Genomic DNA, 263,612 nt, shown 5'->3' with positions numbered 1-263,612 from the left:
GAGTGAGGTAGGGAAGAGAACAGATTGTAGCCAGTTGGGACTACCTTGGGCTGTACCGCCTACCAGCTACATGGCACTTGGCAAGTTCCTTGACTTCTCTGTACCTCATAGTATCATTGCAATGATTAAATGTTTCAGTCTCGGGGTGCCTGAGTGGCTCAGTTGTTAGGCGTCTGCCTTCAGCTCGGATCATGGTCCCAGGGTTCTGGGATCGAGCACCACATTGGGCTCCCTGCTTGGCAGGAGGCCTGCTTCTCCCTCTCCCACTTCCCTTTCTTGTGTTCCCTTTCCTGCTGTCTCTCTCTCTCTCTGTCAAATAAGTGAATAAAATCTTAAAAATAAATAAATAAATGTTCTCTGTAAAGCCTTACAACAGAGCCTGGCGCATAGTAAGTGCTACATGAGTGTTTGCTGTTCTCATTTTTTATTATTCCAGGAACAAATATTTCTTTCTTTTTTTTTTTTAAGATTTTATTTATTCATATGACAGACAGAGATCACAAGTAGGCAGAGAGGCAGGCGGGGGTTGGGGGGAGTGGGGAAGCAGGCTCCCTGCTGAGCAGAGAGCCCAATGCAGGGCTTGATCCAAGGACTCTGGGATCATGACCTGAGCCGAAGGCAGAAGCTTTAACCCACTGAGTCACCCAGGCGCCCCGGGAACAAATCTTTTGGTCATGCTATATTAGTCTTTCACTGTAATGCTGGATTGGTTTTTACTTCAGTGCTCATAAGGGAAGGTGGCTTTTAGTTACATTTTCTTCAGGGGATCTTGCCCAGTTCTACTAAAATGACATGGTCACTTTCTACCTTTTCCTATTCGTGGCAGGAGTTTGCTGAGGGTTAAAATGCTCCCTTCTTGAAGCATCGCTAGAATTCATAGTAGGACTTTCTGGACCTGGAGCCTCTGCGTTGGAGTGATCTGATCACAGTTTCCATGTCTTTTATGGTTGTTTCTTTCCTTGAGCCAATTTTGAACCATGTTTTTTTTTTTTTTTTTTATTTTGAACCATGTTTTTTGAGCCATATTTTACAGAATATTTTCTTTATGGATTGCTCCTTTTTCTAATGTGAACTATTTCTGAGATTATTGTAACAATTTTGCCTTGAGGCCTCGGTTCTCTGATAGTACTATTGCTACATAGACTTTCTTTCTATTAGCATTTCATATTTCTCTTTCTCTTTTTAGTTCTAATATTTCTCTTGCTTTAGGAATGCCTCTTAAAAACAACATCTAATTAAATTTCCTTTTGTTTTATTTTAATCTAATTGGTGACTGTCTTTTTAAAAAAATTTTTGACCCCTTTACATTTATTGGTATTGCCACAAGACCTATACTTGCCAATTATAGTATGTGTTCATTGAGTATTCCTTCTATTACTTGTTCCCTTCTTCTCCTATCTTCTGTTGAATTAACTGAGTTTTCTTTATGCTATTCCCTTCTCCCCCATGATTGCTTTACAAGTTACACACTTTGTTTCTATTCTTAGTAGTTCCCCTTACATTTTTAACAGTCCTACATAAATTTCTTTTCCCAGCAAAAAGCTAATTAATATGTCTATCCTCCTGCTGAATATGAAATGAAAACACAGAGTATACTGCTCCCCTCTGCACTTCCTTCCCTCCCAAACTCTGTACTCCCTATTTTCTGGGCTGGCCCCAACTGTGACCTGGCAGGGAAGGCATTTCTGACCCCCTGCTACGTGCTGCTGGTGGAGACCTGGCCTCAGCCATGGGCAACTCTCAGCTTTGCTTTCCAGAGCTGAGTAGAGACCGAGGACCTGGCCCCAAGCCCTGTGCATTCAGTCTGTCTGTCTTCCCTCTTCCTGTCTAAGACATAAGCCTTCAGCTCCCATCTCAGACTGTGGGCTTCTTCCTGGTTGTTTTTTACCCCCTTCAGAGAGAGGTTTATTTCAAGCCTATACAGAAAATTCTCATATAGTTGTGTGGCATTTAATATTAATATTTTTTTCTTCTATGATGTTAATGTTTTTGAGAGGGACAGGCTTGATTTCAGGTTGTACTCAGCTATCTTGAGCTGGAAATCTCATTTTTCCCCCAATAATTTAAATGTTTGAAGATAGAGTCAGTCAGTCATGGCTGGTGGGTTACACATAAGACAAGGTGAGTGTATTTGGGGCAAGCAACAAAATTAACTATGCATCTCAGCGTGGGGCACCTGGCGTGCTCTATAGACTTGAGTCCTTATGTGAGAACCACTCCCTGTCAGCCAGCCAGTGTGTCAGGGTCCCTCGTTGGCTCTTACTGGTTCTGAAGCACTGTACACTACGGAGGACCTGTGAGGTCTCCATTGGACACAAGTCCCAAACACCAGCACGGTCCTTTCAGCCCACCCTTCCTGGCACCCCCAGCCCCGGCAGCAGACCCACTCCCAGATACCCAGCAGGTCAGGTCTAGGATCTGGAGCATCTCCATGTTGGTCCTCTGCCCATCTCCACATCATCCCCTGGAGTCCTGCCTACAGCCCCTTTGTCCCTCCACACAGAAGCTCTTGTCTCTGCTTCACCCAGTGTAGCCCTTGCTGGTTATGTGGGATGACAGACACCAGGAAGAGTTTACCCACTCCTCAACTAACCCCAGGCTGTTAGAAACATTAGACTCATCTTCCCCATCCCTCAAGCTTTCAGTTCTTAGAAATGCCAGGTCCTATCTTCTTGATCAGATAAGAGCTAACAGAGAAAAGAAAAACCTGTTGAGTGTGTATTATTGGAAACAGACTGAGCTGTCTTTTCTTCCTCCCATGACCACTTCATCCCTCCCAAAGACAATTTCCTTCCAATATACGAAACTCAGAGCCACAGAGGACATATGGAGGGGCCTCTATTGCTGCAACAGGTTATGACCCCATTACCTGTAGCTATGGTTTCCGTCCTTCCCCATGAATCCCATGCTTCCTTTACCTCCAGTGAGCATGTGAGCTGCCCAGGGGGCTTTACTAGGTGGGGTGACTTAATATTGTAAAGTCGTCTCATCTCACCAAGTTAATCTACAAATACACTTGAGTACCGATCAGAATCCCATCAAAGCTTTTCATGAAACTGGGAAAACTAATGCTAAAATCTATAGAGAAGAACAAAGGGCCAAGAACAAGATGTGGAGGACCTGCCCTGCCAGATAGCAAGACTAATTGTAAGGTTAATGTAATCACAATAAGCAGGTGTTTCCGTGCTTGACCAAAGCAGTGATGAGGGTGGCCCGTACGTGTGGTGTGAGTGGCAGGTCTAAAAAGAAGGGCGTGTTTTCTGCTTTTCCTTGGGCTGCTCAAGATGAACAGGAGGTAACTTGCTGGTAAGGAACCAGACCCCATTGGCTGGTTCAGTTCCGAGTTCATTTCACCCCTAGCTGCGAGTGCCTTTGGTCTGGAAAGTTGGCTTGTCTTCTCATACCCACAGCTAGGACATTCCTTCTGTAATTATGAATTGTCCTTGTTTTAGGTTAACTAAAAGAGAATGTCTTGCTCACTAGGATTTGTCAGTGTTGGATTGTTTCTACTGTGAAGTTCTTAAACTTTTTCGCTTCATGATATTGAAACAACTCGTGTTAGAGACCCTTTCAACATGAAAGGTTTATAGTTGAGACATTACATATATTTCATTGTTCATAATAAAAATCATCTATACAGAAGTCCTGGGTGTTAATTTTAGTATTTGCACAAGACCTGTTTTCCATGATACGTGAATACCTACACTGTCACTAACTGTTGATGCTATTTTCTTTTTTTTTTTTTTTTTAGTATTTTATGTATTTATTTGACAGAGAGAAATCACAAGTAGACGGAGAGGCAGGCAGAGAGAGAGAGGGAAGCAGGCTCCCCGCTGAGCAGAGAGCCCGATGCGGGACTCGATCCCAGGACCCTGAGATCATGACCTGAGCCGAAGGCAGCGGCTTAACCCACTGAGCCACCCAGGCGCCCTTGATGCTATTTTCTATTGAGATTCTGGAGCCTAGGAACTATGTGTTTGTTTTGTTCATTTTCATTCTTACTTCCCTGAAGCAAGAGATTTTGTATGGACTTCACTGCGAAGACTTCAGACTAATTTTTTGCATTACATTTGGTTACCTCTTGGCTATATAAATTCTGAGTGTAGGGACGCCTGGGTGGCTCAGTTGGTTAAGCAGCTGCCTTCGGCTCAGGTCATGATCCCAGCGTCCTGGGATCGAGTCCCACATCGGGCTCCTTGCTCCGCAGGGAGCCTGCTTCTCCCTCTGACTCTGCCTTCCACTCTGTCTGCCTGTGCTCGCTCTCACTCTCTCTCTTACAAATAAATAAATAAAATCTTAAAAAAAAAATTCTGGGGGGCGGGGCTAAAAAAAAAGAAAAAGAAAAAAAATTCTGAGTGTAAATCATTGATCTCTTTAATGAAATATATAGTGAATAAATCATAATGGGTAAAAAATGAAATATAGTGCTTCTTTATTATAGTTTGCTAGAAGTTTTGCAATGTTGGCTTTGATTTCTTCTTTGACATGTGACTTTTAATAGAGATTTATAAATATAATATATATTATAAATTAATATTGTTAACTATAAGGATTAGGGTCTTTTTGTCTCCTGTCTTTGTCATTGTATTGCTTTGTAATGGGACACTGGAGTCTGTCTTATTTCTCTCTTTTCTTCTGGAATGTTCTAAAATGTTCTGTAAGCCATGATATATGGCTCTTATAGTAAATGTCCCAAGAGCAATGGAAAGGGCAGCACCTTCCCTGTCTTCCTTGCAGAATTTGAAATTAGTTGTTTCCAGCTCCCAAAGTCCTTGTCCTTCTGTCAGCTTTCACTCGTGAATGTTGAAGCCTATTACTTGGTACAGAGAAGCTCTCAATGGCACTCACTTCAAACATCTCCAACTTTCATGCCAGATGGTGTGTGCATGTGTATTGGTTTTTCATGGTCTTTGAGGTTTTCATGGTCTTTGAGGGGAAATTCTGAAAGATTATTGGGAACTCAGAGGCCAACATTATAAACCACAGGTCCTCCCCCAGCCCCTCAGATGTTGCAAATATTTCCTTTGAGTATGTCAGCCAATAATCTGATGAACAATAACCATCATTGGACAAGCGAAACCCTCAGTTTTGATGTAGTAAAGTTCATTCGTCTGGGGACCTGGTTTAAGAAATTTATCCCCAGCCTAAGGTCATGAAGAAATCTCTTACTTCTTTCTCTGTTAATGTTTTTTTAAAGTTTATTTATTTATTTTGAGCAATCTCTATACCCAAAAGTGGGGCTCAAACTCACAACTCCAAGATCAGGAGTCACATGCTCTTCTTGACCAAGCCCCTTTTTCTGTTAATATTTTATTTTCTCATCACATGTAGGCGAACCCTACTGCACGGTTCTCGATCTTGACACTGGACACCCGGGGGCTGGATAATTCTTTGTTGTGGACAGCTGTCCTGTCTGCCCATTGTAGGATGTTTGGCTCCTTCCCACAGAAGCACCCTACGACTGTGACGATGGAAATATCTCCAGGCATTGCCAACAGTAACCTGGGGTACAAAATCACCCCCAGCTGAGAAACGTTGATCTATTTGGATGATATTGTTTTATACAGTGTGAGGTAAGGATCCAGTATCGGGTTTTCTCAATTTACTAATACTAAATCATTCTTCTTCTCAAACTTACCCACCATGCCACTGCTATGACATACCTACCTCCTATATGTGCGCGAATCTGTGAGTGTATACAGTAGACACCAACTACATACTGAACTCCTTCCCTCTTCCTGGGTACAGAGCCCCCTCTCGCATCCGCAAGGGGCAGACGTGAGGAATGTCACTTCCAGATACTAACAGAGGAAAGCAGGTGCATCCTCATGACCTTCTCTTCTCTCTCCCTCCCCCTTGCATAGGACATCTTGTCAGACTATGGATCTGGGGGTTGGAGGGGCTCACCCAGGTCTTTCTCAGGTGATCTCAATCAGATGACAGTTGTGGTTGGTGCCATTTTGAGAGCATCTTCCCTCACTTGGCAGGACGGGGCTGTGAGAGCAGCTGGAGTCTGCCACAGCCTGGCTGGCCGGCCGTGTGGCTGTCTCTCTCCCTCACCACCCGCTCTGCTCTGTCCACGTGGCTCTCCCTGTGGCAGCCGTGGCATAGCTGCAGTTTTTGCACAATGACGGGAGGGAGTTGTCTCAAGAGAAACTGCAAAGCTGGGAAGCCCCACGGGGTCCCTTCCACGATGTTTTCTTTATCCCGGCAGGCACAAGGAGGGCAGAGACATGGCCGAATGTCAAGGTATTTCTGGACAAGTTTCAAAATCACAAGATACCTGTTGGCGCTCCAGTTTCCTTCTCCCTTGTGAGCGTGTTTCTCTCCCCGTCCAGAAGGTTTCAGGGTCTCCATGTTCCCTCTGGGGGCTCTGGGATTTCGCGATCTGCTTCCTTATTCATTCATGGTGTCTGGCACTCATGGTGCCTTTTTCAACTCTCAAAAACTCATCTTCTTCAGTCTTGGGAAAATTTATCGCATTATTCATGTGATAATCTGCTCCCTACTTTTTCTTTATTAGTTGTTATTATTATTATTACTATTTGGTCTACCCGCCCCTCTCTCCCTCCTCTGGACCTCCTGGAAGGATACCAGTTTTCTTATCTCTCCACGCTTTTATCCTTTTGTTCCGTTTTCATATGCATTTTCCAACTTTGAGACTTTTTTATTTCTATCACATTTTTAATTTCCAAGAGCTCCCTCTTCTTCTCTGAACGCTCTTTGTTAAGAGCCTCCCTTTCTCCTCTCCTGGATGTCATGTCTTTTGTTATCTCCCTGAACATAATGACTAAAGCTTATTTGAAGGCTTCTTACGCAGCCTGCGTGGTCTCTATCTTTTCTGAGTTCCTTCCCCTCCCCCCGCCCCCAGTTTATTAGTCTTTCCTTTATGTTAGAGATTTCTCTAACTAGCTGGAAATTATCTATTGTCCCTTGACATTTGTCGTGTCAGGAGCGAACCAGAAAGTTGATGGACAGACCCTGTCATTGGGGCCCCCAGTGTCAATTTCTACTTCTTCCAGAGGACTCCTCCTCCCGACTCCTACCCCACGGCCTTCTCCCGCCAAGGGTGTGGGCCTCTCTACCCATGCTCCAAATGCTGGGCAGGAGGGCTAGGTATGGAATCTCAAGGTTGAGTGTGGGGACCCTCCCCAGTCCCACCCACTGAATATGGGTCAGTGAAGACCTACCAAGTTCATTATGCCACAGCGGGTGCCTAGAAACCTGCCCAGTTGGCACTGGGTCTTCTGGAGAAGGGCAGTGCTTGACTGCAGGAGGCCATCAGCCCCGGCTGTCTGGATTTTTCTGCAGCTGACTCCTCTGGGCAAGGCATTCCAGGCCACCCCCAAGGACCACTCTTAAACCTCTTTGCCAGTCCCCCAGTCTTGCTTCTTCCAAATTCCTGTGATCTCCTGAGGCCTCGGGACCCATTCAGCAGGTCCTGTGGTAACCTCGTGCCTGGGGTCGGTCGGGGGCGGGGTGCTGTGTGGCACACCATCTGTGTCTTGTTTTCCAATGGGTGACTCAGAATGGCCCTCTGGTGCCCCCATGATCAAGCGTCCAGTCTCCCCCAGGGCTCAGAAATTCCTCAGGAGCTGCTCCCAGAAAAGAGGATGTACGGACTTCTGCTCTCTTCCTGCAGGATGTCTCCCCACTTGAGTTTCAATCAAATGCCTGAGGAAGAGGCTTCCTGTTGGCGTGGCTGGGGTCACACGTCTCCAGAAACATGAGACACTGAGGACAGAGCAGACCACGGCCAACCCACGTCTGAAGACAGAACTGAAGACAGAACTGGGCAGCCATCTGCTCAGAAAATGAACTTCTTCCCCGCGCACCGGCCAGTGGGTCACGCTGGTGGGAAGCCGGACTGCTCTCTCTAGGAACAAGGCAGGGAGCCACACAGTAAGCCTCGTCACAGTCGCCTGGAATGACCAGGACTTGACTAATAAGTGAGAGTTTCCCTGGTTTGTATTCCCTTTTCCTACTTAGGACCAACCAGAAAGAGCCAAGAGCAGTGACATAGCGCACCCCACTTCTCCTGAACCCACCGACTGCTTCCCCAGGCTGCTGGTCTCCAGTCAGGGCACACCTGGAGTCTCCTCCGTACACCCCCCAACCCTGCCACCAAGAAACCGTCCACTCCTCTGCCTGCCCAGTCTGCGCCAAACTCCAGTGGCCCGGCTCCCTTGCTGCCAAGTCTGGGTCAACAGGGCTGCTGATTCCCATCTGCTGGTCTTTCCTTTCATGGAGGACAGCTGGGACCAGCCCCGAGGGCAGTGGCTCCCAGGAGAGAGGAGGGAGGTGCTGGTAAAGAAAAAGCTGGAGGACAGACCGGTCCCCACCGGTCCAAGGGGACAGGGCCTTTGGGATGCGGTAGACGAGATGTCCAAAAGGAATTTACTGCCCCAGGAAGGGCAGAGGGAGCAGGGCCCGGTCTTGCTCTGAAACCCTCCTGTGCTCTTCCCCCCAAGCCGTGCCCCCGACCAGTGGCCACATCACCAGGCCGGGAGCTTCAGGCCATGCGCTGCCCCCACGAGCAGCCCTTGTTGTGCCTACGGTCCTGGGAAAGGGCTCATTCTTCTGTTCCACCTTCTCCTGGCCCACAGCCAAATGTCCAGTCACCTCCCTCAGCCGAGGGACTTCCTGCACTCCTAAATGAGGATACTGTCCCAGCTGCCCATCGCTGACCACTCTCGGGGGCCAGCCTCGGGGCGGGGAGAGTACTGCTCCAACGACAAAGCGTGTTTCTATAAGGGAGCCTTTCCACCCTCTAGACCATGGGCACCGCCAGGGCAGAAATCAGTTTTCCTAGGTTTTTTTATTTTTTTTCATCTTTTATTCCTACTCCTGGAGTTCACTAAACACAGTCCGGGTTGAGGGCTCTAAGAAGAAATCCCGATGTGTTTTCGAATTCCAGCATCCTAGCAGGCCGCCCCGTCTCTCCCCGCAACCTGACTGCTGAGGCTCTGAGAGCCCCCTCCCCCAAGAAATCTGATGCTCACAGCACTGCTTCCCGCTTAGAAATTTTATTAGTCCTGGAGAAAGGCAGGCAGGCAGGCAGCCCTGGCTTCCCACGGGGGGGCCCGAGCTCTCACTGCTTCCCATTGCCGTTGATGGGGCGGTTCACGTGCTCGGGGGAGGCCAGGAAGGCCTTGAGCTTGGGCCGGGCGCTGAGGCGCTTCACATAGGCCAAGAGCAGGGGGTGGGAGTCCAGGCAGCTGGGGGACAGGACCTGGTGAATCAGCAACAGGTCCAGCAGATTGTAGTCGGCGAAGGAGATCTGCGGGACAGAGGACCAGGGACTCAGCAGGTGAGGACATCGGGGACATTGGGGACAGGCAGTCAGAGCCGCTCCCTGACTCTGCCTAGTTTTGCTGAGTAATGGGTTTGCATGTTCCCTCTGCACCTGTTCTCCACCTCGAAGCAGAGGATGGTGCAGAGGGGCAGGACAGGGCCAGATGCTCACCTGGCTGCCCACGATGAAGGCCTGGCCCCCCTCGTTCTGGGACAGCAGCATCTCAAAAGGCTTCAGGCACTCTGGCAGTGCCTTCAAGTACTCCTCCTTCCCTGCCTCCTGCCAGAAAGACACCACAGCATGTTACGCTCCTGACCTGCGCGTCTCAGCCCCCAGCCCCGCCCTGCGGTGCCCTCCCTGTGTGCCCCATCTCAGGGCATCGCCCCCCACCGAGTTCGGAGCCCCCCATGTTCCTCTGCTCACTCCCCACCCCCGGGGCTGCTGCCACATCCCGTCCAGGTCAGCCACTGAATCGTCTCTACCCCATTCCCACCTTTCCACCTCCACCGCGACCTCCCTGGACCGCTCCAAAAGCCTCACATGCGGACACAGCCCATGCTTAGACCTCTCGGTGGCCCTCTACTGCCATCAGGGGAGCAACCAGCCAGACGGTTCAAGGTTCTCCCACCTGGGCCTGCTGTCCCTCCAGTGCCAACTCCCAACACTCCCCCTCTTGACAGGCACACATATACCTTGCTTCTGCTAACTTGGTCCCAGGTCCCCAAACGTACTCTGTGTCTTCATACTTTGTGCCCCTGGAGGAGCCAGCATGGCACCCCCCTCGCCCCTGCCCCCAGGCTGGCTACAGATCCTTCCCCTCCTCCCCCTGCTCCGGGAAGCCCCGCCCTCCGCAACCCAGGCCATCAGGAACCACGTCTGGCTAGAGGACTCCTGCCCTCGCAGCTCGTGCCACTGACTGCTACTTGACTGGGTCCATCGCACGGCGGTGAGGGTGAGGGCCAGGGCAGCTCCTGGTCCTCAGCACGGAGCCTGACCTAGCCTGGGGCACCCCGACTTAGAGGGAGGGGTGGGCCAGGGCTGCAGGGTCTTTTGTTCGTTCTCGGGCGCCCCGCCCCCAATGCCCGAGCTCACGTAGTTGGTGTAGATGAGCATGACGTATTTGCAGCGCAGGTCCTCCACGCCGTCGTTCACCACGTCCAGCAGGGCCGCCTCCCGCTGGTCCTTCCCGTACAGCCCTGGGCAGCAGGAAAGCGAAATGCAGGACTGGACCCTGACACGTTACTCACTGCGGCTGCCTGTGGGCACAGCCAGGGCGGGGGAAGGAGGATGGGGACAGAAGGGACAGTCCTGATGCACAGGAAGGGCACAGAATTCAGCAAGAAGCAGTGTGGCAGAGCGCAAGAACTGTGGGCAAACCTGGGGTTGGCCGAGGCCAGTTTCTAGAACCTCCTCATGCCTCCCCATGGTTGTTCCACGGTGTCACCAGGCAACCTGACTTAAGCACAAGAGGGTCAGAGCAGGCACCAAGCAGAGCAGGGGGAACGCGGACTGATGCTGGCCCACACGTGCCGGGGGCCACCTGCAGCCTCGAGACTCACCCAGGGAGCGGCCCAGGTGTCGCAGGATGGCATTGGACTGGTACAGGGTGAGGTCTCCGTCCTGGAACTTAGGGAGCTGCCCATACAGCTGGGGGGAGGGGCACAGCGCTGTCAGCCATGCTGAGCTTGGCTGCCCCCAACGGCCCAGCCCCGGCCCCCTCCGGGGGTCACTCACACAGGAGGCCTTGAGCGGGCCCTGCAGCCAGGTCTCCTTGGTCACCACCTCCTCCTTCCAGCTCTGGCCCTGGTCCGCCAGCAGCATGCGCATGGCCTCGCAGCGGCCTGGGGGCGAGGGGAGAACGGGGTGGTGGGACACGTGCAGGGACCCCAGCCTCCCAGCGCCCTGGGGACCGACCACGGAGAGGAGGTTGGCTCCTCCAGCCTGGGGAGCTCAGGGGCACAGGGAAGGAGGCCCCGGCTGGTACCCACATGATGGAGGGGTGGGGTCGGCGTCCTGGGCTGCAGGCCCAACCTCTGCCTCCCCCCGCTCCCGGTCCCGGGGCGCCTACCTCGGACAGGAAAGTAGACAATGGTGTAGGGCGGCACTGCAGCAGAGGGAGACAAATCTGTCAGACACCAGTGTCTCACGGCAGGGAGACAGCCCCCATCTGGCCTCCCTGGGGTCCCATTTCCCGCTCGGCTCACTCCGGGACCCTCTGTGCGCTGGAGGAGCCCGAGGCGCACCCACCACCCCGCCCCCGCCGCGCGCGAGCCCCAGCCGCGCGCCGCTGGCCTCGCGAGTCCCCTGGATCGCCATCCCCGCGCTGGGGTGGAGGAACCGGGGGCCTGCGGGGCCTTCCAGGCACTCTGGCCCGGAGCCCGCGGTCCGGCTTCCAGCCGGGAGCGCCCGGAGGCCCCTGGGAGCCACCCCCCTCCCCCGGAGGCCCGGACGGCGGGGACTCACTGGTTGCAGCGCGGGTGGCGGGGGTGGCAGTGGCGGTGGCGGTGGCGGTGGGGGCGGTGGCGGCGGTGGCGGCGGTGGCGACAGGAGCGACAGCAACGGCAGCAGCGGGGGCGGCGGCACAGCTCAGGCGCGGCCCAGGCCTCCAGCCTTATTAAGGGTCGTCCCGCCCACCCCAGGCCCGCTCCGCCCCGCTCCGCCCCGGTGCTGACTCACCGCGCTCCGGAAGCCCCGCGCCCCGCTCCCCTACCCGGCCCGAGCCGCGCGGGCGGCCCTCCCCGCCCCTGGCCCCTGCGGCGCGCTTCTAGGAGGTGCTGGGCTTTCTGGCGGGGGCCCGGGTACCAGTTGCCTTATTTTCCAGAGAGCTTAGGGTTTGCCCAATCCTGCTGCTGTCCCTGCTTGGTCGTCAGCCCTCAGAGGCACAAAGCCTTTGTCCACCTTCGAAATAAAACAGGCAGTTACCCCACCAGCAAAATGGGTTTATTCACGAATAGCAAAGCAGTGTTATCTGCGGTAAAGCCGCAGACAAAGCCGGGGGCTTCGAGAGGAACACTAATTTATAGAGCAAAAGGGGGAAGTCGGGAGGGGCTGCTTTGAAGGAAGGTCTGTTGAAGGAAGGAGGTGGTGGTGGTTTGCTCTTGGCTCAGTTGCGGCAGCCCGACATTGGCCAGGCTGTTGGCAACAGAGGAGAAAATCTCTATTTTCCCCCTTCTGGGCCAGTAAAATGGGACTCTTCCCATTGCTTTTGGCAGCCGAGGAAGACTGGTCGTGGGTGAGAGCCTCCTCTCCCACTTCCGCCCCATTTTAGATGAGGTTTTCTTTTTTCAGTTTCACATTTACCCCCTTTGATCAAGATCTGCCCCCTCCCCAAGCATCCCTGATCAAGAGTCAGGTTTTCCAAAGCCAGTGACTTTTGTGCCTCGGTGAGAGGAAGGGCCTTTCCTGGGTGTCTTGTCGCACCCGTAGAGGGAAAGTCCGCAGATTCCAAGCCACCGAAGCCCCATTCAAGTAACAAGGAGTAGGAGGAAGGACTCAGGCATTTCCCATCTAATGTCTGTATCTTTTCAAGGTCATGCACTTTGGAAAGCATCTCAAAGCATTGAATAACCCTATTATACTGGGTACATCGTTTCTACAATGATTTGACAGGCAATGGCTATGAAACTTAAAAATAATTATACAAATTAAATTATACAATGTATAATTAAACGATACAAAGTGTAATTCAAGGCAACATGACAATTCTAAATTGTAGGATGGTTCTGAGCTATGACCCTACGCCTGAAGGTCGCCAATGAACACATGAAAGGACCCTGGAGATTGAGGTGAAATTTACTAGAGCCAATGTACTTGTTCCCTAATTTTGTGCATTTGGGTTTCTACTTGCCCTGAAGAGTTTATCCACATGCAGCGGGATGAGGTGTTTGCTCTGGCACAGATGCTTCCGTATTCAGCAAGTAAATAATCAAGGGCTATGCAATTGTCTCTTCATCAGTGAAAGCTGATGAAGTCAGTGCCTCCGACCTCGAGAAAGCACTGGAGGGGCTCCCCGGGTAGGAATGACTTTTTTTTTAAATAAGATTTTAGCCACAAAAGAAGCCAGGGGCGCCTGGGTGGCTCAGTGGTTTGGGCTGCTGCCTTCGGCTCGGGTCATGATCTCAGGGTCCTGGGATCGAGCCCCGCATCGGGCTCTCTGCTCCGCAGGAAGCCTGCTTCCCTCTCGCTCTCTCTCTCTCTGCCTGCCTCTCTGTCTACTTGTGATCTCTGTCTGTCAAATAAATAAATAAAATCTAAAAAAAAAAAAAAAAAAAAAGAAGCCATAGCTTCAGTCCAGTGAGAAAACAGTCAACCCCTGACTAAAACATTTATATCCATGAGATGGGTCAAACCGAATAAAATCCATTCGCCAAAGCTCGAATGGTCCCTTGGGCAATCTTAAATGCCTGAGATGGTATGGATGGACTTTCCAGCATTGTGTTCTGGACAGGTGGGACAAGCGAGGTGGGCATTTTTTTGGTGTGTGGCATTATTACTATTTCCCTGCCAGTGTTGGTTCCCACAGGCTAGCATTTTATCGATAGACCAACAATTTAATGCACGTACAAAGGTTAGCCATGGAAATTTTAGAGTCTCTGGCAGGACTCGACTGTATCTGGCTCAAGACAAAGTCCTCTCTTTTTATCAAACCAAGAAGGAGGGGCTCAGTGGGTTAAGCCTCTGCCTTCGGCTCAGGTCATGATCTCAGGGTCCTGGGATTGAACCCCACATTGGGCTCTTGCTCAGCGGGGAGCCTCCTTCCCCCTCTCTCTGCCTACTTGTGATCTCAAATAAATAAATAAAATCTTTAAAAAAAAAAAAACCCGATTACATTTCCAATGCTGTTTTCCCCTCTCTGGGGCTGATTGCTGGGCATCTCTTGTGAATGTTTTCTAGGTCATCATCTGGAAAAACACCCCCTTGGGCCATGATGGAGGTTTAGCTCTTGGTTTCCTTGAGCATTTTTTTTTTTTAAGATCTTTTTTGTTTATTTGAGAGAGAGAGAGACAGAGAGAGAAAGCAAGAGCCCGAGGAATAAGCCCGATATGGGGCTCGATCCAAGGACCCTGAGATCATGACCTGAGTGGAAGGCAGACATTTAATCAACTGAGCCACCCAGGCACCCCCTCCTTGAGCACTTTTGGTGGAAACATCAGCAAAGTGGTTTCCTTGGACCTCCAGGACGTTGGGTCTTGCATGCCCAGAGCCCCGCTGCAAGCATGTGATGTCTACTACATTTCGGACATGGTAGCCATTTAACATTTTATCCCCACTGGAGGGAAGGATACTTCATTGTTTCCGTAACATTCCTGAGTCATGAGCGACCCCCAAAAACCCCAGCTGTTGGTATAAATGCTTGTGGTTTTACCCTTGGCTAAGGTGCAAGCCCTTGGAAGGGCATGGATCCCTGCCTGTGGGTCCCAAGTGGCCAAAGACGACGGTGCTGCCCCAGGACTTCAGAAAGAGTTGCAACAGCACAGCGTTTACTGTTTTCATCCTTTAAATAGGAACCGTCCCTAAACCACAAACGATTCCACGCTGGTTTGAGCAGTTTCCTGCAATTGTCATGGGGAGTCAAAAGGGTGATCTGTCAACGTCAAGCAGGGGTGAGGGGGTTTCATCAGTGAGAAGGGGAGAGTAGCAGGGTGAAGGTCCCTGCAGCCAGAAAGAGTTATATGAGGAGTCGTTACCCAGATGGTTTCACAGCAGGGGAGGCAACTCAGAAGATGTTGAGCGTGAAGAGAATCAGAGGGCTTCTGCCGCACGGGGCACAGGACAATTAGAGGAGACCCCCAGACCATTTCTGCAGGAAAGACCTTGAATAGCCAGAGGAATGTTGAAAAAGAAAGCCAAAGTTGGTGGCATCACAATTCCAGACTTCAAGCTCTATTACAAAGCTGTCATCATCAAGACAATATGGTACTGGCACAAAAAACAGACACATAGACCAATGGAATGGGGGCACGTGCACCTGAATGTTTACAGCAGCAATGTCCACAATAGCCAAACTATGGAAAGAACCTAGATGTCCATCAACAGAGCAATAAATAGAGGATAAAGAAGATGTGGTATATATATACACAAGAGAATACTATGCAGCCATCAAAAGAAAAGAAATCTTGCCGTTTGCAATGATGTGGATGGAACTAGAGGGTATTATGCTTAGCAAAATAAGTCAATCAGAGAAAGACAATTATCATATGAGCTCCCTGATATGAGGAAGTTGAGAGGCAAAGTGGGAGTTTGGTGGGGTAGGAAAGGAATAAATGAAACAAGATGGGATTGGGAGGGAGACAAACCATGAAAGACTCTTAATCTCACAAAACAAACTGAGGGTTGCTGGGGGGAGGGGGGTATGGAGAAGTTGGTGGGGTGATGGACATTGCGGAAGGTATGTGCCATGGAGAGTGCTATGAAGTGTAAACCTGGCGACTCACAGACCTGTACCCCTGGGGCTAATAATACATTATATGTTAATTTAAAAAATTAAAAAAAAATCCAACATCCTGGGACATTTCCTTTGGTCTCAGGCAAACTAGTGCAGTTGGTGACTCTATTTAAAAAAAAAAAAAAGTTGAAATCCATTTCGATGAAAGACATCTAATAATGCAGACCATGCTTAATTCTCCATTTAAAGAACAAACAAACAAGTCTGGTTTTTTGTTTCTCTCTCTCCCTCTCTCTTTTTAAAAAGATTTTATTTATTTATTTGAGAGAGAGAGCACAAGCAGGGGGAGCAGCAGGCAGAGCTCCCCGCTGGGCAGGGAGCCCAATTTGGGGCTCAATCCCATGACCCCAGGATCATGACCTGACCTGAAGGCAGACACTTAACTGACTGAACCACCCAGGTGCCCTGATTTCACTCTTTTTTATGGTCAAGTAAGATTCCATTGTGTGGTATACCGCATTTTCTTTATTCATTCATCCATGGATGGACACTTCGGTTGCTTCCATATCTTGACTATTGTAAACAATGTTGCAGTAAACACAGGGGTGCATATGTCTCTTCAAAGTAGTGTTTCCGTTTTCTTTCGGTAAATACATAGTAGTGGAATTACTGGATCACAGGGTAATTCTATTCTTCCTTTGTTGAGAAACCTCCATACTCTTTTCCATAGTGGCTACACCAACTTGTGTTCCCACCGACAGTATATGAGGGTTTCTTTTTCTCCACATCCTCACCGACATTTGTTTCTTGTGTTTTTGAGTTTCACCATTCTGATAAGGTGCGAGGTGATATATCCTTGGGTTTTCTTTTGCATTTCCCTGATGATGAGTGATGTTGAGCTTCTTCTCTTCTATTCTTGTGTTTCTTGCCCTTCTGTATGTCTTCTTTAGAAACAAGAAGACTCATGTCTTCTGCCCATCTTTAATTGGATTGTTTGTCTTTGGGCCATTGAGTTCTATAAGTTTTTTACATATTTTGGATATCAACCCTTTCTCAGGTGTACAATTTGCTAATATCTTCTACCATTCAGTGGGTTACCTTTTTGTTTTGTTGATGGTTTCTTTTTGTTGTGCAAAAAAACTTTTTTATTTTGGCATAGTCCCAGTAGTTTAATTTTGCTTTTATTTCCTTGCCAAAGGACACATCTAGAAAAATGTTCCTATGGCTGATGTTAAAGAGATTATTAGCTACGTTTTCTTCCAGAGGTTTTATTGTTTTGGGTCTCTTATTTAGATCTTTAATCCATTTTGAGTTTATTTTTGTGTGTATGGTATAAAAAAGTGGTACAGTTTCATTATTTGGCTTGCTGCTGTCCGGTTTTCCCAACACCATTTTTTGAAGAGACTGCCTTCTTCCCATTGCATGGTATGGCCTCCTTTGCCAAAGATTAATTATATGAATAATAGGTTTATTTCTGGGCTCTCTATTCTGTTCCATCGATCTCTGTGTCTGTTCTAAGCCATTACCACACTCTTTTGATCGCTACAGCTTCTTAGTATATCTTGAAATCTGGAATTGTGATTCCTCCACTTTGGGTCTTGTTTTTCCAGATTGCTTTGATGACTAAGGGTCTTCTGTGATTCCATACACATTTTAACATTATCCCACTTCTGTGAAACATGCTGTTGGTGTTTTGACAGCGACTGCATGAAATCTGTAGATTGCTTTGGGTGGTACGGTCATTTTAACAATATTTCATTTTTCCAGTCCACAAGCATAGAATCTCTTTCCATTTGTTTGTGTCATCTTCAGTTTCTTTCGTCAATGTTTTATAGTTTTCACTGTGCAAGTCTTCACTTTCTTGATAATGTCTATTCCTGGGTATTTCATTATTTTGGGTGCAGTTGTAAATGGGATTGTTTTCTTTCCTTTTTTTTTTTCTGACTGTGTTCTTAATTGCTCTTTCTGTCACTTCGTTATTAGTGTATAGACGCACAACACATTTCTGTATGCTGATTTTGAATCCTGCAACTTTACTGAATTCATTTATCAGTTCTACACATTTTTGGTGGAGTCTTTAGGGTTTTCTATATACAGTATCATATCATCTGCAAATAAGGGAAGTTTTATTCTTTCTTACCAATTTGGATGCCTTTAATTTCTTTTTCTTGTCTAATTGCTGTGGCTGGGACTTCCAGTACTATGTTGAATAAAAGTGGTAAGAATGGACATCTTTGTCTTGTTCCAGATATGAGGGGAAAATCTCTCTGTTTTTCACCATTGACTAATGATAGCTGTGGGTTTCTCAGATATGGCCTTTATCATGTTGAGTATGCTCCCTCTAAACCTATTTTGTTGAGGGTTTTTGTCATACATGGGTGTTTTACTTGGTCAAATGCTTTTTTGCATCTATTGAAATGATCACATGGTTTTTATCCTTTCTTGTTGATGTGATGTATCATGTTGATTGATCTATGAATATTGAACGCTTGCATCCCTGGAATAAATCCCACTTGATCATGGTGAAAGATTTTTCAAAAAATATGTCACTGGATTCGATTTCCTAATATTTTGTTGAGAATTTTTGCATCTATGTTAATCAGAGATCCTGGCATATCGGGTTTTTTTTTTTTTTTTTTTTTTGTAACATCTTTATCTGGTTTTGGTATCTGGGTAGTGCTGGCCTTGCAGAATGAATTTGGAAGTTGTCCCTCCTCTTCCTTTTTACTTTGGGAAACTTTAATTATGGCTTGTGACTCAGCCTCAATCCAGAGAACATAAGGAATTGGAGGCTATTTGGACCCTTGGTAGACTTTACTTCAGAGGGACATGTTTCAATAGGTTCAGAAGAAAAGGGAGTAGGGAGAGGTTTGGATGAAAAAGGAAATTCGGTGAAAGGATTGGAATCAAGGTTGGGGAGGAAGGGAGGCCGAGTGAGGATGAGATGGAGGAAAATGGCCCCCGAGGTGGGCCCTGAGCACAAGACGGCTGTCACACCTCCAGAGACCAAGGAGATGGGGAAGAGGAAGAAGAGGCCTCAGAGGTCATTGGACTTCTTTCAGTTGGTTGTTTATCTCAGTAATTTAGAAATAGTATTTTGCAAAGAGGCAGTTTTAGAATCCTGCAAATATTTGGAAGCCTCAAGGTACTAATTAAAAAAGGCATCCCATTCAGTTTGTTCACTTTTGGAGCTGTAGCTTTCTAATTTCATTTTGAGAAAAATAAGTTCAGGAGATTGAAAGCTTCCATACTGGCCATTGAGGTGCTAAATGATCTTTAGCTCAGTTAGTCCATTTAGTTGAAAGTGCACAGAAAGAGGGACCATGGTTTTTAAACAAAAAGCTGGCCAGGGTCCTAGCAGAAGGGCTATCTTGAAAAAGTTTAGAAGGCAGGCATCTTGTTACTCAAAACTAGGGGTTCAGAAAAATGAGTACTCACCAGAAAGGACAAAGCCTTTAAACAGATCCTGCGGGGCACTTGGGTGGCTCAGTCAGTGAAACACTGGCCTTTGGTTCAGGTCATGATCTCAAGGTCCTAGGATCGAGTCCCGCGTAGGACTCCCTGCTCGGTGGGTAGCCTGCTTCTCCTCTCCCTCTGCCCCTTGCTCTTTCATGCTCTCTCTCAAATAAATAAATAAAATCTTTTAAAGTAAAAGAATAAAAATAAATAAACAGATCCCAGATCGAGCTGGAGCGCTCAGTGCCCAGGGCATTGTGCCTGGATTCTGGCAAGACTTGCCCTCAGTCTCCAGGGCCTGCAACAGAGCAGTGAGGTGTGTGGGCTCTAGGAGCATGGACACCTGTTTGCTCATCAGCCTTAGAGCTGTTGGGCTTCTTCTCGGGATCCCACCTCTGTTCACCAAGTAACGTCAACCATAAAAATAAGACAGCCCTGGGGTGCCTGGGTGGCTCAGTGGGTTAGGCCTCTGTCTTTGGCTCAGGTCATGGTCTCAGGATCCTGGGATCAAACCCCGCATTGGGCTCTCTGCTCAGAAGGGAGCCTGCTTTCCCCTCTCTCCCTGCCTGCCTCTCTGCCTACTTGTGATGTCTGTCTGTCAAGTAAATAAATAAAATCTTAAAAAAAAATACATACATACATACACACAAGACATACAGTTATTTTACCATCAAAATGGATTTATTCAGGAATAGTGAAGAATTGCACTTAGGGACAAGCAAGCTACGGTAGAAACACAGGCAAGGCCAGGGAACAAAGCAGAAGGAGCGAGTCGGGGAGGCGTTGCTTTAAAGGCAAGGTCTGCTGGAAGAAAGGAGAGCTCAGGGTGGTGGCAGTTTCTCATTGACTGGGCTGTTGCTGGTTGAGGAGAAAATCTCCCTCCTCCTGCTGGCTTAGTCATGTATTAGCTCCCTCCCCCCTCCAAGGCCCCCCAAATGTAAGGTCCTTCTCTCTCCCCCACCTACAGTTGATGACCTGGGGCTGGGCATAAGAGCGCCCCCTCCTGGCCTCCCAGCTCCATTTTTAAAATTAAGTAATTTATGTTAATTTATAAAAAATTATAAATTTATTATAATAAATAATAAATTCCTCACCCAGCATGGAGCCTATCATGGGGCTTGAACTCACCACCCTGAGACCAAGACCTGAGCTGAGATCAAAAGTCAGATGTTCAACTGACTGAGCCACCTAGGTACCCCTTAATTTTTTAAAGCTTTTTTTTTTTTTTTAATTTAAGTAATCTCTACACCCAACCTGGGGCTTGAACTCATACCCCAAGATCAAGAGTTGTGTACTCTTACAAATGAGCCAGCCAGGTACCGACCAACTCCACTTTAAATGAGGTGTCCTTAAAAAAAAAATAATAATTAAATGAGGTGTCCTTGAGAAGACTGAACGGTTTAGTCAGTTGGGCATCCGACTCTTGGTTTCGGCGCAGGTCATGATCCCCCTGGGTCATTAGATGGAGCCCAGGGTCGGGCTCAGCCTCCGTGGGAAATCTGCTTGAGATTCTCTCTCCCTCTGCCCCTCCCCCACCCATACTCTCTCTCTTTAATAAATAAAATCTTAAAACAATAAATGAGGTGTTCTTTACGCAGTTCCACACCTTGCATGTAGACACTTGCTCCCACAAACAGAAGACGCAGTAGTCATGCACAAAGACGGGCACACCCACCTGCTCTATACATAGACATGCACTCACACACTCACTCACGGTCCGAGCTGGTTTTCTCACATCTGTACCACTTTCGTGACTCTGGTCAGAGTCATGTCCCTCATGCTGTCTACTAACAAACTTTCTCTAAATGTCCTAACTTTTTCAATTAAAACATGCTTATTTGATTTTTTTGAAAGATTTTATTTATTTGACAGAGATCACAAGTAGGCAGAGAGGCAGGCAGAGGGAGAGAGAAGAGCAGGCTCCCCGCTGAGCGGAGAGCCTGATGCGGGGCTCGATCCCAGGACCCCGGGATCATGACCTGAGTGAAAGGCAGATGCTTCACCAAGGGAACCCCCCAGGTGCCCTGATTTAGTTTCTAAATTTTAAGAGTTTTAAGCTACCCCAGTCTGAGTTGTAATTCTTAGATAACTGTGATCAATATCAATTGGGAAAAGCTTCCATCCTTTGGGGTTTTTTTCTAGTTTTATTACATTATGGCCAAAGAACACAATCAGTTTCATGTTTGTCCATTGTTGTTTACTGAGATTTTCTTTATGGTCTAGGTCGTAGCTTATTTTTGTCAATGTTTAGAGATACTCCAAAAAAAAAAAAAAGAGTTTACTTTGTATTAAGTGTGCGTAATTGTTTACGCCACTGACGTTAGCGTGTATTCCTTTTGTGTGTGTGTTCTCTCCGTTGGGGAGACGCGTGGTATTACCGCTGTCTCTCCCCAACTCCAGTGGTGCGGACTTGCCGTCCTGTAAAGCGATACTGTCAGGTGCATCTATCTTTTTTTTTTTTTTAAGATTTTATTTATTTATTTGAGAGAGAGACAGTGAGAGAGAACATGAGCGAGGAGAAGGTCAGAGGGAGAAGCAGACTCCCCATGGAGCTGGGAGCCTGATGCGGGACTCGATCCCGGGACTCCAGGATCATGACCTGAGCCGAAGGCAGTCGTCCAACCAACTGAGCCACCCAGGCGCCCAGGTGCATCTCTCTTGAACTGTGGTCTGCTTTATGAATTTATAACATCCTTGTTTGTTCCTTGTGACTTTTAACCCTAAATTATATTTTTTCATCTAGTAAATTAGTCCCATATTAAGATTCTTGGCTTGGCTTTCTTTTTAACCATGTTCATTTGGAATATCTTTCCTTATCCTTTAGAAAAAAAACACTTCTGTACCTTTAAGAAAATGGAAGTGATTTATAGTCAGGAAGACGCATTGATTTTTAAGCCCATAGTAGGAAGCATTGTGATAAATGTGTGTACTCCTGTAACCACTGGCCAATCAAGTCACAACACATCCTTCAGGCTGACGTCCCCTTGGGCTCTTTCTCATTGATCTCCACCCTCTGTAAATAAGCACGGCTTTGCATTTCTGTCACCATAGATTAGTTTTGTTTTACTCAACTTTCACACAAGTACGATCAATTAGTAAGTTTCTAGCTTCTTTCACTCAAGGTAACACCAAAAGAATTTTTATTGAGGGGTGACTGAGCGGCTCAGTAGGTTGAGTGTGTCTGACTCTTGGTTTTGGCTCTGATCAGGATCTCCTGGTCATGAGATCAGTCCCCTGAGTCCCCTTAGTCCCCCTAGTCCCCCTAGTCCCCCGTGGAGCTCTAAGCAATCCTAACAGTGGGCTCGGGCTTCTTTCCCTCTTCCTCTCCCTCCCTCTCTGGCCCCCCCACCCCGGCACCATGTGCACTTGTACTCTCTCTCAAATAAATAAATCATAAATAGGGGCGCCTGGGTGGCTCAGTGGGTTAAAGCCTCTGCCTTCCGCTCGGTCACGATCCCAGGGTGCCAGAGCAGAGAGCCGGATGCGGGGCTCCATCTGAGGACCCTGGGATCATGACCCCAGCCGAAGGCAGAGGCTTTAACCCACTGAGCCACCCAGGCACCCCCATAAATAGTTTTTTAAAAGATCTTTTATTGGGGCACCTGGGTGGCTCAGTGGGTCAAAGCCTCTGCCTTCGTCTCAGGTCATGATCCCAGGATCAAGACCCACATTGGGCTCCCTGCTCAGCGGGAAGCCTGCTTCCTCCTCACTCTGTGCCTGCCTCTCTGCCTACTTGTGATCTCTGCCTGTCAAATAAATAAATAAAATCTTAAAAATAAATAAATAAACGAATAAAATGATCTTTTATTGAGATATGGATTACATTTAGTAAAATTTATCCATTTTAGTATACAGTTCTGAGTTTGACAAAAGCCATTACTGCCGGGAAGATGGAGAAGTTTCCATCATCCAAAACTTCCTGTGTCCCTTTATAGTCAGCCCCTCCCCCTTCCTGTTGCCCTCCGCAGTCCCTGATCCGTTTTCTTACCCTACAGTTTTGTCCTTTACAAGAGTGCTGTGGAAGAACTACAAGCATTTTAGAAGAACTAACAGCATTTCGAGTCTGACTTTTTTCACTTAGCGTAATTCATCAATGGTCTTGTATGTATCAATATTTCTTTCCTTTTTAATGCTGAATAGTATCACATGGTCTGGATGGGCCACAGGTTGTCTATCCATTCACCAGCCAAAAGGCCTTTGGGTTTGGGGTAATTATGAATAAAGCTACCTTAATCATCTGCATGCAGGTTTGGGGTTTTTTTTTAAGTAATCTCTACCCGCAAGGTGGGGCTCGATCTCACAACCCCGATCTCACCCTCCACAGACTGAGCCAGCCAGGCACCCCTGCTTGCAGGTTTTTTAAATGAATATAAATTTTCATCCGCCTTGGGGAAAACCCAGGGGGAAGGATTGCTGCGTCATCCTGCAAGCATGTTTAACCTTGTGAAGTACCGCTAAGCGGTTTTGCATTCCACACTCTGCAAGAGGGCATGAGAACGGTGCTGGCTCGGGGTCCTCATCCGCTCTCGGGATTGTCAGCTTTTGGCCCCGTGGTTCCAATAGATTAGCCACGTTGTTTTGCTGCGATGTCAGTGTGCATTCCTTAATGGGTAATGACGTTGAATGTTCTTTCAACTTTCAAGTCTCATTTGCCATGAATGTATCTTCTTTGTTGACTGTTCAAAACTTCTGGCCATTTTTAATTGGATTGTTCCTTTCATTACTGAGTTTTGAGAGTTTTTCATCCACTTTGGATACAGTCCATGTTAGATAAGGGTTTATAAATGTTTTCTCCCACTCTATGGTTTCTTTCCACTTAGGTTAATAAAGTTTTGTTTTTTATCAAGTTTTGAAGTTTTAAGTTTTGGTGATGAAGTAAAGAGTTGCCTGGTGGCTCAGTCAGTTAAGTGACTGCCTTTGGCTCAGATCATGATCCCAGGGTGTTGGGATCCAGTCCCGCCTGGAGCTCCTTGCTCAGCAGTAAGCCTGCTTCTCCCTCTTCTGCTGCTCCCCCTGCTTGTGCTCTCTCTCTCTGACAAATAAATAAATAAAATCTTAAATAAAATTTTTTTGACAAGGTAAAATTGATCAGCTTTCAAATTTCGTGGATTGTGGGCTCCTGGACAGCTCAGTCAGTGGGGCATGGGACACTTAATCCTGGGGATCTGAGTTCAAGCCCCGTGTTGGGTATAGAGATTACTTAAAAATAAAGTCTTTTAAAAAAAAATGTATGGGTCGTGGTTTTGGTGTTGTGTTTAAGAAATCTTTGCTTAATGCAAAAACTACAAGAATTATTGTATGCATTCTTCTGGAAATTTTATAATTTGGGATTTTACATGTATGTCTGAGACTATTTTGAATTTTCTGGCTGATGTGAAACAGGAGTTGGAGTTCATCTTTTTGCACGTGGAGGTTCCAGGGTTCCAGCCCCACTTATTGATTGTCCTTTCTTCACTGACTTGCTTTTGCAGCTTTATCTGGGGGTGATCCCCTCGCTCATTCGCCAGCAAGACCAAAGTTGGTGGACTATGGAGCTCAGGCTTTTTTTTTTTTTTTAAGATTTTAGTCATTTAGGGCGCCTGGGTGGCTCAGTGGGTTAAGCCGCTGCCTTCGGCTCAGGTCATGATCTCAGGGTCCTGGGATCGAGTCCCGCATTGGGCTCTCTGCTCAGCAGGGAGCCTGCTTCCCTCTCTCTCTCTCTGCCTGCCTCTCTGCCTACTTGTGATCTCTGTCTGTCAAATAAACAAATAAAATCTTTAAAAAAAAAAAAAAGATTTTAGTCATTTATTTGACAGAGAGAGGGGGAGAGCACAGCAGGGGGAGTGGCAGAGGGAGAAGCAGGCTCCCCACGGAGCAGAGAGCCCGATGCAGGGCTGGATCCCAGGACCCTGGGATCACAGCCTAAGCTGAAGGCAGACGCTTAACCGACCGAGCCACCCAGGCGCCCTGACCTCAGGCTTTTATAATGTTGCTTTTGTAAATAAATACTCCAAAACCACAAAAACAAAACAAAACAAAACAAAAAAACAAAATACCAGAAACTAGAGCTGATTTGTTGACGTTAGTGTGTATTCCCTTCGTGTGTCTGTCCTCTGCGTCTGCGAGAGAGGCGTGGCATTACCCTGGTCTCCGTGTCTCCCCGCCACGCCAGCCGAGTGGACTTGCCGCCATTCATTGTCAAGTGCATTTATCTTGGTCAGGTGGTCTCTTTTATGAGTTTATAACATCTTTGTTTGTCCCTTGTGACTTTTCACCCTGGATTCTGTTTTTGCACGTAGTAAATTAGTCACGTGTTAAGATGCCAGCGGGTCAATCAGCCTTAACCATTGGACCCTGAACCTCGCTGTCCTTGTAGGGACAACTTCCCTCATCTTCCCCATGTGCCTGATGCCTCTTGCCAGCTGGTACCTTCCCGTTCTTTCCACTGCTATCACAGTTGCTTCCGTCCCCTCCCCCAGTTAGAAGGTAGAGACCCTTCCGCTACCTAGTGGCAGGAGCTCTTCCGCTACCTAGTGGCAGGAGCTCTTTGTGACAAGTCCTTACTGTCACTAAGCATCTGCTGCTCAGACCACTGTTGGACCAGCCATCAGAGTGCGGGATCCCCAGGAAGCAGAGTCTATGCCAGAGCTCGGCACGTGGGAAGTTTATTAGGAAGCACTGTTGGGATTTACACCTGGGGAGAGAAAGACAGGATTGGGTGGAGGGAGAAATCCGGCTACAATGGGGCATCAACAGAGGCTCAGCCAACCCCACAGGAAAGGCAGAAGCTGGATGGTTCTGGAGGATTGGCTTGAGTTGGGGCAAGGTTGGGGCTCTATGCTCCTGGGTCAACCAGTCATCGCAGATGGCCTGCCTGGAAAAGGAGACATGACCTTGGGCAGGTGAATGTCTTCCAAAGCAATTCCAAAGAGGGCGGACAGCCCAGGGCTGTTTGCCACCAGCTTGCTCAAGGGCCGGGAAGAAGCTAACTCTTGGCTCAGGAGGGAACGGCTCCTGGCAGTGAGTGTAGCACAGCACCCACCCCCAGCTAGGAGAAGTGAAAAACAGAACAAGAAGGAATTCTTGGAAATTTAAAACAACTGCCAAAAGGAGCGCCTGGCTGGCCAGTCGGTTGAGTGTCTGACTCTTGATCTCAGCTCAGGTCTTGGATCTCAGGGTCATGAGTTCAAGGTCACGCTGGGCATGGAGCCTATTCAATTAAAAAAAAAAAAACTAATCAAATGATTGGAATATAAAGAGACATTTTATAATATTTTTTAAAGAGGCACAAATAAAGGAAAGAAGGCAAGAGAAGGGAAAAGGAAACCGAGAGATCTGACATCCAACTAACAGAACAGAGAAAATGACATTATCAAAGAAACCAGCTGAGAGACCGCCGCTCGCTCAAGGACACACGTCTCCAGGCTGACAGGCCTCAGGGGTCCAGGAAAATGAGAAGAGAAAAACCCCACAGCTACACTCACAGCAGAGAAGGTTTAGAACACCAGGACTAAAACGATCCTCCAGGCTTCTCTAGAGGGAAAAAACAAACAAGCAAACACAAAAACCCACCAAACACAGAACAGAATGAAACAACGGGGCTGTGTCCAGAAGAAGGGCCTCTGGCTGGCCTTAGGCCTCCCACCTGTGAGGGTGAGGGTAGGAAGCCCCCCGGCTTCCCAGGTCAGCAGGGAGGGTTCTCAAACTTGAATGTAGACTCGGACAAACCGAGTCAAGCAGGAAGATGCAGACTTTTTAGATGAGGAGGGTTCCGAAAAGTTACCTTCCATGCCTTTCTCAGGAACTCATGGGAAGTTTTGCTCCAGTCCAGTGAGGGCTTGGGACCTAGTGGGGATCCCGGTTCTCCCAACAGGACCCGCCCCCGGGACCGACGCCTCCCATGGGCAGGTCTCAGTGGCAGGGCTCCGGGGGAGACCCCCAATCAACCCTTCTGGCTCAGGGGCACATCCAAGCCCTGGAGAGCCCCCCAGACTGTTCTGGGCCCCTCTGCAGGATGGGTCCAGCCGCCTGCAGGGGGGCAAAGGTAAAAGCGCCTTAGTCACCGCACGGAGAAGCAGCCCCATCTCTGTGACTTCCGCGGGTGGCTGGTGAGTGACAGCGATGGGCTCCTCTGTCACTGAGTTGTCGGTAACAGCCCATTGCAGGACCAGGAGCTCCACTTTATGGGCTGGTGACAGCTCTTAAGAACAGGCAGCCTGACACTGGCGACAGCCCTCGGACCCCCTCCCTTCCGGAGCTAAATCCAGAGCCACCCTGGGCCCACCAGTGCCTGCCCCCTACAGCGTGACCAAGGATTTGGGCTCAGTCAGGGCAGCAAAGGCTAAACCAGGGGCTTGACCCCAGCTCACCAGGGCATGACGGGGGCGGATGGCTTCACCCCAGCCAACAGTTCCCAGGGGGTTGAGAGGGCAGCTGGGTTCGGGGGCAGGGGCTGCCTTCCTGGTGCTCTCCGGGCCTGGCCACACACATCCTTGCGGCATGGATGAGCTAACCTGAGACTTGGATGAGCTCATTAAGCTGTTGGGCCTCCAAATAATTTCCCCAAACCTCCCAGAGTCTCTGGAAACCCTAGGAGGGTCTCATCGCCTGTCTTGCTGGAGCAGGGCCACCTGGGGACAGTGAGACACTTCCCGGGGTCTGGGTCCCCTCAGGGCCCGAAGGTTGGCGTTGACCGCGGTCCGGGGAAGGTGAAGGCCACAGGCTCCACAGACCCTCATGTTCCTTCAGACCGCAGCCAAAAACAACCGTGTCCTCAGATACGCCAGACCTGGGCAAGGCTGTCTGGGGTCTTGGCTGTGCCCCACCTGCTCTGCTTAAAACCTGGGAGAATGAAACTGGGACCCTTAGCGGAGCAGCTTCCTCTCGGATGAATCAGCAATCGAGAGAGCTTCCTGGCAGTCGCATTATAGTCCCCACCGGGAGCATTAGCGGCAAGATCCCCGTCTCAGGCGCTCCTCCACGCCCTTAGAGACCTTGGTCTGGCTCCTTAGAATCTTCTTGCAAAGTGTGGACTGACCGCTGTGAGGACTGCGGGAGTTGCTCCTTGGCACACCGCGAGGGCCCTGAGATGCCAGCGGCCGTCCGCACTCTGTCTGTGTGGTCCTGGGGGCTGCGGAGGACACTGAGCAGATCGGAAGGAAGCTGGTCCGAGAGCCCTGGGCTAGTTTAGGATCCCATTTTCAGCTCTCCTCATGTTCCCTGGGATATTCCCAGAGGCTTTTTCTAATCCCAGGATCTCTGCTTCCTGAGTCTGGCTCTAGGGAACGAACGCCACCTGAGCTGTCCCTACAACTACCAGGGGACCTGATGAGTCCCAGTTCAGCCAGGGACTTGTCTCCTGGGGCAGGTCCTGCAGTGGAGCTCTAGCTCTTTTTAAAACTAATTAATTAATTTTAAAAAATAATAGTAAGTGTATCACTTACTTCCCTTCTCCATGTCAGAAAAACTCACAAAATGATTACTATACCTACCCTTGCTGTTTTAGGCAGGGTCTCCCCACAAGGCAGAGCCTGAGACCGGGGTCCCCGTGGGGCAGCTTCCTCGGGGCGGGGTCCCGGGAGCAGGAGCAGAGGCAGCGGAGAGTGAGGCAGGCAGGAGGGTGAGCCCGGAGTCAGAAGCCTCCACCAGCTCCCAGCGGGCCAAGTCAGTGAATGACTATGTCACTTGTGTTTGGGGTTTCCAGTGGCTTGCAACCAAATTCTTCTTAACTTACTCCAATGGAACAGAGTGAGCCCGGCCACTCCTGGGCTGGGTGTCCCCTTCACTGTGATGCTGGCTGGAGTGTGGGGCGATCCGCACCATCAACCCCAGAGCGTGGCGCTACCGAGTGGGAGTGGGGCTTGGCAGGGACCTCTCTGAGCTTCCCTGGTATAGAAAGGGCCAGTATAGACAAGGATACAGAGCAGCCAGTTTCCCTTCCTAACCCCACGGCTCCTCAAGTAACTGGTGAAATGAAATCAGCCCCACCCGCTGCAGTACTCAAGAGGAAGAAAAAAGAACCTCTTGATAGAGCACTGGCCTCTTTGCCAAGGGGTCTCGCAAGGGATATTCACTAGAAGTCCTTGTCAACTGAAAGTCGGAAATTCCATGGGGCGCCTGGGTGGCTCAGCGAGTTAAAGCCTCTGCCTTCAGCTCAGGTCATAGTTCCAGGGTCCTGGGATCGAGCCCTGCATCGGGCTCTCTGTTCAGTGGAGAGCCTGCTTCCTCCTCTCTCTCTGCCTGCTTCTCTGCCTACTTGTGATCTCTGTCAAATAAATAAGCAAAATCTTTATTAAAAAAAAAAAGTCAGGAATTCCAAGCCAAATGGAGCTGCGCTATAGATTGACAACAAGTGGCTTATTTTATCAGGTACGTTGTAAACCCTACCCCTAGAGGGTTTACCTCCCTTGAACCCCCTTCCCCTGGCTGGGGCTGGGAGGGGACAGGACAGCACCCTCAGAGTGATAGAGGCAGTCGGAGGGAGCTAAGGTCCCCAACACCATGGAGAGCAGAAGCCAGCCCTGTCCAGAGGACGCTGAACTCTCAGCTGCTGTTCCTTGGAGATTTTGGAACCTTAGCTGAACTTGCATCTAATTAATACTCAAACTGAAGCAAGGGCAGGAACAGCAGAGACCTAGGAAATGGTTAGGACAATTTTTTGTTTTGTTTTGTTTTAGCTCCTAAAAGAAAATCTGTTTCTGTAAACAGTCTTTTTTTTCTTTTCTTTTTTTTTTTTTTTTTTTTGAGTCGTATCTGAGAAGCCAAACTGCATGTTGAGCAAATATTTAAAGATTTTGGTCGGAAAGATGAATATATTCCTAGCCTCCCCTTGGCCATATGTCACAGTCCATCCCTCGATGTCAAAAAGCATTTGCTGTCTTTAAGATATTCCGTGTGGCAATATTATAGAACACAAGTATATGACAAGTGTTTGGCATTGTTAGTAATCAGGGGAAGGCAAATTCAAACCGCAACACCCATATATCACCGCCTTGAGCCCGGGAGAAAAGTGTGGAGCACTGACAATTCCAAGTGTTGACAAGGACACAGGAGGTTTCATGCTCCACTCACGGGAGAACTAAACTGTTTCCATCTCTCCGGAAAACTGCGTTATTTACTAAAGCTCTCCTCCTGCATGTACTCTTATCTGTGTCACCTTGAATAGGTATTAGGTCACAGGTTATTCTAGGTGTCCCTGTGAAGGTATTATTAGATGAGATTAACATTTCATCAGCAGGCAGTGAGGTCACTCTCTGTAATATAGGTGGGCCTCATCCAATCAGCTGAAGGCCTTTAAAAAAAAAAGTCTCACCTCTCCTCAGAAAGAGAATTCTGCCAACAAACTGCCTTCAGACTTGAACTGCAGCATCAAATCTTTCCTGGGTCTCCAGCCAGGAGCTATAATTTACCAAACTTTCACAATCACGTGAGCCAATTCCTTACTTAAAATAACCCCAAACTGGAAACAACCCAAGTATCGACCAACGGGGGAATGGAAAATTAATTGTGGAATGGTCATACCATGGAATACTGCCACGAATGAATCCCGCAGACATTACACTAACCAAAAGAAGTCATACAAAAGAATGTATAGTATAGGGGCGCCTGGGTGGTTCAGTGGGTTGAGCCTCTGCCTTTGGCTCAGGTCATGATCTCAGGGTCCTGGGATTGAGTCCCACATTGGGCTCTTTGCTCAGTGGGGAGCCTGCTTCCCCCTTTCTCTTTACCTACTTGTGATCTCTCTCTCTCTCTCTGTCAAATAAATAAATAAATAATCTTTAAAAATTTTTTTTAAATGGGGCGCCTGTGTGGTTCAGTGGATTAAAGCCTCTGCCTTCGGCTCGGGTCATGATCCCAGGGTCCTGAGATCGAGCCCCACATTGGGCTCTCTGCTCAGCGGGGAGCCTGCTTCCTCCTCTCTCTCTGCCTGCCTCTCTGCCTACTTGTGATCTCTGTCAAATAAATAAATAAAATCTAAAAAATTTTTTAAAAAGAACGCATTGTATATAACTTCATTTACTTGAAATTTGAACATATGCAGCTCTAACCTAGGGTGTTAGAAGCCAGAGCAGTGGGTACCTTGGAGGTTATTAACAGTAAAGGAGCATGAGGGAAGCTTCTGGAGTGCTATAAATGTTCGGTATCTTGCTCTGGTGGTGGCTGCACAGGTGTGAATGTATATGAAATTTCACTGAGCAATCCACTTAGGAGCAGTGTACTTTCCAATATCCATACAACATCTCAACAACAAAATTTTAAAACCAAATCCTGAAAATTACAAAAAAAAAAAGTAGTTGAGGTAAGCTTTTCCTAGTTTGCTGTGTTGTGCATTGCCATGCTTTCTGTGAAACAATGATTCCCCACAGTGCTTGTGGTTTGATGACTCCAGAACATACCACAAAAGCTCAGTGAAGTCTCCTGAAACCATTCCTCCATAACAAAGACTCTCTTTATAGAACTGGTTTCTAGCTCACATGCATTGTGTACAGAAAACGTGCCTATGATTTCAGTCTGCTGAAACGTGTTTTTGCTAGCCCTCTACAGGATCAATTTTGTGTGTGTTCCACGTGTGCTTGAAAAGTAAGCATGTTCTGCAGTTGTTCGATGCTTTTATGTTATTCTGATAGTTTTCTCTACCAAGTCTATCAATTACTAAGAGAAGTGTGTGAAAATATCCCAGTATAGACTGGGAGAAAATATAAATGAAAAAAGATTGACAAATACACATACACACACACACAATTGCACTGTTGTCTATTTCTCAATTGTAATTCCATCACATTTTGCTTTCTGTATTTTAAGGACATGTTACTAGATGCATACAGATTTAGATTGTTTATAGCTTCTTCTTTTTTTTTTTTTTAAGATTTTACTTATTTATTTGACAGACAGAGAGAGATCACAAGTAGGCAGAGAGGCAGGCAGAGAGAGAGAGAGGGAAGCAGGCTCCCTGCTGAGCAGAGAGCCTGATGTGGGGCTCGATCCCATGACCCTGGGATCATGACCTGAGCTGAAGGCAGAGGCTTTAACTCACTGAGCCACTCAGGCGCCCCTGTTTATAGCTTCTTGATAAATACTGAACCTTTTCACATGAACAAACTTCAATCTATATTTTTAAAACTTTTTTTTTAAGATTTTATTTACTTAATTTGACACAGGCAGAGATCACAAGTAGGCAGAGAGGCAGGCAGAGAGAGGGGGGGAAGCAGGCTCCCTGCTGAGCCAAGAGCCTGATGTGGGGCTCGATCCCAGGACCCTGGGATCATGACCTGAGCCAAAAGCAGAGGCTTAACCCACTGAGCCACCCAGGTGCCCCATATATTTTTAAAAGTTTTTTAAGTGTTATTATTAAGTTGTTGTTTTTTTTTTCTTTTTTTTTTTTTGCTTGTACATGCTGTTGACCTGATAGTAATGTAGATGCACTAGCTTTCTTTTAGTTAGTGCCTGTATGGCATATCTTTTCCATCTTTCTACTTGCAACCTTTTTATATCCTTAGCTTTAAATGTGTTTCTTGTAGGAATGCCTGGGTGGCTCAGTTGGTGGGGCAAGTGCCTTTCGCTCGGGCCCTGATTCCAGGGTCCTGGGATCAAGTCCTACATAGGGCTCCTTGCTCAGCAGGAAGCCTGCTTCTCCCTCTGTCCACCACTCCCTCTGCTTTTGCTCTCTATCTGACAAGGAAATAAAATGAAGTCTTTAAAAGAAATAAATAATAAATAAATTCATTTACATAAATAAATGTGTTTCTTGTCAATTGAATATAATTTAATGCTCTTTTGTCGTTCTGACATCCTCTGTCTTCTAACTATAATATTTAAGGCTATTTACTTTTTTCACCAAAATTTTTTCTTTTGGGATAACACCTTGCAAAAGTGTTGCTCAATATCACACCCAGAATATTGACACTGATCCAATCAACCCATCTTGTTCAGATTCCCCCAGTTACTGCTGGGCTCGTGTGTGTGTGTGTGTGTGTGTGTGTGTGTGTGTGTGTGTCTAGTTCTGTATAATGTTGTAAGTTCATAGATCCATCACCATGGTTAAGACACTCAGCAGTTCTGTTACCCACAATCACTTACGTCACCTTTTTATAAGCACACGCACTTCCCTCCGCCACCTCCCCTCTCCTGTCCTTAATCTCTGGCAACCTTTAATCTGTTCTCCATTTCTATAATTTGATCATATTGAGAAATGTTACATAAATGGAATCAAACAGTATGTAACCTTTTGGGATTAACTTTTCTTTCTTTCACTCAGCCCAGTGTTCTAGATTCAGCCACGTTGCTTTCTTGTTGCCAAGTTGTATTCCATGGTCTGGATGGCTATCTGGGTTATTTCCACTTTGGGCTACTCTAGATAAAATTCCTATAAACATTCATGTACTTTTTTTTTATATGTGACCATACATTTCCATTTCTTTGAGATAAATGCCTAAGAGTGCATTGCTGGGTCATATGGACATTTGCCTGTTTAGTTTCATAAGAAACTGCCCAACTGTTTTCCAGTGACTGTACCAATTTACATGTCCATCAACAATACATGAGTGATCCAGTTTTTGCCAGAGCTTGGTGTCACTACTTTTTTTTTTTTAAGATTTTATTTGTTTATTTGACAGAGAGGGTTCACAAGTAGGCAGAGAGGCAGGCAGAGAGAGAGGGGGAAGCAGGCTCCCTACTGAGCAGGGAGCCCGATGCGGGGCTTGATCCCAGGACCCTGAGATCATGACCTGAGCCGAAGGCAGAGACTTAACCCACTGAGCCACCCAGGCGCCCCACTACATTTTTTTAAGCCATTCTATTAAGTACATAGTGATATCTCATTGTGCTTTTAATTTGCATCTATCTAGTGGCTAATGAAGTTGAACATCATTTCACGGGGTTATTTTCCATCTGTTCATCATCTTCACAAGGATGTCTCTTCATGTCTTTTGTCCATTTTCAAATAGAATTTCTTGGGTTTTCTCAGCTGTTCAGTTTGAAGGGTCTGCTGCATGTGCCAGGTGAGCAGGTAGTTCACAAGGACTTCCTTCTGCCCATAGTTAATCTTTTCATACTCTTAATAAGACTTTGGGCAGAGCAAACTTTTTCATTTTTATGAGGTCTGACTTATCAATTTTGCTTTTTATGGGTCATGCTTTTAGAGTCCATAAGAAAATCTTAGAATCTAAGAAATCTTCACCTGGCCTAGATTCGGAACATCTTCTCCCATCTGTTGGCCAATGGCAGTCTAATGGTTCCAGCACCATTTGTCAAAAAGGCTCTTTCCTCCATCGAACTGTTTTTGCATTTTTGTAAAAAAATCAATTGGTGGAGCGCCTGGGTGGCTCAGTTGGTTGAGTGTCCAGCTCTTGATCTCGGATCAGGTCATAAATAAATTAATAATTAAAAAATTAAAAAATAACAAATCAATTGGGTAGATCATGTGTGAGTGGTCCATTTACATTTAATGGAATTGCTCTTATCTATTTGGGTTCCAATCTGTCTTATTTTTGTGCCATTTTCCTTGTCTGTTCTGTTTCTTTTCTTTCTCGCCTTTCTTTTGGATTGACTGGGGACAGCATTCCACTTTTCTTGACTACTGCTGTATATGGCGTCCTCAGTTTCTACGCAGTGGGGGTTACTTTACAAACTACTGACATATTCACCTTCTCGGTGGCTTGCTTTCTCATACCTCTATTCCTTCCACCTGTGCTCATTCACCTTCTGCGTGAAGAGCATCAGAGGTTGATTGCAAAGTGACTCCAAGTCTTCTCCTTTTCCTACAGATGCCCCCTACAAAATGAATTTGGTGCTGCTACCATCGAGGGGTAAAGAATTCCTCTGCCTCTTGAGTCTGGGTCTGGCATGTGGCTTGCTTTGGTCAATGCGATGTTAAGGAAAGTGGAAGAGGCCACGTGAGCATTGGGACTTGCCCTCGCTGCTGCCGGAAACCCTTCCCCCACTGCACAATCGAGCTTGGGCTGGCCTCCCGGGAAACAAGGGATCACGGAGAGGGCCATCCCTGCCATCTTCACCCATGGGACATGTAGGAGTGAGGGGTCCTAGACCATCAAGCCCCTGTCGAGTTGGCCCACAGCAGAAGAGCCACCAGGCAAAGCCAAGAAATAAGACATGCGAATTGTTTTAAGCCACCGCATGTTGGGATGGTTTCTTATGTAGCAAATAAAAGATGTGATCGCACCCAGTGACACCGGCAAACAGCAAGGAAGTCTTTCTTTTGGGAGGCAGGGCTGGACCTGTACACACACATATATATCAAAAATGCTGTATACTTAAGTGCGCCTACTGTATGTAAGTAGCAGCTCAATTAAAAAATGGGAACAGAAAAAGAAAACAAAAGGGTGGTCCCTTCTCTCTACACATTTCTAGTTGAATGGTAAGGAAACAGATGTTAAGGGCAAAACCAAACGTGTCTGGAGGCCCAGACAGTGCTTTGGACACATAGAGGGGGAGACACAGGGCGATCCCCCCTAGAAATGGTACAAATCACTGGTTTGCAAAGCCACCTCCTACTCGTACATTTCACACCTTGACCCAAGTGAATGCTGAGCAGCTGCTAACTTCATTTCAAACAGCTCAGGCAAACTCCAGGCTGCTGGTGCTCGACCTCACAGCAAGACAGGGACCTCACGTGCAAGATGGGAGGCCCTCAGGCTAGTTTCTGGAAGAGGGGCGCTGGGTAGCTGGCTAAGAAAAGATCTAGAGGCAGGGGAATGGCATCTGGGGGGACAGCTGTCCCACACAGTGGGAGCCTGAGCAGTGTGCTGGAGTTACGGATCTAGAAGGACCAGCATGGAAGGCTCAGATGCAAAACTTTAAAAAAAAAAAAAAAAGGACTGTGTCTTATACACAAAAGGGAAACCTACCAAAGAAAGTTGGGGTGGCTATTTTTATGACTGGGCCAAGGGATGCTTCTGGGTGTGTCGATGAGAGTGTTTAGCAGAGAGATTAGCACTTAAATTGACGGACAGAGTAAAGCAGATGGCCCTCCCCAGTGTGGGTGGGCCTCATCTAATCTGTTGAGGGACTAAATAAAATGAAAAGGCGGAAGCTTGAATTCAGTTTCTGTCTGATTGGTGAGCAGGGGTGTCGATCTTCTCCTGCTCTCAGCCTTCCCTGTTCTCAGGCCTTCAGGTCTAGACCAGAATCTTCCACAGCTCTGCAGATCTCAGGCCTTCAGAGCACACCCCATGATCTCCTGGGGCTCCAGCTTGTGGACAGCAGATCGGCGGAATTCTCAGCCTCCAGAATCCTGGGAGCCAATCCCTTATGATAAACTTCTTTATAGATGGATAGATCAAGACGTAGGCATAAATAGGTACATATATGTAAATCTATAGGTAAAGATACATTTATATTGGTTTTGTTTCTCTGGAGAACCTAGTAAATCATATATCAAGGCCTGTGTCTGAAACGGTAGCTTTTCAACCTGTTTGATGTGATTAAAGCAATCACTTTCATCTTGAGTCTTTTTTTTTTAAAGATTTTATTTATTTATTTATTTATTTATTTATTTATTTGACAGAGAGAGAGAGGGATCACAAGTAGGCAGAGAGGCAGGCAGAGAAAGAGAGGGGAAAGAGGCTTCTCTCTGGGCAGAGAGCCCAACACAGGGCTCGATCCCAGGACCCTGAGATCATGACCTGAGCCAAAGGCAGAGGCTTAACCCACTGAGCCACCCAGGCGCCCCATCATCTTGATTCTTTTTTAAAAGATTTTATTTTTTTTTTAATTTAAATTCAATTAATTTAATATAGTGTTACTAGTGTCAGAGGTGGAGGTCAGTGATTCATCCGTTGCATGTAACACCCAGTGCTCATGCCATCACGTGACCTCCTTCATGCCTGTCACCCAGTCACCCCAACCCCCACTCCCCTCCCCTCCAGCTACCCTCAGTTGGTCTCCTAGAGTTAAGAGTCTCTTATGCTTTGCCTCCCTCTCTCTTTTCATCTTATTTTATTTTTCCTTCCCTTCTCCTCTGTCCATCTGTTTTGTGTCTTAAATTCCACATATATGAGTAAAATCATATGGTACTTGTCTTTCTCTGAGCAACTTATTTTGCTGAGCATAATATCCTGTAGTTCCACCCTCGTCATTGTAAATAGAGGGATTTCATATTTTTGATGGCTGCGTAATATTCCATTGTGTATAGATTCCCCCATCATCTTTCTCCATTCATCTGTCGATAGACATCTGAGCTCTTTCCACAGTTTGGCTATTGTGGAGGTTGCTGCTATAAATATTGGGGCGCATGTGCCCCTTCAAATCACTATGTTTTTATCTTTTGGATAAATACCTAGTTATTTTATTTTGAGTTTTTGAGAGAAAGCAAGAGAATGTGAGGCACAGGGAAGAAAGAGAGAGAGAGAATCCCAAGCAGGCTCTGTGATCTGTGGGGCTCGATCTCATGACCCTGAGATCATGACCCAAGATGAAATTGAGAGTCTGACACTTAACCAACTAAGGCACTCAGGCACCTCAAGATTTTACTTTTTATTAATCCCTGTTCTCTAAGGTGGGGCTCAAGCTCACAGCCCCAAGGCCAGGAGTCACATGTTCCACTGACTGAGCCTGCCAGGCACCCCTGGTTCTGATTTTTAAATAACATGATTTTCAAAACTGAATCATAAAAAAATTGGGTTTAAAAAAAAATTTCCTTGGAGAGGAAATCGTAACGTAGTATTATTTATTTGTTTTGTCCTAGACTCCAGAGCCCCAGGGATGACTTGGCTAAAAATGTCAACCTTCAAGTTTTGCTAGAGGTCAAGTCACCTGCTAGTTTTCTCCTCTTGCCCAACTGCTTATTTGTACAAAAGACATGGAGAAAGAAGGGGCGTGGCTTTCTCGAGACTTTGAGGTAACGCCAAAGCTCAGGGTGATGACAATATCCTCAAAGCTGGGTTCTTAGAAATTTTGCTGTCAGCTGTCCACTGGGCACCTGTCATGCACCAGGCCTCATGCTGAGTCAGCCTTACTGAGCGACCTCAGAGAAGACATCATGTCTCCACTAAAAGAACCAGAAAGCCTCTGGGAAATAGCCGAGGAGACCTCAGAGGCCCTGTTTTGCAATGAGAACCCCGAAAGCTCTCTGCCCCGCACCGAGGCCCTATGGTGTTGGCTTGGTCCCAATTTGATATTCATTAGCTATTACGGCCGCACAAATCTCGTAAAAATTAGCCACTTAGAACACTAGCATTTATCAGCTGTGTCGAAACTCAGTTGTGGTCTGGCTGGGTGGTTGTTGCCTGCGGTCTCTGTTTTAACTGTAGCTTTAATTTTTCTTCTTTAGGTGCAGCAAAGCCAACAGATAAGGAAGCAATTGTTGTTGAAAAGATAGTTGGTCACTCACGGATCCCAAAAGAGCAGGACCGAGTGGGGCTGGCCTTCTGGGAGCTGGAGGCGGGGACCTAAAAACCTCCTTCCCCTCTCCCCCACTCTCCCTCTCTAGGACGGGTCAGGGGAGGACCCTGAGGGACCCAGCTCTGTTCTCTCATTCCCCCAAGCCCTGTGCCTGGGTCTCAGGGGTCCGAAGGACAAGGCTGGCTAGCAGCTGGGGTGGGGGTGGGGGTTCTCGGGGGGGGGGATGTGGAGGAGGAGAAGCACAGGGACACGGCCAGCCTGGAGCTGGGCTGCCAGCCCAGCTTGCGCGCCAAAGTCGGAGCTGCCCTATTTTGGGAATAGCAGGAAAATGCGACCGCTCCAAACTCTCAGGATGGTGTCTTTGCACAGACATGGCCTCATCAGCAGGTCTATTCCAAGACTAACATACTGAGCCTGAATCTTCAAGAAGCCCCATTCTTGTGGACACACGCTCAACCCAGAATCCAGTCTCGCTGACATAGTGGGTAGGTGAGCCAAACATCTCCGTTTAATTTTCTCCCCTGCGCATTGCTCTTAAGAACAAGGCTCATGAAAACATGTCGAAGGTGCAGCAAGCAAAGCTCCTAACCCCAGGATCCTGGAGTGGTTTCCTGATCTCGTGGACAAGCCCCATCACCCAGTTCAAAGTCCTCCAACAGGAAGATAGGAGCTCAAGGGTAATTTCGTTGACAAAAACACCTCCCAGCACTCGGCACTTCCCGGGGAGGGGGAATAAATGTTTCTGCAGGTTCTCTGAGAGGAGACGTCCCTCTGGCACACACACCCCGTTTCCAAGCCGGCACGTTTGTGGGAGCCTGCAGCAAAGCCGGCCCAGGTTTGGGCAGGACCCATGCTCTTGCTTCTGAAATCCCCGTGGCTTTGATGTGATTTCGATCAGGATATTTAACATTTAACTAACATGAATATTTTAAAAAACCACTTCATTGGCTATCGGATGCATCCAGAGCCCACCAAGAGCATTTTCTGGGGGCAGTTTGGAAAAGAATGTAGGCGCGCGGCTTAGCTCTGTCTGACCTGTTTGCTTTCTCATCTGTAAAATGAGGCTCTAAGACTTGCCAAGTAGTCTGGCTGTAGGAGGTGCTTGGTGAAACAGTGGGGCACTTTGTGACCAGTGGGATGTCGGCAGAGGATCGACTGCTTGCCCCTGGATGCGCCTGGGGTAAGGGTGCCCATGGGGTAGGTACAGGAGACATGGGGGAGGAGGGGCGGGGCGGTGGAAGAGAGCCCAAGTCAGAGTCATCTGGAACCCTAACAGAGCTGGGGGAAAGTGCTAGAGGCGGGATGCAGGGAGGGATGGAACCAAAGGTGGTGTGGTTGGGGGGCGCAAGCCATAAGCTGAGACTTGAACTCAAGACCTTGAAGCGGCCTCGGGATGCACCCCTGAGGTCTGGGGTCCCTCCCTGTGTCCCTCACCACCACCTTCCCAGAGCTGCCTTAGGTGAACTGATATCGGCCCCCTGGGTGCCTCCCCACCTGACTCAACAGCAGCTCCTTGAGGACAGGGAGCTCCCAGGGCAGCGGGGAGCTTTTAATCTGTGACCAGCTGGGAAGCAAGGCCAGTCAGCGGTCCCCAAATGTTCCAGCCTTCAGATGGGAACTAGCCCCACTTCCGCCCCTGACAGGCTGGAAGCCCAACCTTTCTCTTAGGGTTCCTGTCCCCCCATATAATTAGAGGGGTCACCAGCGTTATCAAGCCCCTTTGGATAACTGCGGTCACCCTGAGCCAGGATATTAAAAAATAGTGGCTCAAGCCCTCCTACAGCAGTGCAGTGTAAGCATAAGCTGTGGGGCCAGAGAGCCTGAGTTCAAATCCTTCCGTGGCCTCTTAACCAGCTGCCTATCCTTGAGCAGGCTACTTTACCTCTCTGGGCCTCAATGTCCTCATCTGTACAATGGGGATATTAATATCATCTACTAGGCGGGTTCCCCTGTGAAGACTAAATGAGTTAATATGGGGGAAGCACTTGAGACTTTGCTGGGAAAAAGCTCGCCCTTGGGGGGGTCCCTTATTACCTCTCTAGCTGGAGAGGCTCCCAGCCTGTCCCTAGCTGCCTAAACAGGGGCCCTACCACTCTCTGGATTCCCTCCTTCTGGCTGCAGGATCTTTTTCTCTCCACCCCCTTGGGTGACCCACTTGGGTGACCCCCTGTCCTCTCAGGGACCAATGGGCCCTTCCTGGCGCATTCCGCCCAAAGAGGCCAGCTATCTTCTAGAAACCCAAACTGCCAACCAGCCCCCCAAATCCAACGCACAAAAGACCCTCCCTTCCGCATGAGGCCTCTGCTTGAGGTCCGTCGAGCACAAGTCCTCTAAGCGGGGGCCAGGCCTCCAGCTTGGAAAGGTCACATGCACCTTACTCAGTGAACTTGTCTCCGGGTCTCAGTTTCCCCATCTGTAGCGTGAGGGTATGGAGTTCCATGATGCCCATGGCCTCCTGAGCACTGAGGCCACTCTTCCTACTTGTCTTATTTTACGTCATCTTCCTGCTCCGTAGCCTGCCATGGCTCCCCAGCACGCTGGTGTCCACCCCCAGTCCTCACCGTGGGGGGCAAGGCCTCCACAGGGGAGGCCAGTGTCCCCGCCCACTCCACCAGGAGCCTCTGCTGGCCTCGGGCGGGGGGTGGCCTCCCCACTTCCTTCTCCAAGGACCACCCCTGAGAAGCCTGGGAGTCCCTCAGGCTGGGCGTGAAGCCTGCCTCTCCCATGTGAGCTGTGTGGCCTTGGACAAGCCGCCTTACTGCTTCACTCCTCTGAGTCTGACCGGATTAGATGAGAGCACTAAGCCTCCAGCATGGGATCTGATCTCTGACCTCCCAGGAGTGGGGGCCTCTGAGGAAAGATGACTGGGCGGGCCAGGACCCCACAGAGTGGAGTAGAGCGAGGGGCAGTGAAGTAAGCAGAGGTGGGGCAGGGTGAGGAATGTTCTGGAGAGTGGAGAGCTCCTGTGAGGGAAGGCCTGGCAGGTTGGTCAGGCCGTGGACTTTGTCCACAGGGTAGCAAGAAGCCACCGGTAGGTTTGCGCTGGGCACACCAGGCATTCTGGAACTGTCCGACTCCACCTTGCTCCATGAGCGACGGGGGAGGTGCAGGTCAGCTAAGGGAGCCAAGTAGGAGGCAGCCACAGCTTTTCAGGACAGAGAGATGGGCTAGGACTGGACAGGTGGCAGGAGACTCCCACCGGCGGAGTTGAGGGGGATCGCCCATCCTCCCTTGGTCCCCAAAGAGCCGGGCCACCAGGTCTAGGCTTGCCTTCAGCCACATGCCCGCTGGGCCCTGCCGGCCACCCCACACCAATCTGGGGGTGACCCCGGCTGCCACCCAAGAAATGAGCCACACTGACGCTCCTGCAAACCCTCCAAGGGTATGTGTTACTTCCCAGGGTCCACGTGGGCAACCACGCTGTGGCACTCTCGGATGGCAGTGACTGCCACACTCACGGCCGCTCTTCTCTCAGACCGACGGGCTTCCCTGGGTGGCTGCCGTCATGCGTGGTCCCAGCGAGGGCACCTCCCTCCTGCAGACCGCTGGGGTGCCTCCTTAAGGCTCAGAGTCTCATCTTCCTGTCTGGACCTGGAACTACTCTGTGTAATTCTGTTCCAGGGCCCAGATGCCCAACCTGACCCTCATCCTCCTGAGGCAGCCTGGGAAGGCGTACGGGGTCCCCTGCGCCCTCCAGCCCCTCAGGGACCACAGCACAGCTCTCCTCTCTCGGTGTTTATTGGTTCTAAAGGGCATCCATTCTCCCAGGGCAGGGCTGAGCAGGCTCATGTCTTCTGGGCTCCGTGGACAGGGCGGTTCACATGCTCGGGGGAGGCCAGGTAGGCCTTGAGCTTGGGCCGGGCACTGAGGCGTGCCACATAGGCCAAGAGCAGGGGGTGGGAGTCCAGGCAGCCGGGGGCCAGGACCTGGTGATTCAGCAACAGGTCCAGCAGATTGTAGTCGGCGAAGGAGATCTGCGGGGCCAAGATCAGAAGAGAGCTGGAGCAGGGTCAGAAGAGGCAGGGCTGCAGGGAGCCAGGACCCTGGTGGCTCGCCATGGCTCTCCTCTGGGCCTCAGTGTGCTCTTCTGAGAAATGGGCTCTGCCACGGGCCGGACCCAGCACTCACCTGGTCGCCCACAATGAAGGCCTGGCCCCCCTGGTTCTGGACCAGCAGGGTCTCAAAAGGCTTCAGGCGCTCCGGCAGCTCCTGAAAATACTTGGCCTTGCCCTCCTCCTGCAAAGGGCAGTGATCCAGTGGCAGCTCCCAGCATGCCTGGCCAGGGTGAGTTCCCGGCCCCGGCCCCGGCCCAGAGCACCAGCCCGGCCCTGCTTACGTAGTTGTGGTGGATGAGCCGGCCACAGTGCCTGCGGACGTCCTCCACACCGTCGTTCACCATGTCCACCAGCGCCGCCTCCCGCTGGTCTTTGCCGTACAGCCCTGGGGCAGCAGCCGGGCAGTGGGTCAGGCTCCGTCCAGGCCGGAACTCCGCTGCTCCCCTCTCCCCCAAACGCCCACAGGTCTCAGGCTGGGGCACCCGGGTCCCCCGATTGGGAGGGGCCGCTCTGCCCAGCTCTGCTGCTCCCAACTCCGAAAGCTCAAGAGGAGGGGTGTGCCGCGGGGCCTCAGTCCATTGGGCAACCGACTCTTGATTTCAGCTTGGGCTGTGATCTGGGGGTCCTGGGATTGGGCCCTGCATCAGTGTGGGGTCTGTTTGGCCCGCCCCTCCCTCTCTGCCCCCGATTACTTTCTCAAATAAATAAATAAAAGCTTTAAAAAAAGGCCCAAGGGGACATGCCCAGCTGAGGACCATGTCCCTTCTTGGTCACATCCCAAGTCTTATCCCGAGACTCAGGAATTTCTTGACCAAATGGCCCCAAGGCCCCTCCCCCAGATCCGTCCCTCCACCCCCACCCCTGCAAGGGAGAATGAAGCCTCCCTTCTTCCCTGGGCCCCGAGAGCAGCTGCTTGGGGGGCCCGGACGGAACTGGGCCGAGGGCACTAGTGGGGCTGTGCGCAGGGCTGAGCAGCGTCATAGGGGCAAGCGGAAGCGGCAGGCCACAGCCGGAGGCCTTCCTCCTCCCACCCTGGGCCCTGCAGAAGTCAAGGCAGGCTTGGCCTGGGGGCCACCACGACTCCTCTGTCCCATTCCCTGATTGCCACATCCCACTGGGACCCAGGGCTTGCCAAAAAAGAGGCAGCTCTTGCGGCCATGTTCCTACCACCATTGTAAGGAGGCCAGAGGCTGGCTCACTGAGCACGGATTTTCTAGATTCAAGAGAGACCAAAACAGGGGAACATGGGCGGGAGGTCCACTGTGAAGCCTGCAGCGGCCTGTTGCCTAGACCGCACACTGCGGGGCCACAGCCTCCTCTGATTTGTCTTCCAGGAAATGGGCACACGCAACGCATCTGGCACCATCTGGCTGGCAGAGCCCCCACGACCTGCCCTTCCTTTCCTTGGGATCATCTGGCCTGTCCTCCGGACGAGCGGAACTCTGGTACTCAGGACCTCCGAGGGGGACCCATCGGATACTCTGCAGGCTGCGCGGCCCGCAACTCTGAACTCACCAAAGGTGCGGCCCAGGTGTCGCAGGATGGCATTGGACTGGTACAGGGTGAGGTCTCCATCCTGGAACTTAGGGAGCTGCCCATACAGCTGGGGGGAGGGGCACAGCGCTGTCAGCCATGCTGAGCTTGGCTGCCCCCAATGGCCCAGCCCCGGCCCCCTCCAGGGGGTCACTCACACAGGAGGCCTTGAGCGGACCCTGCAGCCAGGTCTCCTTGGTCACCACCTCCTCCTTCCAGCTCTGGCCCTGGTCCGCCAGCAGCATGCGCATGGCCTCGCAGCGGCCTGGGGGCGAGGGGAGAACGGGGTGGTGGGACACGTGCAGGGACCCCAGCCTCCCAGCGCCCTGGGGAGGGGGGTCCAGAGTGTGGGGACGGGACAGAAACTCTAGCTTCTGAGCCTCCTGAGGAGATAAACCATGGGGAAGCAGTGGCGACCACGGCCCCAGTGCCGTCCTGGAGAGGGAGACAGGGGCGGAGACCCCAACCCATGGTGCCCCAGGATGGGAACAGAGGCAGAGGGACAGTGCAGCCAGGCCGGGCACCAAGAGGATGGCACCTCGGGAAAGCAGGACCTGGCCCCGCCCCCGCCGCCCAGGCTCCGCCCCCGCCCCACCGACCCCGCCCCACGGCCCGGGACTCCTGGTCCTGTCTTCGGCCTCGGCTGGACCCCAGGGAGCAGCCTGAGCAGGTGGCCTGGCTCCACCCGTGCCCGTCGCCCTCCTGAAGGAGCAGGGGCCGCACCTCGGGTGGGGAAGTAGACGATGGTGTAGGGTGGCACTAGGAGAGACGGACAGGGCGTGAAACAGGCCCCTCACGGAGCTGCACCGAGAGGGGGTGGCTCAGCCAGGGTCCCGCCCCCCACCCCCACCCTTACCCCCACCCCCACTCCCCATCCCCCACCCCAGGCCTGGTCCAGACCCTACTCACTAGCTAGCGGGGGAGTGGAAAAGCAAGCAGCAGGAAGTGGCGACGAGCCGGTGACCTTATATTTATGGTCTGTTCCCCAACCCCCCTCCCTTCTCGCCCCACCCAGGAATGCGCCGAGTCACCGAGCGGAGCCTGGCCCTGGGCAAGGCTGGGTGTGGCGGGGGCAGGGCCGAACGGCCTCACCCGCACCTGCGTGCCGCTGGCCGCTGTGTAACCTGCCTGAAGGGCACTGACGTCAGCATCGCACAGCCACCACCAGCATCCGGGCCACGCCCAAACCCGCAGGCTCAGGGCCCACGGAGGGCTAGGTCCGGGTCCCCAGCACCGGCACACAGTAGGTGCTCATTAAGTGCTTCTGGCACGAATGAATGCAATTTCGATAGGCATATCCACTTTACACCTCTTCTCTCCAGAATAATAATTATGGCAAACCCTTAGGGGCCGAGGACTGTGCTGAGAACTGTATGTAGATTACCACCCTAGGACTTGGTATTGTTCTGATCCCCATTTTACAGAGGAGGAACTGAAGCACAGAGAAGTTAAGTGACTTTCTCAAGGTCACACAGCTGGGAAACAGTACTTTGACTATTCACTTTAAAAAGCTTGTTAACCCTCAGTCTTTCTTCTGTAAAGCCTTGTCATCTCCAAATCATGTTTTGACTGAGTCTAAGCGCTCTTCAAATACCGACTGGACATGGGGATACGGGTGGCTGGAAAGATGGACTGAATGGGCAGGACCTCCTGAGCCTGAGGGGGTTGTGTTCTTCCAGGCAGAGCCCGGTGCCTACCTCCCTGCAGGCCAACGGATAACACCCCCAGCCCTCTTCTGGCTGCCCCTTCCTGGGTCGGGGCAGGGGTTGGGGGGTGTCTCAGTGGCTGCGGGAGTCCTCCTCAGGAACTGGAGCCTGACTGAACCAGACGTCTCTCAGCCAGGTTTTCCCATCAGAACCAGCAGGAACGAGGAAGGTATCTTCCCCTTCTAAAGCCTGGGTGGGGGAGACCCAAAACAGGCCTCATCAGGAGCATCGCTCAACCTCCTTTGAGTCCACAGCTGCCTGGGGCCGGGAGGGGTGGGGGAGGTGGTGCCAGGGCTGGGTTCTATCCCTGACTCACAGCTGGAGGAACATCTGCCCGGCACTTAGCAGCTTACAAAGAGCTTTCACATAAATTGTCTCATTTCATCTCCAACACGTCCTGAGAGGGAGGGAGTCTTGTTCCCATTATACTGACGAGGACACCAAGGTTCACAGAGGTTCATTCACCTGCTTGGCCTGGAACATTCCTTGCCTCCCTTCGTGCACAAGCATCTAAGGCCTGGGAGACCCCTTCCTGCCTGGAGGGCCTGCCTCCTACTGGCTCACCCCTCCAGCGATTGTGCTCAAGTGCCCGGGGCCAGCTGCCCCCTGCTCAGCAGGGCACTGTTCGATGGCGTTCTGGGGTCTGCATTTACCCACAGTCCTCTGGCTCCCCAGGCAAAGCCCGTGGACTCTCTGGCCACCCCGGGGGCCTCCTCCTCTGGGATCCGTTTACCCACAGTCCTCTGGCTCCCCAGGCAAAGCCCGTGGACTCTCTGGCCACCCCGGGGGCCTCCTCCTCTGGGATCCAGCAGCACAGTTTTTCCAGCCCCGGGGGCCAGGAACTTCCCTGTGTCCATCCCCAACCTTGCGTCTACGTGTATCTCAGCACCGGTCTCTGGCGGTTTTTTAAAATATAAACAAACCGCTCTGTTTTTCCTCGGATTTCAGCCTTATAAAGGGTACACTCGGCAGCTTTAATGCATTGTGCTGTGCAGCCTTCACCACTACACAGTCCCAGCACCTTTTCATCCCCCCCAAAACACCTGAACCCATGGGCAGTCCTGCTCTCATTCCCATTCATCTATTTTGTTGCTGTGGATTTGCCATGCCGGGTATTGCATATAGCCGGAAGCATACATTCTGTGGCATTTAGGGTCTGGCTGCTTTCACGTGGCAGAATGTCTTTGAGGTTTATGCATGTCTTAGGGTGTAACTGGGGTGCCTGGGTGGCTCAGTTGGTTGAGCCTCTGCCTTTGGCTCAGGTCACGATCTCAGAGTCCTGGGATCGAGCTCCAAGTCTAACTCTCTGCTTGGTGGGGAGGCTGCTTCTCTCTGTCCGTGTTCTGACTCTCTCAAATAAATAAATACAATCTTTAAAACAAAACAGTGCATCATTCCTGTCTCCCGCGGAGGAGTATGTCGTGACACGGGCACGCACATCTTGTCCACCCGTTCCCACACCGACGGACATCTGGGCTGTTTCACTTTGGGGCTTGTGTGAATCAGGCTGCTGTGAACACTTGTGTGCAAATTTTTGCATGAACTTAATGCTTTCAACTCCCTTGGGTACGTCCCCAGGGGTGGACCGGCTGGGTCACACGGTAGCTCATTTTGAGGAAATGCCAAACTCTTTCCCAGAGTGGGTTTCAAAAACCCGCCAGCAGCCTGTGAAGGCCCTCGCTTCTCCAAGTCTTCACCGACACTGCTACTGTCTGTCCTTTTCACTTTCCTTATCCTGGTGCGTGTGGAGTGGCGTCTCCACGCGGTTCTGTGCGCCAAGGCTGGGGTGACTTGTGCGGAACAGGGAAGGGAGGGAGCCATTGTCTTTTGTCATCAGAATCATATCTCAGGGACACCTGGCTGGCTCAGTCGGTGGAGTACCGGAGTCTTGATCTCAGCGTTGTGAGTTCAAGCCCCACGTTGGGCGTGGAGCCTACTTAAATATTAATATTAATATCAATAGGAATTTTTTAAAGATTTTATTTATTTATTTGACACACAGAGATTACAAGTAGGCAGAGAGGCAGGCAGAGAGAGAGGAGGAAGCAGGCTCCCAACTGAGCAGAGAGCCCCACACGGGGCTCGAACCCAGGACCCAGAGATCATGACCCGAGCCGAAGGCAGAGGCTTTAACCCACTGAGCCACACAGGCGCCCCAATAATAATTTTTTAAAAAGAAGAAGGATCACCGCTCAGAGTGGAGGAGATAGACACAAGGCTTCATTCACACTCTGGTTAGTCTCTATCAGGCTATGAGTGGGCTAGGCTTCATGGCAAACACCAGAATAGGAAAGATAACTGTCTCCACTCTAATTGACTCTTCCAATGAAGAATATCAAGTCTTCCTCAGCAGTCTGTTCACCGGCCATCTATCCATCTCCATCCTTCTCTGTCTGTCCATCTGTCTCTCCCTCTATCTAGTCATCCGCCCATCCAACAACCACACATTTGGCCAGCAGCCCATCAGCACACCTACCGATTTGTCCACCCAGCCATGCAGCTACCCATTTCCCCACCCAGTCATCCTCCGCCTGTGCATGCAGCCGTGCATCACCCAACCTTCCATCAGTGCAATCATCTACCCACCCATCTACCAACTATTTCACTACTAGCCTATCAAATCATCTACCCAGCCTTCCATCCAGTCAGCTACCGATCCGTCCATCCGTCCGTCCATCCATCCATCCATCTCTCTGTCAACCTACCTGTGTGGACATCCTACACACTGGAGCCGGAGCTCCAGCTTGGCTATGGTGGGCTGGGCATCGAAGCAAATACCGCAGAATGTTGTTCACTGAACACAAGTGAGGAAGGATCTCCAAGCCAGGCTTTCTCCACCTAGATACAAAGGCTTTGCTTCTTGACTGAAAACACTTTTATCCACTCTACCCTGACCACTTATCGCCCCCACTACTTTGGCTTATGCTTTGGGACACACGTTTCTCCCACTTCCCACCTTCTTAGATGGTCCTTTGGGCATAGGATCATTTGTCACACGTGGAATCCACCATTTTTCTGAGCCCTTCTTATGTGCCAGGAAACTTCTAGGTTCTTCACTTAATTTTCACAAAGGTACCAGGAGGCCTCGGTCAACATCCATTTTCCAGATAAGGAAACTGAGGCTCAGAGAGGGGAACTAATTTGCTGAGGGCCACATAGTGAGCACAGAGGGAAACCCTGGCCTATAGACCTTCTAGAAGACCTTGCAGAAAATGCTAGAATTCCTGTGTCTGAAGGATTTTGCAGTGCTGCCTGGGATGTACTGCCCTTCTGGACTCCAGGAAGAGGCAAGACCCCAAGGGCAGAGGGTGACGGTTGCAGGCTGTGGAAGGCTGAACCTTCTAGGGGTCAAGTTGAGCGTCACAAGGAGCCCTTCCCACCCTTTACCACCTGGCCGACGTCTGCTCACCTCTGAACCCTGACCTTTCCTCAGATCCCCTGCCCTGCTCAGGGCTGTGTGCGGACTGTTCCCTCCTCTGCCCGCTGGCCACCCTTCCCTCTGGGTGGTCACTCCCACCATCCTTCCGGTCTTGGCTCCCACGCCATGTCCTCAGGGCCCCCAGTCACAGCAAGGTCGCCTTCTCCTCTCAAGAGCCTGTCCCATCGTCATCCTGGGCTTGCTGAATGCGCATCTGCCCCCAGCTGGAAGGTTCCAGGAGGCAGGGACTGGTTCCTAACACCCAGGAAGGCGATGTAGGTACTCCTCGACGCTTGCTGAAGACGCAGCCCCTCTGAAATTTTCTCCGGCCTCTTGCCACCCATACCCTCTCCAGGGGCTACTGACCTCTGCCACCCTCCTGGGGGGCCTCTCCCTAACATACTCTGCTGGATGCAGGGGCCTGGAACATTCCACATTCACAGTTGATCCCTGCCAGGGTCCCGGCGCTCACCCAGGGCTGAGCACGGGTCAAACCCTAAAAGGCTGCCCCATCCTCTCTTCTCCACAAAGCCCCCGTCGCCTGGAGTGCTCCCACGCACCTGGGGACTGTCTGTGGCCTTTTTCTGAGTTCGATGTGCCTGAAAGCAGGACTCTCAGGACAGACCCAGTCTATACAGGCCTTGAGGCTCGGTCCCAACTGGCCTCAGATGTCTGCAAAAGGAACACATGAATGGGTGGCCGCTTGTGTGGCTGAGGGAGGCCAGAGCCACCAGCTCGGGTGGCAGGTGTCTGGCGGGATCTGTTTCCCTCGGACAAAGGCTGGTGCGGGGGGCAGGTGAATAAATCATGAGGGGCCTGGAGCAGGGCGGGGGCAGGACAACTGACCTCATTGTGGGAGGTGAAGACCAGGCTGCTGGGCAGTAAGAGGGCTGGGGACACAACAAGGGGGCACGAGAGCCCGGGGGGGTACCTGGCCCACCCCCCACATTTCTCCCTGAAGGAGGTTGGAGGTCAGCAGAAGGTAGGTGGGAGATGCTGGCGGGAGGCGAGGAGGTGGGGGAGTCCAGAGCTACCCTGGGGCTCTGCGTGGGAAGAAGGGGGTATGTCTGGGGGCAGGTGCAGGTTGGGGGGGGGCTGTCTTTCCAGAATCTGGGAGTCATCCGGGAGGGGGTGTTGGTGGGGAGAATGGAAAGAGCAGGGGTGGACAGACAGAAAGACGGACAGACCAGTGTGAGAGAGATTTTTATGCCACGGAGGGAATGACAGGTGGGCAAGGTGGTCAGAGAGACCCGCAGACACAGCTGGACAGATGTCAGCAGGGGGAGGCAAGGGGTTGCAAGTGGGATAGCCGGAGAGAGCCAGACGCCGAGCTGAGGGGGCCGAGAGGGGCCGGGAGTGAGAAAACAGCGGGGGAGGCAGTGTGGGGGTGCAGAGACCAGGAGTCGAAGAGGCCAGGTGGCCGGGGGTCTGCAAAGGTGACGCGGGGGCGGGGCCCAGGGCTCAGTCTGCGGCCAGCGTGGGGCTGGAGGCTACTGGGTTGGGGGAGGCTTGGATTTGGGGGAGGGGCTGTGTAAGCAGCATGGGGAGCTAGAAGGGCTGTGGGATGGGGGCCCTGGGCCTGTGGAGAGAGGAACCGGGGAAATGAGTAGCAGGGACCCTGGGGGGACCCCACCCACAGCTGCCCACTGAGCCACCCTCCCACAGGCACGGGGCAACCAGAGTGCGACCAGGAGGTACCACGCGCTCGTCTCCATGGCCCTTCCCCAGGGCCAGGCAGATGGCTGTCTCCCCGCGGGGGACCCCAGCCCCTCTGAGGGCACCCCAGGGCCCAGCCAGGCTCCCGCCAGTCCAGCAGCCACCAGGAGGCGGGCACTCCTCAGGGAGCTGGAGGCCCAGGTGCAGGCAGCCTATGGGCAGGTAAAGGGGACAGGGCTGTGGGGCATGTCTCCAACTGAGGGCACCCTGAGGGAACAGCGGGACCCCACACCCCATCAGACAGACCCAGGGCAGAACTCGGGGAGGAGACCCCGGACATGCCTTTTGACAGAGGGCTCAGTGAGTCTGTCAGCTGCCCAGGAGGCTGGTGTCTCTCCCCACCTCTGCCCTCACCGAGCCCTGCATCCAGTCTGTGGCCCCCAGGGCTGGCCCCTTTCCACCCTTCCCCTGAGCACAAGGGCCAGGGCACTGGTGCAGGCAGGGGTGCGGAGGGAGGGACACTGGCCAGAGGCTCCGAGGTGAGAGCCACGGTCCTGGCAGGGAGAGGCAGCAGCGTCCTGGCCCCGGGCAAGATTCCCTCCTCTCAGGACGGGGAGTAGCGGGGAGAGTCTGCCAAGTTCTAAGCACCATTCTGGGGCGAGAGGTGTCCCAGCCCTCCCCAGCACACCAGCACCTGGTTTCTTCCTCCCAGGTCCAGGAGCTGCTTCTGAAGGCATTAAATCTCTCCCGACTGGGGGAGCTCAGGGGTAGGGTCTGGAGGCGAAAGCGCTAGAGGGGGTTTCTGGAAGACCCTCCGGAGTGAGCACAGGGAAGCTGTGCCTTCCAGGGGGCCTTGGGTCCTGAGTGGCCCCCCTCACCAGCAGAGATGCTCAGAGATAATCCTGGATTAGGACCCAAGCCCCCGTGCCCAGGGCTCCCCGCCTGCCCACCCGCTCCCAATCTTCCCCACAAAACCCTAGGAAAATCCCCTGCAGTGTTCCCAGACTCTCACTGGGAGCAGCTGGGGGCTGGCAGGAGCCCACAGCACCCGCTGAGGCCCGGGCCTGGGCTGCTCCCAGGACTCCAGGCCTGGCATGGTTCAGGAGGCCATGGGAAACTGTGCCAAGCGGCCTCGACACCGGGGGCCTAAGGTAGGACGGCTAAGGGGGAAAAGCCAAGGCCAGGAGCCTGGGCTGTAGCCTGGGAAGGTCAGGTGGGGTGGGCAGAGCACGGAGTGAGGGCCGGGCTGGGGTTAGAGAGAGACCATGGCAGGGGGATGGAGGGGTTGGTTCCCATGGCCCTGGGCCAATCAAGATTTTCCCTGGGAAGGCCCCAGACTCTAGCCCCTCCCATGGACCAGTGGGCCTTCCCCACCAACCTCATGCGGGCCCCCCCGCCGCCCACCCAGCCGCCTGTGCCTGCTGCTGTCCCTGCTCTCCGCTGGTCAGAGATGGGAGACGCAGCCTTTGAGCTCAAGGTCCCATTCTGCCACTGGCTTTCTAAGTGACCTTAGCCCGGTCCCTTCCTTTTCGGGGGGACCTCGGGTAGCCCAACTGAACAGTAAGGGCACGGACCCTTCCAGCCTAGAGCGTTGATGGGTGAGAGCCCTCACTGTCCTGTACTGGGCTCCGGAGATGGGAGAGGCTGGTCCATGAGAGCGGAGGGGCCGCTCCCCCAGCTCACAGCTGGCTTTGCTGCAGGACCACTGGCAGCGGCCCAGCTCCCCCCCAGGGGGCTCCCGCTGCGGCCCCAGCCCCAACCCTGAGGAGCAGGGGGGCCCAGGGCCGGGTATCCAGGGCTACTCGGTTCTCAACAGCCTGGTGGGGCCCGCCTGCGTCTTCCTGCGGCCCAGCATCGCCGCCACCCAGCTCGTATGTACGGCCGCCCCTGTCTATGCCTCCTCTCTGCCTCTCCTTGAATAACGGGAAGAGGATGGAGTGGGGTCTTTGGAGCAAAGGCACCCAGATCCAGGGGGTGGGGCAAGGAAAAGTGGAGACACAGAAACAAGATCAAACAGGGGGGAAGACCCAGGGAAACATGCCAGGAAAGAGAGACGGGAGGACAGAGAGAGACCCAGAGAGCCCCAGAGACAGCCACCAAGGGGGTGGGCAGGGAGGCAGCTGGGCATTCAGGAGAGGAACCGAGAGAGAACAAGAGACATACAGTGACACTGAGGTCCCCGAGGCCAAGTCAGAGGTTCTGCCCGACTCCAGATCCACTTCCGGCACATGGCGCACCCTACAAGATGGTGGGGGCAGGAGGTGGTCCCCAGGAAAGATCTGGGCAGGGGGCAGGGAAGGGGGTGGCCCAAGACATCCAGGTCAGTCAGCAGAAATGGGTAGGAGCAGTTCTGAGCAGTGTCAGACAGACACAGGCCCTGCCCGTCCCGTTGAGGGTGCCGAGTGGGGGTCCCCAAAGAACAAGAGGAAGGGGTGCGGGTGCCTGAGTGGTCAAGGGAATTCTTAACCTCTCTGTGCAAACCGCCTTCCCCCCCCCCCCCCGCCCTGCCCCAGGACCGGGAGCTGCGGCCAGAGGAGATTGAAGGTAAAGGGTTCTGGAAAAGACTGGAGTGTCCAGAAGGGTGGGCATAGGCGGGTCTCAGCTGGTCTCTAGGAGGAACTAGGGGCGAGGAGGCGGCTGCGGGAGATCGAAGAGATGGGGACCAGACTGAACGGAGAGGGGCTGACAGAGCCCAAAGCTGCCCGTTCCCGGATCTCAGCTGCCAGGCGGGTCAAGGGCCCTTTTTATATTTGTTCGTTCAGCAAATACCTCCTGGGCGCCCACCATGTGCTCAGCCCTGAGTGGGGAGCACTGGGGAAGGGGCAAACTGGACAGAGGCAGCCCATGTCCTCCGGGGACAGATGTCGATAAGTCAACTATGAGTACAAATGGTGCTAAGTGATCTCAAGAAAATGAACAAATGGGCTGGAGGGGACTCAATGTAGAGGGAAGACTTCCTTGAGTAGATGACGTAAGGACCAGAAGAGGGTAGAAGGTTCCAGAACGTGAACTCCGTGAGGTCAAGGATTGTTTCCTTTTCTTTCCCTCCCCTCTCTCTCCTTCCCTCCCTGCCTTCCTTCCTGCCATATCCCAGCACCTAGAGCAGAGCTTGGCCCATAGTAGATGCTCCTTAAATATTTGACTTAAATAACATAACATGAGCCAAGACACTGCAATGGCAGAGGAACTGACGTTTACAAGGAGGAAGTGATTAGACCAAAGGAAGAAGGGTGTGCTGGTCCAGGATGGGGTTCCGGGGGACGTGTGGGGGGTGCTGACCCCGCCCTGCCCGGCAGAGCTGCAAGTGGCCTTCCAGGAGTTTGACCGAGACCGGGACGGCTACATCGGCTACCGGGAGCTGGGCGCCTGCATGAGGACGCTGGGCTACATGCCCACCGAGATGGAGCTCATCGAGATTTCACAGCAAATCAGTATGTGCCGCAGACGCGCCCCACCCACCCCCAGTTCTCCAGAGGCTATGGCCATGGCCATGGCTTGAGCGGCTGAGCAGCCCGGGGAACGTGCCCACACAGGTCGCCCCCAGGTCGTGCCTGCTCCTTCCCAAGGCACTCTCTCTGCCTCTGAAGAATCTCCCCACTCCCGGCAAGATGAGCAGGGCAAGGACGATTATTCCCATTTTTGAGATGAGGAAACTGAGGCTTTGGAAGCTTAAGTGACTTAGCTAAGGTCCCAGAGCCAGGTCATTGGAGTGAGGACTTAAACCCAGTCAAAAGTAGGAAAAAGTAGGAAAAGCCACCAGAAAACACAGATGACCCAGCCTGCCCTCCCCCCCATCACCACGAGAGGGAAGGGCCCACTTCCTGGGGCAGTGGACAGGGACAGAGGCTAGGGAGGCGAGCAGGGGAGGGGCTGGGCAGGGGTCCCTGATGGCTGGGGTCTCCGATGGGCATGGCCCCCAGGTGGCGGAAAGGTGGACTTTGAAGACTTTGTGGAGCTGATGGGCCCCAAGCTGCTGGCAGAGACAGCCGACATGATCGGGGTCAGGGAGCTACGGGACGCTTTTCGGGAGGTGCGACCACTGAGGCTGAAGGGCAGTGGTGGGGTTGGGGGGCTGTGGGTCTGCTGCGAGTGAAGGCCAAGTGAATGAATGATTCGGTCGGGGACTCAACACCACAACCAATGCCATCACAGTTTGACACCAACGGGGACGGCTGCATCAGCTTGGCTGAGCTGCGGGCAGCCCTCAAGGCCCTGCTGGGGGAACGCCTCAGCCAGCGGGAGGTGGACGAGATCCTCCACGACATTGACCTCAATGGGGACGGCCTGGTGGACTTCGAAGGTACCACCCACCGCCCCCCGCGCTTAGTGCCACGCGCTCTGGGAGGTTTCTAACAGACAAGGAAAGGATAAAAAGAACATTGTCACTGCGTGCCAGACCCTGGGCTGAGCACCCTATGTCCTCTCCCCATGAGCAGGACAACAAAGTCAATTCTTAGGAAAGTGTGAGTGCTTAGCGAAAGTTGTGGATGGAACCAAGATGTGGAGCCAGGCAGGCTGACCAGAACCCAGTTCTCCCTCTATGCTGGATTCCCACAGGGCAAAAACAAGGGTTAGACACTAACAGGAAGCCAAGGAAAATTAGCATGTAGAAATTCTCCATAGTAGGCCCCAAAGTTGTTCCTGAGCTTCCTAGCAGCCAAAGCAAAGAGGAAAATGGGTTTAGTTTCAAGGGTTTTGTCTTTTCTGTTTTTTGTTTTCCCCATAAAACAAAGCCCCTCTTCTTAGCCCAAAGGCCTACTCCCTACCAGATCCAGAAGACTCCCTTGCAGACCCTGCCCTGGACCGCACTCCCTCCCACTTCAAAGCCAGTATATTCTCACAGCTATTGGGCTCCCAAGAACAGACCTGCAACCTTGGCTTTGTCCCGGCAGAGTTTGTGCGAATGATGTCTCGCTGAGCCATCTGGGCAGAGAAGCTGGAGGCAGCAGACAGGAACTTGGGACCACAGCCGGGAAGCCCACCGCCTCCAAATGGCCCTCCTCCGCTCCTTCTTCCTCCTGCCTGTGTGTCCTCATCCATCAAGACCCCATGCCCGTCCCTGTCTAACAATAAAGTATTTTGGGGCCTGGGGAGATGGCTTTTACCTCTCACTGGTATATCCTGCAGGACCTGGTCTTTGGTCCCCAGAAGTTAAGTCCTGGGCTGGGAGGCCCCTCGACTATGAACTCCGCCGTGGGCGGGGGCCCCTTCTGGATCCTAGGCCCATCAGAGAGCAAGTGTCAGGAGAAGTCCCTAGAGGAGGAAGCGCCCCCTGCTTCTCCCCGACTGGGGTGCATTGGGCCCCTCCTCCTGTAAAAAGGCCCAGGGTTACACATGTCCTAGCGCGTGCGGCCAGATTTTTCTTCCCCAAATGTGACTTGCGTTGTGTCACACTTCTGCTCTGGAACTGGCCACAACCCACCACGCCCATGGTCCCCAGGTTAATCCAGCTCCTGCTCCCGGCACCAGAAGGCTCTGGGAGGACGAGGGCTCACATGGAGTCACACGGATTAGGACGATACAGAGGTGGGACTTAAATCCTGGCTCCAGGGCCGGCAGGACAGGGTGGCTCCGGGTCAGGGAGGCCCCAGACCTCAGGCTCTCCTAGCTGCAGCAAACACCTGCTTGGCAGAGCGCGGCCTGACCTAGGGCTGTGCCCACCCTCTGATGCCTGACCTGGTCGAGAAGGGGTGGGAGCTTTCAGCCCCCCTGCCCAGCCTTCACCATCGCCACCGCTGCCAGCAAGGTAGCCTGGGGACTGAGGAGGCAGGCGCATGCCGGGGTCCCACCCAGCCTGGAGCCCAGCCCCGAAGTGTGAGGGTTGGCTCCAGCAGCCTCGGCACCACTCCCTCACCCGGCAGATCCCAATTAATCCTAATACTTAATTATGGGATCTCTGCTGCCGGCCCGGCAGGCCCCAGGATGAGGAGGGCATGCGCGGGCCCCACGGCATCTCTGGGAGCTGTGGTCTTCCCCCCCTGCCTCCCACCCCCCTTCGTGGGCCCGCACAGACAGCGTTGCTGCCTGAGCAGCTGTCTGTCCCCTCTGCAGGGCATGGGGGTAGTGACTGGACGTGCGTCGGAGGAAACCCAGAATCCTTCTCAGGGTCAGCCTCCCACCGCCCCCCGGCTCCTAGGCTGGCAGGCTCTATGGTTGGGAGTGGCGGGGCGGGAGGGGACGGTGGGATGGTCCTCCTTGGCTGCCGCATTATCTGTCAGCACCAAAAGCATCCTCCTACCCCAGAATGGCCCAGAAGATCCCAACGAGGTAACTGCTGGAGCCGGGACCAGGGCCGGGAGGGAAGAGTGAGGAGGCAGAGACTGTGCTGAGTTAAGAGCCCCTTGTCCACTTCAGGGGGGCACCTGTCGCCCAACGCCAGCAACCCTTGCCAGGTGGAGCACGCTGGAACTCGGAGACCCTCGGATTTTCCCAGAGAAGCTAGAAAGTCAGATATATGCTAAGTCCCCTTCAAATAGTTTGACAACTGCCGACAGCATTTAATGAGGTGTATAAACCCTAAGTGCACATGAGTTTCACACATGTATGCGCCCACATAGCCACCACCCACATCATGATACGCCATCCACTTATTTTATTAGAACAGTTGTAGGCTTACAGAATTATCTTGAAGATAGCACAGAGAGGTCCTGTTCACCCTCCACCTCGGCCAGCTTCTCCTGTGTTAGTCAAAGATTCCCCAGAGAAACGGAACCAATAGGAGATACCTCTGTGTGTGTGTGTGTGTGTGTGTGTAAAAGTGTGTGGTGTGTACTGGGTATAAATATATTTATAGCAAGGCATTGGTTCAGGTGACGATGGGTGCTGAGCTGTCCCAAGATTTGCAATCGGCAAGCTGGAGACCCAGGAGAACTTGGGGGTTCGGTTCCGGGCTGAGCCCGACAGCCTGAGAACCAGGAGGGTGGATGGTGTAGGTTCTAGTCTGAGGGCAGAGGATTGATGTCCTAGCTCAACAGTTGGGCAGGAGAAGTTCCTGCTTACTCAGCCTTTTTGTTCCCTTCGGGTCTTCAACTGATTGGACAAGGCCCACCCACCATGGGAAGGGTCATCTTTACTCTGTCTGCCAATTCAACGGATGAGAATCGCACCTGGAGACACCCTCACTGACACACCCAAAATTGTGTTTGACTAAGTATCTGGGCACTCGTGACCGAGACAAGCTGACACTTAAAATTAAGCATCACACACTATTAATCTCTCATTTTAGAATGGTACATTTGTCAGTTTATGAGCTAACACTGACACTCTGTTATTAACTAAAGTCTGTATTTCATGCAGATATCATCATTTTTCCCCTGATTATCCTTTTGCTGTTCCAGAATACCCTCCAGGACACCACATTGCATGAGGCATCGTGTCTCCTCAGACTCCTCTTGGCTGTGATAGTTTCTTAAACTTCCCTTGTTTTCTTACGATCTTGGCAGTTTCAAGAACAACTGCTCAGGTATTTTATAGAACATCCCTAAATTGGAATTTGTCTGATGTTTCTCTCACGATTAGTCTAGGTTATGGGCCAGCAGGAGGAGGACCACAGAGGCGAGTGCCCTTCTCATCCCGTCAGATCAAGGGTACCTACTGTCAACATGACATCACTATTGATGTTGGCTTTGATCATCTGGCTTGAGGTAGGGTTTGTCACGTTTCTACACTATAAAATTCCTCTTTTTCTTTCTCCCATTGTGTACTACATTCTCTGGAAGAAAGTCACTATGTACAGCCCACACTGAAGGGGTGAGGGGTTATAATCCACTTTATCAAGGGCTGAGTATGAACATAAACTACTTGGAATTCTATACAGATTTGTCTCTTCTCCCCCTTCATTTATTTACACACACACACACACACACACACACACACACACACACACATATCAGTATGGTCTCATAGATATTTATTTTGCACAAGTTATAATCCAACACGTATCTTTAAATTTCCAAATCACTCCAGCTGTGGCCACTGGGACCCCTTTCAGCTGACTCCTGTGTCCCTTTGGCATATACCCATTGTGGTGGCATTTGGGGTTTTGGAGTATGGTGGGTTCGGGGTTTTGCTTTTTTGTTTGTTTGTTTTTTAGCATTTTCCTACATTGTGGCACTATAAGATGCTTCAGGATTATCTTGTGTATTTCCTGCCCCAGTCTTAGAATTAGCCATTTCTCCAAGGAGCTCTGGTTCATTTTATTGGAGAATGCCATTAGAAACCAAGATCTGGGTGCTAGGTTGCTTCTAGGCCCTCTCAGCACAGAGGAGAGATGTATGTACACTCATCTGTGTATATACTATTTTTTAAAATATTTCTCTATGCAACTGACTGTATCTGTGTCGAATAGGGTTCCTACTGATGTCTCCAGTTCCAACCCCTTATCATGCGGATCGTACTAGCCTCCTCCCCTTGCTTACCTGTCACTTCTCATTCCGGTGATGAGAACTCCTCCCTCCTAACTGACTTAATTTTCGATTCTGGTGGACGTGTGCTGTGGTTTCAGAGCTGCTAATGCACACGCCACAGGAAACCCCTTCACCGACGTGTACGTGCTTCCTTGCAGTTCCTCTGCATTCACTCTCTAGTCATCCACCCTTTCCCCCACCCCGTCGTCTCATTCATGATACTGCTGGTCCTTTGGTCACATTCTGTTCCATCCTGGGATTCCCTGACCTCCTCCATCATTTCTTTAATTTTGCCTACATTAGAGTTTACCCTTTATGCCTAATGCTTAATATCGTGTATTCGCCATTACAGATTCATACAAAATAGTTCCACTGCCTTAAAAGAAAAAACATCCTGTGTCGCCCATTTAAGTCTATCGCTCACCACCCCTGGCAACCAGTAATTTGTTCACCTTATGTATACGTCTGTCTTTTCTGGAATGTCCTACGGTTGGAATCATACAACGTGTGGCTTTCTCAGACTGGCTCCTTTCACTCAGCAAAATGCCTACCTGTGTCTTTTCATGGCTAGACAGATGATTTCCTTCCCCTGCTGAATAAATGGTCCATTTTGTGGATATATCACAGTTTATTTGTTCCTTCACCAGCTGAATGCCACCTCCCCTGGGAAGACTCCTGTGATGTCACCAAGTGGGCTCCTTCCTCTAGGTTCCAATGCATCCTGTACCAGTCTCAGTCTTACCAGTAAGACAGTGTGTCTTTGCTTTCCCGAAAGTCTTCCTTGAGACTAGGAGCTCCTTGAGGACAGAATCCGTGGCCAGGTTATTTCCATATCATCAGTGCTCGGCACAAGGCGTGGGATGGAGGATGGAGTCAGAAAATATCTGCCGGGGCGCCCAGGTGGCTCAGTCAGTGAAGCTTGTCTGCCTTCAGCTCAGGTCATGATCTCAGGGTCCTGGGATCGAGCCCCGAATCAGGCTCTCTGCTCGGCGGGGAGTCTGCTTCTCCCTCTCCCTCTGCTCCTCCCTCCTGCCCGTGCTCTCGCTCGCTCTCAAATAAAATCTTGAAAAAAAGAAAGAAAGACAATGCCCGTTGGATGAATGAATGAAGGAATGAATGTACGTCCTGGGGATGAGGGAAATGCACAGACCTGGGGCATGAAGGGCACACGAGGCCGGAGAAGTTTCGAGAAGTCGCCTGGGAGAAAGGGTTAGTGTTTGGAAGAGAGTCTAAGGTCTGGGGTCGTGAGGAATGAAATTTGAGGGGAGGGGCCTGGATGGAGAAATGGCCAGAAAGGAGCACAATGAAAACAGCTTCTTAGGAACTCGTTTATCCACACAACAACCCTGCGAGATAGTTATTATTAACGTCCGCATCTCGAAGACGGGGAAACGCAAGCGTACTGAGGTGGGTAACGTGCCCCAGGGGGAACCGCGGGCGGGGTGCTGTGAGACGCCAGCCATCACCCGGCGCTCTCCCCCAGGACCGCCCGGTGCAGGCCCGGCGCGCGGCGAGTATTCAGCGAAGGTGAGCTGCTCCTGCTGTCGTAGGAGGCGCGGGCTCGGCGTCTCGCGGGACAGCTTGAGGGGTCTCTGAGGTCGCCCTCGGACCCAACCCCAGCCTGGACCGAGGGACGAGGCAAATGCGAAGAGGCGCGGCGGTAGCGTCGGCGACCGACCCGTTGCCATAGGAACAAACGGAGGCTTCAGGAGGGCGCATGCGCAGACCGGAGATAGGGGTGCTGAACCGGTGAAAGGTGACGTAAAAGCGCACGGGGTGAGACGCAGGGCTCCGAACGTCAAAGCCTCGCGTCCTCCGGCACTCAGAGCTGTGGAAAGGCGCGCTCGGCGGCGGCGGCGATAGCAGGCCCAGCTGGACCGACACCAGGAGATGCGAAGCTGACGCGCAAAGCAGCGCGAGCGAAACGTGAGGGCGGCGCCTGCGCCGGGAAGAGCCCTCCGCGCGTACCGCGGCGGTCCAGACCCGGGTCCCGGCTTCCGAGGCCCCGCCTCTCGGGCCTTGGGACTAATCGGATTGAGAGCGCGCCGGCCCGGACCGCGAACTCGCCAATTGCGTAGGGCGTCACCTACCGCCCAATCCGGAGCAGACAGGTGCGAGGTCCGAAAGGCGAAGACCAATCAGCAGCGGTTGCGGCCTGTTGGGGTCCGTCTTGGCCAATGAGGAGGCTCGAGTGACATCCTCACGCACCAATCGGGAGTGAGAGAGGATTCGTGCCCGCCCGCCCTTCCGGCCTGGGCTCTATTTACCAGGGGCGTGCGGCCGGTTTACCAATCAGAGCGCGGCTGAGCGGCCGAGCAGCCAACCCCGGAGGAGCGGCCGGCCGGCGTCCGCCGCACCCAAGAGTTGGGGATGTCCTACAAACCCATCGCCCCCGCCCCCAGCAGCACCCCCGGCTCCAGCACCCCTGGGCCCGGCACCCCGGTACCTACAGGTGAGGATCCAGCTCTGCCCCTGCTCGCCTGCCCGGGTGGTCGAGGTCGCGACGAGAAGACGGCCCGAGTTCTGCACCCCCGGGCCTGCCGCCTACCCTCGCGGAGCCTCAGTTTGCTGGCCTGTGAAGTGGGCGTGGTCACGTAAGGGCTAGTTGGTGGAGCGCAGGGGGAGGGGTTTGTCCCTGAAGTTGAGCGCCGGGAGTGAAGCATCCCTTTGGAGGGAATCGGGCGAATCTGGTCGGGGCCTTGGAACGCTGGGGAGAGGCGTCCCAGCCCCGCGCTGACCTCTTACTCGCGCATGTTGCAGCCGGAAGTGTCCCATCGCCATCGGGCTCGGTGCCGGGAGCCGCTGCCCCTTTCAGACCCCTGTTTAACGACTTTGGACCGCCCTCCATGGGCTATGTGCAGGTGAGTGGGGGCGAAGGTTTATGTATGGATGGGGACTGGAGGTCCCCTCGGGGCCCGAGCTCATCATCGCCCTGTCCTCTTTTGACGTAGGCGATGAAACCACCCGGAGCCCAGGGCTCCCAGAGCACCTACACAGACCTGCTGTCAGTCATAGAGGAGATGGGCAAAGAGATCCGGCCTACCTATGCCGGCAGCAAGAGCGCCATGGAGCGCCTGAAGAGAGGTGAGTGAGGCCTGCACCCTCCCTGTTCGGGAAGCTAACAGGACAGTCGCTCCTCAGGGAAGGAAGGACATCTGGAGGCCACTTGAGCCAAGCCTAGACGAGAGCCAGTGTCCACTATCCAGAGCAGTGTCTAGAATGGAATTAAAATTGAGTCAGTTTTCGGGGAAGGACCAGGACATTTGTCTTTAGATTTAAGGATTAGCCAAACCGCTCGTTTCACTGGGCCCCTCATTAGATTATAGTCCTGGTCCTGGGGTGAGGACCAGGGAGGAGGTGAGGAGGGAGGGGTCTTCCTCTGGAGGGTGGGGGTAGGACTGTGGAGGGTCGCTGCATGTTCCTTGCCCGCCCCCACCTCAGGCATCATCCATGCCCGGGCCCTAGTCAGAGAGTGCCTGGCAGAGACAGAGCGGAACGCCCGCACGTAACAGGACGCAAGTCCGCCACCGCGTCTGGACCTTTCCTGGCCACTGCAGAGCACCTGCTTCTCCCTGGCCTTCACCCCGAGTTGCACTTCCCAACCTGGGCTTCCTGTCCTGTGTCCCTTGGTGGGTGCCCTCCAGGAACGAGGGGGCGGCTCTCACTCCAGTCCACAGCACTGATTGGGACTCTATCAAGAGTCAGCAGCGAGGTCACTGTGAGCCCCACCCATGACCTGCCAACAGTGTTGATCCAGCTGGAGCTTGCTCTTTCTGTGGCCCCCACCACTCAGCACTTACCCAGGACTTCCACCACTTTTCCCAGACTCCTCCCCGAGCAGGGCCTCCGAAGGCCTGTCACCTCCCTGCCTTGTTTCCTGGGCCATAGCGACTCTTTTTTCAGTGTCTTTTGCTAAATACACCCTTTTTGTATAAATAAAAGATAATTTGGAGTTGTTCTCTCTACCTCTTAGTCTTTCTGAGTGTAGTACTTCTCAGCCAGGAAGAAATTGGGAAAGGGGAAACTCCGGGAGGGGAAAGGGGCGGTGCAGTGGTGGGAGAGAGAGGGTCCCTGAGCCTGGCCTTGCCCGGCCCTTGCTTTCCATTGACTTGGGTGGGGACCCTGCCCGCCTCCAGCCCTCAGCCTTCCTAGTTTTTAGTGGAAAGGGGTTGAGCTCCAGTAGCTGAGAGCCGTCCCCTCCTACACGTGCTGCCACCAGGGGGCAGCGCAAGGCCTTTGCAGCCTCCACAGCTGGAGGGCACTGTGGCCAGCCTGGGCCTGGAGGGTTCTTTGGATTGGCAGTCATGCTCGGCAGGGTGGAAATGTCAGTTCATATAAGGCAGGCCCTCACATGCCTTAATGCCCTAACGTCTTAAACTCCGAGTCAGCCCTGGGAGGCTCTGAATACATCCTGACCTCTCAGAGGAGAGGGGGTACTGCTGCCTCCTTCTCCCCAGCACGTGGGAAGCAGAGCCAAGGGGAGAGGACTGGCTTCCAGCAGGGGTGAGACCCAGCTCGGTGCTGCCATCCCAGCACCTACTAGCTGGCTGGGTGTGGTCCAATGAGCCCAGCCCTCAGGTGTCTCAGCCTTTGCCCGGGGTCTGGTTGGCCAGACTTGTGGACCCGGAAGGCATCAGTGGGAAGTCATGGGGCCCCATTCAGGGGCCAGACCGAGGATTCAGAGTGACTGCAACTCTCTGCCTGAATGTGTAGCTGAATGACCCTAGAAGCCTGGGGCACTGGAACCCCGGCCCCTCAGAAGAGGCAAGCCTTAGACCAGCGGCTTCTTGCCAGACTTTGCGGGCTGGGGCATTTCCCCTACCCTGGGTCTCAGGTTCGAGGGCTGGGGAGAATGGGGATGGGGTCCTGCCATATTTCCATGGCCCCCGGGGGGGCTGGGCGAGGGTGGGGAAGGGAACTATGAGAGCTTAGGGGATCCCAGAGTAGAGGGAGTAAAAAAGCGTCAGCGATCGGAGAACTGCCTCTTCCCCGGCCGGCTTGGGGAAGGAAGGCGGGGGCCGCCCTCCTCCGCCGCCGCGGGCGGGGCCGCCGGGACCCCGCAGGAGGGGGGAGGGCCAGCCGGGCCCAGGAAAGGGGCGGGGCGGCCGCAGTGACGCGGCGGGCCTCGGGGAGGGCCGGCAGGGGCGCCGGCGGGCGGACCCGGAGGAAGGTCGGGGCCATGGGCCCTCGCTGCGCCTCCAGAGGGTCCGGCCACTGCTGGAACCCGAGGCTGGGGCCGGGGGCGCTCCGGGCTCCGACCCACTGCCCGTCCGCCCCCGCCTGTACCGGGTGAGGGGTGCCCGCCCTAAACTAGAGGTGAGCCGGGACGTTGGCGGGCGGGCCAAGAGCACGGCAGGGGACGGGGACGCCGGGGAGCAGAGGGAAGTGGGGACAATGGGGCCTCTCGCCTGTTCGCTGGGTGCGAGGTGGGGAGGTGGAGGGGTGCCCGCAGCGGAACCGGGGCGCAGGTGGGCGGAGCGGGTCTCCCAGGGTGGGGGCCCGTGGGATACCCAGTGGAGCCACTCTTGCCTCAGCCCGAAGAGGGGTCAACCCCGGGAAGGATGATGGGGTAGCTGCATAGACGAGTGCCAGGGGTCCAGGAAGGATGCTGAGGAGGGGAAGTCGAGGACTGGGCTGCGGGCCGGGATAGGGAAGGCAGATCTGGGGGTCGGAGGGGTTAGTTATGTGGTCCTGGAAGGTGGGTTCAGATGCGGGGGGTGGGGAACACTGACAGACGCTCAGAGGAGGGGCGCACGGAACTGCTCTGCGGAGAGACACCCCGGGGGACAAGGTTCTAAATGGATGTCCGAGAGTGGGGGACATGCGACCCCGCCAAGTAGGGGAAACGGGGTGCAGGGGGCGGACCCCCAGGGGCTGGTCGTGGAAGGCGGGCCAGGAAGGAGGGAACGGTGGCTCCTGGGGGTGGGTCCCCGAGAGATTTGGAGGGGGCTCGGGCCACGGCCGCCGCTGGAGAGGCGAAGGTGGCCCGTTAGCCGGCCGGCCCGCGCCCGCCGTTCCGGGGGGCCCGCGTCAGCGCGCGGTTGCCATGGCGACGGGCGGGCGGGGGACGGGGGCTGCGCGGAAAAGAGGTCAGCACTCAGCCTCGCTGCGGCTCGCGGTCCCCGGCGGCGCTAGCGGCAGCGCTGGGCTCGCCTCTGCCTCCCCGGTAACGGGCCCAGGCATGGGGTCCCGCGGCCCGAGCCCTCCGGCCCGCGCGCAGGGCTCGGGGCCGCGCGCCGCCGCCCCGCACTGACTGCCGCGCCGTGCCCTGCGCCAGGCGGAGCGGAGGCCGCGCGCGGCCGGCCGAGCACCTTCAGGATGCTCATCAAGGAGTACCACATTCTGCTGCCCATGAGCCTGGATGAGTACCAGGTGGCCCAGCTCTACATGATCCAGGTGAGGACGTGGGAAGCAGGAGACCAAGGGGGCCACACTTCATGATGGGGTAGTGGCAGGCGCGCGCAGGCCGCACCTGGGACGAGGGGTGGGCCCAGCTCAACCCCCATCAGCCCCGCTCTGGGGCTTGCGAGGACTCAGAGCCTAGGGGAGTACAGAGAAATCCCCCTTCCAGTGCAGCGGGTGGGGAGGGGGCGGCTGTGGGGAAAGGGGCAGAAGGGCCTAGCGGTGCCTCCCCATCCCCCAAGTGCTTGGCCCCTGGTTGATGCTCAGCCCACTTCTGATCTCCTTTAATCCTCCTTAGAATCGTAACCCCTTGCGGGAGGGAAAGGAGTGCATGAGCAGGCAAGAATGAGAGGCAGGGAGCCAGGAAGGGCGCCAGGTGGTAGAGAAGCCTGGGAGGGGGGTCTCCAGAGGGTGCACGATCCTTACAACCCCTGGTGGTCAGGGAGATGGGAATGAGGGTCAGACCCCAAAACTGTGACAGAGAGGGGCAGGCAGAGACCCAAGAGGGTGAGATAGGGTCCAGGCTTGGGAAGAAGAATGCAGGGAGGCGGGCTCTCAGGGAGGGAAAACGGTCCAGGGCCTCGGGAGGCCGGTGTTCCCCAGAAATGAGGGTTAGGGTCTCAAGAGGCAAAACGGCCAGGATCTGGCCTCAGAGGGTTGAGTGGGCCGAGTTCAGGCTCCGGAGCTATAAACGGGCAGGATATGAGTGCTCTTAAGCTACAAGGGGTGTGGCAGGAGCTGGTATTGGGGTCCCAGAGAGGGAGGGGACTGGGGTCAGGTTCTCAGAGAAGTGCAGATCCCCTTTACTGTCCTGGATTCTTCCAGGCCACCCTCCGGGGCCTCCTTGCTGCCCCAGGAGCACAGGAGGCACACTCCTGCCTCAGAAGCTTCTGTTGGCATCCCCCCACCCCCCGCCTGGACTAGTTCCCCCCAGCCCCCATCCGCACCCCACATCTACCTCCCCCACTTCAAGTCCTATTACATTCATACTGTCAGATCACGTTATCTTCTCCGTGAGGCTCTCCCTGATCATCCTGTCATAATCGTCATCCCAACCCGATATCCCTGACCCTAGCCGACACTTCCTTCTTCCCATAACATTTACCCCTTCTAACATACCATGTCCTTGGCTTCTGTTAAGTTCCTCTCTGCACTGGGACGGAAGTCCCACAGGACAGGCAGGGATCTTTGGTCCTCAACAGCAGGTCCCAGTTAATGTAATCCCAATATGCCTGGAACAGAGCAGATGCGTGAATGAGTGCCGGGCTGCAGGCCCCATGGAGGACTGGACAGCAGCTGTGGTCCTGACCCCCCCGGGAACTGCAGCGGACCAGGGTCGGGTTTCGGGGAGGTGGAAAGGGTGGGGTTAGGGCTCTGGCACTGTGCAGGGGGCCAGGCTGAGCTGGGGACCGCAGGGAGCTCAGTGGGGGGGCTGAGCTGCCCTTTCTGCTTTGCCCGCTCCCCCCTCCCTGGTGCAGAAAAAGAGCCGGGAGGAGTCCAGCGGTGAGGGCAGTGGAGTGGAGATCCTGGCCAACCGGCCCTACACCGATGGGCCCGGCGGCAGTGGGCAGTACACACACAAGGTGTACCACGTGGGCTCCCACATCCCAGGCTGGTTCCGGGCACTGCTGCCCAAGGCTGCCCTGCAAGTGGAAGAGGAATCCTGGAATGCCTACCCTTACACCCGAACACGGTGAGTGGGGGGAGGGCAGGCCTGGAGTGACAAGAAGGAGAGCAGCCCTGGTGGGCACAGTAGTGACCATGACCCCTGCCCTGTGCCCAGGTACACCTGCCCCTTTGTGGAGAAATTCTCCATTGAAATAGAGACCTATTACCTGCCTGATGGTGGGCAGCAGCCCAACGTCTTCAACCTGAGTGGAGCTGAGAGGAGACAGCGCATCCTGGGTGAGGCCCGGGGCCAGTGGGGGGGACTCCGAAGCCCCTCTCAGGCCACCTGCCACCTCACTGGGCAGCCCCTGACAAGTCACAGGCTCTCTCCTGGCCTCGGCTTCCTGGCCATGGAAGGCTGTCCTCCCCATCCCAGGGCAGGGAAGGCGGGGAGGGGGCTGGTGTGACCCAGTGCCACTGGAACTCACCCCCCCGCCCCCGCGCAGACACCATAGACATCGTGCGGGATGCAGTGGCCCCAGGAGAGTACAAAGCAGAAGAGGACCCTCGGCTGTATCGCTCGGCCAAGACCGGCCGAGGACCGCTGGCTGATGACTGGGCGCGCACAGCGGCCCAAACAGGGCCCCTCATGTGTGCCTATAAGCTGTGCAAGGTTGAGTTCCGCTACTGGGGCATGCAGGCCAAGATCGAGCAGTTCATCCACGATGTTGGTGAGCACCCCGCTGTAGGAGGCTCCCTTGGCCCAGCACGCACCAGACCCCCACGCCCTGTGTTTGAGCCAGGAATGATCCCAGGCTACTGGGGACGCAGAAACAAAAAGGCATCATTTCCATCCGATATTGCACTGAAACAGAGGGGAGCAGGCCAGCCCAGCTGGGGTTCAGGGGGACCTGGCCTTGAGGCATAGGTAAGAGTCAGGAGGGCAAGAAGCTGGGGACATGACCTCTGAGGTCCACGCGGGCTCTGACATTCAGAGAGGCTGCTTTTCATCCCTTAAGCTTCCAGGGTTCTCCAATGTTCTGTGGATCAAGGGAGACTTAGAAGCTGTCAAAAGGGTCAGCAGCCCTAACCAGCAACACACACAAGTACAGCCTAAGCCTGGGGCTCTGCCATCATTCTTGGGGTCCCTCCCACTCCCAGCTCCCATGGCCCCATGCTCTGGCCCTGGATCCAGGAGTCCTGTTTCTAACCCTACAGTGCCTGCAGCTCAGCCCCGCCCTATACCCCAGCTCTGACAGTGGACCGCCTGCTGGTAGGGAAATCCTCAGATGGGGCGTCCAGGGGTCTGGGCTCCATGGGACCTCCAGTGAGCCGCTTCAGGTCTCTGCACCTTAGTTCTCCCTTCTGTGAGCGAGCAGGAGGCTGGGCCAGGCATTAAGAACAGGCATTAAGAACCGTCCACAACATGGGAGGGGCCTGGCTAATCACTTAATCCTGCCAGGATTTCTTTAACCCCCATGACACCCCTGCAAGGTAAGAACCACTAGTCCCATTTTACAAACCAGATGAGGAAATTTAGCTTAGAGAATAGTAGAGGCTCCATGGCTTGCATTTGTAAAAATACCAGAAAGCACAAATAAGAAAATGAAATCACCCACATGGAACCGCTGGTAAGATTCTGATCGATTTCCTTCCAGAAGTTTCTAATTATAATCCAACCATTATTAGTTTATCTCCTAGGTATTGAAGTTTCTAACTTTATTCCTCTGCTTCAGATGAAAATATCCCAGAATGGGTATCATCTTTCGCTACAAACTTCATTAAGTGCCAACACTTCCATTAACTATTAACACCTTCATTAACTATCAACAATTTCATTAACTGTTAATGCCTAATTGTCAGCTCCTCTGAAGAAGTCAGCAGGCAGCTAGTGAGAAAGGCAGCAAGAAGCCTTGGCCCCAGCTTCCCAGGTGGTCGGCATTGGGTTTGTGCTCAGAGTTGGGGCGTCCAGAGGGATAAAAGAGGCAGGGATGGAGGGAGGGGGTGGAGCCAGAAGACAAATGCGCCAGTTTCTATTCCCATCTCCCAGAGGGCCCTCACCCTGCCCTACTTTATGGCTCCGGGTGGGTAGTGTGCCCAGGGCAGCCATCACCAGTGTAGAGGACTGGGCTTGTGGCTACCCCGTGGCAGCGGCAGGGAAACTCACACTCGGGGGGAGGGCTATGGTTCTGATGCCTGGGCACTTGCAGGTCTGCGACGGGTGATGTTACGGGCCCACCGCCAGGCCTGGTGCTGGCAGGATGAATGGACAGAGCTGAGCATGGCTGACATCCGGGCGCTGGAGGAAGAGACCGCCCGCATGCTGGCACAGCGCATGGCCAAATGCAACTCAAGCAGTGAGGGGCCGGAGGCCCAGGCCCCGGGGAAGCCTAGTGTTGAGGCCCGGGCTGCGGCCAGCCATGCTGGCACCCCCGACGGGCCTGAGGCACCCTCCGGCCCCGACGCCTCACCTGATGCCAGTTTCGGCAAGCAGTGGTCCTCCTCCTCCCGTTCCTCCTACTCATCCCAGCACGGAGGTGAGGCTGGGGCCCAGAGGCGGGAAGGAGCCACCCTCAGGCCGGAGGCCCAGGCTGAGGGGATATGGCCCTGCAGGGGGCGTGTCTCCCCAGAGCTTGTCTGAGTGGCGCATGCAGAACATCGCCCGGGACTCCGAGAACAGCTCCGAGGACGAGTTCTTTGATGCCCATGGTCAGCACCACAGCCCTGCCGGGGGTGGGGGTGTCCCTGAGTGGCTCCCACTGCCCCGTGACACAGCCCCTCGTCCTTTCAGAAGGCTTCTCGGACAGTGACGAGGTCTTCCCCAAGGAGATGACCAAGTGGAACTCCAATGACTTCATCGACGCCTTCGCCTCCCCCGTGGAGGCCGAGGGGACACCAGGTAAAGACTGCCGGCCGCCAGCACCCTGTATGCCTTGGACGCTCAGAGAGCCACGCGATCTTAAGCTTAACGGGGTCCTGAATCGAAAGTCAGTCCAGAGAGGGTGCTCATAGTGAGTGGAGGAGGGGTGGACAGATGGATGGTTAGACTGTATTCCAAGTTCAGACAGAGCCCAAAACATGAAGGAATTAATCTGGAGTCCAGGAAGCCTTCACGTGGGAGGTGATGTCTAAGCGGGAATTTTTTTTTTTTTTTTAAGATTTTATTTATTTGACGGAGAGAGAGACAGCGAGAGAGAAGGAACACAAGCAGGGGGAGTGGGAGAGGGAGAAGCAGGCTTCCCGCCCAGCAGGGAGCCTGATGCAGGGCTGGAACTTAGAACCCTGGGATCATGACCTAAGCTAAAGGCAGGCGCATAACAACTAAGCCACCCAGGCACCCCGTCTAGGCGGGATTTTGAAGGATTGGACTAGCTCTGTCTAAACAGAACTTTCTGCAATGATGGAAATGTTCTAGCTACTGGCCGCATGTGGTTTCTAAGTACTTGAAATGTGGCTAGTGAGACCAAGGCGCAGAATTTTGTACTGTATTGCATTTTAATTTATTTCAGTTTAAATAGGCACACGTGGCTGGTGGCTACTGTATGGGACAGGGCAGGATTAGAGCACTGTGGGGAGAGGCGTCCCTGAGAGTAGCAGGACCAGCATGTGCAAAGGCCCAGAAATGTGAAATGACCCATGAGAGCCTGATGAGGGAGGACAGAGGAAGATGGGGGGGTTGCTTGGGCAGACAGCGAAGCAGGGGTACAGGGAGTGCCACACGGAGGGAACCCCACAGGTGCCTCAGCCTCCTTCCCTCGCTTCCCCATGTCCTACAGACCCTGGAACTGAGGCCACCAAAGACACTGGGGATGGGGCCCGAGCACCCAGGGACTCAGAGGTGAGTTTGGTCAGCTACCCCACATCTGCATTCTGCCCCTCCCTGCCCACCAGGCAGGCTACTGGTCTGACACACCTGGCACCCCACTGTGCCCCCACAGGGCCCAGACGGAGCCGGGGAGCTGGGGGCCGAGGCGTGCGCAGTCCACGCCCTCTTCCTCATCCTGCACAGCGGCAACATCCTGGACTCGGGCCCCGGAGATGCCAACTCTAAGCAGGCAGACGTGCAGACCCTGAGCCTGGCCTTTGAGGCTGTCACACGAGTCCACTTCCCCGAGGCCTTGGGCCACGTGGCACTGCGTCTGGTGCCCTGCCCGCCCATCTGCGCTGCTGCCTATGCCCTTGTCTCCAAGTACTGGTCAGGGGTTGAAGGGTGGGGGGCAGCCAGGGTCTCCAAGGTGCAGATCGCATGGGGCTCCCGGGACCAAAGAGGGCCCACGAGGAAAGGGGGAGGAGGCCAGGAAGCCGACCACTGGGCCCGTCGCCCACCCAGCCCAACTCCAGTTTCTAGTCAATGGTTCCATCACAAGGGCCCCTTGGGTGCTGTTGCTTCCCACAAAGGCTCCCCACAGTGCTAGGACTTGCCACCAGGCCAAGGGGATTTGGAGGGGGGCAGTGGAGGGGCTAGCGGCCCTCCCACCCACCCACCACCCCTCCTCCCACAGCCTGAGCCCCTACAGCCACGACGGCGACAGCCTGTCCCGCTCCCAGGACCACATTCCACTGGCTGCGCTGCCACTGCTGGCCACCTCGTCCTCCCGATACCAGGGCGCTGTGGCCACTGTCATCGCCCGCACCAACCAGGCCTATGCTGCCTTCCTGCGCTCAGCTGAGGGGGCTGGCTTCTGCGGGCAGGTCAGCAGGGATGTCCCTGGGAAGCTTGCTGCTGAAGCCCCCCCATCTGCCGGCCTCGGCTGCAGCCCCTCCTGAGGGCGCCACTCTCCCCGCGCAGGTGGTGCTGATTGGAGACGGCGTCGGGGGGATCCTGGGCTTCGACGCCCTCTGCCACAGTGCCAGCGTGGGCACGGGGAGCCGGGGCAGCAGCCGCCGTGGGAGCATGGTCAGTGGGGCCGAGCCCTGCCTGCTTGGGAGGCGGGTGTCTCGCCAGCTCTAGGTCTCTGTCCCCCGCCAAATGACTTCTCTTCAGGCAGCTCCCCTGCTGCCTTGTGCTGTCCCCTCTTGGGCTCTGCCCCGAGTTCTTTCCTGGAGGCCCTGTCCAACCCCCAAGCCTCTCTCCTCACTTCCAAATCAGTAGAAATTGAATCACCTCCAACCCTAAGGATATTTCTGTCCCCTATTTTTGTCTAGACCAATGAGCTGCTCTCCCCGGAGGTCGGCCCAGTGCGGGACCCCCTGGCAGATGGGGTGGAAGGGCTGGGCCGGGCCAGCCCAGAACCCTCAGTCCTGCCTGCCCAGCGCACCCCCAGTGACATGACCAGTCCTGAGCCCGAGGGCCCTCAGAACAGGTGACACGTCTGTGCCATAACCCACACCCTGGGCTCGTGCTGGGCTGTGGAGGCAGTGGCACTGAGCACCCCTCCCCCCACCCCAGCCTGCAGGCAGCCCCCCCAACCACCTCCTCCGGGGACCCCAGGCGGGCAAGCACAGCCTCCTGCCCACCTGCTGCCACTTCTGAGGCTCCCGATGGCCCCACCAGCGCTGCCCGCCTTGACTTCAAGGTCTCCGGCTTCTTCCTCTTTGGCTCCCCGCTGGGCCTGGTGCTGGCTTTGCGCAAAACCGTGATGCCCGCCTTGGAGGGTGAGCCCTCGCCTCGGGCTGGGGGTGGGAGCCGCACCTTCTCCTCCATCTGCCCCCCCCCAGCTCTTTTGTCCCCCGTGAGATGCTGGCAGTACTGCCACACCCCACTGTACCAACTAAGATGCTGGCTAGAGAAGGGGAACCTGAGGCCCAGAAAGAAGGGACTTGCCAAGGCCAAGTTTCCCTAAGTGTACCAGGAGGGACTCAAGCCCATTCACGATGCTCCACTTGAGAAGGGCTCTGACAGGCAGGGGAAATACGTCATCCCGAATCACGTCGGCAGATAAAGGGTCTGATCTCTTCTTAGCTGAGACACCCTGTGTCACTTTCCCCGGACCCTGGTAACCTCCGGGGGAGTGCAGTTTGGAAAGTGCTGGCTCTGGGTCACATAGCCCATCAGGTGCTACGTCCCACACCCCCTGCCTCCCAGTATGCCCAGCTGAACCTCCTCCTTCCTTCATCTTCTGGGTTCCAGTGGCCCAGATGCGCCCGGCCTGTGAGCAGATCTACAACCTCTTCCACGCGGCCGACCCCTGCGCCTCCCGCCTTGAGCCCCTGCTGGCCCCCAAGTTCCAAGCTATCGCCCCACTGGCCGTGCCCCGCTACCAGAAGTTTCCCCTGGGAGATGGCTCATCCCTGCTGTTGGGTATGCCCCCGGCCAAGATAAAGGGGAGAAGGGGGGGCAGCAACCGAGAGCGATGGGAATGGACTCCCCTCCCCCAAGAAGACATGAGCTGGTTCCTCCATCACTGATGAGCTCTCATGTCACCAATCCCCAGACCACAGAGGCCCTTTGGGAGGTCTGGATCCCCAAGACCCTCTGACATTCTCTGCCAAGGAGCGGGGGGCAGTAGGGACGGCTGGGCTAGAGAGATTTGCCGGTGGCGCTGGGGAGCTAGTGTCTGGGAGCGGCTGCAGTGAGGGGGACTGCCGGATCTGCGTGGAGGGGCGCACAGCTTATCCATATACACTTGTGTTCATGTATCATTGTGGGGCACGTACCCATAGGCATGCGAGTGGGTACCCATGTGGCCCCACAAGACAAATAGGCTTGTGTTGGAGCGGTAGAAGCAGACGTTCTGAAAGGAATACAAATGGGCCGTCAGTGGGAGCTAAGAGGAGACAAGGCCCCCACTCTTCATTTCCACCTAATTGTGGGGCACTTCAGCCTCAGCCAAGACCTGACTGGGAAGGGCTGGCAGGGGAGATGGTGGAGTGTGGGGGGCCCAGCTGCCTTGGAAGCCCTAGGTGGGAAGACAGGAGGGCAGCCCGGCTCGGACCGCGGCTCATATTGGCCCATCTCCCCCAGCTGACACTCTGCAGACACACTCAGGCCTCTTTCTGGAAGAGCTGGAGATGCTGGTGCCCTCAACACCCACCTCTGCCAGCGGTGCCTTCTGGAAGGGCAGTGAGTTAGGCTCCGATCCACCCGCCCAGCCAGCTGCCCCCAGCACCACCAGTGAGGTGGTTAAGAGTAAGTCAACCAGCCACCCTGCCGCAGGGGTGACACTTCTACCTCCGGAAGCCCAGCTGAAACACCCTTGCCCTGGGATGAGAGGGCCCTAGCACCCAACCTTGGACTTGGCACAGAGCAGGCTTGGCAGGAAGGAGGGAGGAAAGAGCACCCGGGGGCCAGACACGTGGGCACGAGGTGGGAGGCCACCCCTGACTCACTGCCCAACGTGGCCGTGCAGTCCTCGAGCGCTGGTGGGGGACGAAGCGGATTGACTACTCACTCTACTGCCCCGAGGCGCTCACCGCCTTCCCCACGGTCACGCTGCCCCACCTCTTCCACGCCAGCTACTGGGAGTCGGCTGATGTGGTGGCCTTCATCCTGCGCCAGGTGGGCTCGGGGATACGGGGTGGGAGATGAGAACTGGACCAGGGGAGCCGCGGGTCAGGGGAGGCGCAGCCCCAGGTTCCCTGTTCACGTGGCCCCACGTGCACAGGTGATCGAGAAGGAGCAGCCGCAGCTGACGGAATGCGAGGAGCCGTCCATCTACAGCCCGGCCTTCCCCAGGGAGAAGTGGCAGCGCAAACGCACGCAGGTCAAGATCCGGGTATGTGCCCTGCCCCTGGCGTCCTAGGGGCCAGACCCTGCCGTCTCTCCGCAACATCCCCGCCCAGCACCTTCCCAGGTGCCGCCCCTCCCTCTGCAGTCCTGGCCCCGCCTCCTCGAGCCTGGGTGGGGGGGGCCTGGAGACTGGGAATCTCCTCCCCTTCCTTCGGGAATTGGGACATCGGATCTCCGCTCTCCTACCGAACCTTATTGACCCTCTGAATCCCGCCCTGTCACGGCTCCGTCCCCTGGGAGCCGCAGTTGACACGCATCCCCGACCTCAGGTCGGGTCGGAAAAGTGCCCACCACTTGGGCCTCGCCCCTGCCTGGGCGCGGGTCCCCCACAACAGCTCCTCCGGCATCCCGGTCCCGGTCCAGGCTGGGCTGCGGGCTCACGCCGTCTCCTCCCGCCAGAACGTCACTTCCAACCACCGGGCAAGCGACACGGTCGTGTGCGAGGGCCGCCCCCAGGTGCTGAACGGGCGCTTCATGTACGGGCCCCTGGACGTGGTGACGCTCACGGGAGAGAAGGTCAGGACACGGCGGCCTGGGCCCGGGCGCACCCGCGCCTGTCGAGCCGACCTCGCCCACAGGGAACTCTTGGTCCCTCCACCCCCGACGGCAGCCCGCCCAGACCCTCCTCCGCTCAGGGTCCGGGGGTGCGTGGGGTTGAGGCCCACGGGCTGTTCTCCCCATCAGGTGGACGTCTACATCATGACACAGCCACTGTCAGGCAAGTGGATCCACTTCGGCACTGAGGTCACGAACAGCTCCGGCCGCCTCACCTTCCCGGTGCCCCTCGAGCGCGCGCTGGGCATCGGCGTCTACCCGGTGCGCATGGTGGTCAGGTGAGCGCCGGGCGGGCCGGGCTTCCGCGGGCTGGGGCTCTGCCGAGCCTCGCCCGCCCCATGCCGCTCACCCCATACGTGGGCCACAGGGGCGACCACACGTACGCCGAGTGCTGCCTGACCGTGGTGGCCCGCGGCACCGAGGCTGTGGTCTTCAGCATTGACGGCTCCTTCACTGCCAGCGTCTCCATCATGGGCAGTGACCCGAAGGTGCGCGCCGGCGCCGTGGACGTGGTCAGGTAGGAGCAGCAACACCCCCCCCCCGCGCCCCCACGCTGGCTGCGGTGACCAGCTGCACCCCCGCACCCCCGCCGGTGGAGCTGACCTCCACCCCATCCTGCAGGCACTGGCAGGACGCCGGCTACCTGATCGTCTACGTAACCGGCCGGCCGGACATGCAGAAGCACCGCGTGGTGGCCTGGCTGTCGCAGCACAACTTTCCTCACGGCGTTGTCTCCTTCTGTGATGGCCTCACCCACGACCCACTGCGCCAAAAGGCGATGTTTCTGCAGAGCCTGGTGCAGGAGGTGAGGCTGGGAAAGGGAAGGGGGAGGGGAGGGCCCGGCTCCGCCCCCTCCCTGGGCAATAGGACTTGCAGAAGCCCACCCGGTCCCACCCTCACAGCCGGGGACCCTAACTGGCTGGAGAAGGCCCTATGGCCCCGCCTCCTAGTGGTCTGAGAAGCCCCTAGTCCTCTCCACCCACTCGGCTAACTCAGGGACCTGATGATGGGACCCTGTGGCCCCGCCTCTGTCCGACCACTCCCACCCTCAATACCCTCTAACTCCGGAGGCCTGGCGGATGCACCAGGATGGTTGACTGGCCTCTCCCAACACAGGTGGAACTGAACATTGTAGCTGGCTATGGATCCCCCAAAGATGTGGCCGTGTATGCGGCACTGGGCCTGCCCCCGAGCCAGACCTACATCGTGGGCCGCGCGGTGCGGAAGCTCCAAGCTCAGTGCCAGGTGAGGGCCCAGGGAAGGCTGGGACTGGGCTGTCCGCGGGCAGCAGAGCCTGGGTCCCAGGCCACCAGGACCACCTGTGCTATGAGGGGACCACTCTAAAAGAGCCAGCTGGCCTCAGGGGACTGGGCTCCTCCTAGGACAGGGACGTGAACAGCTTGGAGCTGCTGGGCAGGCCAGGATGGATGACAGAGGTGGAGTGTGTCCAAGACCTTGAGCGCAGGTTCCCTCTGGCTTGGCCCTGGGCATGGACCTTGAGCTTTGTGAGCCCCAATTTCCTGTCTGTAGAACGGAAATGCTGGACTGGTACCAAGCTCCCCAGCTCTCAGGGACATCACAAAATATGCCCAGGGCTGGGAACAAAGCAAGCGCTTACTGAATGTCAGTTGCTGTTCTTTCCCGCCAAGACCTCAGGAAACTGAAGGCCAGAGAGGCGCAGAGCGAGGAGGAAAGCCGGGGCGCTCTGGCTGCCAATCTGGGGTTCCAGCTGCTGAGAGGAGGCTCTGGGTCAGACTGTGCCCAGCCTAGAATGCTGCCAGCACTGCCCCTGGAGCCTGCGTGGGGTGGGGGTCGGGGGGTCCACAGGCAAGGGGTGCATGTGAGTCTGAGACCAGCCATGCCCTCATCCCTGCCCACTTCTGCCCACAGTTCCTGTCAGATGGCTACGTAGCCCACCTGGGCCAGCTGGAGGCAGGCTCCCACCCTCATGCCCCCACGGGACCCTCCAGGGCCGCCCTGGCCAAGAGCAGCTACGGCGGGGCTGCCCCCGTGGACTTCCTGCGCAAGCAGAGCCAGCTGCTTCGCTCCAGGGGCCCCAGCCAGGTGGAGCGGGAGGGCCCGGGGACACCGCCCACCACCCTGGCCAGAGGCAAGGCCCGGAGCATCAGCCTCAAGTTGGACAGCGAAGAGTGAGGCCCGCACTCGGATGGCCCTGAGTTATTTATTCATGGACGCGAGGGGCCCAGGTGGCACGTGCCAGGGATTGGGGGGCCCTCAGCCCCCCAACCCCACAAACTGCATCTTTCTCTGCCCCTCAGTATTACTTCCCTTTCATGTCGGGGGCACCTAGCCTCGGTGGGGGAGGAGGGAGCGGCAAGGGCCCGGAGGCTTTTCCAGCGTGTGCAAATCTATGGAAATAAACCACCTGTAACCCACTGACCGCTTACCTGCCGGGCACCGCAGCGCAGCCGAGCCCAGGTTCCAGTTTGATGGGGACACCGAAGGGCCCAGAGGGGCCAGGATGCGCCCAGGGTCATAGAATGGGTTAGGGGCAAGGCCAGGTTGGGGGCCCAGGCCTTGGAGGTCTTCTGGAGGATTCTGTCCTCCCTTCTAGCGGAGGCCTCCTCCGGAATGGTCAGGCCACTGCACCCCACCCTCCCGCCCTGGGTCAGCCCTTCAGTTCACAGGGGCCCAGACAGCTTCTGGCTGACACCTCTGCGTCCAGAAGCAGAGACCACGGGACCAGAGGCTGGCGGGGAGCTACGCTAGGGGACCCTCCCAGCTGTGCCTCTGTCTCCCCCTGAAGACTGAAGGCCCCCGGGCACTTGGGCCCTGGCCAGCAGAAAACACTTCCTTGGAGACAAAGATCCTCCTCCTCATCTCTGTTGGGGACACTGAGGCCCAGAGAGGTCTTGGAGCTGGTAAATGGGAAGCTTGGATCAGAACCCTAAGCCTCTGCCTCCCCAAACCACCTGAGTACCAGGAAATGCAAGGTGATCAGCCCGGTTCCCCCAATGGATCAGCTCAGCAGGTCCAGGAAGAGATAAATACGGCCTTTATACACAGGGAAGCGGGACGCAGCGGGGGCAGGGCGTCAGTGGCAGCAGCAGGGGGGCAGGCAGGCCAGGCAGGGCCGGCCAGGCCCTATCAGTGGGAGAAAATGCCCCGGAAGCGAGCCTTGTCCTCTTCGTCCTTCTGCCGGATCCGTGCCTCCAGGGCCCGCAGCTCCCGGCCCACGATGGGCGCCAGGGCGGGGTCCAGCTCCAGCACCTTGGCAAAGTCAGCCTGGGCCTCCTGGGCGTTCCACACGGCCGCGTGTGCCTTGCCCCTCTTGAAGTAGGCCTTGACGTTGTCTGCGGGGGTACCGGCGGGCAGCAGGCATGCAAAGGCATGAGGGCGGGGGGTGGGGGGGACAAGCCAGCCGCCCGACCTGACTTCTGGCACTGGGGCCCCCCCATCCCGGGTCAGACCCCTCCCAACCTGACGATGCCAACCATACCCCGAGCCCCACACCACCATCCCTCCGTCACTGGCATCACGGAGCCCACAGCACCGGCCGGGGGGAGGATGTGTGCTCGGGCTGGCACCGGCGCTCACCGTCGTACTTGTTGAGGATGGACGAGCAGTGGTCCAGCACCTCGTAGTACTCCTGGGCCACCAGCTTGCACTGACAGTAGTTGAGGAGCAGCGGGGTGATCTGCTGGTCCAGCTGGATCCAGTCAGGGGATCCAGGCTGCTCCTGGGGACACAGGGGCAGGGAGAGGGCAGAAGCCGCTGAGGGCCGGGTCCCTAGGCTCCCCCCCGCCCCGCCAGCCCCCCCACTCCCGCCTCCGGGCCGCACCTTCATCTGCAGGTTCTTGAGGCAGGCGATGGCGTCGTAGTACTTGGCGGCGGCCTCCTTCACGTGGCCCTCCCGGTACAGCTTGTTGCCCTCCTGGTGGATGAGCGGCACCGCCTTCGCCTTCTCCTCATCCGTCATGGCCCAGGGGTCCTGCTGGTACGTGCCGGGACTCTCCACCTGCCAGAGTGCGACCCCTCGTCAGGGGGCACCTCAGCTTCTCAGCCTCTGGGCCCCGGACACCAGGAGCGGAACCACTCATTCATTCCCTGATCACTCAACAAACGTTTACGTGGCACCTCCTACCTGCCCAGCACCACGCCAGCTTCTCAGACTAGAGCCATAAACACGGTGGCAAAAAGCCCGCCCTCACAGAGACCTCTGGAGGCAGGGGAGCCCCAGAGGCAGGACCCTCCGGGACTGCCGGAGTCCCGCCACGCCTTCCTGTACCTGCCTGTCCCGACCTTCCTGCCCAGCAGTCCGTCCACGGAGCCCACAGCCCTGCGCAGGCAGGTAGGGCCTGTTCCTGCCGGGAGGCCCCCAGGCTCAACAGCCTCTCACCTTGAGCATCTCAATGTCGAAGATGAGAGGCTGGGGGTTCTGCTGCAGGGCGTCCAGGTCGGCGTGGCCCAGGGAGTTGTGCTCGTGCATCTGGGCGATGCCACAGCAGTGTCGCTGGCCCTCCAGGGGGTCCTTGCCTGCCGCGATGTTGCGCAAACTCTTGGCCACCAGCGGGTACAGGACCACGTGCTGCGGAAAGGCGAGTGGGTTGCCTGGTTGCCACGTCCAAAAGGGCGCACCCCCTGGCCCCATCACCATCTGGGAAAGGACAGTGAAGCCCAGAGAGGGCCAGCAACTGGCTCAGGCCCTGTCCCGTCAACACACAGGAGGGCTTTTCCCTCAGGAATCCTCTGGCATCCCAGCCTTCTGTTCTGGAGAAGTCCGCAGCTCCTGCCACACTTGCTGGCCACCCAACCAAGCACCCCTGCCATGGCCGACACGAACACGCCCTGTCACAGTCAAGCCAGCTTCCCGGCCGTTCCAAGCTCAGTGGACTCTTCCTCCTCCTCCCCGACGGTAGCCCACAAGCGGGACTTCTCACCATCACTGAGGTCCCTCCCTCCACATTCTGTTCTCGGCGCCTCTTCCTTCTCTCCTGCCCCAGCCCAGCCCATTCGGGGCCTGTCTCAGGTCGCCCCAAGGTAGCAACTCAAAGCCCTTGGCAGAGACCTCTAGGCATAGAGGACATAGCCTTTGACCTTCCACTAGGAATAACTGCTCAGATGGTGGAAACCAGACTGCCCCCACCCCGGTCTAAGCAGCTCTGCTCACGGCCTCTACTGTCTATATGGGGGCAGATTCCTAGAGTAACGTCTGTCTCACCAGCAAACATGTCCTAAGTCTTGGTGCCAAGCGTTTTGAGCTAAAGGTAAACAGGTCCAGTCCTTGCTCTGCAGTAGCTGAGACCCAGGTAGATCTTGCCATACAGGGCATGAGGGGTTAGAGGACCAGAGGAGGGTTTCAAGCCAACCACCAGCAGTCAGGGAGGACTTCCTGGAGGTTGTAACCCTAGGAATTCGCTCTGAAGTATGAGGGAAGATCTTGGCCAAGAAGGGGATGGAAAGGGGGCATCTGGGTGGCTCAGTCGTTAAGCGTCTCCCTTCGACTCAGGTCATGATCCCAGGGTCCTGGGATTGAACCCCGCATCGGGCTCTCTGCTTGGTGGGAAGCCTGCTTCTCCCTCTCCCACTCCCCCGCTTGTGTTCCCTCTCTCGCTGTCTAGATCTATGCCAAATAAATAAATACAATTAATTTTTTTAAAAAAAGAATTAGAAAAAGGGAATGGAAAGGAAAAGCAGGGAGGTGAGTGGGAGGGGAAAACTGGTATGAGTCAGACCTGCAGGGCCACGTGAGAGTCTGACAGTCACTAGGGTCCAGAGAGGATTAAAGATGCAGTTGTGCGGTCATTTGCATTTGAGAACCAGTCCCCTGGCTGCCATCTGGCTCATGAAGAGGAGAAGGCAGAAGAGGCCAGGACCCCAAGGTCCTGTTGGTGTGACACCCTGGAGGGAGTTGGTGGCAGCCTAGCTAGGGCACAGGCCCTGGGATGGAGAAGAGGGAACGGCAGGACAGACACCACAGGCGGTGGACGCCAGGTACCTTGACATCACAGCAGAACTGGGCGATCTCCCCCTCACGCATGGTGCACACGATGGTCTCCCACACAGGCAGCTTGAACTTCTTACCAATGATGAGCTCCATGGGCTTGCCACGCACCCGGCTGTCGTCCAGCACGGTGCCCTCCTTGTCGCTGTGCAGAGTCCGGTAGTGGAACGTGGCCTGCAGGCCACATGTGGGATAAGACAAGGGCACAAGCTCTCACCAAGGCCCCAAGAACAAGCCTGGCTCCGAACGTGCAGACAGCACAGGCCGCAGGACTTGCCCAAGGGTCACCACCTGACCTCTACCCCACTGCCCAGGGCCAGAAACTAAGGCACAGAGAGGGAAGTGAGGGGCCCAAGTCACACGGATAGGGGGAGGACAGGCTGGGCTCCCAAGCACTCCGGCACCAAATGTTCTTTCAACAAATATTTACTGAGCACATATTATGAGCCTGAGCTCTGTGCTAGACACAGCAGTAAACAAAGACAAAAGTCCCCACGCCTACAGAGTTCACGTGGAACTTCTAGAGGAAGGAGATGAAGCCAAAACAAAACAGGGCACTGTGGAAGTGGAGCTAGGGGCTGTGGATCAGAAAACAAAATGCAGCCGAGTAAGACAGGCCACATTATACACAGGAGGTGGGCACTCCCTGAGGAGGCAACATTTAGGCAGCAATCTGAAGACAGGAAGAGAGACAGCACGCCAGACAGAGGCTGGGCTAGGACACTGGTGTGGGCCTTCTAGGCCAAGAGAACAGCAGGGGGTGGTGTGGTGTGTTCAAGAGGCATCAAGGCCAGTGTGGCAGAAGCAGAGTGAACCGGCACTGCGGGGTCACCGGAGTCAAGGGGACGGATCCCGCAGGGCCTGGAGGCTGCGGTGAGGGCATCGTGTTTTTCCTCTGGGTGGCTCCACACACAGGAGGGACAGGATCTGACCTGGGTTCCACTGCTGCCAAGATGAGAGAACAGGTTCCAGGGGGGTGAGGGCAGATGCAGGAAGGTGAGAGCTGTAGGCCTGTGGGGGACAACAGAGGCCTGAACCAGGACAGCAATGGGCGCAATCGCGTGAAATGGTCAGATCCTGGGTGCATTCCCAAGACGTGAGAGAACAGAGGGGCCGTGGAGACTGGGAAGGATTTGGCCTGAGCAATCAGAAGGCCAAAGGTGCCCTTCACCGAGATGGGGAAGGACTGGGCACAGCAAGTCAAGTCTGAGAGCCAACCAGAAATCCAAGGGGTGGCGGTGAGTTGGGAGCTGGATATCAGGTTTAAGAAAGAGGTGCAGACAGAAATACACCTGGGGGAGTAGTCCAGGCATGGAGGGTTTTTTAGGGATGAGCCTGGGGAGAGCATCTGCGGGTGAGTGCAGAGAGAGGAGATCCGAAGACTGAGCCCTTGGCAGGATATAGGTAGAGAAGCCCACGCTCTTGCCCACCACACCAGGCCGCACCCCTGAACTCTGTTTCCAAATCAGTACAGTGGAGGCCCCCATAGTACCCATCCTGCATCTCCCGCATCGCGCGGATCAAAGGAAATAAGCCTGTGTGGTACTGAGCACAGGGCACACTGTGAGCCCTCAGTCTACGCTAGGGATTGTTATTTGGCATTACCGGTCCCTCATTTTTGGTGCCACTGTTCTCCTATCTTCACTATCTTTATGATGTCTCTCCTTATGCGGTCTGTTCCATCCAGGATCTCCTTTGCCAGGACCTTCTTCAAGGCCATCAAACCCCCACCCCCAGCTCCTGGGGGCATGCACACAACCACACTTCTTCTCTCCACACTGAAAAGATCCCGATGGCCAGAACGATGCAGCTTCCCTCTGCTCTCAGGGCACTCGCACTGGGCCAGCCTAGGATCTTTACCTGCCCGACCTTGGTAGCTCGAAGACAATGCATTCACTCACAGCCGCTCTGGCTTTTGGTGTCCCAGTCTAGGCCAGGATCTTGGGTCATTCGTTCAATATGCATGTTCTGTGTGACTGCTCTGCTGGGCCCAGGGGCTGCCCCTGGGAAGCTCCTGACTCTACAGACAAGTGGCAACTGGAAAAGGCCCTCCAGGAGAAGGGAACTGCACGAGCAGAAACAGGGAAGCCTGGAGACGTAGGAGGCGGGGGCTGGAGAGGCCTGGGTAGACAAAGGAGGAAGGTGGTGGGGTCTTTGATTTCCCAGCCCCTATCTGTCCTGAGCAACATCACCGAGCGCAGTCCAAACCCCTGCCAAGGAGTTCCAGTCTGGCAGACCTGACCTCTGGAAATGGGTTTGCGCACTCCGGGGCCTCACCTTCCCCATCTAACAACGGGAGCCGCTCCAAGTGTTTTCAGAAGGCTCTCCCATGTATAAAAGAACTTGAACCTTGCAACCCAGAGGCCCCGGGGCCTCCTCCCCAGTCCCGGAGGACCTCCCAGGTCCCAGGTCTCCCGCTCTGGGTCTCCTCCAGCGCCCGGTCTGTGCAAACACCGAAGCCAAACCCCCTCAACCTTCGGAGGATGACTGACGGCTTCCCGGACCAATGCGGCCACACGGCCAAGCCACGGGGCGAGGCAGACACAGCTAAATTCACCCCCTACTTATATTCAGACCAACCAGCGTCGAGCTCAGCATGTGAGCAGTAGAGTCACCGACCGCTGCTATCTGGGCATGCGCAACCTCTCGCCTAAGGCCTCCTCCCGCCTCGCATGCGCACCGCGCCGCAGAAGGGTTGAGGAGAGGGGGGCTACGTACGAACCTTGGTTCCATCCTGAAAGTCGGGGAGCTCTCCTCGGCCCTCCTGTATCACACGCTTTTGGATCCCGTCCTCCCGGAGTCTTGCGATGATATCCGCCATCCTTCTTCCCCGCTGCTCTCTTTCGGTAACTTCCGGACTCCTTCGGCAGCTTCCGGACCTGCTTCGGCAACTTCTAGCGCTTCGGCAACTTCCGAGATGGCGCCATTTTGGCTGAGGGCAGACGCCAAAAAGGGACGAAACGTAGAGGTGACCTGTGATTGGTTGTCTGCGCAGCGGCAGAGCGCGCGGGTGTGACCAGGGGCGGGTCTGACCTGGGAGTTCCCGGGAGGCCTATCGGAGAGGCGGGGCCAGGGTCTGCCGGGCGGGGCCGGGCGGGGCTGGGCGGGGCCGGGCGGGGCTTCCCTAGCCGTCCGGTCCTTGAATGGATTTGGACTGGCCTTCCCACGTGGTTGTGTTCCCCCACCCAACCCGCTTAAAGCTGTAGTACGGTAACGGCGTTGCAGGGCTCGGAGAATGCGGGGGACCCCCTTCTTAACACTGCTCCCTAAAGCTGCTATTGTTGTGTATCCCTTTTGGGCCTTTAGTTTTCTTTTTGCATATCTAGCACAATAGTGACACTTGGGTCCTGGATTTTTCTCTTGGAAAATAAATAAATAAATACGCGATAAATAAAACATAAAACCAGGAGTAAGAAAGAGGGGAAGGAGGGTTTCCCTATTCCTGTGAGTACAGTAAGCTCCCTTCGTGGGGGTCAGGAGTGCGCGAGTCGTCCCCTGAAACCACAGTGTCAGGCACACAGTAGGTGCATAATAAATGTTAGGAAATACAAGACTGATAAAAGTGAGGTACTTTGGCGACTAAAACGAGCTTTTTCTTGGCTTCTGGAAACTATCTGTGAACAATAGCGATAGGAGCCTTTTCCCAGTTATTACTTTTTTAAAAGATTTTTTTATAGATTCATTTGAGAGAGGGAGAGGCAGAAGGAGAGGGAGAAGCAGACACCACCAGGAGCCAGGAGACATGGGGCTTGGCATGGGGTTCTGCATGACTTCCATCCCAGGACCTGGATATCATGACCTGAGCCCAAGGCAGATGCCCAACTATCTGAGCCACCCAGGTGTCCCTCTTCCCCCTATTTAAAGGACTCTCCACTCCAGGAAGGGGAATGTCTTGAAGCCTGTGTCATGTCTTCATCCTACCCTCCTAACTCCCCTCTGACCGGTGCTAAGTGCTTCAGACATTCACACTGGTTCATTGCCTACAAGAAATCCCCTGAGAGAGGTGGGACCTCCAAGGTGAGAGGGAAATGTGCTTTGTCTGGTTTTTGCTTTTGCTTTATACCAACACAGGAAGTTTGCGGCTAAGGTTTGCCAAATTTTGAAGCAATTTTGAAGCCTGTGTCTTATACGAATTGTTCCAGAAAATGGAAAAAGAGGAAAAGCTGACCGATATATTTTGAGGCTAGCTTAATCTCGATTCCCAAACCAGATAAGTATACTGTAAGACAAGAAAGGCATAAGCCTGTTTTACTGATTCGCATAGATATAGAAAATACTAAATGAAATATTAAGATAATTGAAACCACTAGTATGCACAAAAATGTGTCAATATGCTAAGTGAATGTCACTCACAAAAAAAACAAGTATTATATAATTCCATTTATATGAGGTGCCTAGAACAGTTAAATTCATAGAGGCAAAGTTGAATGGCGGTTGGTGGGGGAGAGGCAAATGAAGATTTGTTGTTTAATGAGTACAGAATTTCAGTTTCACAATATGAAAAAGTCCTAGAGATTGGTTGTATAACAGTGTGAATATACTTAACACGACTGAACTGTGCACTTAAAAATGTTTAAGATAGTACATTTTTTGTGTATTTTCTGACAATTAAAAATCAAACTTTTAAAAAAGATTTTATATTTATTTATTTGAGAAAGAGACAGAGAGAGAGAGCACAAGCAGGGGGGAAGAACAGAGGGAGAGGGAGAAGCCAACTTCGTATGGAGCAGGGTGCCTGACACCAGGACTCCATCCCAGGACAGGATCCTGAGATCATGACCTGAGCCAAAGACAGATGCTGACTGAGCCACCCGGGCACCCTAAAACTTTCTTACAACAAAACAAAACGAAACAAAAAACCATCAAGATCAAGTACAGTTCATTCCAGTAACATAAGAATCATTCATCACATCATCAATCATTCATCACATCAATGAACTAAAGGAGAAAAATCATGTGGTTCTCTCAAAATGTTCAGGAAAAGCATTTGATGAAGTTTTATGAGTATTTATGATAAAAACTACGGTTAGGTGGGGTGCCTGGGTGGCTCAGTCGGTTTAGCATCTGACCCTTGATTACGGCTCAGGTCAAGACCTCAGGCTAGTGAGACTGAGCCCTGCTTCCAACTCCCTATGTGGTGGAGACTTTTCTTGCGATTCTCTTCCTCTGCCCCTCCCCCTGCTCTCGCTCGCTCACTCTCTCTCTAAAAATAAATAAATATTAAAAACAAAAACAAAAACTTACAGTTAGGAAAAAAGGAACCTTGTCAGATTGATAAAAAGCCATATGTGATTAAGTATGATGGAGTAAGTTTCAGATTCCCTTCAACATCAGGAACAAGACAACTAGCACTCTCTACCAACAATGCTATTTAGCATAGTATTAGAAGTCCTGGCCAAAGCAATAAACCAAGAAAAATAAATTGTGAGAGTAATTACATCTACATAGAAAATTCAATAGATCTATGGGCAGACTATTTTAACAAATTAGAGAATTCTGAAGTATTACAGGTATATAAAATAAAGCTATGAAAAATTAATAATACTCTTCATACTATCAATAACCCAATAAAAAGGTGCAATAGAAAATAAGATACCATTCACAAGAGAAATAAAACTCAGGAAGTATTTAGGAAGTAAAAACATAGCCTGGAACTTGTTGGAGAGAAAATATTTTCAGGACACAAATGAAGACACGAATAACTTGAGTGACATACCATTTTAATGAATTGAAAAGCCTAACATTTGAAACTGACTTCTCCTGAAATTAATCTAGAAGTATAATTGAAATCCCAGTGAAAATTAAGATGTTTTCTGAAGAACATAGAAAAAAATTTTTGTAATATTTCTACAAAAGAATAAAGGTGCATGCAAACCTAGGTCAAGTTTGAAAAAAGTGACTGGAAGGCGGAGGGTGGCGGTGAGGAGGGTGGCTTGTTCTATTTTAAACCACACTGCAGACCATAATAATAAAAAGTATGTGATACGGAGAATTAGTCAAGCGGACCAAAGGACTCAAAAGAGAGCTTAAAATAGATACGTATGTCAACAACCATATACTTGACATATGATGAAAGTGGCACCACCATTTAGAAAGAGGAAGAACTGATTGGTCTGTGATTTGGGTTAACTGCTTCACCCTAAAATAAATACGGATCCTTCTTGTACCATATCCAGAGACAGTGTCCATAGGGTTAAGGATCTTAATTTAAATTGTAATACCTAATATGGATTGAGTGTTTATATATGGCAGGCCCTGTGCTATGCTCCTTAATATGCATGAACTCATTTAATCCTAAACTAATGCAATGAAGGAAATACTATTATTACCTCCACCTGACAATGAGGAAACTGAGGCACAGAGCGTTTGCATAACTTGCTCAAGGCTGGACGAGGGTGAGATGAGTGAGGCAAGTCATGCAAACTCAAATCATGTCTTTACTTAAAATTTTGATATTTGGGGGCACCTGAGTGGCTCAATCAGTTAAGCCTCTGAGTCTTGGTTTCAGATAGGGTCATAGTCTCAAGGTGGTGAGATTGAACCCCTCATTGGGCTCCACACCCAGCATGGAGTCTGCTTAAGTTTCTCTCTCTCCCTCTGCTCCAGCCCCCCAGGCACTGTCTCTCTCTCTCTCAGATAAATAGATAAAGATTTATTTATGTATTTATTTGAGAGAGGAGAAGAGGCAGAGGGAGAAAGAGAATCTCAAGCAGACCCCAAGGGCTCAGTCCAAAGACCTGAGATCACGACCTGAGCCAAACCCAAGAGTCAGACATTTAACCAGCTGAACCATCCAGGTGCCCCTCTAAGATAAATACATAAATAAAAGCTTTTTAAAATAATCATAAATAAAGTTAAATGTTGATATTTTGCTCATCGTGTATATTTGCCTTAAATTTTATTTTTAAAAGTAGTGCATTAAAGTATTATTGATTTTGCTTGGTCTTTTGATGGCCCCTTAAATTTTTCACCCTCGTCCTGGCCCTCCAAAATCCCAGCGCTAGTAAGAACAAGATGAATTCCAGTGACATTGGCCTCTAGAGTCATTGAACTACCTTGTTGCAACACTTTTCTGGATCATAAAACTATCAGGCCGGGATACTGTGACATTGGACAATATCTTTGTGATCTTGGGATGAGCAAACACTCCAAACAAAACTCATACAGCACAAACCTGATGGGCTTGAGCCTATAAAACTGAGGATCTTTTTTTTTTTTCTTTTCTTTTAATGAGTCTTTGGGTGTAAAAATAGAAGCAGAATAAAATGAATTTATTGACCAAGTTATTTTTTCAGAAATGAACTGGAAATCTCATTTTATAGAAGTGGAGCAAATAAAACCAAACCAAGCCCAAAATACCTCTGTCACATTGTAGTCATTTGACTAGTGACCCAAGCATAGGGTGAGAGATGGCGAGTAAAGGAACGTTGCCTCTCTGAAAGCAGGAAACAAATCTGGGGGAGTTTCAGATGTTACTGTGCATCTGCTGGGGGAGTACCCCGTGGCCACAAGCTCTCGCCTTTTGCCTTCTTAGCTTGAACTGAGCGTTCTGTAAACTTTGATCCTTTCTCTCTTTTTCTTTCTTTCTTTCCTTCCTTCCTTCCTTCCTTTCTAGTAAATTCACAGAACTCTGAAAGGAAACACAATAAATTTTTGCTTTCAAATGGCTTGATCTGCCTCTTTGCCTTTGAAGTGACTTTGAACTGTATGTCTAACTCCTTGTGAGAGAATCCGGAGCCCTCTAGCCCCTGGCCCACGAAACAAACCAGGCAGTGGTCCCTAGCTACGGACCAGACGCATGACTTGGGTGATACAGCCAGCCAGCAGCCAGCCCAACATGACTTGTAAGCGAAGCAGAGAAAAAAGAGAAAACCAAACAGAAACAGTTTCTATTTTCCGTGTGTGTTCCCAGGATTTTCCTGTTTGTTTTTTGAGCTGGCCTTGAATGTGAATTTAGAGGAAGCTAAGGAATACCAAGTACCACCACGAGGAGATCCTAGATTTACACAACAGGTGGGTCATGCCCACCTGCCCCTTGGCTTTGACGGAGAACAAGGCCAGAGGGTGATTAAACTCTTAGGAAGAGTGGGATGATCCCTCAGGAAAGACACGTCCAGATCAGCTGGAGATCGCAGGCCTCAAGGTAAGAGGACTTATGTTAGGTGCTCTGTAAGAACACAGGAGATGCCTGGGCACCCGGGTGGCTCAATCAGTTAAGCGTCGGCGTTTCAGCTCAGGTCACGATCCCAGGGTTCTGGGATGGAGCCCTGTATCAGCCTCCCTGCTCAGCGAGGAGTCTGCTTCTCCCTCTGCCACTCTCCCTGCTTGTGTTCTCTTTCTCCCTCTCTCTCTCTCTCTCTCAAATAAATAACAATAAAGTAAATATTGAAGACTAAGGTTTGGAAAGAGAATAAGTAAGGAATGCTGAAAAAAAAAACTCTTCTGGGCTGACCCATTCAAGACAGAAACAAAACATCTTCCAGTTTAACCCATTTCTGACAAAAAGTCATACCAGGGTTGACCCTCGTGGAAATGTTAAGCTTAAACCTCTCCCAGGGGAGCCTGGCTGGCTCGGTGGGTAGGGCGTCCAACCCCTTGATCTCAGGGTAGTAAGTTTGAGCCTCACATTGGAGAAGGCCTCCAAGAAGAATGTGGAGAGAACTGGAATTCGAGTTGTCATGGTGTGAACGGAGCAGAAGAGGGCATGGGGTGCAGATCCCCCCCGCAGCCTCATTTGGAGAAGGCCTATGTGGCAGTGGGCCAGAAAGGCTGAAACAGAAGCCACCAAACAGGACGGGTGTCCTGGGGCAGACAGTCCTTGAACGCCTAGGTATTCTTCAGCAGGTTTTTCAAGTGAGCCCCGGGGAGAATTCTTGGGGCACCCCCTGCAGGTCAATGAGGGAGAGTGCTAGGCCTGAGAGAGGAAATCGAGGCCCATCCCAGTAGCCACATCTGGGTAGCGCTGGTACCTGGAGCCCCCATCATCCATTGGTTGAGACCCAGCAGGAGCCAAGGCTGCGCTCCCCGAGGATGCCCATGAGTGACGTGAGCCCCAGCTTGCACTCCATCCCAGCATTCCCAGCATTGTTAACCAAGGAAAGCTTAGACAAATAAGGAGACAAACCAGGGAAGAGATCTGTACAACACCAAGGCATTGATTGATACTTACCCACATATAGACATGCAGATAAGCAGAAAGAAGGCCAGAAACCCAATAGGAAAAATGGACAAAGGATATGAACGGAGTTCACAGAAGAGGGAAGCCCCACGACTGCCAAGTCCATGAAGAGCTATTCAAATTCCCCAGTTGTCAGAGGAGCCAGATGGAAATCAGGAACCCTTTTAGATTCATCAGACTTGTAAGCGTTCGAAAGTGCTAAGAGAAAACCAGAACCCTCACGGTGAGTGTGACAATCAAGGGGGCCTGTACCCTATGGCCTGGCGGTCCTACTTCAAGAATCCTCTTACCGTCCATCAGGAGGTAGCGTGAAGGTGTTCATGACACTGATGCGACGGGGCATTGAGACCGAGCTAAGCGGGCCTTGCCAAAGGATGTCGTGGGTAAAAAAAGTGTTGGATGTCCAACATGGTACGCCGCATGCAACTGGCGAAGGAGAGACGTGTAGACACCACGAGTGTGGAGTGTACAAATGCAAAAACATAAACAGCAGAAGGAGTTTTATACACGGCACCTGTAGATCACAAACATTCACATGGCAGCTGACCCACGTGTAGAGAACCGAGCAGGATACACGGAGGCTGACTGCCCACGCTGAGAGGGACCCGGTTCAGGGCAGTGATGTGTCCTAAACCGCAAAGTAGGACTCTGTCCGTGAGGTCGCAGAATGAAGCGTGGGCAGTGGAGGGTCAGCATGCCGGGTCCCCAGTTCCACCACCTGTGGGCATTTGGGATTTGGGCAAAGCATTCACTCACTCAGTTCAAAGCATTCATTCATTCATTCATTCAGACACTGTGGACACAGTGGTGAGTAAAACCAGGTAAAATAAGTTAACTTTAGGCAAGTGCTGTGTAATGTGAAACTGACTTTAGATGGTGTAGTCAGGGATGGAACCCATGAGAGGTGACATTTGAACAGGGACACTGATGATAAAGACCCAGTTGTGAAAGAGCCAGGTTAAGTGCTTTCCAGATATAGAGCACGTGCAAAGGCCCTAAGGTTGGCCTGTGCTGCAGAGGGTAGGTGAAGGAGGGGCAGAAGAGGCTTGATGAGATTGGATGGATAGAGGGACCAGGGCATTCACAGTTTTGTGGGCCTTAGTCAGAAAGACCTCAGCCACAATGGAAAACCAAGGGGCAGTTTTATACAGACAACTTAGCCCCATACTTTTTTTTGTTTTTTAATTAGGAATAACACACAGAGAGGAGCACCTGGGTGGCTCAGTCCTTAAGTGGCCAACTCTTGGTTTCTGCTCAATTTATGATCTCTGAGTCGTGGGATCTGGCGACCTGGGACTCCTCGCTCAGTGGGGTCTGCCTGCTGATTCTCTCTCTCTCCCTCTGTCCCCCACACCCCTACCCCCACCCCCCGCTCTGGCGCCCCGGCGCCCTCTCTCAAATAAACCTCTTTTTAAAATAACACACAGAGAAAAAGATCAGATATATTTTAAAAGATCACTTTGGCTGCTGACTGAGGGACTGGGTTGGAGGAACAGAAGCCACATAAGCTTTCTGAGCCTCAGTTTCCATGTCTGCGGGGGTAAGTCTACCCATCCCATGCAGATCCGCGGTGAGTCAGGGTGGGGACACAGTCTGGACCCTGGAGTCTCCTTGGCCCTGGAGGCGCGGGATGGGATGCAGAAGGCCCCATCTTGGGCCTGGGAGGCCGGCGTGTGGCTGCCTCTCCAAGCCCAGGACACACACCCAGGGATTACCTCGAGTACCGCGTCCGCTGTGGCTCGCGGAGGCTGCCGCTGGGAGGCGCCACGGCCCCTGTGCGGTCCCCAAAGGAAGCCCCGCCCACTGGTCCGCTCGGCGCTCGGCAGCTCGGGCCTGCTGTCGGCGAGCAGGGGCGGGGCCGTTACGTAAGGGCGGGGCCTCGGCCAGGGCGCCGGACCGTCGCTCTCCCAAGACTACGGCCCGGGGCGGGGCCTGCGTGCGGGGGCGGGACCGTGGCGCGAGGGGTAGGCGGGCCCGGATGGCGGCGGCGAGGGGCGCCTGAGCGGGCCGGGGCCATGAGCGCCGCCCGGCCCCAGTTCAGCATCGATGACGCCTTCGAGCTGTCCTTGGAGGACGCGGGCCCGGGGCCCGAATTCAGCGGGGTCTCCCGCTTCGGGCCGCTGCACTTCGAGCGCCGGGCCCGGTTCGAGGTGGCCGACGAGGACAAGCAGTCCCGGCTGCGCTACCAGGTGAATGGTCCGGCCCAGCCCAACCCCAGCCCAGGTCCGGGCGGGACCCCAGGCCGGACCCTGGAGAGCCCCAACTCAAGGGAAAATCTGTTTAGAGGCCTCAGCCTGCGAGGCTGCTGATCCAGGGCCCAGCCTAGACCCTCTCAGCTCTGATTTTGGTCCCCAGCCACCACTGGAGAGCCCAGAACCGGAACCTGGGTGCAAGTCTCCTGGCCCCAACTGGAAATCCCACCCGGTGTTCCCACCCATTCCTGGATACTGACCTAACCCGCCCTCCCCCGCCCCTTATCCCCCTGGACTGGGGAGCGCTCTGTACGTCTGATGCAGACTTCCCACTGAACTGGAAATCTCCATTCGCCCTAGAAGACTTCCACCGATTCTAGGATCCTTTTCTTCGAGACCTGTACCAGATTTCTATGTCCCAAACCTGAAACCATGGGCTTCTGCCCCTCATTGGCACCCCAAATCCAGCGCCTGCATACTGAGCCTGTGAAATACCATTCTGAAAGCTCCACCCTGACTCCCGAACTTGGGAGAACTCCTGGCCCTGGGACCCATGCTAGGAGCCCTCAACCAACCCCGGTGTCTCCTGCCACCGCCTGGCGCCCCCAAGCCCCCAACACCCACATCCTACCTGGGTTTCGGTTTGTGTGAATCATCAAACCCGTTTTGCGGGAGGGTGGAGGGCCAGGTGAGCAGCTGTCAGGCAGCCAGGCCAACAGCTGTGTGGGCTTGCTCTCCTCTCCCTGAGGGGGAAGGAGGAAGAGCTTGAGCCCAGTAACCTCTCTGAGCCCTGTGTTCTGGAATAGAACCTGGAGAACGATGAGGACGGAGCCCAGGCCTCTCCGGAGCCGGATGGGGGAGTCAGCACCAGGTCAGGGCCAGGTGGGGACCCATCCTCTACCTCCGCTCCTGGCTCTTGTGGCCCAGGTCCCTGGCCAGTCTTCCACCCAGATCACCCAGCTCTCTCACAATGTCCTACAAGGATTCCTAGCCTGATCCCCACTCCCCTCACGGGTTCCCCTGTCCTGCAGGGTCCCCCTACCCCAGTGCCAGCCCCACCCACCCACCCCCACCACGCTCTTTATCCTGAAGAAACCCCCCAGCCTGCTCTGGCCCCTACCTTCCCACAGGTCACCTGTCCTGCAGGAATCCTAGCATGACTCCCCAGCCTTTCTCCACCTTCAGTCCTGCAGAGACCCCACACCTTGAATTCCTCATCACCCTGTGCCCTCTCAGTGCCTCCATCCCGCAGGAACGCCCAGCCCTAGTCCCTGCACCACCCCCCAGCACCCCTTCCTTGCTTCCCCGGCCTCTCACTGGGCCCAAACGGCCTGCAGGGACTCCAGCCGAACGTCCATCCGCAGCTCCCAGTGGTCCTTCAGCACCATCAGCAACACCACCCAGCGCTCCTACCACGCCTGCTGCAGGTGAGGCCCAGCCCTGCTCAAGCTCCGTGCGCTCTGTGCCCCCAGAATAGGCGGCCCGGGCTTTCCCCTTCGGGCCTCTGGGTGGGGGAAGGGTAACAGGAGGGAGTTGGGCTCGTGTCACCTCTCATACCCGTCCTGCTCTCCCGCCACCCAGCTGGACTCAGCACCCTTTGATCCAGAAGAACCGCCGGGTAGTGCTGGCCTCCTTCCTGCTCCTGCTGCTGGGGCTGGGTGAGTGCCCTGTGGGTCCCCTGCCTACCCCCATGAGGGGCCCGTCCTCCCTTTGTGCCAGCTGTGCATCCCCCTTGGCACACCAAGCCTCCCTGCATCCTGAGGAGGAAGCTGGCTACCATCACCCCACCCCCATTTTACAGGTGAAGAAACTGAGGCCTTGGGAGGAGCAGGCCCAGCCTCCTGGTCACACAGCCAGGAAATTACACATAATTGAAGGGGAATTTGGTTCGGTGCTCTAAACTTAACTTTTCTTTTCTTTCCTTCCTTTCTTTTCTTTTTTTTCCTAACTTACCCCCACCAAATCCATCAGGGAGCAGAAGAGTAACCACTCTGCCATTTATTCTTTGTCTGCTTGGAGCCAGGTGCAGCGTAGGCTTATTTCCCCCCTTATGGAAGTCACACAGCAGGTGAGAGACAGGGCTGTGACCCAGAATCTGAACAGGGACAGGTTCTCAGGGATATCCCTGCCAACCCGGTCCCCAGTGCACCTGTCATTTCCCCTTCTCCGGAGTCTGAGTGCGGATGAGAACCTATCCCTGCCTCTCGCTGGGCACATCCATTGCCCAGATGGGGGAACTGAAGCCCAGAGCAGACAGATCGCACAGCCAGATGTTTTCGGACTCGGTCTATGGGGCTGAGGACTCACGATCCCCAGAAAGAACAGGGGTGGGGTCAAGAGGGGCCCGTAAGGACAGCCCAGCTGTGGCAGCTGCTCTTCCTCCTCCAGGGTGGTCTAAGTCCCCTGGCCAGAGAGCTGAGCAGCAGCCTTGGTTCGTCTCTAGGCGTCTTGGGGGCAGGGGGAGATACTGCTTTTCCAGCAGCCACTGCAAAGCTGGGCACTGGTCACACTGGCCACCTGCCTTACCCCTTTTCATTCTCTCAGTACCCATGAGGACAAGCACTAATACCATTGCAGTTCAGAAGTAAGGACAGAGCCTCAGGCAGGTGAAGGGACTTGCTCAGACCTCAGCTGGGAAGTGAATGAGCTGGCATTTAAACCCACATCACGGACATTACCTGGAGGCCACCTTAGACATGTAAAGTTCCTTTGCAGGAATTAGAAAAACACGCCTCCTCTGAGCGGGCAGGGCCCCCAGCCCTAGGCCAAGGTGGTCAGTAGCGAATCAGTCCCCAGGTGTACTCTTTTTGAGGTGCCCTGTGCAGGGCACAAATCCCATAGCGGTCCACGGTGGTCCTCAAGCCTCCGTCCTATATCACCACCCTTGCTGCAGAGCCCAGCTCCCTAACTCCCCCCAATCCCGTTTTCTAACTGGGGGCCCAGGACTCTCTGGGTCTGAAAAGTTGATCCAGCCATGACTTCCCCAACACCCACTGTCCTCAGCCAAAGTCCACGTCCCTTGCCGGGGTCTCCAGGCCCTGCCAAACTCCTCGAGCCTGGGCACTTGCCTCTCCACTCTTGCAAAATCAGTTAGCTCCTAGAAGGCCCCAAGTTCCTCCCATGGGAAGGAACTTTGCCATGCTGTTCCCTCTGTCTAGAGCACTCCTTTCCTTTTCTGCCTGCACGATCCCCACAGCAAAGCCTCTGGAGTCAGGTTGCCTCCTCCTTCTGAAATGCAGTTCTCTGCCTCAGTTTCATCTTCTGTGAAATGGGGATGATCATATCTATTTCATTCAGTCACAGTGTCAATAAAGCAGTGCAGGTAACAAGCTTAGCCCAGTGCCTGGCAGCACCTGGTAAGTGGTAACTAAATGTTACCTGCTGTTGCTACTGCTACCCCTGCTCAGCTTAGTGGCCACTGCCTCCAAGAAGCCCCTCCCTGATGCCCCAGGCTCTAGTGTTGCCAGACCTGGCCCTCCTGCAGCCTGATCCCAAGCCCCCCGGGTTGTAGCTGGAGGTTCTTGCTGGTTGCGCCACCAGGAAGGGCCATGAGAGCAGGGACCTCATTTGCCTTTCCCTGTGGGATTCTCAGTACCAGGCACACAGCAAGTGTTCCATAAATATTTGTTGATTGACTGAAAGAGCACACCAAGGAGCAGAGAAAAATCTCTTTGGGGACATTTCCCAGGGCCTGCTAGGGGCCCTACTCGGAAAACACAGAGCTTGGTGAGCTTCCCAGGAAGGGTCTATGGCAAGGGAACCTTCAGTTCAGGTGGGGGACACCATTGCTAGGGCCTAAGCGTTGCTGGGGGTTGTGGGTGGAGGACCCCGCCCTGGCCCCGGCGCCGGCCCCCTCCTCCCGCCCTCACCCTCGCGGCTCCATCTGTGTGCAGTGCTGATCCTGATCGCCGTGGGACTGGAGGTGGCCCCCTCGCCAGGTGAGCGCCCCCTCCTACCTCCGCAGGCAGAGGGGGTCCCCCTCGAGGGAAGAATTCCTCGGGGACCCGCGAGTCCCTAGGCCCCTTGGAAGTTTGCTTCCGCCTTCCAAGCAGGAAACGGCCCCTTCTACCGCGGACAGTGACACTTGCCCAGGCAGTGACCCGTGAGCCCCGCCCCGTGCCCCCCAGCCTTGACTCGGCCCCTCTTGCTGCAGGTGTCTCCAGCGCCATCTTCTTCGTGCCGGGCTTCCTGTTGTTGGTTCCCGGAGGTGCGAAAGGGCTCCGGGGCGGGGCGGGGCGGGGCGGGGCGGGGGGGCGGAGCGGGCTGGGCTCTGGGCGGGCCCTCGGCGCTGACCGGCCCCGCCCCGCAGTCTACCACGTGATCTTCATCTACTGCGCGGTCAAGGGCCACCGGGGCTTTCAGTTCTTCTACCTGCCCTACTTCGAGAAGTGAACCGCGGGCGGGCAGCCGGAATCCAGCCTCGTCTCCGAGCGGCCCCAGGAGGCGCCCCTCGGGTCCGCTCCTGCTCCCTCATCTCCAGGGAAGAAATGCGGGACCCCGGAGCCCCCAACCCCTCGAAGTTTGCTCAGGAAGTTTGCCCAATACCCAGGCCTGGAAAAGTCGCCCCTGGCCTGTTTTGTGCCTTAACTTATTCTTGGGCCCTGGGGCTGCTGGGTTGGTGGTGTTTTGTGCTAATAAAAGAATGTACTTCATTCCAGAAGAGACCACTGATCCTTCTTTCCCGCTAGCCCTGCCCAGCCCACAGCCTGGCCGCAGTCCCGCTCCTGCAAAAACTGAGGAGAGGACTGATGGAGCCGAGGGGCTCCAGGACCACCTGTCTTCTCATTGTGACAGTCCTGATGCTCTAAGACTTGCTTCTGCACTTTGGGGGCGGATCTGGGCCTGGGACTCTGTCCTGCAAGCCCGGAGGAGATCCCACCAAGCTTCCCATTTCCCCCTGCCCTTAGCAGAGTTGGCCCTGCCCATTCCTCTACCTGGAGGCGCAGCATTGGTGCCTGCCCCGGGTGGCCCTCGCCAAGGGCACTCAGATGACGCAGTCCTGGGCCCTGGAGGCTGGTATCCTGGTTGCAGCCTGGCTCTGGGGCCCTGGACTGCCACAGCCAGCTCGGAATGTGGGCCATGACAAGACAGCAGACCAGACCTTTCCGCCCACTGCCCTACTTCCTAAGTCCCGAGATTGGGAGAAGTAAGGGCAAAGACAATGGTAAAGGGCCAGTATCACAGAATCTCAGTGATCGGAGACTCTTAGAACCACAGAACGTTGGAAACAGACCATCTCAGACTTTTGGAAAACCCAAGCATCTCAGAATCTTGAGAGCCAGGAAACAGAATCTTTGAGAATCCTGCAATCTGAAATCCTAATAGCTACCATTTATCAAGCTCTTAGAAGGCAGCAGGTCCTGTGCTAAGCACTTAACACAGGTGATTTCTAATAATCACCACCTTAGCCCCATTTTATAGATGAGGAAACCTTGGTCCAGAGAGACTGATTGACCCAAGGGCAGAATCGAACATCACGCAAGACTTCCAAGACACCTGGGTGTAAGAGGGAGAGGAGAGGATACAGAGCACGTGTGTCCCCAGCTGACCACCCGAGGGGCTGGCCGAAGGACCACGGCCTGGGGTAGATCTTGTTCATACACTTAGGTGTTTACAGTCTTTCTCCCCCGGTAACCCACGAGTGCCACTAAGAAGAGACGTGGCCTGGTTTCCATTGGGTCTGCAGCAGCCAGAATGATGTCTTCAGATTCCTGTAACTTTGTGGGAAGAATTAGCCCCCAGACCCCTTCTCCCACTCCTGTTCTCCTCGCCCACCCAGACTGCCCATCCTCAGCCCCTAGTCAAGACACTTTCAAGGGCACCAGTGGGGGGCAGGAATTCCTAAACCCATGGTTCTCCAACCAGCTGTGGTAAAGGACCAGTTTTCATTTCTAATCCATCGTGGACCAGTGCCTTGGCAAAATAAAATAAAACCTGGAAAAATGAAATAAAGACATACAGAATATAAGTCCACAGTCTGTATTACCAGATTTACCAGACGTAAAGTTACATTTCAATGACTATAATCAGAACAAACATAAGAAGAAAGGAAAATTGTGAAAACCACTGTGAGCAAATAGGCAATTAATACCGAAAGTTGCTACTCTGCCCATAACTTTTCGTCATTCCACGATCTTACATTTTTAAATTATTTTTTAAAGATTTCATTCATTCATTTGAAAGAGACAGAGAAAGCCCAAGCAGAGGGGAGAAGGGAGGGAGAAGCAGACTCCCCGCTGTGCTGGGAACCCGACATGGGACTCGATCCCAGGACCTTGAGATCATGACCTAAGCCGAAGACAGACACTTAACCATCTGAGCATCCCAGGTTCCCTTCCACAATCTTAACTAAACAAAGTTATTCCAGAAGTTGTGATTCTCCATATTATAAGTCTACAGCAGCTGTCAGCAAGCGGTAACTCACAGACCCGATATGGTCGCTGGGCTGAAAGTGGTTTTTACATTTTAGTAATGGTTGGGGGAAAAGTAAAAGAATAGTACGATTTTGTGACACATAAAAGTGGATAAAATTCAAATTTCAGTGTCAATGAATCAAAGTTTAGTTAATTCATTACTGAATTTCGAGCCCATCCACAACTATTCATTTCTGCGTTGGCCATGGCTGCTTGGGGATACAGAGCTGGGCAGTCGTGAGAAAAACCGTATTTCCTCCAAGCCTCAAGTCTTTACACTGTCACCTTTTACAGAAAAAATTGACCAACCCGTGGTCCATGTGAACACACGGACAGGACACTGAATCACAACATTTAAAGTTTCAGCATGACCAGTGTGCTTGACTTGGGCTGGTTAATTTATGTCATCCCAACTGAGTTGACAGTAGCCCTATCCTCAGGAGATAATGAACCTCTAAATGTAGCTTCTTTCTTTGTTGAAAAATACATCGATATTTGTGTCCAGACGAGGAACGTTAGATTTCCTTAGTGAATTATGCCTCATTTTACCCCTAATGCTTTCTGCCTTATAGCCCATTTCTGTTTGCTCTCCCTGTACTTACACCGTTTCTTTTGGTCTCTTTCATATTTTCCTGGTAAATCTGTTTTCCAGGCCATCACTTTCAGCCTTTCCATTTTCGTTGTGCTACTTGAGTGTGTCTTAGATCCTGCACTCAGCTGTGGGGAAGAGCCTGGCGTCTGCCCTTTGGTGTCCGCTCTCTGTCCTACAGCAGAAGGACCTCTGGTCTTTAGCTGGGTATGTGGGTGCCCCACATAAAGACTACATTTCCCAGCATACTTTGCAGCTACATGTACCAGGTGAGGAGCCCTACCTAAAGGGGTTTGAGTGGTTCACTTTCTTTGTCCCCTTTTGTCCTTTGGTCCTGCCTCCAAACCTGCCACCTGGAAAATGAACAAACCTGGGATACCCCAGGAATGGCAGGCAGCTAGCAGGACCTTGGGTCCCTGAAGACCATACAGCTGGATTTCGCCTAAGAAATAAGATTTTATCCATTTTAAGGCATCGTTATTTCTCTGTCAGTCACAGGAAACCCAGTCTCATATTGTAACTTTCCTCTGGGGCTGAGATTCTTTCTTTCTTTCTTTCTTTTTTTTTTTTTAAAGGTTTTATTTATTTATTTGACAGACAGAGATCACAAGCAGGCAGAGAGGCAGGCAGAGAGAGAGGAGGAAGCAGGCTCCCCGCTGAGCAGAGAGCCCGATGTGGGGCTTGATCCCAGGACCCTGGGATCATGACCTGAGCTGAAGGCAGAGTCTTTAACCCACTGAGCCACCCAGGCACCCCAGAATTCTTGTTCTTAAAGGATTATTTCTGCCTTCTGTTTTTCTTTGTTTTGTTTTGTGTTTTAACATAGGCTCCATGCCCAGCTTGAACTTGAACTCGGGGCTTGAATTTGTGACCCTGAGATCACAACTTGAGCTGAGATCAAGAGTTGGATGCTCGGGTGGCTCAGTGGGTTAAAACCTGTGCCTTCGGGTCATGGTCCCGGGGTCATGGGATCAAGTCCCGCATCGGGCTCTCTGCTCAGCTGGCAGCCTGCTCCCTGTCCGCCCCCCTGCCCCCAGCCTTCCTCTCTGCCTACTTGTGATCTCTGTCTGTCAAGTAAATAAATAAATAATAAAATCTTTAAACAAAAAAAAAAAAAAAGAAAGAAAGAAAAAACATTCTATCTGTATTTCTATACATTAATGATTCCTTTTTAATGGTTAACAAATTCTAAACTGATCGGTGAATCTCTCCTCTAGGAAAGATGAGAAAAAAGATATCAGCATGTTTAAAGTAGCCCCCCATCTTCCATTTTATTTTGTCTATTATTTTAGTCCCTCCTTTATTTTTAAAATCCCCCAAATGAACTTTTTTTTTTTTATATATAGTTAATGCTTCTTTAAATCCACCGATGTGTTTACTGATCGCTTTCCTGACCATGATTTAGTACATACTTTGCCTTTGTTCAGGTCTGAATTTCCCTCTTACTGAAGCCAACCCTTCCACAAGAGCACATGGCTGGGAAACTCTTCCCAACGTTTATTTCCTGAAAAAAGTTGATGTTTCACCTTCCTTCTTGAATAACGATTCAGTGAGGGATAGGCTTCTTGGCCGGCAATCATTTCTTCTCGGCCTGACGACCAGCTCATCTCATTGTCTTCTGGCATTTACCGCTGCCAACGAAAAGTCTTTGCAGAGCCGAATCGCTCTTCCTCAGGGAGCCATCAGACTTTTGTCTCGAGATGAGTTGTTCATAGGGTTCTCCTTTTGTGACAGGGTTGTTAAGCCCATTGTGTCCTGGGTTGAAGTGTCCCCTTCCAGTAGCTTCTCCCTATCTGTTCAGCTCTCCTGCCTAATGTGCAAGCCTGCGTTTCAGGTTCCTTAGAGTAGCTTTTTTCCCTCGAGGCCCTGGACATCTGTACCCTTGCCACCTCCTCAGGCCGGCAGGTGGAAATATATTTGACCCTCTCTTCAAGAACAGGGTAGCTCTTTGCGACCCTGAAAGGTAGTCAGGCTCACGTTCTGTTCCTTTGTCTCTCTCTTACAGATCTTCTGTCACTCGTGTGTCAGAGCCGGGGCTCCAGAACTTCTCTCTATGCTGAGGCCCCCATGGTGTCCCCACTCTCCCACCACCCAGCTTTGAGTTCTTGCCTTGTCATTAATACCTGGGGTCACCCCTGGCTTTCTTCAAGTTAAGCTTTTTTTTTTTTTTTTTTTTTTTTTTTTAACATTTTTACGCAGTAGTGGGAGGCAGGCTGTCACCCTCCCAATTCACCACGCTACCAGAATCCTGCCAACGCTGTCTGCCTGTCTTTGAATGCTGAAGTGCCCAGGAGCTTGTTACCTCCCAGGTTCTGGAGAGATCCAAAATCTTGCTCATACTGGAGAATGAGAGGCAGCTGGGGGCAGGTTTCCTCCCGGCAGCTGGGCGGGGAGGCAGGTGAGGATACAGGTGGGCAGGCGACCGCACAAGCACCAGCCAGATGTTGTCAAGGTTCCGAAGCAGCCTGGGAGCCGCTGGGTCTCTTCCTTTCTGGGGCCTCATGAGGAGGGTGTATAGCGTGAACCCTGCTGGCCTGGGGCCCGAGGGGCAACGCGTTCTCCCTGCTAGAGCCTCAGTGGGTGAGAAGCATCATCACAAACTCTGGAGGAAACAAGGAGCTGGGCTTGGGCCAGTTCGGGTCAGGGATCCCAGAACACACTGGGCTCCTCCTGGGCGCTGGAAGGGTGGGGGCGGGATGGGCAGGAGACTCACCGTCAAAGTCTACGGTGCCATCCCCGTTGAGGTCCACTTCTCGGAGCATCTCATCCAGCTCAGAACCCACCAGCGGCTCCCCCAGCAAAGCTGGTGCCGCCTGTCGCAGCTCTGCCACGGTGATCCGTCCATCCCTGTCCCTGTCAAACTAGGATTCCAGCAGGGCTCAGCCCCTCCCACCCAAAGCTGGCTCTGCCTGAACCCATCTCTATCTTGCCACATCCTGGGCTTGGATGCCCCCACCTGCACCCATCCAAACCCTCCACCTCTTCCCAAGCTGGGACAGCAGGCCCCCTGCTCCAGGAAGTCTCCCTGGGCGGATCCCCCAGCTGAGAGTGAGCTGGACCTTCTCCAACCCCTCCCTGGCCCTAGGCCCCCTATCTGCAGGGCCGTGGGCCTCCAGGGGCTGAACCCCACCCCCAGTCTCTCTGGCCCGGATGGGAGGCCAGCAGGTCTGCTGTCCAGTCACCCAACCAGCACCCAACTCGACCACACTCCACACCTCTCGGAAGGCGATGCGCAGCTCCCGCACCCCCAGCATGTGCGCCGTCTCCTCCCTCAGCTTTGGGCTCATCAGTTCCACAAATTCCTCGAAGTCCACGCGGCCACCCACTGTGGACCCAGGCAGAGCGTCACGGTGGAAAGGGCCGGGCCCCAGAAGGGACGTTGCAAGCATCACAGGTGCCAGCCTCTCCCCAGCTCTGCATCTGGGAAGGAGTCCTCAGCATCCAAGCCCTTGGGGGTGGAGGGGAGAGGAGGCGGGAGCCCTGCTCTCCACGGGGACTACAGGGCGAGATGCTCGGGTGCTCTCAGTGAAGCACGTAAGTGTGGGGGAAGGAGCCCAAGGTTCGGACCCAGGCAGCTCCAGGTTCAAACTCGCCTCGACTGCCAAAGGGGCATGGCCTTGGGGGACTCATGAACCCTCTTTCCTCCTCCAGGGGCAAGGATGAGAGGACCCACTCTTGGGTGCTTTTGGGGTGGCAGGGCATGGCTCTGACATGCTGGAACCCCATGGGCAGCAATAAATGCACCTTAAGAAGTGTGCCCAGGCGGTCTCTTGATTCTAAGCACCATCCACTGTAAAAAGCACCAATGGGCAAATAACAGCTTTGGGGGAAAGAAAAGAAGCACAACACTGAATGTGTTCGCATTAACCGTAAGTCACATCCCATTTTGGAAACCATAGAAAAACCAAATGCAGGTGTCCTGGAATGAAGGGAATCTGATATTTGACAAATCAGCTAACGATAATCACTAGTGCCCCGTCTATTTGATACTTAATCGCAAAGAAAGGCCAGCGTTCGGTCGCAGTAGGCCTCACTGAACCTCGGAGGCTCTTTTCAGGGACCTCAGGAGGGTCAGAGAGACACAGAGAAGAGAGCCAGCTGGGAACATTTTATCACTAGTATCACAGAGACAGAGGGGGTCCTTAGCCAAGCCCCAAGGGTCTCTTGGATCACGGGTGACTTTCATGACCCCTGCACCTAACAAGGCTAATGTCAGATGGTCAGAAGGCCCTAGAAACTGCCACCCACTCCCACCATCACCCCTGCAGACTCCCAGAGCCACCTCCCGCCACCTTCTCGCCATCCCCCAAGCCATGAAATTCAGAGAGAACCAGGGCTGCCCAGCCTGAGCACAAAGTTAGGTGACTCCCACCCACCCTGCCCTGGGATAGTGGGGGTCAGTCACTGACTCCTCATCTTGACGTGCTGGGAGACCTCGATGAGCTCCATCTCGGTGGGCATGTAGCCCAGTGTCCTCATGCAGTCGCCCAGCTCCCGGTAGCCGATGTAGCCGTCATGGTCAGTGTCAAACTCCTCAAAGGCGGCCTGCAGCTCTGCAGGGAAGGGAGGTCAGGCCCAGGCAGCCCGGGTCAGGGACCCCTCCCACCCGCCTCTGCCAACAGCCAGGCCCACTCACCATCCAGCTCCTCGGGGCCCAGCTCACGGTCCTGCAGAAGCATAGTCCGCCATGTCCCTGGGGCCCATCCTTCCTCCTCCAGCCCTGGGCCACGATGGCCTGGGCAGGGCCAGTCCCACAAGGGCAGGAGAAGGCATCTGACTCCCATGGGCCCCTGGAGAAGACATGACCACCCCCCTTCCCGCTCCTGGGGCCCAGAGCTCTCATAGAATCCTGGGTCTGGAGCAGAGGTGGCCGGAGGCCTAAGTACCAGCAGCAGGGCAGGCCGAGTCCAAGGGCACAAGTGTGATCCCTGCCCCACCCCCACCCCCAGTCCAGGCCCCACCTGACCTTCCCGAAGATGCGGTTGAGCAAGGGTCCGTATGTCTTCTGAGCAGCATCATGCTGAGGGCCAGAGCGATGCCGGTGGGACTGGCGACGGGACGCTGGCCCTGGGGTCGCAGGACCTGTCCCCTCCTGTCCTCCAGTCCCAGAGGGGTTCCTGCTGCTCCCTGGGGCCTCAGGTCCCGGAAGAGGGGTCTGCTCCTGAGAGCTGCCAGCACCCTTCTGGGACCCTCGGAGCCCCCTCTCCTTCTTGCTCCTCTTCCTGGTCAAGGGGAGGCCCTCAGCACTAGTCCTGGAAGCCACGACCCCCGCAGGAGGCTTCTGCGGGCTGGGGGCCGGGTCTGGGCCATGCAGCCCCCTCACCTGCTCTGCAGCCATGTAGGGAGGGACGACGGGCTCAGAGACGCAAGACCAGGGAGCACCCCTGGTTCTCAGGAACCATAAAGCTGCTTATGCACCCCTACCATGAGAACTGATGGCCCGATGGCTGGGGATGGAGACTTGAAGGGGATTAGGGTAAGTGAGGCAGGCAGCCCAGGCCCTAATCCGAACCCTCTGCCTGGGGGCAGAGCCACATGGGTGAAGAGAACTGTCCCCAGCCACAGGGGTGCCAGGACACAAGGCTACAAGGAGCTTAGGACTCTTGCTCCGCCCCCCACGAGCTGGGAGGCCCAGCAAGTTCACCTCTCTGTCGCCTTGTCTATGAAACAGGAGCGGGGGAGGTTGGGGGGGGGGGGGGGGGGGGATATCGCTGAAGAGGCAGGGACTCTCTGTCCTTGACTCCAGTCCCCAAATCCAGTCGTGTGACATGGGCAGGACTTAGCTAAGAGAGGACAAGGGAAGTCCCGTCAGGAGGCAGACAGTGGGCAAAAGCTGGGAGAAGGGAGAGACCAGGATGAGTCGCCCACTGCAGCCCCCTGTGGGCGGGACATTGTGGCCAGAGCAGAGGGTGTCTGAAATGGCAGAAGGGAGGCCCAATCCCAGAGGCCTTGAATGCCAGAGTGAGGGACATGGAGGGGATGTCAGAAGAGGTGGACCCTAGAGGCGGGGGGAACCCAGAGCCTGCTCGGAGGCAGCTCGGATGCAGCCGGGCCCAGGGTGAGGAGGTTTTAGCCCTCTGGCTCCGTCAGGGATGGGGTGGCCTGGCTGGTCACTTGGCCCTGCTAGGCCGGGGTTAGGGTTTCCCGGCGAGCAGCCCCATGAATGATTGATGTCTTCTCAGCTTGGGTTTCATGCCGGCCGCCTTAGCGCCGCCGGGCGCCATGCAGCAGGCCCTGCTGGCGTGGGGCCCCGCGGATGGCTGGACCCCTGGGCAGGCAGGCACGCCCCAGACTGCACCTCACAGGTAAGCCAGGCCTCACCTGCGGGGGCTCAGGGCAGCTCAGGGCTATGATCCAGCAGAGGCTGGAGCTGGCAGAGCAGGGTCTGCCTGAGGAAGAGGCTTAGTGGGGAGGAGAGCCCCGGGCTACAGGCAGACGGGCCGGAGTGGTGGGCACAGGCAGGAGCCGGACTTTGGGGGCTGTCTACACACTCCCTTGACTCAGCCCTCAGCACCTTCTCCACCCTCAGAGGGAAAGTCCCTCCACCCATAAGGTCTGTGAGGAAGGTGGAGGCTGGGTGGGAGAGGCAGCAGGCCTCCAGGGTCCCAGTCACTCTATCCTCATCACGCCGCTCAGCCCCGACCCCTTCTGTCTGGTGGCCTCAGAGGACCACCTTCTGCCTGAGCTGTGAGAATGAGGACAGGCCCCCAGAGGGAGGTCGAGGGTGATGAAGAGGGTCGAGCTGCTTCCGGGACGGCTGTCCTGGCCTGAGCCGCAGACCCCACCTGAGTTCAGGCACTGCACATGCTTCGGGGAGGGTCTCCTCTGGCCCAGGATCCTGGGACTCCTACGGGCCCATGGGGTCCTGGCTCCCCCCCCACCACCCCCCGTCGGGGATCTTAAAGCACTTGAATGCCAGGATACCAGATGGGAAAGGGCCTGCGGCGATCTGACCAAGCAGTTTGCACAAAGTGTCCTCCCTGGAGCCCCAGGGGTGCTCCCCTTCCTTTAATCTGAGCACTCCCTTCTCGTTCATGTGGGAGCTCTGCTGTGCTATTTTATTTGAAGAAAACATTCACAGCTTTAAAAATAAGTTTGAAAGCCAACTCTATCGGGGGCACTGGGATTCCGAGTGGCAGAATGGTTAGGTGTGAGTTTCAGGCCTGGAGCCTCTGTCCTGCCTCTGACCTTGGGCAAGTCACCGATCCTCTGAACCTTCCTTCCCTCTCCTGTAAAATGGATTGTCTGAAGACTAGGTGGCGTCGTCTACTTAAAGGCCCCGGCGGAGGCTAACCACCCAAAAGGCGGTGATGATGGCTCAGAGAAGGACAGTGACTTGCCTGGAGATACACAGCACCCTCTCTCTCATACTCAGTCCCTCATGATTCCACTGATCCATCAGGCGCCCACCCTGTGGACAGCACACAGGGGACCTCGGACGGACACCGCAATGGAAGCCGACCCGGGTGCCGCCGGCCTCAGGCCCCGCACAGAGCCAGACGATGAAGACTACTATCCCCAGGGTGTCTGGGACACGGTCTTCCTGGTGGCCCTGCTGCTCCTGGGGCTGCCGGCCAATGGGCTCATGGCGTGGCTGGCCGGCTCGCAGGCCCGGCAGGGAGCGGGCAGGCGGCTTGCCCTGCTCCTGCTCAGCCTGGCCCTCTCGGATTTTCTGTTCCTGGCGGCGGCGGCCTTCCAGATCCTGGAGATCCAGCGGGGAGGACACTGGCCGCTGGGGACGGCGGCCTGCCGCTTCTACTACTTCCTGTGGGGTGTGTCCTACTCCTCCGGCCTCTTCCTGCTGGCGGCGCTTAGCGTGGACCGCTGCCTGCTGGCGCTGTGCCCGCGCTGGTACCCGGGGCACCGCCCAGCCCGCCTGCCCCTCTGGGTCTGCGCCGGCGTCTGGGTGCTGGCCACGCTCTTCAGTGTGCCCTGGCTGGTCTTCCCGGAGGCCGCCGACTGGTGGTACGACCTGGTCATCTGCCTGGACTTTTGGGACAGCGAGGAGCTGCCCCTGCGGATGCTCGAGATCTTGGGGGGCTTCCTGCCTTTCCTCCTGCTGCTCGTCTGCCACGTGCTCACCCAGGCCGCCACCGCCTGCAAGACCTGCTGCCGCCGGCCGAGGCCCGCGGCCTCCCGTGGCTTTGCCCGCGTGGCCCAGACCGTCCTGTCCGCCTACGTGGTCTTGCGGCTGCCCTACCACCTGGCGCAGCTGCTGTACCTGGCCTTCCTGTGGGACGTCTACCCCGGCTACCTGCTCTGGGAGGCCCTGGTCTACTCCGACTACCTGACCCTGCTCAACAGCTGCCTCAGTCCCTTCCTCTGCCTCCTGGCCAGTGCCGACCTGCGCGCCCTGCTGCGCGCTGTGCTCTCCTCCTTCGCGGCGGCTCTCTGTGAAGAATGGCCCGGCAGCTTCACGCCGGCCGAGCCACAGACCCAAGTGGATTCTGGGGGCCACACTTCGCCAGGGCCCATGGCCCAGCCACAGTTGGATTCTGTGGCCCCTCCACAGTTGGATTCTGTGGCCGCCCCACAGGCGGACCCCACAGCCCAGCCACAGTTGGATTCTGTGGCCGCCCCACGGGCAGACCCCACAGCCCAGCCACAGCTGGATTCTGTGGCCGCCCCACGGGTGGACCCCACAGCCCAGCCACAGTTGGATTCTGTGGCTCCTCCACAACTGGATTCTGTGGCACCTCCACAGGTGGACCCCACAACCCAGCCACAGTTGGAACCTGTGGCCCCCCAACAGGCGGACCCCACAGCCCAGCCACAATTGGAGACTGCGGCCCCCCCACAGGCAGACTCCTCTGCCCAGCCACAGTTGGAGCCTGTGGCCCCCCCACAGTCAGATTTTGTGGTCCAGCCTCAGCTGAACTCCTCAGCTCAGCCCCAGGTGAACCATGAGGCCCAGCCCCATTTGGACGTCGTGGTTCAGGCACAAGAGAGCCCTAAGGCCCAGACCCCCGGACCCCCTTCTGGTTCAGCCCCCAGGCCCCATGATGAAGCTTCCTCTGCTCCCTCCACAGATCCCACCCCAGAAGCCCCCGAGAACCCAGCTGTGCCTGCTGCCTGTGAGGGAGAAAGCCCCAGCAGTGTCCCCCCAGAGGAGACAGGCCCCACGTGAGGGTCCTGGAAAGCCCAGGCCCATCAGGGCAGGGGAAGAACCTGAGGGGGACAAACGAAGCAGCCAGTCAGAGCAGAGGGGAGCCATGGAGGACGTCACTGTGGAAAACCCCACCCAGTCCCCGGGGCCTGGCAGGAGGACCTTGGGGAAGTGAAAAATGAAGCACCCAAATGTCCCAGGCAGTTTGTCGCAAACGTCTTGTCCCCACTCAGGTCCCACTTATCCCCTTCACCCAGTGGCCCAGCAGTCGGAGCCGGTGGTCTCCGGGGGGGGGGGGGGCTCTGTCCCCGACAGCCCAGACCCCCCCGGACCGGCTCCCCCAGCCTCAGTCCTGCAGGAGACCGCCAGCAGGGGCGACCTCCCCGCGCATGCGCCGGCCTCCCTTTGCTCCTTCTCTCCCTCTGCTCCTCCCTCTCTGACCCTGTAACAGTGGGGCCCGCGGACGCCAAGGGAGGAAGTCCCTGCAGACAGGGAGGGCATTCAAGAGCCTGCAGGACCCTGGGGCCTAGGAGCCCAGGCAGGCTGGCCGGGCCCCTTGCCCACAACAGGTGGTGAGACCTTCGGCGGTCTTCCCTCAGCAAGGCAGTGGGAGCGGAGGCCAGAGCTACCAAGCCCGGATTCCACTCAGGCTCCCGTGACTCTGGCTAAGCCGCTTTACCCTCTCAGCTTCTGCCGCATCCGCCAGGTGCAGGGGTTAAGTCAGAAAGTGTGGGGGGCGCTCAGCTAGAGCCTGGCACACAGTGGGGCCTCGGGAATCAGAAGTCCTACCCTCACGGCTGTCTAGAAAGGTCCCTTGCAGGGGCTGGAGTCAGATGGGAGGAGATGCCTCCTGGCCTGGCCCCTGGGAGCTTTGAGACAGATCAGCTGTGCCTGTGACCAGTTCTGGGCCTCAGCCTCCCCCGGGGAGCCTGAGACAGCACGAAGCCAACTCTGCGCCTCTCATGGCTGCAGAGGACTTCAGCGTCTGCGCCCTCCACTCAAGGGCGCGACTAGTGTCCACCCAACCCAGCCACCTGCCACCCAGTCTACAGAGTGTCCTGGTCCCGCCACCAGCTGAGCCCCTTCTTTGCTCTCAACCCACAGGCTGGGGGTGGTGGGGGGCGGTGGGGGACAGCCAAAGAGAGAGCTCTGGGGACCAGCGGCTCCAGAAAGGGTACAGGCCCCCAGGAGGTCGAGCCCCCTCTTCCCTCTCAAGCTGCAGACACTGCAAGAAAAAGGAGGAAGCGTTGAAGTTCTCATTTCTGTACCCCCCTTCCCTTTCACACCGGCGCTCTCTTCTGGCTGCCCCCTTCACCCAGCTTTCCCTCCCCGCACTGTGCTCCAGAACCATGAGTCCTTCCCCCTTTTAACTGACCCCAACACCCGCCCCCTTCCATCCTTTGAGCTGCCCTGACCGCTGGTGTAGACGACAGATGTTTCTGTGCAGCCCTTCCAGGTCTGCCTCTGTCTGAAAAAGGCAGCAGGCAGGGCGCGGGGCCTGGAGAGCTGCAGGGAGATCTGGATCCGGGTTGCTCGGCACCTCAGCGTTCTCCTGAGCTAGAACGGGGCGGTGGTGTTCCCCTTTCGTTCCCCTTTCGAGGGCTGGGCCCGGGGATGGAAGCAGGCTCAACAGTGGCAATGCTGGGGCGCCCCTAATTCTAGCATTTCCTGCCGACGGGAATGTGGACACTGAGGCTGCGGGAGAGAGATTTCTGAATGGGCACAAATTTGTTCAATTCATTGATTTATTGAGCACTTGCTAGGTGACCTTCTGGCCAGCCCTCCATTCTAGGGACACATGGCCACATGGAGTGGGGGGCATGACCTCGGGTGCCCCTTGAATCTTTTGAATCCCAGCTCCACCATTCACCAGCTGTGGGATCTTCAGCAAGGCCCTTGGCTTCTTTGAGACTCAGTTTCCTCATCTGTAAAATGGGGATCAGATCAAGGGTCCCCATTCCTTAGGAGTGTTCATCTCTATGAAGTACTTGGATCCTTGCCTGGCAAAGAGTAAGTGCTGAATAATTTGTTAGCCACTAATGTAATTATACCTATGGGCATCCCCAAGACTCACCCAGGCCTAGGACTGACAGTCACCCAAGGACCAGAGCCCACATGGCTCTTGACTAGGCATTGTCTCCTCCATTGTACTGCTTTCCACTTCTTCGAGAAATGTACCACCCCACTGGGTGCATAGCCCCTGGAGCTAGGGTCTGGACTGGAGTCCTTCTCGGGGCGCTCTGCAGTGCCCTTCCCCTTTTCCCCCAGAGAGCAGTCCCAAAGCTTTTCCAACAGGACATGCAGAGCAGGCACGAAACCCCCAGTGCCTGCCACCTGCCTTCACCTCTGGTCCCCATTTCAAACCCAGCCTTTGGGAGAGTGGGGAAGCCCCACCTCCAAGGTCCCAAGGGCAAATCTCCTCCATAAGGGGAATTGCTATCCAGGAGAAAGAGCGGTGTTATGAAGGGTTTTGTGGGATGAAGAGGAGTTCTACTGGTGACCCCCAGAAGAGGGTTTTGTGTTAGAGGAATATGGACACCCAAGGCCAGAGAGGATGAAGGCAGGGCTCCTCCGTGACATTCTATAGTCCATCTACCTCACCCCTAACACCCTGGGGAGGGGGGCTCCTGCTGCCCTCTAGGAGACACGCCCCTTCTCCAGCTGAGAGGTGCATTTATTCTGCGTTGTGAATATGAACATTTTCAATTCTACATTCAGGACTGCTGTTCATTCATTCATTCATTCAGCGTACAGGACTTGACCCCACGCGGTGCGCTAGGTCTCCTTCTGGGTGCTGGGGATACAGTGGGAACAAGGACAAAGTGCTACCCTCAGTTTGCTGACGTTCTAGTGGGGCAGGGCAGACAAAAAGCAAATACACAAATAATTACATAGGAGAACCTCAGACAGGGATTAAGGAGGAGGCAGGAGGAACAAGTACGGGTCAGAGAGTGACCAGCAAGGGGTGGTCTGAGACCTGCAGAAAGTGAGAGATGGAGCCTTTTCACAGTCTGGGGGGAGAGTTTCCAGACGGACAGAACAGGATGTACCCAGGCCCTGGTGTGGGAAAGAAGGGGGTTTGTTTCAGGAGGATCAGTGTCACTGGGCCACGTGCCAGGAGAGGACAGAGGAAGGTAATGTATGGGGGGCCGGGGGCACAAGGACTAAAGTTATTTCAAGTGTGACAGTGAGGAGTGTGGAGAGAGTCTAGTTTGGGCTTTAAACAACTCCTGGCTGTTGCCTGGAGGGCACATTGGAGAAACAGGCTTAGTAGCTGCATTCCCTTTTCCAAAGCACCCTCATTCCTGTCCTTTTTTGGAAGGGTCAGCCTGTCCCGGGGTGTGTGGAACAGAGGGAAAAGCAAGGACTTTGGAGCCAAACAGATGGGGACTAAATCTTGGTAGGGTGACCTGGGACAGGCTCCCCTCCCCTCTGAGCTGTTTCCTCATCAGGGAGTGGGAAGGGGTTAAGAGGGTGTAAGTCCCAGCCTGTGTGAGACACGGGGGCCTCCTGCAGCCCCAGACAAGTCTCCTGCTGGCTTTGCTCTTCCTTCCTCTTCCCATCCACCTCTCTTTTTCAGGGAAAGGGACCCTGACCATCACACGGAAGATGAGGGAGGGGGCCCCGTCCGCTAGGGAAACCCGCCCCAGGCAGAGGTGACAGTTTGTGCCTGTTGGACTTACAGAGACACTTAAGTTCCCCCGGAGGTGAGACAGGGACAGGGATGGGTAGATCTGAGGAGGCCAGTTTGGACTCCTGTCCCAGGAGCTAGCTAAGAGGGGTCATCTGCGGACAGACCACTAGCCTGGGATCTGGTAGGGGCATGTTCCCATTTCTATTTTTAATAAGGAGGCTCAGCAGGCCCCAGAGGTGTTCACCGAAAAAAGTGGGTTGGCTGGGGCCTTCCACGCGCCCCTCCAAACACCGCTGCTGTATTTACATTGTTCATCACGAGCGTGTAATTTTGTAACCTTTAAAAAGAGGCACGTGAATATATCGACTGTCAGACCGGATACTGTATATCGGAGCCGGGGGTGGACTGGGGCACCTGGATGTCTGCGCTGGGCTCTGTCCAATCCTGACAATCCCGAGGGCACGGCCAGAGGAGCAGGACCGGAAAGGCGCCCCCCCAACCCGCACCCACGGCCCCTCCGACCCCCAACCCTATCTCCGCCCCTTCGCCCGGGAGGGACCGGGAGCCCGAAGGGCGGGGCTCGCCCAGGCACCGCCCCTGCGCTCCCCTAGCTCCAGCGATCCGGGCCTCCGGGGCCCGCTCGCAGTCTCCCGCCCCGCCCCTGCGCGCGTGACCTCGGCCCCGCCCCCGCGAGCCCCCGCCCCGCCCCGCCCCCCCGCCCCCCGTCCCCGGCTCCTCTGTCACTTCCTGATTCCCGCTTCCTGCTTCCCAGAGGCCGGGATCCGGAGCCGCCCGAGGCCGGTGCCGCAGCCCCCGGCGTCCCCGGTGAGCGCGGCGGGCCGGAGCTGGGAGCGCGAGCGCGGGACCGGGCGGGGCTGCGGGGCGGAGCCGCGAGAGGCTGGGGTGGGGGGTCGCGAGTCCGAGGAGCCCTTACCCTCCGCGGCGCTCCACCCTCAGCCCCAACTCCCTGTGGCCGCCCAGCGTTTCCCCCTCTAGGTTCACCTTGGATCCCGCTCCGAGGACGCCCTAGGATGCTCTGCGGGCCAGGAGCGGCATCCTGATCCCCCGCCCAGTCCCTGCCAGGCCCCCTGGGCCGGCCTGGGGCTCCCTGCAGCTCCCTGCACATTTCTGCAGCCACTGCACATTCCCCCGGGCTCAGAACTCGGGCCTAGCGCGGCTCCACACGGGAGACCTTTCCCCATCACCCAGCTTCCAAATCCTGGGCAGGAAGGAGCTCGTTTGGAACTGACTCGGGCCCACAGAGGAGCTAAGCTTGCCCTGCCTTCCGCACCTCCCACCTCCCCCACACATACCAGAGCCGGGGAGGCGCCTGGCTAGGGTCCTGGAAAGCCCCTCTGGACTCAACAGTGTGGGCCTTGGGTCAGTTCGCTGCCCCCCCCACCTCGATGCCCCCTTGATGGGTGGCAGGGTCTGCACCTGTGACCGCGTTCTGTAACTGTGGAAACTGAAAGCCAAGACCCGGTGGAGTCCTCCCCACCTCCCTTGCCCTGGGAGGGTTGAGGGCTGTTGGGATGGGTGAGGGCTGATGGAAGCCTCCCTGCCCTGCAGACATGTCCTTCCGCAAAGTGGTCAGACAGAGCAAATTCCGGCATGTGTTTGGACAACCAGTCAAGAATGACCAGTGCTATGAAGATATTCGAGTGTCCCGTGTCACCTGGGACAGCACCTTCTGCGCCGTCAATCCCAAATTCCTGGCTGTGATCGTGGAGGCCAGCGGCGGGGGTGCCTTCCTGGTGCTCCCCCTGAGCAAGGTGGGCTCTGTGAGGGCTGGGGTGAGGACTGGAGACGGGCCACACCTGCCAGACCTCACTTTCCGTAACTCGCCCATCCCTACTCCACTGTGGACAGGTGTCATGATGCAGATTTATTGCCTAAAAGAGGTGTTAGCCCGGATGGAGAGAGGTTTACTACCACAGAGTCAGGGTCAGAGGCAACAAACATTTCCTTCTCCCCCTTGACTGCCCCTCTCGTGCCCGCAGACGGGCCGCATTGACAAGGCCTACCCGACGGTGTGTGGACACACTGGACCCGTCCTGGACATCGATTGGTGTCCCCACAACGACGAAGTCATTGCCAGTGGCTCAGAGGACTGTACAGTCATGGTGAGGCACGGGGCTGTGGTTGGGCCCGGGTCACAGGTGTGGCTCGAGGCTGCCAGCAGCGAGGGCCAAGCAGAGGCCTCAACTGGCTTCTCCCCCGCAACCCCCACGCCCCGCAGGTGTGGCAGATCCCGGAAAACGGGCTCACCGCCCCGCTCACAGAGCCAGTGGTGCTGCTGGAGGGACACACCAAGCGAGTGGGCATTGTCACCTGGCACCCGACGGCCCGCAATGTGCTGCTCAGCGCAGGTCCGCACCGCCCGCCCCGCCCCCCTCTGCGCAGCTCCAGAACCTACACCCTCTCCCAGGCCCACCCGACAGGGGGCCGGGTGTGGCGCCTGGAGGGTGGTCCGAGCCCGCCCAGTGCCCTGATGGCCCCTGCCCGCAGGCTGTGACAACGTGGTGCTCATCTGGAACGTGGGCACGGCGGAGGAGCTGTACCGCCTGGACAGTCTGCACCCCGACCTCATCTACAACGTCAGCTGGAACCGGAACGGCAGCCTCTTCTGCTCCGCCTGCAAAGACAAGAGCGTGCGCATCATCGACCCCCGCCGGGGCACCCTGGTGGCGGTGCGCAGCCCTGGACGCCTGGGGGGCGGCAGCGGACAGGCCAGGGGGCTCTGTCGGCTGCCGCACTGACCACTCTGCATCCCCCCCATCCTGTCCCGGATAGGAGAGGGAGAAGGCTCACGAAGGGGCCCGTCCCATGCGGGCCATCTTCCTGGCGGATGGCAAGGTGTTCACCACGGGCTTCAGCCGCATGAGCGAGCGGCAGCTGGCGCTGTGGGACCCGGTGAGTAGCCACGGGCAGCCTGAGGGTCAGGCTTGGTTGAGACTTGGACCCCCACCTGGGCAAGGAGGTAGGAGTCACCCTGGAGAGGTGTGTGGGTCCGCGGTGCTCAGCCTGGCACCTGAGGCTCTCGGGACCTGGAACCCTGCCAGCCTCTTCTGTGTGCCCCTCGCCCTCCAGCCTCCCCTGCTGCCTCGCATCCTCCAGGCCCTCGCCAGCACTGTTCTTGCCAGTTGAAAGCCCTTCCCTCCTTGGCTTGCCTGTTCCCATCTGGTGGCCCTTTGGGGCCCAGTGCAGAGGCCCTCCCCTCCAGGAGGCCTCCCAGCCCTTCTCCTGAAGTGTTCTGTCCCACAGCCCTGCGCTGCTGTGTACTGGCCTCCGTGGGTCCCTCTGAGACAGGGTAGTGCTGCCTGGCACCCCCCTGCTCGCACATGGTAGGGACTAGAGGCCTGGAGTGGCCCAGGAAAGTGGGATCCTAGGAGTGGAAGGAATCCAGGAGGGTGGGAGAAAACCCATCTGGCATTGGTGGGGGCCGTGCCAGCTGGCGTGGGAGGCGGCCTGGGGCCAGCCCTGATGGGCCTGGATGGTGAGGAGAGGGAAAGAAGATTCCAGCCTGGCCTCACTGCCCACCACCCCATGTGGCAGGAAAACCTTGAGGAACCCATGGCCCTACAGGAACTGGACTCGAGCAACGGGGCGCTGCTGCCCTTTTATGACCCAGACACCAACGTGGTCTACGTCTGCGGCAAGGTGGGGCCAGGCACGGCAGATGGGCAGGGGGGAAGCAGGCAGCCCGCTTGGGTGCTGACCCCTGCCGCCTCCCCTCTGCAGGGCGACTCCAGCATCCGGTACTTCGAGATCACAGATGAGCCCCCTTATATCCACTTCCTGAACACTTTCACTAGCAAGGAGCCCCAGAGGGGCATGGGCAGCATGCCTAAGAGGGGCCTGGAGGTCAGCAAGTGCGAGATCGCCCGGTAAGAGGGGCCTCCCACGTGGCCGGCTGCACAGGGCTGAGTCGTCCCCCATCAGCCGTGGCTGGCCAGGGTGAGCAGTCAGATCTTGGGAGGCTGCTGAAGAGCAGGAATCGGCCGGCAGCAGGGCCAGGGTCAAGGTCAGACTATGGAGGCCTTGGGATGGGGCTCAGAAGTGGAGAGTGCAGGGGAGCCCTCGAGGGGCAGGTACCACCCACGGTTCCTCCCTCCCTTCCCTTTCCCAGGTTCTACAAACTGCACGAGCGCAAGTGTGAGCCCATCGTCATGACTGTGCCAAGAAAGGTGAGGCCACCTGGTGCCCTGCCCACCCACTCCCTTCCCCAGCAGACGGGCCACACGGTGGGGACCGGGCTGAGGCCTGTGAATGGGACGTGGTTGAGTGTGGATGTGGTCAGTGGGCTGGACGGATACCAGCACGCCTTTGGGTCACTGCCAGGCATAGGGCTGTGCCAGGCGTAGGGCTGTACCAGGCGTGGGACAAGGAGTGAGACAGGGTGAGCTGAAGCCCCACTCTGGAAGAGCCGCGGGAGGTGGACAAGTGCCGGGCAGGCCTGGAGGGCTCCCTATGGCCAGAAAGGCAGGACCCGACAACATGGCTGTGGGGGTGGCCCTCCAGCGGTGGGTCTAAGCCAGGCAAACGGCACTGAGGGAAGAGTGGACAGAGGGACGAAAGCCTGGCTGCTGCGGAGACTCCCACGAAGAAGGGAGCAGCCCACATGTGGCCGGGCCTCCGATGCCCAGCCTTGAACCCTGGAGGAGCCTCATTCTTCGGCCGGTGCTCACCGAGTGAACCTTCCAGCATGCCTCGCGCCTCCCAGGGAGGAGAGCTGTGAATGAGGCTGGCGGGGTTTACCATCTGTGGGACACAGGGCTTCCAGAATCCCATGAAGCCACGTGGCTGACCCCTGCTTAGGAGTGTGGGGAAGGTTTCTGAGAGTTGGTGGCCTCGCCCCAAAGGGAAGTGAAACGAGAGATTTGTGCTTTACAGAGGCCACGGGGGCCAGGGCATGGGAGGCTGGGTTGACAGGGCGCAGGCCTGGAGGCCGAGAGCAATAAGAAGGTGGCTACCCAGGGTCCAGACAAGATGACCCTACCACGGGGCACCCCCGGCTGATTCGGACCTCCCCCGCCCCCCCCGCCCAGTCGGACCTCTTCCAGGACGATCTGTACCCTGACACGGCCGGGCCTGAGGCGGCCCTAGAGGCAGAGGAGTGGGTGAGCGGGCAGGATGCCAACCCCATCCTCATCTCCCTGCGGGAGGCCTATGTGCCCAGCAAGCAGCGGGACCTGAAGGTCAGCAGGCGCAACGTGTTATCCGATAGCCGGCCTTCCGCGGCTCCCAGCTCGGCCCGCCCGGGGGCCACCGGCTCTGCTGCGTCCGTCCATACGACCGTCTCCAGCGGCAGCCTTGCCGGAGCCATGGTACGTGCCCCCCGGGGCCCTGGTCTGCGGGTGTGTGTGCCTGAACCCTTCCTGGGCCAGGGCCTCTGTTGACCGGGGGAGGGCCGCAGCTGCGCACCCCCTGACTCCTGCTCCCGCTGGCCCTGCAGGAGGCTGGGAAGCTGGACGAGGTGATGCAGGAGCTGCGGGCACTGCGGGCGCTGGTCAAGGAACAGGGGGAGCGCATCGGTCGCCTGGAGGAGCAGCTGGGCCGCATGGAGAACGGGGACGCATAGGACCACAGGCCCGGGGGTGCCGCGCCCCTCACTTCCTCCTCCTCCATGCCCTCCTCACCCAGCCTCTGCTGGCAAGTCACACCACTAGCTGGCTGCCCCCTGCCCCCTGCCCGCGGCCTCTGGGCCAGGTTCAGGGACAGTCCACACGGACCCATCCTGTGGGCCTGGGCCAGAGCCACCGCCTGGCTCTTGTCATTGTCACTGTGGAGGATTTTTGTATCAAGGCAAGCTTATACTCTGAGGGACCATCTCCCCCCACTCCCTGCTCTCTTCCTGGAGGACGTGGGAGGGACAAGCTCTATATTTTCATTCCAAATAAAATTCTCTTTCTAAAAGCCAGGTTTGCCCTTTGCAAAGGGTCGGGTTGGGAAAGGAAGTCTAGAACACTGGGGCGATGAGGGCAGCCCACAGGGATCACAGATGAGAGAAAAGGCTGGGGGCCACGGGCTTCCCCCCCACCAAGTTATTGCTTCCCTGAATTCTGCCAGCTAGAGGAACTGTGGCCCCAGACGTGTGGATGCCCAGGACTGCAGGGGCTATGAACTGGTGCCTGGGGCCTCCCAAAGGAGGCCCGGCCAGAGGCTTCACAGCCCTGGCCTCATCCAGTGAGAGATCTGTGAGGCTCTAGCGTGGGTTAGCGGGTTAGGGTGGTCCCGAGAGGCCCGCGGCCCCCAGCGGGGGCCTATGGCAGAGAGGGCTGGGTGGGGTACGTGGGCAGGAAGCGGAAGCGCCCAGGGAGCCCCAGCTGCAGCTGAGCACGCCAGAGCTCACTTCCACTCAACGCAGCCAGAGCTGGTGGCAGGCGCCCAGGCACCGAGGCCGGCGGACTGATGGTGAGCACGGGAGCCTGCCGGGTCCTGCGGTGGGGGCCCCAGGAGGTCAGAGAATGTCTGGGCCCTGGGCGCTAAGGAGGGATCCCCGCACTGGGGCCCAAGAGCAGAAGCAGTCAGTCAAGGGCAGAGATGGGAGACCCAGGGCAAGCATGGGGCAGAAGCTGGGCCTTCCTCTCACCTTGCCTCAGAGGCGGGCCCCCCTGGGACTCAGGGTGTGCCCCCAGCACCCCTCTCCAGGCCTGGCCCCGCTTCAGGAACCTCTGATAGACCCTCTCACCTGTTCTGCTGGTGAGCTGGGACCTGGGCACAGAACCTACCTGCATCCCTGAAGCCTGAGCCAACAGAGCCAGGGGAGAAGGGGAGGCTTGCCCGAATCTCGGCCCCCCTCCCCCGCCACCTCCCACCTGCCTTGTTCCGACCGCAGGCTTCCTCTGGTAGCGGCACCCGCCTCCCCCAGCCCCAGGCCCTGCAAGCCTGAGGCCCCCAGGGACCGGAGTTGAACGGAAATGCTGCAGCTGGGGCGGCCCAGGGGTGGGAGAGGAGGAGGGGCTTCAGGGACCCCCCACCCCCCCGGACCTGACCAAGTGGAGGGTAATCAGTTGTCTGAGTCGGCCCCTCCATTCCCATGCCTCAGGAAGAGCAGATTCCCTCCCTCCCTCCCTCTGCATCTAGCGCCCGCGCAAGCGTCAGTCTTGACACGTCTGACCAGTGTTTGCTGAGCACCTACTGTGTGTGCCAGAAATGGTAGTGCTTAAGCCTGAAAGATGGCTGTGCCCTTGCCGCTTCTCTGCTGGGGCAGATGAGGCAGGCTGTGTGAGGAGTACCAGGGTGAGGAAAGCAGAGCCGGGCTGGGCCCGGCTGCAGAGGGGCGAGGCCGGGCAGTACTTCAGGCCAAGGTGAGCCGGCAGCAGTGTGGCTCTCGGGGGATGGAGCATCCTGGGTGGAGGGGACAGCCGGCACGCGGGCCCCCGGCGGCACCGGCTCATGGAACGCACCTGGGGTGGCAAAGGCGGGAGTCAGAGGCTCCGGAGCCACAGCTCAAAGGACCAGGGCCTTGTAGACCCAGTAAGAACGTGGGCCCTTCTGCTCACTGGTCCCCATTTTGCCCAAGAGGCAGCTGAGGACCCAGTCACGCGGCCTGACCACCCCCAGCCCCGGTGACACGCCCCCGCCTGTCTCCCCACAGGACCTGCCCTGTGCCCTAGGGCTCGGGACACTGCTGGCCCTGCCGGGGGTCCTGGGCTCGGGCGGCAGTGCCGAGGACAGTGAGGGTTCCAACTCCGTCACTGTCGTCGTGCTGCTGCTGCTGCTCCTGCTGTTGGCCACCGGCCTGGCGCTGGCCTGGTGCCGCCTCAGCCGGGACTCGGGGGGCTACTACCACCCGGCCCGCCTGAGCGCCGCGCTGTGGGGCCGCACCCGCCGCCTCCTCTGGGCCAGCCCGCCAGGCCGCTGGCTCCGGGCTCGGGCCGAGCTGGAGTCGCCCGACGAGGACCCTGAGCAGCCGCAGGACACGCAGGATGTGGAAGAGGACTACCACCTGGCCGGCGGCCTGGAGGAGGCAGAGTCCCTGGAGGAGGAGCAGCAGGCAGGAGAGGGGCCCGGCCCCCAGCAGGCCCCGGAGCCAGCTGACGAAGCACGTGACAATAACATCGAAGCGGGCCTGGGCCTCAGATCCCAGGGGCCGGCGGGCTCAGGGGGCAGCGCTGAGGCCCTGCTGAGCGACCTGCACGCCTTCGCCGGCAGCGCGGCCTGGGACGACAGCGCCGAAGCGGCGGGGGGCCAGGGCCTCCACGTCACCGCTCTGTAAGAGCCAAAGGGCTGGTCCACCCCTGTCACCGTATCTCTGTGTCCCGAGCTGTCCCGGACCCAGCATCACCCACACCCCCTCCCCGTGAAGAGTCTCAAACGATCGCTCCCCCAGCAGTTCTGTCCCCAAAGCTCTGCGGCTCTGTCCCCACCAGGAAGGGACACTGGGCAGCCATCTGAAATAAAACCCCTCCAGCCCCGACGCTCTGTGGTCCTGTAGTGACCCTCCCCGTCTCTGAGCAGGGGCTCCTCCTGATACAAGCCGCCCGCCCGCAATCCTGCCCCCAGAAGTCCAAGGAAGAGCCAGGTCAGTGCCAGGTCAGTGCCATGATTCACTATTTTAATTCTTCAAGGGCACAGCTCAACTGCAGGCCAGTTGGGCGGCAAGGCCACTCCCCTGACAGCCAGAGCCTGGGGCCCTTTGTGGGCTTGGTTCGGGGGGACAGCCACCCCCAGCAGAGACACGCTCTCACACACACTCACTCCTGTACCCCTAGACCCATCTCCAGGTCTCTCGAACTGGCCCAGGGTCCCTCCCGCCCTCAGAGTCCCCCATCCTCTCAGCGTCCCGGGCGCCCACGGCCCCTCTTAGACTTCTTGGTCCCTGAGGGGGGTCGGATGGGGAGGGGAGCAGAGCTCGAGGGTGGCGGGGGTGGGAGAGGGGCGAGAGAGGGCTCCGTGGGCTCCAGTGGGCCAGAGCTGGGCCGGAATCCCTCAAAGGGCGAGAACTTCAGGGGGCTGCGGGGAAAACCAAGGCTGAGTCAGCCTGGACCGCCCCTGGGCTCAGAGGGCCGACACTGCCCAGCCCGCCCCACCTAGGCACAGAGGCTGCAAGGTCAAGTGCCCAGCCAAGCAGCCCCTGCCACAAGGGGTCCCCGGGGTGCGTGGGAAAACACAGACGAGCACCGAGCACCAAGAGGCAGCCCTAGGGTGGGCAGCAGAGCCAAGCCCGAAGCGGCCTCCCACCCCAGCGGCCCACTCTCCCCTGTGCTCTGCGGTACCTGACTGGGGTCCGGGGGCTGCTGTTGAGGCGCCTGGGGGAGCGCAGCTTAGGCTGAAAGGAGAAGCCCTCCTTGATGCTGTCCAGGACGGAGGGGGCCACATATGTGAAGCCCTGTGGGGACGGATGGCACTCAGTGTCCGCCACTCCTTCACCACAATCCTGCCCAGGCCCCCGTAACCCTCAGGCCACCCAGGACCTCACCAAGAAAGCCTGGTTGGCGCTCTCGCTGAGGGCCGTGTCGTCGGGACTGTCCACTGGCGTCTGCCGCGTGAAGTGGGTGTCGAACTGGCTCACGTCCTCCTCTGACTGCTGTGGGCAGACCCGGGCGGCAAGGAGGGATCAGGCGGCATCCGAGATGGGTCCTCCAGCTGCCCCCGGACCAGCGGGTCCTCCACTTACCAGAGACGGCCTGATAGGAGGGTCGACGCGGCAAGCCAGGAGGTCGTCCCAGTTAATTTGCCGGAAGAAAGGGTGCCTCTGTGGGTACAGGGCCCCCAAGCACCCCGTCATTTCCACCTCCTTGGCTCACAGAGAAACTCCCTGTACCCTAAGGCCTTGCCTGCCTCCTGGCGCCTTTGGGGGCTCCGCCCTGCCCCCTCCTGGGGCTCCCAGACCCACCTGCACATCAGCAGCGTCCCCGGGGCCACCCCCAATCCGCTGGCTGGGATTCCGTTTCAGAAACTGCAGGGCAAGGGCAGAGGGTGAGGCTCTAGGGGAGAGAACTGACTGTGTGTTCCTCCAGGTTCCTCGGGGCGGGCTGGGTGAGGAAAGGTGAGGGGTGTGTGTGTGTGTGTGTGTGTGCGCGCTGGGGGGAGGGCCTCCGGAGTGTGGTCCCCACCTACGGACAACCTTAGGCCTTCCAAGGTTTGGTGTGAGGGGCCCTTCCGCATGAAGCATTCACAAAGGCACCCGGTCACAGGCATCACTCCAGGGCCCTGCTGTGGGGTCCGATCTCTGAGCCTGGCCACCCACTTTTACCCCCAGTGAATGCCTTCTCAATGGGAGAACAACTAGCTCACCGTGAGTGAACGTTCGGCTGATTAGGACCCAGGACTAGGGATCTGTGCAACAAGGTCAGCAGCTGGTGTGCAACAGAGTGAGCGCCCCAGCTCGGCACTGTGGACCCCAAAGCCAGGGCGCCTTCATCCCCAAGGCATACTGCGCCGGCAGGGAGCCCAGAGAAACTCAGGATTCCAGGCGGGGCCTAAAAGACACTGGGGCCTAGGGACCACGGACAGAGGGAACGCACCTTTTTGACAAGGTCCCGGGCATCCGGGGTGAGGTAGGGGGGCAGCGCCAGCTTCCCTTTGATGATCTTGTCCATCGTCTTCTTCCGGTTCTCTGCCGTGAAGGGAGGCTGGAGAAGGCAGGGGGTGGGAGGAGACTTGCGGGCCTCCCCCCGGCCCTGGCCCAGCCCCGGGAGGGGGACCCCCTCCCACCACCCTCCCCCACCACCCTCCCCCACCACCCCAAGGAGGCTGGACTTGCCGAGCCGGTGAGCATGTCATACATCAGGGCACCCAGGCTCCACCAGTCCACCGCCCGGTTGTGGCCACTGCGCACCAGAATCTCAGGGGCCCTGGGGGCCAGGGGAAACCATCGGTCGGGCTGGGCCCTTCCCGCCAGTCGTCCCAATCCCTGGTCCCAGCCAGCTGCCGCTTACATGTACTCAATGGTGCCACAGAAAGTGTGGGTGACCGCATCCTCGTGGATTGACTCCTTGCAGAGTCCGAAGTCCGTCAGTTTGATGTGGCCTGAGGAGGATATTGGAGTGGGGGGTGGTCAGGGCCCACCACGTGGTGCTCCTCAGCCCTCCCGGCAGGTTCCCACCCGGCAGGTGCAGGTGCACGGGCGGGGGAGGGGCACATGCATGCACACCCTGGCTGTTGAGCATGATGTTCTCGGGTTTGAGGTCCCGGTAGATGATGCCTTGGGAGTGCAGGTGGCCCAGGGCCAGTGTGATCTCCGCCAAGTAGAAACTGCAGAGACAGGACAGGGTGAAGGCAAGGGCAGTGTGGGGCTGTGCTCGGGGTGAAGGGAATCCCTGCAGCCCCTCCAGAGAGGCAGGTAGTACCACCTACCAGGCTGTGTCTTCCAGGAAGATGCCCTCTCGCTCCAGATGCGTGAAGAGCTCACCGCCTGTGACACAAACACGTCAGCAGCTGTGTGCTGGGAACCAGCACCTTTGCTCTCGGAGTCTCGGTTTCTTCTTGGGGAGAGTGGGACTCAGAATTCCGGCCCTACCTGCCTCACAGAGTTGCCGTGGGGACTCAATTCAATTCAGCAAACATCTACCGACGCCTACTCGGTGTCTGGCCCTGTGCTGGGCGAAGCTGGGGACACAGAGATGAAGAGACCCAGCCACTGCCCTCAGGATGCTCAGTCTAATGGGGAGACAGACATGCACACAGGTGCTCTAATAGGCCAGACCGAGGCAAGGGCTCCAAGAGCTTAGTGCAAAAAATCTCACAGAGGAGGCAAAATGACTCCCAACGTGAGGGGACGCAGCCCACGGTAACAGTGAGAATCGAGGGGGCACTGCGAGGGACATGGGGACTGGAGCTCACAGGGCTCATCTGTGCAGATAGGACCTGGTGGGAAGCGGGCCCCCACCGCTTCATGGCCAACAGGGGGCAGCGGGCCAAGGAGGCCAGGCTTCATCGGGGCAGTTACAAGGAGCCGTAGGATTGTGAGTCGGAGCGCCGGGGACAATTCCCGTGCTGAGACGACGGCCCTGAGAGTTCATGGAAGAAAGTGAGCTGAAGGCCTCAGGCCCAGTGAGGAAACCTGACCCGTGCCCTCCCCTCAGGAGAGTGCAGAGGATGGAGGACACTGCCGAGAATGAACCAGCGGGCTCTGGGACCCGACTCGACACGGGGCACGCAGGAGAGAGGAACAGGCCGTGAACGGGTAGTGGAAATGGACAAAACAAGCCACTGGATTTCCGTACAAACTCCCGCCGTTCCCGTCCACCCCCAATACAGGTGAGGGACACAATAGGTGCTGGACAGACGTTTGCTGAATGAATGAATGAAGGCACGGATAGACACATGGATGGATGGGTATGGGGGCCCCCTAGCCATTCTACACACCACATCTCTCCGGGCTTCCCCCAGAGCTCCCAGTGCTTCCTGGCTGGTTCCCTGGCCCTGGTTCCCTGGCTGGGCCCCCGCTCATACCACTGAGGCACTCGAGGATGAGGTAGAGTTTGCCACCAGTCTGGAAGGCATAGGCCAGTTCCACAATGAAGGGGTGCTTCACTGACTCTAGAATGTTCCGTTCAGCCCGCGTGTGTGCTGTGTCCTTGGCGTTGCGCACAATTTTGGCCTGAAGAGGCGGGGATCAATCAGCAAATGGGCACCTTGGGCTCCTTTAGTCCCTCCTGCCACTACCCTTCTGCCACCGTTTATCACTCCATTGTCTCTCTCCGCAATCCTGCTGCCAGTGGTCATCCCTCTCAAGGACCGACTTATCCTCTCGAGGTACCTCTCCACCTGGCAGTAATGACATTTCGGGCAGGTAATTCTTTGCCGTGGGTGCTGTCTCGTACACTGCAGGATGTTGAACAGCCGCCCTGGCCTCTACCCACTGGATGCCAGTAGCGCCCTATTTATTTAGTTGTGACTCAGAAACATAGAGGCAAAATTGCCCACGGCTGGGAATTACTGCAAAACAACATAACCACAACTGACAATAAACCAGCCAATGCCCAAGCCAGGGGCCAGGTCCTCCACCGCGTTCACTACCGTCTTCCGGAAGCCTGAAGTCGTGCCTGGAGAACGGCGGCCACCAAGCAAGGATGTGTTGGCTGAACACATGACTCACCTTCCTCAGGACTTTCATGGCATATATTTTGCCCGAGTTGGTGCCTTGCACCTTTCGCACTTGGAACACCTGTAGGGCAGGGGAGACAGGATCAACCTCCCTCTCCACATCCTTCCTTCAAAAAGCTCCACCCTGAAGCTCTGGCACTGAGACCCAGAGGCCGAGGCCCGCCCAAGGGTGAGGCAGTAAAGACCTCGTCTGATTCTGAGAGGCTCTGTCTTTCCCTCCTTTACGTTTTTACCGCAGTGTTCTATGGAGGCTCGGCTGATTTATAAGCCAAATTCGTTTTGAGACCCTTTGCTGCTGCAAGACGGGGGCAGGGAGACCAGGGAGGACCGAGGGCCAGTACCTTGCCATAGCCCCCCTTGCCCAGCACACGCAGCAGCTCGAAGCAGTGGGGCCCGATGCGCTCAGGGCCCAGGTTCACACTGGTCTCGGTCAGCTCCACCTCCTCACAGCGTCCCACAGGCCTACTGACACAAGAGTTAAAGGGGGCAAGGCTCCAGGACTCCCCGTGTCTCCCTCCCCAGCCCATACCCTCCTCCCCCAACACAACCCTCACTCACTCCAGGCCAGCCGCCCTCGACTCGGCAAGGGGACACACGTCCTGTGAGAAACCGAGGGGTAAGAGCCAAGGAAGGCGCCGCGATCCGCCCCCCCCCCCGCCCAACCCCGCCTCAAGCTGGACTCGTTGGCCCAGGAGAGGAGGGGTCAGGAATGGGAACTGGCGGGCGATGGGCCAGCACTGGGGAGGAGAGGCCGAGAGCAGAAAAGGGAGAATCAGGGTAGGGGCTGGTGCCTGGAAGACAGGTCGGGGTGAGGGAGGGCGGGTCAGAGCTTAACAGGGGCCGGGATCTGAGACGCTCTGGCTGGGGGAAGCCAGGGCGATTCCACCGCCTGGAGGATGGGATCGGCTCCGGGATCGAGCCGCGCCCGAGAGGACCACTCACCGAGGGGCTCGACTCTGGCTCACCCTCGCTGCCTTCCTCCGTCTCCAGGTCCAGGTCAAACACGGCCGCCATAGCGGCGCGGCCCGGCGGGCCCCTCGGCCAGTGCTCCGCCGCGCTCAGACTGACAGCCCGGGGGGCGGGGTGTGGGGAAGTTGTATGTTATCACTCCGCGACCGGGACCGCGGCCGCGCGCGCCGATGACGCAGGAGCCCGCCCACCCGGGCTGACCGATTAGTAGGGTGGGGCGGAAATATGGCGCCTGGCGCAAGGCCTCTCGGGAATTGTAGTTGCACAGTGCCGGGTTGCCGAAGCTGGTTTGACCCGACCCTCACTCTTCCCGGCACTGCTTCCCGGAAGCGGCACGGGACAAGGGCGGCCTGGAAGGCGTTCATCTTGGTTCTGGGGAGAGTTTGAGTTTGGATGCGACAGAAACACATGCAGATATGGGTGTAAACTTTATCCCCACCCCTGTTAAAGCCGTGCACCAGCTGGGTGGCTGGGTTCTGGCTGGGTGGCGAAAAGCGGGTTGCGTCTCTCTGTTCACCCCCGAGAGACGACGACTGCATCAGTCTTCCTAATGTGACACCTGTCTCAAGGACCCTGTATCAGAGCATTTACTGGGTGATTGCTCAGGTCAGGGCTGGGCTTTGTTGCCAGGTTCTCGGTTCTCACTGACCCACCTGTAAATATGGGTTTGTGCTGGAGTTTGCTACGTTGCCAGTTTAAGTACATTTAGTCATCTTGCTACCTGGTACAGAATAGGCACTTAATAAAACTTTGTTAAGATCATAAATAAGTGAATACACCAAACCTGGCCTGTGACTTAAGATATGAGCATGGATTCTCTTTGAATGGGGCTCTGTAGGGGTGAATTCAGGCTGCATTAGATCTTGGATAGAGTTCTGACTGTTGTTGGAGGCCGTCTGGATGTGCATTCCAGCCGGATGGGGAGGCTAAATATGAACTCAGTTGGACAGAACTCAGGAGTCTCCAGGCTGGAGGAGGGTTATTTGATTGAATGTGGCCCTCTGGTTGTGATTCCACCCTCCAGAGACCCTCAGGTTTGAGTCCCCTTGTGAGTGACCATGGCAGGCCCCTGCTCACGGTCAACACAGAGGCCTGGCCAGTATGGCGTTTATCCTTAGCGTCAGAGGCTACAGGTATCCCTTGGCCACCTCTTCTCCTCTCTTCCCCAATTCCCATCTAGCTGAGTCTGAGAGGAGTTTTCCAAGTCTTGAGAACCAGATGTCAGGCCTTTCATTAGTTCATAAGCCTTTATTTGAAGAGGGATGCTTGCGGAGCTGGCCACAACTCCCGGGCTGCACAGGGGCAGAGTTATTGAGACAGACTCCCCTGAATCAGGAAGGGAGTGCAGATTTTCTTCTGCCAGTGCTGGTTAGTTATGCCAGAGGCCAATGTACCAAAGCTTGGTGGAGAAGGTGGGCGCTGCCTGGGAGGGGGCATTCCCTCATCTTAAGGCCACATCTGAATGAGGGCAGGGAGCTGAGTGTGGTTTAGGAGTGGAGCGGGCACATAAGATTTAGTAAAAGTGGAAACCTGGACCTTGTAGCTTGTCCCTTGACCCCCTGGCTACTGTGGTATGACCTTGAGGCAGTGATTGTTCCTGTCTGAGCCTGTTTCCTCATCTGTAGAACGGGGCAATGATGTCTACCTGGAGAGGAGATGGTTCCTGCTGGTCCCAGGTCCCTTGCTTCTACTGCTCAGGCCAAATGAGGCAGGCAGGGCACTGCCAAAAGTTGTCAGTGGGCTCTGGAAATATCCTGGGATTTGCTAAATGAGGGTTGAGGATAGGCCGTTTTATCTCAGGGTTTTGTGGGATTTATCCAAGGCCAGAGGCCAGTCAGCTTCTCGCGATGGGTGCACCCTGCAGGAAGAGAGACAGACCTGGAGCGATGCCAAAGAGGGGCTAAGTTTGGACCCATTCCCACCTCCCTGTCGTGTGTGTGCGCGCATGAACAGCTGTTGTTGCTTCTCCGTGGCTAGACTCGTGGGGCAGGACTGGGGCGTTCGGGCTGAACTGACAGCAAGAGGGCCCAGTGGCCCCCCTCACCATACTTTCTTTTATGGCCCTTTAGCTCGGGAGGCCTTCTTGTCAAATGGCCCTGACACTCTGGAACAGCCATGAGGCCTTGGGAGGGGGCCAGGCCAGGGTTGGGGCAGGGGTCTGGGGAGAGAGAGGCACTATTTGAAGTGGGACAGGAAGTGGGCAACCGGGTAGTGGGGCCCATCGATGCCCAGACCCTGGCAGAGGCCCAGCAGGCGGAGGCGAGCCTCAGCCGGGCTCTCCCCAGCACAGGCCACGCTGCAGTAGGGCTCCTCGTACTCGCCGGGCACCAGGATGTCCTCCAGCAAATTGAGGCGCAGCAGGCCCTGGTCGTGGAGAGCCTGCAGGGTCTCGCGGCTGGCGGTGGAACTCAGCACCTGCGGATGCTGGGACACCAGGCACATGACCCCCACCAGGTGGCCACGGGCCCGTGGGTGGGTGGGCAAGGCAGGCCGCAGGCCGCAGGCCACCATCGCTGCTGCCAGCAGCAGGTCCACACCATAGAGCTCCAGGATCCAGTCTCTCAGGTAGAAGCCGCCCATGCGGGGGTTGATCTCGATCAGTTTCGGCCCAGCCCCGGTCAGCTTGAGCTCCACATTGAACACCCCATCCAGCAGCCCACAGCCCAGGCAACAGCGGAAGGCTGCCTGCACCAGCTGGGCCTCCTGCTCCGGGGCCAGCCCCGTGGGCATGCAGGCCGCCGTCTCTGTGAAGCCAGGCAGCCTCGTGGGGCCATTGTCGGAGACGAAGGCGGCCAGCAGGCGCCCTCCAAACAGCACCAGATCCACGTCATGCTCGGTGCCCTCGACAAACTCCATCAGCAGCATGGCGTTGCCCCAGCCCAGCCCAATGCCGGGGTGGTCGGCCTCCCCCTGCAGGTCACGAGCGATCCTGGAAAAGTGTTCACGGCACTGTGGCGCGTCCTCCACCAGCCGCACACCCACCGCGCCCGCCCCGAACTCCAGCTTCATGACGCCGGGCAGCGGCACCTGGTGGACGGCCTTCTCCACGTCGGCCTCGCTCTCCAGTGGGCAGCACGGCACGGCATGCAGGGAGGGCGCGGGCCAAGGGGGCCCGTGGCAGCGCAGCAGGTGCAGCTGGGTGCAGCTCTTCTGCTTGGCCAAGCGCATGGCAGCCGGGGGGCTGCAGGGAAGCCCCAGTTCCTGGCAGAGCAAGGCCGTGAGCACGAGGCAGTCATCCCAGTAGGAGAAGCAGCCATCCAGCTGCAGGCCACGGGCCCGCACCAGCTCCGCCAGCAACCGTGCGTTCTCTTCATCCCGCCGGTGCTCTGTCACATCGAAATGGATGAAAGTCTGCACCAGCTGGGACGCAAAATGGTTGGGGTCCGACTCCACCAGGTGTAGCTGTGGAAACCACCAGGGCCCAACACATCCAGCTCAGCCTGTGCTGGTTGCTGGGACAATCGGATGGGGCCTAGAGCATGGTTTGGGCCCACAGGGGAGAAAGACTTGCCAGTTCTAGGGGGCTCAAAAAATATTCCTTGATGGGCGCCTGGGTGGCTCAGTGGGTTAAGCCTCTGCCTTCGGCTCAGGTCATGATCTCAGGGTCCTGGATCGAGGCCCGCATCAGGATCTCTGCTCAGCGGGGATCCTGCTTCTCCCTCTCTCGGCCTGCCTCTCTGCCTACTTGTGATCTCTCTCTCTCTCTGTTTCAAATAAATAAATAAAATCTTTAAAAATATATATATATTCCTTGATGACTGACTAAATGGCAGGTGCCGAGTTTGCACATCCAACCCAGCCTGGCGGGGAGGGAAGGCAGCTGAAAAGAGGCAATGCTTAGGCTGGGAGCTGAGTAAGACTCAGCCAGAGGAAGGAGGCAGAGGGTGTGATCTGGGCAGGAGGAGGCTGGAGCAAAGAGGGGGTGCTCCTGGGCTCATTCTCTGACGAGAGCTTGTAGGGAAACTACCAGGGTTGGGAATTGAGAAAGGTGGCCTGGTGTCTTGGGACATCATCCTCTTGGTTGTCATTCACCCAAACAGTTCTGACCCTGGGGGTGCCCATGGAGGAATCCAGTGGGGCCCTGCACCCCAAATCTCACTGCCCGCTGGGGGAAACACAGACCAAAAGCGGCCGGTTCCCAGGGCAGAGAGTGCTCCTGAAGAGACGGGAGCGTGGCTGGGAGCACTGTAGCACTTGGCAGCATGAAGAGGAGAAAGACATTCCAAGTGGAGAGCACAATGTGCAAGGCAGGGAGTTAAGAGGCATGGGAATGGCTGGCAGGGTGAATTCCCAAGGGGGTGCTGTTGTACCGTGGAAGAGGGGAGAGGAGACCATTGTGGTAGATTAGAGCTGTGAAGAACCTGACCTCAGTTTTCTTATCTGTTCCATAGCGGATAAGAACTTCTACTCTGCTGGCATGGCTTCAGATTCTTTAATGTGAGGCCACTGCTGGGAACTTGATTCAGGATCTGTAAGCTGCTCCCCAGCACCCTCCTCGCGCCCTCAGGAATTCAACCCCCAAGAGCCTGCCCTTCCTGCAGGATGGGGTCAGGCTCCTTAGCCTGGCATTCAAGGTCCTGGTTCTGGTAGGAAACCTGAATGATAGCCCCGCCCCTCCTGCCCGTCTGCGCTGGGCTCTTTTTGCCCTGGAGGGCTCTGTGCTCTTCCTGAGGTCTCATTTCACCGGGCTGAGACAGAATTCGACCAGAAGCCAAAAGGAGTTTAAACTTCTGGGTGTCTCCGTCAGTTAAGCCTCTGCCTTCTGCTCAGGACGTGATCTCGGAGTCCTGGAATGGAGCTCGGCTTCTCCCTTTCCCTGCGCGGCTCCCCCCACCCGCTGCTTGTGCTCTCTCACTCTCGCTCTCCCTCAAAAACTAAATAAAATCTTTAAAAAAAAAAAAAGTTTTGGGAAGGCCTGGGTGGCTCAGTCGTTAAGCGTCTGCCTTCCGCCCAGGTCTTGATTACAGGCTCCTGGGATCCAGCCCCGCATCAGGCTCCCTGCTTGGTGGGGAGCCTACTTCTCCGTCTCCCACTCCCCTTGCTTGTGTTCCCTCTCTCGCTGTGTCCCTCTCTGTCAAATAAGTAAATAAAATCTTTAAAAAAAAAGTTTAGATTTCTAACCTGGGCAGGGCGGCGGGCCCCAGCCCTACTCCCGGGCTCTAGAGCCCCCAGCGGGCCCGCCCAGCGCAGGCTCCGCCCCCAGAGATGCGGGCCCCGCCCCAAAGGCCTCAGCGCCCCGGCGCCCAGGGCCCGGCCTCCGCCACTGGGGCGGGACTGCGCGCCGGCCCCGCCCCTCGCCCCGCCCACCTTGAGCCCGTAGTGGCGCGCGGCCTCCCACACGAACTTCTTGCTGACGCCGCCGGCGCCGATCAGCAGCAGCTGCTTGCCCTCCATGAGGTAGTGCGCGGACCGCCGCAGCATGGTCTCCACGAGCGGCGCGGCCGCCGCTTCCTCGGCCGCCGACCGCGGGCGCTGCGCGGCCCACAGCCCCTCGAGCGCGCCGCACGCCTCCAGACACGGGCCGCTGTTCAGCTCCAGGGCCACGGGGGTCAGCGTGCGGCCCTGCACCGTCAGCGCGAAGTCCACGCCTGGGCCGGGCCGGGGGCGCGGGCTCAGCACGGGCTGCCGTCCTGCCCCCCCCCCACCACGGCCCCCCGGTCCCCGCCCCGGGCGGTGCGCACTCACCGAGGAAGTCCGTGCGAGCCCGGCGCCCGCCGCGCTGCTCCGCGCTCAGGCCGGCCTCCAGGGCCAGCACTGCGGCCAGCGCGGCCTCGGCCGCCGCCTTGACGCGCTGTCGCACGACCGCCACCTGCCCGGGTTCACCCAGGCCGCACCGGGCCAGAGCCACCTCCAGCGTCTGTGGCAAGGAGCTCTGGTGCCGCAGAGGCCGGTCCTCACGGCCCACGCTGCACACCACCTGGCCAGGGTGTGGCTGAGGGTGTGGGCCCAGGAGGAGCCCGCCCAGGACTCCTGCACCCGCCACCCCCTGCGCACCTACCCTTGTGCTGAGACCCAGGCCAGACCTCTCACTGGACATTCAAGTGGCACAAACCACTTTCCCTGCCACCGGGCCCTCTGGTCCTTTAGACCCTAAGGGGACTCTACCCAGGCTTCCACCTACGCCGGGGTCTCTCTGCTCCTTGGAGGTTCCAAATACGCTTGTTCCTAGCTCCTGCAGGCCTGGGGGCCTGTGCCACCCTGATGTACCCCCCACCCCAGACCTCCATGAGGTCAGGGTTGAGCGACTCTGCCTCAGGTTGGCTCAGAGCTGTGTTCCCAGGAGGGTCCCCAAGCTTTCTTGAGTTCCCCAGCTTGGAGGCCCCTTCTACAGGACTCCAGACACGGGCAGTTCAGGGACCCTGGGTCAGCCTCTTCTGTGGGTAAGAGCTCCCTGGAAAGAGGATTCAGCCCTGGGCCCTGGTACCTAGTACCAGGCAGGGCTCCTGAGGTAGGAAGGGTGAAAAGGGAGGGGAAAAGCATCAGACCCAGGAGTCTTCCTAGAGACCACCAGGACTCCCCCCAGAGGTTAGGTCTTCTCTCTGCCTGGGGCCCTCAGCCCCTCATGAGGGCTGGGCTGGGGTGTGGCGGCGGGGTCAGGATCTAAACTTGGGCCAGGCTCACCTTGCTCAGCAGGGGCCTGTCCCCCTGGGTCCGACAGACCACCGCGCAGATCCGCACAGCCAGCTCAGGGCCAGGTGGGGGACTGCCTGGAGAAAGACAGTGAGGCCTGAGCCCGGCCCAGAGCCGCTGGGAGGGTGAGCCGAGCTCCCACTGCTGGCTGGCGCGGGGGCTCTCACCTGGGAAGGGCAGTCGGGCAGGTGGGCACACAGCCTCCACCAGGACACTCTCCTCCTCCTCCAGCTTCTCCAGCAGCGCCAGCACCGTGTCCGCCACTGCGCCCAGCTCCCCTCGCGGGTGCACACGCAGGGCCTGCCGCCCCCGCCAGCGCCAGCCACTGAGCTTGACGGCCACCTGCAACGGGGAAGGGAAGCAGGCCTCCTTACCACCCCACGACCCCGTGGGGTACCAGAGCATCCAGTGTGTAAACGGAGGTACGAAGGGAGGGCATTGCCAAGTTCGCAGCAGGCCCGGGGAACCATCCCCGCGTTCTATCCTGCTGGCATCTGCACAGACCTCGGAGGCGGGAGCCTGTTACCTGCAGGGCATCACCCAGGGCATCCGAGTGCAGAAAAGCCCCCACTTCCTCCTTCACCAGTGTCTCCTGGTCCTCTTTGCCACTGAGCTCCACCAGCCGTAGGCCCGGGCTGGCCTCCCCTCCCCGCAGCAGGGCCGGTGGCTTATAGGTGAAAGCCAGGGTCGCTGGCACGGCCACACCACCCTGCTGAGCCAGCAGTCGCCTTGTCAGCAGCCTGTCCTCCAGCAGCCGGGCCAGCTCAGCCGAGGCTCCCGTGGGGCAGGTCAGGTCACGGGCAAGTTCAGCTGCCTCTCGACCCCGGCCAGGTCCCAGCCCCAGGCCCGCCAGGAAGTAGGTGGCTCGGCGTGGGGGGACAAAGTCATCCAGGAATGTCAGGCCCCCTGGGTGGAAGCTCACAGCCTTAGAGACCAGGAGGACCGCCTCGCCCGGCTGCCCGGGTGCTGGCACCTTCGTCAGCCAAGCAGGGGACAGGCAGAGGAGCATGTTTCCTGTGGGCAGAGGGAAGAGGGTTGCTGGCCAGGGAAGGCTTCATGCCCCCATGCCCTCCACCGCCAGCCCGGGGCCCTGGGCAGTGGGGGGCAGCTGCTCCGGGAACCCACCCCCACTCAGAGCGTGGCAGCTGGCCCAGTGGAATGCAGGCACTTGCCAGGGTCAGTGGGTATTTCGGGATGTGGCCGGGCCAGGCGAGGGCTGCCCTTTCTGTCGGAGCATGTGGAGGAACATGGGCACATACTCACCCGGGCTCTGGACCCCACCCTCCAGGAGCACAGACAGAAAGGTGCTGGGGGATCCCAGAATGCATAAGGTCACCTCCGCACCAGGGCAGCCTGGGGGGGTGGGGGCGGGGAGAACATGGCCAAGCTCAAGAGGGGTTCCCCCCCCCTCTTGCTGCCTACCCTTCCCTGCCCCATAGCCCCGCCCCCCCATGCCCCCACCCACCCCATCCCTCGTCCCTCCGGTGCAGGCTGGAGAGGGAAAGGGAAGCTGCCTGCCCATCCTGCCCGGGTGAGGCGGACTCCCTCCTCTCTCTAGCTAGCCTGGAATGTACTGGAGGTTGAGTGACTGGAGACCTGGGTTCTAGCCTGGGCTCTGACACTGACTTTCTCTGGGACCCGTGGCCCCCATGCGGTGCAGTTGCTGGGGGTGGGAAGAGTGGGGAAATGTCCCTGTGCCTCAGTTTCCCAGTCTGTGATTTTCATGTATTCTAGCTGGAAACCCTGTGTCCACATAGAACTTTTGTGGCCACCTGATCTATAAAAACAGATATAAAAATAAATACAAATAAAACTGATAAAACTGGGAAGCAGTTTTGGGTCCCAACTGTTAGCGGCTTCCACAGCAGCTCCCAAAAACCCATCTATAGGAGCTCCAACGCCACAGAACCTAGATTACAAATCCCACGGCTGGGTCTTCTGGGGACAGGAGGGAAGCCTTGATCTCTGACTTTACTGGTGCCAGATGCCCTTTGAAACAATGCTTGCCTGCCCGAGGTTGACTGGCCTTGCCTCCCTGGCTTCGGATCCAGCCAGAGCCTGGGGGAAGGGGCTGACCTTGACAGGGATGGAAGCAGGCTGGGCTGAGAGCACCTCCTCCCCGCCCCCCCAGGGCTGTCCCCCACCCTGGAGCCCCTGGGCACCTGTGCGGGGCACCTGGCTGCGGTCCTGGGTCTCCGGAAGGCCAGCTTGCTGCAGACAGCTCTGCAGGAGGCTGTAGCCGTAGACAGTCCAGGCCCGGGCCTCCGCCCCCTCGAGGGAGCCCTTGCAGTCCAGGCCCACGTCCTGGCGCCAGGAGCCAGGGAAGCAGCCTGGGGGCGGCAGGCCAGAGCCTCCTCCCCATGGACCCTCCTCTTCCTCCAGGTCCTTGGAGCCCAGGGGGCAGTCCCAGTCGGGACCCAGCGGATCCAGGGAGAGCTGAGAGGGGCAGAAGTGGTGGGTCTGGGGTAGGGCGAGCAAAGGGCCCATTAAGTCACTCGAGGGTATAAGCCCTCCACACCCCTAATCTTGGGCTATGTTCAGGGCAGACACTGTCCTAGGAACCCGGGGGGATGGTGTTGGATTAGGGGGTGAAGGCCTGTCACCAGGAACATGTAGGTAGGGATGCTTTGCAAATCCAGGTACAGTGCTCCAGGGGGGCAGGGGGGGGGGAGGGTAGGAAGCAATGTGCCGCTGGCTGGACCACTGCCCCCCATCCCATGCTGAGGTCTGTCCTAGCTTGGCTCGTAGGACTAGACGTACGTGTTGGTCTGTTTTGTTCACTGAAGCAGTCCTAGCACACCATAGCTGCTCCGTAAACACGGACTGAGAACAGATGAACGAACCGAGCAATCACTTGGGCTGCTCATTCCCCTCTGGCCTCGGTAACCTGTCTATCACCATGGGGAGCTCTGCTGAGACCTGGATGTGTAGATGAAGCTGTCCCATGGCCACCCAGGTAGGCCTTAAGGACCTACTGTGTGGCCAGCCCTGTGCAGGGCACTGGTCGGGGAAAAACCTGGTGCCCCTTTTTCAGATGTTCTGAGTCACAGAAATGCTTTCTTCGGATGACATTTTACACCCCTGCCCCTCTCTGAGGCAGGCTAACTCCCAGTGAGGCTACTCAGACTCTGTGTGACCATAGGTGGGGACAGTAGTGGGCTTATCCTCTGGGGGACAGCCTGAGCAACCTTGGGTAAGTTACAAGGTTTCTTTGGCCTTGGGGGGTGGGGGGCTGGCACCTGCCCGGTCCCACCCCAGGAGACCGGTGAGGCTTAGCCTTCAGCCATGGGGATGCAGTGTGCTGCGGCCGGGAGGACACGTCTGCGCCTGAGACCTGGGCTCGAATCCAGACTGACCAGTTCCAAATTCTGAGCCTCGTGCCTTCACTTAGAAGGTGTGTTCCAAAAAGAAGAAGAAGGTGTGCGTCCCCTGAGAGCCCAGACCGTGCTCTCACTGCTATGTCCCCAAGCCTGGAATGGTGTCAGGTGCATAGCAGGGGCTCAAGAGATGTTGTGGAATGAATGACCGCCAAAGGGGACCACCTGTGCCCGTCCCCGGGGCTGCTGGGGGAGCCAGAAGTGCCCAGCCCGCAGCAGCTGCATGTCCCACGCACCCGGGGTCATAGGTCTGAGCTGTCTGCACAGGGGAGCCCCCAGGGTGAGGCTTTTGGGTGCCAAACACTGCCCTCTGGGCCCTCCCTCTGACAAGGGGCTTGGGCCTTTTGAGGGGAAGGAGCAGAGGAGACTCACCATCTTACAGGTGCAGTGGCTGAGAGACTGATGGCAGAGACAGAGACAAAGGAGGGAGTCAGGGCAGCATAGTCTGCACCCCACTGCCCAGCCCCTAAGACTCTAGAACAGAGAGGCGGCTGCCAAGGCCCAAGTGTCCTGACCCTGGCATGTGTCCAAGGCTGCCCCACCCCCCCAACCCAAGGGGGTGGGATTTCTGCGGCCCGGCCCCCGGGGGTCCTGCCCACCTACCCCCCCAGAGCTCAAGCCTTGCGGGTTGTGCCAGGTCCGATTGGGGTCCTAGCATCCCGCCCTTCCAGCGGGGGGCGCGCTGGGTCCCCACGGCCCCTGGCCCCCGGTCCCTGGCCCCCCTCCCTGGCTCTCCCGGGGGCGCGGGCAGGAGCCGGGGTACCTGGAGGGCTGCAGCGGCTCGGCGGGGCAGGCGGGCGGCGCGCAGCGGCGGGGGTTTGGCGGCGGCAGCGGCGGCGGCACAGCGGGAGCGGGCGGCGCCGCTTTATATAGAAGCGACCGGGGCATGCCCAGTGCGGGGCGGGGGCGGCGCGGGGCCCCGGCCGGCACCCCCTCCGGCCGCCCCAGCGCTCCGGTGCAGACACCCGGCCCCCAGCCCGGCACCTGGGCTCCGGGTGAAGCCTGGAGGGAGGGCAGACCAAGGGAACCGGGATCGCAGCCGCAGGGCTGGGGCGAGGGACAGAGACAGAGTCCGGAATGGAAGCGGGATGGAAGAAAGGGAGCCCGAGAGAGGAGGAGGGGAGGGGGAGAGCAGGAGAGGGCAGAGAGGGGTGTCGGGGCTGCCCTTGGCCTTTGGGGGTGGGGTGGCCAGGAGATCAGTCAGGGCACAGGATCTGGAGTCCTGCCCCTGGATGGAGTCCTGAGCGCCCTTAGCACACCCAGGCCCCAGCAGCCGGCCGCAGCCATGAGCCCTGTGCCCTGAGCCAGACTCTCCCAGAAAGGTGGGGTTGGACAGGGGTCCCTGTATGTCTGTGGGGCTCCTGCCTCACCTCTCCTGGCCCCCGTCAGAGTAGGGATCAGTCGGTAAGAGGACCCCACAAGGGCAGGCCCCATTTCCTGGGAGACCCTCTGCCCTGCAGGAGGCCAAGAGGGAAGGGGGCGCCCAAGCTGCAGGCTTCCGGTGGATGTGAGCCCAGGAGAGGGGTGTGCACCGGGTCTGTCTTGCTCATTGACACCCACGTCTGCTGGACGTGCCGGCAGTGACACCCAGTCTCCCTAGGACACACGACCTTACCCCAGGTTCGCTTACCCAAGCACCCACAGAAAACACCTCAAGAGACCCGGCTCACGACCACAAATTCAGGGACTCACACCCTCTCCTTGAGTGTCCCGGGAGGCGGGTGTCGGACCTGGGCACTTCCCTTTCCTGGTCTGAACCTCACTCTCCTCCTGCCTAAAACGGGGCTAGTTCCCATCTCTCAGGGATGGGGGGGGGTGGTTAGTACTGGGTCCCCTGCACACGCACCACACATAGCCTGTGGTTACAATCCCAACAGCTTACAGCCTCAAACCCACAGCTTCTCCCTCCTTGTCTCTGAGTTGGAGACTCCATGGCTGTCCTTGAGAACCTTCTGGGCTGGGGTCCAGTGGCATCTGTGGGGGCTGAGGTGGAGGCTTTGGCCATACAGAGGACCCACCCCTGTCTACCACTGAAGGGACTCAGAGGGGAGAAATGATTCATCCAGCCTCCGTCCAGCCCAGCCCACATTCCCCACACAGCTTTCCAGGGCCGGCTGCTCGACGCCCTCCCTGGAATGAGGTGTGGCCACTGGAGAAGTCCATTCTCTTGCCGCATGGGTTGCCTGAGCCCCACCGCGATCCCACTGGTGGAAACAGAGGACACAGATGTCATCAAGAAGCATGAGCTTAAGCACTTAACAAGAGTTAGAAACTGAAATTCAACTGAGTAAGTGTTAGGGATTTGATTGACTTCACTCAACAATTCACATACTGGGCAGCAGCCCATCTAGCAGAGAGAGGAAGGAGCTCTGAGCAGAATGAAAAACTTATAGGCAGAAGGGAGCAAGGGCGAGGATGTTGTACGGGCAAAACAGCGGGTTGGGTTTTGCAAGGTCGCCTTCCTTTAGGGGATGGCAGAGGTCTAGCAGGTGACCTAACTAGTGCTAACTAGTGCTGGCAGGTGAGTCCTGATCCTTGTTAAAGATTTCATTTCTGGGGGCACCTGGGTGGCTCAGTGGCTTAAGAGTCTGACTCTTCTTCTTTTTTTTTTTTTAAGATCTTATTTATTTTAGAGAGAGAGTGTGTACAAGCGTGGGGGTAGAGGGTAAGAGAATCGCAAGCAGACTCCAGGCTGAGCTGGAGCCAATTGCAGGGCTCGATCCCACAGCCCCTGAGCTAAAGTCAAGAGTCAGACATTGAACCGGCTGAGCCACCAGGCACCCCATGTGTCCCGCTCTTGATCTCAGCTCAGGTCTTGATCTTTCTGCTGGTGAGAGGCGGAGCAGGGGTCTTCCATCTGCTAGAGCGTGTACACACCGCACAGAGAGCGATCTTGGGACTGGAGTGGGAGCTTTTATCTCATTATCTATAGGAGAAAATCGAGCTCAGACAGCGAGAGGACATTTCCTATACAGGGACTTTGCAGGGAGTCCGAGTCTGGCTTCTGGACAGAGCTGGGATGGGGACTCTCTGGGGTGCAAGATGGAGACCATGCACCCTTCCCCATGACCAGGCGGGGATCCATCTGCCCTTCTGCCTTTTAAAAAAGTGTGTTTGTTTATTAAGTAATCTCTACACCTAACATGGGACTCAGACTCAACAACCTCGAGATCAAGAGTTGCATGCTCTTCTGATGGAGCCAGCCAGGAGCCCCTGTCCTTTCACTTTTTTGCTTGGCCCCCACTCCTGTCCCCGGGGCTGACCCAGGCCAATGGACATCTCTGGGTGCCATCCCAGCTTCAGTCCCTGCAGACTAAGTGCCATCAGATTCCCCGAGCCCCCCCTTCCAAGCAGGTTTGTTGAGAGCTGCCAGGTTTGCTGAGTATGGTTGTTCAGGTTGCTCACTGCACAAAAGCTCCCAGCTGAGAGTGGTCACTTCCCCTCTGCCACACAGGGGCTGCGTGTGGCTGGAGAGGTGTCTTTTCCCAACTAGCACACAGGTGCTGTAGGAGCTAGCACAGCCTTAGGAGGACAATGTGTACAGAAGTGTTCACATGAGGAGGGAGCTAGTTTTCTTCTGGTCTGACACCCCCACACCCTACCCACCTCAGGGTCCCCACATAGATGTTTGATAATGGCACCTGCCCAGAAAATGCTTCCCTGAGCAAAAAAGGCATTGATTCAGCCCTAGCTGGAGGAGTCCTGCCAGAGAGCATTTGCCTCTAGGGTCTATGACCAGTGGGACCTACTGTCACCATGGCCCCCCTCCCAGCCTCATGACAGATTCCCGGGCCGGGCTGAGGTTGCTGCTTTCCTGCTTCCCCACCCTCCGAGCAGAGCTGAACCCTTGGAGGGCAGGGAGTCTAGGAGCTGACCCCAGGGGTAGGCCCCCCCACCCTACCTGCTGCAGAGCCTGGACTGCACTCGATGCCCTAAAGCTAAGGTATTGCCCAGAAGACACAAAGACCTGAACTCTAGTGGCTCTAACCCCCAACAGTGAACTTGGGCTGGGCACTCCATTTCCCCTTTCTCTAGTGAGGTTATCAGTGCTGCCTGCAGAGGGGGAGGGGATCCGAGAAAAGGGTCTGGGAAGTGTGGGCGAGTGGGTTATACTTAAGCTACAGGTACTTTAGTGGGGCAGGGATGAGGGAGGGAGGGCCCTAGAGGTTCTCTTTACCTCCCAGGGGCCCAGATGCTGCCCCACATTCCAAGGGGCTGGGACTCAGGCTGGGGCAGGGCCAAGGGTGTGGGTGGGAGCAGGAGAGAGAGCATCCCCAGGAGGACAGACCTGGGTGAGCACCCAGTTGTAGGGGGCAGTTTCATGGCTGCTGATGTGGAGGCAGGGGTAAACCTGGGGTCTGCCACGTGCTGCGAGATCTTGGCTGAATGTCCTCCCCTCCCGAACCCCAATTTCCCCCAGGAAACTCTGCAGACCTTGGTCTGGACCTCCATGTTCCCTCCTCTCGGCGGTAGGCTCCCTCGGGTATGGGATGGTCTGCCCGAGACCCAGGGCCTGGCCAGGCACATACTAAGCACCAAACGAACACATGGAAGAGCGAATGCCCTGTCGCCAGAGCATTCCACATCAGGGCTCTGACCAGCAGCCAGGCCAGTGTTCCAGCACAGCCACTGGGACACACAGGTTGACTATTCCACCGTGGAAACAGGAGTCCAGATGCTTTCTCCCACTGCTCCAAAGTCCTGCCACGCCCTGCCACCCTCCCCCCTGCTGCGGCGGGCCCCCAGGGAGGCAAAGCACCCTGGAACGGGCACTGTAGGGACACAAGCCGGCACTGGAGCCAGCCCTGTTGTCCTGGTGATGGCTCATGTCACGGGTACCCCAGGCACCCACAGGGGCAATTATCAAGTGTGGGAGGGAGTTTCCATGGTGGCAGTCCCGAGGGGGCGCAACCAGGGCTTTGGGGGTGGGCAAGGGCCTGTGGGACCTTTCTCCTTTGTCCTGGTACAGTAGGCTTTTGTTCTGGCCTGGCTGTCTCTGAGAGCCGGACAGGACCATGGGTGGGGGGCAGACTTGGGTTAGAGTCCCCGCGCCCCTTGGGGTCCTGAACCAACCTGGGAGGAGGGGAAGAGTAGGAGATAGACCCCCCACTTCCCAGCCCAGCCTCCACTTGGGGACCCTTCCTCCCGCAGGTGCCAGAGCCTTACCTGCCCGCAAGAGGCTGGGCGAGGCGGCTCCCCATTGGATCCTGTGGCTGGTAAACAGCTTTCAGCAGCCAATGGGCAGCTTCGGTGTGTCCCGTGGGAACTCGGGGAGGGGGGCGTGGAGAGGCAGGGCTGGTGGGGGGGTGAGGGTGGGAGGGGGGGGTGAGGGTGGGAGGAGGGGGGGTGGGGAGCCTTCAATCCAAATCCATCCAGGCTTCTGCTCAGTGAGATTTATTCTAGGTCTCTCCAGGAGCCCTTTGGGGTCCCCTAGCCCAGCCAGGTGCCCTGCACCCCGCACTCCTTCTGTGCCCGCTTCCATATTTGCAAGGGCGGGGGCACCAGGATGGCTCCGCGGGAGAACAGCAAGCCCGGGCCCGCGACACCGCACTCCGTGGCCTTCCTTCATCCTCATGTCGCACAGTTCCTGGCCAGGGAGACGCCAGACCCCAGCGGTAAAGTGCAGGGCCCATTTCTGAGGCGGGCATCAGCCCATCGGGCAATCGGGCTTCGGGGACACTGAGTCCGTGATGCCCTCAGAAGTCGAACCTTCAGAACCGGGTATCCAGGAAGGAGGTGGAGCCTCGATGAGACCTGGAAGGGCCCTCCAGAGGGGGACCCCTGGGCCGAGTCAGGAGCCCATGGAAGGTCTTGCCTCGGGTCTGGGGCTTGCGCCTCGTTGGCCTGGGCTCCTCTGGGGGCTGCACCACGATTTGGGGCACCTCGGGCCTGGTGTCTCCTCGCACCCCTGCCAGCTGCTGGGCCTCAAAGATGGCTTGGGCCCCAGGCAGGCGGGCCTGAGGCCTGGGGGGTGGCCCGGACGTGGACTCAGGCAGCCGGGCCAGCTGGACCCTGATTTCCCGCTGCAGGTCGTGCTCAGACAGGGCCACGCTGTGCACCTGTGGGGAGTGGCTGGTAGTGAGTGTACCCAGACTGGGGGGTGGGGGGGTGGGGCAGGAAACCGTGAGGTCCCCACAGGGCGGGCAGGACACAGCCCCAGGAAGTGGCTGAGGGCTGAGGGACTGACAGCCTGACAGCCAGACTCACTAAGGGAACCGTAGAAAGCTACTTGAAGCCTGGGGTTTTCAGCTTTTCTGCTGCTCAGAAGACAGGAACTGGGCCCCGGGGCTCGCTCTGACTTCTGGCTGCGTAACTCAGTTTCCCCCACCTGAGCAGCAGGGGCTGGGCCATTGTGAAGGCAAGGTGGCGGGGGGGGGGCACCCACCTGGGACATGAAGACCTCCTCCTGCAGCTGGGTGGGTGGGATGGCTCGCAGGGCACCGAGGGTCTCCAGGAGCCCGGGGCAGGCCAGGCGCTGTTCTGTGGTGCCCAGCGCCAGGCGCACGAGCGTTAGCCCCACTCGGAACAGCACCTTCACGCCTGCGGGCCGGGGGGCTCACTCAGTGCAGGGCCAACCCTGCCCCTCCTCGGTTCTGTACCTGACCCTGCCCTCCGCCAGACGCCTTCCACCCTCCCGCAGCTCTGCAGCCTGACTCAGACCAGGAGCAGTGACAGTGGGACCTCGATGTGGGGGCTGAAGCTTCCGGGCAGAGCGGCGTGCCAGCAGCCGGGGGACACAACTCCCCACACCTGCTCTCTGCGTCTCGGCAGCTGGTCCCTGCGAAGAAGGCCTTTCCAGCTCAGTTCTGTGACCTTCTCTTTCTAGAGAGATTCTCGCCAGAGCTCTCCGCCGCTAAGCCAAGAGCACAGAGCAGGCGAGCACACACCCAAGCACGCACGCTCACGGGCACGCGCAGGTGTGACCTTGGGCTGTCCCACAGCCTCAGAATCCCTTCCAGGTAGCCTTGAGTCTGGGGACCAGTGAGGCCTAGTGACGACCGTGCCTCATAAAGAAATGATCACCAGCACGCGTGTCATCACCATGACGAAACGGAGCTTGTGACATTGCCTGTCCCGGGCTCGGTGGAGAGGACAAAGAGGGCTCCGCCTGCCCTGCCTGGTCCTTGAGATCTGGGGCTGGAGGGGCGGTGACACATAGATGGCAGCTTGGACACCTGTGACCAGGGCTCTAAGGGGGCCTGTAGCCAACTGGGCACACAGCAGGTGCTCAATAAACGTACAGACTGATTTCTGCCATTTTTTGGTTATAACTGCCAGACAACCCAAAGAGAGAGAATGCAGGTGGGTTACTGACGGGGGTACCGAAACAGAGCCCCGAAGTCCCAAAACGTCCCGCTCAGCTCTGCCCCAAACTACCCCCACTCTTGGCCTGACCTATCTGGCTTCCTCTCTCCCCACACCCACACCCCGAAGCTGGCAGCAGCCCGGACCGTGTGGACAGTGTCTCTCCTGGCCTCCCGGCCTCCACGGCGCCCTGCAAGTCCGCCGCCCCATGGAGAGGCCAAAAGCATCTTGGAAACAGCACTCTCCTCCTACTGTTCCCTTAACACTCTGTCACACCCCTTGTTTTATTTTCTTCATGGCACTTATAACAATCTATAAATACCTTTTTTTTTTTTTAAGCTCTGTGCCCAACGTGGGGCTTGAACTCGCGACCCCGAGATCAAGAGTCACGTGTTCCACCATGGAGCCAGGCAGGCGCCCCTATAAATATCGTGTTAATTTGGTTGCCGTTGGCTCCCATCCCCACCCCCACCAGAATGTAAGCGTCGGTCACCCAGCGGTCCCGGCGTCCTACGGCCATGCGGGGCACAGCGAGGGCTCACCCAGTGCTCTTCCACTCCCACCGGCCCTGTCCCTGGCACTGGCCATGCTCACCGAGCCCAGCCCCCGAACAGCTCCTCTGCTGGGATCTCCCCAGCTCTGCTCCACATCCCCTCCCTGGCCCCAGCCCGCCCCCAGCAGAGCCTCCCTCCCTCCGGGAGTCTCGTCACAGAGGCAGGGGCGGCCAGTCATGGCACGGCAGGCGGGGGCTGGGCTTCTCCCCCCAGAGCCAACCCAACGCCATCAGCCTCGGCACGCTCTGGCACCCCCGGCCGGGACCAGGATTGGCAGTGGCAGGTGGGGCAGAGCGGAGCTGGCACTCTCGTCCCTGTGCGCACCCCGAGGCTCCCAGCCCAGGCCACGCCTCCCCTCCAGCTGTCCACTCACCCTCGCTGAGGAAGGCGTCCCAGACACGCAGCACGGTGGGGAAGGGCAGGGAGCGGGCGAAGAGACACAGGAACCACTCGGGCAGGTAGAGCAGAGGCCCGACGCCCACCTGCTGCAGGTGCTTGTGCACGCGCGGGAGCAGCCGTCGAAGCAGAGCCGTGAACACCTCGGCGTCCAGCTGCACGGCCTCCTACAGCCGCGTCCATCAACACGTCCACTCCCGAAGCCCAGGCCCTGCCCCTCTCCGTCGCCCGGCCCCTGCCCGCCTGCCCAATCCCTCCCGGCGCCCTCTGGCCCCCTCCCAGCTTCTCACCATATGAGGCCCATAGTAGCCAGGGAGGTAGACCTCGCAGATCTGTACCAGGCACCAGAAGGCCTCCTGGGTAGGGGCACAGGCCGTAAGCGCCCCCACCCAGCGGATCACAGAAGGAACCGCAGGGTAGGGGAAAGGAGCACAGGGGAGGGTCCTCTGTACCCTCTGGGGTGACTCTGGAGCCTGAAGCCTAAGCTCTGGCTCTTACTGAAAGTCTCCCCACTGGCCAGAGGCCTAGCAATGGGTTTAGGGAGTCGGAAGTCATAGGGTTCGTGATGTTGAATTTCAGAGTCACAAATTTGGGGCTCAATGGTCAAGGGTTGGGAGGGTCCCAGAGTTCAAGTCCTGAGCTCCTGGGGTCATTGAGATGATAGTCCCAGGGGTCAGAACTGGGAGTCATGAGGTCAAGGTGATGATGTCCAGATTCTCAGGTCACTGGGGCATGGAGCAGGGGCCAAGGATCCCCGGTTCCTGGAGTCAATGTCATTGGGCTTGAAGGTCACTGAAGTTGGTTGTCATGAGGCCCTAGGTCACTCGGACAGGATCTGGGAGTTAAGGATCCCAGGTCCCTGAGTCCAGAGTTCCTGGGGTTGGGGAGGTGGCGGTCATGGATCCAGAGCCCAGGATGACTACGTCCATATGTCACTAGGATGTGGGTCAAGGGTCTCAGGGGCCTGAAGTCCAAGTCCCCAGGGTTGGGGTTTCAGGGTCCCAAGCCTCTGGATTGGTGTCAAGGGCACTCACCTCTGGGGGCAGATGCATAAGCAGCACAGCGGCCACAGGGCCTTGGGCCTGACAGTAGCCCTGTTCAGGCCGATGCAGGGTGTAGGCCTTGAGTACCTGCAGGAGCCCCTGCTGCCTGTGCCAGGAGACCCCATCAGGGCCGGTCCTCCATGTTGCCCTCCCCCACCCTCAGGGGGCCTCTTCCCAGGCTATAAAGCTATGGTAGGGGTCCAGGCCGATGGCTCTGGAGGCTGTGGGCCTGGAGGTCCCTGGGTGTCCCTGGCCGCCTACCCGTGACCCTGGGGCGACACAAACATCTCGTGTAGAGGAAACTGGCGGTGCAGATCCCGGCTGATGGTCTCCATCCACTGTGGGTCTCCAGGGGCTTCGGCCAGTTCCTGCGGGCAGACAGCAAGGTGGGTGTGAGGGCTCAGAGTGGCGAGGGGCTCTGGAAAGGGGAGACAGGGACCCCTGGCAACAATTACCTGATAGGTGCCTGGGCTGTTCTTCTGACACACATGCGCCCCGCACAACAGGGGCCAGCAGCGGGCCCGCAGAGCCGAGGGGATGCCTTTCCGGCACTGCATCTTTACCTGCAGGTGAGGCCAAGGCCAAGTTCGATGAGCCAGGCCAGCATCCCCCGCTCCTGCTGGCACATCCCAGCCCCAGCCTGTCATGGGGCAAGGGGCACTCTGGGCGGGAGGGGGTACAAAGGCAGGAGGTGCTGGGACACAGGAGGGGTAAATTTTACCGGGGCAGGGACAGAGGCAAAGCGGGCTGAGACAGGGAGCCCCACGCTCCCCTCACCTTCTTGTACCGCCGAGACATGGTTTTCTCCCAGTGCGAGGTCATCTCTACCCACTTCATCTCCCGCTGGCGGATAAGGTCTGCAGGAGGGTGACCTGGCCTGCGGGCACATGGCATAGGCACGGGGGCGTCAGCTAGCTGTTACCCAGGGCCCACATCTGCCATCCTCCATGCTGCCCCGGGAAGCTCAGCTCCTGGCCCTGGAGATCTCTGGGGAGCCCTGGGCGGGTAACCTGTCACCCAGGAGCTGCCAGTGGTTATCATAGGGATAGGAAAGGATGTGGCTCTGATGTGGCAGAAGCAGGAGAGACTGAAGGGGGTGTGTGGGTGTGTGTTGGGGGAGGGACCAGCTAACTGTCCCCTAAGATAGGAACACAGACAACTCATTAAGAGAAGCAAGGTGGGCAGAGCCATGGACTAGAAGCCAGGAGTCCTGAGTTCTAATCTGATTCCATCTGATCTGCTGTGTGACCTTGGGCAAGTTCCTATCTGGATTGTTTTCCTGTCTGTATATTGGAATAGGGAGAGGCGAGAGGTAAAGTGTGGGTTCTTTGGTTGGGTTCTTGGATTTTGGGGGCAGATTAATAGGAGAAGACTATTTGCCTCCAAGGACAGGTGCAAATTCTGAGAGGTTGAGGGTAAAAGAGGCATGTGAGGGACATTGCTGCCTTGTCCCTGCCAGCTTTAGGACTCCACCCGGAGCATGAAGAGGGGTGACACTGACTGAGTTCCCAAACCCTCCAGGACCCTCGAGGTTGAGCCTCACTCCAGAATTTAGCCCTCAGCCCCCAACCTCAATCCCAGCACCCCACTGCCCCCCAGTCCCTTCCCTTCTTACCCTGGCTCTGCTGAGCTGCCCCCAATGAAGCCATAGCGATCAGCCTGGCGATATGGGCCGGGCCCACTCAGCTCGGAGTCAGACCCCAAAGAGCTGGAGTCATCCTGCCCCTCGGAAGTTTGTACGAGGTCCTCCCCCAGGGCCTGGGCCATGGTGCCCCAGACCCAAGCTACCACGGGCTGTAGGAGGTGGAGAAAGCCAGTGTGAGAGGCTGCTTCTGGCTAGCCTGGGACCTGGGCTCCCATCCAGCCGATCGCCAGCCCAGGGACCTGGCTGCAGGGTTCAGAGGGGAGAGGCATCAAGGCATCTCACCAAGCCCCTTCTGGCCCCTCTTTCATTGGGGTGGGAAGAGGGCCCTGAAGTGGCAGAAAAGCCAGGCTTCTGGATGGAGGCCCAGCCCCAGACTCAACCCCTGCCCCCCCAGGCCAGCTTACCTCTCTGCGGCACCTCACCTCCTCCTCTCACTTCCTCCTCCGGGCAGCCTCAGCAACCCGCTGGGGGGCCCCTCCCACACTCCCCTCCCAAGTGTGTGGGGGGGTGATCACCCCTTCCTCTCCCAGGCTCTTCCGGCCTGCCCAGGGCTGTGGGCTCCTCCCCTCCCCTCCCCATGGGCTGAATGGCTGCAGACTTGGGTTCCTGCGGTGGGTGTGAAGGGGCCAGGACCCACCCTCGCGGTACAGAGGCCAAGCCCCCTCCAGTTTTGAGGTTATCAGCTTGTAAAGCAATCCAGGATTCCAGGGAGACCTGAGTGGCTCCGTCAGTTAAGTGTCTGCCTTTGGCTCAGGTCCTGGTCTCAGGGCCCTGGGATCAAGCCCCACATTGGGCTCTCTGCTCAGCAGGGAGCCTGCTTCCTCCTCCCTCTCTGCTTCCTTGTGATCTCTCTCTGTCAAATAAATAAATAAAGTATTTCTTAAAATTTTCAAGATTCCAGTGAGAATTATGGTTTATTTAATATTTGCTCTTTACAAGGTAATGCTTTGAATATGCACATAATACGGCATTTCTATGCACTCAGCAGGTAACAGTGGATCTTACAAAAAAATACTAATTTAGCATGCCCCACAGGGCGAACCAAATGGGTTTCAGAGTGTAGCAGCAGGTGTCTGGGTCTGGCCGGCTGCCTGGGGGGCCACAGAGACTCAGGAGGTGGACGCCAGGGTCTTGGACCAGCCCCCTGCTATCTCTGAGTCTCAACTTTCCTTTTTGGCACTTCGAGGACTTAATCCGCAGCGTTTGGAGAATCGGTTTTTAATGTGCACACACCACACTCCCGCCCAGGGTGGGAACGGCTGGTTAGCCTTTGATAGAAAAAAACAACTTTCACGGTACTTCCGGCCCCCTGTTCTCGGAACGGGTCACTCCTAGTGGCGAACGAGACTCAACCCCGCCCCTCCAAGCTCCACCCACCGGCCAGGCTTCGTCCTAAACAGACCAAACCCAGCCCAAGACCCGCCCCTTCCCCTGTGCCCCGCCCCCCAGACCTCCGCGGCCGCTGCGCCCAGCATCCAGAGGGGGCGCTAGAGCGCGGGGGCAGCGCGCGGGGCGGGGCGGCAGGCCTAGGAGGCGGGGCGGCAGGCCGGGGCGGGCCGGGGCGGGCCGGGGCGGGCGGAAGGAGCGCCAGGCCGGAAGGAGGCAGCGGGAGGGCGGGCGGCAGGATTGGGCCCGGAGCTGCTGGGCCGGAGCGGCGGCGCCGCCATGTCCGACAGCGAGAAGCTCAACCTGGACTCTATCATCGGGCGCCTGCTGGAAGGTTGGCCGGGGCGGGGGACGTCGGTGCCCGCCGCGCCCTGGCCCCCTGCCGGGCCCGGAAGTGGTGCGCGGGCGGGCCTGCCCCTCCCAGGGCCAGCTTAGACTGGGCGGGGACGGGCCTCGAGGACCCGCGTCCACAGCCGGCCCCCCTCAAGGCGCGGGGCGCTTGGGACGTTCCGGGGACGCTCTGGCACGGGGAGCACCCCCTCTCCTGGGCCGGGGGCGCACAGGTTGGCCTGTGCTCCTGGGGTTGGAGGAGAAACATAAGAAATCTAGCTCCACCCCTCCCAGGGATCGTGCGCTGTGGGTTGGGCTGTTGGGTGGCAGGCCCCCCCGACGCACAGCAGACCCCTCGAGGGGTCCCATCCTGGGAGGCTCAGCAGCAACAGCTGCCCCTGGGCAAGGAGGGGCCCAGGAGACCCAGGTGCCCTCAGATGTGCCAACAGGACCACTTGTGTCGCCCACCTTCCTCCTGCCTGTGGGACCAGAGTCTTGATGCCCTGTTCCGCCCCCAGTGCAGGGCTCGCGGCCTGGAAAGAATGTACAGCTCACAGAGAACGAGATCCGTGGTCTGTGTCTCAAATCACGGGAGATCTTCTTGAGCCAGCCCATCCTTCTGGAGCTGGAGGCACCCCTCAAGATCTGCGGTGAGCCCTCCCCCCCACCCCTTCCCGCGTCTCGGCCCCTTTTGCTTTCTGAAAGTGGCGTTCCCCATCCCTTGCCCCCCAAGTCCTTGCAGTGCTCCTCCCTGGCGCCCAAACTTGGCCCTGGTTTCAAGTGTGGCCCCTGCCCCTAGCGCTGAACCAGTCCCCTGGGTCACAGGTGACATCCATGGCCAGTACTACGACCTCCTGCGGCTATTTGAGTACGGTGGCTTCCCTCCAGAGAGCAACTACCTCTTCCTGGGGGACTACGTTGACCGGGGCAAGCAGTCTTTGGAGACCATCTGCTTGCTGCTAGCCTATAAGATCAAGTACCCTGAGAACTTCTTCCTGCTCCGTGGAAACCACGAGTGTGCCAGCATCAACCGCATCTACGGCTTCTATGATGAGTGTGAGTAGGCTTCCTAAGTTCTTAAGTGACTCGGCTATCCAGTGAGACCCTCACATTGGGTTGGCAGTAAAGGTACCGGTGTCTACAGATACCTGCAGAGTGAGATCTATGCAGGGGACTCCCCTCCCCTCCTGGCCTGGGGTCTGGCGCTCAGGAGGGGTCGGTCTGGTGAATGGCTGCTGACGAAGACTGCCCAGTGTCCTCGTGACACTCCCCTCCAGCACATCCCTTAAGCACTTGGGATGCCTCTCTGTACTGGATTCTGCCAACCCGAAGCTGAGATAAACCAGACCTCGTCTTGGCCTGGCCTGCTCCCTGGGTGGGGGTGGGTTGTTCTAGATTGGAACTCAGGTTCCTGTGGACTCAGCTGCTTTAGAATTCTAGGAAGGCTGATAGGCAGCGGGGACGGGGGAGGGGGACGTCTCTTCTTGTCTGCCACTGCCTGCTCCCAGCTGTGTCTGGACTGCCCGCCGAGTGCCCTGGAGGGCCCAGAGACCCAGGCTGGGTGTGCGGCAGACAGGCCTCCTGAGGCCTCTCGTTGCTCCCGACAGGCAAGAGACGCTACAACATTAAACTGTGGAAAACCTTTACCGACTGCTTCAACTGCCTGCCCATTGCTGCCATCGTGGACGAGAAGATCTTCTGCTGCCACGGAGGTGAGGGTGGCTCTGGGCACATGTCTGGGAAGGAAGAGCCCCTGGGCCACATCCCCGGGGGCCCTGGGAGGAGGCTGGGGGCTGGGGGGATGTATTCCTGGCTCTCCCAGGGCTCCGGCTTTGTTTGTCACTTCTTCCAGGAAGCCCCCGCCACCCCTCCCCAGTACTCTGTTCCACTCTCCCCCCGCTTTGGCCTTGGCGTTGTGCGTGGACTGTCTCCTTTGTTCAGAGAGCTCTGTGGTCCTTGAGGCCGAAGGGGATGACTTCTGCCTGCCTGGACTCCTGGGACTTTAGGAGAGCGCCAGGTGGAGGGGAAACTGACCAGCAGAAGCTTTGAGGGGCAGGGGGTCTTTGAGGCTTGAGGAAGTGACCTGTCCCCTCCTGTGCTCCCCCAGGCCTGTCCCCAGACTTGCAGTCCATGGAACAGATTCGGCGTATCATGCGGCCCACAGACGTGCCTGACCAGGGCCTGCTGTGTGACCTGCTGTGGTCTGATCCTGACAAGGACGTGCAGGGCTGGGGCGAGAATGACCGTGGTGTCTCTTTCACGTTTGGGGCGGAAGTGGTGGCCAAGTTCCTGCACAAGCACGACTTGGATCTCATCTGCCGGGCACACCAGGTGGGCCGGCAGCTCTGGGGCGGGTGGGCACGGTGGCAGGTAGCCAGCACCTGCTGAGCCGACTGCCCCCATCCTCATCCAGGTGGTGGAAGACGGCTATGAGTTCTTTGCCAAGCGGCAGCTGGTGACACTCTTCTCGGCTCCCAACTACTGTGGCGAGTTTGACAACGCAGGCGCCATGATGAGTGTGGACGAGACGCTCATGTGCTCTTTCCAGGTGGGGATGCGAAAGGTAGTGGCCTCTGACTCCGTGGCTCAGCCCGTGAGCCTGACCAGCTCTGTCTCTTTCAGATCCTCAAGCCCGCGGACAAGAACAAGGGGAAATACGGGCAGTTCAGTGGCTTGAACCCTGGAGGCCGGCCCATCACCCCGCCCCGCAACTCCGCCAAAGCCAAGAAATAGCCTCTGCGTGCCCGCACTCTGCCCCAGGTGGTGGATTGTACAGAAATTATGTGGCCGTGGGGGGTGGTTCATGCCGGCCCCCCAGGCCCACCTGTCATGGGGAACACGGAGCCTTGGTGTATTTTTCTTTTTTTTAATGAATCAATAGCAGCGTCCAATCCCCCAGGGCTCCTTCCGCCTGCACCTGCAGTGGTCGCACGCAGGATCCTGGGGCCGAGGCTGCAGCTCAGGGCAAAGCAGGGCCAGATGTGGGTTTCCAGCCTTGCTTGGCCTCAGGGCCAGCAGACAGATCCTAGGGCGACCCATCTGGTCTCTTGAATAAAGGTCAAAGCTGGATTCTCGCCATGGCCTCTGTCTCCCTTGTCCCAAGGACTGGGCTGGCAGCCCTTCTATCCAGGGCCAGTTGGGAGGACAGGCTTGCTGGGCATGAGGCCCCAGCCAGGGTAATCCCAGCCACAGGCTCAGGTCCACAGGGACTCAGATTCCCAAGCCAGGGCCAGACGGCACAGAGAAAGGAACAAAAAGTTAGCTGGCCACAAGAGATCCCAAAGGTGTGCCCGGGATTTGGGGGAGGGACAGGTCATGATTAGCAAAGAAGGTAGACCGGCAGGGGTAATAGCCCCTCTGTGATTTTTGTCTTAGGGAGGTACACTTAGGGAAGGCAGGTGTCCAGCCCTAGCCACATGGTCGGAGTCTGGCCTCAAACAGAGGGCCTGGGTAATAGGTGAGGGGCATTCCATCAGGTGGCAGCTCGGTGCCAAGCCTAGGAACAGACATGATTGGTTGGAAGTTGATGAGAAGACGGGGCCCGGGCTAGTCCAGATAGCCAGGAGGCACCTGGAGTGGCAGCAGGACCGGCGCTCAGCTCGGCACAGCCCACCTCGACCACCCAGCCGGGTGGAGAGGAGCCCTGTCCCCGGGCTGCTGCCGGGGGAAGCGGGCGGCTATGGCTTCATCTGGTCCAGAGCCTCCGGACACAGGCTTGTCCTCAGTTCAGCCTTCACCCTCACTGTCTTCAGCCAGCACAGGGCTGGGGCCCGGAGGGGAGTGTGCAGGGCTGAGGATGGAGCCAAAGAACAGCGAGCGGAACTGGAAAGGGAACAGGAAGCAGAGTGAGTTCTGGAGGCTCCCTCCGTGCCTCCCAAGCCCCGCTCCATCTCCAACCCCTACCTTCTTGGGTGGGGGAGTCCCAGGCTCTGTACTGGGCTCGGCATCGTTGTCCTCAGAGTCGGGGCCAGGGCTACAGGGAGGCCGGAGGCCGGGGGAAAGGGGAATGGAGGGTCCTGCCCGGGAGCCCTCACTGTCCACAGTCGTTTCCATGGCGATCATGTAAGAGTCGATGTCGTCATTGGCAAAGTCATCCAGGTGGGGCGTGCTGCTGGCAGGGAGAGGGTGTCAGCGAGCCACACAGAAGAGGGTATAGAGGCAGGACCCCACTTCAGAGGCCTGAGAGAGCAGTAGAAGCCTCATGACCACGGCTGCTCTCTGGGCTTCATGACTTTCTCATTGGTTTGGGGGAAAGACGCTGAGGTTAAGTGGTGGCTTCCTACAAGGCATGGGACCTGGAGTCCGTTTGATCGGAGCTCAGATAGGGGCCTGAGGGAAGCATCCTGGGAGCCGGTTTAGCTCAGCTGGGGTAGAGCAGCATCGAGTCCTCTGAGCTAGGCCACCGGGGGCCAAAGCCTCTGCCCTCCCCAGAGACAGAGCTGGAAGGCACTGGGGCCCAGGGACGTGCCGGGCGGGGGGCCAGACCAAACTTCCTCTGCTTCGGCTACACCGGGCCCGTCGTCCTCCCCAGCCGCCTGCTCTCCCCAGCCCCGGCCAGCCCCTGCCTCCCAGCAGCCTGTTCCCTCCTTGGCCCGGGAAGAGGCTCCGAAGGGAGGACTCAGCCAGAGAAGGAAGCCGGCCCGACCTTGGGGACACTTCCCTGGGCGGGAGGAGGGCTCTCTGAGCACAGCTGACCAGGAAGGCTGAGCCGGAGAGGCTGGGCTTGACAGGAAGTGTGCGTGCTGGGGGAGGTGCACAAGCTGCAGGCAGGGGGGCCGGGGGGGCCGGGGGCCGGGGTGGGGAGGGATGGGGGTGGGGAGGAGCAGGCTGGCAAGTGGGCAGCCTCACCTGTGAGCCTGGAGGGGAGGCACCAGCCTGTGGGGTTCTGGGGAGTGCAGGTCCGACTCTGACATCGTGGCCAGGACAAAGTGTCCGTCCAGCAGGGAGTCCTTGACGGCAAAGATGGCCGGCCTAGGCAGACGGCAGGTCCCGGGCAAGGTCAGGGCCCTTGGGCTCCCGGCTTCCCAGAGCCTCCCCTCCCTGACCTGAGGCCGGGAATTACCTGCCTGGTGCATCGAAGTGGATGCTAAGGGACAAGTTTGCGGACTCCGCGAAGCTCAGGAGGCCCTGGGAGGGGGAAGCAGAGCCGTGAGGCCCCAGGCAGGGCAGGGAGGATGCAGCGGGACTGTGCTGGGGGGAAGCTCACCCGGAATTCCTTGAGGCAGAAAGTGATGGCCGCCCCTTCCTGGGCCTGCAGCTGCTGGAAATCCTCCTCCCCGATGCTCATCTCGGTCACCATGGCTCTGACGGAGCTGTCTGCCAAGGGAGGAACGGGAGAGCCGGGGCTTCTAGACCCTCCCCTCTCCCACCCCAGCTCTAACCCCGTCTAAGGCCACGTCTGGCTCTCACCTGCCTCCTCCTCCTGGTAGCTGCGCAAGATGACCCTGCGGCCACAGCCAATGCCCAGTGTCACTTCTGCCAGCGCGGGGGGGAAGGGCAGAACAGCCTCCCCCAGGACCCTGTGCAGGGGGTATACAGCATCACTCCCAAGGCTCAGCCCCACGCCGTGGCTTCGCTCTTACAAGAGCTGAGGCAGGGCCGCGACCCGGGTACCATGTCGGAGGGGATCCACCATGTGCCGGCCCTAGCACGCCCGGGGAAGGGCAAGGTGAGCAGGACGTGGCTCCCACCCCATCCAAAGCTTTCTTTGGGGGCTGCTGGGGGAGAGAAGTCCCCTGCAAGGGATGGGGCAGACAACAGCAGAGCCCAGAGGAGGCAACAGAAAGGATGGGCTGTTCGCGCTGGGCCAAACCAGGCCGGCAGCACCTGCCCTCGCAGGGGTGGGAAAGCCCACCCGGGCCATCCCTATAAATGCGACCACAGAAAAGATCTTCAATTTTTGCCTTTACAGGATACATGTTGACAAATACATACATATGAAATAACATCTGAAATTTGTCTCACAACCGTTGGGACAGGGGCAGGCATCCACTTTCACACAAATGTGAAATTGTCCATGAGAAAAAGAAAAACAATTGTTCGTTTAAAAAAAAAAAATAGCATCAAAATCCAGACCATCGGAGATAACGTCCCTCTTTCTCTACCTGAAGGAGTCCTGAACAGCATTATCTCAACAGAACTCAGAAATAACAGACCGTCAGGACCCAAAGGGAACTTCAAATTACCACACCCCATGGCTACAAAAAGAAATGAACGTGACTTTGGGCTACTCAAATGCAAGCAGCACACAGCGTAGGGTAGGAGGAGAGCCAGCCCTCTCCACACTGGCCTTCTGCAGGGACCTCTGCCTCCACCGAGTCCCCATCTCCCGGGCCGGCACACCGCCTCCCCACTCTGATTTTCCCAGAAAACCCCTGCCCCCACAGCACCTTATTCTGGCAGCCCTCCTGGACCATGACCTCCCTGTCCAGCCTCCTTCCTCGGCCTGTAGACTCCTCAAGGCTACAGTCCAGGCAGACAGGAAAAGAGGCTACCCTTGAGTGAAGAACAGGCCCAGAAAGATGACCCCATCAGAGAAGAATTTTGAGCCCGAGTCACAAAGCTAGATAGAGATGGACATCCAAGGCTGTTGAAGCCATGGAAAGAGGACTTAAGGGGAAGCCAAAGACGTGCTTTCTTTAAAAAAGGAGTGAGAAGCTGTCTAAGTGGCCAGAAAGCCAAGCTGGACCTTTGGGGTGGAGAACAGGTTCCTGAAGACCGAGGAGCAAGGAGCGGTGCCCTCCTCCATTCCAGCCTCTGCCCTTAGACAGTGAGACCGACCGTGAGAGCAGGCTGGTCTGGATAAACTCTCAGGTTCAGAGAGAGGCAGAGAAGATGAAGAAGGTGTCTTCTTAAATTGACCCTGGAAGCTCCAAAGGAAAAAAAAAGACCCACGGCTCGGTTTGTAGCTGGGGGACACACTCACCGTGCTGGGGCACGGAGCACATGCGAGCACAAGGCTGGGTCGAAGATGGCCTGCAGGGACTCGCAGTCCTGGAAGGACAGGTTGTGAGTCTTCCTCACCCCTGGATGGGCAGACAGGGTCTCAGTGGGTCTTGCTGACCTGCCCTCCCACCCCTCCAAACGCAGGGACCCCAGGGCCGGCCGGCCGCCCACTCACCGTATCGACAGTGCAGCTGGACCACCAGGCGGCTGCTCCTGCCATTCAGCGAGATGCAGCATTTCTCCACACTCTTCTCCACCATGGCCAGTGAGCGGAAGGCGGCCAGGAATGACTGAGTGGGGGAACACATCAACCCGGTGCTGTGTCTCCACCAACCAGCTCTCACATCCCACGCAGGCCCTGGCCATCCCAGGCTCGACACCGTCGTACGGGAAGGGAGCGCCCACAACACGCACGTTTTCACCCTCCCGGGCTCCTCCTCATGTTGTTACACACCTGTCTGGCGTGCCTTGAAAGAGCTGCTCACTTTTCAAGGACCAAAGTGAATGTCACCACTGCCCAGGTCCCTGGCAGAATGGATCACCCTCACCGTATCTCCCATCACCCTCTGTGGTGTCTTTCCTATGCTCCTCACCGCACTTTACACCTGCTTGCTCCTGCATACATCCCTCTCCCCAGTTAGCACCTTCGGAATGCCCCCCCCCCCGCAGACACACTGGGGTAGGGGGGCACGACGTGAGCAGGGGGACACAAAGCACCGTTGGTGAGGGAAAGGCCTCACCTTCATCAAAATCTTACAGCGCGGGGCTTCCTGACCAGGGGCGGCCGGCTGGTACTGCTGGAAGAAGAGGGGGGCAAAGAGGAAGCAGGCATAGGCAGAGCGAGAGGAGTTCACGGTCCGGAGAGAGAGCTGGGCCAGGAAAAACAGGGGGAGGGACCGGATCAGGGGGCAGAGTCAGGCCCTGCCCTCTGGCCGGCTTTTGCTCACATATTCGTCCTAACGTCCTCCTCCTCCACCATCACCTGCTGGAATCCTCCTTCTCGTTCCGGTCAGCAGGTGCCTTCTCCATGAAGCCTTCCCTCCCCGAGTCCCCGGGAGCGACTGCTCCCACAGAAGGGCCCTATACAACCGTCCGCGCACTCCACCTTTCCCCCCCGAGTTGCCCCCACCCGCCACCAGGCACTTCAGGGAGGGCAGGGGCTCTCGATTCACACACCGGCCTGGGGAGAGGGCAGGGCCCGGACTGACGCCCCGACCACGGGCGGCGGGGAAAACTCGGCAGACAGCAATGCCCGAGGGCATCTGGCCTGACGCGGGGAGAAACTGGCTCCCGCCTATAATCCCACCCACCCCCTCACCCCGTCTTCCAGGGGCTCCAGGTAGAGCTCCTCCCCGATGCGGGACAGGGAATGGACGGCCTTGCCGAGCACTGCGGGGAGGAGAAAGGAAACGGGGGTTAGGCTGGCGTCTCCGGCCGTCCCACGTGCCCCCGGCCCCCAAACCCGGTCGCCCCCAACTCACCTTTCACGTTGCCGCCCGTGACCAGACACTTCATGCTGCTGCCGGCGCCGAGGCCGAGCCTGGCCTCCCACGGAGCTGAGACCGGCGTCTGGCCCGCGGCGGGCCCCACCCCACCTGCCCGCAGCTCTGCTCCGGGTCTCACCCGCCGCCGCGGGGGCCCGGGGTTCCCTTCCCGCGCGCCGCCCCCGGAAGCCCCGCCCCCGCGTTCTCATTGGCCCCGGCGCGGGCGCCTCCGTCACGTGAGAAAAACGCTCGCCGGCTCCGCCGTCACGTGACGGAGTCCACGGTGGGGGAGGGGGGCCCGGCGGCGCTGACGCGAGCGGGGGACGCCGGCCCCGGCCTTTTCGCGCCCTTGGGGAGCCGGCCGGGCTCTGCGGGACCTCGGAGCCTGCGCCGCCGAGCACGAGAAGCACGGATGGGGCCGCAGGGCACGAGGTACCCGGTGCGAGGCGGCGAGCACCGGGCTCGGAGCGCTGAGATGTGCGGGCGAGCCCTCCTGCGTAGCTTAGTACGGTCTTCCGGGCGCCTCCGTGGATCCGGGGTTGGAGCTGGACCATCCTCGCGGACACACAACCACCAGCTCTAGAGAGATGAAAGCTGTTTGCTGCAGGACCGCAGACTGGGAGAGTGACCGTTCATTCTGGCTTTGAGGATCCGTTACGCATCCTTGAAGACCAGACGATTCTCGGGGCTGAAAGGGGTAGAAGGGTGCGCCTAGCTGGGGCAGAGGGAGGAGAGGGTCAGTGGCGCGTGGGCTCCGCCCCTTGTACGGGGAAGTGGTCCGTGAGCCTCGCAGAGGGATGGAGGCTGCCAAACGATGAGGGACACCGGCGGGAAGCACTGGAAACGTTTTACCAGAGTGGAATTGCGTTTATGTGGCCATTTTTAAGCCCCCAGGACTGTGCAGAAGAAGGGGGTTGGTCAGCCAGGGAAATTTTCCCCTCGCCCTGGGCCCTGGGCTGCGGGTCTGCAAAGTGGAAGTCCAAAGGGACTGTCTGAGCTCTAGTCCCCACAGCACCAAGGCTTCCCTAGCGCTTCGAAGGGCCTGGGCACCCCTGCATTCCTTAGGGCTGGTTTGGCTCCGCCTTACCCTCTGGTATTGTCTTTCCTGAGGAGTGGTATATGTTTCCCAGCCCTCTGCCCTCCAGCTCCTGGCCTGCAGTGCCGCACCCTGCCTCTTTGTTTCTCCCTCTCCTTGCCCTCAGCCTCCGTGCATCACCAGACTTCTCTAGAATGCTAGAAGAGGCTATTCCTGCCTTGAGGGGTGGGGGAAGTCAGTGTAAATAGTACTGCCTCTACCCAGGTGTGTAAGTCGGGTACACTGGGAGTCATCCAGGACCCTCCCCTGTCACCCCACATATTACAGCCCTTCAGCAAGCCCTGACTGCTCCATCTTCCAAACACGTGGCATGACTGTCATCCTGGCTCCGGCCACCATCTTCTGTCACCTGGACAACTAGAGGAGCTGAGCGGTCTCCTGCCTCCTCATGTCTTCTGCAGTCCACTCTCCAGACAGCACCAAACCGACCTTCCTAAAACGTCCCCCTTCTTACACGCTGGCTCCTTCTCTTCCTAGGGCTCAGCTTCAGTGGCTGGTCCTCAGAGAGGCCATCCTGTGCACGGCCACCCACCACTTATCACAGTGCAACAGTGTTTGACATGTGTCTACATAGGGTGCTGTCAGGAAGCTTCCAGCACCTTCCCACAGTCCCATCCTTCCCTGGACAGTAGCTTCCTCCCCACCCCCAAACAACCTGTCAAAAAAATAAACCCACAAAAAAGAAAGAAAACCCATAAAAGAACCTAGCATTAGCTACTCTCTTAACGTCCCTCTCCTCTCTCCGTCTCTCCCCCTCTCTCCACCCCTGTGGCTCTCACAGCTTTGCCCCTGCCGCCCTTACCTGAGCAGCCCAGCTGAAGCAGGAGGCAGACGTCAAGTTTCTCTGGGAGGCAAGGAGTGGAAACAATCACACCCGGCCTCTGCCCCTGACACCTGAGGGGCTATAGGGTCTTAGGGCCTTGAGGTCTTTGAGGCAGGGCCCTGGGGAGGCAGGGGAAGACATAAAGTCCTCAGGCTTTGTTTGGGTTTTGGTTTTTGGCTATTTAAGAGAGTGGGGGGGCAGGGGAGAGGAAGAAAGAGTTTTAAGCAGGCTCCATCCTGAGCACGGAGCCCAACTCAGGGCTCCATCTCCGACCTGAGCTGAAACCAAGAGGCGGATGCTTAACTGCGTCACCCAGGCACCCCAAACTCTTCATGATTTTTTTTAAATATTTTATTTATTTATTTGACAGAGAGAAATCACAAGTAGGCAGAGAGGCAGGCAGAAAGAGAGAGAGAGAGGAAAGCAGGCTCTCTGCTCAGCAGAGAGCCCCATGCGGGACTCGATCCCAGGACCCTGGGATCATGACCTGAGCCGAAGGCAGCGGCTTAACCCACTGAGCCACCCAGGCGCCCCCTCTTCATGATTTTTAATGAGTCTTCAGACACACACACACACACACACACACACGAACTCTTTAGCTTTTCATGTTTGTTTTTTTTTTAAGTAATCGCTGTACCCGATATAGGGCTTAAACTCTCAACGTCAAGGGGCACCTGGGTGGCTCAGTGAGTTAAAACCTCTGCCTTTGGCTCAGGTCATGATCCCAGGATCCTGGGATGGAGCCCAAGCCCACATCATCGTCGGGCTTTCTGCTCAGCAGGGAGCCTGCTTCCTCCTCTCTCTCCCTGCCTGCCTCTCTGCCTACTCGCAATCTCTGTTTGTCAAATAAATAAATAAATCTTAAAAAAAAAAAAAGAACTTAAAAAAAAAAAAACCTCACAACGTCAAGATCAAGATTTGCATGCTCTACTGACTGAGCCAACCAGGCGCCCCTCTTTGGGATTTTTTATTAGTGTTTGGACACACACACAAACACAGACGCTGCCAGAGGTCTGTTCTCACCTGACCCTTCCGAAGGGCTCGGACACCAGAAAGGAGCTAGAACTGGGAATCAGGAGTCCCGGGGCTCTAGTCTGTGCTTGGCTGCTGACTTGCTGTGTAACTATGCGGGTCCCTCTCTGCCTCTGCAGCGGTTTCCTCATCTGTACAAAGTGCTTGGTGGTGTGAGATGCTCACTGAGGCTGCTTCCAACCTTGTGTTTTGTTCTGGAAGGGGCGTTCGACTTCCCTGGATCCGTCATCTGGCCGCAGCTCTGGAGAGGAGCTGGGGTTGGCCGTCCTGCGCCCCGCAGACTGCGGGACTGGAAGGAAGACCTGACCGGAGGCAGGCGGCCTCTCCAGGCTCGAGACTGGCACAAGCAGTGACGCCTTTCAGGTCCGGAGGGCCTCGTAAACCTCAAAAAACGTTGTGTCTCGAGAAGGATCCGTATAGGAACAATTCGGGGTCTGTGCCAGAAGTCGAGACCTGTATAGCTTCAGCCCTATGCACCGTCTCAAGCAAGACAAGGCCCTTCTTTGGGCCTCAGGTTCTTCCTTGATACATTGAGGGGGTTCGCCTGAGATGCTCTCAGGATTTTTTCAACCCCAAATTCTTAACCCATATTCGAGGTGGCCTCCCGCAGGTGCGTAAGTATGTGGGAATATGTGCGTGGTGAGGCAGATACGGAATGGAGGGAAGTGGTCACCATCTAAACTTTTAAAATACTTACCTGCTGGGAAACTTCCTTCAACCACCACTTCTTACCCAGCTGGTTGGGTTTAAAAATGCCAGAATTCAGGGGCGCCTGGCCGCCCCGGTCAGTGGAGCATGGGACTCCTGATCTCGAGATTGTGAGCTCCAGCCCCATGTGGGGCATAGAGATTACCCGCAAATAAAATCTTTAAAGAAAAATGCAGGAATTCCCAGAGGGCGGTAATTTATTCATTAAACCTGCATTAGATGCACTACTCTGCAGGAGAGCGCATACAGGACAAAAACCCGTCGCCGTGGTGGGGTGCTGAGTGGAGGGACCAGCCTGTGCCGAGCCTCGGCAGGAGGTCGTCTGGACTGTGCACACACAGGAGACGGTCTCCGTGTGGTCTCGCTGGGGGACCCTGCCAAGGGTATAGCGTCCAGCCAGTTGGCAAGGCTTGACCCCAGATTGTGCGCTGAGACGGACGAAGGGCATTCGGGGTACGGGCCTGCCTCTGTCTGGTTCCACCACTTTCGGGGTGACTGCAAACGGGACACGCGGCTTTTGCTTTGAGCCTCGCCTGGACATTGCGGGAGGGGTGCCAGCAGGCCTTCCCTCAGGGGGTGGCTGGGAGGGTTCGTTCCCCCGGTGTTCCTAAAGATCAAGTACACCTCCCCATACTTCAGGGTCAGGACCAGAAACGAAACAAACCCGCGTGGACAAAGCCCAGGGAATCCCACTAGGCATCTGGGAGGAAGGTCTCCCCGGAGGAACACTGCAGAGAAAGGCCCGGAGGCCGCCAGCGGCTGGAAGATGCTAGCAGGACACTAGTGGGGGCAGAAGTCAGCCCCGAGCCGAGCCGAGAGAAAGCAGGTCTCTCTCTTCAGGCTGCAGGGTGGAGGCGGCAGGAGGGAGAGGGATGCATGGTTTTAAGCCCACAGCAGGGGTGCGAAAGGGGAAGCTCCAGCTTGTTCACCAAAACCTGGCATGCTGGGGTTCCAGGGCCCCCTCGGAGCGCAAGTGAGGTAAGTTTAGGACAAATCAAAGGCAGCGTGCTTGCCCCAGCAGGGGAGGACACCGATGGAACTCATTACTCCAAGATGCGGTCTCGGCTGGAAATAGAAATAGCTTCACAAACGGTTCAGATAAATCCACGGCTGACAGTTCCATTCATGGGCTGTCTGGGGCCTGCTGGCCTGTGGGGAAGGCCGACCGGAGGCCACCGCTCGGGGCCCCTGTCAGAGGCCGGCGTCAGGCGTCCGGGCCCAGGAGGCGGTGCCCGCGGTCCAGGCCGAAGCCAGGCCTGAGCCCCGGGGCCCTTTCCTCCGCCCTGCAGTAGTCACCCGCCACTGTCTGGGGAGACACGGGGAGGCCACCAGCTCTGTGGAAAGCGTCCTGGCCGGGCTGTCCCTTAAGGGACCAGCAGAGGGAGACAGACACCGCGCACATTCCCAGCTTCCAGCCCAGACACCCGGTCACCGGGGCCGGGTGACAGCTCGGTGCCCAACAGGGGCCGGGTGACAGCTCGGTGCCCAACACTGTGCTACGCACCCAGGGAGAAAGGGGGCCCAGAAGCCGACGTCCCTGGCTGGGATGGGGTCGCTGCAGTGGATGGGGGCGGCGGGCAGAGCGACTTCGGGCCGCTGGGGTAGGGCAGGGATGAAGGGCAGGGCGGCTCCGGAACCATCCGCAGCCCCGAGCCCCTGGTAGGCAGGATGCGGGCCTTTATCCGTCCACACCGTTCCTCAGGGTACATAGAGGAGGTGCTTCTGAAAACTGGGGCGCGTGGTGCCCCCCTGACCTGAGTGCCAGCATCTCCCCAACCCCAGGCGCAGGTCCCAGGCCAGGTGTGGCCTTCCCCTCCTCGGCCCCTTGCCAAGCTCTCCTGGCCCTCTTTTTCCTCCCCACAAATGCCCCCGGTGCACCTGCTGGAATTCTTGAGCCCTGTGTCACTTAACGCACTTTGCAGCAGCCAGCAGCGGAAACTCGGGGGGCTCTGGGGAGCAGCACGATGGGCCCTCTGAGAGGTGCCTGTGGGGGCCAGGGAAGGGGGAGCTTCTCATAGCCCCAAACCACTGCCGTCATGCAGAAGGACCCACGGCTGGGAAGCCCGGACGCACCCCGCACAGCTAGGACCCGGTGACCACTCTCTCGTCCCCTCAGAGCTTCCTGTGCCCAGAGTGTCTGCCCTGCCCCCTCCAGCCCTCAGTTCACAGAACCCGGATGAGGAGGCTGTCTGGGATGCAAAGGCAAAAAGCTCAGGAATCTGAGAGGAGAGTTGAACCAGGAGCAGCCCAACTCTAGAACTCTCCATCCAGCCTATGTCCGTGCCCTGTGGGGACGGGTCAGCGTGGGGGTTGTGGGGCCTGGATTCGGGAGCAAAGCAAAACCTAAAGAACAGGAAGGATGCAGACTCCGAAGGGGAAGGTAGTCACCCGCAGAGCCAGGAGGATAGGGCGTGAGGAGGGGCAGAGACTAATACGCCACGCGGTCTAGCCCTGAATGCCAGCGAATTGACTTGTATTAACTCAATTGTCCTCATTCCGAGGGAGGTATCGTTCTCATCTTTCCTGTTCCATACAGGAGACAAGTGAGGTGTAGAAGGGCCAAGCGACTTGCCCAAGGTCACACAGCTAGTAAAGGCGGAGGGCACCCTCGCTCAGTGTCGCTGTCCCCACAGTGCTGGGATGGCAGCCACGTGGGGTGGGACTGTGTGGGGTCCCAGGGAGGTGCTGCCGTCCTCTGAGCCCCCGGGGCCCCCTGAGGAACCCAGACACTCTGGAGAAAGCCTGAGAAGTCTGAAGGAGGGAGGCGGTGGGGAGGGAGGGGACAGCGCGGGAGGAGCCGGCAGTGACTCAGCAGGGCCGGATAAGGATCTTCCAGCCCAGGGAGAGGTAACCCCACTCCTCTGCCAGGGGAGACAGAGTCACGGAGCCTGAGGCATGGGTTGGCCAGGGCAATGGAACATCCTGGGAGAATTGCGGGGAAACTCCTGGCAGGCAAGGGAGGAGTTGAGCATCTGGGGGTACCCCTTTGCCCCTGCCTTCCTCATGCTCTCATCACCCAGACGTCCTTGCCGATGGGGAGATGGAGCCTAGGCAGGTCAGGGGAGAGGCAGGCAGTAGGACCAGGTTCCTCTCAGCCCCGCGGGAAAGCAGGGGGCAGGTGGGCGCGGTGTTCCCCAGGAAAGCTGAACCAGTCCAGGTGTGGGTGGGGGGTGCAGGGCAGGGTAGGGCCGGGGCTGAGGTAGGAGGAGGTCCTCGGCGCCCAGGGTTTCCGCTGACATCACTACCAGCTCAGGGCGAGGCAGGGCCCTCTGGGCTCCTGCCCACTAGAGGGAAAGGGAAAGTGGACAGCCCTGCCGTCTCCCTTCCCCCTCCTGCCCTCGGCGGCCCCCAAGGCCTGCTCTCCGTGGAGCGTGCACAGGGGGATGGAGAAGCGGCCGCCTCAGGGATGCGATCCCAGGGAGCCCCCTCTGGCCTCTGGCAGCCCAGGCAGGGCCTCTGAGCCTACCTAGCCCTCACCCTGCAGGAGGACGGGTTTGGGGGCTTGGAAGCCTGGGGGGAGTCCTCCGCCCGGCTGTGGGTGGTGGGTATCTATCGCCCCGTCCAGCCCTCAGTCCACCGTTCAGACCCACTTGGCTGCTCATGGAGTCTGTAATTCTAGATGAGAGGAATGGAGAGCTTCCGGGGGGCTGACTCCCACCAAACCTGGAAGGCCCCAGGCAGGTGCCTGGCCCAGCAGCACACTGTCTGTTTGCATCAGCAGTGGCTGGTGTGTAGGGCGTGAGAGCCCAGGTCTCCGGGTCTCTTTCTGTCCCAAGGATCCTCTCAGTGGCAAGTCCTGCGGTCCCCCCCACCCCAGGCACTCAGAACCCAGCCTCTTCCCCTGTGCGGGGAGGGTAGGGAGGGAATGTTAGCATCTGAGCGGTGTCGTTAAAAGGGCAGACAGTGCTGGGTTCCAGAGGACTCTTGTGTGACCTTAGGCAAGTGGCTTCAGTGTTCTCACATATAAAATGGGTAAATTCCAGTTCCCATCCTAGAGGCTTACTGTAAGAATGACATGATATCATCCCCCCAAAACCTGAGCCCAGGACCCAACAGGTGGTGAGAGTTCAGTATGTTTAACTATTTTCAGTATTTAAGTTTTAGATCTTTTTTCTTTTTTAAAGATTTTATTTATTTATTTGACAGAGATCTCAAGTAGGCAGAGAGGCAGGCAGAGAGAGAGGAGGAAGCAGGCTCCCCGCTGAGCAGAGAGCCCGATGAGGGGCTTGATCCCAGAACCCTGGGATGATGACCTGAGCCGAAGGAAGAGGCTTTAACCCACTGAGCCACCCAGGAACCCCAGTTTTAGAGCTTTAAAAGGAGTAAAAGTGTCACCAAGAGATGCCAGGCATCGCTGCCCTTGGCAGGCCCCTGCCCCTCCCGCCCGCACACAGGTCAACCTCTACGCCTCATCCCCATGGCCCCACGGGAACTGCTTGGTGAATCCAGGCATGAATCAGGGAGTGTCCTTCCTTACCTCCGTGGGCTTCACCACCACCGCACTCCTGCTCCAGGACCGGACTGGAGGCCTCCCTCATTCACAAATCTATGACAACCTCTGGGCCAGAACCCCTTCAATGCCAGTCCTGCAGCTGTGTAGGACATGGTGTTTTGGGGGTATTTGGACTGCTTTCCTGGGAATGCCGGTGATGGGCATAGCGAGGGAAGGAAAAGGGAAGGGACAGGGTCTAGCCCGTCCCTGAGCCAACACTGACTCACCCCCACCCCCTGTGAGGGCAAGCGAGGGCATCACCCACCGCCAGCCCCGCCCACCTCCCAGCCACATCCCTTGGGGCCTGGCCTGTCATCCCCTGCGGACGATAAGGCCTGCAGTCTGAAAGGCCACACAGGGCAGCAAAGCAGTGTCCTTCTCATGATCTCCCACCATCCCGTGGGGGAGGAGGGCATAGAGGGTCATAAGCCATTCCACAGAGAGGTGATGGGCTTATCCCAAGGCCAGGCGGGGGCCAACTGGGAGTCAGGGAACAGCCCGGGCCAGCGTGGGGGGCCTCGTCCTGCGATCGCCACTGCCCCTCCTGCCATCCAGCTCCATTTCCACCCTGAAGCTGCGCCTTCTGCCGGGACTCTCCTGCCCCCTCCATCTTCTGATCTGAAATGAGGGCCCCTTGTCACAAGACCATGAAATTCCCCCTAGAGGGAATTTCTCGAGAAAGGGGAAGCGGGTGGGTTTTCCTTGTCCCCTCTGTCCTCCTGCCGCTAGCCCCCAGCAGGGATTCGGGAAGTGCCTGCACCTTGTACCAAGACAGATGGCTCTGGGGCTCGGGGGCGGGAGTCTCCCATAACCTCTGCCTGCCCTCAGCAGTAGTCCCAGAATGCCAGCCACAGGGGAGCGGGAGCCTGCCTGAGACCCCGGGCTGGAAACCAGAGGGCGGCCACCTGTGCCCCTACCCCCCAGAAACATGGGAAGGGCTATTCCTGCTCTGCCTCTCCCCCGCCCCCGCCCCCAGCCGAGTTCCAACAGCCCACCTATTTGGGATTTGGCAACAGAAAGACGCGGTCTTTATTCCAGCCCCCAGCCCAACCCACTGGCAGCTCCTGGCCTGCAGCCTTTGCCCAGACATGGCAGAGGGGCACTGGCTGCTCGGAGATGGAGCTGATTTTCTCTTTGGCAGTGGGGAAGATGGGGGGGGGGGCTTGGCCACCCCCTGGGTGAGGGGAGAGGGCAGGGATGCGAGTCTAGACAAGAGGCAGAGGGAGAAGGAGACTTCTCCAACATGGGGGTGGGGTCACTGTATCAAGCTGGGGGGAGGGGCAGGGCTGCATCTGTGTGTAAAGCCTGTTGTCCCTGCACTCACTTGGCCTGGGTCCCCATTTAGGAGCCCCTGGACCTCAGTTCCTGCAAACCAATAGTTTCTGGACTCGTGAGGTGAACATTTGCCGGGGGAGGGGCCGCGCAGCGTGGTGAGCTCCTCTCCCCTTCCCCGGCACAGTCTGTCCCTCTTCCTCCTGGGGCTCCTGCCTGCTCCCCTCCTTCCCACTCCCACCCATTTCTTTGCCTCCTCGCCTCTCCTCTTCCCTACCCTTCCCTTCTCTTTCCCCTCCTCTTCTCTCAGCCCCCACCTCCCTTCTTCAGCTCCCCTTTCCCTCCCGGCCCCCGCGGCCCCCTCCTCCTCTCCCGCGTGGGGGCTGCTTTCTCCCTGACTCAGCAAGGTGCTTTACAAGGTGCTGAGGGGGCTCAGCCAAATCCAAACCACATTGTCTGTGCACACACTCTCCACAAGGAGCAGGCTGCAAACCGCCGCAGAAGGATGGACTGCACCCCCCAGCCGGGGCCTTCCGGGCTCCCTCCCTCTAAAAGAGAAGGCTGCTCCAGGACCTTACAGGCTGGCCTCAGTGCCAGTCACCCACTGGGCATCTGCCTTCTTGACCTTGGCATGGGCATCAAAAGATCGCAGGGCTCACACGCCAAGAATGTCATTGAAACCCCAGAGTTCTGGCTGGGGTGGAGGGATGATGGGGAAGAGGCCCCCCCCCAGCACTTTTCAGAAGGAATCCCCCCCCAGCAGGTTTCCTCAGAGCTGCTACTGATGCCCCAGAAAGCCTCCTGCCCCCAACCCCAGGCCAGCTCCCCTTTCCCAGCAATTTTTCTCCTTGTTTAGAAAGAAAAAAGAAAGAAAGAAAGAAAGAAAGAAAGAAAGAAAAAAGAAAGAAACCAACAACAAAGTCTGTCCCACTCCAGTGAGGTAATTGAAAACAAACTTCTTCCCCACCCCCCCACCCCCCCACCTCAGTCCCGCACAGTGCAGAAAAGGGAAGAGCTGCCCTGGGAACCCAGCACTGGTCCTAACCACCGGCGGGCTCTGACCTGCAGCCTGTGGGGGCTGTGGCAGGGTTGGCGGGGCGCCCTCCTTTCTCTGGGGGCGCTGGGACAGGAGCATGGAGTGAAGGATCCGATGCTGTTCCAGAGAGAGGAATCACCTTCCAGGGCTGGCCCACCACGGCCTCACCCACTTTGAAAAAAAACAAGCAACAGAAGCAACTTATTACCAAATGATTTAATTGGTGGTCTGGATTAGAGCACTCAGGCCTTGGAGACCAAAGGACTGTCCCCCAAGAAGTCACCAGAGGAGATGTCTGCAAGTCGCAGACGTGAGCTGTTTCCTCTGCACTCCCCCTGGTGGCTCTCTGGAGGGGGAGAAAGAGGGCAGGAAGGAGACCCTTCAGGGAGGGTCTGGGCTTATGGGTCCCCCAGGTATCCCGCCTAGCAAGTCCCCAACCAGGCCTGAGGCAAGGAAGAAGGGGGGGCACTCTGCAGCCAAACCACCCCTACCCCGCCACTGAAAAACCCCAACAACCCCAAAGCCCAAAGGCGCGAGAAGACCAAAAGTCTTTAGGGGGAAGCATTTCACAAATGGGGACTCTTGGTCAGTCCATCGCCTTGAATGGGAGCATTCCCGCTGAGTCACCCGTGCAGCCTCTGGTGTTGAAACTGGTCTGGTGCCTCGTGCTGATTAATGAACTACAATTCCCCCACCCATGTGCTCTCTCCCGGCCACGGGGAAGAATGAAGAACCCTGTGAACCTGAGGGGAAAACCCTCAGCCAAGTGCCCTCTACTTTCCTTAGAGCTGGGCAGTGGGCCCGCGGTGCCCTCCGCCTCCCCCACCCCAGGGGACCTCGGGAGCCGGTCAGTCACCTGCCCCAGCCCCAGCGCCTCCCTCAGCCCCGGCTTTTGGAAATGGGACAGGCGGCGGGACAATAGGCAAGGGGGGCGGTCAGCCCAGACAAAGGGCAGCAGGAAAAACACCATCACTTGCTACGAAGCCAGCTCGCTGGCATTTGGGAGAATGTGTCATTCCATTTACTCAGGGGGAGGGGGAGGGGAGGGAAGGTTAGAGATGAGGAGTCGGAGGTAGCGTGAGCGCAGGGACCCCGCACCCCAGGTCGACGCCGTCGGAGAAGAAAAGGAGCGGGCGACTCACTCCCCCAGCCCGGGGAGTCTGCAGACGGACTGATGCCCTCCCCGCCCCCTCCCCCAGGAGGCCCAGGGTGGTACCGCCGCAGCCTCGCCTCACCTCACCCCTCCTCGGTGTTGTGGGAGGGAGAGGAGCCCCAGAAGCCCTCCCTTCCCTCCTCCCCCCTCCTCCCCCCACCCCGGGGAGGGCCGCTACAATTTGTGGTTACAGCTTTACACGTCAGAAAAAAAAAAAAAAAAAAAAGTTTGCAGAATGTCCCACACCGAAAAAAAAAAAAAAAATCCGAAACCGAGCGAAAAAAACCTGCGAGTGGGCCTGGCGGATGGGATTATTAAAGCTTCGCCGGAGCCGCGGCTCGCCCTCCCACTCCGCCAGCCTCCGGGAGAGGAGCCGCGCCCGGCCGGCCCGGCCCCCAGCCCCATGGACCTCCGAGCAGGTAGGAGCCCGGCGTCCGAGGCCCCGGCCCCCGCCCCCGCCCGGGAGCCGCGAGATCCGGTTCCCGTGCCTCCTCCGGGAGCCCCGAGCCGGGGCCGGGCTGGGGAGCCGGGAGCCACCCCCGCCAGCAGGGCTCGGGCCGGGGGAGGCACGGCCGGGCGCCCTCGAGAGGGGCCGGGCGGGGACGCGGCATTCCTCAAGTCCGCTCGGCGGGGCCAGGAGGTGGCCGGGAGCGCGGCGGGGAGCCCGGGCGACCCGCCGGCCAGGGGAAGCCGGCAACCTGGAGCCCCTGCGGGACGGGGTCCCGGGGATCCCGGCGGAAAGAGCCCCGCGCGAAAGTCGGGGAGAGCGAGTCCGAGGCGGGGAGCGGGCTTGCGGGAGGGGGACGCGGCGCGCGCGGAGGAGGGGGCCGGGGAGGAAGAGGGGAGAAGGGCGGGGAGCCCGAGGCCGGGCCGGCGGGAGGCGAGGGGGAGGCCGACACCTCGGGCCCGCCGCGCTCCCTCCCCGGCCCGCCGGGAGGGGAGGGCGGGAAGGAGGGCGGGCGAGAGGAGGGGAGGGCGGAGGGCAGAGCCGAGCCTGGCTGGGCCGGGCCGGGCCGGGCTGCGGGACCCGCGGCTTCCTCGCTGCGCGCCGCGCGGCCGGAGCCCACCATGCTGCCCGCGGCCGGGGAGCCGGCGGCAGGTAGGGGCCGGGCGGCGGGGCGGGCGGCAGCGGCAGCGAGTCCCCGGTCCCGCCCGCCGTGGCCTGGGAGTGATTAGTGCGGGGGACGGGCGCAGCTCGGCCGGACCCGGCGGGAGAAAGTCCGTCGCCGGCCGGGCAGCGGCGGCAGCGGCCGCTCGGCCCCGGCGGCCCGCGGCGGGGCGGGCGGGCCGAGCGGGGAGTTGACGCGCGGGAAAGGGCAGCGGCCCGCCGGAGCCCCGAGCCCCGCTTCCCCGGACCCCGCCCCCGCCCCCGCCGCCGGGAAGGGAGCGACCGGGCGGGAGCGGGCCGGGGGCGGGGCCGGGGGCGCCGAGGCCACACAGGGGGAAGGCGCCGCCGCCGCCGCGGGGAGGGGGCCGGGAGCGAGAGGTCACCGCCGAGGGGGAGGACCAGCGAGCGGCCGCCGCCGCCAAGTTCTCCGGCCGAGCCCCTGGAGGGAGACCCCAGGTCCCTCGGGCCTCGCCAGAGTCCCCTCATCTCTCCCCTCCCCACCTTCCTTCCCAGCGACTCCACACTGCGCTCCAGAAGCCCCCACCCCCCCCCCCCCCCCCCCCCCCCCCCCCCGAACTCCCACGGGACCCCGTCCCAGTTTCCCCCAGCGCCCGGCCAGGCCCTCCCGGCTGAGGTAGGAGGGAGCTGCCAGGAGGGGTGGGGAGGCTGGAGGTCCCCAGCCTTGGAGACAGACGCTGTGGGTGAGGGCGCTGGACGCACACCTCTGTCGGGCACTCTCTCTGGCCCTGACCTTGAGCCTGAGGGACTGACACCTCCGGCCTTTCACAACCCCCACAGACCCCGTTTCCGGCTCTGAGCACCCGCTACCCCTCCCTCGGGACACCGGGACACGTTCCTGCGACAGACCAGATAGCACCCCCCTCAGGCGCACACGCGGTTTTCATCTGCTGCCCTCACTGACCTGGAGCCACACTCTCAGGTGGGGGGCGGGGAGAGACCTGGCACCGGGCGCCGGCCGCAAGAGTCGCCTAGCAGCCCTCCCATCCCCAGCCTCTCGTCCAGACCCGTGTAATGGCTCCCTGTCCCCTCCACAGAGCCCCACACTCCTGCCCCGTTCACACTTGTGCACCCTGCTGGGCCACACCGGCCATGGCTAGTGACACTTCACATTCCTCTCCACAATCCAATGCCACCTGCCTATTCACACGGTGGCTCCCGCCTGCTCCCTCCCTGCCCCTCCCACCCCTCTGAGTAACAACAGCCTTTCAAACTCCCCCACACTCCTGAGACCGTTTCCTTCTCTTGGTCCCCCTGTCTGGCTCTCAGCGGACTGCCGGGCTGTACCCACCCGCTGGCCCCCACCTGGGCCCCGCCGCCCCCGCACGATTCTGCCCTCCCTGGGGACAGCCGGGGACCTCTTGCAGCACCGTCCAGAACCCTCTCACTCCGACAGCTCTACTCCCGTTATCCACACTGCCTTCCCAAGGCAGGGCGGCTGGCCCACCTGTCTGCTTCTTGCCCTGGGCCTCAGTTTCTTCTTCTGTCATTGAGGCTGGAGGAGAAGGGCAGGGAGGGTGCTGCTGAAGGGGACAGCAGACATGGGGCCCCACGTGGCTCTGTTCAGAGCAACTTAAGTGTGCACAGCGCAGCCCTCCCGAGAGCCCAGTCACCTGGTGGGTTGGTGGCAAATCTCGGGGATCCTGACTTCTGGGCCTATGTGGACTCGCCCCCTAAGCACTTCTCAGTGACCTGGGGCGGAGGGAACCAAGGAGAAGATGGAAGGGAGAAGAGCCAGGGGAAGGCAGCACCCCCCGAGGACAAGGCAAGATGGGGTGCTTCTGGGGGCCTCTCCCTGAGGAGGCTGGTCAAGAGGAGCCCCCGAGGGCCATGTCCTAGAGTTCAGTGCCCGGATCTCACACTGTACTGGACATGACACCCTTTAAACCACTCCTTCCCCCAATTCCCCTCAATAGATCCCTCCAAGGTCACTGCGGAAGCTGGTCCAGGGCTGGCCTGAGGGCAGAGCCTTTCCGGCTCCCACATTTTTCAGCACCTCTGGAGCTCTGCGATGCCTCCCCAGCTCCTACATTTTCGGCTCGTAGCTCTTAAGCAGCCATCCTAGGTGCAGAGTCTCCTGGCTGATTTGTCCTACCCACCCTGGCTGCCTGGGGCCCATCTGCCCCACTGAGCCCCCCATCATCACTGAATGAGGTCAGCCTGGAGGACACAGGCCAGGGATCAAGGGGCAGCTGGCTAGAGACCCGCGTCCCGGGCTCTGCCTGCCTGTGCAGCCGTGTCAGGGTGGCCGTGCGCTTGCGTGGGCTGAGTATGTGTGTGTGTGTTCATGAGGGGGGCCTAGGTTCCCAGGGCCCAGGGATCTGGATGGAATTAGGGGCCGCCCGGGAGGGGGCCAGGATGGGGGGTGGGGGGCTCCAGCAGGAAACGTGAGCTGCACTCATTAGCCCCTCACGTGCTCTGCCGGATTTATAAACACAAGGGAAGACGGGATGTAAACAATCAGTGGGCAGCAGCCAGAGGCAGAGCTGGGACGGGGGCTGGGCTAGGGGCCAGGACCGGGGGAGGGGGCCCAGGACCCAGCCCCCAGTGGCCGGGTCCACCTGCACAACAGGACCCTGGCGAGAAGGACGGAGGAGGGCTCCGGGATGCCCACCCACTTCTCCCTCCCGGCGATGCAGGCTAGCTGCCCCAGGTCCCGGAGATGCAGGCTAGCTGCCCCAGGTCCCGCTGCTCACAACTAAACCACAGGTGTTCTGTGCCCCAGAGGGCTCTCTGTTTGCTGCCTGAGATACAGGGACGTCTTGCCCAGAGCAGAAGCCGTTGTACTAGACAGGAGAGCCCTGTCCCCTTCACCTCTCCGAGCCTCTCCTCCCTCTAGGCACCTGAGACTCCTTCCTTCTTTCTGGCTCTCTCCATGGGTCGGTCAGTCGGATCCTGCGGCTCCTTCCCCTGCCCCCACCCCCCAGCCTGCAGTGACACAGTTACCTCAGAACTGAAATATTCCTGGAAACACCGGCCTCGTCTGGTTAATTTCATGAGCCGTTTTTCTGCCCAGATGACTTAGCTCTTGTTTATCCAAAGGCTTCTCCCCCGGCTGTCCCTGTGCAGGGAGCCAGTTCTCCCCAGGGATGTCCCACAGGGCCCAGAAGGGGAGGGGAAAACAAGGCCCAGAGTTGGGGTCCTGACCCTGTGACCCTTTCCCCACCCCAGCCCCTCATGGCATAAGAACTCTGGCCAGAAGGGCTGCCCCAAGCAGTGTGGGGGACAGAGGTGAGCCCAGCTCCCAATCCGGGTTTCAGCTGGGACCCTCAGCATCGCCGCTAACTCAAGGCTGGAAGGGCCACTGCCCACCTCGGCAGGTATCCAACTTCCGAAACGAAACCCATATTATACCCCTAGAATCTTGGAGGTCACTTGGCTAGATAATCCAGGCTGAGGGTAGCCCCAGGCTTTGTGCAGAGGAGGAAGGCCTGGAATTCTCTTGGGATGTGAGGCATGATGAATGGAGCTAAGCTTGGAAAGGCAGAATGAGGGAAGGAGCACCAGGAGGGACGCCACGGGCTGCAGATGGGGACAAGGACAGGCGGCTAGTCACGTGCCTGATCCTGCTCTCTGTCTACACACACGCACGCATGCTCTCAAACCAAGAGGCCCTCGTTCCCAGGGGCAGGGTCTCAGAGCAGTGCTCTCCCCCACCCTGCCCACTCCCATGCCAGCCAATGAAGTCGCCAGCCAAGCGCCTGGAAAAGTGAAGACTGACGGGCAGGGCCACTGCAGAAGTCCCCACCCGACCCTTACACCCTTGTCAGAGACATTCTATACAGTCTGAGTCTTAAACCCTCTCTAAAACTCTGACCCAGCATTACGGCTCACTCCAGACTCCCCCTAACTCTAAGTTCAGTCAAACTGTCAAACGCATATCCAACTCATTTCTGACTGTCACAGCAACAACATATGTCATCGTGAGATTCTGCAGAAAATAGAAAGCAGAAGAAACTACTCATGATCTCACACCTACCCAAGCTTCAAACCCTCACCGGCCCTCTCTTCGTGACAGGCCATGTGTAACCCCAGCCGACGTCTGAATGAACACATTCACAGACCTTGGCCCCAGCGAATCCTGAGCCTGTCCAAACCTAACCACATCCCCCAGCCGGACTCAAACCTCAACCACACTCAATCAGCCAAATCCCAGTAAACTAACCTGAAACTTTAAAAGTAACCCAGTCCTTAAACCTAACCCAGCCCAATGCCAATTATAGTCTAACCCTAATCGCCCTTACCCAGTCCCCTCGTTCTCTTCACCGTGGACCTCAGCTAAAAGCTGGGAAAATCGTGCCTCCTGCTGCCTATGTCTGTCCTCACAGACCCGACCCCTGGGCTCAAGGGGTATCCTCTGTCCTCACAGACCTTGACCCCCTGGGCTCAAGACCCCTGGTATCTCAAGATGTCCAGACTCTTCAGCACGGTTGGCTGACAAACCAAACCCAACAAATACAGCCTATTCCCTCTCCTCCTCCCTTTCCAAACCCCCACCCCTCCCCCTCGTCTCCGCAGGCTGATCAAAGGACCCCATCCAGGGGGCGCCTGGGTGGCTCAGCCCATTAAGCATCCAACTCTTGATTTTGGCTCAGGTCATGATGTTGGGGTCCTGGGATGGAGCCCCCAGTCAGGCTCCATGCTTAGTGGGGGTGTCTGCTTCCCCTCTCCCTCTGCCCCTACCCCGCATGCGCTCACATCTCTCTCTCTCTCTCTCTCTCTCTCTCTCTGAAATTAATAAATAAATCTTCAAAAACAAACAACAGACTCATTCAGGTCAAACTCTTCCCCCTCCCACCTCCTAGATAAGAACGGGGCAGACCTGGGCTCTGGGTCAGTCCACACCCAGGAATCCACTAGAATGTACCCCCAGCTACAGGAGGCAGCCCTGTGTCCTTCGGCCTGCCGTTGGTGATCTAACCTCACCCCTTGCCTCCTATGGCTCGGCTTGGACTTGTCTCAGCCTCTCTCGGGCCCTTCCCAGGACTGTCTGCTCCGGGCTGGCAGTGGGCACATGTGCTGTTCCCCACCCCCTCAGCTCCAGCGGGACGGGTAGGCTGGGGGAGGCGGCTGAACCCAGGAACACTGGTTCACAGACCCTAGGCCTGGCCCCGTCCCTCCGTGTACACATACACATGTGTCGGCGTAGATACGGCGACCCTTAGCTGACACGCCAGTATGCTGGGAGATACACACACCGCGGCCAAGTCCTGTTCCTCGTTCACACACATGCCCCTGTGCACACACACCCTGGCCAGGAAGGCTCCCCTACTCCATGGCCCCTGCCTCCCATCCGGCGGCCCACCCTTCCCACCCCCCTCCAAGCCCAAGGTGGGGACACACACCTGAGGGCCTGCCAGCCGTATCTTCCGCTGGGCCCGGGCCTGCGCTCACGCCTCATGCCCCTCCCATCCACAGGGGACTCGTGGGGGCTGCTAGCCTGCCTGTGCACTGTGCTCTGGCACCTCCCCGCAGTGCCAGCCCTCAACCGCACAGGGGACCCGGGGCCTGGTCCCTCCATCCAGAAAACCTATGACCTCACCCGCTACCTGGAGCACCAACTCCGCAGCTTGGCTGGGACCTACGTGAGTACCGGGGTGACGGCAGGGTGTGGGAGTCGGTGGAAGAGACACAGAGTGGTGGAGGGGTCCCAGTGAGCAGCAACGACCAGGGGGCCCTCTGGTTCCCAACGGTCCCCATGTCTGGCCCATCTCCTGCCCTTCCCTCTTAGGTGCCCCTCTCTTCCCCATCCCTGGCCCCAGGACTAGGCATGTGGGCAGGCCTCGCACCCGCCTTGGCCCATTGCCCCACTGGCTGCCCGCCCAGCCGCCCGCCTCCCCCTGGGGGCCGGGGAAGTCTCTTCTGTTTACACCGTGTTGTGGTGTCTCTTGCACGGGCGGGGCTGGGTGGGGATGGAGGGGCCCCACCTCCCATGCCTGTGTTCCAGCTCGCCTCTGCCCCAGACCTGGGGCCCTGCTGCTCTGGACCCATGGGCCTCCCTTCTGTCTGCCTCTCCCATCCTAGCTGGGCCTCCTAGGGGGGACTTGGGGGAAGGGGGCCGAGGGGAAGCCAGGCCAGTAGTGGCAGGAGGTTCGGGGTGTGGATGGAAGTTGTGCCATAAGGATTTGGGGGCCGTCCAGAGGTGTTCCGAGAGCCCAGGAGAGAAGGGAAGAGGGTCAGAGCTGCGGAGGACCGGGGGGGGGGGGGAACCAGCCCCTCTTCCCGTGTTCCTCTTCCACATCCCAGCCCCTACTCTGGAGCCAGGGAAGGAAAGGGGAGGAGGGTGGTGGGGGAGCTGGCTCCGGCCCCAGGATACACCGAGGAAATTAGTTTGTCTCTGTGCTTGTCAGCGTGTGAACCTCCCCCTGGGCCCTTGCCTCTCCCAGGCCTCGCCCCTCTCTGCTCCCTTTCTCTCTGGCTGCAGCGTCCCCCTCAGCCCTTTCCCTGGGCCCCAGGCCTCTCCCTTGAGGGTTGGCAAAGCTGTGTCCTCGTCCCCAGCCTGCCTCCTATACCCTTCCTGCGGCCGAACTCTTGAGACTGCCTCAGTTTCTTCCTTCTGCAGCCCTGCTCCTGGGAGCCCTGTCTTGGGGGACTCAGGGCTTCATGAGTACCGTCTATCCCTGGCCCTTCTGCTGGTGGGACCAGGCATGTGGGGAGGCAAATGGAGCTCTGATTCCCACCCGCTCCTCCCTCCCCCTGGCCAAAAACCTTTGCTTGACTCTGCTACCCCCTCTAGCTCCCGACCCTTTTTCTCTCCTGGCTTTCCCTGCCAAATTTCTCGAAGGAGTGGTCTACACCCTCTGCCTCCGCTTCCTCTCCACCCACTCACTCCTTAACCCCCTGCAATCTGGCCTCCAGGCCACTGAAGCGGCTCTCTCCAAGGTCGTCAGGCACCTCCTTCTGGCCGAACCCAACAGAATTTTCTAGGGCTCATTCTCCTTGATCTCTGTTTTGCAGCCACGCTGTCGAGCTCTGCTGCCTTCTGAACTCTTCTTGGCTCTACACTCTTCTGGTCCACCTTCCACCTCTGCGGCCTGGCCTCCTGTGTCCTCCTGGCTCCTCTTCCTCTCTGCCCTGCCCCGCGGGGGGCCGCTCCCAAGGCTTTGCACACACAGCCCATCAGCACACCCTCCCTGAGTAGCTCCTGCAAGGTTTTCTCTTTCTACACCTCTTCGTGGGAGAGTTCATCACCCCCACTGCCTCAGCTGTCACCTCCACGCAAATGATACCCCCGGAGAAGCTTGGGGAGGCCCTGGAGCAGAGAGGGGCCTGGTGTGCAGACGGGTGTCTGGGGACCCAGGACACAGCGGCTCTGGGGGCAGGTATCTCCTGATGGCCGCGGGCTGCTCGGCCCTCCTCCTTTCCCATCGCCCTCTCCTTTTCACAGCTGAACTACCTGGGCCCCCCTTTCAACGAGCCTGACTTCAACCCGCCTCGCCTGGGGGCAGAGACCCTGCCCAGGGCCACTGTCAACCTGGACGTGTGGCGGAGCCTCAACGACAAACTGCGGCTGACCCAGAACTATGAGGCCTACAGCCACCTGCTGTGCTACCTGCGAGGCCTCAACCGCCAGGCCGCCACGGCCGAGCTGCGTCGCAGCCTGGCCCACTTCTGCACCAGCCTCCAGGGCCTGCTGGGCAGCATCGCGGGCGTCATGGCGGCCCTGGGCTACCCGCTGCCCCAGCCTCTGCCGGGCACTGAGCCCACCTGGGCCCCTGGCCCTGCCCACAGCGACTTCCTCCAGAAGATGGACGACTTCTGGCTGCTAAAGGAGCTGCAGACCTGGCTGTGGCGTTCAGCCAAGGACTTCAACCGGCTCAAGAAGAAGATGCAGCCTCCTGCGGCGGCGGTCACCCTGCCCCTGGAGGCCCACGGCTTCTGACCTCTCACCTTGCCCACCTCCCCTCTCGCCTCCTCTTTTAAGCCCTGCTCCCGCTCGGGGAGGGAGAAACCTGTGCACCAACCCTGGCTGAGCCAGGAGACAGAAGCCAGGAGGCTCTGGCCCTCTCCGGACTTGGAAGGGGGTGCGATCCAAAGTCCTGCGGGTCCGGGGAAGAGGTCCAAGAGCTCCTGTCCCGTTGCCACAGGAAGGAGTGCTCACCGGAGCAGAGGGGTGCCAGCTGGTGCAAGGGCTCTCACAGCTTCCTGCGTCCTGCCCAGCAGGTGCCGGTGCCACACGGCCCCTCTCCAGTGGTACGTCCAGGAAGCGTGCCTGTAGGGCAGGGAGGGGGGCCACCAGGGCCCCTGTGTTTCTGGGGTGAAGCCCTCCGGCTGCCCCGCTCCCCTATCCCCAGATAACTCGCTACACCCGATTCAGGAAGCGCACACAGTGGCAAGTCCAAACAGGGAGAAACGGGATTTAAAGGTGGAAGAGGCAGGGTCTGCATTGGAGGTCAGACTGAAAGCGTAGGGCCAGGGACAGACCGGACCCAGGGGTCACCAAGACAGTCGGTGGCACAGGATGGCAGCCGAAAGGACCTTGCTTTGCATCTGGTCGTGGGCATCACGGTGCCTCCTCCCCACCCCCTCTCCGGGCTGGCTGTGGGTTGCCCAGGCTGGGGAAGGCAACCAGAGCCACCGTCGCAGGGTTCCCTGAAAGTTTACATTGCAGTAGCATTGCAGGGTGCGGGGGGCAGCTCCCCCCCCGGGCCCTGCCCCCAGCCTCACCCACTCATGACTCTAAGTTTGTTGTATTAATATTTATTTATTTGGAGATGTTATTTATTAGATGATATTTATTGCAAAATTTCTATTCTTGTATTAACGAATAAAATGCTTGCCCCAGGACCTCGTCCCTCCTGGTCCTTCTAATCCCAGGCCCCCGCGCGCCCACAGGCTCGCAGTCTGCCGGTCCAGGGCTTGGTTCGGAGAGGCGAAGAGCTTGAGGAAGAGGCTCTGCCCGGTCCATAGGGAGGGTGCGTGCACAGCACACTCTGCCCCTCTACCCACGGCGTGTCCTTCGGTCCTTCCAACATCCGGTGTCCCCCTTCCAGCCTTTGCTCAGCCCGCCTCACCTCTCAAGATTACTTTAAGGGTCTCAGAGGTCTGTCTGCCTGCAATGCTGTCCACCTGTCCCTCCGGTCAGCCTTGCGCAGTCAGCCCTCAGCTTCGCCAGTACCCCCACCTGTGACAACCCACTGGGACCCCCAGCAGTGAGCCTCACCTCAATGCCCTTCCTCTCCCGGGGAGTGTGAGCGACTGCGGCCAAGTCACAAGTCTCGGCTTACACTCTACTCCTTTCTTCCCAGTGTTTAAGACAGCAGGTTGGGGGAAAGAGGAAAACTCAGTTTGGTCTGCAAGCAAATGAGGTAGGTACTGCTCAAGGGATGACCTCAGCTCCAAGCCCAGCCTCTTAACCTCCTAGAGTGACTTTGGACAAATTACCTAAAGCTCTCTATTCTCCACTTTCCCCGTCTGTAAAATGGGGATGACGAAACAGCCTCCTAAGACTGTTTGAAGGCTGAGAGAAAGATAAAGGTGAGATGCCCGGCTGCGGCGGCAGGGATTAGTAAACCCAGGTGACTTGGGACAGTCCGGCCTGCTGGGACACTCTGCAAAGAGACTCGGGGGAGGTATAGGGGCTGACTGCTCCCAGATGACACAGAAGTATTTTAACAGGAGATGGTGTCCTAAGCAAAGGAAGTAACATGATGGTGACATCAAGCCATCAACAAATACTTTCAAGCCTGCCCATCATTATGCTAACCGGAGTAGGAACTCCAAGGGCAATCAGAGAGCTAACTTGGCTCCTGCCCTTACGCCCTTACGGAGCCTGTGATCCATCCCGGGAGGGAAGGGCAGCTTACCTGAAACCACCACCAGGGGTGTGAGTGTAGACGCGGGAGCCACTGGACTTGTCTGTGGGCGAGGTGGCTTCTGCTGACGGTCCCACGATCACCTGGCCCACATGCGAGGGGACATGCCCCACAGAAGGGTCCAGGCTCTCCGGGCGGGGCTATCTTCCCTGGCTCTCTCTAGATACCCCACAGGCCTACTTCCTGCCTAACAAGATAGGAAGGAGCGGGCATCTGGGCTGTCTCCACGCTGGGGCAAATGGAGTGGCAGCCCGTAAGGCAAGGCACCAAGCAAGTGGCTCTCCAGAAGACCGGAAGAAGGGAGGCATATCCCACAGCCATGCACTGTGAGCATCTTGGGGGACAGACTCCGCTTTCTCTATTTCTTTACCCCAATGCAGGCGCAAGTCCAAAGAAGGTGTTCAATTAAGTGTGCTGACCCAAACCACCCAGAAAAGGGGTCCTTTGCCCCAAATGCTAAAATCCAAGGCAGACTGTGCTTAGCTGCAGAAAGACCCAGACGAAATCCCAGGGGGTCCAAGGCAAGCGCCATGGCATCCCTCTGGTGGTCTGTAAGCCTCTCGGGGAAGCAAGGGTGTCTGCCGTCACCGCTGTCACTCCCGGTTCCCACACACAGCAGGTGCTGCTGCATGGCTTCTCCAGGTAGGGTTTGGACAAGGGCAGAACAAGGGTCGGTTCGGCGTGTCCGTCTCCCTTTTAAGCACATAGCATCTCGAGGGCAGGTTCCACGATTTACTCGTCTTTGCATCCCTACAGCATTTTAGCATGATGCCTGCCCCAAACTAGAGTACTTGATGATTTAACATAAGCTGACTTGAAGAGTATCAAGGCAACAGTGTATGAGAGTTGAGAGTTTTAGGGAGGCGGCCGATCGGCAGTGTCAGAGGCCCCCAAAGCACTGAGGGAAGAATTCGGGGGGAAACCCACTGAGAAATCAGGAAGTCACCAGTGATCTTTGCAAGCACAGTTGGGAGGCAGATGCCAAATTGTGAGATTAAAGGAGGTGGTGAGAAAGAAAAAGGGGTAAATATATTTTCCCTGGCGTTTTGTGGCAAAAGGAATACCTAGGCGGGTAGCGGAAGCACAGAACGTTTTCTGTAGGGTTGGCTGGTTTGCTGTTGTTTTCAAACAGATGAGATCTGAACATGAAATTGCTGCGGGAGGGGTGCAGCTGGAGAAGAACGCAGAGAGCCTTAGGGAATGGAGTCAGGGACAAGCAGAGGAAGGGAATCAAAACGTCGCTGGGCAGCCCCGTGGTGCCAGGCGGCACGAGCACCCACATCTCTGTCACGGGCTGTGACATCCCCTCGCAAGCCAGAGATGGCCAGAGGCGAGCACAGAGAGAGGGTGGGGTGCTTCCCAAGGCAGCGGGGAGGGCTGACAAAGCATGAACGGCAGAGAACTGAGGGTTGGTCTAGACCCCAGAAGGATAGGAACGGGGCTCTGGAGTGGCTGGGAGTCACCGCGCACACAGGGCTGGTAGCAGAGGGAAAGAAGGGAGGAGCATGACTGGCGGGCGAGTGCTGGAAGCGACTGGCATGGAAGGTGCAGAGGGGGCACCGCCAGCAGCGAGGGCGGGGAGCTGGGCACAGAGGAGGGCCGAGCCAGAAAGGGCATTTCAGAGTTTGGGTTCTTGAACTTTCCCCCCAAATAGCTCCCTACGGATAGTGTCGGGGTGTGAGTCCCCCTCCTTTGGGTTTTGGAGCTGTGGACCATGAGGCAGGTAGCCCTTGGTAAATGACAAGTCAGCCGGCTTTCTTTCTATTAGAAATCTCAGCGTTGCCTTGGGCATCTGGAAGCGCACTTGCGGGAGAGGGTGTGCGGGGCGGAGAGCTGTCTCTGGAAGAGGCAAAGTCCGGGGCAGGGTAGGAGCGGGAGCCTACAGAAGACGTGGATGGAGGGTGGCAGAGGGTGGTGGCGTCTTGCCAGCTTCCTGCTTTTGCACCGACTGGCCCTGCACCCGAGGACTTGGGGCCCTCTCAGCATGTGAAGGGACACATTCAGGCGCTCATCTTGCCAGGGCCACCCCACATGGGGAAGGGCCAAAGGAGGCTCTTGTTCCCCTTAACCTACAGGGCAAGGGCCAGCCAGCCAGGCCCCTGGCTGAGTGCTCTGATGCATGGCTGCCTCGAAGCTCCCCCTTCTTCTCTGGAGCCACAACTGTCCCTGCCTTTGTCCCTGTCATTCCTGAGCTCCCTGACTCAGCCTGGTTCCCCGATTCCCAGCAGTAGACAAAGCCCTTGTCAGTGAGGGGGGGGTGGGGATGACGAGGGAGTAGCTGCGAACTGTAGGACCAGAGTTCCAGCCGTTTCTTTCTCCCAACCTTCAGGGTCTTTCAGCCTCCCGAGTTCAGAGGTCACCTCTAGGCCCCTCCCCAACTTGCCCAGATCTCTAAGGCCTGGCTGATGGAGTAGAAACTGACTAGGACCTTCCTTCCAGCTAGACAAAGTCTGACACCTGGTGGCCAAGGTGAGAAATGGCCAGAAGGATCCCTTTCAAATCTCCCCAGAGTCTCTCCAGGGCCGAGAGGGCCAAGGTGAAAGGGGAGGTGATGGGAACTTTGGAAGGGGTCCTTGGGACAAAGCAGAAGAGACAGCCAGTGGTAGAAAAACCCAGATGTGGGGCAACTTTTGCCTTTGATCAGGTTCCTGCCCCTTAAGCCCACTAGGCCAGACACCCTGGCTCAGGAAGCGGTGGGCTGTCTGGGAGGGTCATGATGGACTAGGAGGAGCCGGCGGAAAGAATTTTGGCCCAGAAGGTGGGGAATGGGGCCCAGGGTGTGTGACTATGTGGGGGCTGGGGACATGAGTCTGGTTGCCCAGAATCTCCAGCTCAGGGTGGGCGGCAGGGCCTGAGGGCCTGAGGCAGGGGGAGCCGGAGAGGAAGGAGAGCAGGCTACGCCCCACAGCCTGCTGTGCCCCAGGCAACTGCTTCCTTTCCTCTACCTGCCCCCACCTTCCTAGCTCTAGCTGGCTCTCTCCACAAGCCCCAGTGTGAGCGGAGGAGGGGGAAGGGGCTCCCAGGACGCCTGCGCAGTACTGAGGCCCCCCAACCCTGCCACATTGTCTGAGCTAAGCCAGGCCTGATCCCCCTTCCCCTTGGAGCAGTAGGCAGTGGGCCTCAGCCCTCAGGAAGGTGCTGGGCTCCTGTTCCAGTTCTTTGCTCTTCTTTTTCTCTTGGCTTCTCCCAAGACTTTAGTATTGACCTAAACAAGGCCCTTGAGTGTTCCCAGGCTGAGGTGCAAAGGTCAGTCCTGCTAGTCCCATCACCAACCTCTGGGGGTCAGAGCTGACACAGAAACAGGCTCCTGGGTCTCCCTGAAGGAGGGAGAACTTAGCTCCCAACTCTGACGTCTGGTCTGGCCCTCCAGCATGAAGCCTGATTGACTTGTGACAGACCCCACCACAGCAGTTTTGGGGATAGGCCAGGAGGCTGCCTGAGTCAGGACAGGGGTTCCAGGAAGAAAGGTGATCGGGGGCAAACGGGGTTAGAGGAGTGAAAAAGGAAAAGACCCAAGGACGGGCAGGCCGAGGTTCTAGTCTGGCTGGCAAACCTGAGCGATCCAGATAACAAATTGGGGAAGGATGCCAATTAGCCAGGGATGGTTCCAGAACTCCTGAGTGCTAATGCCTTTGAGCCAGGGAGCTCAGTCCCACTACCGGCTGACTAGGACAGGAGGGCAACGCTGCCTGTTGAGAGTTCTCTCCCGAATGCCAGTCCTAGCCGCCTGCCTGTGCTTGAGCTAACTGCCCTGATTCTTTCTCAGGGCTGGGAGAAGCTGAAGGCAGGTTACGTGGGAGAGGCAGAGCTGGGGGCAGCTGGCAGGGATGGCCCAGAAAGTGCCCACAGAGCAGGTCAGGGTGCCAGAGGCGAGCAGGAAGGAGATCGGGCGGCAGTAGGAGCCACTGTGGCCGCCCAGCAGCACACCCCATTTCACGCTCCCTGGGCGGTGGCAGGGCCCCACGGCTATCAGCTTTCAGGGGTGGGAAGGACCAGGAATGAGGAGGGGTCTGCCCCACCCATGGCTTCCTACTCCCTCAGGGCTCTGTGGGCTCAGGAGTGAGGTGCCACGCACCTCTGGGACCGCCCTCCGGGGAGAGAGTGGTCAGGCCCGCGGAGCCTGGGCACCATCCCTTTGTAGAGGGCCCAGGGCCTGACAGGACCCCCGCACCTCAGCCCTTCCCAGGCCCAGGGGGACGGGGCCTCCCTGCTTTCCTCCCCAGTGCAACAGGGCCCCGTCTCCCTCAGTATGGGCCCCACTTAGTCCACGAGGCAGATAGGGGATTAGGCCAGGCCCAGCCCAGAAAATAAAGCAGGGAAGGGCCCTCCAGCGCTGTTCAGTGCAGTCACGAGCTCTGACTCCCACTCAGGCCTCCTCAGGGAAGGGGCTGGGGAGAGCCGGGCAGCAGGCCCCTGCGGACACGGCTGCTCTGGAGCCTCCCCTCCGGCGGTCTACACTCCAGAGCGTTTTCCTCTCCTGTGCCCACCTTACTCCAAACTCCGAGCACCCGGGGTGCAGAGCAGCAGAGTGGGAGGGAGGCAGAAGTGTCTGGGCAGGACCTTGTCCTCCTGGAAGAACTGGATGGGAGCTCTGAAGGGCAGTTAGAGCTGGGCTGGTCCCTGCGCTGATTCCCAGACTCCCACTGACCAGCACTTTTGCTTGCTGCCAGGAAGTTGGTGAGGGGGAGGCGGGTGAAGGGGTGACTCAGCGATGACAGGAGCCCAAGGGACAAAGGTCATGGGTGGAGAATTGAGAGACACTGTTTACAGCAGCCCGCCTCCTCCAGGAGGTCTTCCAGTGCTGAGTCTTCCAGTGCGGACACCTCCTCTCCCGCCCCCCCTTTTCTCCCCTTTCCTGTTGTTAGGAATTTTGTCCTTGCACTGACAACTTGGGTGTCCCGTGTGCCTACCCCATTAGCCTCTGAGCTCTGGGTGGGGAGGGCACAGTGGGACTGTGGTTTAACTGGGGCCCCACAACGGCTGGGACCATCAGCACTTCCTACTTTGAAAAACCATTTTATGAGGCGCCTGGCTGACTCAGTCGGTGGAGCGCGCGACTCTTGATCTTGGGGTGGTGAGCTCAAGACCCACGTTGGGGGTAGGGATTACTTAAAAAAAAAAAAAAAAAAAACCCAGAAGCATTTTACATCTATTTTAGTTGAGTGAAATGTGGGAAAGTGCTGAGAACAGTACTTGGCACACCGTAAGTGCCATAGAAGTGTTTAGTTTATCGCTGGTATTTTCTGCTCATACTGTTGCATTAGTGACACTGGGCAGATTGTACTGATCAAGACCTGGGGATACAAACACTTTGGCCCTCCGCTCATTGTGCGATCTTCCTGACGAGTAGGTTAGGCATGGGCAGGCTACAGGACCCCCAGAGAGTCGACAAGGCCAACGCTTGCCTAGACTAAGGGCAGGCAGGGTCTTTGGGCACAGACTGTGAGAAAGGAGCTTTGGAACCCATGGGCTTCTCCCTCCAGGTCTCCTGGGGCCGGCGGGGGTGGGGTGAGAGCAGGGAAGGGGCTGGATTAGCCCAAACGCTCTTCGGACCTCCAGACCTGCCCCCACAAGGCTCTGCGGGACAAGGGGTGGGAGTGGAGGCTCCAGCTGGACTCTGGGGAGTTACCAACCGGCCACGGGGATTACTGAGGCTGAAAAGAACATTTGCCTAGGAAGGGAAAACGGGAAGTGAGAGGCTGAGGATAACGCTCTAGAAGTCCCCCGGGACCCACTGCAGACCAATGGGGAGGAGGGGCGTAGGGGGAGGTGGTGCAGTCTGGGGCATCTTGACAGGTCCCCCACCCCAGCCTCACCCCTTCTCCCCAGAACACAGCTGCAGCCGCTGCCCCGCCCCCTCTGCCTTCGCCGCCTGCCATTGGCTGGAGTCGGGCCCCGCCCCACGGAGGCGGCCAACCATTGGCCTAGGTCTTTGATGTTTGTGCGCTTGTGGGGGTGGGGGACGGGCGTCATTCCCTGGAACCCGCGGACTTCCTCTCCGCTTGTCTGGGTCACCCTGTCTGCCTGCCGCTGGCCCCAGGCTCGCTCTCTGGCCCCAGCCCTCTTCTCTCTCTCTCTCAGCAGCTGTCTCTCTCGTGCCCGCTGGCCTGTCTCTCTCCTTCCCCGCAGTCGCCTCCTTCTCTGCCTGCCTGGGTGGCCGCCATGGGCCGGAAGCGGCTCATCACTGACTCCTACCAAGTAGTGAAGAGGAGGGAGGGCCCCGTTGGGCACAGCAAGGGGGAGCTGGCACCAGAGCTAGGTCTCTTATGTGTGTGGGGGGGCGGGAGCAGTGGAGGCGCCGAGGGGCATCAGAGGACGCGGGCGGACGTGGGCAATGGAAGAGGAAGTGAAGTATGTCGTCTACTTCCTACTCCAGGCCTGGCAGTGGCCGGCAGAGGCAAAGGGGTGGCGAGGGCCGGGGAGCAGTGGGGCTGCTGTGAGGCGAGGGGCAGGGGACTGGCCTGAGGAGCCGCATGTCATTGCAGGGGAAGAGCCCCAGCCCCCGAGCGTGGATGAAGCAGAGCTGGAGCTGCTGAGGCAGTTCGATCTCGCCTGGCAGTACGGGCCCTGCACAGGTGAGAACCCTCTCAGGCCCCAGGAACACATCCTGGGGACAGTCCTGTCACCCGCACGTCCCCAAGGCAACCCAAGCCCCTGCCTGACCCTCTCGGCCACTGTCTCCTGAAACTAGGGGGCGCGGAGGTTCCGACACACCCCTCCACACACACTGTCTAGCCTGAACTCTTCCCGCCGCCCTGAGGTGCCAGAGTCGTCTTCTTCCCACCCTGGCAGGGATCACACGGCTGCAGCGCTGGCATCGGGCGGAGCAGATGGGCTTGGAGCCGCCCCCAGAAGTGCGTCAGGTGCTACAGACCCACCCTGGAGATCCCCGCTTCCAGTTCAGGTCAGAGACAGACCAGGGAGGGCTCACAGGGGAGCCAAGGTTTCCATCAGGCACCACCGGCCTACTGGCCCCTGGGGTGGGGGCTGCTCTGGCTCGGGGAATAAATGGATGCAGGCTTTGGGGCCTTGCTAAACAGGCAAGAAGGTTCTCTAAGGTGCCTGGCTCAGGAAGGCCGAAGATTGCTTTAATAATCCCTACCGCTGAGCTAATTGTGGGGGAAGGGTACACCCAGGGCCCTAGGGACTATCTATTTAGGACAGAGGGGTTGGTCAATGACTACAGGCCATGGCCAAGAATTGGGGCTGGTGAAATCTGACCAAGGACTTAACTGACTCTCTGGCTCCTCCCTTCCTCCCCACCTCCTCCCCTTGTACAGCCTCTGGCATCTCTATCCCCTTTGAGGCACCACCTAAGACCTCCTGCCCGCTCTCCCAGAGCCTCAAGACACGAGTGACAGCCAGTTGGTGCCCCCTTGACTCAGTTCTGCTGTGAAGAACCTTTAGCAGGAAAGAGCCTCATAGAGAAAAGAGGCTGAATCTGGAGGTCTCGGAGGCTCAGGCCTCCCTCTAACCAGCAGGCTCCTGGAGCCCCCTCTGAGAGCCAACTCAGCTGAAGCTTGCACTTCCAACAGGGAGGGTGGTCTTGAGGACAAGGACCTGGCCATGACCTTTCAGATGCCTGCTACACTCCTCCCTGACCACAAATCCTGTGGTCCTGGGAATAGTGTGGCAAATAGGCACAGCCCTGGACACAGTCAGACAGGATCTAAGGCAAAGATGCACTCCCCACCTAAGGCTGGGAATCTTGAGGGCAGAACTGGCAAGGGGTTCACTAACGCTTATCAATAAAGAACACGGAGTCTGGAAGCCTGACCTTCAGTCCCTTAATGTGGCCCTGCGTGGGCTGCCAGCAACCAGCAAGTTGATAGGTGAGAGAGAACCAGCGCTCTGCCTTCCCTCCGCGGCCCAACCCTACACCTGGGACGGAAGAAAGACGCCTTCCTAGGCCCTGGGACGAGGCCTCATTAGAGCCGATCAGCCTCTGGCGCCTCCTGGTGGTCTACAGGGAAACTACTCTTTAGCCAACTGGAGGGACCAGCCAGAGAAAACCTACCTGACAGAGCCACCCAGCCTGCCCAGTGTGGCCCACCTCACAAAAATGGGTCCTTCGTCAGAGGAGGATCCACACAAGCCTTATAAAGTCCAGACCTACACATTCCCGGAAAGCACCTCTGCTTCCCACATCGAGGCCACCTGGATCCAAGGCAGCATTGAGGAGGTCCTGCTCCGAGATGGCCGTCATCCGATGGGCTCTGGTGGGGACTGGGTGCGGCCAAAACAATGATTAGGGGACCCTGGGATGGTCTGACATGGCGAATGGAGTCAGTGCTCCTCACCCTGTGTTTCTGTGCTAGCCCTCCATCCCGAGCAGACAGAGACAGCACCACTGTTAACTCCTTGGGGACAGGCCCACAGAGCAGCCAAGTGGCCTCTTCAGCCCCCACTGTCCTGGGCACTGCCTGTGCCTCAAGCACTGTAAATGAATCATCTTTATTGCCCTAAAGGGCACTCAAGGTAGATTTTATAGGGAGGGGGCCTGAAGCCCGGAGGAGCTGCGTGGGGTTGCTCGGTGGCACTGCAGGGACATGGGGATGAGAGGCCAGGCTCTGCCCGTCTACACCCGGGCCCCAGCTCATCGGCTGAGCACCTGCTGTATCCCGGGCTCTAGAGGGCCTCTCGGGTGGTGTTAGCGGTGAGGAGATAAAGAAGACATACAGGTAAATATCAAGTGGTAGGCAAAATGAGGGTTAGAGGTCAAAGAATGCCCGGGGTGCTTCAAGAGGTTGATCAGGGAAGCTCTCCAACAGGGTGGCATTTCAGCGGAGACCTGAACGAAGCACAGGAACGGGCCCTGCACCTACGGGGGCGCTCTGGACAGAAGAATAGCAAGCACATGTCCCAAGACAGGAGCGTGTGCGTCCTGGTCCAGGAGCAGCACGGAGGCCACGCAGCCAGGGCGCAGACGGAGGCAAGAGGAGGACGGCGGGAAATGAGGCCGGAGAGGTAGCAGGCTGTTCCCACGGGGCCTTGCAGGCAGGCTGAGAGAAGGAATCTAGATTTTAATCCGAGTGAGACAGGAAGACACTGGTGGGTTTTAAGCCAATAAATGACATAATCAAGCTTATGTGTTGAAAACATCACTCTGGCTGTCGTGGAGAACAGATTGTGGGGCTGGGGGAAGAAGAGGCAGCAACACCGCTTGGGAGGCTTTTGGGGTCGGCCCTGAGCGCGCTGTTGGTGACTGGGGCCAGGGTGGGGAGACGGGTCGGCTGTGGGTCCGAGAGAGACAAGCCAGGGAGAACTCCAACGCCTTTGGCCCGAGCAGCTGGAAAGCCAGAGTCCCCATGGGGAGTCGGGAGTTTGTGCCTGACACCCAAGCAGAGCTGGGGAGTAGGTGGTGGATATGCAAGTCTGGAGTTCTGGGGAGCTCTGCGGGCGTGTTTTAGATGGCATTTAAAGCACTGAATGTGGATGAGGTTACCTGAGTGGGTACAGATGGAGATGAGAAGTGTCCAAGGACAGGCCTGCACCTTCTGTGCTTAGAGGCGGGGGAGGAGGAGACTGGGGGCGGCAGGCTGGAGGAAAGTCCAGAGGGGCGGGCCTGGGAGGCCGGCACGGAAAGCATTTCGGGGTCTCCGATGCTCTGGAGAGGCTCGTAAAATGAAGCCCGAGGGCAGCGTGCTGGACTTGGCAATGCGGAGGTCACTGGGGACAAGGGGTTTCCATGAGTGCCTGGAGTGGGCGCAGAGGGAGTGGCAGTGGGAGTGGAGAGCGGGAGCATGCCAGCTCTTTCGGGGACTTGCACTGTAAAGGGAGCAGAGCAATAAAATGATCAGAGGGATGTGGAATTAAAGGAGGGTTTTGGGGGTTTTTTAGGATTTGTTTATTAGAGAGAAAGCACGCTTGCGCATGCATGAGCGCAAGTGGGGGAGGAGACAGGGCGAGAATCTTCAAGCAGACTCCCTGCTGAGCACAGACCCCCCCCCCAATGCGGGGCTTGATCTCAAGACTCATGAGACCACGACCTTAGCTGAAAACATGATTTGGTCCCCTTTGGTTTTTTAAAAAAGATTTTATTTATTCAACACAGAGAGAGATCACAAGTAGGCAGAAAGGCAGGCAGAGAGAAAGGAGGAAGCAGGCTCCTGGCACCCCAAGAGTTGGTCCCTTAATTGGCTGAGCCACCAAGGTGCCCTTCAAGGGACAGATTCTTCTGTGTCGTTTTCTCTTTTGTTTTAAATGTATTTTTTTTTCAAGATTTTATTTATTTACTTAGGAGAGAGAGAAAACAGGGGCGCCTGGGTGGCTCAGTGGGTTTTAAAGCCTCTGCCTTCGGCGAGGGTCATGGTCCCGGGGTCCTGGGATGGAGCCCCGCGTCGGGCTCTCTGCTCAGCAGCAAACCTGCTTCCTCCTTTCTCTCTGCCTGCCTCTCTGCCTACTTGTGATTTCTGTCTGTCAAATAAATAAATAAAACCTTAAAAAGAGAGAGAGAGAGAGAAAGAGAACACAAGCGGGGTGAGTAGCAGAACAGAAGCAGACTCCCTGCTGAGCAGAGAGCTGGACAGCTGGGGGGCTGGGGCTCGAACCTGGGACTTCAGGATCAAGACCTGAGCCAAAGAAAACACTTAGCCGATGCAACCACCCAGGCGCCCCTTGTCTTTTGTTTTAGACAGAGTGACGCTACAGCATGATCACACAGTGAGTGAGCCAAGAGAGGGGGTGCTGGTGCCACAGGAGACAGAGGTGGAGGTCATGAGTGAGGCCTTTGTGAGAAAGTGACAAGGGCCAGGACCAGGACCCAGGGAGAGGGTGGCCTCAGGCAGGAGCATCCAGCGTGAAAGGGAGGGAGGGCAAGGATGTGGAAATCGGTGCAGGTGGGAAGGTATGGTATCGGTGGGAACATTCGAGAATCTGATGTTTGCTGAGAGCCTCGTACAGCTGGGTGGGGTCTGATGTTTCCTAAATGCCCTCCATGCCACCTGCTGGGCCGAATGCCGCACCTTCCTTCCGTGACTGACTAGATGACTCAGAACACCGTCATTAGGTGAGTATTACCGTGGCTCACAGATACAGGCAACTGAGGCTGAGACTTGCTCAATCAGGAAGCACAGGGCCGGACTCACACCGAGGGCTACCTGTCGCACGGCATCGCCCCCACACCTGCTCCCCACCTGTACCTGTGCCCCAGCTGAACGGACACGATCCACCCGTGTGGAAAGTTAAAAAAAAAAAACAAAAAAACAGATACAGAGGCTACGTCGTCGGGGCCACAAGGAGTGGTATCAACACTGAGTCTTCAGGAGGGAGAGAGCACGCGTGTTAGAGACCCTCACTGCGGGGACCCTGAGCCCAGGACAGTTACCTCCCACTGCAGTAGTTCCCTCCACCTGCCTTCAGAGCCTCACCCCTTCTGCTCACCCCTGCTTCTCAGACCCTTCCACTGCAGAAGGAATGCAGACCCCCCAGGGCAGCGGGAGCCGGGCCCAAGATACCTCCTCTCTGAATATTCTTCCTACTTGGATGTTTTATCTTCAAAATCCCTGGCCAGGTTTGTTTTCTTCTCCATGATAGGTCTGAGTAGTGGCCGTACCATTAAGAATGGACGAACTTACGAGGTATAATGAACCCTTTGGGAAGCCGTGCCATGTGTGGCCTGTGGCAGGCTTGACCTACCCCAACGCGCCCCTGCCCCGTCACTCTGCCCCACCCACCCCCATCCGGCCCAGCGGTGGAGTCCCGAGGCAGGAAGCCGCAAACAAGCGCTCACCGAAGGCAGAACGGGAGGCCAGTGGCCCATGAAGGCTGAGGAAGAGTAGGTGGGCAGAGAAGAGCATTCCAGAATGAGGCACTAAGCTGAGGCAAGGTAAGGAGGAGAGGCAGATGGGGGTGCCCAGCGGGGAGATGTGCAGACAGACTGCAGCACTTGCTTTATGAAACTTGGGGCAAAAAGCTAGCATTTCAGGGCTTCCCACATATGCAGCACTGTTTGGAGTACCTTCCTTCCCCTAGAAATGATGATACACATTTTAAAGATTTTATTTATTTATTTATTTGTCAGAGAGAGGAGAGAGAGAGAGAGAGAGCATGCACAAGCAGGCAGAGAGGCAGGCTCCCCGCTGAGCAAGGAGCCCAATGTGGGGCTCAATCCTGGGACCCTGAGATCGTGATCTGAGCCAAAGGCAGTGACTTAACCAACTGAGCCACCCAGGTGTCCCAATGATACACATTTTATAAAGAGATTTTATTATTTTTTTTTTCAAAGACTTTGTTTATTTGACAGAGATCACAAGTAGGCAGAGAGGCAGAGAGAAAGGAGCGGGGGAAGCAGGCTCCCCGCTGAGCAGAGAGCCTGATGCGGGACTCGATCCCAGGACCCTGAGATCATGACCTGAGCCGAAGGCAGAGGCTTTAACCCACTGAGCCACCCATAAAGAGATTTTAAAGAGGAGATTCAGGCACAGCCGAGGTCAAGTACTTGCCCAGGGTCATTCAGCTCTAAGTGAGTAAGAATCTGATGGCTGCAGACACGTCCTGTGGTATGAGGTCAGCCAGAGGGACTGGGACCAGCCAGAAGGCCTGGAGTCTGCCCTTATCCGTGGTGATGACAGTACCAGAAGGCTGCTGAGCAGAAGGGAGATAGGATAAAAATAATCATTTTGGAGAATCTGTCTGCCCAGATGGTGAAGAAACTGCGGGCAGGGAGACCACAGGGGAAGCTATTAAGTATTTAGGATGGGGGCACCTGGGTGGCTTAGTCGGCTAAGCGTCTCACTTTGGTTCAGGTCATGATCTCCAGGTCCTGGGATTGAGCCCTGTGTTGGTGGGAGTCTGCTTGTCCCTCTGCTGCTTGGCCCTCTGCCCCTCCCCCTGCTCATATGCGCTCTCTCTCTCTCTCTCTCTCTCTTGCAAATGAATAAAATCTTTAAAAAAAATATTCAGGATATGGGTGCTGAGACCCTGGATTCGCAGACAGAATGCAAAAAGGACCGAGAATGACCAGAGCTGTTGCAAAGGCAGGCGGTAAGGCTTGTGTTTGGGAAGGGAGGAGTGGGGGGGAGGCGACAAAGATGACTCAGGATGTGAGCTGGGGTGGGTGAGAGAAGGCTGATGCCAGGAACAGAAAAATGGAAACTGGGAGGGCGGGCAAGCTGTCCCTCACGCATGTGCAGTTTAGAATGACGACATCATATGGAAACATCCAGGAGGCGGCGGCAGCCTAGAGGGCACGTCCAGCAGCACGGTCAGGGAGAGGTGGCATCCAGGGCTCAGGGGATCGCCCGCATGGAACCCACACTCGAGCCCATGAGGATGGGCGAGTTCTCGGTGGCGGGGGAGAGAGACAGGGAGGGGGCGTGAAGACAAGACCAAAGATGGCACGCGGGAAATCCTCTCCAGAAGGTGGAAGAGCAGCCAAGGAGAAGGGAGAATGGCCGAGGGGCAGGACAGCCCCAGCAGAGCCAGCTTCCAGGCCGTTCTGAGAGCTCTGCAAGTGGCCGGTGGCACCTGCCAGAAGATATCAGAGGAGGAGGTGGAGGGGAGGACCGGCCTGCTCGGAGTCCTCACTTCCTGCATCCCGGTGTCTCTGCGACGTCATTCTCTCCGCCACCCGCAGCCGGCCGCAGTGACTACCCGGGCCACACCCGCCAGTGAAGGTCACGCCATCCCGTCTCTGTTGACTTAGGTGTGGCCGTATTTATCTGCCTCAAATTCAGACAAATGCACTAGGAACACAAGGGCTGCAGGAGCTAATTCGCCAAGAAACTCAAGTAAATAAGAAAGGCACAGGTTTCCAGACTGTTCTAGAAGTAGACCGAGGCCACGGAAGTGGTGGCTTAAGGTGGATTTGGGTTCACAAGACCTTTAGGACTTTGGCGATCCTCAATACGGCTGCTGGCCCTCCAGTCCATTCACCTGAGTCCTAAACTAGAAAACAACTTTGGGCCAGTGGTGGCAGGTGCAGATGGTCAGAACCCCAAGCGGAAGCTTCGAGAGCCTCCTGGGAGCAAGAAGGCCCTGCAAGCACATTTCAAACACCACCCCAGGACGGGTGTGGACCTGACACTGTGGGGACTCAGACTCCCTGAAGACGACCCTGTGGCTAAGGATTTTAGAACGAGCAGGGTGGACACGAGGGGGTCCTGGGTCCTTCTCGAGCCCTACTTTGGTCTTTGGGCTCTTGAAGGAAAAGACATTTCCCAGAACCTCCCTTGGGGCAGATGCCTCCTTCACCTCACCCCGAGTTTGCTGTGGCTCCTGGTCCAGCTCGTCCGACCCTAGACGACACGCCGTTTCTCTCTGTGCAGCCTTCCCTAAGAAGACTGAAGGATTTCTCCTCTGCTCTCCATGGCAGTCTGTTTCTGTTTTGTGAGAGCTTCATGGTCCCCTCTGCTGAGTGTTTCATTCCGGGGTGGGGGGTGCTAGCACAGGGGCGGGGGGCTCCACAGCAGGCCCTCCAGGCTGACAGAATCTTGGTGTGTCCTTCATACTTCCTGCTGGGTCCGTTGGTCCCGTCCAGCCTGCGACACTCAGGTAGGCATCAGCTGAGTGAAATCTGGTCCCTACATAAGTCACTTATGGGAGCTGCATGGCCTTGAGGGCAGGAGCCGTCTTCTCCTAGAGCTTTCTCAGCAAGGGATGCGTCGAAGCTGTCAGCTGCAGAAGTGGCTCCTTTACACTTCCTGCTTGAAGCCCATGGGTCCCCTGGGCCAGCCCTCGGTGTGCTCCCCGGAGGCCCCCTCGGGGGGTGTGGAGAAGGGAGGATCATCACAGCCGAAGCGCACAGGACTGCCCTGGCCGCTCCTCCACGGGCTCTCCGGGGGGCGGGGGGGTGGCTGCCCTGGACCCTCCCACAGCCACTCCTGCAATGCAGGGGTGTAAGCCGGTACAGCTCGAGGATGCCAGTTGGGCATCCTTAGTCACAATGACAAATGCACGCATCCCATTCAGTCCGTAGCTAGACATGCGTCCGACGGATACAACTGTACGTGTGTAACAACATATGGAAGGTTATTTGTGATCTTTCCATTTGTAATAGCAAAGACTATCAACAGCCTACCAGGAAGGCACTGGTAAAGGAAGTTACCGTACACGACGGACACCACACTGGAAAAGTCCAAGCAAGCTCTGCAAGGCCTGGTCTAGAATAGAACGGGCTCTCAGATGGATGGGGGAAAAGTGAGGTGGGGAAACAAAGATTTGTAGGCGAGTGTATACAATACGCTACTATTTGGGTTAAAAAAAAGTGTGCATTCACCTACAATCAGCATAAATATCTCTGAGAGGACACTCCAGAAATCCAAACCATCAGTTGCTTTTGAGAGGAAGGTAACTCAGTGGGTTGAAAATAGGGAATGAAGGGACATTTTTTATTAACATGAATTTTGAACTACGTGACTATATTACCTATTTAATCAACCAATAAGAAAGGCAGTCTTCACTTGATCTTAGCCAAAAGGCCGAGAAGCGAGACGTATTTAACAAATATTAACAGTACTAGAGACAATTCTAAGGTAAAAGAGGCTTTGTGCCATCTAGTGCAACGGCCTTGTGGACCCAATGCCACCCTCTTTTGACTACATTCTGCTGGGACGGAGGGGTCCTCTACCTGTCCTTGGGGGTGAGGGCACTGGCAGGGGCAAGGGCCATCTCCTCTTTCACTAGACCTCTGCAGGGCAGCCGGCACTGCCCACATTGGGACAAGAGTCAGCTGTCACGGTGACCGGTTTCACAAGAATCCAAGCATGATGAGTCCAAGAGAAATCCAGGCAGTTTGTCTCTTTCCTTGTTGAACAAGTATGGGGCACCTGTTAGCACGAGCAGCACATGGAAGAAGCAGCTTCGGTCCCAAGCCTCAAAGAGTTTCCAGTCCACCCTTAAACATATGACGAGATACCTACCATCAAATACGACAGTCAAAAGCTTGGGCGCCTGGGTGGCTCAGTGGGTTAAAGCCTCTGCCTTCAGCTCAGGTCATGTTCCTAGGGTCCTGGGATCGAGCCCGGCATCAGGCTCTCTGTTCAGCAGGGAGCCTGCTTCCCCTCTCTCTCTGTCTGCCTCTCTGCCTACTTGTGATCTCTCTCTGTGTCAAATAAATAAATAAAATCTTAAAAAAAAAAAAAGACTGGCAAAAGCTAAAAAACTTGGACAGTATAGTCTGTTGGCCAGGCTGGGGGAAAACGTGTAGGAGCATACCACTGGCACAGCCTCCTGGGGAAAGGAATTTGGTAGTGCTAGTGGGACGACGGAACATTTGCCCTCTGGTCCAGCAATGCTAGTTCTAGGAACTGATCCAAAGATTCACTTCCACAGACATATAGCAACACAGGCCTAAGCTTATTCACTGTACGCATTATTTGTAATAGAGCATTGGAACCGCGTTAAGTTCCCATCCATGGAAGCTAATTAAATAAACCCAGCAATGCAATCCTGTGTAGCTATTAAAAAACAAAAACAAACAAACAAACAACAACAACAACAACAAAAAAAAACGAGAGAGAGAGAGAGAAAGATTCCCATTAGCTGATACAAAGTGATTTCTAGGATATCTTGTTAAATATGCAGTGTGCTACCCTTGAGTAAGGGAAAATAGGGTATAAATCTGAAAGAAGAAACATAGGAAGAGTAAACTAGAGGTGAGTAAGACGCGGCCTGTTGGGGGTCGGTAAGAACGGGCTGGAAGAGGACGGGAGGGAAATCTGTCTAAGTATTTTTGATACAGTCTCAGCTCCTGAATCGTATGAATATTTTACAAATTCAAAAATATCTCAGGAGATTTTTTTAAAATCCTAAAATTGACTACAAATACTAACACCTGAACCTAACTGTGTATCAAATTGATGATATAACCACACAGAAAAAATAATACAAGAATACAAATAAATTCTCAATATAGTTCATGGGCTTCCTAAGGACTACCAAAAAAAAAAATCTTGAACTTTACTTAATAGGTTTGTTGTTGATAATGGAATGGTGTAGGAATTCTAAAACTCTTTTGCTGTTTTTGGATGAAGGATACCAAAAAATGAATAAATATATAGATGTTGGAAGTCAGAGGTTGCACTATGGAAAAAGGGAGATAAAATGCGGAAGGAAGATGAGGAAAAATCCTCAAGTTATCAGATTTGAATTGGAGATAACAATATGGTAGATTTTTTTCTTTTCTTTCTTTCTTTCCTTCTTTTTTTTTTTTTTTTTTTTTTTGGTGGGGGGTTAAGTAAGCTCTAGTCTCAACACGGGGCTTGAACTCACAGAGGATCACGAGTTGCGCGCGCTACCACCTGAGCCAGCCAGGTGTCCCTAGAATTTTGGGGGTTTTTTTGCCCCTAGAATTTTTTAATGTTTTCATTTTGTTGAAATAAAATTCATCTACAACAAAATTACAGATTTAAGCATATAGTTTTGGTGAATGTCTGCATTGATGTAACCATCGACCCAGTGAAGGTCTAGAACGTTTGCTCTGCCCAAAAGCTTCCTTACTCTCGCCATTTACCCCTTCTCACTCTCTTGTTCCCAGTGACTGGTCGTTTCTATTTCCCGCCTTGTTTTCTTAATCAGTCTTGCTAGGGGTCTATCAATTTTATTAATTTTATTCAAAGAACCCAACTTTTGGTTTTGCTTTCTTTGTTCTTGGTGTGTTTCCATGTCACTGATTTCTGCTCTCATTATTTCATTTCTTGGGGTTTAACTGTTTGTTTGTTTAGCTTGTCTTATTTTACTCCTTGAGCTCTAACATAATACATAAAATCCATCATGTAAAAGTGTACAAATCTGGGTGGGGAGGCACCTGGCTGGCTCACTCGGTAGAGAATGCAACTCTTTGTCTCGGGGTCCTAAGTTCAAGCCCCATGCTGGGTGTAGAGATTACTTAAAAAAATAAAATAAAGGAAAAGGGTACAAATCAATGGTTTTTGGTATACTCACTACATTGTACAATCATTGCCACTAACTCCAGAACACTTCTGTTACTCCAAAAGGAAGCTCATTAGCAGTCAGTCTCAAACCCCCTGCCAATCACTTGTCTACTTTCCTTCTCTACGGATTTGCCTTTTCTTAACATTTCATACAAGTGGAATCAAACAACATGTAGCCTTTTGCAGAGCCTTCTCTTTCTCTGACTTACCATAAGGTTTTCTTTTTTTTTTTTAATGATTTTTTTAAAAGATTTTTATTTATTTATTTGACAGAGAGAGAGATCACAAGTAGACAGAGAAGCAGGCAGAGAGAGAGAGGGAAGCAGGCTCTCTGCTGAGCAGAGAGCCCGTTGTGGGACTCGATCCCAGGACCCTGAGATCATGACCTGAGCTGAAGGCAGTGGCTTAACCCACTGAGCCACCCAGGCGCCCCTACCATATAAGGTTTTCAAGGTTCATCCATGTTGTAACATGTAACTACATTCTTTTTTATTTTTTTTAAGATTTTATTTATTTATTTGACAGAGAGAGATCATAAGTAGGCAGAGAGGCAGGCGGGGCGGTGGGGGGAAGCAGGCTCCTGCTGAGCAGAGAGCCCGATGCGAGGCTCGATCCCAAGACCCTGGGATCATGACCCAAGCCGAAGGCAGAGACCTAACCCACTGAGCCACCAGTCGCCCCCACATAAATAGAATCTTTAAAAGATAAAAATAAAAATAAATAAAGTTATTGATTTTCCTCTAAGCACATCTTTAGCTGCAATACACAAATTTTGATATGCTGGCTTTCATTTTTGTTCAGTTTGAAGTATTTTTTTTTTAAATTTATATATTTGAGAGAGAGAGAGAGTGCAAGCAGGGAGAGGGGCCAAGAGAGGAGAGGAAGAGAGAATCTCAGACAGACTCCCTGCTGCGTGCAGAGCCTGAGACGGGGCTCGATCTCACAACCCTGAGATCAGGACCTAAGCCAAAATCACGAATAGGATACTTAACTGACTGAGCCACCCAAGTACCCCCAGTTTGAAGTATTTTCTAACTTCACTGTTTTCTTCCTTGGCTCATTAGTTATAGAGAAATATATTTTCTGGGGCGCCTGGGTGGCCCAGTAGGTTAAGGCTTCTGCTTTCTGCTTGGGTCATGATCCCAGGGTGCTGGGATGGAGCCCCGCATCGGGCTCTCTGCTCAGCAGGGAGCCTGCTTCCTCCTCTTCCTCTCTCTCTGCCTGCCTCTCAGCCTACTTGTGATCTCTACCTGTCAAATAAATACATTAAATCTTTTTTTTCTTAACAAAGATATATGTTTTCTCTTTTTTTAATATTTTATTTTTAAATAATTTCTCCATGCAGCGTGGGGCTCAAACTCACAACTCCAAGATCAAGAGCTGCATGCTCTACCGACTGAGCCAGCCAGGCATCCCTACAAATACATTAATTTGTAAACATTTGGGGATTTCCCCAGATATATTATTATTTATTTCTAGCTTCACTCCATTGCGATCAGAGAACATGATCTGTGAGATTTTGATCTTTTGAATTTTATTTATTTATTTGATTTATTTATTTTTCAAGATTTTATTTATTTATTTATTTATTTGAGAGAGAAAGATGGAGAGAGCGCAAGCACACAGAAGCAGGGGAGCGGCAGAGGGGGAGGGAGAAGCAGACTCCCCACTCAGCAGGGAGCCCGATGCAGGGCTCTATCCCAGGACCCTGGGATCATAACCTGAGCCAAAGGCAGTCAGTTTAACCGACTGAGCCACCCAGGTGCCCCCAAATCTCTTCTTGTAAAGGCACCAAATATACTGGATAAGGGTCCAGGCTAATGACCTAATTTTAACTTAGCATCTATGTAAGGACTCTATCTCCAAGTACAGTCTTATTCTGAGGTGCTGGGGGGCGCTGGTGAGGATTTCAATATATCAATATATCAATAGTAGAAAAGTCTATCATGTTGCTACGTTTAAAAAATTTTTTAAAGATTTAATTAATTAATTAATTAATTTGACAGGCAGAGATCACAAGCAGGCAGAGAAGCAGGCAGAGAGAGGAGGAAGCAGGCTCCCTGCTGAGCAGAGAGCAGGACTCAGGGCTCAAACCCAGGACCCTGAGATCATGACCTGAACTGAAGGCAGAGGCTTTAACCCACTGAGCCACCCAGGCACCCCATAAACTGTATTTTATGATAATATTACTTTCGCTGTAAATACATTTTTCTGTTACGGAAATTAAGAAAAGAAAAAAGCAGTGCTTTTAAATTTACCCAGATATTATCATTTTTGTGGTGCTTCATTCCTTCCTATGGATCCAAGTTGCCATATTTCCTTTCAGCCTGAAGAACACCTTTTAGCGTTTCTCATAGTGCAGGCCTGCCAGCAGCAAATTCTCTCCTCTGTCATTTTTCTTAAAATGGCGTTCCTTCTCCCTCCTACTGCAAGGTATTTTCATCGGCTAAAGAATTCTAGATTCAAAGTCTTGTCAGCAGGATGCTTGGGTGGCTCAGTCGGTTAAGCTGCTGCCTTTGATTCAGGTCATGATCCCAGGGTCCTGGGATCGAGTCCCACATCAGGCTCCTGGCTTGGCAGGGAGCCTGCTTCTCTCACTCCCTTTGCCTGCTTGTGGGTTCTCTCTCTCTCTGACAAACAAATAAATAAAATCTTTAGAAAAATGAAAAGAAAGTCTTGTCAGCACTTTAGAGGTGTGACCCCAACTGTCTTCCGTCCCACTGTTCCCTGATCTGTAACCCACCTGCTTTCGAAATGTCTTCTTTACTTCTGGTTTTCAGCAGTCTGACTATCATGTGCCCACTCCAGGTGTGATTTTCTTTGTGCTCATCCTATGTGTGTCTTGCCAAGCTTTTTGAATCTGCAAGTGAATGTTTCTCATCAAATTTCAGATTTTTTTTTTTTTATCATTCTCTCCTCCAAATATTTTTTTTCTATCCCATTCTCTGTCTCCTCTCCTTCTGGACCTCCGGACACGTATGTCAGACTGTTTGATATCATCCCACAGATCACTGGGCACTGTTAATTTCTATTCGATACTTTTGTCTCTGATTTTCAGAGGACATCATTTCTCCGGACCGTCCTTAAACTCATGGGCTTTTTTTCTTCCAAGCCATCTTCAATCTTCTTTTAAGCCTCTCCAATGGATTTTTCAGTCCATTTGGTTCTTTTTTACAGTTTTAATTATTCTGGTAAGACTCCCCATTAAGACCACCATATATTCCACGGGGGCCTGGGTGGCTCAGTCAGCTAAGCATCTGCCTTCAGCTCAGGTCATGATCCTGGGGTCCCAAGATCGAGCCCCGCATCCATCTCCCTGCTCATCAGGGAGTCTGCTTCTCCCTCTGCCGCCACCCCCCCCCCCCGCTTGTGCTTTCTCTCTCTCTCAAATAAATAAATACATAAATAAAATCTTTTTTTAAGCATTTTTTTAAAAAGATTTTATTTATTTATTTGACAGAGAAAGAGAGATCACAAGTAGGCAGAGAGTCAGGCAGAGAGAGAGGAGGAAGCAGGCACCCTGCTGAGCAAAGAGCCCGATGCGGGGCTCGATCTCAGGACTCTGAGATCATGACCTGAGCCGAAGGCAGCGGCTCAATCCACTGAGCCACCCAGGCGCCCCCATAAATAAAATCTTAAGAAAAAAAAGAAGAAGAATTAAGAGACAGGATAACTAAAACCAGTCTGTGACCCCTGACTGGGTCTTGAATCTTTTAAAAAAAAAAAAAAAAAAAAAAACAGAGCAAAATGCTATAATGGAAATTTTAGGGATATTTGAAGAAATGTAATTATGATAGGCAATCTAGATAATGATATTGCATCACTGTGAAGTTTCCTGGTCGCTATGAAAACAGTTTGGCAATTTCTCAGAAAGTTAAACATAGACTTATGATATGATTCCCAGGCTTGCTTTTAGGCACAGGCCCTAAAGAACTGAAGCAGGGACCCAAACAGACACTTGTACACCCACATTTACGGCATCATTCGCAGTCGCCAAAAGACGGAAACAACGCATATGTCCATCAACAGATAAATGGCTAAACAGAATATAGTCTATCCATGTAGTGCAATATTTTTTAAAAAGATTTTATTTATTTATTTGACAGACAGAGATCACAAGTAGGCAAAGAGAGAGGAGGAAGCAGGGTCCCCACTGAGCAGAGAGCCCGATGTGGGGCTGGATCCCAGGACCCTGGGATCATGACCTGAGCCGAAGGCAGAGGCTTTAACCCACTGAGCCACCCAGGTACCCCCATGTAGTAGAATATTCTTCAGCCTTCAAAAGGAATGAAATTCTGGCACATCCTAGAAGCACAGATGAATCTTGAAGATATTATGCTAAGTGATATAAGCCAGACACAAAATGACAGATGCTGGATGATTCTACTCACACGAGGTACGTAGTAGCATAAGCAAATCTATGGAGATAGAAAGTAGAATCAAGGCGCGCCTGGGTGGCTCAGTTGGCAGAGTGTCAGACTCTTGACTTTGGTTCCACGCCCCACGTCGGCTCCTTGCTCAGCAGGGAATCTGTTTCTCTCTCTCTCTCTCCCTCCTCTGCCCCTCCCCCCACTCAGGCATGTTCTCTCCCTTTCACTTGCTCTCTCTAAAATAATAAGTAAATCTAAGAAAGGAAGAAAGGAAGAAAGAAAGAAAAGAAGGAAGGAAGAAAGATTACCAGGGCAGACGGGATGTTTGATGAAAAGGTTCTGGAAATGGATAGTGGTGATGGGACACAAGCTTATCAATATAGTTCATGCCACAGCTGTGAAGGCCTCCCGAGGCCTTCGGCAGATGGGGGTCAGTCCACCAAACCCAGAAATGAGCTGCGTGGCCGTGAGTTCTGCTGGGGTGGACCATGAGCTGTGCCCCAAGCACCCTCGCCCAGTTCCACGCCTTCCCAGGCCACATACACTCTGTGGGGTCCATACCATCAGCTCTGTCCTCGAGAAGCATCCTCCTTCCCCCAACGGGCTGCCCGCCCCCACAATTATGTCTGACGTGAGCTAGGCCAGCACACGGGGCCTTGCTCGCATCCTGGCTTGTGCCTCGCGCCCCTTCCTGCCACAGCTCCCTCTCCATCTTCACCTCTAAGGCTCATGGAACGACAGCCAGGCGTGCCATCTCGTGTCCCGCCCAGACACAGGATCCCCTAGAGCATCTCAGTGACCCGGGGCGGCCGCCCAGGAGCAGGGACATCTGGCAGAGGCGGGGGCAGAGCGCCAGCTCTCCGCTGCAACATGCTGCCATAGGAACAAGGCAGTGTCTGTAGAGGGCATGACGAGAGATTCGGGCCACATACGTCTGGTAACAGACAGCAGCTGGGCCAGGCTGGAACACTGAGGAATGTGGGTAGGGAACTCTGGCTGAAATAGGAAGGAAGCAGCGTACAGGTCTACTTTCAGGTTAGCCTATGACCATGACCTTACCAGGAGGCAGATGGCAGCCCTTCGGGGACAGCCGAGGCAGTGGAAAGCTCGCTGGTCTCAAAACCACCATTTGGTTCTTTGGTCTATAACCTAAAAACCCAGATCCCGTAGGTGGGAAAGGGGAAGTCATAATGGGAGACTCGCGGGCCGCTGTGAAGGACCAGCGTGCCCCTGAAGTAGCCTGACGGAAGCCTCCACGGCAGGCGCTGACCACCACCTCCTCTCCAGCACCAGGTTCTAGACTTACTAAAGCTTTACGTGGCACTTAGCAATGCAGGAATGCTGGCACACCCAGCAGGCACTTACCTGTGGCCGGTGGAGGTGGGGCGAGCCCGAGGGGCAGGACAAAGAGGAAGAACAGGACTCCAGGGTTGGGAGCACAGGCTGCCCGGGAGACAAGGTCACAGCTCACTTTGGGTCCCCCGTTCAGGAAGAGGAGCTTCTGTAGCTTCCAGAAGTCCTGCGCCATCATCCCACATCTGGGGACAAAATCAGCAGTCAGTGGCGCCCCATCCCTTCTTTGTGCATCCACTTAAACCCTCCCCAGCTTCCTCATTCTGAGGATGACTTCACCCTTCATGAGCCACAGAAGGTCCCAGAGGGGAGTCTAAGTAGGCCGTGGGGGGGTCTGCCCTGTCCTCGAGCCGTTCTCTGTCAGGAGTCTCTGCTTTGCCATCCTCAAGTGACTCCTCTATCCCAGGTCCTAAGGCAGTTCTCTGCTCCCGGGGTCACTGGCAGCTGCTCCAAGAGGTCAGCTCCAGGGCTTGCTCCTGGCACAGGGTCAGCCCCAGGCAGGACTAGAAGGACGGGCCCAGAAGTCAGCCTGAAGAAGGCACTGCTGAAGCCAGCTTCATTCCTCCGCAGCCGCCACAGGCCTCGGCACGGTGGACATGGTTTCCACCCCCAGGTGGGTCATAAATGGGCAAGAAATTTCTCTGGGGAAGAGAGGGCCACAGACAAAGAAGAGCCAAGAACAGACCCAAAGGAGTGGCCATCACTGGGCCCCAAGACCGCTTCACACCGCCATGCCAAGGTGTCCTTCCCTTGTGGCTATTCCGCTCACTTCCAGGGACGAAGGCTCACACGCCCTCCTACCCATTCACGAAACCCTATTCACCGGGCTCCCAGTTACTGTACTAAACCTGCCACCAATACTGCCTATGCCCCATAATCACCTGCTTATTCACACTCCTCCCCAAGAAGGACATCTATAAGACAGCATGGAAGCTTAATAAAAGGGTCTCAAGACAGTACAAAGACCACACCTGGGCTCATCTCTGCAGGAAACTCACAACCCTTGCTCCTTCACTAACAGAGCCTACATGCCATGCTGGGAGTCAGACCCTGACCAAACCCAGTCCCTGCCTTCCAAGACCTCACATCCAGTTAGGGCCCCAGACATTTCTCCCCCACGGGCTGCCAGAAGGGAACCTGCAGTAACTTTGCCCTACTTCTGCACACATGCACCTCGTCCACATCCTCCAAGGCCCGGCTGAAACGCTGTCTGCTCCCTGCTGCTCTCATGACACAGCCACTTAGCAGTGGGGTCTCCTGCCTCTGAACGTGCACAGCAGACACCTGTACTCTCTCAGGACGCATCACTTTCCTCCTGCAGTCCGTGTTTGGTAGGCACAAATGATCTTCTCTATAGACTTTTTTTTAAAAAGTAGGCTCCATGCCCAGTGTGCAGCCCAACAAGGGACTTGAACTTACCACCCTGAGATCAAGACTCAGACCCTTAACCACTAAGCCACCCAGGCACCCCTACAGACTTTTCTTTTCTTTTCTTTTCTTTTTAAAGATTTTATTTGTTTATTTGACAGAGATCACAAGTAGGCAGAGAGGCAGGCAGAGAGAGAGAGGAGGAAGCAGGCTCCCTGCTGAGCAGAGAGCCCGATGTGGGGCTCGATCCCAGGACTCTGGGATCATGACCTGAGCTGAAGGCAGAGGCTTTAGCCCACTGAGCCACCCAGGCATCCCCCTACACACACAGACTTTTCTTGAGGGCAACGATCATTTTCTACATCTTTGCATCCTTCGGACGACCCCAAGCCCTACCAGGTACATAACAAGCAGGCAAAAGCAACCTGCAGAACACCTAGCTTCCACATCAAGATGCCTGTTGGATAAGTGAAGGCTTGTTTGTGAAGCCACTAGGAATTCCCAGACTTAATAAATGATACATTTTATCACTAATTTAAAATTCCTTGTTAGGGGGCGCCTGGGTGGCTCAGTTGGTTGAGCGACTGCCTTGGGCTCAGGTCATGATCCCGGACTCCCAGGATCGAGTCCCGCATCGGGCTCCCAGCTCCTTGGGGAGTCTGTTTCTCCCTCTGATCGTCTCCTCTCTCATGCTCTCTCTCACTCATTCTCTCTCAAATAAATAAAATCTTAAAAAAAAATTTTTTTTTAATTCCTTGTTAGGGTTTTCCCAATTAATACGAAGTTTGAACTCAAAGCCAGTGGCATAGAACTCTGACGAATTCCTTCTGACTGTGTGTATATCCAGTCCTACGTAAATGTTATATGAAAATAATTCCATTAGCACTCGAGTGCTCACATCCTTTAGGAATCTTCGGGAAGGGAAAGCATCTTCCCCGCTGCCCGGTGTGGGCTTGGCCGCCTCCCTAGAGGCTGTGGGGTAGGGACAGAACCCAGACCACAGCTGGAGGGAGGACAGCCACAGCTGGTTCCCATCGGAATCAGCCTTTAACCATCCTCCTAGAGAATGGGTTTGCCCATCAGCAGAGGAGCGACTCCAAAATTCAGGAAAGGTCTCATGATAGCGAAGGAATGTTTATAGAGTCTCGGAAATGACGGCTGGGATTTCACTAGGGGCGGGCCTGGGGTCAAAAACTTACACACATTATCTCATTTGGGGCACGCTCATCACCCCCCGTTTTGCATCTGATAAAACGGAGGCTCGAGAGATGCAGTAACTTTGCCCGCAGTTCACAAACCCAAGCTTCTCTGACTCCAGACGGCGAGCTGAGATGGTCGCTCAAGCCATCCAGGTCCCTTTCCCTCTTCTTGCACGCGCGGGGAAGACCCCACACCCTCTGGAAGAGGCCGCAAGGATCACCCGCTCCAACCTCCCTCCGTGACAGCGGAGGAAACGCGCGCGGAGAGAGGAAGGGGCTCGTTCCCCGGGTCGCGCAGAGCCCGAGCCGCCCGGCGACGCGACCGCAAGGTGCCCCCAGAATTCCAGCCCTGGCCGCACTGACGGGGGCGGGGGGACACCGAAGCCCCGAGCGGTGGCCCCGGGTCCGGGTCCGTGAGGGGCAGAGCCGGATCCAGCCCCGGGCGCGCTCGCTGTCCTGCCCGGCTGTTGCTCCTCCTCGCCCGGCGGCGGCGCCCACCATCCCGCGGGCAGCCGCGCCCGGCCCGCGCCCCGGGAGTACCTGCCGGCGCGCGGGCTCTCGGCCGGGGACCGGGCGCTGGCGCGAAGCGAGCGGGGCCGCGCGGGCCGGAGGCGGACACTGGCCTCGCCGAGCCAGGCCTCCCCGGGCCACCTCGCCTCAGGACGTCGAGGCCCCGGGAGCGCGCGGCCGGACGGACGCCGAGCATTTGGCAGCGCTGGTCCCGGGAGCCAGAGCCGCCTGGCTCCCTCCCCGCAAGCCCCCCACTCTGCCCCTCTGCAGACCCCTAGCTCGAGGGCACCTGAGGGGGAGCAACGGCCACGCGGTCCTCAGAGTCGAGCAGCTGGGACCCTCGGAGGTTCCCATGGAAACGAGAGAGGCTCTTCACGCCTGCGCGGACGCGCTAGGCGCGGTGGGAAATGTAGTTTCCGGGCTGCTACCCGGAGGCCAAAAGAGCGGACGCCAGATGGCGCCGGAGCGTCGCGGTGGGTTCTGAGCTTCTGGGTCCTTCTCCGCCACCCGGTCCCCAAACCCCGGCGCGGGCGCTGCTGGCGTAGGAGAGGCCGCGGAGGCCTGAAAGGTAGTTTCTCTTGGCATCCGCGGCTCTGAGGCGTCTGGGGCGCAGGGTGAAGCGGCGAGGGCACGCTCTCTTCGGCGCGTACCATTTTGCCCTTTTGAAATCTGGTGCTGAGGAGGGGCCGCCCTGGCTCGGTCGGTCCTAGGCGGGCCGATGCGGGGGCCGGACGGAGGGAGGACTCCATGGAGGTGGGAGCTGGCCTAGGAGGCACCTGCTGTCCCAGGGACGTGAGCTCCGCTTCGCCCGAGGGTTCACGCCTGGGCTGGGCGACCCGTCCGGCGCCTGCCGGGCTGCTGCCCCGGCCAGGGACCGACTTGGGATTCCCTGGGCGGGGGTCCTCCCCACCCTCCCTCCTGCTGGCCTCCGTCAGAACCGGTGACTCTGGGTGAATCGGTGAATCTGGGTGAGCCTGCCCGGGAGCTGCCCTGTGCGTCTGAGTTAGGCCTCCAGTCCGAGATCTAGATACTTGGGCTCTGTTGCAGGCCTTATCAGAGTCTTAGTGACTTTTCTGGGCCTCACTTTCCTGTTTCCAAAAAGGTGTTAATAATCATGCCTGCTCTGTCTCCTGGGAGCGCAGCTACGTTCGATGGAAATAGCACTGGAGTGTTGTAGGCTGGACAGTCCTTTAAGGACACAGACAGACATTCCCATTTGCTGTACACTGGTGCAACTTCTTGGAAGGAAATGAGACAACTCCTTTCAAAATTAAATACAAATAGGCTTTGCTTCAGCAGCTCTAGAAATATGCCCTACAGGTTTCGTCCGTGTGTGCACCAGAAAGTACATACAGGAGTAACCTAAGCATTACTTGGAATGAAAATTCATGAACAACCTAAATACTCTTCAGTAGATGACCGCTTAAGTAAACAGTGGAGTCCATTGAATAAAATATGTTCTGGGGCGCCTGGGTCTCAGTCCATTAAGTGTCTGCCTTTGGCTTAGGTCATGATCTCAGGGTCCTGAGTGAGGGCTCCAGGTCAAGCTCTCTGCTCAATGGGGAGTCTGCATCTCCTTCCCACTCTCTCTCTGGGCTCTCCACGCCCCGCCGACCAAATAAATAAATAAAATCTTAAAAAAAGAAAAAGAGTTCGTATGATTATTTTAGAAATTAGGCAGAGCTTCCTGAACTGATATGCAAAAAATTTTCAAAGTGCAGAATGTTGATAGGCTATAATTTGTTTCTAAAAGAATAGATAAATATATTTGATGACATAAGCATGGAATGTCTTTGGAGGGACTCGGAAGAAGCTGTAACGGGTTGCCTATGATGGATTGGAAAATAAGATCAAAGGGACACACTTTTTTTTTTTTGCCCCTTTAGCAATGTATATGAGCTGTATGTGTGTGTGTGTGTGCGCGCACGTGCGCGTGAATGTATTTCTTAATCATTTGTCTGCATTTTTTTCCAACTAATTTCTATACCCAGTGTGGGGCTTGAACTCACCACTCTGAGATCAAGAGTCAGGTACTCTACTGACTGAGCCAGCCGGGTGCCCCTGGCTCCATTTCTGATGCAGTTTCCCCTGCAGGTTTTGCTTTCCCGGGTGCTGAATTCTTACTTCTTGGAGTCCTCCATAGATTCTGGTCAACTCTGGAACTCAGAGTTCATGGTAGGACCCTCCTTCCCAGCTGCAGAGGCTACAGAAGGGCAGGGCCTGGCCTTGACTTCCCTCCTGACGCTGTCACCCTACCTGACCCTATGGTTTAGGACCACTGAAATGGCAGTCTGCGTGGGACTTGCGGCTGGCCATGGGATGGCAGGCAGCTCGCTCAGAAGGGTTGACCAGCCAAGCGGACCAAGAATCAGACTGGCTTCCCTGGAACCCACCTGTGTCACTAGGCATGTCACCCACAGATAGATGCAAATGCTTCCTCTTCTAGAGAACAGGTTGAAGGTGAATTCTATCAATATATATATATATGGGGGGGCATATATTGTTAAAATATCAAAGTGGGAAGGGGGACAGGGCACTTAGGGATTTCCTGGTCTAATCCCATTGTTTTACAAAAAGAAACAGGGACTGGAGGTGGAGTGACCTCAGTGGCAAAGCCAGGGCTAGAACCCAGGTTCCCCGCCCCTTGGTGCTCCAGGGCTAGAACAGTGCTGGGGTCCCCCCAGGATCTGGATGAGAAATGCCCTTAAAATGGGCCATGAGTTCTCCATCAATGAGAACATTTGGTGCCACCTCCTCCCTCCGAGTCGGCTCTGAAGGAAGGAGTTGCATGCCCGCCCCAACCCCAAACAAAGTAGTGTGTTACAGGACAGAGAATATGATCTTGGGAAGAGGGGACAGAAGCGACAAAGACAGGACCACTTATTCTCCTTGAATGCTAAACCTGACCAAAAGGAATCTGTACCTAGAAGGGGAGGGCCCGTTGAGGGGACTTCTCTCTTGGCGGTGACAGGCTCTGTTGCACTGTGGCAGGAGGAAGATTCTTGGGACCCTAAATCTGCTCAAGAACTGTCACCAAGGGCTCCTCAGTGGCTTAGTCAGTCAGGCTCTGCCTTCGGCTCAGGTCATGGTCCTGGGGTCCTGGGATCAAGCCCTGCATTGGTCTCCCTGCTCGGTGGGGAGCTTGTTTCTCTCCCTCTGCCTACTTGTGCTCTCTATCAAATAAATAAATAAAATCTTCATTTATTTATTTATTTATATTTAAAAAATTTTTTAAAGATTTTATTTATTTATTTGACAGACAGAGATCACAAGCAGGCAAAGAGGCAGGCAGAGAGAGAGGGGGAAGCAGGCTCCTTGCTGAGCAGAGAGCCCCATGCAGGGCTCGATCCCGGGACCCTGAGTTCATGACCCAAGCTGAAGGCAGGGTTTTAACCCACTGAGCCACCCAGGAGCTCCTAAATAAATAAAATCTTTAAAAAAAAAAAAAAGAACTATAATCAAGTGTCCAAAAGGAACCGTAGCTTCTGGAACAGGCTTGGTCCTGTCCAGATAGGCGTCGGCAGCTCCTACTTTCTCATGGGTAACTCCCTTCAGCTGTCCCAACAGAGCCAAGCACCTGCTGCCCAGTGTAGGCTTGTCCCCTCCACCCCACCCCTACCAACCTGCCTGGGGAGCACGTGGGCAGCTACCATCCACCCAGGCCCTGCCCTCGGAGAGGAGGGCGACAGCACGGGTCTCCCCCCTTCTCTTCCCCATTCTTCCTCCCACTCCACCCCAAACCCACCGCTCCCGCACACAGGCCGGTCACAAGACACCTGGGAGCTGGGAGAGACCAGACTCCTCGTGTAACCAGAGAAGGATCAGACTCGCGGGCAGACAGCTTTATCATAAAAGTGAAAATAATATGAAAATGTTTATTATTTCTAAGTACAAAGCCAGATACCATTAAGACTGTGAAAAACTGGCCGGAGGCCATAAAGGACAAAAAGAAGACTCTCTTTGGCCTGGTGTCCTGTGACCCAGCGCAGTGTCCGTGGGGGAGTTGGCTGGGGGCAGCAGCAAAAGACGCGGCCGGTTGTGGCCTGTTGGAGGGAGGCCGGCCCGCCAGCCCCACCTGCGGGCCAGCTCCCCGCTCCTCAGAGCCTCCGGGCCTGGGGACTGAGGTGACTCTCTGCCTTTAAGGGCCACTGGTTCTTTGGCCTCGCGGCCCCCAGGAATGAAAGAGGCAGGAGTGAGGCAGATGGAGCGAGTGAGGGAGGAAGCAGGGCTTTTCTGCGCTGGGGAGCTCAGTGTCCATATGTGGCTGCAAGTGCGTGTTTCAGGCAGCGACTGAGAATGAAGCAAGGTGTTCCTGCCCCCAGAGAGATCTTCGGTCTCTGTCACATCCCCATTATAGACAAAGAAGGTCGTGAGCCCTTGGAGAGGAGGATATGTCTGAGACTTAAGGCCGTAGCCGCCGAGGCTGTAGTGACGATGGGGTCTTGGCGTCACCTGGGCGGGGGGCTTAAGGAATGTGGGCAGGTTGGCAGGAGTGAAGGATGCTCATCCCAGGAGCTGTGTGTGGGCCCCTTGATTTGTGTCTGGGGGCCACGGGCGTGTGTGAGGGCTCAGGCCTCGCCCTCCTCCCCACTGCCATCCACGCTGGCCTGCCTCACCACCTTCCCGCGGAGCCTGGGTGCCGAGGCACCAGCAGCCTCCCCCTGCTCCTGGAAGGCCTGGGTCCGGGTGGCCACCAGGGCGGCGCTGTCGAGGGCGACCACAGACTGGCGGGACTTCAGGGCCGGCCAAGGCCCCTGAGGACCCCGCCTGCCTCCCTTGGCCTTTGAGAGCTGAGGGCAGGGCTCTGGAGGGTCTTCCTCTGAAGACTCATTTGAAGAAAACACCTGCGAGGGTCAGAGTAGAAGAAGGACCACTGAGAAGTCTTTCCAGGGCAGGGGCATTGAGCCCGGAGCCCGGAAAGGGGCAGGTGTGGAACGGTAAGTGAATGCAGAGACTGGGCTCCTCGCACGTCACATTTCCACAGGCGACAAAACAGCACCCCAGCCTCACCGTCCCTGCTTCTTGGCCTTCCCCTTCAATCTCCTGGCCCCCCAAGCCTTCCTGAGCGTCCCCACTCCTGCCATATCCTTGAGGCGCCCTCCTCCTCCTCCCCCTGCTCCCTCTGCCTCTCTCCAGCCAGTCCTAAGGGCCTCCAGGTGCTGGGCTCTGAGCCGGGCACCGGGTGAAGACACTCTGCCTTTAGGAACACACACCCTCACCCATCAACCATCTATACCCAGTGCCACCTCCTCCAGGAAGCTTCTCCCAAATGTTCCCGCCTTCTATGATGAGCTCCCCTTCCTCCAGGTTGGCCATCTTGGCCTCTGTGTGTGTGTGTGTGTGTGTGTGTGTGTGTGAGAGAGAGAGAGAGAGCGAGATATAGCAGGGTGGTCTGGCTTCCTACGGTCAAAGCCAGCCTCTGCTCTTCTACTCGTTCTACTCGTGAAGGTCCACTGCTGAGGCCAGCACTTGGCTATGTGGGTACCATGACCCCCTGCACCCCAGCCTCTGATGGGTCGACTGCCCCTCAGATTAGAGAGGGGCTGCCAAGATCGCCTCATCCCCCTCCTCTGGGGTCAGCAGTTGTTGTCCCGCTCCCGGCCTGCGGAGGGTGGCTGGGCAGCGCTGCCCTTACGAAGCCTTTCATCAGGCTAAGAGCGCCCACAGCCTCCAGCCCAGGGCTGGCTTAGCCCAGAAGCTGCCGCGGATCCCCCCCCACCCCCCCACCCCCGGCCCCAGGACTGCTCTCCAGCTCCCGTGGAGGGCAGTGTGCTCACTGGCTCCCTCTGGGTCTCCTTGGCCGCTTGGAGGGGACGAAACAGAGCCACCGGGGGGGTGGGGGCGACCCCATGGGAAGCCGAGCCCCAGTCCTAGTCTCTCTCCTTCCTACCCCCACCTGTCCCTACTTTTGTCCCCTCACTGGGCCTCAGCCTGGGCTCCCTCCCTGGCCCCAGCCTCACCTCAGGCAGGTCAGTGGCCCCTGAGGCACTTTCCAGCTCCGAGGAAGGTTCCAGGAGGCTGATGGACCTCATGACCCCTCGGAGGTTGATTCGGGGCCGTGGCCCAGGCTCTTCTTTCGGGGCTGTCTGGCTCTCCTCCGGACCCGTAGTCTTCACCTCCCCACCGCCCCCCGGCTCTGGCGGAAGAGGCGGGAATGGTGTAGAGACATCGGGGGCGAGGGGCTCCTCTGGGGAGGCCCCACCTGCTTTCTGCTCCCAGAGGTGGCTCTGCCGGCTGCAAGGAAGGGGCCCTGGGTCAGCCGTAAGTGACCCAGTGGCCACCCGAGCCTCAAGGCCAACCTCGACACCCACCTACTCACGCTCCCCCTCCCCCCCGTCTCCCCCTCGAACCTGGCAGTCAGGATGCCCTGGTAGGTCTGCAGCTGGCGCAGAAAGCCAGGGTTCGGGCGAGCGATGGGCCGGAGCTCCTGCACGTGGCGCAGGGCCTGCTCCAGGCTCCAGCCGTACTGCTTCATGGCGTAAGCGACCACAGTGGCGGCCGAGCGGCTGACTCCCATCTTGCAGTGGACGAGCACCCGGGTGCCCTGCGTCCTGTGGGGGCGGGCACAGTGGGTATAGGGGAAGGGCAGGGCGGGCAGTGAGGCCCTGCCGGCCGGGGGAGTTGAGGGCACTGGGGACCACTTGGAGCTGGGCTGGGGGAAGCCGCGGGAGGCCTGGGGACCCCCACCTGGCGGCCTCCACGAAGCGGTGGGTCTCCTTCCAGTGGGGCAGCAGCTGGGCTGACTCCTCGTCCCAGAGGCGCACGTTGTGGTAGATGAAGCGCTCAGGGTAGAAGTTGTCAATCTCGCGGGCCATGTTCAAGATGTGGCTGACCCTGCGGTGGCCGGTGGAGGGCGTGAGGTCTGGCCGACGGGGCCGGGCTGGGGGTGGGGGCATACGAGGCCCATCGGCCTGCAGACCCGGCATAGCCTGGCTGGTTGGGAGGGTCAGGTGGAGAGGAGGTGGCCGTGACCCCGAGCGAATCCTGTCGCCCTGCTGGGGTGGTGTTGCCCCCTCTGGTCCTGCCAGCAGTCGGGCTGACCGCAGTGCTAAGCCCTCTGGTGTCAGGGGGTCAGAGAATAGCTTTGAGTGAAGCTGAGACCGCATGGCCTTCCCGGGAAATCAGAGGGCAGATGGCAGGAACCCAGGAGAGCAGGCGGCCAGATCCCCAGGAGAGGGGCAGACGCTCCTCCCTTGAGACGTGTATGGAGAGGCGCTTTCCTGCCTGGGAAAGGCTGTCAGGACGCCGGGCTGCGCCTCTTCCCTGTGGGACTGCGGCCCTGGGGCTGGGGCTGGCCTCACAGTGCGCGGAGGGGCGGAGGGCGAGCGGGCCCAGGGAACTTTAGGCCCTTCCTTCAGGCTGCAGGCCTTGCGGGAGCAGCAGCCCCCGAGGGAGGCGGACCATCCGAGGGGCTCAGAGCCCTGTACCTGTTTCTCTGCAGCTCCTCCAGGTTCGCCGCATTCCACTCAGAGCCCTGCGGGGGGAGGAGGGAGGGCAGCGTCGTCCTGGCGGCACCCTCGGGCCCACCACCCTCACGCCTCCCCCCCCCCCCCCCCCCGCTGCTGCTCACCAGGTAGAGGTGCGGGAAGATGCGGGAGGCGCGGTCTTGCTGGGCCATGAGCAGCAGCATCTGGTTGTCGATGAAGTCGCGGTACTGCTGCAGCGGCTGGCCCAGGCGCAGCTCCAGGGCCTGGCGGATCTGCGCGCAGAGCCACAGCGCCACCACCGAGGCTCAGGGGGTCCCTTGCAAGTGCCCGGATGCCCCACCCTGCCTTCTGGGGCCTCAGAGGGCCTGACCTCCCGTCTAGGCAGAGGAACTGAGGCCAGGTGTGGGGGACAGGCTCAAGACAGGAGGAAAGGGAGGTGGGAAGAAAGAGAGGAAATTGCCCCAGTTGGAGGACACCTGCCGGCATCAGACGCCCCCTCCCCCTGCTCTGTAGGGGGGGCGCTCCCTCCTCACCCCTGTTCCTCCCCCTTCCCTGGCACCAGCCCACTTCTTTGGGTTTTCTGTGCTTTTTGGTGGTTTTGTTTGTTTGTTTTTAAAGTAAGCTCTACACCCAAAATGGGACTTGAACTCATGACCCCGAGCTCAAGTCCCATGCTCTCCCGACTGAGCCCACCTCTTTGGACGTGACGCTCTCCAGGTCACTGGTGTCCAGCACCTCCCACAGCTCAGCCCGGATCGCCTGCTCCATCTGCTCCTGCTCTGAGGGCCTGGGAGCCGAGCCCATCAGTCCCGGGCCCCCTGCCCCAAGCGGCCACGGCACCCTCCCTGTCCTCCGCTCCCCGCACTGACCGGCCGGGCTCGGCGCTGGGAGGCCGCAGGGACTCCAGGTCAGCCATAGCCATCCACTCGTTGAGGCAGCTTTGGTCAGAGCTCAGTCTCTCCTGGTAGTGTCCAGCCCAGGTCAGGGCGCTGCCCCCCGGCACCAGGCCGCTGCCGAGGGCCGCCTCACATGCCTGGTGCAGCACCTGGAGCGTGGCCCTGGGACGGGGGAGAGGCGGGCTCACACTGTCCTCCGCGCCACCCCTCCCCAGACCCTCGGCCATCTCTGAGAAGAGGAGGCCGGCGTGAGAGTGGGGCCATCCTAACCCTCACCACATAGTCTGGATGGAGATCGGCTTGAAGATTCGACTTTGCCCACCGGACGTCACACTGAAGCCCCTGAGGGAGATGGGGTGCGGGTGAGACCCAACCCCAGGCTCTGGGACAGAGCCCTGAGAGGCTGGCCCATGAGCCACCCCGTGAGGCTGGTCCTCAGGGTCTGTACGCGCGTCACCAGGCTTCAAGATAAGCCTCGTTTGCCAGATATGGGGTAGCCGAGGCCCAGAGAAGCTAGGCAACTTGCCTAGGATCACACAGCAAATCCAAGGTAAGGATGAGTAGACCCAGACCCCAGACGTCCAGCCCGGAGTTCGTCCTCTGCTCCCCAGTGCCCAGCTGCCCCGTCACACACGTCCCCCTGCGGGCCCCACCCCTCCCCCTTCTCCTCCCCCAGTCGCCACCTCTTACCCATCTCCATCTAGGTACACCTGGGTGTCACTCCAGAGAGGCAAGACCAGGCCCAGGGTGCAGCTGGGGGAACTGGCAGGGGACAGAAGAAGAGCCGTTGCCCTCCAGCATCTCACTTCCTCGCCCCCTCCCGTCCTCTCCCTGCTCCCACCTGCTATCCGGGAAGTCCACCCCCAGGAGGACGGTCTCATCCCGGCGCAGGTGTTCTCTTGTGGAAACGACCAGCAGGTAGCGGAGCCGGGGGGGCCGGGCTGCCTCCAGCTGGGCTGCCTGCGGAAGACGGGAAGCCAGAAGCCCAGGGTGACAGGGGCCCAAGGAGACCCCGCACCCCCCACCCCTGCCTGACACACCCCTGGGCCTAGAACAGACCCTCCTCTTCTCAGATACCAGATTAGGAGCTATCACCTGACGATTCCCCACTTTAGGATTTCATGGTCCCACAAAACGTTTAAGAAGATTTTTTTCTTAAAGGGCATATGTATGGAGAGAGGGGAAAACGGGCCTGACATCGTCCATTTTCAATTTCTGCCCAGGACGGGGCTTAGGAAAAAAACCTCTTCATTTGCCATCGCCGTCATTTGATTCCAGAAAGGTTTGTCACCCCGGAAATACTGAGGACACAATCCCCAACAAAGGATGGTGCGTCCAGGGAATAAATTCAGCTGCAGAAAGCCTGTCTGCTTTTGTTTTTCGCAGTTTCGTTCTTCCCACCTTGCAGTAGGTAGTGAGGTGCCCCACAGGTGCCTGGGAGCTGGTCCTTGGGCTCGCACCTGGGGCCCCCGGTGCCTGGCCCCCCTCTGGCTCAGCAGGCCCTCCTGAGCGCCAGGCCAGGCCTTCGCAACTCCTGGGGTCAGGAAGGGCGGGCGCGGGTTGCACGGAACCCCGTCTCCGTGTGATTCCCAGCTCTTGGCCCTAAGCCGGCCCAACCGGGTTCAAGCAGGACAGACCTCCCCCCACCGATTCCCACCCTGCCAGAGACCCCAAGACTTGACTGTGCCCCGTCAAACCGACCAGCTGAGACGGCAGGCTCGTCAGTGTTTGGGGGCTCCTGTTACTGCTCCCCACTCAGACACACGGGCGAGCTCCCTTCCACCCTCCTCGCCACCCCCCTCCAGGGCAGGCTCTCCTCCCTTCTCAAGGGGCTCTGGGCCGCCCCTCACCAGGCGGATGTCGTCCTGCGGCCTCAGCAGTTCCACCATGAGATGTAGGTGCTGGCTCTGCTCCTGCTTCCTGGGGCTCTGGGGCCCGTGCCCGTCATCCGTCTGGTCCCCATGGGGGTGTTCTTCGCCTGGGGGTCTCTCCACCGCCTCGGGACCACCCTCAGCTGCTTCTCCCTCATCCTCTCCATCCTGCAGTCTCAAGACAGCCCCGCGGAGCACGGCAAAGCTCTGCCTGGCAGGGTCCAGGTAAGCCATTAGGGTCCCTCGTACCCCCCAGGACAGGTGCATCCGAATCACCCACCAGGGTTCTTAAAACAGGGGTTGGGCCCCATCCCTGGAGAGTCAGTAGGTCTGGAGCGGAGGTCTGAGAATGTGCATTTCTAACCAATGCCCAAGTGCCAAGGCCACCCCATTTGGGGAACCACTGTCTTGGAGGCTCTCAAGCCACTTGTCTAATTGGGGGGCGGGGCAAGGGTTGGGTTGCTCCCTTTCTCTTCACACCTGCCTAACTCGGGAGATGCTTGGTGGTGATCCAGGAGTCCTCGAACCCTGTGGTCTCAACCTGCACTTTGGTTTGTGACTAGGCCTAAACCAGGGTCCAGGATGGTGGTGACCAGGGGCAAGATGGAAGCAAAAGCAGCCGGGTCAGGGCTGCAAGCCGACTGCGCCCACCAGCAGTGCCCGCTGCCAACACTGCCCCACACAGTCAGTAGTTGGCTTTGGCTGTGAGTCCTCCAAGGTGGCAGTGGCCAAGCCTGGCAGCTGGACGTGGGTGTCTGTGTTGGGGAGAAGAGCTCACCTTCTCTGGAGCCGGCTTCTCCGCCTGGATGCCTGGTCCTGCTGAGAAAGCGGCCCCCAGGGCAGAGTGAGGCGGGCAGGGCAGTGGCCAGGACCCTCCTCTCTGCTCTCAGGGCTGCTAGGGGGAGGGGTGGGATCACCTCCCCCCACAACTAAGGACTAGAACCAGGGAAGGTGTCAGATCCCTTCCGGTTCCAGTCCACTCCAGTCCCCTCCCCACCCGGAGGCACTGGGGGAGCCTGGGCCCAGGTCCAGGTAGGGCAGCGTGGGGTGAGAGTGGGTGGGGGTGTTGGAGGTGTCCAAGGGGTTGGCCCAGATCTGCGCCTGGAAGTGGGCAGGGCCTCTGCTGTCTGGGCTGGCGCTTTGGGGCTCCAGGTCTTTGGTCTGAGTTCCTGAGAGCCTCAAGACCCCCTCCCAATCCCCTCCAGCATGATCCTTGGGGTCCCCCTCCCCGTACCCCCAGGCTCAAGGGAAGACTGGCAGTGGGCAGGACGTGCTCCCCCAGGCCCAGCTGGCAGTCAACTGCGTGGGCCGGACCACGGCAAAGCCAGACTTACCGTGGGCCCCACAGGCGTGGAGTGGCCGCTGGCGGGGGGTGAGCGGCTCACGGTGACCAGGGCCATAGGGCCTGGCGGGGGAACACCTGGGCCGGTCCGGGCACTTTGCCCTCCCACAGCTCTACCGACAGTCCCTGCCCCGCAGGACCAGGAAGGAAAGACCGGAGCCACCAGGGCCTGGCACCTCCTCGGGGGCGGCCCTTAAAGGGCCAGACACTCGTCCAGCCCAGCCTGCGGAGCCAGCACGGAGCGGCCGCAGCCCCTCCCTTCGCGACTCCTCCGGTTGGGTCGCCTCGCCCCCGCCCCCGGAGAGATTGGGGGCGGACCCGGGGCGGGGCGCAGGTGCGGAGGGCTGCCGGAGGGAAGTGTCCAGAGGTCCTGCAACTTGCCGGCTTCGTTCTGGGGTTGGTCCCTCCTCCCGGGAGGCGTCCCTGCCCCTGCCCTCCCGGCTCCGCCCACTTAGGTCACCTGAGTTCTGCTTTGGACCTCAACGGCGCTATTACCTAGAGGAGATGGATGGGTCCCAGGGAGGCGGGGCTGGGGACACAGGTCTTGGAGAGGATCAAACACAGTGAGTCTTAAGTTGGGGGGGCACCCCCAAATTATTTCTCCTTGCTGATTGGCCCTCCTGCTTCCACTCTGTGCACGAATCATTGGAAGACATGCAGAGCTTCAGGGGGAATCAGGCGGTGTGTAGAACTAACCCTTGCAGCTCACGGGGGACCCTCAGGGCCACCTCGGAGGTAAGCAGGGCTGAGCTGCAGCAGAGGGAAGTGACTTGTCCGAAACTAATCGGATAGAAGATGCTGGGGTCAGTGCAGGAACCCAGACCTGGGGCGCAGGGGCTCCTCCCAGCTGGCTGGGGCTAGTCTGGAGGCCCCGCCCCTCCCCCTCTTGGACAGGAGCACAGGTGGATTCTGGGAAAGACCCAGGGAGTCTGAGGAGGAACCTGGGTCTCCGACGGGGTTGGGGTGGGGGGGGGGTGGCGGGGAAACAGGCTCCAGGGAATCGAGGTTACAGAGCACCGACTCTGTAAGGGACTTAACCTATGTGGGTTCATTTCACCCTGGCAACAGGCCTGGGGAGTGGGTAGGGCCTAATTTTACAGCTGAGGAAACTGAGGCTCAGAGACACTAAAGGGGCCTCAGCCAGGATTCAAACCCAGGTCCGCCGCCATTGCCCACAGCGTCTCCCCTCAGTGTCACCTCCCCCGCCCCCCGCCCTGTCTCCCCATGGAGCAGAGTAAGTCTGCTGCTGAAAGTCTCTTTATTTCCACCTAGGTCTCCACCGCAGACCCACCTCCAGGGCTCCAGGCCCCAAGCTCAGCAGCAGAGAGTTTATAAATAAATAAGTTACAAAAGCAGGTGGGGAGCAGCCCAGACAGCCCTCCCAGGGGCTCGGGGCTCAGTGCTCGGTGAGCGAGAGCTGCAGGATCCTCTCTAAGTCCTCCTCCTCCTGCTGGCCCCGGCGTTCCAGCTCCGCCTGCTCCCTCGAGGACAACTCCAGGGCCAGGCGAAGCTGTTCCTCAAAGCTTGGGGGTGCCGGGGCCGGGGGTGTCCTGTGAGGGGATTCTGGGCCACTGGGCTCTGTGGACATCCGCAGGCTTTCTTGGAGGGCCCTTCCAGACAAGGCGTGAGAGGGAGGGCAGACCAGTGAGCACTGGGGCTGGGGAAAAAGGCTAAGGGCAGGGTCACGGCTATGGAGGTTGTACAAGGGCAAGGACAGGGTGGCTGGGACGCGGGGTGAGGGGCCCCGTCTCCCCCATCCTCATGCTCCCTCCGGTGGTAGGCAGCACTGCTCACGAAGGGTGGCCCTGAAGAGGGCATGGGATCCCGGGACCCGCGCCTCCCCACCGCCACCAGCCAAGGACCACCCCCCCCCCCGGGCCCCGGCTGGCAGCCTCCTTGGGGAAGGACAGGCCGGGACATGCTGGTAGGTCCTGGAGGGCCTCACCGCTCCAGTTGAAGCTGCTCCTCATAAGCAGCGGCCTGGGCAGGAGCCCCGGGCCGGGTGTTGGTCAGCGCTTCCCAGACGGTTACCTGCGGCAGACGAAGCCCGGAGCTGTCACAGCGGCCGCCCCTGCCAGCACCCAGGCGGGCTGGGCCTGCCCGCGTCCCACCTGCTCGGCCTCCGCGCCCGCCTCCAGCAGGCTCTGCCGGATGGCAAACTGCAGCAGGTCGTCGTCCTCGTCGCGGAGGGGCTCGCTGCGCTCCGCGCCCAGCACGCTGTACCCCTCGGGCACCTCGAACACAGCGGGGTCCACCTCGCACGGGAAAGGGCTCCCTGTGCAGGAGGAGGGCTGCACTCAGTCCCGGGGGCTCGGGGCTCAGGGGAGCGGGGCGGCCTCCCTGCCGCGCAGGTACCTGATCCCGGGCCGCCGGAGCCGGAGGCCGGCACCCACACGGAGCTCAGGGGCTCGTCGCAGCCACACAGGTTGCTGAAGGTGATGCGGGCGTTGAGCACGTGGAAGAGGGGAATCTCTGTGAGGAGGCAGTGAGCCTGAGCCACTGAGCCCTGGGGCCAGCGGCCACCCCCCGCCCCTGGGGCCACAGGCCGGTCCTCACCAATCTTGACCGGGAAGCCAGGGGGGAGGCGCAGGGTGATGAAGTCACGCAGCTTGGCAAAGTGGGCGTTGCTGATGGCCATCAGGTCAATGATGGGTGTCACCTGGTCACCCAGGGAGAGCGGGTGCTCCTCACTCAGCCACAGTGTGGCCTTGAACCTGTACAGGACGTCAAGGAAGCTCTGGTGGCCGGTCTGCTAAGACTCACCTGCCCTGGACACCTGCTTTACTCACGCTCTCTGCCAAGCCTGAGCTGGCCTCCTGTCCGCTCAGCTGTCCCCACCTGCCTCCCCCAGGGAGCTTATGTCCTTCTGACTCTACTGCCCCAGCCGTCCCCCCAGGGTGGGACCCTGAGCCCTGAGCTGGGGCCTAGGGGAGCCTCAGCTCGTCTGGAAGAGGCGGGCAGGGCCGGGCTACTGGCTTCAGTCAGGGCCTCCTCCACAGCCCCGTCCTCCTCGGCCCACAGCCGCCCAGCACCTCACATCTGCCGTATTTTGGGGTCCAGCAAAGCCCAGAGGACAGGACTACAGGGTCTGAAGCTCTGCTCTGCCACTCAGTGGCTGAGTCCACCTGCGGCCCCTGCGACAGTGCTGGGCCCATCGTAAGCTCTACGTCCTGGCTCCTCAGATGCTCCCAGTGCCCTGGTGAGCAGGTGGCGGCTAGTGTGACTTATTCTACTGAGGAGAACAGACTCTTGGAGGGGAAGACATTTCCTGGGGCCACAGAGTCCAGAGACGGTACAGCTATGAGGCCCTTCCCTCTGCCCCAAGCTGGCACTGAACAGAGAACCATAAATGGGGGGTGGTGCCGCCCGCCCATTCATTCACTCATTCGCCAAAGAAGTGTAACCAGTCCTCGGGGCCCAGCCCTGAGCTGGGCGCCAACAACCGCAGATAAGCAGACTTGACCCCAGTCCCCAAGGAGAACCTAGCAGGAAGCCGGCTGAGTGAGTAGATCTCCCCACTCTGGTGGGCCCCATGTGTGACAGGAGTCTGTAAGGGCTCAGGGGGACCACGCCAGCCAGGGTCCCCATCCCTGAGGGAAGTCCCCAAGCCAGCTGCAAGACCTCACCTCTGCACTTTGCTGGACATCTCAATGGGGCGGCCGATGTTTCTCGACTCCAGGCTGAAGTTGGGATCGAAGTATTCACTGGGGGAAATGGCTGTGGGGTTGGTGGGGCTGGCAGCCTGTTGCACAGAAGCCTGGGAGGGTCCCATGACCACACTCAGTGTTCAGGAGGGTGCCTGCCCGGCCCCACCCAGTGGGCCCCTGCCCGTGGCGCCCACCCCCCTGGGCCTGGCTCACCCCGCTGTGGGAGGAGTGCTGCTGGGCCATCCCGAGGAAGGACTGGAACGGAGTCTTCCCTGCTAAGGAGAAAGGGTGGAGCCCTTGAGGAGACTTTGGGCCACTGCCCCCAGACCGTCCCCTCCCCCACCCCACCCCCATCCACTCCGGGAGCCTCCTGTGGGTGGGAGACAGAACACATGGGAACGGGGAGGCCTCCCAGCTTGTCCCAGAGGTTGCGGCCCCGACCCTGGACCAGGGACCCCAGCAGGCGGCGGGAGGCAGCAGGCAGGCGCACCTGGGTTTACCTTTGCTCCTCGACTTGTCCTGGTCCGAGAGGTGCTCCGTGCGGGTGCGTGTCACCAGCTCCACATTGGTGGCACTGTATACCTGGGGAGCAGGGGGGACACGGCAGGAGCTGAGGGCTCAGAGCCTGTTCCCCACACTCAGCCTCACCAGTGCAGGACCCAGGTCCTCCTCTCTACAGGGACAGACGGGCTCTCGCCCCCCACCACGGAGGAGGTGGTGGCTCTGAACCGTGGGGATTCAGTCGTGAGGGGAAAGCACTCCTCGTGTCATCTCGGTAACCGGGGTCAGGGCCCGTGCTGGGGTGATCCCTAACGTGCTCGGCCTGGGCACTCGGGCCCCCCTGAGTTCCCACGGCCGCACCGGGCTCCCAGAGCCCATGGGCTGCGCTGTCTCTCCTCCACGTGGGTGGATGTGGAGAAGCGGAGGAGCTCCTGGGCCTCATCTCCTACCCCAGCCCCCACCACTAGCCTCTCCTGCCTTGGCCTCGTAGCCGCTAACGGTTTCCATCTTCTCAGACCGCCAGCCCCAGATACCACATTTGTTCCTGCAACAGACCAAACAGGAGCTCGTGAGGGCCGGTGCCCCTCGACCCTAGCCAGCGCCTCCCTTCTCTCTCCCTTCCAGAGACCCCTTCCAATTTGCCTTCCCACTGTGAAACGCAAGGGCCTTGCGGAGGATGCCTGGACAGCCGGGGACACTCGAACAGGGACTGGGCACTAAACGGGTACTGAGGAATTATCAGTAACTTCGGTAGGCGTGATAATGGCGTTGGGGCTGGCTTTATAAACCTCCTGATCGGTTAGAGTAGTATGCAGAAGCATTTACTGTTAAAGTGACGTGACATCTGGGAGGTGCTTTAAAAATAGTCCAGGGAAGGGGCGCCGGGGTGCCTAGTGGGTTAAGCATCTGATTTTGGCTCAGGTCATGGTCCTGGGGTCCTGGGATCGAGCCCTGCTCACTGGGGGTCTACCTGTCCCTCTCCCTCTGCCCCTCCCCCCACATGTGCTCTCTCTCATTCTCTCTCTCAAGGAAATAAAATCTTAAAAAAAAAAAAAAAGTCCAGGGGCACCTGGGTGGCTCAGTGGGTTAAAGCCTCTGCCTTCAGCTCAGGTCATGATCTCAGGGTCCTGGGATCAAGCCCCGCATCGGGCTCTCTGCTCAGTGGGGAGCCTGCTTCCCCCTCTCTCTGCCTGCCTTTCTGCCTACTTGTGATCTCTGTCAAATAAATAAATTAAATAAATAAATAAATAAATAAATAGTCCAGGGACGCCTGGGTGGTTCAGTGGGTTAAGCCTCTGCCTTCAGCTCAGGTCATGATCTCAGGGTCCTGGGATCGAGCCCCGCATTGGGCTCTCTGCTCGGCGGGGAGCCTGCTTCCCCTGCTTCTCTCTCTGCCTCCTTGTGATCTCTCTGTCAAACAAATAAAATCTTTAAAAAAAAAAAAAAGTTGGGGCGCCTAGGTGGCTCAGTGGGGTAAAGCCTCTGACTTTGGCTTGGGTCACGATTCCTGGGTCCTGGAATGGAGCCCCACATCAGGCTCTCTGCTCAGCAGGGAGCCTTCTTCCTCCTCTCTCTCTCTCTCTCTGCCTGCCTCTCTGCCTACTTGTGATCTCTCTCAAATAAATAAATAAATACAATTAAAAAAAAAAAAAAAGTCCAGGGAAGGGGCGCCTGGGGGGGTTCCGTCAGCTGAGCGTCCAACTCTTGATTTTGGCTGCAGTCATAATCTCGGGGTCAAGAGACTGAGTCCCGTATTGGGCTCCACGGTGGGCACGAAGCCTGCTTAAGATTCTCTCACTCTCTGCCCTTCCCCCACCTCTCGCTCCCTCTCTAAAAATAAAATCAAGTAGTCCAGAGAATAAAAGGAAAAAGCAAGGAAGGACAGATTCAACAAGATTGACAGAACACCCGTGAAGTGTTAAAGTTGGGCGAAGAGGACATGCTATTCTCTCTTCTTTCACACGTGTTTGAAGTTTCCCAGAATAAAAAGTGAAAAATAAAAATGTGTCCGAATCAACAATAATGGTTGCGAGACATCAATACCCCACTATTGATTATGGTTATGACAAGGAGACAAAAGATCAACAAGGAAACAGAAGACTTGAACAACCCTGTAAACCAGACTTAATAGTCTTTCTTAAAACACTCCACCCAAGAAGAACAGAACACACATTCTTCTCAGGTGCACGTGGAACGTCCTTCAGGATGGACCACATGCTAGGCCATAAAAGGAGCCTCGACAAAACCGAAAGGAGAAAAGTCATACAAAGTATGTTCTCCAAACGTGAGAGAATGAAATAAGAAACCAATAAAAGAATAAAGATCTGGGAAACTCACAAATGTGTAGAAAGTAAACACACTCCTAAAAAAAACCCCCAAGGGTCAATGAATAAACCAAAAGAGAAATCAGAAAATGCTTTGAGAGAAGTGAAAGTAAAGATACAATACTCAAAACTTGTGGGATGCAGCGAAAGCAGTGGTTAGAGGGAAATTTAGAACTCTAAATGACAACATTGAGAAAAAAAATGAAAGACCTAAGTAAGTGGGAAATGATCAACCGGTCTTGGGAGAAGACACTCAACGCTGCCAAGAGGACAGCACGCCCCAAACTGAGTCAGAGATTCAACGCAAACCCTGTCAGGATCCCACCTGGCGGGGCGGCTGGGTGGCTCAGTGGGTTAAGCCTCTGCCTTTGGCTCAGATCATGATCTCAGGGTCCTGGGATCAAGCCCTGCATCGGTGGGCCTGCTTCCCACACTCCCCCACCTACTTGTGATCTCCCCACCTACTTGTGATTTATTTGATCACCTACTTGTGATCAAATAAATAAATAAAATCTTAAAAAAAAAAATATCCCACCTGGCAACTTCTTGGTAGAAACTGACAAAATGGATCTGGAATTCCTATGAAATTGCAAGGGAAAAAAATAAAGTAAAATAAAATAAAAATAAAACAAAAGAAATTGCAAGGGACCCAGAATACCCAAAATAATCCTGAGCGAGAAGAACCAAGTCAAAATGCTCACACTTTCCGATTTCAAAAGTTACCATAAGGAACACTTACTAAGACAGAGCAGTACTAGCACAAGGACCGACATCTAGGCCAGCGGACTAGAACTGAGAGTCCAGAAATAAACCCACACATCTGTGGTCGCCTGATCTGCCACAAGTGTGCCAAGCCCATTCAATGAGAGGGAGGAGTCTTGCATGCATGGTGCTGGGACCAGCGGGTCCACCCGCAAAACAATGAAGTCGGACCCTTTCGTCAAACTATACACACACGTTAATTCAAAATGGATCAAAGACCAAAATGTAAGAGCTAAACCTAAAAAGCTCTCAGAAGAAAACACAGGAGAAATCTTTGTGACTCTAGATTTGACAGAACATTGTTAGATAGGATGCCGGAGGAATAGGCGATGAGAAGAAAAAAAATGCATAAACTGTATTTCACGAAAATTAAAAGTGTTCAAAGGACACAGTCAAGAGAGTGAAAAGTCAGCCCACAGAACGGGAGAAAATACTTGCGAATCATATACCTGAGAGGGGACTTAGATCTAGAATATGCAAAGAACTCCTGCAACTCAACGGTAAAAAGAGAACACAATTTTTTAAATGCGCAAAGGATCTGAATAGACACATCCCCCAAAAAACAGCTATAATTGGCCAATGAGCACATGAAAAGGTTCTCCACATTATTCATCATGAAGGAAATGCAAATCACAGTGTGACGAAATACCCCTTCTCACACCCACTAGGGTGGTTATAATCCAAAAATAAGTAAACGGACACCAGTGCCGGTGAGGACTCGAAGGAAATGGAACCCTTGTCCCCTGGGGTGTAGGGGACGGAAAATGTTGCAGCCCCCTTGGTAAATGGTCTGACAGTTCTTCAAGCAATTAAACATCTGGTTTCCAGATGACCTAGCAATTCTACTCCCTGCTATACACCTGAGAGAAATGGAAACCATGTCCATACAAAGCCTCGTATATGAACGTTTACAGAAACATTCATAAAGGCGAAACATGGAAACAATCCTGATGTCCGTCAGTAGGTGAGTGAATAATTAAAATGTGAGCAAGGCACACAATGGACAGCAATCCCAGGAGTGAAGCAGGTGCACAGTACCGCCTGGGTGAAGTCTGAAAACGTTCTCAGGGAAAGAGGTCACACGAGACCACTAGTGCACGGTTCCGCTCTGGGGAAGAGTCCAGAATCAGGAAATCTCCAGGGAAAGTGAGTCAGTGGTTGCCTAGGGTTGGGGAAGGGGGTGAGGGCAAGGGAGCTGGTAGCTACAGGATTTCTTTTTGGGGTGATGATAATGTTTTGAAATTGACTGTGGCGATGGGGCATTTCTGCAAACACTAAAAACCACTGAATCGCACTTTCAGTAGGTGAACTGTTCACGATATGAAATTATATTCTGATAAAGCTGTTTGTTTTTCAAAAAGGTATTTCTGAAGTCTGCTCCAGGAACTGAGACATATGTTGTCAGAGAGAGAACAGCCTGGCCGGTAGGGTCAGATTCCTAGGCTACCCACAAAGGACTCTGGCCCAGAAACTGCCAGACTACTGAGAAACCCACACTGGGGCAAAGAGCTGCCCTGAACCACAGCCTAAAGTCCTTGTTGTGATGGGAAGACACACGAGGACAGAAGTCAAGACGCTGGGCCTCCCTGACCTAGCCTCCGCCCCAGGAAGACAGCTGTCCTTGGGCAGGCGTGCCGGGGCCGAAGGGACATGCAGGTGGTCTGGGTGGGACCCCGGTCCTGCAGGGATCCCTGCCCCAACCTGAGCAGCCTCTGTGAGCGGCTCACCCTCCCAGAGGCCTGAACCAGGGCCCACGGTGCGGCCGGGCCCCAACTGACCTCTCGAAGGCCACATTGCACGTGTCCAGGTGGGTGGAGACGATAGGAGAGGTGAGCCGGCTGGCCACGTGCTCCTCGCTGGGTCGCATGGCGGCCAGCAGCGCTTCCGGCTCATGCAGGGCGAGCCCCAGCGTCTCGGTGTGCACCACCTGCCGGTCGTGGTCCACTTCCATCACCAAGGCTCCTGCCTCTGCCCACCGGCACGGGTGCGTGAGGGGCGCAAGTCAGTGCCAGGCCCCAGATGGCGGGGAAAGGGCCACCGTGGTGCCCGTAGCCACCGGCTGCTAAGTGGGCCAGGCCCCAGCCCCCTGGGTCCCCTCCACCCTCAACCTCCGTTTCCACAGAGTAGAGGAAAGGAACAGCACGGTCCTCACAGGCCACGGGAGAGTCCGGGAGCAGGAGTGCAGTGGCCTGCCTCACGCCCTCAGCGAATCCCCCGGAGATCCCCAGAGCTCACCCCGGCCCTTGAAGATAAAGCTCCTCCTGCCGCGCTGCCAGGTCATGTGCTCGAAGCCCAGCAGACTGGTGTCCACCCGCAGGCTCTCCCCCCGCTTCCACACTCGGTACACGTCGCTTGGGCACATCTTGGACACGAGAGGCACTGTAGGGTGGATGGGCATCACCATGGTTCTCGCCCATAGATTTCCACCTGCCCCTCAGGCCCCTGGAAGCCAAGAGGTCCTCACTCACCCCAGCTGGTGAACTCCCACTTCATCTCCACGTAGAAATCGGGAGCCTGAGATAGACCAGAGCGGCTGAGGGGTCAGGCGCGGAGGACCCGCGGGCCGAGGCAGCTCCTGATCTGCAGCCCCGCTCTGGGAGTCCAGCCCGTGGGCAAGTCTCAAAGTGCTGTGTCCCAGCTACGCCCCCACTACAACCACACCCCACCCAGGAAACGGGTGAAGTGGGGCCCTAAAAAGGTCTCGGAAGAAACAGACTATAAGTATCTGGAGCCTGGAGGTCAGTGTCCACCTGGCCACTGGCCTGCAGAGGGACCCTGTGGGGTGTTCTTGTTCCCTCTGGGTCCCAGAGTCCGCATCTGTAAAGAGGGCACAAGGACCCCCTGGACCTGCCCCCCATGCGTAAGGACAGACAGGCACTCCGGGGCATCCGGCTGCAGCCACTGCGTCAGATGAAACTGTCCCCCCAGGAAACAGGCATTCACCAGGAGGCCCACATCTAAAGCTCCGTGGAGATTTCTGGCACCAGGACCCCTGACGTCGGCAACTTCTTTCCTCCTAAAGGGTCCCCATCTCGCCCATCTCACCCCTGTGGGCGGGGACTCCTCTTTCCTACATGACCCTGGACTGGGGTTGAGAGAGAGAGGGACGTCGTCGGCAGTGATGGGAAAGCCTGCTGCGCAGACCAAGCGAGTAGCGACTGGCGGGTGACCAGAGGGACCAGACTGCCATGCAGTCTGTCACAGCCCCTTGACAGGGCTCCCCGCCCCTCCTGTCCGGCCACACCCCCGTGCCCAACCATACCTGGCGGAGTTTGTTGAGTAGTTCTGGAATGCCAGCCAGCCTCTGTGTGGCCCTCTGGTAGTCCCGATACTGGAGCACCAGCTGTACCATCTCGGGGTCCCCAGTGCTGACTGCCTCCTGCAGGACTGGGGGCACCAGGCCGCTGAGGGCAGCTCCATCCAAGGCCCCAGGCCTGGCCACTCACTGCCACGCACCAACCCCACTGCCAGCCTCGGGGGGGGCCCCTCTGCCCTCTGCAGTACCTGCCCAGCCCTGGCAGCTCTCTTTGCCCACATTGGCATTGTGTCGAAGGAGGACTCTCACGGACTCCAGGTTCCCCAGGGACACAGCCAGCTCCAGGGGAGTGCGCCCCCGGGGGTCCTCCTGTTCAATGTCGTGCTGGGGAAGATGGGACACTCAGCGCAGGGCAAGTCGAGAGAAGCAAGGAGGCCACTAGGCTGAACATGGCTGGGGGTCATTGCGGGAAATAAAGACAGCGAACAGGCCATGGAAATGGCTGAGGGGAGCCTCCGTGTCCTCCTTGGCGGGGAGGGGGGGGCGGGGCGGGGAGGGAGCAGGTGGGGAGGCCTGCCCACCTCTCCTGCCTTCCCAGGAAGAGAGCGGGGGGTCAGGCGGTGGGCCCTGGTCCAGCAGCCTGGTCAGGGAGAGGTGCAGCCGCAGATGTCAAGAGTTCGGAGGGGCCTGGGGACCAGAACCAGGCTGGCCGTCCTCACCCTGGCTCCGGGGTGGTGTGGCGCGAATTCGGGGGTTGGATGCAGTGTGAAGCGGGCAGACGGGCGGGGCCAGGCCCAGCGCTGGACGCCCAGGCCAGAGGCTCAAGCGAGAGGGGCAGTGACCCGGGCTTCGGCCTCCAGGGTGGAGACCGCGGCTTTGAGCGGGTTACGCAGAGGAGAGCCAGGGTGCCCGGTGGGTCTCACCTGGCGGCTGTGCAGCGCGGCCTCCAGTTCGCGGTGCCGGTTCGCCCAGACGAGCCGGTGCAGCGGGAAGGTGGGGCCCGGGCCGGCCATGCTGGGCTTCAGCGCTGCATCGCGGGAGGGAGGGCGGGCGCGGCGGGGGCGACCCGGCCCCGCCTCGGCTCCAGGCCTGGTGCGGCCCCTCGCCTCTGTCCGCGCCGAGGTGCGCCCCGCAGCCCCCACGCCGGGCGGCAGTCGCGGCGGCGGCGCAGGCGGCGTGGAGGGCGGGCCGGGCGGGCGGGGCTCGCCGGGGCGGGGCGGGGCGTCGGGCCGCGCGCCCCCTTGCCTCCCGCAGCCATGGCAACCGCAGCCCGGCCCGCGCCCGCCGGGGGCAGGCGGGGGGCGCTGCTCAGTCGCCTTGGCAACCGCGCGCGCCGGGGAAGCAGCCAGGGGCAGCTTCTGGCGGACCCGGGTCTCAGCCGGGCCGGGGTCTGCGGGGGTGGGGGTGGGGCAGTTCCTGGCGGGCGGGGCCTGGCTACGGCTCCCCCTGCAGCCTGCAGGGGGCGCCCCAGGCCCAGCGCAGACCCCTGTTTGCGGGTCCGGAAAAAGGAAGGAGGGAGGGAGTCCGGGGGCGGGGCGGTCCGGCCAGGGGCGGGGCCCGGGCCCCTGGGATGCGTGCGCGCGCGAGTGCGCGTGCGTGCGCCGCGGCCTGCGATCCTGCTGTCCCCGGGTTATCCGCGTTTCCCCAGCGGCCACCCAACCATGCCCCGGCCTTCCTGCCCCGGCCTTCAGACCCTGGGCACCGCGGGTACCGACTGTGCCTGCGAGGGCGGCTGAGACAGGAGACCCTGGCTCCCCTTCCCATCACCTCCGAGATGTCCCTAAATGCTGGCTAGCTTCGCAGAAAGCACCTTTCCAAGGGCCCTGGGCCGGTGTCTAGTGGTGGGTGGCATGACGGGCTGGACCCAGCCGTGCGGAGAGACGTGCGGAGAGACAGCCCCGCCTGGTCACTGGAGTCAGGGATGGGAGCACTGGGGAATGGGGGCAGTGGGCCTGGCTGGAGTCAGACCTCTCCCAGGGGACTGCCCGCCGTGAATGGTTGCCTTCCCCCACCGCACAGATCCCTTCTGCAGAGGCTGCACTGGGCTGCCAGTGTCAGGAAAGGAAGGAGAGTTTCGACATCAGGCCGGTCTTCCACCCACACCGGAACTAGGGTGCAGGCCTCAGCTGCCTGCACCCTGTCCTTACCCACAGCCTCAGCCCAAAGTCTGGTGTTGGTGTGTGGCAGGGCAGCTGCCAGGCTGGGCCAGGGCTGGCCCTCTGGTCTCAGGCTCCCTATTGACAAAATAACTAACGACTTATTTTGATCTAGAAGTTTGAGCTGCGTCTGTGCAGGGAGGGCTGCCTCTCACTGTGGCAGGCGGCTCCCGTGCTATCTGGGATCCCTTCGCCACTCCGCCCTGTGGTGTCATCAGGTCACTGTTAAGTCCTTGGCTCTAGAGCAGCTCGAAGGCCTCTGAATGTCCAGAACTGGACACTAGGCCACCCTACCCTACGGCAGCCCACTCTAGCCTCTACCTTCCTTGTAAAGGGCTCTCCCCTCCCCCAGTTTCTTCAACCCAAATCTAAGGGCACGTTCTCTCGCCAGGCCCCTCCTAACTTGTGCAGTCTTGAACACACCTCTCCGCCCTCTTTTTCCCAGGCTACACTCCCTGGCTGTCCTCTGAACATGCCATAGACCTCCCTGTGGACGCTCCCTGTGGACTCCTACCTCTCTCTTGTCCCCAAGTGGGGCCCATTCCTGGTGGGCCGTGTTCTTCCTCTCTTCGTATTTCTTCCCTGGACAAGCAGTGGCCCCTAGCCTGTCTCTGCCTCCTATCCTGTGCCTCCCTCCCTGCATCATGGGTGTCCCTCGGCACTTGTTCTATAGCCCGTCCTCATCACCAGGCCTGTCCAGAGCCTCCAGGGACCTCCAAGAACCTATCCAAGTTCAGATCCCACGTCCATTTGTATCTTCATCACTATGTGCGCCCCAGGCTCTGGGCCAGGTTTAGCCTGCTTTTCGGGGCCTCCCAGGCAGCTCCTTCCCACAGTGCTCCTAACCTAAGCCACTCCTGACTGCCTGGCCATTCCCTGCATCAGGAAGCTCCTTCCCGATTCCCCACCCTAATGCCACCTGCATGCCCAGCTCAAGGGCCTTTCCCTCCCAAGCCTCAGCCTCTACCTCCAGAGCATCCCAACCCCAGCAGCCTTCCTTCTCCACCTGCCACACTGTGCTCTGCATGTAGGCTGCTCACCCCTGCCCAGCAGAGCACTGCATGGAGTGGACAGCAACAGACATCCCGAGGGTCCTGGAGGGCCAGGATATGGGGGAACCGAACTTGAGCAGAACCTCCATGTAAAGGCCCAATGCTGAGGCATCTCTTGGGCCCCAGGGACCCCGAGAGAGGGCAGCGCAGCAAGGCAAGAGAGGAGGCGGAAGCCAGGCAGGTCCAAGGGCCCAGAGGCTGCCGTGTGACCCCAAGAGCAGAGGCACTTGTCTGACTGCTCGGAAGGTGTCCTCAGCACAGTGCCTGGCGAGCCGGGGCACCCAGTCAGCCAGCCCACACAGGGACACCGAGGACCGAACTGCAGGCACACCCTCCTGCTTCCCTGGACAGCAGGCAGAAGACCCCTCCTGCTCCCCTCGGAGGGGAGGATGAACTGGGGGCGGGGGTGGGAGAGCCGAGCAGTGGAGAGAAAGGGCTGGGCCCGGGCAGGCTGGCCCCGGATGCCTGCCGCCGCCGCGGGGGGACCCGCTGCCACCAACACCCTCTCCCCTCAGACCCCGGCCCAGTGGTAGCTGGAAACGGTCATCAGGCACAAAGAATCAGACACAGCCAAGTCAGGCACCATTTTTTATAAAAACGAATAGTCTCATTTTCCACTCTTTAAAATCACATTCAAAAATCGGCAAAGGAACGCCCCGGGGAGCGAGTAGATGGGAGGGGAGGGCGCGCCAACCCAGCCCCGGGGGGGGGGGGAGAGGGCGCGACACCACACACGGCAGCGTGACTGGCACAGGGGGCATGCGGCGGGCGGGGTGGCGCCCCGTGGGCAGTGGCACTGACGGGACATGGGGCTATGGGGCTCGACAGCCCGGGGGGAGCACACTGACCGGCCAGGGGTGGCGAGGGCTGGCCCCACCCGGCCCCTCTCGCTGTGCTGCCCGGCCTGTCCATGCTGCTCCCCTCTGGTCCTGGGCAGACGAGGCCTGGCCCAACCCAAGAGGGGGCGGGCAGGGGACCTCGGGGCCAAGCGAGGCCAGTGTACCACAGCCCACAGCTGCCCTTCTGTGGTCCCTGAGCCCGGGCGCTTGGGGTGGGAGGGCGGCGGGACCTGCTGCCAAGGCCCACCCTCCCGACTGAGCCCCTCGGCGGCCGCAGACTGTGGGGATGGAGGCAGCCAGTGACACGGGTTCTTCCCAGGCAAGGGCACACAGACTCAAGTCGCTGTGGTGAGGCCCTGGGGTCAGGGAGATCACGGGCCCCTCCTCCACCAACCGGCTGGAGGACGGGACAGTGCAGGACTGTGCCCCTGGCGCAGGAGGGGCTGCGGTGGGAAAATTCAAGTAGTGCCCCTGTGCTGCGGCCTCCCCCGGGGAGGGGGGATGCGGGGCCACCCTCAGAGCACAGCCCAGAGCCTGAGGGGGCACAACCTGGTGTGGCATCGTCCCCGGGGAAGGGCTGGGCGGGCCGCCGGGACTGCCGCTCTCCGCACCCCCCGCCCCCCACAGGAAGACACTGGGAGGGGAGGCCCCCGGAGGGTCAGGGCTGAGGGTGGCTGGACAGTGGCTGGGTTGCTGGCAGCAGGAGCCAAGGCAAGCGGGGCCACCCCCCCGGGGCTGGGCCAGGCTGGGGCCACAGGAAATCACAATAATTACAAAATAAAACCTTTTCCGCTTGGCGGGAAAACAAATAATAAAAATCCGACAAAATAAATTAGAGGTTTATAAAAGGCGGGCGGGTCAGAGGCCGTTGGCGCTGCCGCGCTGGACCAGCGGCACCTTGCTCAGCTCCACGACCGGCGAGCGCGGCTTGTTCTTCATCTTGGGCACGCGCTGCACCAGCTGCTGCGCCTCGCGGTACGCGTCGCGCAGCTCCTTCTTCCACTGCACCAGCTCCGGGTCACTCTGCGGGCGCCCGAGGGGGTGTCAGGCGCGGGGGGAGGGGTGGGGGGTGTAGGGCCCCCCCACCCAGCCCGTTCCCCCGCCCAACCACCACCCCCCACCCCGGGCCAGGCTGCACTCACGTCGCACTGTAGCACGAACTGTTTGCCGCCGCGGATCTTGAGAAGGAGGCACTTCCGCTCCTTGATCTGCGTCTCCTCCACCGACTGGATCTCCTCCATGGTCAGCAGGCTCTGCTGCAGGCCAGGCGGGGCGGGCGGGGCGGTGAGGACGGGCGGCCAGCCCCCCAGCCGGCTGGGCCAGCCACTGCGCTCTCAGGGGAGCCCCCCAGCCCACCGCTTACCGGGGCCTCGCCCTCGCCCCGCCACTCCAGCCGGTTGGGGAACAGGTAGAAGTACCGCCGCTGCCACTGAGTCAGGAAGGGGTTGCCCATCTTGGACATGTAGCCGTGCATGATGCAGTCCTTGCCCAGGGCGTAGTCTGATGACAGCGAGAGGCGGACTCAGCCAGGCCGGCCCAGGGCGGGATCCCCGCGGGGCACCGCCACCGCAGGTGGCTTCCCATGACCTCGACCTGGGCCTCGCCTGGTCTCTACCATGAGCAGGGGGTGCCCACCCCACCCGCGGCGGCCCTGAACCCTCACCTTCCTCATGGCCCAGCTGCTTGTTTTTGGTTTTCTTGCGGGCCTCCATTCGGTCTGTCTCGGCGTTGATGGTGTCGAAGACCGTTTCTGCCACCTCCTGCTGCCACCGCTCGGAGATGGTGAGGGGAAAGTTGCGGTAGAGCTCCTGGTCGCTGTCCAGCAACTTCGGTGAGCAGACAGGATAGGGACAGTCGTCAGACTCGGGCCTGCCCAGCCCCAGGGGTCCCAGGTTAGGGCGGGGGTGGGGGTGGAGGGGGGCGGGGAGGGGCCCGACTGGTCCAGCAGCCTCTCCATGCCCATGCCAGGCATGTTTGGGGAAGAGGAGCCTGAGGCCAGGCCAGGCAGGGGCGAGCCAGGTACCTTGATTCCTTTTGTGTCCTCCTCATCAAAGGAGCCAATGTCAAAGGCGTCAGCAGCGTTCACCTCCCCTCGAGGAGGGATCAGCGGGGGAGGGTACTGCGGCAGAACACGGACTGGGCGTCAGCACGAAGTAGGAGCTCCCAGGGACCCGCCCGGCCCCAACCCAGGCTGGTACCTTCTGCAAGAAGACCATCTGCCAGTCCAGGGAGCGGAAGAAGGGGCTCTCCTTCACCTCCTGGGCCCTGCAGAGAGATGCGGGGCATTAGGCTAGGGGTCGCGTCTGGGCACTGGAGCAGGTAGCCCCGGTGAACTCCCAGGTCAGCCGTTCTTTGGCTCTGTCCCCTTGGGGAACTTCCTTAAACTCTAGCCTGTTGCCTCAACTCTAAAACAGGGAGAGCAACAGTCCCCACACCACAGCGCTGCTGGCAGCGTTCACGTTTCTAAACCTTGAAACATCACGCCCAGCAATTGGTAAATGGTTTTTGTTGTTGTTTTTTTAAGATTTTATTTATTTATTTGTCAGAGAGAGCGAGCGAGTGTGCACAAGCAGGCAGAGTGGCAGGCAGAGGCAGAGAGAGAAGCAGGCTCCCCATTGAGCAGGGAGCCTGATGTGGGACTCGATCCCAGGACCCTGGGATCATGACCCAAGCCAAAGGCAACGGCTTCAACGACTGAACCACCCATTTACGCATCCCGTAAATGTTTAATAAACACCAGAAGCTCTCGCCATCATCATTACCGTAACCATCTTTGTTTCAGGGTCCCCTTCTGGAAGCTGGCCCCAGCCAGCTCCAGCAGTCCTGCCCCCCGAGAACACACGAAAGGGCTGGTCACACCCCCACCCTGCAAGCAACTCAGAGGATACTAGCCCCAGGAGGGGGCCCCAGTGGTGGGACACAGGCCTCATCCTCAGGCCAGCCTAGTGACGTGCCCGTACAGCCTTGGCAGGGAAGACAGGCCTGGGACAGGGGCCCCGGCCCCAGACACGCACCCTCGGCCCAGACAGCCCAGTCTCCGGTTGACATCCCTCTGCAGCAGCCCCTCCAGCAGGGAACGGAGCTCGGGGGAGAAGGAGTCGGGCAGCTCCACGGCCTGCAGGGAGGAGCGGACGTTGGCAGGGGCCGAAGAAGAGTCCTGGCCCCCGGCACAGAGAGACAGCGCCCAGCTTCCTCACTCACCCCAGAAGGCGTGTCTGTTCTGACAACACAGGGATGGGGAGCCTCTGGGGCAGGAGGCCAGAGTAAGGATGAGTGGCCCGAGTTTGGTGAGAACCGAGAGTCCACGGCCCAGACACGCACAGGAGACCCCAGCCCCACCGTGGCCCCCCGTGGACTCCGCCCAGCCTCCCTATACTCACCATCGTCAATGTCATGCGGTCAATCTCATGCTTATCTTTGGTCTTGTGCTGCCGGAAGGGACTGTGCCTGGACAAGAGACACAAGGTCAGAGGACAGGAAAGGGGAAACTGAGGCAGGCAGCAAGAATGATTCTCATCTAACATCAGGGATGGTGCCACCCTAACCCCCAAGCAGTGGAGGCACCCCTCCCCTAGACCGCCCCCTGGACTGGGGAAGAGGTCCTCTCCCACCGCCCGCCTGGGAGAGCCCACTCACCCCCGCAGCAACTTGAAAAGCATGCAGCCCAGGGAGAACCAGTCAGCACTGCTGTCGTAGGCCACGCCCTTCTGCAGGACCTCGGGGGCCATGTACCCGTGGGTGCCCCTGTGGAAGCAAGGGGACCGTAAGTGGGTCGGGCCGAGGGCGCAGGAATGGAGAGTGGGGGGCCGGGCACTCACACGCTGGCGTGGGGCTTCTTCTTGGAGAAGTCGCAGGCCAGGCCCAGGTCTGAGATGCGCACATGGCCGTGCTCGTCCAAAAGGATGTTCGCTGGCTGTGGAGGAAGCCTAGTGAGCAGCCTCCGGGGCGGCCCAGGACCGAGTGTGGCCAGGCAAGACGCCCGTGAGGGTCAGGTCACTCTAGAGGGATCCGGGTGTCCAGGGATGAGGCCCTGGGCGAGGCCTTCTCCTTCCCCCCCCGTGACCACCTGAATCCGGAAAATGGCTCGGCAACGGAGATGGAAGGGAGCGGCCGGCTGGCCTGTCCCCGCAGGCCCTGTGCCAGCTGTGCTGCAGGGCCGGGGTGGGGGCCGAAGCCTCACCTTCAGGTCCCGGTAGACGACGAAGCGGTTGTGCATGTGCTCTAGGCCCAGTATGATCTCGGCTGCGTAGAAGCGCATGTCGGCCTCGGAGAAGACTCCGTGCTGGGACAGGTGGTAGTGCAGGTCCCCGCCTGCGGAAGGCAGCCCCAAGAGGCGCAGGGGCGGCACTCAGCTCCCTGGCAGGCCCCCAGCGCCGGGCGGGTGGGGTGAACCTGGGCCCAGGCCCTGCACTCACCGTTCATGAGATCAAGGATGAAGCTGAGCTTGTCCGGCGTGTGGAAGGCATACGACATGCAGACAATGAACGGGCAGTCCTAGGAGGACAGCGAGGGGAGTGAGTAGAGCCACGCCTGGCTCGGGACCGAAGGCTGCCGCGGTGACAGGCCCAGGCCCTCCCAGCTCACCCCAGTGCTGACAAGGGACAGCATGATGCGCTCATTCAGGGCCAGGGTCTCCCCCTGCTTCATCTTGATACGCTTCTTATCCAGACACTTCATGGCGTACCTGGTGGGGGGGGGGGCGGGGGGAGGGGGAGGTGCAGGTCAGTCAGTCCACATGCTCCTTCGCTCCTTTGGTGCAGAGCCCAGGGCTGCCTCTGGGAGTTAGCAGGGGCAGGAGGCAGTCCTTGGGGCTCTCACAGTGAAAATTAGACAATGCGACAAGCCTAAGACCCATCGGAATCAAGACAGAGCGATGGCAGGAGAAAGTGCTGGAGAGTCGGGGCTCTGGGGGCCTGTGCAGCGAGGAAGAGCACACCCGGGATGGAGAGGAACAGGAGCCTTCGCAGAGAGCCCCACGGACATCCCCAGGGGCCCTCCCTTCCCGCGGGTGTCCCACTTGACCCTGGCTCCAAGCCGGCGCTCACATCTTGCCCGTGTCGGCCTTCCGGCACCCGTACACCTCGCCGAAGCCGCCCCGCCCAATGATGCGGTGCACACTGAAGTCGTTCATGGTCAGCTGTGGGGGTGGTGACAGCAGGGGTCACTGTGGGCTGCCCAGGCCCCACCTTGGGGCGAAGACACCCAGGCAGCAGGGGGCCAGTCCCATGCTGTAGGAGGGAGGCATATGCAGGGGCCTCCCGTTCACAATGCACTTACCTACCCGAGCCACCCCCACTGGGACCCCAGCACAGACCCCCCCCAACCACCACCCTGCAGGCTGAGGGACAGACTGCCTTGCACCCCGCAGGCCTGGGGAGGACAGCAGGGAGGGAGGGAGCACAGTCCTCCACGGCCACCACTCCACTCACATGGATGTTGAGCTCCACGTTCTTCCACTGACAAAACCGTGTGAATTTATCACTGTAAGAAAAGACCCAGGGTTCCAATGAGATTCAGAAAGTGGGCAAAATGGTGCCAGGAGCAAGCCTGCCCCATATCATGGCCGGCTGGCCCGAGCCTCCGTGTCCCCTCCCAGACTGCCTAGGCCTAGCGGTGGCCCAGGTGAGGCCTGGCCACCTGCCGTCAGGTTTCAGGTAAGCCTGGAGAAGAGGGCCTCTGGTCTGATCCAGATCTCCTGCTACCACAGCTCTGACAGTGCTCAGCTCATCCCAGCTTGCATGCCTCCGGCGATGCAGCACTCACTCCCCCGAGGCTCCCACTCCACAGCTGGGCAGCTGGGACCTCAGAAAACTGTTCTTTCCATCAGGCTGAAGTCGGCTTACAGCTCTCGCCCTGCAGGCTGGCTCCGGCCATGAGGGTCACAGTGGAGGACACTGTGTCTTTTTGCGCCCACCCCTACTGTCACGCTGGTATTTCTCAGCCTAGATGGGCCCAGCAAGGTGCTAAACAGTCCTCGAGAGGAAAAGACACTTAGGTGGTCCCTTGCTCCCTGGGGAGTCACCAGGGACAGGCTCGGAGATATCTGTTGCCAAGAAGGCCAGGCCGGGAGCGCGCAGGACGTGATGGCTAGGAGCCTGTGTGACCTCTGAGGGTGTCTGCCCTGGGCCCCGAGACAGAAGCAGGCTGCCTGCTCTCCCGCACACCTTCCACACCTTCTCAGAACAGCCTCTGCCTCCCCTTCCCTCCTGCACGTGCCCTCTCACCTCTCGATGAATTTCTGGAACACGTCCCCTCGGAGGTTCTGACAGATCTCTTCGATGTACGGCTAAGGGAGGAAGCTGGAGTTGGTGACGGAGCCAGACCAGGAGCTGACCAGGCTCCGTGACCTCGGCTGCCCAAGGGCGACCCTGGCTCGGCCGGTAGGCAGCAGGGCAGAGACCCAGTACACACCTGGAAGAGATCCGGAGGCACCTGTTTCTTCACTAGGTGGCCCTGGACGTGCTCAGTGGCACTTTTCGAGAAGGGCTGGGGAAGACAGAGGCGGCTGTGAATTCTCCGCAGGATCCTTTCATCCCGCCCCAACACGCAGGCCGCTGAGGACCGGCATGTGGGTCTGGGCCTGAGGACAAGCAGGCCGGGGCACTCACATGCGAGCAGGCCAGCAGCTCCTTCATGATGTAGGTGTCGAAGACCTCCCGGCTGCGGGCCAAGCGCTCTTCCTCTGTCTCTAGCTTCTCGTATTTCTTGATCTAGACGACAAGACCCACACAGGTGACACAGAGGCGCCAGCGCCAGGCATCTTGCAGATTCAAACAAAAGCAGCTCAACCCCCTCCCCTCTCCCCAGGCCACAGGGGCCTCACCTCCTCATAGAACTCCACTAAGGGCTTGGCCTCCTCTAGGTGTTTCAGGCAGAAGTCTCGGAAGAGCAGGTACCCTGAAAGCAAGGGTGTCAGGTCACGCGGAACCGTGCCCCTCGGAGGCCTTCCCATCACGGTGGGTAACAAGGGCAGAACCGGGCAAGGATGATGGCCCGAGGCAGGGACTGGGCAAGATTCTCAGTTCCAGGGTGAGGGGTGCCTGCGTCTCCAACCCCCACCCCCAGAATCTGCTTCCTCGGGCGTGGCTAGAAAGTGACGCGCCCTCTGGGGAGGCAGAGGCTCGGGGCTGGCTTGGGGCTGGCTCGGGGCTGGCTCTGGCCACCCACCCTTTTGCTGCAGCCCCGGACCTGCACCTCCTGCTCGGGGGCAACACGCCCACTGGGCAGGCTGCGTGGGTGCTGATCCCTGGGTCGGGCCAGCCACAGCAGGGGGGAAGCAGTCTCCCGGGGTGGGGGGGCCTCTCCCTGGACACTCTCCCCCCCCCCGCCGAATCTGGCTGACTTTCACAGCAGCCCTGAGAAACGGTTATAGAAACAGACTTCCGGGAAGCCTGTCAGATGAGCATGAGTAGAACCTGGGGCTCTTCTACCCACTGGGAGGTCCTGGGAAAGACAGGCTGGGGGAGACTGGGAAGGTTAAGAGGTGGGGCAAGCTACGAGAAAGGCTTAGGAGGCCTCCCCCTTCCCTGGGCAGGTTAGGCCTCACCCTCCCAGGGAACGGGGGCCTGAGGCCTGGCCCCAGAGCAGCCCCAAAGGTTCAAAGCAGAAGTAAGGGCCCACTCCCTCCAGGCTGACATAGGGGACCAGGCTTGCACTGGTGGCTTCCAGGGGCACTGCCTGTGGATGTCTACCAGAGCACACAGCCATCACCTCCAGTAAGGGTGGCCTGGCCTTCAGGTAATTTGTGACGTGGGTTTCCCAGTGGGCAAGGGGCTTTCACTGAGACTGCCTCATCCGGCCCTCCACCAGTCCTCGGTAGCAGGGCTTCTGAGTCCTAATTTCCAGGTGAGGACACCAAAAGGCTCACAGATGTGAAGCGATGTGCTCGAGGTCACACAGCATAGGCCAGGGACCCAAACTGTGCTTCCTGATAGACTGACCCCCCAAAACTGACCTCCAGTGCCTGATCTGGCCAGGTCAGGCCAGGCCACTCCCATATCAGAGCTGAGATCCTGCTCTCTGCCAGGCCACATCAGGGCCGAGCTTCCCTGAGACCCACCCCACCCCACTCCTGCCCCGTGGGCCAGGTCTGCAGCCAGTTCACCAGCCCCCTGGAGGGGGAGGAGAAGGAGGATCTCAGGGGCCAGCCGGAGCAGGTTGATCACAAAGAGGGCCCATGGGGGCGGGGGCGGCGACCACAGCTCGCCAGGCGCCACAGGAAGGGCCCCGCCCCTTCCTGTCAGTTCTACCAACGGCCCAAGCAGCTGTGCCTGCGCCAAGGGGAAGCTGCAATTCTCAAAAACAAAAACCCCAAGGAGGAACTTCCCCGGCAGCCTGGAAGGTCGCTGGGCCCCCACCCCCTTCACGGGGCTCCCGGGGCCGACAGCCAGGGGCTAGGAGGCACGATGGGTCCTGGGCCCAGAGCAGTCCTGCAGCCAGCCTGGGAGATGGGGCGCTCGCAGCTGCCCTGCCCCATCCGAGAAGGAGGCCAACCCTGGCCGGCCCCTGAAATCAGAGGCTTGCCAACGGGGGTGGGGTGGAGGGGTTCGGGGGGAGTAGGAAAGCAGCCTCAGGGGGTCCTCCTGCCCCCACTCCCCAGTGCCAGGGCAGCTGGACAGGGGTGGGAAGTCCTCGGGGTCGCCAGAGCTCCTCACGTACTCACCCAGCTTCTGGGAGAAGATCTTCTCGAAGGTCACCTCGCCCCGGTCCTCAAGGTACTTCTGCATGACACTGCGGATACTGAGAGACGGGGGGCCTCGGTGAGCTAGAGCCCCCGGGGCTCCTGCCAGGCCCACCAGGCCTGCTGGCCGGGAAGCCCATGGCTTCCTCTCCCGGAATGCATACCGTCACCGCTGCCTCCAGGAAGGCAACCACCAGCCTGGGTCTGGTCACCACGCTCTGTCCCTCAAAGCCAGGCTGGCCAGCGTGGCTGCTCAGAAATCGGGTCCCAGCACTGCCTCGTGCCGGCTTCGGGGACCCGGCCAAGCCCCAGAGACCGGCCTCACCCTCAGCAGGTGATGGATACCCCAGATGGGGCCCGACCTGACCATCCTGTCCTGCTCGACCGCCAAGAGGGCCGAAGGGCTAAGACACAGAAACGCTGCAGCACAGACGAAGCTCAGAGAGCTAAGGGGAAACAGAGTCACCAAAGTCCCCAGATTCTAGGATTCCACTAGCTCGTGTGTCCAGCACAGGCAAATCTATGGAGGCAGAAAGCAGACTAGTGGGTGCCCAGGGCCTGGGGGAGAGGGTAGGAGTGACCGATAACAGGCACAGGGTTTCCCTCTGGGGCGATGAAATGCTCCGGAATGAGGCAGCCCAAGGGCGGCACAATACCAAGATGTACTAAAGTCCATTGGATTCTGCACTTTAAAATGATGAATTTTATGCTGTGTGAATCGTATCTCAAAGTTTTTACACAGTAAAAAAGCAACAAAAGCCAAGCCTCAGCTCCTGGGTCCTGAACATCTGAATTAAACCTGTGCCCCCTCTCCCTGGGCTGCCTGGGAGGGCTGCAGGGGAGAGACTGGCCGTTGTGACCACGAGACCCCAACCCAGCACTCCCCACCCGAGAGCTCACCCTCAACACAGAGGACCATCTGGGCAGGCGGCCTGGGGCTATGCCTCATGTCTCAGTGGTGCACTGCTGTCCCCTCCTGTCCCCTTCCTCCTACCTGCTGTCCCTCCCCCCACTCTCCCGGGCCACCTGCAGTCCAGCCTGATCAGCCTGCCTGTCATGCTGGCCAGCTGTAACCACTCTGGGCTCCTGAGGAACACTCCAGCCCTGTACTAGGGACCAAGCTGGGCCAGTGCACCTGAGGCCACGCCATGCTCACAGCCCTGAGGCCATGTGGGGCCACCGACAGGCCACTGACAAAAGACACAGCAGCTGGCGAGGACCAGGATGAAAGAGTCCGGGCTCTGCGCCCCCGCCTCACTGCATCCCTCCTGGAACCCAGCTCAGGTCACCAGAGCCTGCTGCCCATCCTCTGCTAGAAGGTTCCACGCACCCCTGCCATCCAGGCAGGCCCTCCCAAGGAGCAAGTTCTGCTTCTGTGGCTCTGAGACATTAGATGGTGCATGACAAAGCCTGATGGAAGCCACGCGGGCAGAGAAGAGTGTTCTGGGCCGTCGGGAGACGCTGCGTGGAGGAGGAACCGCACTGGGTTCCTCCATGCAAACAGGATGTGAACAGGTGGCAAAGCCTGGGACAGACGGGGGATGTGGGGACAAGCAGGGGAACACCTCGCCAAGGGTGAGCAAGAGGCTATGAGGCAGGGGGCGGGGCTCGGTCGGGGCAGACGGAGTTCACTGGAGGCACCCAGAGGAGGAAGTCCAGGTTCCGAAGACGCGACAGGGACGACCCGCAGGGAGGGGGAGAAACAGCGCGGGCCGGAGCGGGCTCCGCCGTCCGGCGGGCGGGAGAACGGACCAGGCCAGACGGACAGCAGGCTGCCTGCCAGGCATGAAGGGGTGTCTGAGGCAAGAGCGCTCCGGGCAGGGCCGGTGTGGCGCAGGGACACTGCCCAGCCCCTGGGACGGGGCTCGAAGGCGGGGGACCCCTGCCCTTTTCCCCTCGGCACTCTCCATCACCTTCCTCCTCCCAGCCAAGGGCCAGTGGCTTGGTGGCCCCACGCCGCCTGAGCTGGTTCCCTGGGGAAAGCAAGGATGGCCTCTGCCACGTGCCGCGGCTCAGAGGCCGGGAGGTGGCCCAAACCAGCACACCCTCCCCTCCGGAGTGCCACACACCAGCTCACACCCACCAGCCACTGACCAGAACACATCTCTTTGGCTCTGCGACATTCAGGAGGCCCACTCTGTGCTTCACACATGGCAGGAGCTTGAAAACCCTGCCCCGGGGCCTGCAGATCAGAGACTAGAGCCCTCCGGGTCTTTGCCCCGTGAGGGAGCACACAGGACCTCCTTTTGGGAGGACAGTGGGACCGGCCTGGGGGGTGTGGGGTGCAGCAGAGCAGCAGGGGTCCAGAGCAGGCGGAGAAGGCCCGGCAGGGTCTAGAGACCAGGCAGCCCAGAGTCAGAGTCTAAGCTCGGAGCCCTGGGACCCCACAAGGGACCAGTGCTTGAATTCCGCCTGTGAAGTGGACCGGGAAGGCGGGGTCCTCCCTGCCCCTTGGCTCAGCTCTTGGCGCTGCACATCTGCACCCAATTCTGGGTTTGGGGACATTCTGGCCTATGGGAGGGGATGGACAAAGCAATAAAGAGGGACCAAAATATCACAAAACCATCAGATGGTGGTCAGGTGCACTAGGGGGGATGCCCAGACATAGGGGTACACACGACAGGCCAAGTGACTCCAGCCCCTGAAGGGTGACCCCACCAGCCCGCTGGGCTCAGCCCCTGCCGTGAGCACTGGGAAGCCCGCCTGAGCCCCGCACTGGCTTCCCGGGAGCCAGCGAGACTGGCAGCCACTCAGCGAAGACAACAGAGCAGGAAAGCCCACCACTGCCCCCCCGCCGGACCCGGTGGCCCCAAGAAGAACCGGGGACTAGACTTGCCAGGGAAATGCACTCTTTACAAGGGCCTGCAGACGAAGGAGCTGGGACAGTCGCCTCTCAGGGAGCCGGCCTCTGGCACAGCCTTCTCCCTTCCCAGTGACTCTGCTGGGGGCTCAGCCCAGGGAAGAGCAGAAAGTGGGGCCCGGGGTGGTGGTGGGGGAGCAGGCCCCGCCTCCCTCCCGAAGCTGCACGGGACGGCCATGGCTCTCTCCCCAGCTCACAGCACTTCACTTTCTTCCTTAAAAAGAAAAAAACTGTTTTCTAAATAAAATAAACAACCCCCCTCCCCGCCACCCAAACACAAGATCAGACCGAACAGAGCCCTTGCATGGAAGGCCCCAGAGTGACGACGTCAGGGCTTCCTGTCTGCTCTCCTGGGGCTGGCAGCCGAGGGAGCCGGCAGGTCAGAAGAACGTGTTATGGGACATACTCGTGCCAGGGTGGCAAGTACAGGCTGGCACAGCCCAGGGTGGCCTCCTGGGCTGGGTCACCTCCGTCTCCATCACCCGCCCCGATACTGGGGGAGTCTAGAGTGGCGATGAGCCCAGAGCAGCATTCCTGTCCCCATCCAGGCCAGCGACTCTGATAGCGAGGAGCACGTGGCTGCCGGGTCAGCTCTGGGGGGTCAGCCGAGCCCAATGCCCGCCTCCATCCCCACCAGAAGGACTCTGAGGCTCCCGGGCTCTCTGGGGGAAAGGCCTGAGGCCTGAGCTCCGAATGGCTCTCCCCGGCCTCCCGCCCCAGGGGGCGGCCAGGCCTAGTCACAGGCTTTAAGAGCGCAGTTTCCCCATTTGTGAAATGAGAATGTCAACAAAAGCTGAACTTGCTACCACCACGCTGGCCACTGCAAGAGCCTGCGAGGACACAGCAGCGGAACTGTCCCAGGATGCCAGCCTTGCTGTGAGAGCTGTCAGCTCACGTCCCCTCCTGGAGGCGGCCCTCCTCCTGGGAGCCCACGGCCTGTGCCGCTTCTAGAACATGATCCTGAGCTACTTGGTCTTTCTTGGTCAGGTCTCTGCTCCACAGCTCCATGTGCTATGGCCGGGGGCCTCCCGAGTGCCCTGGCGCGTTCTAACCAGGGCTGGGGCTGGTAGCACTCCCCGGGGCAGGTGCACGGTGCCAGGCCCCTCTGCGCACAGACCAGCCTCACGCGCTCATGCCGATATGCCTTGGGGGCTTGGGGGGGGGTGCGCAGAGCCCGGCACGTGCCCCAACAAAGCAGCAAGAGCCCCTCGGCAGGAGGGCCCGTCCTGCCACGACAGGGAGCCGCCAGATCCCGCTGCCCACAGCCAGGGCTGTTCGCTCCGGCCCCAGCTGCTCTAAGAAGCAGGTCAAGCTTGACGCTGAGGGAGAAAGCACGTCGTCCTCCCTCCCGGCCCGGAGTGCAGGCAGGGGTGACAGGACAGCAGGCAGGAAGGTGGTGAGGGCCGTGGGGGAGAACTTCCGGTAGCTTCTGGAACCACGTGGTTCAGAAGAAAAGCAAGGCCCCTTGCTCTGTGGCACACAGGCCTGGCAAGATGATCTGGGCCCTCACAGGTGACTTCCACCCGGGGTCACAGACGGTAGCTCGAGTGTGGACCGGGAGGGACAGCAGGGCTCAGAAGCAAACACACGCATCTTGCTGGTGAAGCCATCTCAGCTAGGACTGGGCGGCCCGCCCCCGCATCCCACCGAGTGCGGCCAGAAAACGAGCCCGCGTCCAACTCTCCCTGACAAAAGGCGTCGCCCTGGGCAGGGGCCTCCCGTCAACCTCTGCAGAACGGCTGGGGGCAGGGTCCCCGAGGACCCCAGATTCATGCCCAGCCTGCCTCTCCCTCTGTCCACTGCTAGTGCCACGGGCAGCGGGCAGCATCGCCCCCAGCAGGCTCCGGGCAGCTTTGGTCGGCACCTGGCAGGCTGGGGCCATGGTGGCCATGCTCCTGTGTGACAGGGACGCCAGGGTCGTGAAAGCCCAGGACGGCAGGTGGGCTCCAGGCCTGGTGGGTCTGAGCAGCCACCCTCTGGGACAGGCTGGTGAATGAGCCGGCCGAGCAGAGACCGTGGTGCGGCTTCTCTGTGGCATTTCCAGGAAACCAGGCACCGAGGTGGCAGCAGTAGGAGGAAGTCCCCTGGGGCTTCTTATTAATATTTCTCAATGACTCTCCCTGGGGCTCACACAGTGTCCTCGGAGCTTAGAGCTGAGAACAGGACCACGTATCAAGTCGGGAAGACCAAGCCCCGGGCCCAGGCAGAGACCACGACAGCCCCGGCGGCGCCCACACAGGCCCCCTGCAGATGCCCGACGGAACATCTCCGGCTCCCACGGGTGCCAGGGCCCCAGAGCGGCTCCTGGCAGGGTGTGTGGAAGAGGACACGTGTGCTGGCAGCCCGGTCACACGTCGCGGCTTCTGTGCTAATGTGCCCTGAGCGCCACACCCTGCGATTTGCTGCTATTATGTGAAAACTCACCCAGAGCAAAGTTCCAGGCCTCCTCGGCCCCAGGTTCCCAGGAAGAGGCTGTCCCCTCTTCCTGGGAGCCCGGGACCCCGACCCCAACCCGGGTGGCCTCTGGGGTCCGAGAACGCCCCACTCAGCCATGGCGGTGCTGAGACTTGAACACCAGAAGGCTCACTTGTGAAACCCTGCCCTCTGCCCACACAAAGGCTACCCGCTGGGGCATCAGCGATGCCGAGAAGGCAGGTTACTGCTGTGGGAAAAGCTGCAGCCAGACAGGTCATTTTTAGGGTCTCTTGCTGGAAACAGATCAGCGGTAACTCGAATGCAAGTCTGTCTTACGGGACTAGCAGAAAGGACAGTGGCCCCTGGGGGTCACGGGAAGAAGGGGACAGGTGTGATGGAGGCTGTGCACTCCCCAGAGCCTCTCACGAGCTCCTGGCTGCTGCTGTTTGTTCCGAGGCAGGAGCAGAATATCCTGGAAGCACCAGCCGCGCGCTCGCGAGCAGCCCCTGGGTGCCCGGGGCGGGGAGGAACCGCCGGCTGCAGAGTGCCTACACCTGACGTCACCGGGAATTTACTACTAGGGATTGATCGTGCATTAATAGGACACGTTATTCCTGGTTTGACGGAGCCCAGATTCCCCTGCACAGATTCCAACCTGTGATGCTCCCGCTCCCTTCAAATCGACTTCCTGAGGGAAGGGCGGGCAGGCGGGCGGGCAACGGAATGGCAGAACTGCGAAGCCCTCCGCTCTGGAAAGAACAGATGGAAACAGACGTCCCAGGGACCCATTCCTGAGGAAGGCAGGGGCTTCAAAGGCCCAGAGGGAACGACAGCCGACTGCCCACCGCGAAAAAGATCACCTTGTCCTGGGGATGGGGAGTTGAGGCGGAGAGCTACTACTGGGGTGGAAAGTTCTGGGCGAGGGATAAGGCTGGAAACGACAGGGCTCTGCTGGTGATGGAGAAGTGGAGGACGAAGGGAGGAAACCTTCCCCTGCTCGCCTTCTCCTCCCGCCCCCCTCCGCCCACAAATCAAGGGCAGAAAGTGCTGGAGGCAAAGAGTTAACAGGAACGAAGAAGCAGCAGAGGAAGAGTGGCCTGGTCTGGGAGACAGGGAAGCCAGAAGGGGCAGGAAGGAGGAAATCCACGGTGGGGGAGGGACCGGGAAAGAGCCGAGAAAATGGGAGGCTGCAAGAGGCCCCCGGCTCCAACAAGCCACTGCTGGGGCTGCCGCTGTCACCAGGGAGAGCAGAGGCATCTCCTGGGACGGCCCTAGCTAGGCTCCTCAGCCAGGAGCCCAGAGATTAATTACACACGGTCTCCGTGGTCATATTAAGCAAATGACAGTAATTACAGGGCTGCTGCTGGTGGAGGGAGACAGCAGCTCCTTCGGGGAGAAGCACCGACCACAGGCCTCCGAGCGGAGGGAGCACGGACAGGGCGTCAGGGCAGGTCCGGCCCCCGGCCTTCCCGAGCTGGGAACGGAGGCAGGCGCACGCAGGAAAAGGGACAGGCTGGTACCGCAGTGGGCTCAGAAGCCGGGTCTCCTGTCTCCCAGCGACACAACACCGCCTCCTCCCATGAGAAGGCCGAGCAATGGGTCTGTTTCCTTGGATCCTCTAGGGTGACAGAAGGGGAGGACCCGGTGCCAGCTCAAAGTGGCACCATGCCTGCCCAGCAGCTCCTGCTCCTAGCCCTGGGAAGTCAGAGCGGATGCCAGCCCCAGCTCTGGGCCAAGCCACAGCCTGGGCACCCGCGGCAGGGAAGCTGCCAAGATGGACCACCCCAAGGTGGGACCCGCTCCAAATGGCACCTTGTCACGGACAAGCCACGGCCTTTCTCCCTGACCCTGACCTTGTGGGTAAGGGGAAGCCAGGCCTCCTCTCCGCTCTAGCTTAGCCAGAGCTGCTCTGCTCTGCCCCAAAGGACTGGGTGGGGGCTGAGCCCTGTGAACCAGGGCAGCTGACAGCCCAAGGGGCTGAGACCACAGAGCCCAGATCATGGCTCCCTGGGCAAGGGGTGCCAGAGGGGAGAGCAGACGTGTCCAGGGGTGTGTGCAGGAAATGAAGCATCACAAGGGGACCAGAGACCTGAATTCAAGTTCCAGCTCACCTCCGGGTCTAAGTCTCGTGCCCTCCCCTAGCCTTGGTTGCTTCAAACATTAAACGGGAGCACACCATCTCCCAGGCCCGCTTCCCACAGTTGTGAGAAAAATAAAATGGAGTAGCAACAGCTTTGGCAACGGGGAAGTGCCAGGCAAACGTGAGACACAGTCACCGTGACCTTCACAATGGGTCCAGTGGGCATTTGACCCACTGGACGTGCAAAGCACAAAGGAAAAGGTGGCATGTCCGCAGTTGTAGGAGAGGCCTGGCCTTAGCTCACCGAAAGGGACTACCAGAGCCTCTTTCCACCTCACAGACGTGGTAATCTGTCCCACGGTGCCCTGTTCGATGGTGACCCCACGTGAGAACCCATGGCACCTGGCTGTCGCTCTCCTGCTGTTCCCCAAAAACTGCCAGCCTGCTTCCAGCAGTCACCTAGTCCTGACGTTTCTTGGGCAACTACTGCACGCAAGGCATGGCCTTGCCAACTTCACAGGTTGGCTTTTGGATCAACTGAGATGACAGATGTCAAAATAAATAATAAATTATTATAATTTCCACCATCCTTCCTACCAGCACCATCACTACCACAGATGGCAAAGGGGACAGGAAAAGAGGAACAGCTCGTTTCTCAGGGTTCTAACACCTGCAGAGCCAAGCCAAGGCGGGGCCCCATCAGGAGCAATGCATTCTGGGGAGAGATTACCCAAACAGAGAAAAGGTTCTGCCTGACACTTTGCAGAACTCCAAGGGTCTCAAGGCCACAGCCACCAAGAAGAGCCGTTGTGAGCTCCAGAAGTTGACTCCTAGCATCCCCCCCCAGCTTCCTCCCTCGTGGCTTTGTCACTTCTGAACGCATTTTTGTTCTAACTGTCGCTGCTCCCTGGACAGCCCCCAGCTGACAGTCAGCCTGGTTCCTGTTTTGAGAAATCTGATTGCAAATGTCTTAAAAAAAAAAAAAGGGCCCTAACGGCCTTTTCAAAATGCAGACCAATTTTCCTCTCCCAGGGCTGGTGTTCAGTCAATCCGAAACCCAGTGAACAGGGCACAGAGCAGGGCGCCAGAGAGGTAGGCACAGCACTCCCTGTAGCTCTGGGCTCAGCCTCAAACACTCAGGGTGCCACAGGGTCCCAACCCTCCCTATTACCCTATCCACATTTCACAAATGAGGAAACTGAGGCCCAGAAACAGGAAGAGACTTGCCCAAAGTCCCATGATAAGACCATGAAAGCCAGGAAAGGACCAGGCTCCCAGGCCAGCCAGGCTTCCACCAGGCCAACTTCCAGGCAAGAGCAATCGGGCCGGCAGGGGGGTGGGGGGGGTGCACAGCTCCCACAGAGGCAGAATGGCCAGGCCCCCCGCACAGGCCTGCATGGAAGTAGAAGCCAGAAGCCCTCTGGTGACCGGGCGCCACCCCGGATCGCCTGTGACACCGGGCAAGCCACGCACGTCTGGGGCTTCAGCTTCCCCACCTGTTCCATGGAGACAAACACACACCTGTCCTACCTGCTCCCTGCCTACCTGAAGGCTCAAACAACAGGAAAATATGGGAGAAGCCATAAAATGCTGGCCAAGCCTCAGCCCTGGTCCGTATCCTGACCAGAACGTGTCTACATCTTGAACAGTCAAACTTTCATACCAGGTGTAGTGACATCGTTGTCTCACGGAGGGGTGGCAGCCGTGGTCCAGCTGCTGCAGAGGTGCGGGGATGTCCTCTGGCAAACAGCACCCACAAGGCACCAGAGGCAGCCGCCAGAGGAGGAATTGGAGGAGAGGGGCAGTGGGGGTCTGCCCCCCCACCGGGGGCTCGGGAACACACCACACCCTGCTCCCCACCACCACCCTGGCCCCCAAGGCACACTCGAGCCGGACCCCAAGCCCGTGAGCCAGCAGAAGGCTGGGGAAGACCGGGAAGACTTGCTGCCTCCCCCCAAACCCCGCACAAGTGCCGACCCAAGGGGGCCCAGCAATGGGGGTAGTGGAACCCAAGGCGGGGTGCCGGGAGTCGGGAAAGCAAAGGGATGGGTGATGGAGTCAGGCCAGGCAGACGGTGGCAGGCAGAGGAGGGGACCGCACGAGGACCGAGGGCCACCGACAGGGGCCGGGAGGGCAGCATGGGCCCCGTGGGAGAGAGCAGGGGCGCGGGGCTGGCGGACGCGAGGGCAGGCAGCGTGCAGAAGGGAAGGAGGAAGCGGGGCAGGGGGCACTGCGCGGCTCGGGGGGCCCGGGGGCCGGGGCGCTCGGGGTTCAGGTGCGCTGGGCCCGGGGCCGCAGGGGTCCGGTCGGGGCGGCCCGGCCCCGAGCGGAGGCTGGGGCACGGGGCGGGGGGGGGGGCGGCCAGGGGCCGCGGGCGCGGGGTTCGGGGCGGGGGCCCGGCCGCGGCCGCCTCACCTGGGCTCGGGCAGCAGGATCTTCTTGCTGGCGCGCGCGGCCGGCGTGGCCTTGCTCTTCTCCATGGCCATCAGGTAGCTCACGTCGGCCAGCACCGCCTCCAGGTCCGCCATCTTGGCGGCGGCGGCGGCCTCTCCCGCCGCTCGGCTCCGCTCCGCTCCGCTCGGCGCGCTCGGCCCGGCCCGGCCGCTCCGTCGGCCTCGGGCGCCGCCGCCCGCCTGGCCCCGCTCGGCGCCCGCGGCTCCGCTCGCCGCGGCTCACAGGCGGCGCCGCCCCATGGCGCCGGCTCGGGCCCGGCCCCGGCTCGCTCCGCTCCCGCCGGGACTGCAGTCGGGCCGCCGCCGCCGCCGCCGCCACCGCCGCCGCCGCCGCCGCCGCCGCCCGCGCCCCGGAGCCGCCGCCGCCTCCGGCCCCGCCTGCCGCGCACAGCGCCAGCGAGCCCGCGAGGGGCCGGGCGCGCGGGCGGGCGGCGGCGCCCCCTGGAGGCCGCGCGGGCTGGCCCGAGCCTGACCCCCCGCGGCCGGAGCGGACCCTTTCTCAGACCTGACCCCGACCCCGACCCCGACCTGTGCTGTGACCCCGACTCCAGATCTGGAGCTCCCCGGGGAACCCGGGACAGAAGAAGACCCTGGACCCAGACCCTGGCCACAACTCGGATCCCAACTCGGATCTGAGACTCCACAATGGACCCCCGGCCCTCACTCCAGACTTAACACTTCAGAACGTGATCTCCAGGACTTGGACCTCAGCCCTTGGACATAACCCCTGACTTCCGGTCCTTGGTCGAAGTCCATAACCTGACATTAGACCTGGATACCATTCCTGACCCCAGCCTCCAGACAGGACCCCAAGCCCAGACCTCAGACCACTGTCTTAGATTCTGTGACCTGGGATCACAACCCTTTGTCCTGCCCTCACTCCACACTGACCTTGACACTGACCTCAGACCCCCAATAGGACCCCAGATCTAGTTTTTGGACCATATCCTCAAACACTGATTCCATCCTGGTTACTAACGCCAACTTTGATTCCCACCCTGGACCCAGACCATGGTCATGACCCTAAACCCTGGACTTGGAGACAAGGACCAGACCTGAACTTGGACAATCAACCCCAGACAAGCGCTCCAGACCCAACATCAAGAACTCTGTACACAGACCCAGGACCAGGACATCCAACTAGAGGCCCAGTCTGAACCTAGAACACTTAACAGGTCATCATGAACTTGGGACTTGACCACTGCAGGCAGGTTCCAGGCCTACCCCAGCCCCATCCTCACTCCTCCTGCTTTAGACCCAGCTTTTGCCCCAGGATTCCCATGCAGGAAAAAGGACCCCTTGCCAACCCTCACCCTCTCTGGACCAGCTTGTGGACCCAGGTCCCTGGCCTGCAGCTCCAACCACCCATGAAATCTTAATGGAATCATCGATTCCACAACATGGAAATCGAAACTCTCACAGCCCGGGAGGACAAAGGAGTGTCAGTGCTGCCTGGTAAGGGAAACTCGCCGTACTGAAAGGACTCGAGGAAGGGGTGGGGGGGGGATCCATGTGTCTCAAAGCAGCACCCCCATCTCATCTCAACATGCCCCTCTCTAGAGCCTTCCCTCCTCTGCTCTCCAGGATAGCAAGATTCCTTCCCAGTCCTTGAGTCTGAGCTGGAGGCCCATGTCAGTTTGTGGGCCAGTAACCAGGACCCTTTTGCAAACAGAGCCCCCCTCTCTGTGCATTTCTCAGGTAACCTTCTGAGATCAGCACCAGAGCACATCAGAAATAATCAGGTCCCTTCTCAGTGGGTAACACTACCATCCCCCCAGATACACAGGTCAGAACTCCAGGCATCATCCTTGACAACCGACAATGCCCTAGTCTCCTGGCCTAATCTCTCACCACACCTTCTCGTCTGGCCTGAGAATCTTCTTAAACCTGTCCACTTCTCAGGATCCCCATAGCTGCTGCCCTGATGCAAGCCCTGGCCAGAGACACCTTTCCCAAATCCAGACCTGATGCAGTTACTAAGGATTTGGGGAGCTGCTAAAAGGGGGGGGCACTCAGGGGGGTTCTGGGTTCCCACCCCCTCTGCTCAAAGCAGAGTTTGTTAAGTGAAGGAGCTGGGATGACTGGACCGTGCTCACCTCTCGTGCTTGTGCTGCCACGATTCTCTGCACCTGGGATCCCCCACCAGCCCACGCATCCTTCTCACCTCTGCCCTTTTATACTTTCCTCTTCGGACAAGCGCTCCGTTCTGCACTTAGCCCCTGCTTCCTTGATTTGAAAACAACATCAGTTACAAAATGTATCATTCCAAGTTTTTAATTGGGATGGTGGGGACTGGGTGGTTGAAGTTTCGTTAAATGTATCAACTGGAAAATGCGTCCTGATGTTGGGGAATGGTGATTTAAAAAGAAAACAAAAAGGTACATACAATCTCCAACTGTAACTGATGCCCCCAGTTCTCCCCTTGCCCCAGTGCCCACCACAGGACCCCACATAGAAAGGAATAGTCTGTGTTTGATGAATGAATGAATGACGGAGTGAATGAGCTCCTCAGCCCAAGTAGAGTCTGGGGCTCGCAGCAGCAGGAGGCCTCTAACCTCCCCTCCTCCTGCCCCACCCCAACTCTCCAACTCTTAGGGACTGACTCCAGCCACACGCTGGCCCCGGTTTTCTGGAGCAGCCCCTTATTTTAAAAATTCTTCCTGAGGGGACCTGGCTGGCTCAGCTGGTAGAGCTTGCGACTTTTGATCTCAGGGTTGTAAATTCAAGCCTCACACCGAGTGTAGAGATTACTTAAAAAATAAATAATAAGGGGCGCCTGGGTGGCCCAGTCAGTTAAGTGTCTAACTCTTGGTTTCAGCTCAGGCTGTGATCTGGGGGTAATGACATCGAGCCCCGCAGCCCCCCAGGCTCCATGCTCAGCAGGGAGTCTGCTTAAGGCTACCTCTCCTTCCTCCTTTGCCCCTCCCCCCAGCATGAATTTGTGTGCGCACATGCTCTCTTTCCCTCAAACAAATAAATAAATCTTTAAAAATATAAATAAAGGGGCGCTTGGGTGGCTCAGTGGCTTAAAGCCTCTGCCTTCGGCTCGGGTCATGATCCCAGCGTCCTAGGATCGAGTCCCACATCGGGCTCTCTGCTCAGTGGGGAACCTGATTCCTCTTCTCTCTGCCTATCTCTCTGCCTACTGTGATCTCTGTCAAATAAATAAAATCTTTAACATATACATAAATAAATAAATAAATATTTGAAAAAAATTAAATTCTTCTTCATCAGCTTGTCCGTTTGGGCTCTGAAAGACCAGCCATCCTGGCCCAGGAGGTCGTTCTTCCCTCCCCTCACCACATGAAAACCCCATCCCAGCCCTGCCCAGGGCCTCGGCAGGCCTGAAGCCCGGGTCCTTAGACGGGGAGCCAGTCCTCCAGGGCAGCACCTGGGATCCCCCCACCAGCCCCCTCCCGATTCTGTTGACCCGGAAGCAGCGCTGGGGGGGCCCCGGCTGGGAAGAGGTTGAGGGGAGTCCCTGGCCTGGGGCAGGCTGTTTTGGGGGATGGTGCTGCCCCCTGGTGGTCGACGAAAGGCCGATTGTAAACTCGTCTTTGCGAGTCGCTTCAGACATTCCTATTCTTAAAAACCTTAGTGTGGACCCAGCTGGGATGCCGGGCGGGAAGGAGTGGAAGCCCGTCTTTGCCCAGCTGGCGGGCGCGCAGACACACCACTACCCGGCATCTCTCAGAGGACTGTAGGTGTTGCTGACCTCACGCATCCCACGCACAGCTCTGGCTCCCACCACCCAGGCCGGCCAACCTGCTCCTCTCGCCCACCTCCCTATCCCAGTCGTGGTTCCTCCTTCTTCCAAATACCCAGGAGTCACCCTTGAATCCTGTCCTCCCTCACCTGCCGCTGCCCCCACTCATACTCCTGCTGTCATCTGGTGTGTCTGCCTCCCAAGTATGCCCTGTGTCCTTCCACTGCGTCCTGCTGAGCCCCACCAAGTCCCACCATCTCCAGACTGGGACTGATACCTGCTGCACCAGCCTTTTCACTGGGCTCCTGGCCTCTCCTCTAGCCGGTTTCTACAGGCCTAAAGCAAACCCCACCTCCAGTGTCTGCCTCTGCACTAAGGAAAGATACCCCATGACCAGGACTGACAGGGTCTGGCCCCTGCCTGCCTCTCTAACTCAACTCCATCTTCCCTTCCCCCAGCCTCTTAGTCTCTGGTCATTCTGGTCTTCCCTCACTACAATAAGCCAAGTTCATTTCCACTTCTAGGGTTTTGACCTTATAATTCCCCTTGCCTGGAATGTTGCTCCCCTCCTTGCTGTCCAGGAAGGCTCCTGTTCACTCCGTGTCTCTTTGGCTGAGAGGTTCCTGCTCAGGGGGCTCTCCCTTGGTGCCCCTGATTGCTGTGGTCACTGCATCATTCCTCACACCCAGCATGGGGCCTGGCACAAAGTTAGGCTCACAAAGAGAAACCGGATTTAGTGGTGGCCCAGTCCTGTAAGGAAGACCTCTCAAAGTACACCTCCGATTAAGCTGGCAAGAGCTACACGGTAAAGAGGTGGGTGGGCAGAGAGGGCAGGGGAGAGGTGGGGAGTGTCTTTCAAAGATTTTTATTTATTTTATTTATTTGACAGACAGAGATCGCAAGTGGGCAGAAAGGCAGGCAGAGAGGGGAAGGGAAGCAGGCTCCCCGCCGAGCAGAGTGCCCGATGTGGGGCTTGATCCCAGGACCCTGGAATCATGAACTGAGCCGAAGGCAGAGGCTTTAACCCACTGAACCACGCAGGGCCCCCAAGGCAGGGAAATTCTTGAACTTGACACTCTGTATGCATAATAAGCATGCATCAGGTTGGGGTGAGGACTGACACATGCCCAGACCCAGGAGTGCCAGTTGCCTCCTGCTGGGGCCTCCTAGGCTTTGAAGATCCAGGAGGCTAAGCTCAGAGGCTTCCCTGACCTCACCAGCGTTGTCTGGATTGACAGGGAGAAACTCCTGTCTAACATGGACAGCTACCTCTCTGATGTCTAGGGCTTAGACGGGTGCCAGGCTCTTCCTGGGATGGCATAAGTTCACTCCCTCACTCATCCGAGAATATTTGTTGAACTCCTACTACATGCTAAGCACTGGTGCTTGGCCTTGAGGATCCAACACAGGGAGAGACAAACAGTGAACTTACAGGCAAAATACACATAATAATAACCGCTGACATTTATCGTGTTCTCAGTCTCTGTGGAGCACTGTTGCTAGAGCCCAGATGATCTCATTTAATGCTCAAAACATCCTTATGAGGCAGGTGACAAGTTATTATAAGAGCCAGGAGGGGCGCCTGGGTGGCTCAGTCAGTTAAGCAGGGAGCAGGGTGGGGCGGAGGGGACACTTCTGGTTTCCGCTCGGGTGGTGGGATCCAGCCCCAGGATGGGCTCCGTGCTCCTCGTGATCTGCTTGTCCCTCTTCCTCGTCCTCTGCCCCTTCCGCTGCTTATGCACACACACTCTCTCTAAAATAAATAAATAAAATCTTGGGGGAAAAAAAAGAAAGAAAGAGCGAGCGAGGGAGCCAGGAGCCTTCTCCTGTAAATCAGGGATACCCCCAAGGAAGGGCGGTTTTTGCCAGAGCCAGAAGGATGGGAGGGAAACAGCTTTGTTTTAGGGCAGGGAAAAGAGTTTTTCGGGCATGTGGAACAGGAAGTTAAGTGCAAAGGCCCTGAGGGAGGAAAGGGCTCTAGTATCCAGGAGGCTCGACTCTCCAGGACGCTGGTCCTATGCTCCCATCCGCACAGTCCCAGGCTCGTCCTGGCCCCTTGGCTCCCAGACACCCGCCCACAATTCCGGGCCGGGCTTCCAGACAGCTTGCTCCGCCCGACCCGCTTTCCGGAGCAGCGCCTCTCCGTGGAACCCTCCGGAAGGTCACGCAGTCCCCGCTCAGTCCCGGGGCCCCTTGTCTCCCTTTCCGCCTCAGAGATAGCCTTAACTAGGCCTGGGGCCCTGCGGTGGCCCCAAGCGACTGGGGCCCTGGCCCCGCCCCCGGTCTGCCCCACCCGGCCCCGCCCCTTCCCCGCCCCGGCCCCGCCCCGGCCTCCGTGGCGCCGCGCACCCAGCGGTCTCTAGCGCGCGCGCGCCCCGGCGCCCCCGGCTCCGCCCACCTCTGGAATCGTTGGTGTTCTCGCCGGGAGCGCTTGTTTCCTGGCGCCCCAGGCCCCCCTGTGAGTGCCCGAGGCGTGGTCTCGTAGCCCCCACGGGCCTCATGCTGTGGCCTGTGGTACTTGTTGTGTCGCGGAGAGGGAGGACGTGTGCGGAGAAGACCTGGGGGTCCGATGCGAGTGCCGCTTGCTACTGTCCGGGCTGGATGCCCAGCCAAGTTACTTAACCTTTCAGAGACTTGCGTTTCTCTTCCTTGCCCTCCGGCCTGACCTCACGGATCGCTCTGAGAATTAAGGGAGATGCGGTGTGTGCAGAGGTGGGCGGGGACAGGCGTCTTGCTGAGCGGCCACTGTCACACGTGGAGTATGTGGGCCTCACTTGTATCTCCCTCTGTGTGTCCTCTGTGGCCTCTTTTCTCCCCTCTCCCTTTCTCTCCCTTTCCTTCTCCGGATCTTTTGGGGTGTTTTCCTCTGTGTGCCTATGTCTCTTTCTGCTTCTGTCCTTCAGTCTTGCCATCCTAGCACTCCGATGACACACCCTGGGGGGCAGGGCAGCTGGACCATCCAGCCCCCTGTAACTCCCTGGAATGGGCAGGTGGCAGAGGCAGAAGCTGGGTGACAGCGCCGGGCTGAGAGCAAACCCAGGTGCTCCCGACCTCGGGTGCCTGCTGTCACTGTTTCCTGCCCACTCGGGTGTCAATGCTGAGCTTTCCTTCTGGGCTGGGGCACCTGGAAAGGTGGAGGTAGGATGGGTCTCCCCAGCCAGGAGGTGCCAGGCCTGCTCTGCTGCTGGCCTCCCACGTGACACTTAGCACAGAGCTGGCCTGGGAGGGAGGGTGAGAGCTGCATGTACGTAGACTGCAAATGAACTCACGGGCTCCTTGTTTAAAAAAAGAGAAGAGCATTTGAAGATGGCGATAGCAGAGCGTTCCGCTGAGTGTGGGATCCTTCTGCATGCAGGGCCCTGTAAGGGCATGGGTCACTTTCCTATGAGTTAGGTACTGCCTCCCCCTCCCATAACACCCACCTTTCATTCTGCTCAGTAAATGTCCTTATCCCACCACTCCTGGAACTGATAAAGTGGGGGGTTGAGCTAGCTCAGGCGAGCCCCACCCTCAAAAAGGGCTTGGGAGAGCTGGGGTCAAGTCTGTAGGCCCCGGCCTAGTGTTCGCATGCATCCCTGCTCGGCCACGGACTCTAGAGCCTTGCTTCCTCTCGGAACCTTGGTTTTGTCATCTCTAGAATGAAGGCACCTGCTCGATCCCAGGACCCTGAGATCATGACCTGAGCCGAAGGCAGAGGCTTAACCCACTGAGCCACCCAGGCACCCCCTTTTTAAAAAAGATCTTATTTGAGAGAGAGCATGAGTTGGGGAGAGGGGCAGAGGGACAAGCAGACTCCCTGCCCACCCAGCACCTCAGGTACCAGCTGTTTTTACTACATTGTTGATGCCAACGAAAGGCACAGAATGTCCAAATTAATTCATTTTGGGTGGAGGGGAAATGGAGGAAGAGGTTTGAAGGAAAATGTTCATAGTTTTAGTGAGGGTAGCATATCCTAACCCGAGCAAGCCTGGGGCATGCGGGTGGCTCAGCGGGTTAAGCATCGGCCTTCAGCTCAGGTCATGATCCCAGGGCCCTGGGATTGAGTCCCACATCCGGCTCTCTTCTCAGCAGGGAGTCTGCTTCTTCCTCTCTCCCTTACCCCACTCGTGCTCTCTCTCAAGTACTTAAAAACAAACCCAAAGAAAACCACAGCAAGCCTGGGGACCACAAATGTGTCATTCAAGTGCTCATAGAAGCACCTACCTTGTGCCATTTTACAGGAGGAGTTTGCTGAGTTTAGATATGACCCTGGAGAATTACTTAAGATTTTTTTAAAAAAACATTTTATTTGACAGAGATCACAAGTAGGCAGAGAGGCTGGCAGAGAGAGAGAGGGGGGAAGCAGGCTCCCCGCTGTGCAGGGATGTGTGGCTCGATCCCAGGACCCTGGGATCATGACCTAAGCTGAAGGCAGAGGCTTTAACCTACTGAGCCACCCAGGCGCCCCAGATTACGTAAGATTTTTGAGTGCGCCTTAGGAAGAGTAATTCATAGCTGAAGGCTATGTGAGTTTTGAGAGGGGGCAACAGACAGACTGCACTGGGAACAGATGGGCCTCTGGGGATCTGAGCTACTGCTGGGCACATCACCTATTAGGTGCCAGGCTCTGCACCAGCTGCTGGAGATGATGTTGGGAGCAACACAGACTGATCCCTGTCCTCGTGGAGCTTCCCAGCTAGCTGGGGAGATGATCTCAGTGTCCTAAAAACTAGTAGGGTACTGCGGGAGCACAGGACTAGTCCAGAGCAGGGCGGGAGGTGGCTTCCCAGAGGAAGGTAACATAAATTGAGGCAGGTGCACCAGCAGAGGGAATAGCAAAGGCCCAGAGAGAGTTGGACTGAAAAAAGGTAGGTATGGGTGGAGAGGAGTCTGAGGGGCAAATGGTGAGTGAGGAAGCTTGAGGCCTTTGCCCTGAGAAAAATAGCAATAGGTTTTAAGCAAAGGAGTCAAATCTAAGAAAAATGTTCTGGCTGCCAACATGGAGCGCAGGGGTTGGACTGGAGGCTGGGAGGCACTCACGGCTCTTGCTGTGGTCAAAGTTCCAGACAATGGTGGCATTGAGTAGGGTGGCAGAGATGAAGTCACCTAGAGGCAGATGGGTTTCTGAGATAGTTAAGCTGCAAACCTGACACCCTTCCTTCCTTCCCTGGCAACATCTGACCACCACCACATCCATATCCATCCTCAAGAAACCAACATGAAATCAACGAACTCCTTGTCCAAGACCCTGTCCTTTTCTAGAACATGCAGAGCTGGAGCTTGGGGAGTAGGATGGGCAGGGATTTCCCACTCCTTTGAAGGTAGTGGTGGAAGCCTACTCAAGACCTCCCAGATGTGAGTGCGGCTCTCTGGATATGCTGCCATCAGGGCTGGGGTGGTAGTTGGCTGGCAGCACCTGGCACACTCAACAAGCCAAGTGATGAGAAGCAGCAAGATGTGGTGGGACCAACACTGACTGGAGCCTGTCTGGTCCAGACCTTGCTCAGTGACCTTGAGCAGGCACTATCAACCGGCCTGCTCTGCAGCTTTAGTGGGTGGAGGTTGGTTGGCCTTGGATGGGGATGGCAAGATTAGAAATTCCCAGGCCTTCTCAGCACAGCACCACGGGCGGGGCATGGGGACTACGGGGAATCAGGTAATCATATTTGCACATTTATTACAATGTTCACCATGATGAAGTAAAATAGCATGGTGTTTCTAAAAGCAAGTAATGTTTTTTGACATTAAAAAAAAAAAGGAAAGGCAAGTAGTACAGGCCCATGATGGTTCTGCTGCTTCTCCTTGAAGAATGAAACAGGCAACCCTTGACCTTAGTCTCTAGCACCAGAGCCTCCATGACCTTCTGACACTCGGGCACACACATACACACCAATGCAGAAAAGGTTTTGTTCTTTAGTTTTTAAATCCTTTTTATTAAAAAAAAAAAAAAAGAAAGAAAAGAAAAGAAAAGAGAGAAAGAAGAAAAAAAACCCACCCAAACCCCCAAAATCCCCAATAAAAATATTTCCCATCGGAGGCTGTTTCTTTTTTTGTCTTTTAAAAATTTTATTACACAAATATCTCCCATTCATGTGTCAGAGGAAAGATGTCCTTGCTCTTTCTAAAACCAATAGTGGAGAACGTTTAGAAAACCGAAGTCCAACTAACTTTCCTCCTTCCCTGGCCCAAAGCAACCCCCATGTGTCAACTGAGATAGCAGGACTTGCCCCCTTAATGCTTACATTTAATTTAAAATTTTTAGCACAACATTGGAGATTTGACTCTAAATCAGCAACAAAAAATATATATTTACAGAATTTCTCCAAACAAACAAACAAACAAACAAACAAAAAACACAACCAAACCCTTTAAACATAGTGACTTTAGGAGTTTTATTTATGGAGCAGTTATTTTTTTTAATCACCAAGTGATTTTATATTATATATATATAAATTTTCTTCCTTTCCTTTGTGGTTTTTCGCCCCGGTGCTTGGAAAGATGGAGGCGGGGTGTCTGGCCCTGCGGTCTGAGGAGGGCAGGCTCTCCTGGCAAGGCCACATCTCAGAGCAGATTGCAGGAAATGCGATGGGACTCCCGGGATCCTCTGTCCCCAGAGACATTTCTTTCCTCCACGCAGACCAACCCTCACCTCTAAAAACCATTCCCCCCTCACAGTCCTAGAGAAAAAGGCAACCCAGCAAGGGCGTAGGGTCCATCTGCCGCCAATCCTGGGCTCCCTTTCCTGCTGACCAATTTACGTGCGCGGTAAAAATGCTTGTTTTTCCAAACCAAAAACAAACAAAAATAAAAACCAAGCCCCCCCACCCCCAACCAAACCATCAGCTTGGAAATTTCTGTGGATGAAATGTCCCAAAGTCAGAGGCACTCTCCCGGCACAATCCCTGCTCTGAAGGGGTCTCTCCACCTCCCCTTTTATAAAAAGACAACAAAACGAAACAATCTTTTCAGTACTTTCCACAGGAGCAACCAGAAAAAGGCAGGAAGCTTCCAATTATAGGTCATTAACAATAATATTAATAAGGTTTTTGCTCAATACCCAGGGTTCTTTACAGAGAAGTCCCCCTAACTGAGGCACTCTGGAATAAATCACTGGCATTTCCTCGAAGTTTCAGCCCCAGGTCACTGGGGCCTGGAGACCAACGGAAGGGGCAGAGGGTCACGGGAGCAGACTGCTGCTTTTAAGGTGCAGCCAAGAGAATCAGCAGATTGGAAGGAACCGACACAATGCCACCCCGTACCAGGACCCAGTTTTCTCTTAGGAGGCCAGTCTATGCCAGGGTCAAAGCTGCGCTAGGTGGCAAAGAGGGGGCCCCTCTGCCTCTATTGCTTTGGAAGTGGCAAGTGTGCAGTTGGCGTCTCTCCTCGGGGTGGCTCACGCTTCAGACCCCTGGTGCCTGGGCTCCTTCCCCTCCCCCACGGGGCTCCAGGAGGAGGAGAGCCGGAGACTGGGCTGCAGGGAAGGGGCCAGGAAGGAGGGGGCTGGAGGATGAGAAGGCGGGGCAGGGTTGTGCTATCGCTATCCTCACAGATGGGGAGCAGAGTGCAAATCCGCGTCTGTCACGTGTGAGCTCCTGCCGCGGGCTGCTGCCACTGAGCATCTCCTCACACACTTAAATATTGACCCAAAAGAAATTCCGACCTTTCTTTCTTTTTTCTTCTTCTTTTTTTTTTTTTAAAGTGCAAAAAGCTCTCTGCTGCCCTAGAGAGAGGATCTTTGGACAGGCCGTTCTATGCAAAGTAAAAGGGGGCAGCTGATGGGGCTCAACACAGGGCGGTGGAGGGGGAGACACCACGCTCCCCTCCCTCGCTCCCTCCACACACACGTGTAATACACTCAGCCACACACACAGAGGCACATGCACACCCCCTTCCACGGCTACAGGCGGAGGGCAGGTGACTGGCTTCAAAGCAGGACCCCACTGCCCCCACCCTGCCACAAGGTGCCGGATCAGTGAGCCGCTGGGGCTAAACACAGGCCTGGGCTCTGGGGGCTACACCGCAGCGGAGGCCCAGAGCCTGCTGGGAGGCAGGTGGGGACCTAGCCAAGCTCTCTGCTCTCCCCGGCTTGGGGAGATAGGCTGCTCCCTCTGAGCACACACATCCTGGGAAAGCCCTGTCCAGGCAGGAAGGAGGAACGTGTGGAAAGGGCAGTGGGAGGCTAAAGACGGAGGGGAACAAGGAGATGGCGCCTGTCTCAGAATCTGCCTAGGAAGCAATAAAATGGGGGTGTCCCTGGGGTACACAGTTCCAGCTCCTCTGAAGAGCTTCAACCCCAGTAAGTGCAACAAGGACTTCAGAGAGACTAGTGGGCAAGTCTGGGGAGGGGGGTGACCTCATTACGCGAACTACCACGAGCATGGGACAGGATCAAGCTAAAGGCAGGGGCAGAGCGTGGACACGGATGAGAGGTTTTAGACACCTCAACAGCACCAGTACGATCGGCG

The 263,612-nt window shown here is 57.4% G+C and overlaps 22 protein-coding genes across 68 annotated transcripts; 10 read left to right on the top strand and 12 right to left on the bottom strand.

Moving 5' to 3' along the window:
• Window positions 1-9,010: 9,010 nt before the first annotated feature.
• On the bottom strand, window positions 9,011-11,900 carry LOC101673784 (glutathione S-transferase P). The gene is made up of 7 exons (XM_045065886.1): window positions 11,759-11,900; window positions 11,364-11,399; window positions 11,030-11,136; window positions 10,855-10,942; window positions 10,388-10,491; window positions 9,467-9,574; window positions 9,011-9,280 (listed from the first exon to the last, which is right to left on the bottom strand). Coding segments are annotated over exons 1-7 (633 nt in total). The 5' UTR covers window positions 11,760-11,900; the 3' UTR covers window positions 9,011-9,091.
• A 30,293-nt stretch (window positions 11,901-42,193) lies between these two features.
• GSTP1 (glutathione S-transferase pi 1) lies at window positions 42,194-45,126 on the bottom strand. Its single transcript, XM_004759537.3, has 7 exons — window positions 44,969-45,126; window positions 44,783-44,818; window positions 44,218-44,324; window positions 44,042-44,129; window positions 42,808-42,911; window positions 42,600-42,707; window positions 42,194-42,445 (listed from the first exon to the last, which is right to left on the bottom strand). Coding segments are annotated over exons 1-7 (633 nt in total). The 5' UTR covers window positions 44,970-45,126; the 3' UTR covers window positions 42,194-42,256.
• Window positions 45,127-51,933: 6,807 nt separating this feature from the next.
• CABP2 (calcium binding protein 2) lies at window positions 51,934-55,924 on the top strand. The gene is made up of 7 exons (XM_004759536.3): window positions 51,934-51,990; window positions 52,540-52,710; window positions 53,353-53,383; window positions 54,136-54,270; window positions 54,760-54,869; window positions 54,992-55,139; window positions 55,732-55,924. Exons 1-7 carry the CDS (start codon window positions 51,934-51,936, stop codon window positions 55,755-55,757), a joined length of 678 nt encoding a protein of 225 aa, XP_004759593.1. The 3' UTR covers window positions 55,758-55,924.
• Window positions 55,925-61,437: 5,513 nt separating this feature from the next.
• On the top strand, window positions 61,438-63,209 carry CDK2AP2 (cyclin dependent kinase 2 associated protein 2). Of its 2 annotated transcripts, none has more exons than XM_004759535.3 (4): window positions 61,438-61,696; window positions 62,005-62,105; window positions 62,196-62,328; window positions 62,686-63,209. In XM_004759535.3, exons 1-4 carry the CDS (start codon window positions 61,615-61,617, stop codon window positions 62,751-62,753), a joined length of 384 nt encoding a protein of 127 aa, XP_004759592.1. In that variant the 5' UTR covers window positions 61,438-61,614; the 3' UTR covers window positions 62,754-63,209. The 2 variants fall into 2 exon arrangements, with proteins under 2 accessions (XP_004759592.1, XP_012915417.1); XM_013059963.2 differs by lacking the exon at window positions 61,438-61,696 and adding an exon at window positions 61,703-61,838.
• A 720-nt stretch (window positions 63,210-63,929) lies between these two features.
• Window positions 63,930-77,875, top strand: PITPNM1 (phosphatidylinositol transfer protein membrane associated 1). Of its 3 annotated transcripts, none has more exons than XM_045065867.1 (24): window positions 63,930-64,078; window positions 65,522-65,640; window positions 67,125-67,339; window positions 67,430-67,551; window positions 67,761-67,985; window positions 69,465-69,791; window positions 69,868-69,963; window positions 70,046-70,153; window positions 71,031-71,092; window positions 71,193-71,443; window positions 71,757-71,946; window positions 72,044-72,151; window positions 72,400-72,557; window positions 72,644-72,849; window positions 73,325-73,495; window positions 74,159-74,323; window positions 74,544-74,692; window positions 74,799-74,909; window positions 75,323-75,439; window positions 75,608-75,756; window positions 75,846-75,995; window positions 76,100-76,283; window positions 76,595-76,723; window positions 77,369-77,875. In XM_045065867.1, the coding sequence occupies exons 2-24, from the start codon at window positions 65,563-65,565 to the stop codon at window positions 77,630-77,632; spliced, it is 3,735 nt and encodes a 1,244-aa protein (XP_044921802.1). In that variant the 5' UTR covers window positions 63,930-64,078; window positions 65,522-65,562; the 3' UTR covers window positions 77,633-77,875. The 3 variants fall into 3 exon arrangements, with proteins under 3 accessions (XP_044921802.1, XP_012915415.2, XP_004759591.2); XM_013059961.2 differs by lacking the exon at window positions 63,930-64,078 and adding an exon at window positions 64,374-64,560 and having other exon boundaries at window positions 70,049-70,153; XM_004759534.3 differs by lacking the exon at window positions 63,930-64,078 and adding an exon at window positions 64,374-64,560.
• A 596-nt stretch (window positions 77,876-78,471) lies between these two features.
• LOC101675118 (aryl hydrocarbon receptor interacting protein) lies at window positions 78,472-84,406 on the bottom strand. 2 transcript variants are annotated; one of them, XM_004759530.3, is made up of 6 exons: window positions 84,166-84,405; window positions 81,438-81,617; window positions 79,839-80,027; window positions 79,281-79,457; window positions 79,037-79,178; window positions 78,472-78,792 (listed from the first exon to the last, which is right to left on the bottom strand). In XM_004759530.3, the coding sequence occupies exons 1-6, from the start codon at window positions 84,262-84,264 to the stop codon at window positions 78,587-78,589; spliced, it is 993 nt and encodes a 330-aa protein (XP_004759587.1). In that variant the 5' UTR covers window positions 84,265-84,405; the 3' UTR covers window positions 78,472-78,586. The 2 variants fall into 2 exon arrangements, with proteins under 2 accessions (XP_004759587.1, XP_012915416.1); XM_013059962.2 differs by having other exon boundaries at window positions 78,582-78,792; window positions 79,045-79,178; window positions 84,166-84,406.
• An 8,146-nt stretch (window positions 84,407-92,552) lies between these two features.
• TMEM134 (transmembrane protein 134) lies at window positions 92,553-97,724 on the top strand. 5 transcript variants are annotated; one of them, XM_004759523.3, is made up of 8 exons: window positions 92,553-92,810; window positions 93,620-93,684; window positions 94,178-94,240; window positions 94,395-94,471; window positions 94,785-94,881; window positions 96,707-96,751; window positions 96,967-97,020; window positions 97,123-97,724. In XM_004759523.3, the coding sequence occupies exons 1-8, from the start codon at window positions 92,637-92,639 to the stop codon at window positions 97,499-97,501; spliced, it is 954 nt and encodes a 317-aa protein (XP_004759580.1). In that variant the 5' UTR covers window positions 92,553-92,636; the 3' UTR covers window positions 97,502-97,724. The 5 variants fall into 5 exon arrangements, with proteins under 5 accessions (XP_004759580.1, XP_004759579.1, XP_004759585.1 ...); XM_004759522.3 differs by having other exon boundaries at window positions 94,151-94,240; XM_004759528.3 differs by lacking the exon at window positions 94,785-94,881 and having other exon boundaries at window positions 97,123-97,344.
• A 4,258-nt stretch (window positions 97,725-101,982) lies between these two features.
• On the bottom strand, window positions 101,983-105,324 carry CABP4 (calcium binding protein 4). Its single transcript, XM_004759713.2, has 6 exons — window positions 104,782-105,324; window positions 104,452-104,482; window positions 104,225-104,368; window positions 103,031-103,140; window positions 102,529-102,676; window positions 101,983-102,417 (listed from the first exon to the last, which is right to left on the bottom strand). The coding sequence occupies exons 1-6, from the start codon at window positions 105,151-105,153 to the stop codon at window positions 102,389-102,391; spliced, it is 834 nt and encodes a 277-aa protein (XP_004759770.1). The 5' UTR covers window positions 105,154-105,324; the 3' UTR covers window positions 101,983-102,388.
• Window positions 105,325-106,007: 683 nt separating this feature from the next.
• GPR152 (G protein-coupled receptor 152) lies at window positions 106,008-108,942 on the top strand. Its single transcript, XM_045067775.1, has 2 exons — window positions 106,008-106,120; window positions 107,067-108,942. Exons 1-2 carry the CDS (start codon window positions 106,008-106,010, stop codon window positions 108,940-108,942), a joined length of 1,989 nt encoding a protein of 662 aa, XP_044923710.1.
• A 4,326-nt stretch (window positions 108,943-113,268) lies between these two features.
• Window positions 113,269-118,471, top strand: CORO1B (coronin 1B). The gene is made up of 11 exons (XM_004759517.2): window positions 113,269-113,380; window positions 114,125-114,327; window positions 114,556-114,678; window positions 114,795-114,924; window positions 115,064-115,245; window positions 115,349-115,468; window positions 116,111-116,215; window positions 116,297-116,442; window positions 116,685-116,742; window positions 117,604-117,882; window positions 118,011-118,471. Exons 2-11 carry the CDS (start codon window positions 114,127-114,129, stop codon window positions 118,134-118,136), a joined length of 1,470 nt encoding a protein of 489 aa, XP_004759574.1. The 5' UTR covers window positions 113,269-113,380; window positions 114,125-114,126; the 3' UTR covers window positions 118,137-118,471.
• On the bottom strand, window positions 118,427-126,710 carry RPS6KB2 (ribosomal protein S6 kinase B2). 3 transcript variants are annotated; one of them, XM_004759521.3, is made up of 15 exons: window positions 126,554-126,710; window positions 126,170-126,210; window positions 125,953-126,076; window positions 125,604-125,672; window positions 124,958-125,105; window positions 123,860-123,917; window positions 123,657-123,757; window positions 123,442-123,532; window positions 123,267-123,357; window positions 123,028-123,135; window positions 122,397-122,459; window positions 122,178-122,255; window positions 121,980-122,087; window positions 121,777-121,889; window positions 118,427-119,964 (listed from the first exon to the last, which is right to left on the bottom strand). In XM_004759521.3, the coding sequence occupies exons 1-15, from the start codon at window positions 126,623-126,625 to the stop codon at window positions 119,952-119,954; spliced, it is 1,278 nt and encodes a 425-aa protein (XP_004759578.1). In that variant the 5' UTR covers window positions 126,626-126,710; the 3' UTR covers window positions 118,427-119,951. The 3 variants fall into 3 exon arrangements, with proteins under 3 accessions (XP_004759578.1, XP_004759576.1, XP_004759577.1); XM_004759519.3 differs by lacking the exon at window positions 118,427-119,964 and adding an exon at window positions 121,095-121,513; XM_004759520.3 differs by lacking the exon at window positions 118,427-119,964 and adding an exon at window positions 121,095-121,513 and having other exon boundaries at window positions 125,953-126,073.
• On the top strand, window positions 118,849-120,977 carry LOC101672545 (protein tyrosine phosphatase receptor type C associated protein). Its single transcript, XM_004759518.3, has 2 exons — window positions 118,849-118,969; window positions 120,156-120,977. The coding sequence occupies exons 1-2, from the start codon at window positions 118,967-118,969 to the stop codon at window positions 120,774-120,776; spliced, it is 624 nt and encodes a 207-aa protein (XP_004759575.1). The 5' UTR covers window positions 118,849-118,966; the 3' UTR covers window positions 120,777-120,977.
• A 1,103-nt stretch (window positions 126,711-127,813) lies between the features above and the next one.
• Window positions 127,814-137,528, bottom strand: CARNS1 (carnosine synthase 1). 13 transcript variants are annotated; one of them, XM_045065737.1, is made up of 10 exons: window positions 137,351-137,419; window positions 136,960-136,986; window positions 135,373-135,670; window positions 134,474-134,563; window positions 133,737-134,224; window positions 133,378-133,552; window positions 133,202-133,287; window positions 132,266-132,497; window positions 131,888-132,168; window positions 127,814-129,982 (listed from the first exon to the last, which is right to left on the bottom strand). In XM_045065737.1, exons 2-10 carry the CDS (start codon window positions 136,960-136,962, stop codon window positions 128,756-128,758), a joined length of 2,880 nt encoding a protein of 959 aa, XP_044921672.1. In that variant the 5' UTR covers window positions 136,963-136,986; window positions 137,351-137,419; the 3' UTR covers window positions 127,814-128,755. The 13 variants fall into 13 exon arrangements, with proteins under 13 accessions (XP_044921672.1, XP_044921683.1, XP_044921700.1 ...); XM_045065748.1 differs by having other exon boundaries at window positions 135,373-135,646; XM_045065765.1 differs by having other exon boundaries at window positions 136,960-137,061; window positions 137,351-137,393.
• Window positions 137,529-141,965: 4,437 nt separating this feature from the next.
• TBC1D10C (TBC1 domain family member 10C) lies at window positions 141,966-148,091 on the bottom strand. 5 transcript variants are annotated; one of them, XM_013059927.2, is made up of 10 exons: window positions 147,953-148,091; window positions 147,501-147,679; window positions 146,663-146,762; window positions 146,341-146,448; window positions 146,147-146,253; window positions 145,877-145,991; window positions 145,133-145,198; window positions 144,820-145,009; window positions 142,973-143,127; window positions 141,966-142,646 (listed from the first exon to the last, which is right to left on the bottom strand). In XM_013059927.2, exons 2-10 carry the CDS (start codon window positions 147,650-147,652, stop codon window positions 142,299-142,301), a joined length of 1,341 nt encoding a protein of 446 aa, XP_012915381.1. In that variant the 5' UTR covers window positions 147,653-147,679; window positions 147,953-148,091; the 3' UTR covers window positions 141,966-142,298. The 5 variants fall into 5 exon arrangements, with proteins under 5 accessions (XP_012915381.1, XP_004759567.1, XP_004759568.1 ...); XM_004759510.3 differs by having other exon boundaries at window positions 147,935-148,089; XM_004759511.2 differs by lacking the exon at window positions 147,953-148,091 and adding an exon at window positions 147,813-147,928.
• Window positions 148,092-149,092: 1,001 nt separating this feature from the next.
• PPP1CA (protein phosphatase 1 catalytic subunit alpha) lies at window positions 149,093-152,100 on the top strand. Its single transcript, XM_004759505.2, has 7 exons — window positions 149,093-149,250; window positions 149,765-149,896; window positions 150,072-150,302; window positions 150,854-150,958; window positions 151,354-151,577; window positions 151,660-151,794; window positions 151,869-152,100. The coding sequence occupies exons 1-7, from the start codon at window positions 149,196-149,198 to the stop codon at window positions 151,977-151,979; spliced, it is 993 nt and encodes a 330-aa protein (XP_004759562.1). The 5' UTR covers window positions 149,093-149,195; the 3' UTR covers window positions 151,980-152,100.
• On the bottom strand, window positions 150,875-157,843 carry RAD9A (RAD9 checkpoint clamp component A). 2 transcript variants are annotated; one of them, XM_045065779.1, is made up of 11 exons: window positions 157,673-157,843; window positions 157,510-157,580; window positions 156,932-157,060; window positions 156,367-156,481; window positions 156,172-156,271; window positions 154,656-154,765; window positions 154,453-154,562; window positions 154,309-154,373; window positions 154,095-154,217; window positions 153,150-153,357; window positions 150,875-153,068 (listed from the first exon to the last, which is right to left on the bottom strand). In XM_045065779.1, the coding sequence occupies exons 1-11, from the start codon at window positions 157,704-157,706 to the stop codon at window positions 152,973-152,975; spliced, it is 1,161 nt and encodes a 386-aa protein (XP_044921714.1). In that variant the 5' UTR covers window positions 157,707-157,843; the 3' UTR covers window positions 150,875-152,972. The 2 variants fall into 2 exon arrangements, with proteins under 2 accessions (XP_044921714.1, XP_004759565.1); XM_004759508.3 differs by having other exon boundaries at window positions 153,150-153,354; window positions 157,673-157,839.
• Window positions 157,844-157,989: 146 nt separating this feature from the next.
• Window positions 157,990-207,895, bottom strand: LOC101691887 (classical arabinogalactan protein 9-like). Of its 10 annotated transcripts, none has more exons than XR_006602227.1 (5): window positions 207,191-207,310; window positions 203,837-204,009; window positions 200,845-200,961; window positions 200,360-200,731; window positions 192,511-192,813 (listed from the first exon to the last, which is right to left on the bottom strand). XR_006602227.1 is itself a non-coding variant. In XM_013059986.2 (4 exons), the coding sequence occupies exons 1-4, from the start codon at window positions 207,253-207,255 to the stop codon at window positions 166,249-166,251; spliced, it is 579 nt and encodes a 192-aa protein (XP_012915440.1). In that variant the 5' UTR covers window positions 207,256-207,318; the 3' UTR covers window positions 165,568-166,248. The 10 variants fall into 10 exon arrangements, 5 of the variants coding, with proteins under 5 accessions (XP_044921760.1, XP_012915440.1, XP_004759554.1 ...); XR_006602228.1 differs by lacking the exon at window positions 192,511-192,813 and adding an exon at window positions 196,236-196,625; XM_013059986.2 differs by lacking the exons at window positions 192,511-192,813; window positions 200,360-200,731; window positions 200,845-200,961 and adding exons at window positions 165,568-166,444; window positions 168,161-168,305 and having other exon boundaries at window positions 207,191-207,318.
• On the top strand, window positions 169,335-179,200 carry CLCF1 (cardiotrophin like cytokine factor 1). Of its 3 annotated transcripts, none has more exons than XM_045065791.1 (3): window positions 169,492-169,706; window positions 175,832-175,998; window positions 177,801-179,200. In XM_045065791.1, the coding sequence occupies exons 1-3, from the start codon at window positions 169,523-169,525 to the stop codon at window positions 178,293-178,295; spliced, it is 846 nt and encodes a 281-aa protein (XP_044921726.1). In that variant the 5' UTR covers window positions 169,492-169,522; the 3' UTR covers window positions 178,296-179,200. The 3 variants fall into 3 exon arrangements, with proteins under 3 accessions (XP_044921718.1, XP_044921726.1, XP_044921730.1); XM_045065795.1 differs by lacking the exon at window positions 169,492-169,706 and adding an exon at window positions 170,259-170,386; XM_045065783.1 differs by having other exon boundaries at window positions 169,335-169,706; window positions 175,832-177,942.
• POLD4 (DNA polymerase delta 4, accessory subunit) lies at window positions 186,175-189,316 on the top strand. The gene is made up of 4 exons (XM_004759501.3): window positions 186,175-186,487; window positions 186,714-186,803; window positions 187,021-187,132; window positions 187,509-189,316. Exons 1-4 carry the CDS (start codon window positions 186,391-186,393, stop codon window positions 187,531-187,533), a joined length of 324 nt encoding a protein of 107 aa, XP_004759558.1. The 5' UTR covers window positions 186,175-186,390; the 3' UTR covers window positions 187,534-189,316.
• Window positions 207,896-210,743: 2,848 nt separating the features above from the next.
• Window positions 210,744-219,172, bottom strand: SSH3 (slingshot protein phosphatase 3). Of its 4 annotated transcripts, none has more exons than XM_004759496.3 (14): window positions 218,430-219,172; window positions 217,874-217,911; window positions 217,075-217,306; window positions 216,066-216,184; window positions 215,915-215,986; window positions 215,501-215,566; window positions 215,198-215,386; window positions 215,022-215,115; window positions 214,472-214,600; window positions 214,329-214,375; window positions 213,589-213,735; window positions 213,252-213,452; window positions 212,862-213,135; window positions 210,744-211,745 (listed from the first exon to the last, which is right to left on the bottom strand). In XM_004759496.3, the coding sequence occupies exons 1-14, from the start codon at window positions 218,493-218,495 to the stop codon at window positions 211,470-211,472; spliced, it is 1,950 nt and encodes a 649-aa protein (XP_004759553.1). In that variant the 5' UTR covers window positions 218,496-219,172; the 3' UTR covers window positions 210,744-211,469. The 4 variants fall into 4 exon arrangements, with proteins under 4 accessions (XP_004759553.1, XP_004759552.1, XP_012915384.1 ...); XM_004759495.3 differs by having other exon boundaries at window positions 217,874-217,914; window positions 218,430-219,166; XM_013059930.2 differs by having other exon boundaries at window positions 217,075-217,302; window positions 217,874-217,914; window positions 218,430-218,515.
• A 506-nt stretch (window positions 219,173-219,678) lies between these two features.
• ANKRD13D (ankyrin repeat domain 13D) lies at window positions 219,679-230,112 on the bottom strand. Of its 4 annotated transcripts, none has more exons than XM_004759711.3 (15): window positions 229,851-230,112; window positions 229,176-229,311; window positions 228,934-229,058; window positions 228,140-228,185; window positions 227,907-228,050; window positions 227,450-227,639; window positions 223,063-223,129; window positions 222,585-222,666; window positions 222,298-222,359; window positions 222,064-222,194; window positions 220,994-221,151; window positions 220,793-220,909; window positions 220,549-220,712; window positions 220,383-220,468; window positions 219,679-220,047 (listed from the first exon to the last, which is right to left on the bottom strand). In XM_004759711.3, exons 1-15 carry the CDS (start codon window positions 229,938-229,940, stop codon window positions 219,834-219,836), a joined length of 1,812 nt encoding a protein of 603 aa, XP_004759768.3. In that variant the 5' UTR covers window positions 229,941-230,112; the 3' UTR covers window positions 219,679-219,833. The 4 variants fall into 4 exon arrangements, with proteins under 4 accessions (XP_004759768.3, XP_044921627.1, XP_044921630.1 ...); XM_045065692.1 differs by having other exon boundaries at window positions 222,298-222,356; XM_045065695.1 differs by having other exon boundaries at window positions 228,934-229,050.
• A 2,598-nt stretch (window positions 230,113-232,710) lies between these two features.
• On the bottom strand, window positions 232,711-251,743 carry GRK2 (G protein-coupled receptor kinase 2). Of its 3 annotated transcripts, none has more exons than XM_045065669.1 (21): window positions 251,425-251,743; window positions 241,637-241,713; window positions 239,798-239,871; window positions 239,583-239,684; window positions 239,386-239,460; window positions 239,199-239,260; window positions 238,404-238,455; window positions 238,020-238,111; window positions 237,559-237,658; window positions 237,390-237,468; window positions 237,155-237,285; window positions 236,793-236,887; window positions 236,611-236,718; window positions 236,355-236,421; window positions 235,989-236,089; window positions 235,173-235,239; window positions 234,998-235,093; window positions 234,638-234,800; window positions 234,338-234,474; window positions 234,117-234,227; window positions 232,711-233,997 (listed from the first exon to the last, which is right to left on the bottom strand). In XM_045065669.1, exons 1-21 carry the CDS (start codon window positions 251,535-251,537, stop codon window positions 233,833-233,835), a joined length of 2,067 nt encoding a protein of 688 aa, XP_044921604.1. In that variant the 5' UTR covers window positions 251,538-251,743; the 3' UTR covers window positions 232,711-233,832. The 3 variants fall into 3 exon arrangements, with proteins under 3 accessions (XP_044921604.1, XP_044921602.1, XP_044921605.1); XM_045065667.1 differs by having other exon boundaries at window positions 234,117-234,230; window positions 251,425-251,740; XM_045065670.1 differs by lacking the exon at window positions 251,425-251,743 and adding an exon at window positions 250,673-251,194 and having other exon boundaries at window positions 234,117-234,230.
• Window positions 251,744-263,612: the final 11,869 nt, after the last annotated feature.

This window comes from Mustela putorius, unplaced genomic scaffold (genome assembly GCF_011764305.1).
Source record: "Mustela putorius furo isolate JIRA1106 unplaced genomic scaffold, ASM1176430v1.1 tig00000127_pilon_pilon_pilon, whole genome shotgun sequence".
Classification (NCBI taxonomy): Eukaryota; Metazoa; Chordata; class Mammalia; order Carnivora; family Mustelidae; genus Mustela; species Mustela putorius.
The sequence above is the reverse complement of the archived record's forward strand: the minus strand, read 5'-3'. Positions and strand labels throughout refer to the sequence as shown.

Coding starts and splice junctions, on each gene's coding strand:
- CLCF1 (XM_045065783.1), top strand. CDS start 176,326: ATGGAGGGGCCCCACCTCCCATGCCTGTGTTCCAGCTCGCCTCTGCCC.
- POLD4 (XM_004759501.3), top strand. CDS start 186,391: ATGGGCCGGAAGCGGCTCATCACTGACTCCTACCAAGTAGTGAAGAGG. Junction 186,488..186,713: donor GGAGCTGGCACCAGAGCTAG/GTCTCTTATGTG, acceptor ATGTCATTGCAG/GGGAAGAGCCCCAGCCCCCG. Junction 187,133..187,508: donor GATCCCCGCTTCCAGTTCAG/GTCAGAGACAGA, acceptor CCCCTTGTACAG/CCTCTGGCATCTCTATCCCC.
- SSH3 (XM_004759495.3), bottom strand. CDS start 218,495: ATGGCCCTGGTCACCGTGAGCCGCTCACCCCCCGCCAGCGGCCACTCC. Junction 217,307..217,873: donor AGAAGCCGGCTCCAGAGAAG/GTGAGCTCTTCT, acceptor GGACCCTGCCAG/GCAGAGCTTTGCCGTGCTCC. Junction 215,567..215,914: donor GTGTACCTAGATGGAGATGG/GTAAGAGGTGGC, acceptor CATCTCCCTCAG/GGGCTTCAGTGTGACGTCCG.
- LOC101675118 (XM_004759530.3), bottom strand. CDS start 84,264: ATGGCGGATATCATCGCAAGACTCCGGGAGGACGGGATCCAAAAGCGT. Junction 80,028..81,437: donor AGTTCTGCTGTGATGTCAAG/GTACCTGGCGTC, acceptor GCCTTTCCGCAG/CACGTGGTCCTGTACCCGCT. Junction 78,793..79,036: donor CATCCTCAACAAGTACGACG/GTGAGCGCCGGT, acceptor GTACCCCCGCAG/ACAACGTCAAGGCCTACTTC.
- GSTP1 (XM_004759537.3), bottom strand. Junction 42,912..44,041: donor ACACCTGGGCCGCACCTTTG/GTGAGTTCAGAG, acceptor CTGCTGCCCCAG/GGCTGTACGGCAAAGACCAG. Junction 42,446..42,599: donor CCTTCATTGTGGGCGACCAG/GTGAGTGCTGGG, acceptor TTGGCCCCGCAG/ATCTCCTTCGCCGACTACAA.
- CABP2 (XM_004759536.3), top strand. CDS start 51,934: ATGGTTCAGGAGGCCATGGGAAACTGTGCCAAGCGGCCTCGACACCGG. Junction 54,271..54,759: donor CGAGATTTCACAGCAAATCA/GTATGTGCCGCA, acceptor CATGGCCCCCAG/GTGGCGGAAAGGTGGACTTT. Junction 54,870..54,991: donor TACGGGACGCTTTTCGGGAG/GTGCGACCACTG, acceptor ATGCCATCACAG/TTTGACACCAACGGGGACGG.
- CABP4 (XM_004759713.2), bottom strand. CDS start 105,153: ATGGCTGCAGAGCAGGTGAGGGGGCTGCATGGCCCAGACCCGGCCCCC. Junction 104,369..104,451: donor GGGCCCCGAGGAGCTGGATG/GTGAGTGGGCCT, acceptor CCTTCCCTGCAG/AGCTGCAGGCCGCCTTTGAG. Junction 102,677..103,030: donor TGCGCATCGCCTTCCGAGAG/GTGTGGAGTGTG, acceptor CTGGAATCCTAG/TTTGACAGGGACAGGGATGG.
- CARNS1 (XM_045065709.1), bottom strand. CDS start 135,697: ATGGGCCCTTTGCTCGCCCTACCCCAGACCCACCACTTCTGCCCCTCT. Junction 133,553..133,736: donor CCCTGGGTGATGCCCTGCAG/GTAACAGGCTCC, acceptor TCCCCGTTGCAG/GTGGCCGTCAAGCTCAGTGG. Junction 132,169..132,265: donor GGCTCGCACGGACTTCCTCG/GTGAGTGCGCAC, acceptor GGCCCGGCCCAG/GCGTGGACTTCGCGCTGACG.
- TMEM134 (XM_004759522.3), top strand. CDS start 92,637: ATGAGCGCCGCCCGGCCCCAGTTCAGCATCGATGACGCCTTCGAGCTG. Junction 93,685..94,150: donor GATGGGGGAGTCAGCACCAG/GTCAGGGCCAGG, acceptor AACGGCCTGCAG/GGACTCCAGCCGAACGTCCA. Junction 94,241..94,394: donor TCCTACCACGCCTGCTGCAG/GTGAGGCCCAGC, acceptor CCCGCCACCCAG/CTGGACTCAGCACCCTTTGA.
- CORO1B (XM_004759517.2), top strand. CDS start 114,127: ATGTCCTTCCGCAAAGTGGTCAGACAGAGCAAATTCCGGCATGTGTTT. Junction 115,246..115,348: donor GCCGGGGCACCCTGGTGGCG/GTGCGCAGCCCT, acceptor TGTCCCGGATAG/GAGAGGGAGAAGGCTCACGA. Junction 116,443..116,684: donor AGCAAGTGCGAGATCGCCCG/GTAAGAGGGGCC, acceptor TCCCTTTCCCAG/GTTCTACAAACTGCACGAGC.
- TBC1D10C (XM_045065778.1), bottom strand. CDS start 147,652: ATGGCCCAGGCCCTGGGGGAGGACCTCGTACAAACTTCCGAGGGGCAG. Junction 145,199..145,849: donor CCCTTGACACCAATCCAGAG/GCTTGGGACCCT, acceptor GCCCCTACCCAG/GAGGCCTTCTGGTGCCTGGT. Junction 145,010..145,132: donor GCTACTATGGGCCTCATATG/GTGAGAAGCTGG, acceptor ACGCGGCTGTAG/GAGGCCGTGCAGCTGGACGC.
- ANKRD13D (XM_004759711.3), bottom strand. CDS start 229,940: ATGGCCGGCCCGGGCCCCACCTTCCCGCTGCACCGGCTCGTCTGGGCG. Junction 229,312..229,850: donor CCGCGCTGCACAGCCGCCAG/GTGAGACCCACC, acceptor CATCTTCCCCAG/CACGACATTGAACAGGAGGA. Junction 220,910..220,993: donor TGGCTTCCCGGTCAAGATTG/GTGAGGACCGGC, acceptor GCCTCCTCACAG/AGATTCCCCTCTTCCACGTG.
- PITPNM1 (XM_045065867.1), top strand. CDS start 65,563: ATGCTCATCAAGGAGTACCACATTCTGCTGCCCATGAGCCTGGATGAG. Junction 72,558..72,643: donor CCCGAGGGCCCTCAGAACAG/GTGACACGTCTG, acceptor CCCCCACCCCAG/CCTGCAGGCAGCCCCCCCAA. Junction 74,910..75,322: donor GCACGCAGGTCAAGATCCGG/GTATGTGCCCTG, acceptor TCCTCCCGCCAG/AACGTCACTTCCAACCACCG.
- PPP1CA (XM_004759505.2), top strand. CDS start 149,196: ATGTCCGACAGCGAGAAGCTCAACCTGGACTCTATCATCGGGCGCCTG. Junction 149,897..150,071: donor GGCACCCCTCAAGATCTGCG/GTGAGCCCTCCC, acceptor CCTGGGTCACAG/GTGACATCCATGGCCAGTAC. Junction 150,959..151,353: donor GATCTTCTGCTGCCACGGAG/GTGAGGGTGGCT, acceptor GTGCTCCCCCAG/GCCTGTCCCCAGACTTGCAG.
- LOC101691887 (XM_004759497.3), bottom strand. CDS start 207,255: ATGGGAACCTCCGAGGGTCCCAGCTGCTCGACTCTGAGGACCGCGTGG. Junction 204,010..207,190: donor TGGCCGTTGCTCCCCCTCAG/GTGCCCTCGAGC, acceptor TTTTGTCCCCAG/ATGTGGGATGATGGCGCAGG. Junction 189,997..203,836: donor CCCACCTCCACCGGCCACAG/GTAAGTGCCTGC, acceptor CTCCCTTTACAG/TGCAAGTCCCCGAAAGAGCT.
- CDK2AP2 (XM_004759535.3), top strand. CDS start 61,615: ATGTCCTACAAACCCATCGCCCCCGCCCCCAGCAGCACCCCCGGCTCC. Junction 62,106..62,195: donor CCTCCATGGGCTATGTGCAG/GTGAGTGGGGGC, acceptor CTTTTGACGTAG/GCGATGAAACCACCCGGAGC. Junction 62,329..62,685: donor CATGGAGCGCCTGAAGAGAG/GTGAGTGAGGCC, acceptor CCCCCACCTCAG/GCATCATCCATGCCCGGGCC.
- GPR152 (XM_045067775.1), top strand. CDS start 106,008: ATGCCGGCCGCCTTAGCGCCGCCGGGCGCCATGCAGCAGGCCCTGCTG. Junction 106,121..107,066: donor CCCCAGACTGCACCTCACAG/GTAAGCCAGGCC, acceptor GATTGTCTGAAG/ACTAGGTGGCGTCGTCTACT.
- RPS6KB2 (XM_004759519.3), bottom strand. CDS start 126,625: ATGGCGGCCGTGTTTGACCTGGACCTGGAGACGGAGGAAGGCAGCGAG. Junction 125,106..125,603: donor CCATGAAAGTCCTGAGGAAG/GTGAGTCATGTG, acceptor CCGCCTCTTCAG/GCCAAAATTGTGCGCAACGC. Junction 122,088..122,177: donor CTCCTATCAGGCCGTCTCTG/GTAAGTGGAGGA, acceptor GTCTGCCCACAG/CAGTCAGAGGAGGACGTGAG.
- LOC101673784 (XM_045065886.1), bottom strand. Junction 10,943..11,029: donor GCCCGCTCAAGGCCTCCTGT/GTGAGTGACCCC, acceptor CCCTCCCCCCAG/CTGTATGGGCAGCTCCCTAA. Junction 10,492..10,854: donor ACACCTGGGCCGCTCCCTGG/GTGAGTCTCGAG, acceptor CCTGCTGCCCAG/GGCTGTACGGGAAGGACCAG.
- RAD9A (XM_045065779.1), bottom strand. CDS start 157,706: ATGAAGTGTCTGGTCACGGGCGGCAACGTGAAAG. Junction 156,482..156,931: donor GCTGTAAGATTTTGATGAAG/GTGAGGCCTTTC, acceptor TCCCCCACTCAG/TCATTCCTGGCCGCCTTCCG. Junction 154,218..154,308: donor CACTTCGATGCACCAGGCAG/GTAATTCCCGGC, acceptor CCGTCTGCCTAG/GCCGGCCATCTTTGCCGTCA.
- GRK2 (XM_045065667.1), bottom strand. CDS start 251,537: ATGGCGGACCTGGAGGCGGTGCTGGCCGACGTGAGCTACCTGATGGCC. Junction 239,685..239,797: donor TAGTGGAGTTCTATGAGGAG/GTGAGGCCCCTG, acceptor CTTGTCGTCTAG/ATCAAGAAATACGAGAAGCT. Junction 235,240..235,988: donor CTGGGCTGTCTGGGCCGAGG/GTGCGTGTCTGG, acceptor ATCTCTCTGCAG/GGCCCAGGAGGTGAAGGAGA.